Source organism: Stegodyphus dumicola, chromosome 5 (assembly GCF_044657685.1).
Source record: "Stegodyphus dumicola isolate Sdum_Otavi_A_Nest chromosome 5, ASM4465768v1".
Taxonomy (NCBI): domain Eukaryota; kingdom Metazoa; phylum Arthropoda; class Arachnida; order Araneae; family Eresidae; genus Stegodyphus; species Stegodyphus dumicola.
Window position 1 is genome coordinate 186,242,230 of NC_140772.1, and position 261,751 is coordinate 186,503,980.

At 32.5% G+C, this 261,751-nt stretch overlaps 1 protein-coding gene across 6 annotated transcripts; it reads right to left on the reverse strand.

The window, feature by feature from the left end:
• Positions 1–19,714: 19,714 nt before the first annotated feature.
• On the reverse strand, positions 19,715–238,746 carry LOC118189064 (pro-neuregulin-2, membrane-bound isoform-like). 6 transcript variants are annotated; one of them, XM_085817452.1, is made up of 8 exons: positions 236,990–238,744; positions 57,981–58,143; positions 47,721–47,917; positions 46,517–46,616; positions 36,919–36,989; positions 28,404–28,506; positions 22,963–23,068; positions 20,810–20,993 (listed from the first exon to the last, which is right to left on the reverse strand). In XM_085817452.1, exons 1-8 carry the CDS (start codon positions 237,549–237,551, stop codon positions 20,943–20,945), a joined length of 1,353 nt encoding a protein of 450 aa, XP_085673578.1. In that variant the 5' UTR covers positions 237,552–238,744; the 3' UTR covers positions 20,810–20,942. The 6 variants fall into 6 exon arrangements, 4 of the variants coding, with proteins under 4 accessions (XP_085673577.1, XP_085673581.1, XP_085673580.1 ...); XR_015041370.1 differs by lacking the exon at positions 22,963–23,068 and adding an exon at positions 33,417–33,464 and having other exon boundaries at positions 20,974–20,993; positions 236,990–238,739; XR_015041369.1 differs by lacking the exon at positions 20,810–20,993 and adding an exon at positions 33,417–33,464 and having other exon boundaries at positions 23,033–23,068; positions 236,990–238,739.
• Between the last annotated feature and the right edge of the window lie 23,005 nt (positions 238,747–261,751).

The window sequence follows — 261,751 nt, forward strand, 5'->3', positions numbered from 1 at the left end:
TGGACAGGCTAATGGCCCAAATGAATGTATATATGATGTAATATATATTATAATGCATTTACAGTTTATGTTAACCTTCTCTTATTGTATCTACTATGCATTCTTTTTACGTTCATAGTATTTATATCTTACTTATCGGATTCAAATTACCAGTTTTCGCCTAACCTTACCTTTATCCACACGCTCACGAGCTCGACGACTTCTGGCCTACATTCATTGGACATCGCTTTAATACTTTAATTAGCATTCTCTAACTTCTGGCTTAAATATGAATTATAAATTATTAATTATTCACTTTAAAAATTTTATTATAAAAAACAAATTACCTTAGATATCTTTTAGGTTATTTCATCATACTAGTCGCAATTCTGAAACTGTTCTACAAGGGGTAGAGCCTTGTCGCTCAAGTGCCCTGGTGTACCAAACACCGTTCCACGGATGAAAGAGGTATTGTGCGCTTAATTTTGTATTACCTTTAGGGCTAACTCTCAAAAGAGTACGTAAAATTTTTAATTAATTGCCTCTAGCACCGATGGATTTCGAATTTAGTTGTTCTCCCCTTTATTTCTATCAGCCATCGGCCTCAAATTCCGATGTGATTCTCGATGGGCCCTTTTATACGAAGATTTTCGTTTTTACATTCGAAAGAGAACATTACATCGTCATTATTTCATTCAATGTCATCAATTCTTACTTACAGGCAACGCTTATATGTAATATAACTTTTCCAAAATCATACAAAAAAATGCTAAAATTTAAATTCTTATATGATAGGAAATATTCTTTAATTAAGCATCGAAAAGATACAGGATGCCGGTGTTGAAAAATCTCGGAATTACAATGAAAATAAATGAGAATTAGCTTTTAAAACTCAGTTTCGTTTTCTAACTTTAAACTGAAACCATTTTTTAAATTTATATATGGAATATATCATATATGCATTCGATACAGAGATCATCTTTTCGAACTGTTTCATCGTTTTTATTATGACAGGACAATATTTAGTCCTTTTATGGCATTTCTGTATAAAATTTAAAAAAAAAAAAAAAAAAAAAAAAAAAAAGATATTCGCGAACAAACACAAACAACATACTGCGCATTATTTTTTCAGCCAATAAAAAACCGTATTTGTAAATTAAAAATGCCTGTGCTTAGAAAACTTGGATTTTCAAAAGAACATTTTTCAAAGATCTGCATTTTTTTTGGAAATTTTTAACATATTTATTTAGTTTTATTAGTTTAATTTATTTAGTTTCTATTTAGTTTTTAACAATGGTAACAGAGGGAAGAACTGCATACTACTGTTAGCTTTCAGTATAAATAAGTATTTCGTTTATCCCTTTTATGTATAAAATATAAAAATTAAAATAATAATAATAATAAAAAAGCTGAAAGCTTCCAGATTTTATATTACGCCGAAAGGGGCTTTTTTTAACGTTTTGTTTGTTACCTTTATTTATTAAATATCATGTTCTTTGCACTTAAACCATAAAATTCAATTCAACAGCAGTATCACAAAATATTTAGAGCATATCTTTAGAATTTCTGATACAGTCTCGCGCCCTGGAGATAAAAATGTTTCTTTTTCGTACAGTATTGCCATTGCTCGCTTTAAAATAGTTGAGTTTCTTAATCAAAAACTCATAAATGCTTTACAAAATATGCAATAGATAATAAAACAAATTCCAAATTTGGGATTCCAGATGTCCATATTTGGGTAGGGACGTGCCTTATTCAATATCTGATGGTTCTAGATACTGTTCTTTTATCACAGTGAGATAAGCATGCATATATGTATGCAGATTCTTCATTATTTAAGTTCTTTAAATATAATACAGGGCTCTAATATTTGGTGGCAACAATTTAAAAAGTGATTCACCCTTTACAGTGAATCAACGCAAAATGACAAAACGAAATTAATAGCACACCTGGGCAAATTTCCCCTTTGGGCTAAAAATCTGAAAAGCTTTTAAATTTTATATAATTTTCACGGGGATTAAAAACGGGATCTGAAAAGCGATACAGACGTTAAAAGTCATTCGACGCAAAATACCGTTACACATTGTAAAGTTTTCGCGTTTCTACGCCACCAACATAATACCAGTAAGAAATGTAAAGAAACCTCTCGCATAAAATATCCGTGCTTGAAGATGCACGCGATGTTACTGTTAATGGAACGCTTTGAAATCGTTAAGCTAGTTAAACAAAATTCGTTAAAGTTTTACAAAATATGAAATAGCTAATGAAACAAATTTCAAATTTGGCCTTTCAGATGCCCATATTCCAGTGAAGGACTACGTTATTCAAAATTTGAAGTCTCTAGGTACCTTTTTTGGGTTTTCATCCGCAGAGAACCCGTTGGCGCCGTTGCATTTTTACTCGCCAAGCTGAGCTGAGCCGAGCCGAGTTGTAAACGTGGTTTTTAGTGTATGTAAATTCAAGTTAGCAGACAATGGTAGTAAAAATTCACAGATAATAAGTATGTAGATGTAAAACTAACAGGTTAAACGTGATATACGAAAATAAATTTGTATTAAATTCAAGTTAGCACAGAAAACAATGTATTAAGCATAACGGGAAGTAGAAATTCATTTAAAAAATAAAAATGGATTTATCCTATTCGCTTGTTCGAAGTTTGCAACCATTCCTCATGCGTTCATTTTGTTGAATTATCACTGTCGTTGTTCGCATTTGCAGATTTATACTATTCTTCTTTTACTTATTATTATTTTTTCTGATTTTTTTAACAACGAATAGATAGAAATATTTTCGTAGATAGATGCCGGTTCTCGGTTCGGGATGAAAGGAAGAAAATACGGCGGGAGGGGTGAAGCTAATTTGTAACACGGCTGTTCACGTTGTGTTCTTAATTATTAACAGCTCTAAGAACCAGCAATTTAAATTACTAAATAATGCTTTTATTTTTATTATTGGTTATTGTCATCTAAAATTATGAGAATAAATCAATTTTCTGGAGTAAAATTTTAATAAGATAATATATTGTTAATGCTTTTCTAACAATAACCTTTCAGATGATGGCAAGTGTGACATAAATAGATGATTGAGTTGAAATAAAAAAGATTATTCATTCTCTAACATGACAGAATAGTTTGATGCATCACCATGGTCATCAAAATTAGCAAACCACTGCTGGTATAAGGAATATATTGTTTTCTGTGTTAACTGGAATTTAAGACAATTTTTTTTTTTTTGTTTATCACGTTTAACAGGTTAATTTCAGTACATTAATACTAATTTATATTTTTTAAATGAATTTTTATTTCCGTTATAAATGCTTATATATTGTCTTATACTTAATATATTCTTTTCTGTGCTAAATTGAATTTAATATATTTTCGTATATCACGTTTAACAGGTTAGTTTTACATCTACGTGCTTATTATCTGTGAATTTTTACTACCATATGCTTAATATATTGTTTTGTCTGCTAACTTGAATTTACATGCACTAAAAATCACGTTTACAAAATATCACGTTTGCGGCTCGGCTCATCACCGATAAACCGCGAGCTTGGCGAGTAAAAATGCAACGGCGCCAACGGGTTCTTTCCCGAAGCGCCAACGGGTTCTCTGCGGATGAAAACCCAAAAATTATTTTAGAATTTGGAAACCTCATGGTTCTGCGTGCTTACAGCTGTTAATAATTAAGAACATAACGTGAACAGCATGTTACAAATTAGCATTCACCCCTCCCGCCATATTTTCTTCCTTTGATCCCGAACTGACGAGCCGAGAACCGGCATCTTTCGACGAAAACTTCTTTAAGTATGCGAAAATATTTCTATCTATTCGTTGTTAAAAAATTCAGAAAAAATAACAATAAATAAGAGAAGAATAATATAAATCTCCAAATGCGAACAACGACAACCTTCGCACAAGCGAATAGGATGAATTAGCTAGGTTACCATGTTTGAACTATTATCGCCAAAGTTGGCGATGTTTACATTTACCGGGTTCTCTGCGGAAGTGCTTCCCTTTTTTTTTTTTTCCACAATGCGAGAAACATACATACATTTATGCAGATTCTTCATTATTTAATTTCTTTAAATATAAGACAGGGCTCTAATATTTGGTGGCAACAATTTGAAAAGTCATTCATACTTTTAGAGTAAACCTACGCAAAATGCCAAAACGAAATTAATAGCCCTTCTGGGCTAAACAATTTTTTTTTCACGCTCAGGTGAAAAATATTATGTTACTCACAATAAAAAATGAACGTGAAAATTTATTTATAACTCACACATTACTCTTTATTAATTAAAAATTTTCATAAACTTAGGCATAAAAGAATAAATTTTCATTTTTAGTCTTATATTGTTAAAGACAAATTTTTACCAATAAGACAGTTACGGCGATTATTTAGCTAAAAATATTCTTTCAAGGATTACACAGTTTCCAAAAGCTGTCATAGCAATTATTATTTCAATACACTAAATAATAGAAATAGATAAAATAATTTAAGATAGCTCATAAAATATGTTAAAAGAAATGTTACATAAAGAATACATTTAAGAAATTTTAATATAAACGTTTATATAATTTTAGTACAGTTCAATCATATTCATACATTGAACAAAACAGTTACTTTTAGCACAGGAACTCATATTTCTCTATTCATTGAACAAAAGTGCACTTATGAAATTTTAGTGGGAATATTTAGAAAATTTCAGTCTTCACCTAAAATACTTTTAGATTCACTTAGCCATTTTAAAGGATTTTTCAAACGATGAGCTTTTTTCATAATATGTAGCCGGCAGTTCAGTCGGAAAGCCTGCCAGCCACCGTGTTCTATCACATGTTCCAACAGACGGTCATTCAGGTACAGAGAAGTACTGAGAATTACGTCATCAACGAAGATGAACTGATGTTTTCGTAAAGCGACCACGGACACTTTTCCTAAATAGGCCAAAAACCTACGAAAATTTTCCCACGTGAAACCTACTTCGTTGAAAAATATGTCTCCCAAGATATATACATATAACAAGCATGAATCGTTTGATGATATCAGCTGATCAAACAAGGCTTCAATTCTGTCTGACATAGGCAAAGCTTCAATCATTCTACTTTCTTCCAATATAGCACTTGCCACTCCTGCGTCACAGATTTGTATTTGATTCCAGTGTGGACCTATAGGATGCCAAGACAAGTTGTGACTCCACATTATTGAATGGAATACATCTTGAACGAAATAAAAGATATCATTATCCAGCACCATTCTGTTAAAGCTTAGTTTATTTTATCTACTTTCGTAATCAAAGCATCACTTCAGTTGCAGATGAATCACCTCCAGAATTACATTGTTCGTTAAGCTTCGCTTATTATCAAAACATAGTTGCTTCCAATGAAATTATTTCATATAAATCCAGTCGATGAAGAGAGTGGCTTAAAAATAGCATAATTTAAATTTGCTATCTACGAAATTCGCCGCTACGGACATTTGACATAGTTGCAAAACGAAAAATGTTTTAGGAAAAACAACAACAATCTTCCAGAAGTGGATGTCTCTCAAGATAAGTATCTTGCTTCTAATTTCGAATGAAATCTGCTATGCAATAAAATCTCAAAAAGTTCACGTTACTGATAAAATAAGAAATGTATCACTATGGGAAGTCGTAATGCTATTAAAAGGTATCTTACTGTTACTCTAATTTTCCAACAATGAAAGAAACCTTGACTTGTTTTATTAGTTGTTACTTTTGTTTCCCAAAACTGATTCATTATCCAATAGGATGTTTTGATGTCATACCACTGAACTATAGAATATTCGACGCCGATTCAACGGAAATGAAATGACGTCATAATCAATAAAAGAGTATTTTGAATTATTATAAACAAGTTAATGTGAAAGAAATTCTCTGGCAAAGCAAAGGTGATGCGATTATTTTTTATTTATTGCATAGCATAATTTATTTTTATTGTGTAGTTCGTCAAAATGTTCCTACTTCTGCATCTTCAATGATTCCGCTTACAAATCCTTCAAGACTTCCATATCATTTTTTTTTTTCATTGCCATAGATCTATTTCTCAAACTGACTTGACACCTTGTTCTTCGAAATCCTTGTTTTTTTATTATGCTTCTATAATTTATCTTTGCAAAATGTTCAGTATACAAAATACTTCAATGCATTTATACAGATATTAAATTTTAACAAAAAATACTTTTTTATACCCAAAAAACAATGTTCAACCATTTTTAACAAAATTTATTGTTTTGTTAAACTTCATTCTTGGTGTAGATATTGCCTTTGAGCAATTTATAAAGCTAATGTAGTAATTTTGATAATGTTATTATATTTCGATTATTGCATTTAATTATTAAGCCATCCACGCTTTTTTATTATTCGTGATATAAAAACGGTAGATGAATTTTGGAAAGGTAATTATTTAATCTCTTGTCCACTTAAACTATATGATAAATCATAGTTCTTTTAGTTTATTGATTCGTTTATAAGTTTTAAATTAAAGCTTATGCTATAGAAACTTTTTATTTATTTATTTATATTGTCCTTTTTAGTATCACTAATCCGTTATCAATGAAATTATTCCATCGAAATATCGTTCTTTTAAAAACGAATAATCACACTTTTCCTTCCAACGACTCTGTTATAGTTTACACTAGGCAAAGGCAACCTTTTCTTTTTCGTGATCAAATTTAAACAAAATGTGTGCATTAAGATGTTTAGGGTCAGTGATATTTTCATTTAAGAATGGTCTTTCTTGGTGAATAATAAGATAAATGTTATCGAGAAAATAATTACAATACGCTTAAAACTTGATAAAAACAAACATAACTGAATGAACTTTATTTTTCTCGTCGATATCAATGGCTTCCCTGATGCCGAACTTGTGACGTCAATTGAGTGACGTTTGGCGTAGAGTTAGTCGTCTTAAGACGAATACAAGTATCTGAATTTTTGGTAGTTAAGCTACTTCTGATCTTACTTAAAATAAATTTCATGTATGAAAATAATTACTCGAATTTATAAGTTGAACCGAATGCTAATAAAATAGCAAAGCTACACTCATGTCCATAAATTAAGGATAATTCGGAGTCACGCGGAAATCGAACTCTAAAATAAATATATCACCTGTAAAATCACTACACACATCTTCAAGAATCATATGCAAATTTCAGGAAGTATCCAGATGACACCGATGGTACATCACAATGACGAGAGTGTAAGAGAGTGATATATAAGGAATACAGGCAAAGAAGTAAAATTGTTCGCAAGCGCTTTATAAGCATTTTAGTGGAATAACCGAATACTTATGACACAAAAGACGCATTTGATGATTTTTTACGTGGTAGAATTATCGGTCGTCTGAAATGTGGGCGTACCCAACTGGAAGTATCAGACGAACTTGGAATTGCCCAGAGTGCTCCAGGCTTTGGCAACGATTTCAAGATGATTGTAATGTGAGTAGACGTTACAGCACAGGTCGCCCCAGAGTTACAACGCCGAATGAGGATCGGTATTTGGCAGTTACTGACAAAAGAAACAGGCGGAGCACAGCCTCAGACCTGTCTCGTCAGCTCTTTCAGCAACTGGTACGACAATTTCAAGGCAGACAGTGTACAGACGCTTAGGGCAGATTGGTCTATATGCTCGTAGACCTGTCAGATGCGTTCCACTTACTGCAACTCACTGTCGCCTGTGGTTAGCCTGGAGTAGAGAGCATGCATTGTGGACACCGCAACAGCGGGCTTGTGTGATGTTTTCCGACGAGTCCAGGTTTAGCTTACAGTCTGATGTTGGCCGGACTTTCATATGGAGAGCTCTAGGTAACCGTTACTACCAAGAAAACATCATTGAACGACACCGTTACGGTGGTGCAGGAATGCTCGTTTGGGGTGGAATTATTCTGGGTTCCAAAACTGACCTGCATGTTCAAATTGGAACCATGACAAGCCAAATCTATCGGGACGTCATTCTGGAACAACATGTACGTTTGTTTCGGGGCGCCATAGGCGCACAATTTGTGTTTATGGATGACAACGCCCGTCCTCACCGTGCAAACATCGTAAGCGAATGCCTTCAAACGGAGGATGTCACCCGTATGGACTGGCCAGCATTCTCACCGGACTTGAATCCAGTAGAGCACGTGTGGGACATGCTCGGCCGAAGTTGCAGCCCGTCAAACTCCTCCTACATATCTAGCGGAACTTCGGAGAGAATTGCTTTTTGAGTGGTGTAATATCCCCCAAGATCAGATCAATAATTTGATACTCAGCATGCCTAGGCATTGTACAGACTGTATTGCATCGTCTGGAACACATACTATGTATTAACAATCATACCAAACATGTAATATTGGTTTTTTGTAAATAGTGTTTTTTTTTTTTTTTTTTTTTTTTTTTTTGTAATTTGCTCCAGGGAGACAAAATCGCTAATTTTGTTAATAATATCAAACATATAGCATCTTTTTTGCTCTTTACCCTTTGTTTAATAAATAAGCTTTACAAATAAGTCAAATTTGTTTTGCTTCTAACTCTTCCTTTGCCTGATTTTGCATTATCCTTAATTTATGGACATGAGTGTATTTTTGGACGATTATGGATTATGCATCAGAAATGCCAAACTTATCGATTTCTCCCTAAAATTATTTTAACATTTTTAAAAAATAAAAATGCATGTTCGTAGCTGCAACTTTGTAATCAAACGAAAATGTTATTGTAAGCGGAAAAGGGAAATTAGGCCAAAAGGTCTATTAATTTCTTTCTGGCATTTTGCGTTGATTCACTATAAACGGCGAATCACTTTCTAAATTGTTGCTACCAAATATTAGAGCCCTGTATTATATTTAAATAAATTTTTAAAAAAAATCTGAATTCTTTCAAATTTTACATTACGCCTAAAGGGACTTTTTTTAACGTTTTGTGCGTTACCTTTATTTATTAAACATCATGTGAACCATAAAAGTGAAACCATAAAATTCAATTCAACAACAGTATTACAGTATAATTTTAAAATGAGCATATCTTTAGAATTTTCGATACACAGTCTTGTGCGCTGGAGATAAAGGATTATTTTATTTAAAATTGAGTGACTCTAGGTTACGTTGTTTTATCACAATGCAAGAAACATACATGCATTTATGCAGCTTCTTCATCATTTATTTTCTTTAAATATAAAGCAGGGCGATAATATTTGTTGACAAAATCTGAAAAGTGAATCAACGCAGTAAGTAAATCGACGCAAAATGCCAAAACGAAATTAATAGGCCTTCTGGACTGTTAATAATTATACCCTTTGGGCTAAAAAGAGTAAACAATATGACAAAATTTTAACTGCAAGAGCTCATTTTCAGTTATTAAAATTTTCTTATCGTCTGCTACCGACTCATCTGTTCCACATCTTCAACCTTTACCGATACTTACCGGAAGGAACGTTATACGTAACCTATGTAAATACATGAAAATTTCCATGCAGTCAGTCCGTTCGCCATGATTCGAACTCCGTACCCAACTACCAGTGTTTAGCATGCTTTGATTTGGTTTACTGAAATACATCGAAGTATTTGATGGCTAACTGCCTAAGGGAAGTGGAGCGTTCGTTAAGGATTTTCTAGGGGAAACTGGCTGGTATACGCTTTAAACATGGGGAAAACCTCGAATACGCCATGCAATAAGCTCGTTTGCCGGGATTCGAAACCTGAAACGAACTACCAGTGTTCCTCGATTTTACCTCCTGGACGCTTGAGAGCTGCAGTATTTAGTAACTATTTATCGCTCGACTGCTGGTTGGCAAAGAATGATTTAGCTCCTTGTGTATGAGTGTGGATAAACCTTAATTCTACACAATATTGTGCATAACATGCCAGAATAAATTTTGCTTCTTCTTTCATGCGCAGTACATTTTTATTGGATTATTACTACTTGTCTTAATTTCGTATATATTTTCCAGGAAATTTTCAATCTTGTTATTAAAAGAATTAGGGTCACCTCAAAATAATTCAATACTATAGGATTGCGGCAAAGATCACGAAAGTTACGTCAACAGATCTTATTCAGTTTGAAAGTGAGGGACATTCTAAACAACTATTTTCTAAGAAGTGAATCATTCGAAGTGTTCTCCGAAACGGAAAAAAATATGGTCGGCTGAAAGTTTGATATGTTCCGTAGCCTCGCAGATGAAGGCTCGTAGGAGTTCGAAATACACAAATCCAAGTTTTGGCTCCATTTTACGCTCTTGCGACTTAAATACTGATGATTAAGTTTTAACGCTTTCGTAAAGCAATCTATATAACAGATGCCATGAATCACAGAATGTTACTTTTGCTTTACGATAGTTTCTTATGCGTAAAATGGAAAGAGAATGAGACCACGAGTAACCACACAATTGCAGTTTGCTACTGTAACCACGCCATTCATCTTCCTTCTTTTAAAGGCGAGGACAGATGAGTTTCATGCCTTAAAATGTAAACGGAATAAGATCATCTGGAATTTCAAACATAGAATCACATATCTCTTGAATAATCCAATGCAAATCGGAATTGAGTATGTTATATAATATGTTCTAAAATGATCGTTACAGACTTTAAGGTATATGCCTACTCTAAAATCGTCGGTTTGGTGAAAATTTTCGAATTTTGTTTTTATTTGTTCATTTTATAGGCCACACATTTCGGTTTCCAAGAATGCTTTATTTTTGTTTTTACGATAACTAGAAGCAAAGTTATACTATAAATAATAAACCGGAAGTGAAGTTTCGGATTTCGGAAGTTGGCATTTAAAGGGACGTAAAAATGTAAACAATAAGTTTAAACAGTTTAATTAAGTTTTAATTATTTAATTAGTTTAGTAAAGTTTTAATTATTAAACAATATAAAAGCAACATATCTTTCACTGTGTGGCAAGAATATGCTGATAAAATGCCTACATGGGAAGACTCAGAACAATAATGAGTGTTTTAATAACCTTTTGCGGACTATTTTACCTAAAGAAACTTTTGTCCAACTGAAAACATTGCTTTTAGGTGCACATATTGCTGTATTATTATTTAATTCAGGATATTTAGTATTATTTAATTCAGGATAATTATATTATTATTTAATTCAGGATTTACCTGTTTTCAGGTATCTAGAAATAGAAATTAATCCCATCATGCTTGAAAGCTAAATGGGAAATGACAAACAGCGAATTCAGAAATCGAAACGCCACTACAAACAACAAAGCTATCCAGAAAAAAGCTAAAAGAAAGTCAATATTAGTTAAAAATGAAGCAAATGAGGGCCTAATACACAAATATGGCGAATTTTAAGGGTCTAAAGTGGCTACGAAATTTTTTGTGCTGTATTAAAATCTTTAAATGTACTTTCTAAGAAATTGTGTTTTTCGTTACTTTTGATTGCGATTACATTCATTTCTCAAAATGTATTTAGAATATTGAAATGAAATTTTACCAAAATATTTTATTCATTTTTAGCTGTGTTCTGTAGCAAAATCTGACTTCTTTGTTTTTGATTTTATTTACAGTATTTTGAAGAAAAGAGGATATTTTTTTTTTGTTTGTTTTTTTGTTTTAATTTTGAATTTTTGTACTCCAAACGTCTTAAAACTACAACAAATCTTTTGCTACAGAACACAGGTAATTATGTTATTTATATACTGTGTAAAGATTATTGAAGTATATTCATTAGAATCTATTATAGGAGATGTGGCGTAAATGAAAATTTTCATTAAAATTTTTCTAAATATTGCCTATATTTAAAAAAAAATTAATAAAAATTTCTGTAAAATCCCCTTTAAATTCATAGTTTTATATCCAACCTTACTCAAAAACATGTATGTTTAATTAAAATTTTATGTATTTTAAAAAAAGTGCTTCGTATGTAGGCACATACCTTAATTCCTCAGAACTGATTCTAGACATGTATTTCCAAGAAAAATGTTTATTCAAGTAAGATAAAGAATTTAAAATTAGGCAAAAAAACTACATTATTTTGGCATAGATTTTGAATATAACTCAGTCGATTGCGAGAGCAATCAGACTAAGTTCCTACAACTTGACGGCTTCTTTTTCTTCTCCTGAAGATGTCGTATGTCTGATCATCCGCGAAATCTATTAAGTTTTATTGACGAATTATGACTTTTTAGGATGGGGCAATTTGCCCAGAAGGGCTATTAATTTCGTTTTGGCATTTTGCGTTGGTTAACTATAAATGCCGGTTCACTTTTCGGATTGTTGCCACCAAATATTAGCACCCTGCATTATATTTAAAGAAATTAAATAATGAGGAACTGCATAAATGTATATATGTTTCTCGTACTGTGATAAAACAACGGTACCTAGAGCCACCAAAGTTTGAATAACGTAATCCTCCACCCGAATATTGCCATCTGAAAGCCCAAAATATGGAATTTTTTATTATCTATTTCATATTTTGTAAAGCATTTATGAGTTATTGATTAAGAAACTCAACGATTTCAAAGAGAGCAATGGCAACAGTGTACCCCTCCCCCTCCGAAAAAAAAATATCTCCAGTGCGCGAGACTGTGTATCAGAAATTCTAAAGATATGCTCTCGTAAATATTTTGTGATATTACTGTTGAATTGAATTTTATGGTTTAAGTGCGAAGAACACGATACTTAATAAATAAAGGTAACACACGTTAAAAAACGTTAAAGAAACTATCTTCTGGGCTTAATATTAAATGTTGAAATTTTGTAATTCGTATCCTTACAGTATCTAGTTGTATACCTCATTTTTTTGTTTGAGATGGGCAGAGCGAGAGAGGCACATTACTCGAAGAGATTTTAAACCCAGTAAAAACCTGTTACAAATGTAAAATAAAATTTAGTAAACTTCCAAAGTTTTGTTTTTATTTCCATTTTGTGGATGGTTCCATCATATTAATTTTAAAAATATACGCATTTATTTAAAGAGTAATGAAGGAACTTACGCTCTATCCTAATCAGGCAAGATTGTTGAATTAATAATTGTATGAATATTTGATACTAATAAAAATATTTCAGCAATTGTATAGCTGTCTATTTTATTTTTAGAACTCAAATGTGTCATTTGAAATTATGAAATGGGTCACTCGATGTTCCACGGGACATAGGTTGCCGATGTCCGATTTACCCCTATACGATAAAATATATTATTTCTAATTTTACATTAAAAGCAATAAAAATCTTGCAGTTGATATCAGACTATTTTGGATTTTGTGCTTGTGTTCTCTCTATATTTCTACTAATACGTTATTATTATGTTGTTGTTTTTTTACCGTCATCTTTGCGCTATCCAGACCTGACATTTAAATCCTTCCTGTGACTTTACTCTGCTATGATCTGCTTGACCTTTTACGAATAATTCTTTTTCTTAGATAAATGACTGTACCTTCATGCATTCGATTTGGCGAGTTACGCACGCTAGTCCGATGGCTAGTTGCACAAGTTGCTAGTTTAAAAAAAATTTAGAAAGTCGCCTAAATAATATTTTTATTCTTTTGATTTTAAAAGAGAGTGAAAAGTTTGTTTTATTATAACCAGTTAAAATTTCAAATCTTGGATAACAGATATATTCTTTTGCTGCTAGAATTATGAAGTCCCACAACAGAAATAATATTAAGTTTCGTAATAAAATTAAGAAAATAGGCTTTTAAATAGAAGTGCTGGAATAATAGAAGTTCATATAAACTTATAAAATAAGAAGAGAATGATACATTAGATTTCGTTGCAATGGATTTAAATTCTAAATCCTTAAATATATTGCTTTTGAGTTTAATAAAATGAAATTAATAGCAAACGCAAAACATATCTATTAAAAAAAAGAGGGGGAGAGAAACACCATTTATGAAATTGCAGAAGATTTATATAGTAAGCTTAATTTCTAAGTAAGTAATTCTTCCTAGAAAACAAAGTGAGATAAATAAAAAAATTAATAAAATCAATATTAAAAAGTCTATACGAAAAGAAGAAAAATATTTTGATGCACCATGCAGCGGTCTGTCACAAGCGCTGGAAGATGAGGCCCTGAGAGCAGCCATAGAGAGTGACAGTAGTCAAACATGTGATGAGTTTGCTACACACTTCTAGGTATGTGATGAAACGATCAGACACCATTTGCACCGCATAAGAAAGGTGTACAAGCTGAGCGAGTAGGTATCCCACTCACTGTCCGATGCAAACAAGCAACAGCCTGTTTGTCATTGTTTACTCGGCACCGCAATACATCCATATTTGATCGAGTACTCACTAGCGATGAAAAGTGGTCCAGTATGACACACCCAGGCGTTCCAGACATTGGTTGTCACCACGGGACCCTATGCTTCACACTGCGAGACCTTCTCTCCACCCACGCAAGATCATGCTTTGTATCTGTTGGACTAGTCACCAGGTGGTGCACTATAAGTTCCTAATAACATCTACGAAACTAACAAATTACGAAATTCGAACGAAATCCCGGGTGTGCTATCATTGACGGATTCGAGTTGTGTGTGCAGCTCGAACGTTCTAAAGCTACTTGGTTGATTCTGCCAGTAGTCATTGTAAAAAAAAAAAAAAAAAAAAAAAACCTGGTTGATCCTGCCAGTAGTCATCGTATAAAGCTACCTGGTTGATCCTGTCCGTAGTCATATCCTTGTTTCAAAGATTAAGCCATGCATGTCTGAGTGATGCCGTATTAAGGTGAAACCGCAAATGACTCATTAAAAAGCAGTTATGGTTCCTTAGATCGTACCTTACTATTTGAATAACTGTGGCAATTTTACAGTAAGACTCAAGCGGCCGAGTAGTAAAGTGGTTGAACACTGGTAGTTCTGACCTGGGTTCAATTCGAGGCGAACGGACTGGCTGCATGGTCGTTTTCGTAGTTTTCTCCATGTGTAACGTGTATGAGCCAGGTAGGCTTAGAAAGTGCGAAACTAAGGGTCTCTAAGGGTGCGAAGGCATCCGCACCCTTAGGGAGATAACCCTTGCATACTTTGCCATAATCTCAATACATCAAACCAACCAGAGCTACAGCAAATTTTGTTGGATATAAATTTTGCTAACTACAGAGGTCAAATCTACAATAACATTATAAACATGTAGCCTCAATATAAAGGTCTTAAAATTTTCATTTTGATTACTGAGTATAATTAGAATATGTATTCTTATATATTTTTCGTTTATAACAAAAACTCTTTATTAAACAACTATTATTTTACTACTGTTTTTCTTCTCTGCTGTTATTAAAAATTATAATTTTATTAAATTTTTTCTTAATAATTTAAGATTTGATTGGGAAGATCTTATATAATTTGGGTCTTAATTTAAACTTTGTAATATAAATAATTTTCAATATTTGTCTAGGGCTTGCTTAGACGCACAATCCAGCACTGCCCATACCACACTCGCCAAAGATTAAATATTCAATAATTTTTGTGCAAAATTAAAAAATTTTGAAGAAAAACTGTACCAGATCTTGAAGAATAATCTATTAATTTGATTTTTGTATCATTATGCACTGTCACCTTTCTAAGATGACAGAAATTCTGAGACAGTTTTGGTCTTCTATGTACACAGCTCGAGTGGATTTACAGAGCGCGATTATTAACGACGCTCAGTGTGGTTGTTAATAGTTCAAAATGTTTGAATTTTTTTGTTATTTGTAAAAATCCTTGCTTGTACAAGTATGTTATTCCAATTGACGAAGCTTGGAATCTTTTGTTTTTCATAGATATCATAAAACTGCTTTGCTAAGAAGTTACATTATCTGCACTTCTTAATAACATTTTGCAGTAAATGCTATTTATTTTATATACTAAAAGGGAGATGAACAAAATATGTTTCTAAGATTTCATGCAATTATTTCAAATATATTGCTTAAAAATGTACATAAAATCGATTGCAAAACTTCTAATTCTGCGCCTTTTGTAAATATGTTCTACATCCAAAAGAAAATCAGATGATCATGATAAAAATGATAGGATATTGATCCAAAACCGTTCTTAATGGAATTAGTTTATTTTATTGTAATTTCAAAGTCTGGAGGTTATATTAATTGATTAAGAAAAAGGAAATAAAATTCAGCTTGAATTAGAGAATAAGATATGTACAGGAAGACTTCACTTAACGCGACTATTTAATCCATCAAGCAATCCACGCTAAGCGAAATCGCGTTAAGAAACCAGTAAACGAGCAGAGTAATTATAATTCATTTAGGAGCTGAATATATTTGAAGATAAACAAAGTCTAAATACCAACATGTAAACATTTAATTTAACTTTATTTTACCGCCCCTCCCTCTAAGAAAAAAGTAGAAAAGAAAAGTGAAACACACTCCTCTCAAATAAGCTACAAAGGCAAAAGACGGAATAAAATAACTATTTAAAGGATATGCGTGGAATTGATCCAAGAGGTTTATCGGGCATTTCTAGACAACATAGCAAATAATAAAGAAAAGACATAGAAAAATACATCTATTACGAACATCACATTGGGGAAAGACCAAATGGGTCGGAAGAATGTGCATTGGAAACATCATGTTTATAACCAGTATGATACCCTCTAGCTGAAATGATGCTTGACAAGGGCCAGATAAGCTGGCAATAATGTCGTTGATCGCTTGTTGTGGCGGTAGCACCCATTCTTGTAGTAATGCATGTCAGAACTCGTGGAGGGTGTCTGGCGGCACACTACGACCTGCTATCTGTAATTCCAACATGTTCCACACATGCTGCATATGATTCAGGTCCGGTGTCACGGAAGATGTGGAATGGTTCAGATAACTCCGCAATACTCGAGCTCTATCCCGGTGGGCGTTATCGTTCATAAATATCGCGTCGGTACCCATTTCAGCGATAAAATTACGCATAAGAGAATGTAGAACTGCTGCGATATCGGACGGGTGTGATGGAACAACCAGGAATCATATAGAGGTCGGTGTGGTCGTTCGTTGCTATCCCAGGCCATACAAGTAAGTCTCCTCTTCTGTCATGGTTTCTTTCGACGATGTTTGGCGCCCGATAGCCTGTCCCTGGCTCTCGCCGTATCATCGTTCTTTGGGAATCGTTCTTGATATTAAAATAGACGGTCATGGTAAACAGTACGTGGCCCACTGCTCTGGTGTCCAATTGCGAGTTTTACGGGCCCAATACAATCGCGCTGTGACACGCGATGGGTACAAAGGAATACAAACTACAGGTCGTCGGGCGTACAGTCCACTTCATGCAGTCGACGCGACATAGTTTGGGGGATATGGGCCGTCCAGGAGCAGCAGAGAGATGCGACGTCAGCTGTCGTGCTGTTATTTATCTGAGGCGTCTTACACATAGCAACAGGAAGGGATCGTCTCCATTATGGTAATCCTCCGGCATCCAGACCACTTCTTCTACAGCGTTTTTGATCCTTTTGGTAACGATTTCACAGCCTATTGAAGATACTACGATGCACATTCGGCTCTTTCGTAACAGTGGATTGTCCTGCTCTAGCTTGCAACATCTCGACAGCCCTCCAACGCATTTGATTGTGCAAATGGCGTCTTCGCCTCATGCTTTCAGCTTTGGCTATCTCGGATTATACAGAACTATCGCTGACTGCGAATTGACGCATAGGTCCGGCATGCCCCTTTTGAAGGCCTTATTATTATTTATTACGTGCTCCGCCCTTAGACACTACACGGAAAAGGAGGGATGCCCCGTGGAGGTCTTTTTAAGGGAAACTGGCTCGTATCCACGTTACACATGGGGAAAACCACGAAAACGCCCATGCAGCCAGCCCGTTCGCCGGGACTCGAACCCCGGAACGAACTACCAGTGTTCAGCGGCTTTTACCGCTCGGCCGCTGGTGGGCCTTTTTGAAGGCCTTGTGGTGTGACTTCGGGATAGCGCTTTATGTTGATTTTGGTTGCCTATTGCATTCGGCGATGCAACCTCTACCTCATATATAAATTGCATGTTTTTAGTTCCCCTTTTTACGTCCATACCTTTTAGTGATTGTTGCCTATTTTTTGAGCACGAGTGTATTTGAATTAGAGTGCGAATTTTTCCTCTTGCAGTGCAGTCTGAGATAGTTCTATCGAGATTTGCCAAACTCTGAAATTTTCTTTTTTTGTGTGTGAGAATCAGCTTTTACAAAAATTCTTTAGAATATTCAAATTTGGTAGAAAACTAGCTGCACTCAGATTCTTAATCTTTGATTTAATTTCAGATTTAAAATAAGGTCAAAAAATCTAAGTGAGAATATATTTTTTTCTTCTGATAAAAAATAACATAACACATTGACTGAGCACAATAGTTTTTGCTTTTATTTAAATTTTTATGCAAAATGGAATTTTTATCATTTATAAAACATGGATGCGAAGCTTAGCAAATTTTACTAATAAAATAGCATTTATCTTTAAAAATAACTTATTATTCATAAGTAAAATAACTTATTATTGAATGGCATTTTAATAATTTATTATCGAAAATTCCGCTTAAATTAAATTTTATCATGATTGTGAATCCCTACGCAGTGTTTCTTTGATACATTAGCTATATACTTTTTTAAAACATATTTAATCCACCTGTGACTGGAGGTGGATAAGCCCTCTGATCAATACACGTCAAGATCGCTGAATACTGGTAGTTCTTGCTGGGTTTGTCTGACTGCGTGGATGTTTTTCTCCATGTTTAACGTGAATACGAGTCAGTTTTTCTCACAAAGTCCATCATAAAACCATCTCTGCTCTTAGACAGGTAGTCTTTCTATGCTTTGCCATATTCAAATAACCTAACCTAACCTGTTCGATCCAGGATCAAATCCCGTTGAGCAGGGTAGCTGATTGGAGTTCTGTGATTAATGTGAATACGAGCCAGTGACAGCCTTTCTTCTGTTATGTAGATGTCTTAATGCGCTCTTTCCTTAACCAGGACGCGACTGGTCATTTATTTTAATGATACGGACAGGTTTTTAAACATTTTTTTTGCAGCAGAATTATGGAGAAAACATTTCTTTTGTTTAATTTATGAACTAAAAATAAATAAATGATAAAAAATCGTGATGAATGATTAATCGCTCTTGTAAAATGAGAAATAGTGTCATTTCACTTATTTGCGTTAACTAATTATAAGGCGTACCGATTCGCATTAAGCGGGGTTTTTTTTTTTTTTTTTTTTTTTCAGTGTTCTCTCGAACATTTTAGCGTAGCGAATCAAATGTACATAATTACGTTTTATTTATAACGGTATATAACGCTGTGTAAAGATAAAAAAGAAAAAAAAAATGAGGGTACAGACTTACATGAACATAATGTGATAATGAAATAATAAAAAAGAAATTACAACTTTTAACATTAAATTGATAGTCTTAAATTAATGATTCTCTCTATATAAAATTTTGCAGCTGGTCGCAAAAGCAATTTTTGAAAATTGTTAAAAATTGTCGTCTTTGTCATCAAAAATTGCCTTCTTTGTTAGGTCACAGGTCTACGAATCGCGAACCCCTTTGTCAACAGAATTCTGGAAAATAATTTTGAAGCTTTTTAAAATTTTGGTTCTGTTTAACCTTAAATACGAGTACATTTTGGCTTACTATTTTTGATTACATTTCATCTTGGAAAATTTAATGAATATCTATAATTAAGGATGACTACTTTCAAACAGAATAAATGTAACTCTAAAAACATGCTGTGATAACTATTATAGTACGTGTGAAATGTTATCATTCTTTTCTGCTAATACTTAAATTAGGAAATGAAATACACAAAAGAAAAAAAAAAACAAATGTAATTAAATTAATTTATTTCCAATTTTAAGTATATTATTTCTGGCACATATTTATTGAAACTGCAATAATTTTGTTGCAGTCATCTTTTACACTTATATACACAAAGCATTTTATACATTATACAAAACATAATTCTGACAGAAGAGAAAAAGCTGACTTTTTTCCATATAGTTAGTTCTCTCAACAAAAATTTGTACAAAATAAAAATTATGGACAACATTTTTTTACAGCGATGGTTATGTGTTTGACTGGGAGAAAAATCTGAACTGACTTTTCTTTCGTTTCTCTTCTTGTAAATTTGAAATCTTGGAAAAGATAATGAAAAATTGCTTTGTGATATTTTTGTAAGAAAAGATACTTAAGGTACTCTTAGTATAGTTTTGTAATGTTCACATGTTAATATTTAAATACTATAGGTATTAATGTGCTTATTTTCAATACAATAGTGTCAAAGTATCATTAATGGGATACACTGTACTGGCCCAAACGTAAGATAGTTTCACATATAAGAAGACCATGTGTACTTGAAAATGCTTTATAAGGCAGCAAATTCTGTTTTTGTTCAAATGCGAAAATACATTTAATATTCTAGAATTATTATTCGAAACTTTATTCGCTTGTCTTATGAAATATTCTAACATTCAAATGTAATGTACATTTTAAAACCTTAATAGTATATAAATTACGAAAAGGCATTTTCAAATATGTTATCGATCTTATTTTTTACTCGAAGTTAATTTAATTCTGCACATTTTAATTGGATTATTAATGCATCTCTTATTTATAAATGACATAGTCTTACAAATATAAATTAATCTAAAAATACATGAAAGGCATAACAATTTGTGATGGATTTTGATATTTTAGAATGTACTTTAATTTTATTTTTAAATATTTTCTTTATGCATATACATGCTTTAAATTCATGAACACAATTTCATAATATTTCATGTGATTTTTATTTTAATTTTGCATTACGTAGAAATTCTTTCAGATTACCTGAAGTTATTTTATTGTAATTTTTCATAGGTATAGTAATAATTTTATGGCAATTTTAATTGCTTTCTAAGCTTTTGAATACCACTACTCAATGGCCATCTTTGCCCGGAAGCTTTTCTTGGCTATCCTTCTTGTAATGACAGAGAGAAAACTGGGAAAAGTGGAAACATCCATCTTTTTTCCATATACACAAATACTCAGATCCGCTGGATTTTCCCATTTTGATTTATTTCTCCTCGTTCGAATTATTATGACTAGAAGTAAGTTCCATAGCAACCTGAAAAGAGAGAATTTTGAAATTCATATTCATTTCTGCAGTTTTATTACGGAACATAAAACAATAGGCTAAACAATTGGATTATTCGCTAATTTAAACAGTTATCAAAGAGGGCAAATTTTATAACTTATTTTACTTATTTAATGCGACTCAGTATAGTTTTATAAGTTTATAAGACTGAAAGGTGTAAGATACGCAAAAAATTCATAAAAATAAAAACAGAATTTAATTGTACCATATTGGACACTGATCTCTTCAAAATAATTTATTTATTTTTTTAAACCAGACTTTTACATTTTCTCATGTTTTAGGAATAAACTTTCACGGTAAAAACAACCGTTGCTTGTAGTGTTACAGAAATACTGGACTATAAGTTCTCTGTTCTGCGGAAAACTTTGGCTAACCTAACTTTATTTCTAGATTAAATCAATTAAAATTTGCTTTCCCTAAATGAGCAAAAATTAATAAATAAATAAATGGTAGTAACTAAGATTTAGATATCCTATAAGTTATTTTCCAATACGTACCATGTTACAGTTTGTTATTCTTTGGGGAAATTATCTAAAGACAATCATCATATTATACAGAATATTCCATGGCAAACAAAAGTAAGCGGTCGTCCACCGCTTACTTTTGTTACTTAGAACACAAAATCTGCATCTTTCTTCATGAAATTAGAAGAAAGAAATAAGAAAAAAAATTCACGAGAAAATTATTCTTTTCTCTATAGAAACGGCAATATTATCACTTTGTTTTAATAAACTATTTAAAATTTTGATTTGATACTATTGTAGAATTACATTTTTAGTATTCCATTTTGACTTTTTGCTTTATGTAAGTATGTGTGTCAATAGCGTTATATCCAGTTGTCTCGATTCAAATCCCGACGAATGGGCGACGAATGCACGAGAGTTTCCATGGTTTTCTTTGTGCTCGTGAATAAGAGCCAGTTTAATTTTAAAGCGTCCTCCACGAAGACATCCATGCTCTTAGACAGGTAGCTCTTGTATGTCTTTTCGCAGTCCAAATAAACCAGTAGCGTTACATAGGAGACATAAAAACCCATTAATTAAGTAAACATCCGTAAAATTAAGCATAAGAATTGTTAGTTTTAATAAAGAAAGGGAAAAATGCATTTAAATGAAAAGTTTTATCAGCTATTACATATTAAAATTTAATAGCTACAAATATGCGTACAGATTATGTATATTATATATGTGTACAAAAGTAAATGCAGAAGGAGTTTCTCTGAAATGTTTGCGTAAGCAATTTAAAGCATAAAATTTAGTAAAAATGTCGTTGCATTAGAAAACAAATTTAAAAATGAAAAATTTTTTTAAAGATCTTAAATGTTTGCTATACTTCAATTAAAAAAGTATTCTAGTTCATGGCATTTTCTCCTGTTCTGAAATGTTTCAAGCAACATTTACTTAACAATCACGGAAGAGATGTTCTATTTACATAAATTTAATTTAGCATTGTAGAAAGTATAATTTGTAAATTATCATGAATGCAGTTTTTCAGACCTAACACTGTGGGCATTCATCATTCAATAAATGCTCATCTTAGGAAATGAATGCTTTAATAGCATTTGAACCATTTCTCTACGTAGAAATACATTTAATACTTCAGAATAAAATATCGCTTAATTTGTTTTAAATTACCATTACCACTGCTAACCGTTTGTATTTTTAATCTATATATAATATCTATATATCCGATTTTAATCTATATACCCGAATATAAATAGTTTTTTTAATAATCGAATAACGAGAAACTAGAATACATGCATAGAAATTATTAGACATAATCTCGGTTTATTTGTATATAAAGAACAAGTTACTTGGAATTTATTGTAAATTATATTGCATACATTTCATCTCTACATCTATAAAAGCATCGTATATGACTATGAACGTAAATATTTTTAGCCAAGTAATCAAATAAACGCTACAAATGAAGGACGTACGTCTTCTGATGCTTCCTCCATGTTTGACAGCTTCCCGCTCTTAAAAAACTTGCGTAGTGGTGCCATCTCTCGGAATTTTTCCCAGTTATTTGGTTGACGTCTGAAACTGGAAATGAAAGTCTAAAATAAATTCCTTGAATAAAATTTATTTTCGGTAGAATTGTTAATTAAGCTGGAAACGGTATTAATTTGAAATAATTAATTTAATTAGGTATTCATACGTAATATATGAAGGATTTTTTTTAAATTCTTAAATCTGTCTTTTTACTTTTTTCCTTTACAAATTTTTATGCATATTTTAATCACAGTTCTCTTTTAATTTCTTTTTTATATTTTGACAATTATTATCATTTACACTTAGATTTGTGTTACTATAAATGTAAACAATGTCAAAATGTGTATGAATATATTTTATGTAGTTTGTTATGCAGTTTTATGTAGTTTGTAGTAGTATGTTTATTATTTTCAGTGCATAGACACTGCACGTGTCTTAATATTTCTATGTATGCACAGCGGCCAAAACCATTTGTATGATAAACGTATTCAGTGATTTCTATAATTCGGAACAGGAGTAATAATTTGAACAGTTTCTCCCGTTTTTTATTGAGTGGACATTGCACTTTGGAGATACATGCACTGAAAATTCCATTCCAAATGGAACTTTCAGATTGCAAACGAATAAATGATAACAGTCAGTGCAGGTAATAAAGAGCAACATGGACACTTACATAAACGTATGTAAGTGCCCATGTACATTTTATAGAATGTTCAACTTTACACTTCGACACGGTGCTACATTTTATGCGTTTCCCAAATGAGGATCATCAACTGGCATCGAATCACGAAAGCAAGACGCAAATCTCAGTAACGAAGTAACAAACTAGGCATATGAAACTATATTATAGTTTAGGAGACGTCGAGATTTATTAATTTAATGCTTTCATAAATGACAGGTGATATAGAAAATTATTGCTTATTAATTTATTTCTTAGTTTAGCTCTTGTTTTAATGCTATATGCGGCTTTACTAAAACAATTTTAGGCGTGACTGTAGTACGGCAGCAGATCAAATAATGTTTTTGAAGGAGAGAGAGTACCGAATCTAAACTAGACCGGAAAAATATTGATGGGGTTTACTGCTGTATTCCAGGCAACTTTGGTGGTGACATAGCTTTATTCGCACTCTCAATGATTATCTATTATAGCTCATATACTGCGTACTTTTTTAATACTTATTTACTATTAATTACAATATGATAGCTCATCTATAAGTCATTAAATAGTTAATAATATAAGAGAAAAACAACGTTACGGTTATAACCAATGAACAATCAAACTATGTTCAGACAAGAACAATTTTTGTTTATGACACTATCAATAAACAGCGACGTTCGTCTAAGCACAAGTTCCGAGAATTGCACTAACGAAACGGCAGCATGAGGTGTTTCCATTATAATTACAAAGAAAAAAGAAAACATCCTGGATTCGACAGTACTCTGACTATTGTATAAAATTTAGTTTCGAAGAGATGTAGATGAAAAATAATTTTGTGTTATTTGTTATACGGTCAATGAGACCTTCCAGAGTGAGGCAGTACATGGAATTAAAGCATCCGAACTAACAAGCCGATAAATTTCTTTAAAAAGAAAGAATTAACAGCTAACAAACAAGCATTGCCTTCGAATATTTTTCAGAGGGTTTTTGTCTGAAAATCTAATTGTGGCTTCTTATGAGATATACCAATTAATTGCTAAAACTGGATATAAGTTAATAGTTCTTGAAACGAAAACGTTACTATCTCCTATGTATGATAATAAACAACAAAGCAGATAAATAGAATCGTGGAAGTAGCAGATACTATTAAAGAAACTCTTGTACTTCGCTTAAAAGAGCATTTCTTTCTTTCTTTCATTTTTCTTCAAGTCGATGAAAGTACGGGCATATCAGACAATGTCAGTTTAATGAGTTTTGGGAGATATGATTTTGAGACTACATCTAATGAAGAACTTCTGTTTTACATACCGTTGAATACAAGAACAACGGCAGAAGAAATTTTCGTTTTGATTTATGTTTACATCAGTAGAAATTACATTGACGAGAAACTGCGTGGGAATGAGCAACGGCGCTCGCGCAAAGGCAAGCGTCTGTACAGGGCTTTTCCCAAAAATAAAGCCCATGGACCAAAATATGTATGCTTGCATTGCAGCATACACAGAGAAGTCTTTTGACCATAAACAAGCGCCATTGCTTTTGCAAACTGCTATGCAAGAATATAAAAGATTTATAAATTTCATATAACAACGTGCTTTGACTTTCAGGTTATTCAGTGCATTATGTAAAGAAATAAGCAGTGGGTTTTTTTTTTTTTTTTTTTTTTTTTTTTTTTTTTTTAACAATGACCATCCAGAAGCAATGTTTTGTAAAGACGTTTGGAAAAGAGAGAAGTTTTAATGATTACTAATCATTAAACCTTCTAACTACTAAAGATGCAATATTTGAATTGAAAGATAATTTTAGCGATGTTAATTGGTTGACGAAGTTATCTTACTTTTGACTTTTTCATTTTTTAAATAAATTAAATCTTTCGTTATATAACAACAATTTTACCATATTAAAGTACAAGAAAAGATAGAATCTGCAATGAAAAAGGTCAGTTTGCGGACATTTCGTGTAGAAGCAGAAATTATAATGCTTTTCTGAAGCTAACTGAAGTATGAAATTAGTTCCATGCCTGATGAAATTTCATCTCCTGTCGAGAAACATTTGATAGGATTGCAAACAAATCTGAAAGAATACTTTTCACCAATTTATAACAACAAAGCATTGATAAGAAACCGTTTCACAATTAATATAGAATGAGAGACGGAATCATTGGATTCAGATATTGAATCGAGAGATGTCTTGAGATACAGCTGTTAAAGAAAGCTTCGACAAAATACCATTGATTGATTTTTGGTTATCCTGCAGTTTAGGCATCCTTTTTTTGGCACAAAAGGTATTTATGTTTCCAATGCTTTTGTAACAACTTGCAATTGTGAATCAACCTACTTGGCATTTGTTTTTCTAAAAAATGAATACAAAAAACTGATTTGATGTCGAACCAGATTTAAGAATAAAGTTATCTTTTTCGGTAGGCGTGAAATTTTTAGTTAATCAGAAACAGCACCACACTTCCTATAAAAACTTTTTCCCCTTTTGTTTTAAAAAAGGTTTGGAAAACTCTGGTCTAGGCTATACAACGGTCAAATGACATACGAGCTTGCGTTTCGCCATTTTTGATATTCGCTGGCTCTATGCAGTTATGGCACCCATTGCCAAATTTGTAATTCATACTTACAAACAGTTTTGCGAAATGTATCTCTGTCTACACTATTAATAAATGCACAAATATCATATTAGCTTAGAAAGTAGCTTCGCTAACTTTACTTGCTCATTTTATAAAATCTTACAACAGTATCGCGAAGAATTTCTCAACCAATTTTTTATATTTGCGTATTTACCTTGTACCACATTGTCTAACTTTGATTGTCTTATAACATTTAGTCTGTAAAGCATCTTCGGCGCTTTCCATCGAGAATTTGTCTTACCGGTAGTGACGTAGTGAATTTTTTTTGCGCTTGTTTTGGACTCCAGACACGACAACCAGTTGATAAAAGAAAAGTATTTCTCAAAACCTTTTCTGGGGATTGATCACCCCTCATTTACCTACTTATGAAGATATTGGGAGGGGTGACTACAGATCGTTTTTCTTTTAATAACATATATTGTTAGACGTATACTTGGTAATTAACAAAATTTCTTAAAATAAAATATATTTATGAGAACATTTTCAGCATACAGAATGGAAAAATTTTAAAAATGTAAAATTTCTCTTTTCTTTTTACAAGTTCTTGTAGAACAAAAATTCAATTAGGAAAACGTTTATTATGCATCAGGCACATACAGAAAGCTAAGCGATTTTAAATACAAAATGTATTGAAATATTCGTAATTAAAATTTCTTTGGAGCCATAAACAGAATTAATTATTAATACTGCTTTACCCAATACGTCTTCATTAATCTATAAAACTAACAAATTTGTTTTGTAATTGCTTTAAGCGAAAATGTGAAGTGTAATTTAGCAAGGATTAAATTTTAGTCAAAGTGCACACTAAAAATGCTGTATCATCTCGAATTGTGAAAGCAAATGTGTAGCTTTTGATTTTCGTATTTAAAGCATTAATGCATAATGAATATTTTACCATTTGGACTTGCTGCTCTATGATACCGTGTACAAAGGTAAATTCCATATTGTTGCAAGCTGTTAGTGTGTTGATAACTCTTTAAATAAATACTCCAGATAAGCAGGAAGAAATCGACAATTTATTACGAAACATTTAAGAAACATTTAGGACACGTAGCACAATAAATAGTAGCTGCAAATAGCTTAAGGATAGTGCCCACATTAAGCATTTACTCCTTAGCGCACGAGAAATATCAATTCCCAAAATCAATTATAGAGTAAACTCTAAATCACAATAATCATTAAATGTTACAGCTCATTAACAAATCATTTCACACAAAAAAATTGTTTGTAGAGCTTCGAAAACGCGTTTTCCGAATTTTCCAGAAGGTTGAAAAATATTGACGATTTCGCGACAAAAATCCTTCGGCAAGGCTTGTCACATAGTCAATTTGTCTACATTGCGTGTTCTAGAGATATGTTTTACAATTTAAATATTGTTGGGCTTAGAAGGGAAAGATTTATTATTCTGCACAAGGAATAATAACTTGTATACAAAACATATGGCCACGAATTCGGTTGAAAAACCCATAAAATTATCACCCTAAAAGCAACAGCAGCAACAAAAAAGTAAAATAACACAGAGAAATAACATTGCAATTAAAACGGATTCAATTATTTACAGCAGTATCTTCAAACTATTCTATCTGATTGCTTAAAAATTTTGGGAAATTATATGATTGAAGAGGCACAGTTAGGCATATAAATATTTTTTAAGGAAATATAGTCTGCGGCTACGTGATGCTTCTGTAGGGAAAAAGCGATATATTCTTTGAACTACTAAGAAATGAATAAGAGTCTTATATATTAAGATTTTTATGCTTTAGATAGCTTTTAGCTGCGAAAGAGATGTCGGGAAATGATGCACACAGTAGTATTTTACAATTTTATTCTTGCATAATTTGCAAATACATATTTTCAACACAAAACTATTGACTACTGCAGTTACGTCACCTAGCTAAAATTATATAATTTATCTTATTGCTGTTAAGTTTTCAGATATCGTTACATAAATTATAACATATTAAATTTAATTTATGCTAAAACGTAACCAACTTGTTGCTTTTAAAATGTAAGTTATTATTTATATATTAAAGCAGATTTTGTTGGGTTATTACTAAAACACATGAACACGTACTTAGAAAGGAGTTCACACTTACCAACATAACCAGCACAATCCGAGGCATGCCCAGTTTAAACAAAAGAAAACCAGAAAGAGAACCACGATGGCGATGAAAAGACGATCATGATTTGGATCCAGATCTGGAAAAAAGAACGCTGCGCTTACCAATGATAAACTATTATTAAACTATCAGTTAAAGCACACACGTTTCAGAAATAAGCAAGTATTTGCATTTTTTTTTTATATATGCACATATTTGATCATGCTAACAGAAAGCAAGATCGTGTGTTTAGCGAATAAGCAAGTGGGAAAATGAAACATTATTTTCCAATGATTTCAGAATGCTAATTTTGCTTTGAGGATATATTATCAGCATAGCATTTAGTAGCAACTTAATAATTTTAATGGTTTTATAAAGCTAACGCTATCTGGCTGTTAAATAAATTCCTTACATTCATTCTTGTCATATTGCTAAGCAATATAAATTGTAAGCTGTGCCCTATAATTTTCAGAGCAGTATTTTAAGATTATTTTGTATCCTAATAAAATTTAATTTAATTAAAAAATTTTAATAGTTCAAATAACTTAAGAATGCTCGAAGAAGTGCAATGATAATCAACACATAGAGCGATCATGTTCGAATCACAGTAGGAAACAGAGTTGAAAAATCCAACTAATTTTTCTATCTGATATACCCATGTTAATACGTTTTATTGAGGATGGTACCCAATTGAGCAAAATTGCTATTCATCGCATTCTGTTGGAGGAATGAAGATGGAACAAAATTCCAGGTTGTTTCCCTAAAAGACTAAAGAAGCCCACGTAGCAGAGATCTACTCAGAGCTGCTGACTTAGCTCCAAATTTCTTGAAAATATGATGTCTGATAAAGAACTATGGTGTTTCCATGCGCAGGACCCATTCTTACTCACAATTTAAATAGTTCAGTTATGCTAAAATATTAATAAAGAAAACGTACGTAGATTAAGATTGTACGTTGATCATTCTTTGGCGGAACATATAAGAGGAGAAGGCATATAAAATGGACAAAGTTTTTAAAACTGAAGGTTTATAATGGAAAAATCGCATCGCAGTATGCACAGATAGTGCAAAAGCGATGATGGGCGAAAATATTGGTTTTAAATCATTTGTTAAATCCTCTGGTAACGAATCGTGTAATTTTTATACACTTCCTCATCCATCGAAAGGCTATTGCAGGAGAAAAATTAGCAATGGAATTTAATGATGTCAAAATTATAAATTTTAATAAAAGTCATACTCTTAACATTATTTTTAAATCTCTTCAGAGGATACCAAACAAGTGATGTCAAGAGGGCGAAGTTTAAGAAGATTATTGCTATTTTAAAAGATGAAATTATATTTTCAGCTGAACAAAAATCTGATCTTGCTATTCCTTTACAAAATGATTAACGGCTGTCAAAGCTGTGCTGTTTGTCAAACACTTTTGAGAAACGGTCTCAGCTTGTCTCTTCAAGGAAAAAATAGCAATACATTACTTCGAAATGGTTTTGTTAGAAAGATAAACATTCTTAAGTACTGAGTGAAAAATGATTCATTCGAAATGTTTTTGACTATCAACAATTTTAAGTTGAAAAAAATAACTGTAAAACTTTAATAGCAAAAATTATTATTCTTTATCACTTAAAAAGTCCTAAAAGCACCGTTCCGTAAATAATTTATATCGAATTTTGATTTCAAAATGTTATCTTGGAATCAAAACCATTTTTGACAACTTGTCATATAAAGAGTTTTATAAGTCACAAGGAATTTGCTGAGCTATCGAGTGACTCAAAACTTGAGTTTTCAACAACAACAACCCCCCCCCCCTCAAAAAAAAAATCCTTTACTGATGGAATACACATTTATGTAAAATTATTTTTTCATCTTACGTACATTAAATGCAAATGTACAAATATCACTGAACGCTAAAAAAACGATGAAGATGCCTTACATTCAGCAGCGTCAAATATTGTGCCAAGATTTAACACGTTATACGGGAATGGGGGAAAAATGCATATCCGACTCATTAAACGCGATTTTCTTCCATTAATTTTTGTATATTTGGAACAAATCCTAAAACTACTGCTTTTCATATGTATGCTGTTTAAAGAAATATATTATTTGCGGGAAAATATTTATTTTTATACCTTTATTTTATATTTAATATCTGGGGTCGCGAAAAAGTCTCAATGATAAAAAAGGGTTATGAAGGAAAAAAGTTTAAGAAGCGCTGCTCTAGAGAGTTGTGTTATTATCTTCAAAATGCCAATGGAAAGCTTATATATGTTTTAAGGCAATAATTGTCATTATTGGTTGCTGAGTTCAAATGACACTATCATAAATTATATGGAATATCAATGATCGTTTTGCATTTCTGTACAAAGTGATTTATTTCACTTATTACGGATTTATTTCGCTCGTTCTACATTTACTACATTTTTGGATAAATCCATCTGCGAAATAAATTTATGATGAAACAAATTCTCGTGTAAAATACTTTTATGAAAAATTAATAATTTTGTATAAAATACTTTTATGAAAAATTAATAATTTTGTATAAAATACTTTTGTGCAAAATGTACAATTAATATTTTTCCCTAAATTTCAGTAAATGATTTCGAATAATTTTTAGTTTACCATTAGGTTTTGATTATTCCTTAATTTATGGAAACTAGTGCAATATAAAAGGCGTCTCCGAACATCTTTATGCATAAATGAATAACAGTCGAAAAATTAATTGCTAGTTTATCATTATGACACATGCTTAAATCATTTTTTATTTAAAAATAAAAATAAATTTTAAATTGCCTTATATATAACTATGATAAGATTTTAAGCTAAATACTTTATTATACTAGTCTCTTCTTTGACTGACATAAAAATTAAAATTTCTTAAAAGATTTACTAGTCATACAAAATGTATACACAAAACGTATTTCTAAAATGTAAACCTCTGTTTAAGGGAATTAAACTATAGTTACTTTTCGCAATTTGAATTTTAAAAACACGAGATGAACATCTCCTGCAGGTTGTAGCGTTTGTAATTATACGTAATAGCAAGCTAGTTCTCTGTTCGAATTGTAACAATACAGAGGAATTAGTCTGGCAAAGCTTTTGATTTCGAGAAAATCCTTTCTCCTTATTTCTTGGCTAGAATACAATGCTCATCCTATGTTATAAATACTAAAGCGACAATCTAGCAAGAACTCCCTATTTTAAGCCTGTCTTGTATTTATTTTTCTCAACTGGAAAACAACGTACAATTAAGTAAACAAAAAAGAAATAATCTAATGCGGTTCCTAATTTCAGAGAAGGCTTGAGTTTTCATTGTTCAACCAAATACTGTCTTAAAAAAAAAAGCTCAAAATCCAAACAAATAACATGATGTCGATTTCGGGAATACGCCATTTCAGATTTGGGAGGCATTAAGAACTCTTTTTATATTTTTAATACTTGTAGTTAGCAACCATCTTATGGCTTAAAGAACAATAAGCATCATTAAACTCATACAGGCATTCAAGGTTTGTTTAATAATGATTATACGACTAAATAGGTTTTGAATGGTTAGTCGTAGACCCATGGTTCCAACTTAAGACATGAATTAAGTAAGATAGGTTTTCAACTATGACAGCTTTAATGAAAAGTGTATAGGTTTATATTTTTATATAGACAGCGTAAAAAAATAGTAAAATATAAACAATTTTCACAATCTGAATTAACACCGAATATCCTTGCCACGTGATCAAACTTCCCGACGATATTTTTAATTAAAGTCTTTCCAAAGGGAATTAAAGTCTTTCTAGGACTAATTTCTAGAGAAAGACACATGTTCTGTCTAAGTAGTCTTTGCATATAAGAATCGAAAAACCAATGTGTGAAAGGATGGACAGTGTGCTGTAGTACGAAATTGATAGAGGAAACACTCTTGCATGATGCTTTTCCGCCGTTATGTTTTTTCTGCTATTACAAACAACTTCTCTATTATAATCTATTGAGAACTGGTGCATCAAGTTCATTTTCCCCTTTTGGCTTGTCTCGCAACCACAGTAATGATTGCTGTGGAAGATGTTTGAAACTTTAGTTGGCTAAAATTTATTGAATCTCCCCGTGCGGTGATGACGACACATGCTACGATCTTAAATGAGGAGACTTGAAATACCTGTTTTAATATATTGATTAAAATATTAATTAAATATCCGTTCTTTTAAAGTAACAGACTATAATCTTAAATTATGATTGCTTCCTTATCAGTTGGTCTTAATATCTACTCCACCTCAACAATAGTCTTTGGTTCATATTTTTAATAATTGACGCCTATAATAGTTTCAAATGCAAATCAGTAAAAACTACAAGTCAGGGAAACATGAGCTCTGAATAAAGTTACATGTCAGAAAAACATCACCGGCAGAGAAATATAGATGTTTCATTATCAGTGAAATTTCAAATGTAAACATTAATTATAAATTTCTATTTATAGAAATCAAACTTTCCGTCAGATATAAGCGCAGTCTTTATACGGCTCCTGAAAATGACGTTTCTTCTTCCCCCATCCTTGATCTAAAGTGAATTAAAAAATAAAAGTTTTACCGATTTTTCCTTTTCAGGTAATTTTGCGTAATGCATAACTGATGTTTTTTATAAAGATATCTCTAGGAATTTTTAAGGTACCTTTCTTCCTACAAAATAGCATAAAAATTAAACTTTTATGCAGTTTTCTATAAGATATCACGCAATCACAGCTGTCATAGTCCGAGAAACCTACCTTATTTGATTCATATCGAGAAGGAACCGTACAGACATTTCTAGAGATGTCAGTACTTATACGTGCAGCCGTTTTCAAACATTCTCTACAGGTGAGATAAGCTATCGTTCTGGTGGCGAAACTCTAAGCTTTGATTTAGGGAGTTTCATTCTAATTTATTTTATTTGCCATACATTAAAAGCAACGGTTTAGCAGCATATGGCTTTAGTTCATGCTTCATGCATTATGCTCGTATGCAGGCAGGCATGCCATAAGACGCAATCACATACCACTTTCCTTCGTGATGTGTCATGGAATATCTCCTCGAGAGTTGTAATCTGTGAATATCAACATGAGTTAGTTAAATTACAATAAAATAAATAAAAAAAGGAACACAGTCTAATTAGTTCAATTAATTAGTTTATGCTCCTCACTGCTGTTCTTAGAAGCTACTCGAAGAACAAGTGAGTTGTTTCTCTCCAAGGCATTTTTACTGTTATTAATTATGCTATCTACAAAAAGACGTGTTCAAATATTTTCTAATAATGAAAAAAAATTTCTATATAAGTTATGCATACAGTGGTGGCCAAAATTGTGGACACTTTTGGAAATTTTTATGTTTTTGAACTTTGTATGCTTATAGAAAATGTTACGTTTCGCAAAATGCAAACTTGTATATATCATTTTAAAGAGAATTTATTACTGAATTCAATACAAAACAAAAAATTCAATTATTTGCAATACAAAAAACGTTTTATGTACTTTAATATAAATAAAAAACACAGTTATGAAGTAGTTTGCAATGTCTAGCTTTCCTGGCCAATCAATGTTCTTGTTCTGAGAACAATCAAATGTTAGTAACTGCCAGTAGAAGCTGACATCATGTTTACACTTGAAACAATTCATTATTTTGCTTTGTTCTATAGAAGGAGGACCTGTTTCTTATACACTGCAATTACAAGTAGGAATTTTTTAAAAAATTTTTAATACGTATTTAGTCAAGAAGCAATGACATCAAGTAAAAGAGTAGATTGGACACCTAGAAAGAGATGTAATATTATAGTGTTACGAGAAAGTGGTCTTGCAATTTCTTGCTGAAATTGCAAGACAGGTGGGTGATTCAATGACTACATCTGGAAACCGAAAGTTTTGTTTACGATATCAGGAGACAAATTCAATAAAAACAAAGAAGGAAAAGGCCGAAAAAGGTGCACCACATCTATTGATGACAGAAGAATAAAAAGACTATGTCTCCAAGATAGAAAATGTCATTAGCGGCCATCAGAAGTGATCTGAATTATGCTGGTGTTTCTGTCAGTTCAAGAACAATCAGGAGAAGATTAACAGATGTTGGACTGAGAGGTAGAATTCCACGAAAAAAGCCTTATCTTAATTTTCAGCAACGAAAAAAAAAAAGACTACAGTGGGCAAAGGAACACATTAAATGGACAGATGATCAGTGGTCACAAGTTATATGGAGTGATGAAAGTAAGATATCGTTATTCGGTAGTGATGGGCGAAAATATGTAAGACGTAGAATAGGAGAAGAGCTACATCCTAGTTTTGAGAGTTTCATCCTAGAGAGTAGTTTCGTACAAAGAGCATTAAATTGTTGTCATGGCCAGGAAACAGTCCTGACCTCAATCCTATCGAAAATTTGTGGCACCGTTTGAAAACTCTTGTCCGAATGAGGCGCCCATCAAATAAAAGGGAACTAATTGAGGCTATAATTGTTTTCTGGCATCATGTAATAAGGAAAGAAGAGCTTGAAACTCTTGTCAGCTCAATCAAACGTCGATGTGAAGCTGTAGTAAAAAATAAAGGGTACCCTACTAAGTATTGATAACTCACTGCAATCATCACTATCTAATGTATATCGATAACTATTAGCGTTTAACTTTTTATTCTATTGCAAATAATTGAATTTTGTGTTTTGTATTGAATTCAGTAATAAATTCTCTTTAAAATGATATATACAAGTTTGCATTTTGTGAAACGTAACGTTTTCTATAAGCATACAAAGTTCCAAAAACATAAAAATTTCCAAAAGTGTCCACAATTTGGGCCACCACTGTATATGCTATTTACGTTATAGAACTAAAAAACAAATTGCACAATTTATTTTCTTATAATAACAACCAAAAGAAAAGCATTTGTGACTTGTAATGCATCCAGTTACGGTTGCACGTGTAGAAACCTCATCACTGGTATATTTTCCAGTTTTTTATTTTCAAGAAATATGGAATAGTAAATTGAATTGCTTCTAACTAATTACAGGCATACCTCGTTTAAATGCGTTTCACAGATATTACACCTTTTATGGGTAACAACGTTATGGCTATAGTGCCGATCGATGTTATTTTGCCAACAGAATTTGATAATTTTGAATTTCTCTATCACATAACATTTCAAAGTTTTTGTTATCATACTGAAATTGGGTTAAATAGTAATCGCACAATGATTTCAGAAGGCTTAGTTACAAAAAATACCCTATTTTATAGAAACCATACGCAGAACAACTCTCTCAACGTTTAAAACTTTCTCATGTATATTTCATTGGAATTAAGGTGTTTAGAATATTACAATTGTCTCTAAATGTTAACATAACAAAACAGCAAAATTACCAGTAAAGTGAAAATGTCTCTAATTATAAATAAAAAATCGGAAATTATTAATTTTAAACAGAAGGAACATGGCGAATGTTGAGGCTGCCCGAAAATTAGGCCTTGTGAAACGCCTGGCTGTATAGGAAACCATTAAATTGCGCGCAGTTTATCCGAATTTTTATCCTTTCTTTTGAAGCCGAAAAATAATATTTTCATTTTCAAAAACATGGTACATAAGGTAATACACAAAAGATTAAGAAATAGAAAATACTTTGTTGCTTTATAGACTATATGTACAAATATATATAATGTGAATATAGCTATTATCTGCCATGGGATCAGAATTTCGCGTGATTCTTTTTTATTGCGATGTCACCAGATGACTCACTTATCGTAGCAAACAGAAGCCGAAACCGCGTAACCCCGAAGTATGCCTGCATGTAAAATATTGTGTTTTCTTATCATTAAGGAACGATTTTTACTGAGAAATATAAAAAATATTTGCACAGTTATTAGAAGTGTTGGATAAGGTCAATATTTGTTTTAGTTCATTTAAATCTTGGTATTTATTTACCTGAATATGTTAAATTCTTTGGAATTGCATTCTTATTAAAACTTAGATAAAATATGCATTCAAACTGAGTATAGGGGAGAATGCAACTCGCAAATTTTATAGAAAGATTTATTTATTAGAAAGCAAATTTTCAAATATCTGTAAGGAAAATGACATATAATATACTTGCGTGTTTAGTTTATTTGTTTGGAAATTTCCAATTTTTTTTCCTACTTTGATCAGCAATGGAATACGGATATTAGTTTTCAAATAGGGGAATATATATCTATCAAAACATAAGTGAAAATCAAATAAAGGCTTTTGATCAAACATTTTCAAACGATACATAACTCAAAATATAATACATAACTCAATGTATGAATAACAATAGAACGAAACTTCTATTTATTTCTTTACTTGAAAGCTGCAGATAAACGTTTAAAAATAAATTTTTAATTAAATTTAAAATTAATCTTTTGCTATAAAATTGTTAACATTATTAAGATTTACAATTGTAATTTAATTTTTTTATGTAATAATATTTAAATTTGTAAATGCAGACTTTTGAAAATTTATAAACGAAAATTTTTGATAAAGGATTCTTGAAGTCAAAATTTACTTAATTTTACTTACTTTTGACTCCCCCCAGCGAAATTCCTACGTCTTTGTAGTTGCACCTGAGTCCAACATATCCTTCTGCGCAACTAGGATAAAAGAAGGAAATACAAGAGCATTAGACGCAAAGCCATATACTAGTTGTGTCGAAAATAAATTAATAAAACAAGTAGCTAATAACAATATTTTTTTTTTTTTTTGTTAGATATGTGCTATTTTGCCAAAATCCGCTGACTGACTGCTGAGGAAATTATTGCGAAATTTTGAAAATGAAAAAAAATTTGCTATTATAGAAATTGCTGTTGAATGAATGCTGGCGAATAAAACTAAGTTTATATCTACTAATGGTCAATAAAATATCGGTCAATTTTATATCTACTAATGGTCAATAAAATATCGAAACTCCCGTCTGCTATTAAGATGGTTGATTACAATTTTTTTGGCATGTGTGTGTATCAGTATCACATTACACCAATCAAGAGCAGGCGAATCAAACACTTCGGATCTAATAAATACATAATTAGCAATGCGAAGATATCTCTGGTCCGTAACTAGACAAGGGAAACTGATGGAAATAACTGAAATCTAAACTGAAATGAATGAATGAATGAATAACTGAAATGAGAGTTGACCAGTTCCGTTAGCAGTGTCTTACAAATAGAAGCGAGTCAACAAATGAGTATGACTGTTATTACTAAATCTGTTAATCCGGTGGGCCAGAATAACCTAGCGTTAATCAGTGCAGCAATTATGTTGCTTGTTTGTTTTACATGATGAAAACGTTGTTAATTCTGAAGTCTGGGGGAAGGGAAAAAGAGCTTTTGTGTATGTGAATCATTATATTTTGTATCTAGGTTTTACTATTAACTCAGGGTTTTACTATTAGAAAACCCTGAGAATACTAAACTGAATTTTTTTGGGCCTTATAAATTTGTAGGTATGCATGTCACTCTGTAAGGCTCTCCTGCACTTGTGGCTTTACTAGATAAAATATTATCACTAGGATTAAAGAGTACTAGGTATAAGATCTGCTATTCAGTAATTGCAGTTCTTGATTTTAGCAAGAAACAGGCGATTCCTCGTTTTCGAGAACCGATCGTTCAACTTTCTTGTTATAAGCAATCAAGATGCATCTTACTAAAGAGGAAGACATATATGGTATCTCACAAAAAGGACAGATTTTGGATTACCTAGAAGTTTATTTATATTTTTTAAAAATTGTCAGCACTTTTGTTATTAGTTTCGTTACCTACTAACACTCCGATTAACTGAGCATTTGTTACTTTTAAATTTCGATATAATGGAGCAGTACACTAAGAACAACACGTTGTAACCACGAAATGTTACTATAAAAACAGAATGCGGTTCTTAAAATCCGCCCCATTTATGTGCTTGTTTTGGATAAAATAAATGAATACTGCGAATAGTAGTTTTAACAGCGGCTAAATGTCAGACGTCTCTCGAAATAAACAAAACATTGTTTCAGGAAAGTCTCCCAAGAGCGTGATTGAACTTCGTGGCGGTGATCAGAAATAGCCTGCGAGGATTTGGGACCTGCTTTGCAACGTCATTTTATGGGGTTGTATCAAATCGAATATTTTAACAAATCGCAAACAATTTTCGAACTAAACGTTGTTTTTGTTACTATAATATAATAAAAATATTTCAGCGGTGTAAAGGTCTCCAGAGTTCAAATTAAGAACCTTTCATAAATATATTATATGTATAATGTCTTATTAGTTTTTATTAATAATTTTTAAAATCTTCCTTATTAGGAAATAAAATAAACATTTTGGTTTTCTAAAACTCTTTGACTGATGTATTGCATTTTAAAAACCTGCACAGCTGCACAGTTTATGAGACACACTTTATTTCTGAATGATTTATGGAAAATTTATAAGAAATCTGGGTATTTCGTTTTGATTTTTTCCATGAATTTTTATATGAACTTAATAGGACATACTGCACATCAGCGTTGACAACAAATCTATTTTTAAAAAATGAAAACGCTTTTCATACTACATTAGTATGAAATGTTATGGTGGTATGAAGTGATAATATAAACAGTAATATATATGAAAGGTTGTTTGCTTTTTAAGGAATCGCTGAAAAATTCAATATAGCATGTTTTTATTCTTAAAATGTTTTTATTTTTAAATTCATTTTAATTATGTTCTTACATAGTTAAATTATTCTTTCCTTACATAATATATTGAAAGAATCCATACTTTTTAAACTCAATATATTTCTTGAGGTGACTAGATAAAAGATTATATTCCAGTTCAATAAATTGAATAAAACTGGTTCTCACGTTAAGATTAAATATCACTAAGTAATTTTAAAAGCTCGGAATTTCATAGTCACCAAGTTTGAATTTCCTGCAATATTATATTTGCAATTTTTTATTTATGCAATAATTAAAAAATTTCGAAAGCAACTTTCTCATTAGAAAATAAATATTTAATATAGTCCTTAACTTCCTATAGTTGACAAAATATACCTAATGCATGATTCTGTGTTACGAATTGTAAGAAAATATATCCTTTGAATATGTTTTCAACATTCACAATAGAAGAAAACATGAAACGGACTGCGTATTTCAGTGAGGAACAGTTTCTGAGAAACACGCAAAATTAAAATTTATGTCGTCCTGTCTGCGCGAGGAAATTAACCAATATTTTTACATCTTTTTAATTTCAAGCACTATAAGCATCGAAGCTGACTAAAAACTTTGCATTTGTTAACTATTGAAATACTCAGCAGTAACGCTTTCGTAAACAATTTCGTATAGGCAAACTAAAATTATTTTATTTTAATCAGCTTTGATATTTATAATAATATTTAAAATAGAGACAAATTTCTTTGCATCGAGACTCATAACTTTCATTTCATTGAGGAGTCCTTTTCCACTCCGATGTTAAATGGATCATTTTGTACTTCATTATAGATAATTTTTGATCCATTCACACAGAAAATAAAAACAACTGAGCTAATTTGCTTTACATATTTTGTATACAATAGTCATTCAGAATTAGAAAATCACATGACGAGAAGATATTTTATTTGTTTGAACCTTATTTACGCAGTGAATCTTCTCATTTATAAAGAAATCCAACAAATTTGCTATAACTTTTAGCGTTATTCCTCCTTGTTGAAATACATTAGTTATGTTTTCTTGAAGATTCACCGTTATTCTTAACTGTTTGCGCAAAACTTGGCATCATCATCATCATCTTCAAATTTTTCCAATATGAATAAACGTAGCTTGTTTCAGTGTAAATGTAGTTTCTTTTTATCCGCAGAGCACTTCGAAATTAAGGTGTTGGATTGAATCATAACTAAATTAGCTACAAGGAATTACTTTTAATTCTTACAAACGGATCCTTTTGTACTTTGCAATAGAAGATAATTTTGGCATCGTTCACACAACTACAGATCATAATAAATTGATGCACATTGCATTCGAACACGAACTTAAAGCAGTTTAATGTTCCTAAGAGATGTCCGGAAACAGAAAATAAATCGAAACATAAATTCTCGAAAATCGGGAAAGAATCTCGAAAAATAGGATACAGGATCATGAGAAAGGAGCCTCGAAAAGCAGAACATATGACAATTTTTCTCATGTCTTGTAAAGTAATAAAATACAGTTTTGAAAATCATTGTAAAGAATAATATTTTGCTCCATTACTATTCGATTTATTAGTGAATATTTTTTGTTAGCAAATGGCATCAACATAAACCACCGACTTAATTTCATCCAAGTTATATTCCGCTAAAAAAAAAAAAAAAAAAAAAAAAAAAACTTTTCGGTAGACCGTCGCAACACGGAGGGTGGGAAAAAGTGAAATCCGATTCTTAGTGTCACTTCCGCGTAACGGATGAAACTATTTTTATCCCTCTGATACTAACATTAGTCATAAACTCTTTTAAACGCACGTCACAGATTATATTTCACTTTTCAGAACTCCACCCTACCCTGTCGTCTGAATTGATGTTTCTGAGGCGGTAATGATCTCCGAGATGGCAATTTGTAATTACAACACAGCCGGTGTAATTTCCTCTCCTTTTTATGTGTTCTGCGTAACACAAAATGCTAAAAATCATTGCATCATTTACAAAAGTTAAATGGCTGATAACGGTGGAACTGAGTACGTTTAAACTCGTGAATGCAAAATAATTAAGATTAACTACAAACATGTATTCCGACCTTTTATTTGGTATAAGCATTTGCTAGAATTCTCATCAAAGGTAGGAACTGACAATGGCCGCCGAATACTAGTAGTTCATCCTAGACTTGGATCCCAAAGAATAAACACCATGGCTATATAGAATCTTCTTGTTTTTGCCCATATGTGACTTAAATATAAAGAAAGTTCCTTTAAAAACTCAGCGGCCGAGCGGTAACGTCGCTGAACACTGGTAGTTCGGTCCGAGGTTCGAATCCCACGAACGGGCTGGCTGCATGGGTGTTTTCGTGGTTTTCCCCATGTGTAACGTGTATACGAGCCAGTTTCCCTTAAAAAGTCCTCCACGAAGGCATCCCTCCCTTAAGGCAGATAGCCCTCGACTGCTTTGCCGTAATCTAATAAACCAAACCAAACCTTTAAAAACTCTTTTGCTTCAGCAGATATCTCTAGCATGGTTTGTCATAAAAGAATCGAGCAAAAGGTTCAATATGTAATAAGTGCGTCAAGATGATATCAGATATTTGAGGTGATTTTATTTGCGCAAGTCTTTTGCTTATGCAGAAAAAAAATTTTTTTTTTTTGTAAAAGAAGCCGATTAAGGATTCCGGATACCTCAGACGATAAAAGACCCATTTCCCGGAATATAGCATTCGATCTCTAGACAGCACTCAGATTATATAAATTTTCGACGAGAAGCGTACAACGCAAGTTCTCTTTTTTATGCTTCAAATTATTCAGCTTATTCATTTAGTAGTCTTGAATGCATATTAAAGTGGATATTGAGCAAAGAAGAAGTTAAAAAGAAGCAAAAATAAATTATAAAAAGATAGGCAGCAGCAACAAAAATAAATTATTCAAGAAAGGTGGTTTCTTCGTTAAGGAAAACTGAAATTAGAACTATCAATTATAATTTAATTAAAAAAATTGGATGAATAGGGAAAACTTCAATGAAATGTAATTCATTGTTGAAGTCGTAGCAAGAAAAAACTAAAAGAATAATTAAGAGGTAATTATAATAAAAAATAACAAAAAGGAAAAATAAATAATGTCTGATATATTAAAAAATTAGTATTTAAATTTGCTTAACTGCAACTATGAAGAAGACGATTATAAAATAGTATATTAGCTACCATACAAAGGAAGAAATAATGCTTACATGCTAATGTATACATACTGCTTACAAAATTAATTTTTCCAAGTACAATTCACTGCTAATGCCAAAAATCTGAAAAATTTAATTTATAAGGTTTTACATGTCTCATAGTTTTCAGTACTAAATTTAATATTCCATTCACGCTTACACAAGAAGAACACAGACAGACACCCAATTAGACAAACCAGAAAAGAAATTTATGGTATGGGAATGTTGCATTTATAGATACCTATTCGAAAGAAACTCATCTCTATTTACATTACAGAAATAATAAATAACGCCAAAAAACCGTACAGCTTGATGATTTTTTTTTTTTTTTTTTTTTTTGTGTGTGTGTGTGTGTGTGTGTGTAGGTGTGCTTCGAATGGGATTAGGTCCTCATTAGAACGCTATAGCTATGCTATCGAAGCAGGAGGCCAGTTTCACATACTATTTATTTGAATATTTGTCGAAAGTATGGATTAGTATTAAACGAATTAATTAAAAAAAAAAAAAAAAAAAGAAGAAGAAGAAGAAAACAGAGCGATAAAAAGAACACAGCATTCGTAAGACATTTTGTCTGAAAATCTATTTTAATTGTCAATATGTCGATATATTAGGTTTTTTCGAAGTAGGAGATGTGAAATACGTGCAATGCCCTCGCCGGGACTCGAACTGGGACCTCTCGAATACGTGCCGAGTCTGCTACGTTACACCACGAAGGCATGCAGAAAGGAGAGAACAAAATACGGGTGTAAATGCTTCTTAATGGATATTTTTGCTTTTGGATCTGGCAACGCCAGCTAAATGCGTGACGAAATTGAATATAACTTGAAGCTTTAAGCCTGATGTGGATGTTCTTTGTTTTTAAGTTTGTTTCAGTCGTCATTATAAACTGTTTTAGGTTTTAGAATAATATTTCTTGAACCCTGATTACATGAGCTTTTAGAGTTTTCAGCAGCAATTTAATCCATCAAACATTCTCATTTGCAATGGTTTCTAAACAGTGCGTTATGGTGCACAATTTGGAAAATGAATTAAGCAACCTCTTCTGGCTATTATCCAACAGATGTGGCTTACATAGTAGTTGTTGAATGAAAGTGGGATGCGAAATATTATAGTATTTTTATTGAAATCACTCTTAGCCCATAGCTCACGTGCTTTTAGAAGAGGGTTACAGGCGAAAACACCGCGGGTGAGGAAAAAACAGTGCAAGGCGAAAACGTCGTCATACAAAATATCGTAGGAGAAAAGAAAGCAATGCGAAAACATCATGGCATAAAATATCGTTGTCGAAAATAAAGTGGTTCAAAAACTTCGCAGTTTTAAAACATCGTCGTCCAATATATATCGTTGTAAAAATAAAGCTTCTACAAGCCATCCTATGATGATAACATCCCAGACGTGCGCTTTTCAGGCTTTAGAAGTTGTAAATGCATATTCGCATAATGATTTTGGGGAGCAAGAATGAATGAAGAATATTTTCACTTTCATATTTCATGTTTTTGAATTATATAATAATTTTTTTCAGAAAAACTGAGGAATTTATGCATTCAAAAGCTGCAAATCAGTAAAACACTAAAGTTAATAGTTATAAAAGTTATAAAAGTTAATAGAATTTTAAGCTTACATAATTCAATAATAAAAGACTTATATTGATGAATTTCTTTTATAAATTTTTATTGGTAATTTTTCATAAAAGATATAATTTAAGAAGATTTGAAAAAAGGAAGATGAAAAACTGCATGAAGTTACCTCTATTAAAATTCTTTCAATAATTAATTATAAAACTATAAATTATTTAACTAATTTTTGATTAAGAAAGTCAACGATTTCAAAGCGAGTAATGTCAACGTTGTATAGAGAAAAACATTTTTATCTCCAGCGCGTGAGACTGTGTATCGGAAATTCTAAAGATATGCTCGATTTAAAACTATTTTGCGATATTGCTCTTGAACTGAATTTTATGACTTGTGCGAAGAACATGGTATTTAATAAATAAAGGTAACACACAAAATGTAAAAAAAAACCGCCCCTTCGGACGTAATTTTTAAAATTTTTAAATTTTTTTATTTCATTTAATCGTCTTCTTAAAGCGTCATTAACGGTGCTATGTACAGCGTGCAGTTAAAAGTTTAGATGTCGATTTGTTAGTAACGACGAAATATGCCAGCTATATAATATTTCAGTAGAGAATCTAAATTCTGTTAACTGATGCCAGCAGCATTAATTTTCTACGTATTTCCAGTTTTTGGATGACTAACTTTCATTCTTACATTTTCACCAAAATTAATTAATTAATTAATTTAATGAAATATAAAAATAAAAAATATTCCTCATTCCTTCTTGAGCTCACAAATCATTACACGAATATGCATATATAACTTTTAAAACCTGAAAAACGCATATATATGGTGCTATCGTTATGATTGATATTATTTTTTACGACGATATTTTTAAACTGCGAAATTTTTAAGCCGCTGTATTTCCCACTACGATGTTTTGTGCCATGATGTTTTAGCGCTGCGATGTTTTCTCCTTGCTTTCTTTTCTCTCACGATGTTTTGTATGACGAGATTTTCCATTTACTTTGTTTTCTCCGCTATGTTTTCGGCGGACACATTAAAATCGAACCACCGATGTCTTGGTGCAGCTTGGTTTACCACCGATTATTGGTCTTGGTCCATTGTAAGGTTTACCACCGATGTCTTGGTATACCATATAATGGACTCTGTTGAAAAATCATTTGGCTTGAAAATACTTTCAAGAAGATAATGCTGAAAGTTCTTATGGGTTCAAGAATCACTCAGGGCCAAATCTTCAAAAAAATTCAGTTCTGCAAAATGAAATCTTTCCGAGCTGCTTTATGACCACATACCGAAGCTGAAATTAGGTAACATGGAACTAACTGATTGATTAGTATCATTAAAAGATAAATATTCGTTACTCAAGTTCAAAACAAACCAGAACTAACAGTCTGACATTTTATTTCCCGCAAAACTGAATTGCCAGCATTTGGTGAGATAAAATCAGTTCAGAATTCGTGACAGAATCAGTTCAGAATGGAAAATGAAGACGGCTATTTCGGGTTTAACTCCAAGATTTCAAAAGACGAGTAATGTAAAAAAAAAAAAAAATACTTACTCGTTTTACTAATTAAGATTTATTTATATAGAAATGTTTGAACAAAAGGTATACTAATTTAATACATTTTACATAAAATACTTTTTCATTTTGATACATATGTTTCATTTACGTTGTAAACTTAATTAACATTCTAGCACCAACTACTCAATGTAAATGTTTGGTAAGCCTATGTTCTGACATAAAACTCCTTGAAAATTTTCTGATGATCTTACTATTTTACTGAACCGAAAAAATCTGGGAGCCATTGTAATAATGTATTTAAATAAGATACAGTTTTCGGAGCTTTGAAATGTAATATGATAAAAAGAATGTCATGTAGTCCAGATGATGACTTAAAAATGTTTGAAAGTAACAGTAAATAGAAAGTTTTACGAAAGACAGTTTACTTTAAATAAGTTGCATTTTGGTAAATTTACATCGCGTTTTCTTCAGATTGTATTTTTCAGAGGAAAAAAAAATCTATTCTTTTTCTGTGTTTGTGTGTGTATTACGAAAACATCTTTTCTAATACAATAATAAAAGTATGTAATTAAATTAGATCTATTTCAAAAGTATTTAAAAATATTTAAATAAACTTGTTGAAATGTTATATGTGTTAATAATTCATTTGCTTTTATTGAGAATGAAATATGTTAATTTCTTTTGAAATTTTGGAAGTAAAATTTTAAACTGCAAGTTGGCTAAAATCGATTTTAAAAATAAATAACAGTTTCTCATTTGGTTTGAAAATTACTTTCAAGAAGATAATACTGAAAGTTCTTATGTAAATAACTATGCAAGATTCTAAAGCAAAGTAACTACATTTTAGTATAGATTTCTAACTGAATTTTCAGCAAGAATTTACTTAAAAGTGAAAACGTAATGAGTATTACAAGTGAATTACATAATTAACTCTACAAGAAATATCTCAGATAACACTAAATGTAAAAATTATATTGAAAATTCCGGACAATTATATGAAAAGTAACATATAGTATTATGTGATATTTATGGGCTAATTTCGAGATAAGTATGGGATCATTTAGAGATAACTATAGGAGAAGTAACATAAAGCAGAACATAAATTTTAAATTCATTTTGTTTTCTGTTAACATATATTTCTTGCATATATTTCTGTTAGCATATATTCTTATATCTAAATACTTACTGACAAACATATTCCCTGACATCTTTATAAAATATACATGTTCCCCCGTTGAGACAGAAATCTGCTACAGGACAAGGTTCTGTTGTCCATGGGCTTGACTCTGAAAAAGAAGTAGAAACTATCAATTACTAAAAGTTTCGAGAAGACTTTTTCTCTAGATGACTTAAAAAGCTATGAAACAAAAAAGAACCGTGAGTGTGCCCGATCGACTGTATTCATTTAAGAAATTTAAATAAATTCCTCTAAAATGCGGTCAGCCCATCCAGTCAGCAAAATGAGACTCGATTTCAATTTACGGTAAAGGCACAGTTTATTTTTTATAAAGATTTTCTGCTCCAAATACTAAACCTTATATGAAATGATTTATTTATGGAGAAGGCCATAATGATCCACTTTCGTGAACTAAAAGTCGAGCGCAAACACAAACAGAACCTTTCCCAGCTGTCATATCAAGATCATATGTACTAAACAACCGCCTCTCTGATCGATAAAGCGATGCTGGTCGCCGTATCGTGGAATACGATTCGAATCTAGGAGAAAACATGGATGCTTGGAGAAAACATGGAGTCTATGCAATATGGGGGCACTTATGAGCCGAAAATCCTAACTAGTGACAGGGAAAAAAGTATGGAAGACTCTCGGATTCGTTCCCCGCTTTAAGTCCCATCAAAATTAGACGGAAATGTACAGTTAGTGCGATGAGACTACATCTGTCAGACCATTTGGTACAGTTCTGGTGTTCCGCCTTCTTCTTCCTGTTCTGTTCTGAACCAACCAACATGAACATGCAGTGTAGGAAAACTCAATCCGGCCATGTCTGAAAGACTGTAAAAACATCATAGTGGAATTACAGAAGCATAGACGTATGAATCCATTTCGAGAGTGTACGCGTGGTCCTTTGCACAAGTAATCAGGCAAGTTCCTTACATTGCATTAACTACGGGGAATTCAGAATAGAGCACAAGGGATATTTTGTGAATTTACTGAATTCTAAAGCATTGTATAATAATTTATCTTAATATAAGAGTTAACATTGCAATTATACAATAGTTCAATACGACTTATGCACTAAAATAACTGTTTGCATTATAAGGTTTAGCCAAGTATGTCTATAGGAAGAATCAGGCTACCACTACCAGTTTTCCATATATTCATACTATTGATGATAAAGACTGGGTGAGTACGGAATTAAGATTAAACTCACGTGTAGTTGTAAGCGTGGATGTAAGAGTTGAAGTAGAAGGTGGAGAGGGTGAAGGTTTCTTGGTTGTCCTCTTTCTTGCAACTGTCAAGGTGGCTGAGGAAGAAACTGATTGCTTTTGGACTACATTACCAGCTCTACATTCGTAGACGCCACGGTCGGACGGTCTTACTCGCCGAATCACCAGCTTTGAGGTCCTCCTGCAAAAAATAACCACTTCATGTAATAATAAGAAAAAAAAAAAAATGATTTCGGAAACAGGACTCACGCTGAAATTATGAAAATGACAATAATTAAACCTGATTAGTTCTCTCTTTAAGAAAGAACCTGATATAAAGTTAGTTGATTTAAAAGAAAGAGAAGGAAAAGGTTTCCCAGGAAAATCATTCTAGAAAAATGGCTTCTTAACTATTCTTTGTACGACGTACAAACAACAGGTAGTTTGTCTTCATTGTCAGAAATGGGCGATAGTTTTATATCTTAGTAGAAAATTGTCCAAATGTCAGCAAAATCCATAATATTTACCATTTGCAACGTAGACTAAATGCATGAATTTAAGCTATATTTATTAAGCACGTTTATTACGTATTTAAGCATTTTTGAGTAAATGGATGGATAATAATTTCAGAATGGTAAACTTAGAGTGTAATAATGAAGAGTACTGGTTGTTTTAATGATGGCACTGACGAATATGGTATGACAGAGGCAAAAATTTCGAATTCATTCATTTTGCAATGGGCCCTTTTTCTATCAAGGTTCATAATTATACTGATGAGTACCGCTTTTGTCATTAGGACCTTCCATACATTCAGTATTTGTACATCTTGATTTTCTACCGAAAATTAAGATGCGGATAAATAATATTACTATTTAGAGAATGTTAAAAAATTCTTTAAAGTTCCAGCGAGAAAAATGAGAGCAGAAAAGAGCTTAATACAGTTACAATGAATGGATTATTAAGCAGTTTATCATTGGTGTCCAACGTGCATGACCATCGACAGATTCACCTATATCTCTCACCAAGGATATAAAGAATCACTAGTTTGGGTATAGGAAATGACGATAATGACAATAACAGCAACAACAACAAGAAAGTCTTTATGCTAAGTTTCTTTATGTATAATGTTTGTGAGTAAACGATGAAGTAGACTAATTCTATGCACTATAAAATTGCCTATATTAAGAGTTTTGACTCTTAAATATTGCTATCTGAAAAGGCTATAAAGAAACAACCAGAATTGAATGTACCTTTCAACTATCTTGGGTAGATTAAACGGGAAATCGTTATCTCTCGGCAGTAATTTGTCGGGCACAAACAATGCTCGTGCAATATATTGTTATGGATTTTGTATTTAGTTTGCTATTTTTAGTAGAATTGTAATTAAATTGTTTCATTTCCCCCTGCAATGCTGCGCGCGACGAGTTTTAAGTGAAAGCTAAGCCGAAAAAGTAAAAATACAAGAGCACGCTCATTTAACATTTAATAAATAGATATCTCGTAATTGTACTCTTTTGCTATTCAGTAAAATCGAGAAATTACCAGAATGTTCTCGTGCACGATTAAAAAAGCTTTAAAAGGCTGGAGGAAAACATCTCAGTTCATTTGTTTAATTAGGTCTTGTTGCTGATTGTAGCGAATTCGCGGTGAGATCGGATTAGCTTTCTCTGTGTGTTGGATTGCGTTCTATTAACGTTTATTAGTTCAAAATATAACTTATGTGAGATATTGTGATACTGTATGAATATCGCTGAAGAAATCTTTCAGCATTTTGTTTTATTTCTTGTGATAAGAACAAATTTTATTAACTTTTTCTCGACTTGTGCATTCAATCCATTACCAACCTGTACGCACGCAACAATATTTTGCTTCTTACAAATGATGCATATACACATAAAAAATAATTTTAGTTCAGTTTAAACATAAAGAGAAGAAACAATTTAAAAAAAATCTTTTTCGCTTTTAATATTTATGACTTTCTTAACTTTCCCTTTTTTTCCTAATATTTGAATACTTATTGTTTGTTTATAGGACCTTATGAAGATGGATATGTTTGTTAGCTCTTTGGAAATGGTGAAATGGGTTCCATTGGAGAGTTGCATAAATATAATATTTTTTTCAAAATATTCTGTTTAGCTTGGTGTATTGTTGTCAAGTGATATATGTATGTTTATTAATGTGTGGGGAAGAAATGCTTTTTTAAAAGTTCTCGAAATTCTTGTTTGATTCTTCTTACTCAGAGCGCAATAATGTTGTTACAGTAAGTAAAGTAGTAAAGTAGCAAGTAGTAGTACCACCAGCATATTTTAAAGTAAAGCATGCTATTTTTTTGTTTACGTCAAGGTGACTCATAAAGCCTTCAGTTTTGGGTTCCATCTATTGTGGTTTAATGCTGCTTTTCAGTTTGTCACCAGCGATGACATCTGGCTTTGCTACTTTCACCTTCTGTCGCCTTTTAGTTTGTTTTGCTGAAGATTTGCGTCACAGCTACTTTTGGATGATTCGTAGCTCGCATTCTTAACCTCGGTTCAATTCAAAAACATTATCTGCGTTTAAGGTTTTATATTATAGGCATATCTTTATTTGAGTATAAGTTCACTGAAATAATATAAAGATACAAAAGTTTTATTTATGTATACTATTTAGTATACTTCATTTATGTATGCTATACTATATATGCTATACTATTTAGATTGTTTTAATACTTATTGATGAGAACCTGTAGAAAGAACTTAATAATAACCATCAGAAATGCTTAGGCTGGTTATGTTTCAGCGTCTGAATAATGCGATGGCACGAAGAAAATGGTATTAGTTTCACCTCAGTTCTATAAATATTGAAAATTTCTGGGTTGAACCTGTCTTTTATGCTCGTTTATTTCTTCTTTTACTTAAATGAATAACGGCATACTCAGAAAAATTAACATGGTTTACATTGATGGCAGCATGTAAGCAGATGCCACAGAGATACAATTGTTTCACTAAAAAAGTAAAAGAAATACTACCAGAATTACCCTGTTCCACGGATATGATTAACTCTCACTATCAATATTTTTGAAAATATTTTAAATAAATACTTATACTATACTTTGCAACCACTCATTATTTTGTGAAAGGGCTTTGAAAATTCGTGAATATGTGGTAGTCGCATAAACAATTTTTTGCAAAATGAGTTATTTTATTTTCTAAGAGCAGAGCTAAGTAGGACAGAAAACTTTGTACTGAAATAAATGCAGATAGATCTTTTCCTTGCTATTTATAGAACTTTTTTTTAAGTGAATACATACCAAGCTTTTAGAAACATGATTAAATTCTACCTGCAATTCTCATCCCAAAGACATGCGAGGCAGGGTTCCAATACAGAAGTTTTTTAAATATTTTTTTTTGAGATGAGTAATTAATTATTTGGTCGTTTACACAGTGATGTCTTTGACAATCTTTATGGCTCATCTTCCTTGATGAATCCGCCCTGAAAGAGTTCAGGTTGAAGATAAAAACCTGTAACAGCTTAATGACTTTATTTACTTCCATGTGCTTATAACTTCATCGCATAAAAGGTTTTTCTTCTGACAAGCAGTTTCAGAGAACATTAGATAATTTACTAGAATTTTTATGTCAATTAATTTTAAATGATGTATTTTCTCTTCAGCTGCTTATTGTATTACTCCTTGTTCCAGTTGGACTTAAGCCTCTGTTAATTATTATAACAACGTAGAAATTCTTTATTCTAATATAATAAATTCTCTTAAAATTAGAAGAAGTTTCCCGACTTTCATATGGAAACTAAGATTTAGTGATAACTGGTATCTCTGAACATCTAATTATAACATATATTTGTTTCATTCGTATTTCTCGATTAACTTTTGTCTATATAATCCTTTCAGAAAAACGGGTTTTTTTAACTTTAACATTGATCATAAAAATATACTTCAAATCACACAGTTTTACGAAATAAGATTCAAAATTTTATGAAAATAGGTAAATACACTGTAAGAAGATACTATGAAAATGAAATTTAATTTTGAACATAATATATAATTAGAAATTTTCGTCCAGGAGACTAAACTTCGCTTATAGTCTTTGCTAAACTTCTTTTGTATTCATTTGCTTTTAGAATATGCAGTATTAGAAAAGTGGCAATAATGAGTTATAAAACATAAGCCATTATGATCAGGATGCGATATTCATTTTTATTTTAGCTGTTTTGTAGCTTAGTAAAAAAAAATCTTGCGGAAACATTAAGTTGATACATGCAGATTTCAGCATAAACACTTCGGGTTTAAATATATAAAACATACATGTTTCGATAATATTACTTTCATGGTGTTTTCTTTCCTGTATTCAGTACGATCTTCAGCTCATCTAATTAAATAAATTTTGAGCAAAATAAATCAAAAAATAAAATATGAAAGATTTCAGATTTTAAATTACGTCCCAAAAGGGCGTTTTTTTACGTTTTGTCTGTTACCTTTATTTACTAAATATCACGTTCTTCGCAATGAAACCATAAAATTCAGTTCAAGAGCAATTGCAAGAGAACATTGCTATTGCTCGCTTTGAAATCTTTGAGTTTGTTAATCAAAAATTCGTAAAGTTTTACAAAATATGAAAGCGATAATAAAACAAATTCTAAATTTCAAATTTTGGCTTCCACATGTCCATATTCGCAGTAGGATTACGTCATTCAATATTCGATGACTCTGGGTACCGTTTGATCATAATGCAAGAAATATACATACTGTTACGAAATGCACAGGTGCGGTAAGAAGGCTTCCCGCAAAGCAGTTTTAGGGTTGACATAACATGGCAAGGGAAGGCAGGGTTGGCGACAAAATTAGCGATATATCATAAACGGATGGAGAACCTTCTGGAACGAATTCTTGCCGGTTTAGCCCAGAATGTTCTCGAACACAAGCCGAAAGCTATGTAAACCCTGCTGGTCCGCAGTCAGTTAGAGTGTGTGCCTCGCATAGAGTGCGAGAGGGAGTGCTTCGCCTAGCGAGCTGATAGAGAGTGTGTCTCGTCAGAGTGCGAGTTAGTTAGAATCGAGGTGGTGTCTCGTCTAGCGAGTCAATTCCTGCGGAGTCGATCGAGTTGACTGCCGGGCAGCGAGTGCACAGTGGGTCGTCGAGTTCACCGAAGGAGTCTCTTAGTTAGTGCATCGTCGAGAGAGCGTGTTAAGCTCTGAGAACGACTGAACCGAAGAGTCGGGAGCCGTATTCTGTGTGTCGTCGAGTGCATCGCGAGTTGTAACGTGGAGAGTTTCGAGAGTACGTGGAGTTCCGAGAACGACCGAGCAGAGTCGGGAGCTTAACTCTGGTGCTTTGCCATGAAGCTGTCTCCACCATGATAGCTTGATAAGCTGAAAGCTGTGTCACTGATCGTGTCCGCGTGTTTATAGCAGTTCATCGACGAATGTAAAAAAAGTGAATTTGAAGCTGTTCTGATTAGTATTGGTAAATAAAGCGTGTTTCGATACTTCATCAAGAGTCGTCGTTATTCACTCCAAATCTACGAACCCCGTACGAACGTGAAGGTAGAAAATAACGTAACAATTGGTGTCAGAAAAGAAAAACGCAACAATACATTTATACAGATTCTTTCATTATTTAATTTCTTCAAATTTAATGCAGGACTCTAACATTTGGTGACAATAGTTCGAAAAGTGAAACGGACATTTATGGTGAACCAACGCAAAATCGCAAAACGAAAACAATAGTCCTTTAGGGATAATTCCCCTTTGGACTAATTATATATATATATATATATATAGTAGAGTGTAACATTCAATGAAAATTATATTTAGGTAACCTTTTAAGGAATTATATAATAATATCATTTATTATAGGTCTTAAGAAAATCATATTTTGGAGAGAGAATGATGTTCTCATGTTCGAATAGTCTGGGAAATTTTAAATCTTGATGATGCTGAAGAAGGTGAAATTTATCGCTTCTGCATTGCTATAAAAATAATTTAATGATTAAATGAGTTTAATTTTATTAATAATTAGTCTAAAACAGTCATTATGGGAAATAATTGTATAAGTCCTTTTAAACATATTTTAGAGTAAGTTTACTAAAGGTAATATATTTTGAATTAGGTCTCTAAAATCATGAGACACATATGTGGGTCATAGGACAAAATTAAGAAATTTCGCTTTACAACAATTTATTTATAATTTTCTTGAAGAGTGTTTAGAAATATATGCATAGTAGACAAAACGTAGCCTTTATTTATTTATCTATAACAATTCTTCGTTTGAATTTTATATATATATATATAAATGCCGTTCTTATGCCATAAGCAAAAATTCTTACTTTTCATTCATGACTGCAACAGGCTCCGACATAGAATGTATACTCAACATCTACAAATTAAAATACCATTCCAGATTTTTTTGGAAACATTGATAGAATTCTATTGAAATTTATATTTGCAAATTACATATAACCACAGTAACATAAAATTTCACTTATCTGAACATCGAGAATAAGCCGAGCGTAAATTTTCTAAACTTGAGAAGTCTTTTGTAATTTAAATACCGCAATAAATTTCTGTTAAACATAGGAGTCCTCATTTTCTAAAATGCAGCAAATTGAGAAACATACCTAATAACAGCAGAATTTCATTTCATTCAAATTAGAACTAAATTTCTTAATTCAATAGAATCGCAAAAAATTGGCTGCACTAAAAACAAAATGTGTGGAATATCATACGATGTTTTATTCATGCGATGCACATTTCTTTCTACTATAGTTGTTTCCAGACTTATTCTCGTAAAATGTGAGAGGCACAACAGGCGTATTTAAATCGTTTCTAAGTGAATTTAACTCTCTAATTGCAAAATATTTTAAAACAGGAAAGATTTCTTTATAGTTTGTCTTCAATGTATGCTGGCTCCTTCAGTATTCAGTTCCTTAGCGACAGTACTCGAAACTACTCAAGGGAAATTAGTTAGCAAATTAGCATATTCTTTAGAAATAATTCAGTAAATGCACCGAACTTAATCCGACTAAATTGACTGAATATTAGTTGGGACGCAGTTCTTTTTCCAGTTTATAGCAAAAGAAAGGAGAGCATGGAAAAGTACTTATATATATATATATATATTTGATATATCATTTATATTTCGAAGTTCTACTAATGTGAAGAAAAAAAGAGAAGATGGAACCATTTCGATGCCTGTCTGTTTTGACGGTGGCCAGTGGTTACTCTCCAGGTTTGGGGGGCTTTTAGCACCAATAGTATAGCAAATTCATAAACCACAACCAAAACTGCGTAATAAAAATTGTCAAAATAAAATTACTGCATTTTTCCAAGAACGGTTTATTTTAACCTCCATTCGAATTTGCGAAAAAGGGAATGAAATGAAGTTATGTATCACCACGAAAACCACATTGTTATAAAAAATGTGAAAAACTGCCAGAAAAAGAATGGTCTTCGCACTGGCAACTGGTTCCCTGCTTCATAAAGCCCATTCCTGACAGCGACAAGCTGTTGCTGCGGATTTATAGCTACCTTAAAATTAAATTAAAACTTTTATTAAGTAGAAATTTGTATTTTGGTTCCTTTAAATTTCTATTAAAATTCCATTAGTCAAAAGTCTTATATATATATATATATATTAGTAAAGATATAAAGTGAGAAATTTAGAACCTATTTTGCACAAAGACAAAAAATTGAAATTCATAAGTAATAAATTAAAAAAATCTTATAAATGTATAAAAAATTTAATAAATGTTAAAACTAAAATACTTCAAACAAGTAAAACCCTAATTAAAAAAATTAATGACCAAAAAGAATGTAATAGAAGAGTAATTCAACCGACCTTCAATGCCACTTCGTCAGGAGGAGGAACATTGAAATCGATTAAAATCTCTCTTCTGTAAAAAATCCTTGCTTGCTTTGGGAAGAGACCAGAATTTAATTACATCACAATTAAAATACATTGGAATGGTTCATCAGCTAATTCTGGATGCAAAAAAGCAAGGAAATTTGATGGAAGAGAGATTTTAATCGATTGGTTCTAAATTTCTTACTTTATGTCTTTACTTATAATTATTCAGGAGCTTAATGCGCAAAACTACTAGGCATGATTAGATTATGTTATTTTCAAAACTTTTTTGTGGAGGGGGGCGGAATTACGACTTGTTTTCGTTGACTTTTTAGTTTTTCATAAAACGGACCGTCCTTCGACAGATTTTGCCAAGTTGAGAAATTTTGTTTTAAAAATCCTTCTGTTAGCAAATTTATGATATTTCTTTTATAGCTACGTATAAAGAATGACCGTAATAATCAAAAGAAATACTTATACTGCAATATAATATAACATTTACACATATATACACGAAACATCTTTGATCACTGTATGGGTCAGGCGATGTATCTCTGTATACAAGAGCAAACAATTCCTTTAATTCTAAGGTGTTAAACTATCGATATATACTCTTTTAGATTAAGAATTTTACTATAACGTAATTCAATCTTATGAAAAGCATTCATTTTGAAGCGCCTGAATTTGTCAGAAGTCCTCTTCAACACCTTGTTTTCGACAATAGACTAAATTTCTTCTTTGAACTTTCCTCACTTTGGCTTCATAAAAGCTTTGCACTGATTCCTTTAATTCTTCCTCTGGGAAAGCAACTTACATTTTCTGAAAGCATCTGTAGTTCTTGCAGATGTTGTTCTGACGAAGAAGATGCATCTGGTATTCGTCCAAAGAGTAGATTCACCAAGCAGACAAAGATCTCATCTAAAAATCGGTAGTAAAAGAGTGAGCTGTCTCGTGAAGAAGGATCTTGTGTACTGGGGAAGCAAACATAACTTTTGATTTCAATCTTTCTGAATCCAGGGAATAAAGAGGATAATCAAGGATCATGCAATTCATTTTTTACTATGCCATCGTTATATTGATTTTCTCTCTTCTATGTAAAGAATGAAGATTCTGAAGAGTTCTTTTTTATTTTTACATGGAAAGAAATTGAGAGTCCATAAAAAATGCCGTAAGTGATATTCATACACTAAATAAGAAGAAGAATTTAGAGAAATCAAGTTTTGCATAAAAAATTAGGCGACGGTTCTAAGTTCTTCAGTTAGAAACATATTTAGTGCTAATCGTTCTGATTCCAGCTGTGAAGCAGATAATCAAGTACCGTACAATAAAACTTTTCAATCATGCTTTCTTTAAATTTATATAATAGAGCTCTCTAAATGTTCTTTTTAATATGAGATAGTTTTCATAATCCTTTGAAAACGTTAGAAGTGAAGTTTATCCCCTAAATGAAAAAGGTAATTCTAAATAAGAAAATCCAGATCTGCACAAGAAATTTAGCAGTACTGTAGTACCTTGAGATATGGCTTGAGATTTCCTCGCTGCTGAGTTTAACCTAAAATTATACGGCATGAAATTAAAATCTTTTCTATAACAATAGTGGCTGTAACTTAACATTATTTAAACTAGTAAATCCACGCAAAGCTGAAACTGAACTGGGTGTTGACAGGCAAAGCTCAACTAATACTACAATTACAGTGCCAACGTCTTGCGTCATGTCTGCTCTGATTAGCGGCTTCTTTTTACGTCCTGGAACACAGCTACTTAAACAAGAGTCTCAATTTATTAAATTACGAAGTTCTCAAGGCTTCTGAGAACTAAGACCTTCAGGATATCCTAAGTATATCCAGATCTTTGTGACTTGAAAGCACATCTTGAAGATATTCTGTGTTATAGAGGTCTGGACGAGAAAACTTAACAGCTGTCTGTTTTGCCAGACAATTTAAATTAAAAGAATATTAATAAAAATATGCGAATATTATTCTTTCTATATTTCAAGTGTTTTTAATATAAAAAAATCGTAATAAAAATTACTTTTTGAATCAAAGTATTAGCGTTTATTTCGGGGAGGGGGACCAAATGAAAATTTCGCCCTAATTTCAAAGTGAACACTGCAGGATAGTCACGACCTAGAAGATGGGCGATATTTGTTTTTCCGGTAATGACAAACTGTTACAAGTTTTATTTCTGCACATATTTCATAGCCCAGAATGTAAAAATACTTCGAGTCATTTGTTCCCAAAACTAGAAGTAGAATTCGCAATTTTGTGTTACTCAGCTGCTTATTGAAAAGAAAGCATGTGACCCCAGCTTTTGGCCGAAACTCTACCCAAATTGTTTTAGCTGAACAACTATTGCTTTACTGTGTTAGTTTTGATTAAGCATGCACAAAAGTGTAGGAGGAAACATTTTATGAATTTGAATATAATGATACCTTTTTGTTTTGACCCGTAAGCGGCCTTTGCTGGTGATCATTTTGCCATCTTTGTACCACTCGACCCACGGAATTGGATTTCCTGTTAGGTGGCAGTTCAATCGAACTTTGCTTCCTTCCTCCACCCGTAACTTCTCTAGACCCGTAACGCTGGGGGGCTTAGCTGAAATAAGAACACAAATAAAGATTACCATAATGAAAACATAAACTAACCTAAAATTAAATAGTGCATAGGGATATACATATATAGAGGAAGCATTCATTTAGAGATGGATAGGTAAATATGATAAAAATATGCATGTCCTTTTCGACTTTCCTGAGATTACATTTTAATAAATTCATAAGTTGAAAGTAAACAGTAAAAGGAAAATATCGTAAGCTGAAAATGTGTCAGCGCATATAATGTAACAAGTTTTGTACGTAATTTAGCCTGTGTTAAATATACTCACAACACTTACTGTACTATATAGTAGGACAAAAGTTTGGTAAATTTATAAAGTAACTAGGAATAACTAAAGTGTTATCCCAATTTATCACATTACACACAAAGGGTTTAAGTCTAATTTTCCAGCTCATATAAACATATAATTTAAGTACTTTTGCATTGCTAAAAACAATGTTCCGCATTTCGTAAAATGCAACGAGAAATGGGTTTTTAAATTTCAAACGCATGCAGGTTGTGTGTCAATAACAAACTTTAATAATTAATTTCTCTGTCTTTCTCTCTCTCTCTCTGTATATATAAAAACCTTCTCTTCTAGGGAAGTCCATAATTCAGCAGAAATACGAATTTCTGTGATTAAAATTAAAGTTAATTCTCACATCACACAAAGTTTAATAACTAATTCTACAATATTCTGAATAGAACTAAATAAAAGCTCTATTCCCATAAAAAGCCTTTATGCCTTAATAAAAGACTTTATGCCACCTTATTTGGTATGGTTAGAGACGCCGGCTGCCATATCATTGAGCCTGCACTCTAATCCCCGAGAAGGCAAGGAGATTTGTAAATATAAAGTGGCTTTGTTGCATGGGGACACTTAAAATGCTATCGAAACGAAAGTCCCTCGACAAGTTATTTTTTAGGAAAGAGGGATAAGAGACAGTTGGATCCATCCCCCGTGCTGTTTCCCACCAGAACAGAGACAGAATTTGTCTACAAAAATACCCTAAAACTATGATAGTCTCACCAGTTCATATTAGAGCCGAATTACTCAGTTAAGATTTTACTATACTCTAAACTTACGGTTGAGCAAAATTTTCTGAAGTTGGCTAGCGGGTCACGATGGTATAGCTTGAAGAGCAAGTGTTCTCACAGAGATCATGGCTTCAGCGATGCCAAAGCCTCTATTTAGAATGCATATCAAGTGAAGTGTACTTTTTGAAGGATTAGGAGCTCCTCCATTATCGTTGCAATTGATTCATCGATAGGGAAGGAGGAATGCGATGGGCACACACTGTTACAATGCGATTAGATCAGTTACTAAAGATCAAATATTGTAATTACATAATAAAGTAGAAGATTTTCGGTGCTAGTTAAAAGCTCTGGATAATTCAGTTGGCAGAACACCTGCTCACAAAGTGCGGGTCGTGCCTTGCACTTGACTTACAGCTGTGGTATTTACGATATAAACTAAGTGTTAAAGTTTTACATACACATAATATAAATGAAATATTTCGAAAATTGGAAAAATGGTACTTTCGATCGACTACAACGGCTTTAATTTCGAAGTCAAACAACAAAAATCAGCGTTATATTTTCAAATTTTCACAGGACTAGTTTCGATGGTTTTACCGAACCATCATCCTCAGCTGCAAAAGCGCAAATAAACGAGATAAGATGTAATGATTAGATAAGATAAGAAAGTCTGGACAGGAGATAAGCTACTGTCGCCATCTGTTGATGAAACCAGAACTAAAACATAATTTCTTTAAAGGCTGAAGGCAAAGATAGTTTGGAATTAGGGTCGTTAACTAGAACAGAAATATTTTTTGAATGTGAAATACCTCTAGAAAATCCAATTCACCAATGGAAGATGTTTTTTGAAAAATTTTTTCAGCAGAAAATTTGAAAGTGTGATTTTCGGACCAACAATGCTGGGCAACAGAAGACATCTGTGTTTCCTTTTTCCTAACATATACCTCATATTCCTTAACGCGAAATTTTAAGGCTCTCTTAGTTTGGCCAATGCAAATTAAACCACATTGGCAAAGAATCCTGCAAATACCCCAGGAATTCATATCCAGAATGGTGTCCTTGAGTATGGAACTCGGAATTTTATTGATGGGAGAATAAAAAACATTTTCCATTATTGAACTGGATTTTCTAGAGGCATTTCACATTCAAAAAAATCTTTTTGTTATAGTTAACGACCCTAATTCCAATCCATCTGGGCCTTCAGCCTTTGAAGAAATTATGTTTTAGTTCTGGTTTCATCAGCAGATGGCGCCAGTAGCTTATCTCCTGTCCAGGCTTTCTTATCTTATCTAATCATTATATCTTATCTCGTTTATTTGTGCGTTTGCAGCTGAGGATGATGGTTCGGTAAAACCATCGAAACTAGTCCTGTGAAAATTTGAAAATATAACGCTGATTTTTGTTGTTTGACTTCTAAATTAATATTTGTTCAGCGTGTTATTGTATCTTAATAACGGCTTTGGTTATAAATCGGAATTCTCGAAGCAGTAAATCGTTATAAAGCAGGGATATGACGGTACTCATTTCTTTTTCCGAACAAAAGAATATTTTTGAGTTAGTGTCATTTGAAGAATATGCGAAAACAAATACAAAGTTAGCTGTTTAATGAAGAACAGCATTTAGTTCTCTGAAACTACCGCTGGTAAGTTATCACGTTTGTGTCAGTGACCTTAGTTTACCATATAATTCTGTACTTATATAAAAACTGTTGCTGGAAATATTCCAGTAAACTGTCAGGAAGAATTAGGAAGGAACATTAAGTTGATGGAAAAAAAATAAAATGTTAATAATATTATGAAGCTGAATGTAAACATCAGAATACATAGTAACTAAAGTAACTAAAATTATTAGCTGTAACTAAATGTATATAATCAGTAAAAGTTTTAATCTCATAAAATTATTATAATTCCTGGTTTGGAGAAATATTAAGTTATGTATTACTTCTTCCTATTTACGAGATAATTTTGTATGAAAAGTTGGCATCTGTTTCTCATCTGAGGTAGTATATTTTGACTCGAAGGATTAACAAGACTTAGCAGCAAAAGAAAAATGTCAAGAAAAACTTTGTAATTACGTAATACGTAGAAAAGATTCCAACATGCACAGACTCTAAATCAGACATTGGCCAGAGTCCATACGCTCCATAAATGACATTTTTTAGAGTTCGTTGGAGGGGGTTTTACATTTTAGAACTGCTGCACTAAATTATTTCTCTCTTTCTATTTTATTTTATTTAATTCTTTAAGGAAATGAAAGGAAACTTTGAAAGTAACAAAATATGAAATGCAACTACACGAAATACGTCGTTTAATTATTTTCCCTCTTTTTAAAGTTCATTAAATATCCCAGTTAGGATCCCCACACAACAGCGTGAGCGTATGCGCTAAACGGTTATTAGCGATTTATTAATACAAGTTAGTGAAAGTTGTACAGTTTAATTGTGCTTGTAATAATTTATATCATGGACTTAAATAGCTACGCGCTTTCTTGTCGAATCCTAGAAGGACATGGAAAGCCCATTCCATTATATTTTTTGTTAGAGACTTAGGTGGTAGCATTACTGACAATTACATTTTTTTAGAATTAGAATTTCCATTTTTTAATGATTGTTATGTCACAAAATCTCACAGGAATATATATAATTTATAATTAATAAAGTCGGATGCAAACTATGATTTAAGATCGTGAATCTAAATTGCATAGGAAATCAGCCTTTTTACTCAATCATATTTTGGCTGATTAATCGGTAATAGGTAGACTGAAATTTCAAAAAATAATTTTCTGCGATTTTCGTCACTAATATCATAAAAACAACTTCATTATGTTTTAAGCCTTTCCATCATATGCTGACATTTCCCATTACAAATGTATATTCTTCAAATGTTTGGCAGTAAATTCTCTGAACACTGGCAGTTCCACCTGGGTTCAATTTTAGGCGAATGGGCAGGCTTCCCGTAGAAAGTCTTCCATGAAGGCATTCATCCTCTTAGGCAGATAACCATAGTGTGCTTTGACGTAATCAAATAAACCAAACCAAATCAAACCATCAAAAGCTTGGCTTGCTGTATCGAAACCACATACTTCAATTATAAATATATATAACATTTAAATTTCACAACTTTATATCCCCCAAAAGATTTCTGTAATAGTATATGTTGTAATCTTTAAACTTTTAAAAATTTGTACGAAGTGCAGAAAGATAGATCTTAGAAACGACTCAGAAGTCATTAAGCATTTGTAAAATCTGCCAAACACCCACATATTTTGGACTGGTATTCTCACATTCATTAACTTTATGCTGCTGGCATGATTTCACAAATTCAGCGTTTTTATTGACAATACAGGCATTGTTGTTCAAGCCAATGATTTTGCATATAAACTGCATTTTACAAGTAAACTGATTTTGCATAAAGATGTCATCATTTTATTTCATGCCGTGCTTCATAAATTAATCATGAAAGCAAATCAAAATCCTTCCTTCCTTACGATAACTCAAGATAAAGATATCAACATTATTTAGTGTGGGTTTTCCAATTTAAAAGTCGATCTCCTAAAAGATACCGGCACCGTTATGTAGCAATATTTTTTTTGAAAGTTTTAAATGCTGTTTTCCTCTTAAGTCTCATTTCAAAACAAAAGAAAATTATAGTGGTAAACGTTCATTGTGTAGTTTAGATAGGTAAGTACAGGGATAATAAAAATAAATAAAGAAATAAAATTTGAAAGTATATACGCCGTTTTTTTAAAGTTTTGTGTGTTACCTTTATTTATTAAATATCATGTTCTTCTCTCTTAAACCATAAAATTTAATTCAGCAGCAATATTTTTAAAAAAAATTAGCCTCGCACATAAAATACCCGTGTTGACGATGCACGCGATGTTAATGTTAATAGAACGCTTTGAAATCGTTGAGTTGTAGGATCGTACACTCTTTCGTAACATAAACTCTGCTAGACCTACTAAGGAAGCTGGAGACTTCTTTCTTGTACAGGCGTAAAGAATACCAGCACAGAAGAAAAGTAAAAATAATCCTTTACTATTCGTCAAACTCTGAATAGAAAAGGCACCTACTTTGTGCTCACAATAATATCGACAACTTGCGGAATTTAAGAATCTTACGCAATAAATTCAAAGATAAAAAGTAGCGCTGGACTAACAATTTAAGACTAACTAGGCTGACTCAAAAACCTACCCGATGTTATTAAATGGCTGCGTTATTAAATATACGGCGTTATTAAATGGCGTTTTAGCATCTTCGCATAACAGCAAGAACAGACTCGTAGCATGCGCTGGCTAGGGAAAACACGCTCTGAATAAACTACAAGACTCACTCGTTTAAAATACTTACATCACTTAACTTTAAATTTGTATCCTGGCTAGGAAATGCAAGGGGAAAATGAGAGGTTCAGGAAAGGTGTGAAACTTAAAGTAATTTGTTACGCAAAATAAGGGAAATCCTACAATAGTTTGTCAATAAAAAATTCGTTAAAGTTTTAAAAAATATGAGATAGATAATAAAACAAATTCCAATTTGGGTTTCCAGATGCCCATATTCGAGTGGAGGACTACGTTATTCAGAGTTTGATGAATTTAGGTACCGTTTGGTTTTCGCAATGAGAGAAACATACATACATTCATGTAGATTCTTCTTTATTGAATTTCTTTAAATATAATGTAGGGTTCTAATATTTAGTGGCAACAAAATAGGAAAAGTGAAATACCGTTTATAGCGAACTAACGCAAAGTGCCAAATTGAAATTAATAGTTCTTCCGAGCTAACGCTCCTTTGGGCTGAAAATCCCAAGCAAATAGCTCAAGTTGAAAAATTTTAAAGTAGTTATTTTCATGTGCACTTCTTGTGGAGCAGTAAGCTCAGTGGTCCGATGCACCGGAAATTCCGAGTTCTGACTCGAAAAAGTTATAGTTCAAGGATTTTTAGCTCTTAAAATCATACCGTTCTTCGTACGGTTTTCTTAAAATTTAAGCAACTATTCTGAAGCAATTAGCTGCAGTATTCGTACAATTTGAATTTCCTAATGATTATACGAGACAGAACTGTGCCATTATATTTTACAAACCGAGGCAAATCTAAAAATTGTCCCCCCTCTCCAAATAGTAGAATTTTCTTATTAATATTTAGCTTATAACTTTTGAATTTTGCCCCATATCTTATTGGTTTGCCTATTTTGCAGCTTTCTGCTCTTTACGACCCTTAAATTACTTTATTTAAATACATTTTAAATTGCTTTTCCATTAATATTTAATTTGTTATATTTTAAATTTATTTCCAATTACCTTTTAAACGAAGACAAGTGCCACTTTTATTCGACTCTCATAGTACAGCTTTAAACGTCCTTAAAATTTACTCCCAATGTTTTTTAAATGGAGACAAATGCCACTTTTATTCAACTCTCGAAATACAGCTGTAATTTCTAGTGTCTTGAAATTTAAACGGCGGTTAGTTTAAACGGATATAAGTTCCCCTTTTATTCGACTCTTGTCGCACAGCTTTGAGCTCTAGTGTCCTTGAAATTTATTCCCAGTTGCTTTTAAACGGAGATAAGTGCCCTTTTTATTCAACTCTCATAGTACAACTGTAAGCTCTAGTATCCTTTTGACTTACTCCCAGTTTTTACACACGGAAACAAATGAATACCCGTTTTATTCTCCTCTCGTAGTACAGCTGTGAGCTCTAGTGTTCTTGAAATTAAAACGGCATTTTTTAAAACTGAAACAGGTGTTCCTTTTCTTAGACTACCGTAGTACAGCTGTGAGCTTTACTGCCCTTGAAATTTATTTCCAATTTTTTTTTTGTACAGAGACAAGTGCTCCTTTTATTCGACTATCGTAGTATAGGTATGAGCTCTAGTGTCCTCAAAATTTACCCCCAACTTTTTTTACGTAGACAAGTGACCTCTTTATTCGACTCTGGCATTCGAGCTATGAGTTCTAGTGTCCTTGAAATTTAAATGGTAATTCGCAAGTAAATAGTTTTTTCGTCTTAATAGTTTAAACATCTGACTATTAACACTTTGTCTTCTGCAGACCTTCAAAATTAACTCCGTATGGATATTTATGAGATAAGCATCAAAATGATGTCGATTGCAGCTGTAAAATTAATGAAATGTAAATTCAATATCAGTGTTTACAAAATTTGACATGTTAAAGGCAACCACGAAAAATTTGTTTAGGTAAAAGTATGTTTAGAAATGTTTACAATGTTCAAGTATACGGAAAGGAGACTCGAACTGAGTCAAAGGTTCAGATAAAAAGAAAGCATCGGCATCCGTCCAGAAAGCGATTCACATTATGAGTTCGGTAATCGTAGAAGTGAATCCTTGAGATGCTGTTTCATCCGCGATGAACACGCGCATGTATAACGGTAAATATATCCTGCGTGTAACCTATTTCAGCCTGTCAACCTGGTTCTGCCTCTATGACTCTTAGTGACAGGGACAGAAAGTAGAGGCTGAGAAGGGAGAGAAAAAAAACGAAATAGCGGTATTAATGACAATTTTAAAAGTGCAACTGAATCAAAACGACAAAACGAATATCTAACTTCAAAACAGTGGAAATAAATAAGACGGTTTTCTGGATTCATTGTAATGATTTGATTTATAACTTACATAAGAAAAATTAATTTATGTTCATTAATCAAAATATAAAAAATTTTGGCTCAACATTTGCCTGTTTGAAGTAGTATATATAAATTATCGTTGTTTTATTGCTGGCTAAGTAGTACTACAACACTTTAAAATTTGCATTAAAATTGCAAAAAAAAATTAAACTTGGATAATAACTATAGTTCATCGACTAAGATGCTTAGTATATAAATAAATAAAAGAACATTTATTTACATATTTTCTTGAATGATAAATTTTGGCATTTTTAAATAAGACCCAGAACTATTATCAAATGAAAAATTTGAATACTCATGTTTCATATTTACTTACGCTTTCGCACATTTTGCAGAATTTAATTTTTAGCTTCATCTTTTAAAAGAACAGTAAAGCTATCTTTTGTGCGTTTCGGAACAAAAAAATAAAGTAAAAAGCACTGTCAAAAACAATCTGTTATTAAATTGAAATAGAAAGCTGTCATATCACACACTGAACAAAGTGAAATAAAAAACCTAGAATAAGAAGAATTAGTTAATTAGTTAAGAAGCTACCTGCTACTATAGCTATCTTAACCTTCTTACATTTTCTTACGTTTTTGGTGGTATTAAAACATGATAAACAAAATGACCAGTTTACTAAATTTAAAATCAAAATACACTTCTTGTTTCACAGCCATGAAAGATAAAATGTTTATCAAACAAAAAGTTCAACATCGTTCAAGAAAATTTCAACATTATATCCATGTACATAATTTAAAATTGTAATTTACATCAATTAATATTAAATTTACACTAAGAGCAAGTTATTAGTTATCAAGTCTAAATAAGAGAGCTTTTCAACGATTGTTTAATTAAAAATAACACAACTATTAAAGATAACAGTAATAGATAAAAATAATAGATATTAATAATAATAGATAAAAATAACAATTACGTATCAATCAAATTTTTAACATTTTATTTCGAATTTTAAAAAATCTGATGTGAACACCGCATGACTTCCTCGTATGTCCTAGTGAACTATTTATATTATATGCTGCACTTCATTTAAACTTATTTCGTCGAAATATTACTTTTAATTAACCGAATCTTCAAGGCAAGCTGAAAATGACATAAAAGATTGCAAATTTTGAAATTAAATCAATTATTGTCGTAAGGGAGTCAAACTTCTCGTATATTTATTTTTTTCATAATGACTATAAAACTTTCCCAAATATAAGTGTATGAACCTAGAAACCGCATTTAAAGTTTGTTATTTATCCAAAATTATTATTATTATTATTTTTAATTTGTCATTGCCTAAATACGAATGTTTTCGTCATTTAAGAAACTTCTGTAATTGGTACAACGATTGCGAAAATAAAGGCAGGGTGAAGAGGTACGTATGTATATATACTTTTTTATTGACGATTGCAGTAAATCAGGGAGGTCCACAATTAGATGTTACAGTACCGATATACAAAATTTGAACGTTCAACGGTTAATTGTTTTTGAGTTATGTGAGATATATACGATATGTACGTACGTACGTACGCACAGACGTTGCAAAACTATTAATTTTGAATTCACTTTACAATGAATGTTGGAATAAAGGGTCCTTTATTATGTCCGTACGTACAGACGTCATGAAAAAAAATAGTCAAAATGGATTCGGGAACAGTCAAATGGATATTTCTATTGAAATCTGATAACCGAAATTTTTCGCGATTACAATACTTACTTTACTTCGTACAAGGAAGTAAAAATGAAAACGTTTCCTAGTCTAGACTAGTACAGTACATAGGGTAACCGCAGCTGCAAGACTTTGATAGCTATAAAGTAGAGCAAAAGCTTTTTTAAAGAAAGTTGCCAGTATGGTTCGAACTGTCAGTCTTTCAAATAAAGCCTCGGAAAAAGTGAAAGCATAAACAAACTACATTATTTTCAGAATTTTGTGCTATAGAAAATTAAATAATGAATGGCAAGGCACTAAAATTAATACGCAACGTAATAATAATGTAAGTAATTAAAACTGAAATTAACAGCTGAAAGCATAGTGAAAATGACGAATATTTGAAACATTGAATTTAAATTATTTCACATGTGGCGGAGATGCTACTGTATATCTACAGTAGCATCTCCGCCACATGTGAAATAATTTAGATAAATAAAGATGGGGTTTTCGTATTTCAGTATCTTTTGAGAAACCTACAGAAGACAATGAATATCTAGACTTTTCGAAGCCGTAATATACTCTAAGGTTATATACGCTAAGGTTCCGCACTTTCTTTCTTTTTTCTTATTTATGTGTTTTTATTTAGCAAGTAAGAGTACTGTGTCTCTGGCTGCTAGCACATTTTCTCGTAAACACGGTATAGGACATATCTAGGGCTTCCTGGTCAAAATTAAATATAGTTATTATACTGAATGTATAATGCTTTTCCATATCATACATGTGAAAAATGATAAAATGGAAACATCATAAAGGACAGTCTGTATGCGGTGATTTCATTTTTCTGAGTTTTATATTTTACATAATGAATCAATTATCTGGAGTAATTTAATTTTGATATTTTGTTATTTAAATTAATTTTTTTCTTATCCTTTTCAAATCAATCAAGAGAAATGTAATTTATAATAGCTTGTAATTAAATTAAGTCATTATTTTCTGTCTATCATTAAACTTACAAGAGCAGTTTAGATGAACGAGAAGATAATCCTCAGAAGATGTGCTTTTATTTTTAATCAGACTTTTTTTCTTTTAATAGAGTATCACTCACCTCTTCAAAAGACCTCATCTGCTTACAAATCTTGGCACACCAGCAAAGCACTTAACACGATCTTGGCGCAAGCTGCAAATATGTATCACAAGTCTACCATTTAGCATCTATTTTGTTTATGTTTTGGTTTCTGCTTACAGCTGTTTAAAAATGAAGTCATTTTTCACTTTTTTTTCTTTTCTGACTTAAAGAATATAAAAGTTTATTTTTCTCACGCAGAAAAAAAAAAGAACTATCGCCATTTTAACTTTGATTTACATCTCGATTCCAACCCAAAACAAACTTGTGCCAAATATTTCTTAGCTATTAACTGACTTGATTTTTTTAGATGACGTCGAAAAGTAATGTGACGAGTGTGTCATCCTGTTTTTTGGCAAACCGTTACCCTTGAAAGGTTCTCACGTGATTGACAGCTCGTATGCGGACCCTGATGTAAAAACACTTCTGGTTGCTCCATGTAAGTCAGATAGTGCGCTATAATTTTCTTATGAGATAGTTCTGGGTCTTAAATCAGAGAAAGTATGACTCGACAGATATGACGACATCTCTCCTATCTTGCCAGCGAATTATTGGTTGATGAAGGTTTTCATTCAATGATAAAGTCTTTTTTTTTTTTTTTTCAGAGTATAGGTTTCTTTGAAAGAAGAGCTATCGAAAGAAATTTAGTAAGGATTCTCAGTTTTCTCCAACTATTTCAAAAATTAAAAAACACAAAACAGATTGCCTAAATACGAAATGTTTATTAATTAATGCCTGTATTATGTTACCAAACATAATTCACTGCTCAAACCTTTTAAGGCTTCGACTATGCAGCCAATTTACCGATCACGTCACGCCTTATGTCACGCTTAATCAGTGGTCAAGTTACGAATGCTGAGCTCTGGTACTTTGAACATTTTTGAGTCCCTCTAAAAGAGCTAATTGTATGGATATTTTTGTAGCTATCTCGAGGTGTAGAATGAAAGCGAGCCAGTTTCCTTTAGAAAGTCTTCCAGAAGGCATCCCTTCCGGTAGGTAGATGACCTTCGATATTTTCCCATCATTAATTAAACCGAACAAATACCGTTATTACCTAATTGCAAGCCGGCTTTCCTTTCTTTTTTATTTTTATCTTTTTACATTTTATTTATTTTTTTAAACTTTCAGTGATAAAAAGTGTTTTTCGGCTTAGAGTCGTACTTTCATTTATTTATACGGTCAACGTGATTAATTTATATTTATCTATTTATTTTAATTTTTGATTTGTTGGAATCGGCTTAGAACCAGGTCTGGTATTAATTGGATAAAGGCAATAAAACTTTTACGAAGATCTCTAGATTCCTTATCCACAGAAATTAGTCTGTTTTCCTTTTATTATAAACTAAATCTCTGCTTATTGGATTATTTTTAACTTTCATTTCTAATGCATTATTACGTTCAGTTTTAACCAACTCATGCACTTTTCGAAACCTATCCCTGCCCACATAAAATATCAGTTAAAATAGGTTTAAATGAGTTAAAATAAGTAATCCAGATCGACAACTCTTCTGCTATCACTTGATCAGATTGTGATGGGGATTTTTAAGCAAAAATACGGAAAAACTTAAGTTTCAAGTATTGGTTAAAGATAACTAGTGTCAATGAAACTCTTTATTTCTGCATTTGATAACATGTATTATAAATAATAAGTTGTTAAAGTGACACTTCAAGTACTGCTACTTTAGAAAAACGCAGCAAGCAGGCAGGCTTTATGTCGGAACAAAATAATTTGTGTGAGGGCAATTACGATGTATACGAATTTCTCACCTTTATGTAAAAAAGCTGGAGTACAGAGAAAAGAAATAAGAGGAAATGAAAAAATATGTACATAAACGTAAAAAAAAAAGGATTTATTCATTTCTGTGAAAGATATAACCTGAAATAGTAGCTGAAGTTTTAGAAGCAATTAACATTGAATAGTCTACTAACAGCACAGAAATTACCGAAAAAGTTTCTGATGAAAATACTGCCTCCAAAATCTTACTGAACAGCAGTAGCAGTACAATTGCGGATATTTTAATACTGAGAAGACTGCAGAACGTAGCGGCAAACAAGCAAGGAATCATTCGTAAAAAATAATAAGGAATTTTTTTAAGTAAGTTTTAAAATATAACTAAGTGATATGATTTTATGAACTTTCGTTTTTTTTTGTATTAAAATTCAATGATGACAAACCATTCAAATTAGAATTAAATTTAAGAACATACATATTTTTATCCCTTAAATTTCTATTCCTATATTTGATAAATGTGTCTAATAAATGCTGTACCGTCAAAAAAATGGAAATGTGTACTTTCCTTAATGTATGTACACTTCAAAATATATGACATAAGGGATATTGTACCAAACAAATTGACCATGTTTTTTTTACAGCCATAATTTTTAACTTAAAATATCTATAGCGGAATGTTCAGTTATTTGAGATAGCGTGAATTCATATTATCTCAAACAATTCATACTATGTTTAAAAACCTAAAATTAACGAATGTAATTTTTGATTTATTTCAAAACAAATATTTCAGATTTGCTTTTTATAAGATAAAGTGCGATAATTTTGTGAATGCTACATAGGATAAATTGAAACTTTTTTTAAAATGGGAATTTAATAATGTAAAAAATATATACAAATCCTTTGCTTTTCTTCTTGAATAAACATAACTCTAACAATACCGATTTATGAAACTAAATGTTACTGTGTAATGAAATTAAATTGAAACGACTTTCAATTTAAAATTTTTTGTTTTCGCAAAATTATAGAAACAGTATATGTATACATATCTATGAAAAAATAACACGAAAAATTTCAAAGTAAAAAAAAAAAAAAAAAAAAAAAAAAAAAAAACCACTTGAAAATTTATTCTAATTGTGCGCTGCAAGCAGCTACAAGAGGTTGTAATAATGCAAAACAAATTTAAAAAATAATACATTTAAAATTCATCCTGTATTCAGCTATATTATGGCTAACAGTTACGCATAGAGTACATAAAGAACAGTAGGCCTGTATATAATACGTCATTGCTATTTCATTAGTGTTTATAGCCCACCAGCGGCCGAGCGGTAAAGTCGCAGAACACTGGTAGTTCGGTCCGAGGTTCGAATCCCGCGAACGGGCTGGCTGCATGGGCGTTTTCGTGGTTTACCCCATGTGCAACGTGCATACGAGCCAGTTTGCCTTAGGAAGCCCTCCACGAAGGCTATCCTTCCCCGTAGGCAGATAGCCCTAGAGGCTTTGCCATAATCACACACACACACATCCTGTATTCGATTTGGAACAAACGTATGCAAAAACAAAACGGTTTCCACGGTTAAAAATTGCTCCTTCGTGATCGCCTCTTTGAGTATATTGAAGCAGTAAAAACATTTGTCGTGTCTTGAAACACATTTGTGGAAATGACTTTTAAAGCATGTTTCGAGGGTTCGAAAATATAATTGCGTAAGAGAATTGCAATTGGAAAAGATTACTTTAAAGGGATGTAATATATTATCGACCAATGAAGTTTAATTACTTTGTGAAATCAGATTTAAAAAAATGTTTATCTCAGAAGAACGTCAAGGTCATCAGTTACTAATTTACAGTTACGTGACTGTGAATAACTAATAAACCGTAATAACTCATTTACTCTGCAGCGCAGTAGAAAATAGACTTGTAATTTAAATAATTTGTTACGTTGTAAGGATCTTAAGTTTAACTAACGTTTATTTTATTTTAAATCTTTACTATCACTTCTTATTTTCTACTTCCGGCCAGAATTATAAGCGTTAAGGTTTTTATGCAAAGTTTGTCTGGCGAACGCCAAGTATTTAAGTTGTGGCTTTTTGCCAAGCGAGAGAGAGGAAGCAGTGAGTCGAAGCGGGCCGCTTACCTTAGAAGTTACGCAGTTGCTTGTTGCCTTCCAGGCCAGAGGTTTTAATCCTCTTGATAAATTTTAAACGTATTGTAGTGTTCACAGTTCTCTGTACTACATACGCTTCTTGTTAATATAAGGCCAATCTTCCACGTTTATTATTCTAAAGTTAAATTAGAGTTTAGTTTTATTTTTATACTTTTACATTTTGACCCCAAGTAGCGGGTCGGTGTATTCCGAAGTACGGAAGTCATTGTAAATAGAGAAAAATAAAGGGTTTGTATACCCTTCTTGTGTATCCTGTTTACTTCCCACAGTTTTGAACATAGCTTTAGTAAGCTCTCTGTTCCGAGTCAGGTCCTTGCATGTTCCCGAAGAAGGTTAGAAGGAACATTGAACCTGATAGTGGCGCCCAACGAAGAAAAATAACCATGGCCGAGTTTCAAGAAGAACCTGTGCTGCCTGCAGAAACGGCTCAGAATCCAGAAATGCCAGCTGCCGCCCTGGAAGGATTTGGTTACATCGTCCAGACCATGCGCGCTTCGACGAAACCAGAAGCAACATTTAATGGAAACTCACCGGTAACCAGTTTTTTGGAAAAATTGGATGACCACTTCATGCTCTACCCCGTGCACGAATTTCAAAAAGTTACCTTAGCTACTAGCGCTTTGAGGGGCCAAGCGCTTAACTGGTTCAACTGTATAGGCAGACGTCTCTTGGGTCAAGCAGGAAGTCCCACCTATACTTACGAGAATTTCAAGACTGCCCTAGTAAAAGCCTTCCCTGTTGTAAGGGATCGTGCGAAATTAGAAACGGAACTTTTTAGTATATATCAGCAAAAAATCGAAAATCTCTCAAGCTTTATTTTAAGAAAAATTCACGTCTTCAAACTCTTGTATGGAAACCGTCCGGATCCTGAGATAATTCAAGTGATTTTGCCGAGGTTACTGCCCCAAGTGCAAGACTTTATTGAATTAAGAAATCCGACTACACTGGAAAAGTTATTTGAGCTAGCAATCCAGTTTGAAAGTAGAAGAACGGCGGACGTTGAAAGAAGACGCCAATATCAACAGCGAAACCAATTTGGTGCGCCAAGACTACAGCAAACTCAAGCACACGGCTACGGAAGCAAAGCGAATCAGTGGGCAAGGAAGCCCGAGCATTCAAAAAAAGCAGGCGAACGTCGACAGTTCAATAGCAATCCAGGAAAAAAGTCTCAAGGCCAGTGGAAAAAGAAGGCAAGCACGGAAATGAAAAATAATTTAAACTAAAACGGATTTCTGCTGACGAGAGGGTGCGGAAATCCGAAGGCCAAGAAAACCCCTCTTCCTTCAAGTTAAATACAGTAATGGTGAAAAATTTGACTCTTCCGAAGATTGAAGTGTTGGTGAATAATATCCCAGCCACAGCACTCCTGGATACAGGCGCGCAGTGTTCCTGTGTGGCAGAAGATTTTTTTATGAGGTATTTTCGGAAATACCGCATATATAATTCGGATAATACGACAGTGTTAGCGGCGCAAGGAGAAAAATGTAAGTGTATAGGTAAAGTACCGCTGTATGTCCGTATCAAGGACGAAGAAGTAAAGGTGATGTTTTTTATAGTAAAGAATATGCAAGCACATATTATTTTAGGAATCGATTTTCTTTCAGAGGCACAAGCAACGCTAGATTTTAATGAAGCGTCCCTTAAGCTGACAATGAAACCAGTTCGTGCAGAAAAGGCTGAACCGCCGATGTTAAATCTTGACCACCTGCCTAATGACGAGCAAGGAAGAATCCGACAAGTGGTAAGTGAATTTGCTTCGTTATTTAGTGATATTCCAGGATTTACTCAGGTTACTAACCATAGTATTGACACCGGAGATTCAATGCCAGTTCGCCACAAAGCATACCGGTATGATAAGAATAAGGAAAAAATTATAGAATGGCATATCACCGATATGCTACGTAAAAAGAACATAACGCCCATCTCAAGTAGTTATGCTAGCCCGGTGGTTTTATGTAAGAAAAATAATGACTATCCTTTGACACATCCAAAAAGGTGGAGATTTGCAATTGACTACCGTAAATTAAACTCCATAACTAAATATCCGGTATATCCGTTACCTATTATTGAAGAAATTCTAAGGAACATAACATCCACCAAATATATGACGACATTAGACTTAACGACTGGTTATTTTCAAATAGGGGTTAGGCCTGAGGACGTGCCTAAGACTGCTTTTATAACCAAGTCTGGGACTTATGCATTTTTGCGTATGCCGTTTGGCCTTTAAGGGGCGCCGGCAACATTTCAGCGATGCATGGACATTGTGTTAAGACCTGTTCTTGGAAAGTCCACATTTATCTATTTAGACGATATCATTATTACTAGTGATAATCTCGACCAACATGTACAGGATTTAAGACAGGTGTTTTCTTTATTAAATGAGGCCGGTCTAAAAGTTAATGTCGAAAAGTGCAAATTTGCAGCCCCTGAATTAAAATATTTAGGTTACAAGATATCTCAGAAAGGAATAGAGACAGACGAATCAAAAATAATCGCTGTACAAAAGTATCCGTCTCCAAACACGGCGAAGAAGCTCTCTTCTTTTCTAGGACTTTGTTCATATTATAAGTCCTTTATAAAAAATTTTGCAGCTATTGCTGAACCACTGTTAAATTTAAAAAGGAAAAAGGCAAGATTCTCGTGGACGGCCGAAGCGAATAGTGCTTTCGAAAAATTAAAACAAGCATTAACGCAAGCCCCTGTGTTGAAATTTCCTGAAAAGGATGAGAATTTAGAAATTTCAGCGGATGCTTCGGATTATGCGGTAGGAGCGGTACTTTCGCAAAATCAGCAGCCCGTGGCATTTTTTAGCCGAACTTTAAATCAAACACAAAGAAACTATTCCGCGACCGAGAGAGAGGCACTTGCAGTTCTGTTAGCAGTGCAAAAGTTCCGAGTCTATTTTGGAAAGGCGCCAATAACAGTGTACTCTGATCATGCGGCGGTAACTAGATTGTACTCAGGGGAAAACTTATCCCCAAGGTTAATAAGATGGGCATTCAAGCTACAAGAATATAATCTGGTAATCAAGCATACCCCCGGAAAGGAAAATATCGTAGCAGATGCCCTATCCAGGATTAAAATAGATGAAGAAGGTAATACCGTAAAGATGGCAATGCTCACAGCATGTACAATAAATTCCCGAGAAACTGTAATAACCGAACTGGGTAAGGATCCTGAGTTTGGAAGCATTTATGAGTATTTAAAGGATCCTGAAAATTTTAGCCACCAAGATATTGTGGCGATAAGAAATAGGGCGGCCCATTACGAACTAATAGATGGTCTATTATTCTATACAAAAACTACGAATTCCAACAACGAATTTCGACCTGTTATCCCAGCTAGTCTTAGATTAAATATCCTGCAGGAGCTCCATGACAGCCCTTTAGCTTCTCATGCTGGTATTCGAAAAACTATCCAACGCGTACGCGAGGCAGTCTATTTTCCTGAACTGCAAAAGTTAACAAGGGCGTATGTCCAGTCCTGCCCAACATGTCAAGCAGTTAATTATATTAATTTCCGCACGGCCGGGTTTCTAAATAGTATTAAATCCGAATTTCCAAATGAAATAATTGGCATCGATTTATTGGGCCCTTTCCCAAAAAGTCAGTTAAATAAAAGTCGCTATCTCCTTGTTATGGTTGATGATTTTAGTAAATGGACCGAAATTGTTCCCTTAAAACGAGCCTCCGCGAAATTAGTTACTGATTCTATTTTAAATAAATATATTTTAAAATACGGGGCGCCCCTAAAAGTTATATCGGATAATGGTCCTCAATTTGTAAGTAATGTATTTGAAGACATGTGCCAAAAACTGGGCATACGTCATTTAAAAATGGTCCCGTATCGGCCGCAATCAAATATAGCGGAACGGGTCAATAGAAATATAGTGAAAATTATCCGTAGTTATGTTAAAAATTTTCATAAAAGCTGGGATAACTATGTCAATGAATTTGCTTTCGCCCTTAGGACCGCAAAACATGATACAACGGGCAAAACTCCTGCTGAGTTATTTTTAGGCAGAAAGATTATAACGCCGTTAGATAAATTATTTTATGTGCAACAAAGAGCCCCAGAATTTAAAATGGGTGATATAGAAAAACTAATTAAGGAAGCAAAGAAGAATACTGAAGTAGCACAGAGAAAACAGAAACTCTATTATGACTTGAAACGACGGGGAGTAACTTATAAAGTAGGGAATGAAGTTTTAAAAATTAAGCATTCACTTTCTTCAGCACCGGAAGATAAAACTGCCAAATTTTTTCCACGATTTGAAGGACCATATGTTATAGAAAAAATAACTCACGCTGTAGTAGTGTTAAAAGCCAGAAATGGTGAAACCTGCTCCGCAAACATTGATCAAATCAAACCCTACTACGATCGTAATAAAATGCAAATATTTTCAGATCTTTTGCAGGATCCGGCACGGCAGACACCGCAGGCACAAGCTCCAGAGGTGGAACAACGACAAGTACAAGGGCAAGCCATTAAGAGGCAGGAGCAAGTGAAAAGAAAGTTTCCCCGCGGAAAAATTGAAGGTAGCAAGAAAAAGAAGCCGTTCCACCGTCCAGAAAAGAGAGCTCACGAACACCCCAGAATGAAGAAGGGAGAAGGACGACGTATGCAAAGAGAACCAGGAGAAATGACGGCAACTATAACCCGGCTCTAAAACGGAAGATCTACTCATCCGACAGGACTCTCCGCAGCAAATGTCGCCGAACTGCGGAAGGGCCATCAGCGGCGGAGGAAAAGTTACAAGGAAAATTTGAACGGCCAGCAACGAGGTCCAAGCAGGAACACGAAAGAAGTTTCCCGGTTCCGCCAAGACCAGCTGCCATCAAACGACCAAGACCACAGGCAGAAGCGAAAAAGAAGGTATTCAAGGGTGACCGAACTGGAGAAAAAAGAAAGCATCTAGAGGAAGCCACTGAAGGGCGAGCCCGTACAAGAAGGAGGATAAATCAAACAACAATCTGCACTACCTTTCAAGACTGGGCTCAGAAAAGAATGTCCGAATATCACAAAGATATGTAAAATTTTATGTTACTTTGCAAACTTAAGTTAATCTTTCATTTTTACTGCAAGTGGCAGATTTCAAGAAGTTTTACCTCATGCGAGGTCTACCTTTATCGCCAAAAGGGCGAGAAATGAGTTGTTACCGATTTTGGTATTAAGTTTTTCAATTACTCGCGCGTAAAAGTTGATGTATAATAGCGTTGTGTAAAGACTTAAATATTGTAAAAAGTTATTGTATAAATATTATTTAAAACATTCTGGCAAGAAAGAAGTTTTAGTCTGAAAGACTTTTTGAAATGTATTATTTCAATGTAGAAAGAATTGGCACTTGCTTTGAAAAGAATAGAAGTTAACAATGTACTACTAATGTATGTTTTCAAATGTGTAATATTAACGGCATGTTAATATGTTCTTATATATAATGTGAACTGTTATTTTAAATGTTAAGAAATACCGTGATATGGTAAAAGTGAAAGTAATGTTAAATTTTTTTTATTCGTGTGACTGTAAAAAGACTAAATTATGGTGAATATGTGTTAAAGGTTGAATGGTGTAGTTAGGCTCTCTGACGCTACACTTCAGAGTTAGCCACTTTCAGAATAGTACCTCAGGGTTTAGAGTTGAAATTAGGGTGTGTTACGAGGTCTTGGTATGTTGAATTTTAACACGTTAGTGTTTTGATTGTAGGAGGTAGTGTTGAACACATAGACATAAACACATTCGTGTTTGGTGTTCTTTTACAATACATGTCAGAGAGCACGGGGAGAGATACCTAAAATAGTTATGAATGAAATAAGAATGTTAAGAGAAATATAATTATACATGTTACTTGCCATTTCATTAGGTAACATTTCATTAAACTAGTTTTCCTTCCAGATCTCTGGAAGGAACCAGATTTGAATAAAAGCTCCTGTTTAGATGCAGTACAGATGAAAAAAATTGTGTGTCCTCGGAGCTGCTATTGTAAAAACAAATTTCTTTCTTTTAAATTTCTAGTTTCTGGCGAAAAATGTTTGTAAAAGATTGGCCTCGCGTTAGATTCTAGAGCTAAAAGTTTTCAACAAGGTCGTTTTAGACCTCAGTTTCAAACTAATTAACTCTGGCGGCAAGTATGTAAGGATCTTAAGTTTTACTAACGTTTATTTTATTTTAAATCTTTACTATCACTTCTTATTTTCTAATTCCGGCCAGAATTATAAGCGTTAAAGTATTTATGCAAAATTTGTCTGGCGAACGCCAAGTATTTAAGTTGTGGCTTTTTGTCAAGCGAGAGAGAGGAAGCAGTTAGTCGAAGCAGGCCGCTTACCTTAGAAGTTTACTCAGTTGCTGATTGCCTTCCAGGCCAGAGGTTTTAATCCTCTTGATAATTTTTAAACGTATTGTAGTGTTCACAGTTCTCTGTACTACATACGGCTTCCTGTTAATATAAGGCCAATCTTCCACGTTATTATTTCAAAGTTAAGTTAGTGTTTAGTTATATTTTTTATATTGTTACGTTTAGACCACAAGTGGTGGGTCATTGTATTCCGAAGTACGGAAATTATTGTAAATAGAGAAAAATAAAGGGTTTTGTACACCCTTCTTGTGTATCCTGTCTACTTCCCACAGTTTTGAACATAGCTTTAGTAAGCTCTCTGTTCCGAGTCAGGTCCTTGCATGTTCCCGAAGAAGGTTAGACGGAACATTGAACCTGATAAGACTTTTTAGGAAATCCAATTTACATATTACAAAATAAAACACGTTACCCTTACGCGCTGAATTCTTATTTACAGACTAATTATATATGTGTTTGAGAGAGTGTGCGTCTGTGTGTGTGTATTAAAGAGGTGCATTTTTTATTTGAAAAATAAAAAACACATTTCAACAGTTTATCAGTCTTATATAATTTCATTCTAGATCAGATGTATCCAAAAGTTGCAGTTAGAAATTTTGCATTTTACCTATTATACGGTGTTAGAAACCTATTTCATGGTATATAGTTGTTTAGGACATCTCGACACTTGGGAGATCTCGACACTTTTAAGGAAGTCCCTTAGTAGAGTGGTCTGCACCCTGGTGTCGCATATGGAAACCACTGTATTGGAATAACTTAAGAGTGCAGTGAGTCATTGTGAATCGAAAGTGTTGTAAAGTCAGAGATTGATCAAGAAAATAAATATTAATAATCTGTCAGGTAAGCTCTTTATAGTTTGCAATGCATGAAGTATAAGATTGGCTTTGATAACGATGATAAATGTGGACGATGGCTTCGATTTTTGGCGATTTCCAAATGACTGGCTAGTGAGATCAGGCATTCAGGAACATGGATGTCTACACAAAAGGTTTTCATAGCCAGTCAAAGGGGGGTGCTGCCATCTTTCATAGAAAGGTGTAACTCGGGGAGATTTCGACAGTAGTTTACGGGGAGATCTCGACATTCGAGTCAGGCAATTTTGCTAATGGCTTTTGAAAATGTGGAATATTCCCATACAATCCCGATATTTTGGAAGACAATGTGTTTGAATATGAACTCATGTCTACTACAAATGGCACCATTCCAGTTATGGTAGAGGAAGACGATAACCTCCAGAGGTCATCATCACCATCTACTGCATCAGCTTCTACATCATTTTCGAAATTATCCCCTATACCAGTAGTATAGAACCACTCTGTACGGAATAGGAGAAAAAAACAAGAATCGGCCATTATAACATCCGCAGAATACAGGAATCAACTGCGCAGTCAAACACCAACACAGGGACCTAGACGTCAGGGAGGAACTCAACCCAGTACCTCGAGAGATCTCGAAGACAGTGAAAATTACTGTGGCGAGGGCGGTGAGTACTATTTTGATGATATTGTCGGACAGAAGTGGGTGAAATGTGTTGGAGACCGTAGTACGTGGTTCCATGAGGCGTGTGTACAAAATGGGAATCAACCCCACTTTACATGCAACAAATGTACATAGTTAAAAGGGAGGATATATATTGTTGCATTGTTAATACGTGTTTAGTCCGTCAATCTTTCTTTTCCATAGTGTGTTGTCCTTATTAAAAAAAAGCCATTGTTCTGAATTGTACCTGCCGCCCCGTAAATACCTGTCGAGATCTCCCGCAGTTAAGGAAGAAGTGGACATCTGGCTTTTATGTTTTTCATTGCATTTATATGACCTATGATGTTTTTCAGATAAGCCAAATTTTCATAATGTGTTACTAATACAGGAATAATTATTTTCTGTAAAAATAAATAAAATGCTTAAATTTCAATCAGCTATTCATAATTTTCCCTTAAGGTGTCGAGATGTCCCTGAACGACCTTATGTTTGCCCTTGGGAACATAAGGAATTGGGTAAGGAATTGGGGTAACATGATTAACTTACACTGTATTCAACAAAGCACTTTTAACTATCTAATGCATCATCGACTGGTCTTAATTTAGCCTTAATATTTATAGCGGAGGTCAGTAATTAAAAACTGAAAACAATATAATTTTCTTTCAAGTTTCATAATAAAATTGTGATAAAGTCCAAAAAATATTTAAAATGTGAAAGAATTTTTAAAATTGCAAATTTATCTTCTTATTTAGATTCTTGTTTAACACCTGACACAATTTTAAGACGAACAGCTGTGATCATCTGACAGTTGTGTTAAGAATTTTTTCGCAAGAATTTAAAATACGGAATATAAAATTATTTCATCATAAACTAAAACCATATAGTGGATTTTGCAGTTATTTAATAGAGAAAAGGCCAAATTACTCAAAGCATAAATGTGCATATTTGTTTCATTGATTGCTTACCCACTAGGTTTACAAAAACTATTTTTCGATAGCGAAGGGACAAACATTTCTATTTTAGTAGAATTGTCTTTTTAGTAGATTTCTATTTTAGTAGAAAATCTCAACATTTTTTACCCCATGCAACCTTTTCGTCATTGCTAGTAGATCATTCTTCCCTTCCATTCCATTGAAAAATACGTACATACATTTATTTACATTTAGATTATTTTCTAACGTGTTCTATAAATGAAACAACAAAAAGTACTGAAAATGTTGGTAAATACCAAAATTGGAATAAAAGTAGTTATGTTCATAAATTAAAACTAAATACTCAACAGCTAAATAAAATTCTAATCACTTTATCCTCCTGAAACTATGAAATTCCCCCTAGGAGGTATGACATTGTGGTTGAGAACCCCTGGTATAGAGATAACAATGACGTGTTCCTTAAAGGTGTTAAAAAATAATTAATTCTATTGTAGAGACATTAGGTTTTTTTTGGAAGCAGGCAAGATGAAAAATATGCAACGCCTTTGCCGGGAATCGAACCACGGACTTCTGGAATACGCGCCCAGCGTGCAGACCACCACACCGCGAAGGCATGCCAAGAAGGCGGGAGAAATACCTTATACTGTAAAGCACACTTAATTTTTTTTAATTGGCATTCTATATCGCTATCATAATTTCCCTTCTGTTTAGGGAATCTTAGCTCTTAAGGCCTTCTATCTGCAAATCCACGCTTATTCTTCCTTCATTATCTCCATCCAACTCTATATACCTGCTTTTCTCTTTTCTTTCACCTTTCTATGCCTTGCCATTTTTATATGATATTTTTTACATTATCCCTCAAGATCCACATCAGCGAAACTATAAGGCAGTGTTATGCGACAGGTTCAGAATAGACCAAAGTCCCGTGTGTACTTTGAAACTTATTTTAATTCTCATATCTACATTATTTGCTCTTTAACATAGATCTTCATTTTTGTTTCAATGTATTTGTTTCATCCTAGGCGATAAAATGTTATATTAGAGCTCAAGTGTGCATTGAATTGTAGATAGGTACAAATATCATGATCAAAATCTAAAAAACATTCCTTGAATAAGTCTTAATGAAATTAACAACAACAAGAGCGGCTAAGGTACAAGGTGACTTTAACCGACCTTGTTTACAGATGGTAAGCATTCATCAAAAGAAGGTTTCGCTAATTTTATTTATCTGATCGGTTTAATTTTAGTCGTATACGTCACACACCCACCAGCTCAAAATAAAGTTAAGATGCTACAAAAGAGATTAATGTAAAAGGTTACTATATGAAACTGAAAAGAATAAGAAGGAAGCAAAAGAAATCGATTGTGAGGATTAAATCTACATAAATTATGATATTTTCTTGCATTAAAGTTTAAAATTTTATGGAGGAAAATTTCATTAACTGTATCACACTAAATTCATGGATAATTACCGATATGTATTCAGAATGTAATATCATACATTATTACGAAAATGAAATTTCTAATATTTAATACAGTACAAAGTCTGAAATCAGGACGTTCAGTATCGGAAATGATACAACATCAGGACCTCAGAAAAACTGTTACAGCATCTAGGAATGGAGAACACAATTCTCAATAATTCCGCTTCATTCAACTCTATAAAACTACAATTATTTAATTCCATACACTTTAGAAATCTTTAAAACTCTGTCTTACTGTTGCCACTTATGTTTGCTAAATATTACAATCCCATTTATCACAGTCATGTACTGTTATTTACAAGTTGTTATATAAAATTAATTTTTACAGCACTTGAGAATTCCTAATAAACGGTCATTATTTGTCTAATAAACATTTCTAGTAACGGTTTCCTAATAAACGGTCATTATAAGTCTTATAATGTATTAAAAAAACAGCATATCTTTAGTTCTTATAAACAGGAATAAATAAGTTGGAATTGACTTATGAATGTGTGTGAATGTTATATGAATGTGTGTGAATGTTATATGAATGTGTGAAAATTGACTTATGGAATATGTGAAAAAACTGTATTAACATTAAGTGTCCTCCACTACAAATTTTAAAAAATGTATTTTAATTGAGTAGATGAATAAAATTTATTTTATTAACAACTGAAAATTTTAACAAGATATAGGGAGAGTGTGAGCAAATAGTGGGAATTTAAAAATATTGCCATTTCAGGTTTGAGTAGCATTTTAATTCCCCGTGGTGATTCAGAAAAAAAAATCATCTCTCTTTATGCAGGATACCTCTTTCTTAATGGAATTCTAATAAAGTATATATTTAATCAAATTTCTACCTTAGAAGATTTAAATTGATGATCTAAAATCCGGGATCGCTGAAGTCCCGAAGATTACGGACTTTGTATTATTACAGAAGATAAGCACAGAGAAATGGATGCGCTACAGTACGGGTTCCGATGCTGAAATGAAAGTCATCTGTCACATTGTTATATTATCTTATAATTCTTATCCTTGTATTAGTATTATTGATCTCTTTTGTTTAAAAAAATGCAAAGTAGAGGAAAATATTCTATAAGAATAAGAGAAATATTCAAATCCTATCTTTATATATAGTGATATATTTCTGTTAAATATTTGAGAAATTTGATTAATATTTTGATTCATTAACAGTTGAAGATATTAACTTAACAATATGAAAAAAGTGTTATTCAAGATCTTAGTACAGTGAAAATTTGTTTATCCTGAAATCATAATTATGCCGGTAATTTTGTTGCCCAAAAAAATAGCAAGATTCACAGAGCGATGGCAAGCTAAATTGGGAATAATGGTGATCTAAGATTTGATCTAATGATTTTGCAGCAAAGGAATACTTAAAAAATGCCTAGCTTATATGAAGGAACAAACCAGACAAAGCGAACATTAAAGCCAGTGATATCATGGCCTTTATGAGATAAAAAGATTCCCATTTAAGAAGACAGCATTTTCGCGCAGTATATTTCATATCCAGAAATTTCATCTTTTAACGCAGTGTTTACTGTCTATTAAAGCGTTGTTTTATAGAAAGGTCGTTGTGTATCCATAATGTTTCTGGGTACTGAAAGACAACTATTTAAAACTTAAATGGAATTCTCTTTCATATTTCATAAATTCGAAAACTGTTCGTCGTATGAAATTCTTTTACGTGCGCTTTATATGAAAGTAATTCATATACTGGTATGTGGCCTCATCTTCGAACATACGAATACCCTAAAAATAAACAAATCTTCAATTTTATCTAAAAATCCTTGGACTAAATTGATCAAAATAAAATAAGCTGCATGTTCTGAAGAAGTTTGTGGCATGTTGATAGAGGCGACACTTTCGAGTTTAACACTGATAATAAAATTAGTAATCATATTAAAATTTACTTTTTCCTACAGTAAACGAAAAGAATTGTTTTGCATTTTAAGCTAAAAGTTGTCGAGTCATAAGGTTTATATCGGGAAAATCAACAATGCTTTCGAACATGCTTTTAATTACATCATGAAGACACGTGGTAAGGAGAGAGAAAATTTCTAACAGTCTCCCTCATTTAAAGGACGAAGAGAGAGAAGAGCGCCCTCAACAAATCCAGGTAGTGACGAATTACCATCCACCATATTTCAGTTCGAGTGTCACTCGAGAGCAAATTATTTTATCATTATTGCACTACATATTGCATTTATTATTACTGCATTATTTCGGATCAGGAAAAATGAAAAATCAACGACGCCTCCGCCTAAATTCAAACCCCAAACCTCCGATTGTCCGCCAGATATACCAATTACCATTCCACTTACACCACATGTTCGCCAACGGCGGAGCGGTAAAGTCCCTGAACACTGATAGTTCGGTCCAAGGTTCAAATCCCGTGACTTGCTGCATGGGCGTTTTCGTGGTTTTCTTGATGTGTAACGGGTATACGAGCCATTTTCCCTTAGAAAGGCCTCCACGAAGGTATCCCTTCCCTTAAAGATCCTTTCCTCTATCAACATGCCACAAACTTCTTCAGAACATGCAGTTTATTTGATTTTGACCAATTTAGTCCAAGGATTTTTAGATACCACGAATCTAAAAAGGAAGGGAAGGGATCCCTTAATTGTGAAGTGATTAGGGTACTCAAAAACCTTAGAAAATCCCCTATTATTTTACATTCATAACAATAAAAATACAGGTCTGATTTTTTTTAAATTTTCCTTTTCTTTCTCTCTTAAAAACAGTTCCAGTCTATCAAGAGGCATATGGTGTTCTGGGTTTGCTTCTTTACTCCAAGTAAAACAAAATTCATAATATTATAATAAATCTGAAGAGAAGTAGCCGAGAACCACTGGAGGTTAACGTTTTACTGCAGTGCTTATTTACTTACTTTTGTTCAAGCAGAGATTATAAGCAGCGTTACCTAGCCTAATCCGGTAACATTTTAAGCAGATACTCACAATGCTAGCAACAGAAAATTGCTGCGAAGCTGTTAGAATAGTACAAATTTCGCAGATTCGATGCCTTTATTTACATTTCTGTCAAAGTCACTAGCATCGTCTGAAGTCTGTACCCTTGTTTACGTAGTTACATCTTACCAAATTTTAAGTTTTCATCACAAATTATGTCTATATTTTGGTAATAACCACGTGTATTTTGTGCATCAACACCCTCTTTAAATATTTTTAATACTTATACGTGACATAGTGAAAACATAATCTACGTATACGCTTACCAGAGTGCTTCAAAACTCATTTGTGTTAGATAAAATCCTTTAGGTGAAATACGTTATTTTGTGTTATGAAATACTGAAGAATTAAGAAATAATACTCTTATTGTTTAAAGCAAAACGTGTTATGCGCTTCTCTGGGTTTGTGATCAAAGGGTTATCCTAAATATGTATTATCATGCAGTAGACAAGAGCACTGTATTTTGTTTGAAATATTTCTAACTTAAGGGTGAGTATTCTGATTATTTTGATATTTATATATTAAAAAAAAAATTAAAGCATTCAGGATTTTAAATCCTCTAAAGATGACGAAAGGCAGAACTCTACAAAAGAGTACTCCAAGTCTTAGCTTTTACGGAAACACTGGAATCTCCCGTGAGCCGAAGTAAAAAAGTACATGGATTTCCCTATTCCATCAAAGAGGCCAAGTCGGTAGCAGACTTTATTTAACTCCAGTAGCTCTCCTATTCTAAACACAGCCAGTCTGGCGCCCTGCCGTCGGCGCCATCTAGTAGTCTCTTTGTAAAAAAGTCTTATTGAAGGACACAAACCATAAGGCAGGTGGGAAGAAACACCAAAAAAAGCTTTTCTTCCGAATACCCCCTTTTTCCTAAAGATTTTGGGCTCGATCATTTCTGCCTGTTATTTAATGCTACATTACTTGCCTTGGAGGCAGAGTCTACCAAGTAGTTGTTCTGAGAAGCATTTAACAAATTCTCCTGTAATACCACTCTGCTTAGAACAGGATAATTATTACTTATCTATTTTGTAATAAACGTATCAATGAATATATTTAAATATTGTAAGGTAAAATATTTACAAATGCTGTAAAATCCCAGCCCAAACATTAAAAAAAAAAAAAAAAAAAAAAAAAAAACTCTGAATCGATGAATTTAAAAATTAGTCATCTACAACACTTTTTAATCAACTTGTAGAGACAATAGGATTATTTGAAAGCATGAAAGATGAAAAATGAACAATGCCGTCGCCGGGAGTCGAGCCACAGAACTCTGGAGTAAGTGCCCAGCGTGCAGACCACCACACCACGAAGGCACGCTAAGAAGGCTGGAGAAATACCTTACGTACTCTCCCTTTTAAAGGGCGACTGGAGTTTCAGGGAACCCATTCGCCAAATCCTGGCCGTGGAGAATCATCATCCACCACCCTTTTAGTTCGAGCGCCACTGTAGAGACATTAGGTTAACTGGAAGCATGAAAGATGGAAAATGAACAACGCCTTCGCCGGGAATCGAACCACGAACCTCTGAAATACGCGCCCTGCGCACAGACCACCAAACCACGAGAAATACCTTATAAACTTTTCTCGACATTAGATATGTCTTGCGGAAATTATTTGCAGAATTTTTTCATGTTACCTTACATTATATTGCCATGCATTTATCCTCGTCATAAATTGGCAAGCCTTGTCTTTGCTCGAAGCATAAAATTTTCTGCGCAAATATGTAGTTTTCAAAACGACTCGACAAAAGCAGATCTTAAAATTTGAAAGATAAACTTCGATCTATCTTTCAAATTAAAATTTCTCAACAAACTATGCTATTTAAAAGCCATAAATTTCTTAATAACTTAAAGCTTTATTTCGTTTTTTGGCAATCTATCTAACTGATATAGGCAAATTAATTTTTCAAGATATCTTAATGATAATTGTGCATAACTGCAATAGTATAAAAAAAGAAAAAATCTGAAAGGGTTCAGATTTTAACGATCTTTCAAAATGGCTCTCTTAGTGTAATATGGTTTATCAATATAGATTCTCAATAGAAATGACAAAGTTGAATAACGAAACATTTTATGGGAAGGTCGATGCATATGCATTTAGATTAGCTTGGGAACGTTATATATCTTCTGTACATTTAAAAGTAAAAACATATGTAATGTAATTCTATAAAAAAATTATTGTTTTTAATTAGATTTATCATGATTTAAAATACATTTTTATTTAGATCAGTTAGATCAAAAAGTAAAGAAATAATATTTTTTAGAACAACATCTATTACTTTTAAATATTTTACTCTGTTAGTTAATAACAGACAAATTAAATATGAAATTTTAATATCTTACGTTTTTTCAAAAGGCAACAGATTCGAATGAAAAATGAAAAAAAGCAAAATCGTGTATCGAGACTAGTTCTTTTGGGCTAAAAAATATTTCAGATGCCATAGATTACGTACATCAGCACAGAATCATTCGAGAATTTTTTTTTACAAATTACTGAGAGCTACTGACAATTTTTTATTACAAGTAAATATATATTTTATAAAGAAAATAAGCGGTTTTAGCATATATGAAGCAGAAACAATAAACCTTAAAATGATTATACTCGAGAAGACCTTTTGTATATATACGTTCATTGATAGATCATATCACCTATATTAAAACTTACATTGGATTAAAAGAGTTTTCCGAGAGGGTCTGAATTAAAAGGAACAAAAGAGATAAATATTAAAAAATAAATAAAATAATACGTCCAAAGGAGACGTTCTTTTTATAACGTTTTTGTGTGTTACATTTATTTGAACCATAAAATTCAATTCAACAGCAATATCGCAAAATAATTTAAAAAGAACATATCTTTAGAATTTCCGATACACAGTCTCGCGCGCTAAAGATAATTTTTTTTTTTTTGGTGTTTTCATTGCTTAGTTTCATTGCTTTGAAATTGTTTAGTTTGTTAATAAAAAATTCGTTAAAGTTTTACAAAATATCAAATAGATAATAAAACAAATTCCAAATTCCAAATGTGGGCTTCCAAATGCCCATATTCGCAGGAGGATTACGTTATTAAAATCTTGATGGCTCTAGCTACCATTGTTTCATCACAATGCGAGAAACATACATACATGTATGCAGATTCTTCATTATTTAATTTCTTTAAACACACTCATGTCCATAAATTAAGGATAATGCAAAATCAGGGAAAGGAAGAGTTAGAAGCAAAACAATTCTGACTTATTTGTAAAGATTATTTATTAAACAAAAGGTAAAGAGCAAAAAAAGATGCTATATGTTTGATATTATTAAAAAAATCAGCGGTTTTTTTCTCCCTGGAGCAAATTACAAAAAAAAAAAAAAACCTATTTACAAAACACCAATATTACACGGTTGGTATGATTGTTAATACATTGTATGTCTCCCAGACGATGCAATACAGTCCGTACAACGCCTAGGCATGCTGAGAATCAAATTATCGATCTGATCTTGGGGGATATTACACCACTCAAAAAGCAATGCTCTCCGAAGTTCCGGTAGACATGTAGGAGGAGGTTGACGGGCTGTAACTCGTCGGCCAAGCATGTCCCACACGGGCTCTACTGGATTCAAGTCCGGTGAGAATGCTGGCCAGTCCATACGGGTGACATCTTCCGATTGAAGGCATTCGCTTATGATGTTTGTACGGTGAGGACGGGCGTTGTCATCGATAAACACAAATTGTGCGCCCATGGCGCCCCGAAACAAACGTACATGTTGTTCCAGAATGACGTCCCGATAGATTGGGCTTGTCATGGTTCCAATTTGAACATGCAAGTCAGTTCTGGAACCCAGAATAATTCCACCCCAAACGAGCACTCCTGCACCAACGTAACGGTGTCGTTCAATGATGTTTTCTCTGTGGTAACGGGTACCTGGAGCTCTCCATATGAAAGTCCGACGAGAATCAGACTGCAAGCTAAACCTGGACTCGTCGGAAAACATCATACAAGCCCACTGTTGCGGTGTCCACATTGCATGCTCTCTACTCCAGCCTAACCGCAGGCGACAGTGAGTTGCAGTAAGTGGAACGCATTTGACAGGTCTGCGAGCATATAGACTAATCTGCCCTATGCGTCTGTACACGGTCTGCCTTGAAATTGTCGTACCAGTGGCTGAAGAGAGCTGACGAGACAGGTCTGAGGCTGTGCTCCGCCTGTTTCTTTTGTCAGTAACTGCCGAATACCGGTCCTCATTCGGCGTTGTAACTCTGAGGCGACCTGTGCTGTAACGTCTACTCACATTACCATCATCTTGGAATCGTTGCCAAAGCCTGGAGATGACACTCTGGGCAATTCCAAATCCGTCTGATACTTCCAGTTGGGTACGCCCACATTCCAGACGGCCGATAATTCTACCACGTAAAAAATCATCCAAATGCGTCCTTTGTGTCATAACTATTCGGTTATTGCACTGAAATGCTTATAAAGCGCCTGCGAACAATTTTATTTCTTTGCCTGTATTCCTTATATATCACTCTCTTACACTCTCGTCATTGTGACGTATCATCGGTGTCATCTGGTTACTTCCTGAAATTTGCATATGATTCTTGAAGATGTGTGTAGTGATTTTACAGGTGATATATTTATTTTAGAGTTCGATTTCCGCGTGACTCCGAATTATCCTTAATTTATGGACATGAGTGTATAATACATACATAGTATAGGGCGATAGATAGTATTTGGTGCCATCAATCTGAAAAGTGATTCAGACTTTTAAAGTTTTTGACGCAAAATGCCAAAACCAAATTAATAGCCCTTTTAGGCTAACGGCCTTTGTTCTAAAACAACTGCAATGCATCCCCAACCGCTGTTTATTGCCGAACGCGGTTAATTTTAATTGGCTACTTTTACGTTTGGTTATTTAGTTCTCTTTTTTTTTTTTTTCCCTCGATTTCCTGCTTTTAGAAGTATGAAGTCTTTTTATAAATAATGAGGTGCTCAAGCTACAGCATTTTGAATTTCACAAAAACACTCCTTTTTCTTCCTTTAGGTAAATTTGTTGAATTGTTTAAGCGTGATGATAGTAATATAAATAAGCATTTAATAAGTTTTTACTTGATGAATAATATGCCCTTTCAATTATATTATTTAAATAAAAGTTGAAATTTGAAAGGAAACTTCTGAATTTATTTTATGCAAAAAATATTTAAAAACTAACATTGTTATTATTTTTTATAAAACTTAATCCGCTCTGATTAATTAGAACTTAGGGAATGCTGTATGGTAGTTAATGGTCAAAACATGCCTAAAAAAACTCACAATAAGATCACTTGTTGTTTCAAAAAATATAAATATATAAATTTATTTTAATAAATAAAAAAAATTATTTTGCGTTATTTTAGCGCATATATTGTATTTTGTATCGCATTTATTTCGATTTTTATTTTTATGTTCTACTTCTATTTTCGACACATTTTTTATGGGTTATACGAAATGGTTCCCTTCCTTTATATTAACTAGATTCTATTGTATTCTTCTATTTATAATCTGGTCATTTATTACCACTCAACTTAAAAGTTTGAGTGGTAATAAATGACAAATTTGGTAAATGGTAAATTTTTGATTAGTTTCTATATTGATTTAAGTTTGAATTATTGTATTGATTGATTTAATTATTAATATATTGATAAATTTGAGTTTTGCTTAATTGATTTAATATTTATCAAAGTTATCTTGATGACATACAAATGATGAAGAAAATTTTAAACTAATAGTCTTGAACATTATTAAAGTGGATGAGACCACTGAATATTAATAATTGCTCCAAATCTGGGTTCCTGCGAATAGGTTGAATGAATCAATGTTGCGTGATTTTCTCAGTACATAACAGGAATGCGAACCAGTTTAAAAGTTCTCAAGAAGACATTCTTCTAAAGCCAGCCATCTCTCTTTCGCTTGCTTTGCCATAATCAATGGATTAACCAGCCAACTTAATGTAATAGATTATGAAGTGGTAGAGTCACAGTTTTATAATAATTTACATGCATACTGAATATTTCTCTAAGAATGATTTGATAAGGCAAATATGTTTAATTAGCAGTTCTGATGTTCTGAAGAAATATTTCGAAGCCACGAGATTTAAAAATTTGAAACATTACGGGAAGAAAGCTAGAAGAAAAGTACGCATTTATCCAGTATAGCAGTATATCAAGAGACAGGTGTCAGTTCTCGAAGTTTTGAGTTCAAGTTCCGATTTATTTACGTCAAAGTTTCAGTTTAGGTTCCGCATTAATTGCGCCATCAGCGTTAAAGCCATATGTATGGATTGATCTAGAAATGACGAAATCGAGAGAAATTTTAATGCATTGCATACCGTAGGAGGGGGCGGAGTTGTTGAGAATCAGGAATAAGTTATTGACGATTCAGCGGCCCTGGCTGCTGTCCCTGGCTAGGTGTTTTAGGACAACTCCAACAGAAACTGCCTGTGTATTGGCCGGTACGCCGCCCCTCTCGATTTTTTATAAGTTCTTTTATGATAAATTTTTGTTATCTACATGTAAGAGAGATTTTATGCATTATGGTGATTATTTAGCTTGTTGTACTGCATTTTATAATGTTAATCCTTACTGCATACACCCAGCCAAGAGAATGAACATTAATTATGAAATGAACTTTGATTGTTTTGGTGAACTTGATATTTGCACTGATGGTTCTAGGTTTGGGGAAAGTGTTGGCCTATCTTTTGTTGTTTACTATTATGGTATAGAAATTGATTATTCAAAGATAAAGTTAGAAAAATTTAATTCTGTGTTTCAGGCTGAACTTGCTGCTATTTATTTTGCTATGAAATGGATTAAGAAAAACTATCTAAGAGTTATAGTATTGTAGTTTATAGTGATTGTTTATCTGGATTACAGGCCTTGAAAAGCTACGATTGTAATAACTCTTTAGTTATGGATATTAAGTGTTTATATAAAGAAATTGAAGGTTTGCATAATATTAAATTTAGATGGGTTAAGTCCCATGTGGGTATTGAAGGTAACGAGAGGGCCGACGTGTTGGCCAAAGAGGCGACTTTGGATGTTTCTGGGGAGTGTTCCATTGTCCAGCTTTCAAGAAAAATGGTTATTACTAGAATCAAACAGTATTATATTGATTTGTGGTATGATAATTGGAATAATTCGAATTGCCTATTATTTAAAACCTATGTTTAATAAAAGTATTTCTTGTCATTTGGATTTTAATCAAATTGTTACTGGACATGGGCGCTTCCCGGTGTATCTTAAAAGATTTGGCATACAAGAGAATGAATATTGTCATAATTGTGGAGTTGTCGGATCGGCAAGGCACTATATGGAAGAATGTACACTTACTTATGACATACGAAAAAAATATAATTTTATTAAGATTTTTACAGGTGCTGAAAAAGAATTTAAATTTGCAAGGGAACTTATGTGTTTTCTAAATAATAATCGCTCTGATGTTGGTATTTTTATTTGATAAAAGTTTGTTTTTAAATTTTGTGTTACAATAATTTAAATTGAGATATTGGTGTTTATATGGAATTTTAACATAATTTTATTCATGTGGTGTATTTTATGCGTTTTTATAATTATGTATTTCATATGCATTTCATGTAATATGTAATTTTATGTATAATTATGTATTTTATATGTATTATATATATATATATATATATTTTTTTTTTTACTTTGCGCAGCCCTTGTTTGTCATAAAATCTTGTCGATTAGGTGTATGGGGCTGCGCCCTATTTGTACCGTAGGAGGGGGCATATAAAAGTCTAGGGAATAAATTTAAAGAGCTATGCAATATATTAGAGATATATTTTCTCATTTTAGATTTTACACATTAATTTTCTTACTTTATATTATATATATATATATATATATATATATATAGCTATTTAATACTTTAAATTAAAAGAAAACAAGCAAAGTGCGATAGAAAGTTGAAAAAAATCAAATCAAATCTTTTAGTAATAAGTTAGTGGAATCTATTATTTGAACATGGACTGAGTTGGTAAAATAATTGGAATAAATAAAAATATATTAATAAACGCAAAAAGGAAAAAGTAATACTATCACTGTCAGACTCAAAACGTTTTCAAGAGAAGAAAGATACTATCAAGGATTTTTTTCTGACAAATTAGTTATGTTTCTGTCCGTTTCAAATTAGCTGACGCACTGAAGTTAATTACTTTAAATCATTTGTAGCTCTGCAAATTAGAAACGCCTCTTCTACATAACAATTTTGTCAAAACAAAAATAAAACAGTTCTAATTACTTAACAAACACAAATTCGTATATTATGCAAAAAATTCATAAAATGAGTAGATTGTCCACAGAAATATTATACATGAAAATTGTAAATAAATACAAACAAATGCCTTGATATAGTACATTCTCGAATTTATTCATTTAAACTTGTAGAAAATCTGAGAAAAAAATTACCGTTACAATTGTTTATGTTGCCACAAAGGGAAGACTTAATATTTAATATAAGTCTCTATATAATATATAGAAGTCTTATATATATGTGTGGGTGTGCATTATTCTGCATAATTTTGTATATATTATAAGCATGCATTACTGCGTGTATATATTACGATACAATATATATACTATAATTCTTATAAAAATATTTAATCATAGCTTTATATTTTCAAAAAATTATGTATAATAATTTACAGTTTTTAAATGACCAAAAATATCCTTTTTTTTTTTTTTTTTTTTTTTTGTTAAATGGTAAATAATACTGAAGTAGTATAAATAATATCTACGCTACAAATTAATGTATAAATGTAGTCAAGTAGTGTAAATATGTGACTACCCTAAAAATTATTGTATAAAATTTTCAAGCATATTTATAAAAAAATTTCTCACTTTTAACGAAGAAAAATCATCAATAGCTTTTTCAAAATCGATTTATTCACTTAATTTTTTTATAGAGAGAGAAGGGTCATATATATATATATATATATATATATATATATATATATTCTGGCGGTAGTTTCTTAAGTTTCGTAGATTTGGAATGAATAACGACGATGACTCTGGATGAAGTATTGAAACACGCTTTATTTACCAATACTAATCAGAACAGCTTCAAATTCACTTTTTTACAGTCGTCGATGAACTGCTATAAACACGCGGACACGATCAGCGACATAGCTTTCAGCTTATCAGGCTATCACGGTGGAGACAGCTTCACGGCAAAGCACCAGAGTACAGCTCCCGACTCTGCTTGATCGTTCTCGGAACTCCACGTACTCTCGAGACTCTCCCCGCTACAACTTGCGATGCACTCGACGACACACGAGCACAGCTCCCGACTCTTCGGTTCAGTCGTTCCCGGAGCTCAACACGCTCTCTCGACGATGCATTAACAGCGATACACTAAGAGACTCTCGGTGCACTCGACGACCCACTCGGCACTCGCTGACCGACTGTCAAGTCGATGGACTCACTAACTCCGCACAGATTGACTAACTGACTCGATACTAACTAACTAAACTAACTCTTCGTGTACCAGCAGGGTTTATATAGCTTGTGTTCGAGAACATTCTGGGCTAAACTGGTAAGAAATCATTCCAAAAGGTTCTCCATCCGTCTATGGCATATCGTCAATTTGGTCGCCAAATGTCGCTAAATAGGCGGTTTCTCGCCAAATATGGTAACCCTGCCTTCCCTTGTCATTTTATGGCAAACCTAAACCTGCTTTGCGGAGAAGCTATCTTACCGCGCCTGGATATTTCGCAACAATATTATTTTAAGTTTGCTAAAAGCTTTTTTCGCCACTAACAACAGCAACTGACAACACTATTTTTTGTAGAAAATTAAGCGTGTCTTATAACGTCTTATATCCCATATGCGAGCTATATTTTATTATATAAAACTTGCAATAGTTTTCTGCGAAAATAGTTTATTAGCGATTTAAAGTACATGACAATTCTTAATTTATGTTAATAACCTTAAGTAGATTGTAACGTTAACATAAACTAAACACAATTTTCATGATGAAACTATCCAAACACCTTTCCATTGCTGGTTGGAATTCTTTTAAAGTCAATACCTCTGCAATATGAGTACAGTTTAAAAATTAATATGCTTCATCTTAACGATGCTTCTTCTTGTATCTTTTAACAGTACCCCGCCATTTAACTCAGGGTGCTTCAATGTGTTAAATTTCGCGAATATGATAAGAGTTTGACTCTAATGTCTATCCCCATCGGTGAACAAACTTGCCACCCTTGTTTCTAAGTGATTTCGGTATTTTAATTTCTTTTTAAATCTCGAATCAACACTTCATAGAGTTTATTTGCTTGTTTTTCTTCATATTTCGTTACTTTCGAAATCGTATTTTTTAAAATTTCTTAGTTAGAAATATATCTGTTAAAACTATTTTTATATCTATCATCTCAGAATCAACGAACAAAACTAGACTTTTTTTTAAAAATTTTCTTTTGTATCAAAATTATTTATTTATGTTAGAATCAGTCAAAACAGTTATCCTTAATTCCTCCACAAACTATTAAAAATTTAACTATCCTTTTTTATTTCTTTGAAACTCAAAAAATCTTTTTATTGTTTCACTGGAAATAATAACAGAATACCCTCCCTCCCAAAAAAATGTTGTATCTTCTGTTACATATTCGCATTACAGTCGCCTAATAATGAAACAAACTATTTTAGCTAATCCATCTAGCAATGTATGTGTACTTCAAAAATAACTATAAAGGAAACCAGTTGATAAACTGTGGCGCAAACTAAAGAAGGATACAAGAAGATCAACCTCGGAACATGCGCCTTCGTTCACTGGAAAATTCTACTCAAAGATCAATAATATGGTACATTTAATTTTCAAACACCATTTTTCAATCAAAAATTTTTGCTATTCCAATGGGCCTTTCTACCTTAAGTTGCAAAGAGCTGTCGGCAATCGCCGTCTATATTCGAATAATTGACTTCGGAAAGCTTGTTATAGGTAAAGTAAAAACAGGGCAAATAAACAGGAGGCAGCAGAGAATTACTAATATCGGCAGTATGATATTTCCTGCGAAAGCGAAAGTATGACAAATTTAGTATTTTTTGGTGTATTTTAAAGTTGAAAGTAAATCATAAATTATTTTTTTAAATGAAGTTTTAAATTTTCATAGCTAATTTGGCGCCCCTTCTAATTGTTCACTTTAGGCAAGTGCCCATTTACCTCACCCTGCTCTTAGCTGTTGGATACCAGAAATGATACATACTGCTAGAATGAATAAACATAAAAAGTGTCGAAGCTGCAAAGTATGGAAATTTGGCTCATCTTTACGTATGACTCATAATTTACTCAAAAATCACTCACTCAGTAAAATAATTGCTTCCTAACGTTTCCCTGTTTTTTGTAAATTGTAGATTTTTCAGTGGGTTCTATGCTATTTTTATTAACTTGGTTATTAAATGTAGTAATGAAATCTGATGATACTTACCAGCAATGCGAATGGATATTTTTTTCGAATGTTTTTGCAAGAAATGTAATCGATTATTTCTGTTCTCTCTTGACATAATATTATGTTACCAATGTTTTGATCTGAAGCTTTTGATGTAGATTTATGACTTGAAATGAGATCGGACATGTTGCCGTGTCAGTAATTACTTGATGATTAATGCCAGTAATATGAAGACATGTAAAAAAAGAAGACTTATATGCATCTCATTTAATCTAATTATCTTTATTTAAGAAATGGTAAATTACTCCTACTATCAAATGATTTTTTCTTTTTACTTCGCTTTTTGACTTAATTCCCACATCGAACTGCTGTTGTATGTATAAAAAATGACAGCTGAATAAATATGTTTTAGAAAAATAATAAAAAGTTCACTCGAGCTTATTAACTTTCTGCGTAATTTATACGATTTAATTACTTAATTATATTCCTTGTTTTTAAACTTTTTATGCACTAAAAATTAAATAACGCTACAGATTTTGTTAATTTAGAGTTGTACTAAGCAGACGATTAGTAAATTCTTCAAAATTTATGACTTTTAAAAACCTTTAATCATTTTTATCAAGTTTCCTTTGTAACGTTGTAAATAAAATATATTTTAAAATATTTGAAGTATAATAAAAATTTATATTCTTTAGTAAATATTTAAAAAAATTATCACTATGACTTATTAATTCAAAAAAGAAATTAGAAGTTCAAATGTATTTAAAGAATTGAAATTATTTAGTTCATTATTAGGAATATTTCATAAACGATAAAAAAAATAGCGTTAAATAAAACTTAAATTAGTTGCTTGGGGGGGGACATTAATATCTTTAATAGTGATGCTTGTTGTTTCTTCGAAGATTATTTTCAAAACTCTATTATATAATTTGTTTTATATAGTTAAAATATATTTTTCTAATGAAAATACTATATGCATTGCACTGTCTACTTTTTCGCATTTTTATATCAGACATTAGCTAATGAAATGGGTTTATACGTTTACACAAAATAGAAAGCAGTTCGAAACCTAATTCATTTGCGCGCTGATACCAGCAACAAGTAGTGGTAATAATACAAGATAAAAAAAAATTAAAAATATGTCCAAAATTCAACCCATATTCAATTCGGAAAAAACCACATGCAAAAACCAAAAAACAGAAGCATACTAGCAAACTGCAAGAAATAGAAGACAAAATATGCCAAATTTTAAGAAATTTCAACATCAAGAAGAAACCAGCTTAGATAAATGCAATATACAAGCAAAGCATTTGTCGAAGTAGCATATTTATTTTGATTACTGTTTCAAGGTCCTAGGTCAAAGCATGCGCGAGAAGAGCCGTTTAAAATATGAAATGGTGGTTCATTAATAACTCTGTAGTCACCATGATGTTGAATGCAAGCATGCAAACACGCATGTATTGTGTCGGATAGGTGCTGTTATGTCCTTTTTTTTTTTTTGATGGACTTCCATGTCTGTTGCACTTGGTCAGTCAAATCAGCAACGGTGGTTGTGGGTGACTCTGTATTTATCATCCAATTGTGTTCCATACTTGTTCGATGGGATAAAGGTGGAGTGATCTCGCAGGCCAAGGCAGCACGTCGACACTTTATAGAGCACGTTGGGTGATAGTAGAGGTATGAGGGCAATCTCTGAAGATGCCCTCCGAAACACTAATCCAGAATAGCATCACAAATTAGGCAGTTTTCTTTTTGACATATTAATTTAGCTGTCAAGTTGAGGGGAACAACAACGAGAGTGCTATTAAGAAATTGCTCTCCTCCATAATCCTGGAGCAGGTCCATTGTGTTTACAACGCAAACAGCTTGGTCCCAAGCGCTCACCTAGTCTCCTTCTAACCCACATACCGCCATCACTGTCCCTCAGAGAGAAACGGCTCTCATTTGAGAACGCAAGAGATCTCCACTTAGCCTTCTAATGAGCTCTAACTTGACACCACCGAAGTCGCAGATGACGGTGATTTCTAGTTAGCTGTATGCCAGCTACAGCTACAGGACACCTGGCTCGGAACAGCGTCCCTCGAGTAATCGATTTGTTACAGATAATTTTGCCACTGGCGACAAGAAAAGCTCGAACGTCTGCTGCAGATGCAGTGCGATGCGCTATGGACATGCGCCACAGTATGGAAGCCTTCTCTGGCACGTGTGTAACCGGACCCCAATCTTCTTGAAACACTATCCTCCCGTGACCAATGCTACTAACATGCATCGACTGTGGCTACATTCCTGTCAAGTCTTTCTGCAATATCGATAAAAGAAAATCGACCGTCTCGTAGCCCTCCTTCAAACCCAATAAGCTGCTGATACCACTTTCTTTGTCTCCTTAAAGGAATTCTTACCTCAAATCTTGCTCACAATGCTCAATCCCGAAGATTAATAAAGCACACGAAGTTTACATCACATATTTCAAGCAAACGTGCTTTGCATATTCATAGTGATGCTAACAGAGGCACACTTATTCGTCTAACAAGGAATCTGAACTCTGAACAGGTATCATCCTTCTGATGTGCAAATATGCTTCCCAAATTTCGTTTTTCTAGCACAACTCCTTCTTGGTTCTGGGATTTCGTCCGTTTTCTATCACTGTATATATATATATATATATATATATATATAAGATATAACAAAGTACGATGGTTGCTTTAAAATACGATGATTGGAGACCTCAAAATTTAGCTATTTTAAATTTTATGTTTTCCCCCTCTAAATTCATCTGTTCTTCCAAATTCGAGATCTTTCCATGTTACATAACAACCTAAAATTAACCAATAGCAGCTTAGATATATTTATGATCTACTAGGTATAAATACAGATTTTCAAAACAATTACGTCATTCCATTTCTTGAATTCTGCCCTGCAAACAACTCTGCTGCGCTTATGCTGTCCGGTCTAAAATGCTTACATCGTACTTTTAAAATCCATGTACATAAAACTTATCGTATTTAACTATCATTGAGTAAATGTCTGCCAAACTAATTGGATATGTGGGAAAATAAAGATTGGTGATTCTTCGAAATTAGTTTTGTCAACTTCTTATTCCTGCCTTTTCCACTCAGCCATCACGACTACGCCTTAACTGTATGTGACACACGTACAAGTATATATATTAAAATACAGTACAGAAAATAAAGGAGAAAGGGGCATTTTTGTGTTAATAGTATAACATGGGATTCAAATTAAGAAATCCTTCTCCCTGTTTAGTTTCCATAAATTTACAAGTTAACGGTTCGTCAAAAGGCTGAACACAATGACATCTTTGTAATTTCCTAGCTGTTGCAGAACGGAGGAGGGAACTTAAACAAGAAAACAGCGAAATGTTAAACAAACAACAAGGTAAATGTTAAGCAAACAGGTGGTGTTGCGTAAAGCAAGAAAATACTGATGAGCTAAGTATGCTTTTTTTCACTTTCACTTTTCCCTTTTTTCACATTCACTATTTTAAAACTTGCGTAAATTTAATAAAAGTCTTTGCATGAGGGTAAAATCCATTCATAAGAATCTTTGCTATAATTTTTTTAGTTAGGATGGTGAAGAATTCGTGCAGTCGAATCCGTTAAGTATCTTAAGTAAAGTTATAATTTTCGGAACATTTTTCAAATCCATTGTCAAAAATTTATAGAAATAATTAATAATTTTATTTTACAATAAAATATGCTCAATATTTCATTGCAAATGTTTAAGGTATTGAAATCGTATGAGTTTTTCCAAATAATGAAGAATAGAATTGAATAAAGCGTTATGCGTGAGTTCCTGGAATCTTTAACATAAGAGTTAAAAGATTAACCAATATTTTTGTAATACCACAGTTTAATTTTTTTTAGTAAGCTCTTTTATACTTTAATGGAAAATATTGATTTTTAAACATGGAATGTACTGATTAATTCCCCCAAAAAACTGTATTACATATATTTTTTTTATCTATTTCCCTTATTATATCATGTAAAATATTGTAAGAAAAATCTGAAATAGTACTTTCCACTGCCAGTTGTACTCAAATCTTTCTTTTGAAATTTTTGGGATCATTTACGTATTTATAGTGTATAACATTATCTTATAAGGAACTATCGAATTTCAAGGCATGCCTTGGTGCTGTAAGCGCACTTTAGCAAACAGTTGGAAAATCGGTGGTTTGAATCTCGATGGTGCACAGCTTATTTTTCATTTTCCTGCTTCAAAAATTTTAGTAGAATTCTTTAAGAACATCCTAAAATCCAATTGCAACAACAACAACAACAACAACAAAAAAAAAAAAAAAAAAAAGATATAAACGACTTTTTCTTACTCTATGTTTTGTTTAAACTATCCCAAAATTTGCTTTCCCACGAAAAGGAATAAATTACGTAGTATATGAATGCTTTTTATTATTACATTTAAAGAGTTAACGTTGAGTAAATCCATTGTTTGTAAATCGTTCAGTTTGCTATAAGCAATATTACAAGTTGAAGGGAAAATAAACACCGCGTGGAATGACAGCATGACCTAAACTGGAAAAATTCCAGGGGTCGAGATGTGGCCAAAATAAAAAGCTACGTGACACAAAAATATTAAAAGATCAGAACGGCGTATCTCAGCCGGAGTTTCGCGGACCTCTGATATTATATGAGACACCGCTAGGGTTCCGCAAAGAATTGTAATGACTAAGTTATTCACATGCAAATATCTTGTTATTCATCTGATATTTTATGTAGAGGTTCTTTAAGAAATGATTAGAATTTCAAAGGTCCTGCAAGGAATTTTTAGGATAAAAAAGCTCGAAAGCGTTGGATTATATAGGTTGGGAAAATATTTTTGGAAAACTATCTTTCCAATAATTTCTTTTGCAATGTATAGTTTTTAGCAACTTCCTATAAAAATATTAAAGTTTGAAGAATGTGGTCTGACATGGTCGTAAAATTGAATAAAAATTTTATTCAGAAAGATATTTCATTGCTACCTTAGTGCAACAGCTATCGATAAAATTTTAGAAACTGAAACCGTTTTCAGTATGCAGTTACTTCTCCTACAGCAAAGTAATTCTATCTAGTTCGAAAACGCTTACATCGTAAAATATGAATACCATCTGCATACTTAAAATCTTCAGCGTCATACATAAAACTGCGACCGTGAACTTTCTAACAACGCGCAATGGCACACAATTCCTTTTCCAGCTCAGTTTACCATAAATTCATCTTCCATTTACGACTTCAAGATACGAGATGCGTTGAAAACCTGAATGTTCCACAATTTTTTCTGAAAAAAGCTAACTTACGCAGAACTTTCTAAAGTAGCATATTACCGGCAGACACTGTAATAAACTCACAAGTGAGGCGCCAGTCTTTTTCTTTAAGATTTAGTTTTCTAGTATATCAATGAGAAAAATTTTTTAGGCCAAATTGTTTTATTTAAAGCAATAAATACTTTCATATTTTTATTTTTAAACGGTTTTAGAGAGCTACAGATAAAATAAGATTTCCTAAGAAAATTTAAATTTTTTCATTGAAAATTGACAAAAAACTTCTAATCTCATGCCCTCCTCTAATCTGGATTCAATCAATACATCCAATTTTAGTTAATGTTTTAAGCATTTTACGATATTAATACTTTGATTTTGAATACCATTGAAACTGCTTTTTCAAAAACATGGAAGTATTCACATCACTCGGTTTCAAAGTAGCGTATATATTTAATATATATCATAGTAATGCAATCATAATTTAGCATTTTATTCCATGAAAACTGAATTTAATTGCTATTTTCTACTAACTAGCTATTTTTTTCTGTTGAAAAGGGAGTGATGTTTCCAAAGTTCTGGAAATTTAGGTATAGCATTTTTTATTTTGCCAATTTTTATCAATATTGCAATGCACGTTTCCAGCATAATCCTCATTTAATTGAAATATACTTATCTCAACGGAAAACTAAATTTTAGCCTTCCTCAAAGAACGTTTTCGGTGTCTTTTCATACCTCTTATTTATGGCATGATTAAACTCTCAAATCGAAGATACCTTATAGACATTTTTTCAAATATGGAAACATAAATAGAAATAGAACAGAACAGAAATAGAAAAATGTATGCCAACACTTAACACTGCATCGGGAATTCTAAACGTATATGCTGCTTTTAAAATTTTTGTATATATGGGGTAAGTTTGAATTTGTTGAACTGTATATGGCGTAAATGCGAAGAAAACTATGTGTAATAATAAAACTAAAAAGACAAAAAAAGGGGCCGGGTTAGCAGGAGTGAGTGCAACAGCAGACTACCAACTCAGCGAGAACATAAAGAACAATAAGCCCTTTTGGGTGACCACTAAAAAAAGAAAAAAAAAATGGGTGACCTATGCAATCTTTCAAATTTTCTTATTTTTCTTTTTTGTATATTACTTCAGCCTATTTATTAGGTTAAAAGCATTTTAGGAAACAGATTTAAACCGTTAATAAAGGGAGATTGAGTAAAAAAGGTTTAATTAGAATGGTATTATGTTTGTGAAAGCATTATTCAAAACTTACTGTATTAATAATTAAGTGGCAACGTTGACGTGCAAGGAATTCTATCTTCATTATATTCACTACTTTCTTTTCGTGTTTAAAATTATGGGTATGTGAATATTTTAGGTACTTACGTATTATCGCAACCGCTTTAGTAGAATTCACCAAAGCTTCAGAATACACCAAAATCTGGTAGCCATGCGCATAGCAATTATTCAGGCAACTATGTGCTGCATGACAAATAGGCAGTTTTCCGACGTCGCCAGTTTTGTATACGTTCTTTTTGTTGTATTCCAAGTTCCAACGGCTTTTGCAGAAAAGCTAAAACTATTTTTTGTTTTAAACTTTAAAATTTATATACTTGCAGGATTTTCCTATAATAAAAGAAAGAGAGCTAAAATTTTTACAGGAATACATTATTTTGCCGCAAAACCGCTGAAGAACAATGCTTCGAATTCTTTCTGAAAGCGATCACTACGAAATTTTCATCACAGCGAAAGGTGGTGTGGTGTGGTGTATTTAATTATGGCAAAGCACACTAGGGCTATCTGCCTAAAGGAAGGGATGCCTTTCGTGGAGGACTTTCTAAGGGAAACTGGCTCGTATACACGTTACACATAGGGAAAAACACGAAAACGCCCATGCAGCCAGCCCGTTCGCGGGATTCGAACCTCGGACCGAACTACCAGTGTTCAGCGACTTTACCGCTCGGCCGCTGGTGGGCTATCACGGCGAAAGGAAAAACCCGTTTGCAACTGGGTTTAGATAGCCTTTAAAAATAAATATATAGTTGAAACATAGAATATGTATGTATGTAATATATAATTTTTACACTAAAAAAATATTCTTTTTCTTCCATAAAACTCGCCGAACTACACCAAGATGGTTGCGATAATAAGATTTTTTTTGCGATTTTATTGCATATTATTTTAATTAATTAATTAAATTTTAATGGCTTTACTGAATTTGGTTTCTCGATTTCTTTATTTGTTTAGATCAAATCTTAACGCAAATTTTTTACCTCTTTTATCCACCCAATTTTAAAGTTTTCACACAATGTATTTACGATTATAATATTCCGCAGGAAATCCTTTTTATTTTAACGTTGAATTGTCACATATACCCTTGAATCTTGTAACCTTGATAGGGATTGATTTTACATAGATTACCACTATTGGCGCTTTCCAGAATAACTAATTGAACCTTTGTAAAATGAGAAGAATGTTGATCATTTTACATACCCTTATTTAAAAGTCAAACTTATTGTTGCAGAATTTTATTTTTTACACCACTGGATAAATCAAAAGATAATTTTCTAAGATCTGAAATTTCTAAATTAATTTACCAATTTTGGCAGTTTTCAAAGACCATTCTACAGTTTTAGCTTCCATGCAGTTGCCAACAGTGATAAATCTTTAATTTAAAATATTCGAACCTTCATTAATAACAATTCCATGATTTTAAGGGATGAGATCGAAAGGACCTTGAAAACATTCTGACGTTATAAGTACTTTTTATGGGCTGATTAAAAGGAATAATTTTTATAGTTCAGAGTTGGTGATTTTAATTCTCTCTTGCTTTTCCGAATCCTATAGACTAAAAAATATAAAATGAAATATAGAACAAATTTTATAGGGAGCACGGTTTTAGTTAAATGCAGCAAAAAATAAAAATATTAATATTTTTTTAGCTTTACTATATTTTTTATCTTAGTGATACATTCCTGGTCATATGACACTAAAATTAAAGTAATGGAGCGTCATTTACGAACAATATTAGAACATTAGCAGTATTTCAAGGAACAATAGTTAATGCACACATAAGAATGATTACACACGGCTCACTTAAATTTCTTCTTGAAAAGTTTTGATTTAAAATCCGCTATTATTAGCAAACCTACCATTATCTTTTTGGTTACCTACCACCAAGAATTTTATGAGAGTTAAAAGTAACTATTTTATTCTAATAATTAATTTTTTCAGAACTCAGTTTTGAGTAACGACTGGCGCAGCTTTGGCGAGACAGTCGACGAACTAATACGTAAATACCTAAACCTGTATAAAAATATATAAAAACATTCCCTTATATGTTTTATTTTTATAGGATTTAATAATTAAATAGGTAGTTAAATAATATTTTTATAAATAAACGAATAACTGAATATTTTGATACAGATTGCCTAAAAATGTATTATTTGCATTGGGTTTTAACTACGTGATCCAGTCTCAAATTTTTTCATAGGCACCGCACCTTATGCTAGAAATATCGTTAGCAGTAGTTTTTCAAAATGTTTAGTGCTATGTCTGGTTAAAATGCAAAGTCTTTAATTTATCTTTTAGATTTAATTAAAAAAATTGCTTAAGAAACTCATCGATTTAAAAGCTACAATCGTACTTCTTAATGACTTAAAATCTTTCATTTTTTAAAATAATATATCTGATTTATGTAATTTAGAATTCATTTAATTAATGATAGAGTCATCCGATAAATTTTATGAATATTTGCAGCATTATCATAGTTTATAATAGCTATTTCTAATGCCATGCATTACGTATCTCGGTACAGAAAGGTTTTATTTTAGTTTATTTTATTTGATCATGACAAAGCACTCGAAAGTTATCTACCTAAGGGGAGATATGCTTTCATGGAGGATTTATCAGAAACTGGCTCATATCCACGTTACACATCAGGTAATCCGAGAAAAATCCCATGAAGACTGTCCCTTCGCCGGGATTTAAACCTCGTGACAACCTTAATAATCTCTTGGTGCAGCCTCGTGGGGCTCCAGGAAGCTTTTGCTGTAGTTAGAGGAGGGCGTGCAACACATGCCTGTTTGCCTCTCTTAGACACCAGGCCTTCCCGTCCTCCGTAACCTACCTCCCTACCAGTGTTCAGCATGGTTTGACTTGGTTTATTGAAATATGGCAAAGCACTTTCGAAAGCTATCTGCCCAAGGGAAGGGGTGCCTTCGTTGAGTACTTTCTGTAGAAAACTGGCTTGTATACACGTTAAACATGGGGAAAACCTCTAAAATGCCCATGCACAACCGGTTCGCCGAGATTCAAACTCGGAACCGAAGTACCAGTGTTCAGAGATTTTACCGCCTGGCCGCTTATGGACGGCAATATTTAGCAACTTTTATAGCTCGGCCGCTGGTTGGCAAAGAATGGTTTAGCTCCTCGTGTATGAGTGTGGATAAACTTTAATTCTACTCAATATTGTACATAATATACCATAATAAATTTTGCTTCTTCTTTCATGCGCAGTACATTTTTATTGGATTATTACTACTTGTCTTAATTTCGTATATATTTTCCAGGAAATTTTCAATCTTGTTATTAAAAGAACTAGGGTCACCTCAAAATAATTCAATACTATAGGTTTGCGGCAAAGATCACGAAAATTACGTCAACAGATCTTATTCAGTTTGTAAGGAAGGGACATTCTAAACAACTATTTTCTAAGAAGTGAGTCATTCGAAGTATTCTCCGAAACGGAAAAAAATATGGTATCTAAGATCTCATTATTATTTATATTATAAAAGTGCTTTTGCGCATCAGCGTAACAATGTGGATCATTTAAAATAAAATTTCAGCTGTATTTCTTAATAACATTTTGTAAATGCTATTTAATATTGTTATTGTAATAACAGTATTAAATAGCATACATTGCTAATACTATATCATATTACAATGGCATTTTTTTATTTTAGTTCACGTGTGTAACATCATTCGCATCAAAAACAAAATCTAATATTAATGAAAAAATTTCACGGTAACTTACAGGGTATAATCTTATCTACACATTTTCTTTTCTATTTGTTTCGAATTTAAATGTTTTTCTATTCAGGAGTAATGTGACTTTCAATGTTTTGATTTTTTTCCCTGTTCGTAAAAAAAAAAATTAGGCAGAAACAAACACTGGATTTTTCATACTTGAAATTAGACTTTTGAGCTAAGTTTCAATTATTTAAGGATAAGGATTTATGTTTATCATACAACATTAAATATTTACTTTATTCATTTAATGGTAAAATATTTCCGATTTAAAGTTTTCAAAATTCAAATTTTTCATTTTTTAATTCTTTTTTCTAAATTTGAAACAGATCCGTGTTAAAAGTAAAGTCCTTTTTCAAAACACAGATACCATATAATATTTATTAAAAGATTTCTGAGGCCAAACGTTATTAAATGCATAATCACACACCGGAACTGCCTATGTCTCAGCACCGCAAAACTACAAGAGGAGAATCATAAAAACAGACAAGATGAGTAAACTTCCCCAGCGTAATGTCATAACATCTCAGCCAAACTTTTGTCTCGTCCTCCCCCCAACTTCTGTAGTAGTTCGGTTATGGAAAGAAGCCAAAGGGGACATGTGCGAGACAGTCAAAACGCGCCCTTTCAAACTATCTGTCGCATCTCATCTACAGTCGCGACCCGAGTGAACAAAGAAAAGGAAGAGGACAAAAATAAAATGGCGACGCCCCTCTTCTGGTTTTATTTTTACTACTATCATTCGCTTTTCCATAGTACATCGAGTATTATGGCTTTCGAGATACATTTTCCGGGATATTTTCATTTTCCGGGCGCCACAAAAGTGATTTTCCGCTTCGAGACGTCTCGTGACATAGGCAAAAAGACAGAAATTGAGCCATCATTAATGTCCTACCCACAATTCTGTAGCCGAATTATTCTGTTATGATGGTGAAGAAATACATAACGAAAAGCCATCGATATTTCCTCTCGACCATTCTTGAATCGTTGACTTCGAAAGGCAAGGAAGGAATGACGCTTGTTGCGGATATTCCGGTGAAGTAATAAAAGCGCATGTAAAACACATGATGACTATAAAACTTCAGAAAACTACATTTTTTTTAGTGTTTTTGCTTTCTAGATAATAACTTTCACAAAATTTTTCAAGAATGTATATTAAATAATAAAAATATAAATATACTTTCTTCCGATTTATTGATTTTGCATTTGTATACATTTTCGGAACTTAATCTAAATTGTGTAATCAAATATCAGACTGTGTCCTCAAAATTTACAGACTATGTCTTCAGAATTCTATGAATTTCAAAATCAACTTCTAGAAATCAAATTGCAAGGTCTCTTTTCTTTTCTTTTTTTTTTTTTTTTTTTTCCTTATGAAAACAGAATATTTTATGAAAACATTTGTGAACCCAAATGGTGGAAAACGAAGAAGTTATCATTAATTTAATTGAGAAAACTTTTGTACTATTCCCAGCCCCAGATATAAGATTATAAAATCTTAATTGACTCAACAAGCCTAAATTAATAACAAAAACATGTAAGGATCCTAAGTTTTACTAACGTTTATTTTATTTTAAATCTTTACTATCACTTCTTATTTTCTACTTCCGGCCAGAATTAAAAGCTTTAACTTATTTATGCAAATTTATCTTGCTAACGCCAAGTACTTAAGTTGTGGCTTTTTGCCAAGCAAGAGAGAGGAAGGAGTTATTGGAAGCAAGCCGCTTGCTATAGTAGTTTTACTCGGTTGCTGGTTGCCTTCAAGGCCAGAAGTTTAGTCCTCTTGATAATTTCAAACGTATCGTAGTTTTAGCAGCTCTCCGTACTACATACGGACCTTTGTTAAATAAAGGCCAATCTTATTGCTAGGCACTTGTATACTAATTCAAAGTTAGTTTTAGTTAGAGTTTTAGTTAGTAGTTTTATATTCTTACGTTCAGACCACAAGTGGTTGGTCTCTGTATTTCGAAGTTCCGGAAATACCTGTAAAGATAGAAAAATAAAGGGTTTCGTATACCCTTTCGGTATGTATTATCTACTTCACAATTTATTGAACATAGCTTGAGTAAACTCCCTGTTCCGAGTCAGGACAGTTCATGTTTCCAAAGCAAGTCAAGAGGAACACAAATCTTGATAAACAGAAATAAAAATAATAAAAGTAGAAATGTTATAACACAGCCCAGGGACTTTCAACTAAAGGAAATTTCATAGTTTTCAGAGGAGAAATGGGCCAGCCTTTTTTTTTCTTTATTTACCTATTAAGAATTTAGTTTATGAATACAAAAAACTACTTTTATTCATGTTTCGGTATTTCTCAACGTTCTGTACTTTTTCTTATTTAATTTATAAAACGCGTTAAAAAATAATCTAAATTTAAATAAAAATATATGCATTTCTTGAATTTTAGAAAAAAAGGGGGATGATGCCAGTGCTGAAAGGGGTGCATGGGGCAAAAAAGGTTGAGAACCCCTGATATAGTCTAATATATAAATTAAAAATAATGCATACCTAGAGGGGTATCATTTTACGCTTTTTTTTTTTTTTTTGTTGTTCTTTATGAATACTCAAAATTTCTGCTAAATTATCCTTACATTTAAAGTTGTCTGAAAATTGAATCTCTTTACAGTTGCTTGAGTAAAACAAATACTAACATACTACGTTTATTTTTCATTGTTTATCTCCATAAAATCGAAAACTTTTATTCGAATTCCTTTCCCTTAGCAAAATTAAATTCCAGTACACTTTAATATAGGTGAAGTAGGCTAAAACGAGCTTCCCTAAAGCGGAATAAATATTTGCATACTTTTTATATTACACTCGACCTGCCTCTAAGTGTAACATCCGCACAAATGCAGATATTTAAAATCTTTGTCTATTCGCTACTTTGGGCAGTGCAGGATTTACGTATAAGCTACACAAGCTGTAGTTTAGGGCCCCCACTTTTGAGGGCGGCCCCCTAAAATTTGTCCGTTTGTTATTTAGTACTGAAAAAGTGTTGTTCTTGAACGAGTTGTGTAGTCATAATTACTACGGCAGAGCTTAGTTTACCCTTCAGAGGAGATAAGGATACATTTGGTTCTCCTCACAATGGTCATTTCCTAGGATTACTCGAACTTATAGCAAAATTTGAAACTTTTCTAGCAAGCCATTCAAAAAAAAAAAAAAAAAAAAAAAAAATTGGAATAAAGGATCAGGTGTCACATCTTACCTTTCTAAAACAATATGTGATGAGTGTATTTATATTATGGTACATAAAGTAATAGACTCAATCTTGGATGATTTAAGAACTGAAGGGTACTTCAGTTTATCTGTAGATTCAACTCCAGACCGATCCCATACTGATCAGCTCACTGTTATTGTGAGGTATGTTTCATCAGATGATAGGCTCACTATTGAACTTTTCTAACTTTCCTAGACATGGGTAGAAACACAGGGATAAGTATGGCTAAGATAGTGTACTTTACAAATGAGTGCAAAATAGATTTTAGCAAGTATCGAGGCCAGTCATAAGATTATGCTGCCGATATGTCTGGCAAATACAAGGGTATGCAAGAAATAATATTGAAGATTACCAAAATGCTATGTATATTCCATGTGCTGGTCATTTCCTGAATCTTGTTGGTAGAGCAGCAGTTGACTGTTGTTTAGATGCAGTAAACTTTTTTGGTATTGTTGAAGAAATATATAATTTCTTTTCATCATCTACACATAGATGGGCAGTACTATTGTCATTTTTGAAAGATGATTCAAAAGTTTCACAGTCTTTGCCAAAAACTAGATGGGAAGCACATTCAATGATCACAAGTGCAATACTTGATAGTTATAATGGAATAATTTCTGCATTGCGTCAGCTGCATATTGATACTACAGAGGAAGGCGAAATAAGAAATCAAGTCATAAACATTCTGAATAAAATGGAGAAGTTTGAATTTAATGTTACATTTGTGGAGTTACTTGCTGGATAAATTTCACAAGACTAGTCAATCACTGCAACACCCTCAAATTAGTCTAGATGTATGTAGTAAGTTGTATATTTTACTTTCGGATTTTGTTAAAGGTTCCAGGGATCATTTTGAAATTTTTTTTTGTTCGACCATTTTGAAGAAAAAAGCAAAGGAAAATTGCCTGATGTTGATTACAAAAAAGAAGATATAGAAGAAAGCATATCAATAATGATGAAGATGATTCTTTAGAGCACGTTCAGCCAAGAGACAAATTCAGAATCAAAGCATTTATACCTGTGATAGATCCATTAGTGTCAAGTCTGGCACAGAAGACCTCGATATACAATGACGCTGCCAAAACGTTTCCATTCTTAACAACCGTAGAAACTACAGAATAGTGTGCTTTATACCAAACATATTCTGAAGATGTGCATATGAATTTTGTAGGAGAAGTCAAGTATTTTCATCAATATGTTAGACATAATCAAGCTATCGTTCAGAGGAACATGGTAGTCTAACACATCAGGATCTGTGTAGGGTTATATTTAATGATCGTGCCTAATCAGCATTCCCTAATGTAGAAGCAATTTTGAGATTGTTTCTTAGCATGATGGTTGCAAATTGTTCTGGAGAAAGATTTGTTTCTCATTTTGCAGAATAGCATCAGTCTTGTGCGCTGGAAACAAAATTCTTTTAATTTTTTAATTTGAATATATTGCCGCTGCTCGCTTTCAGATCGCTGAGTTTATTACTAAAAAGAATCCTTAAATTCATACAAAATATGAAGCAAATCAAAACCAAATGCGAAATTCAAAATTCTGGTTTCGAGCTGCACATGTTCGGGTAGAGAATTACGTGTGTTGAAAATTTGGTAGCTCTAGGTGTCGCCGTTTTTCTACAGTGCGAGGAACATACAAACGTACATAAAAACCATACATACAAACAGATTCTTCATTACTTTATAGCGGAGATTTTTATCGTTGCTATGATCGATGCACTTTCTCACAGAACTCTCTTAAATCTCTCCTCAAAATCAATTGTTGGAACAATCTTTCATTTCGTTATTAAGATTTTCTGATATTCCGAAGTGCTCTCTAAACGATACACTTCATGTGAAATTTTACATTTGGGAACAAACGGGAAGAAGAGTGTGTGCAAAATCTGAAATGCAGCGAAAATTATTCAGAACTTACTTCTTTTTTTTTCCTTCTTTTTTTTCCTTTTTTTTTTTTTTTTTTTTTTTCAATAAGCTAATACATGGCAGTAGAAATATGAAATCTTTCTTGCCTTCATCGTTCAGTCATTGAATCTAAAGTCAGAACTAGTGGCTACATGAAATCAAACACAAAGCTACATATACACTTCTTTCCGCAAGCTGACTGTATCTATTAATGAAAGCAAGCTGAGATGTATTAGTAACCATTGCCACTACTTAATGTAGTCAACTTCACCTGTAGTAGCTGAAATTATTCAGTTGTTAAACTTTGTTGATGCTAAAATTACTCAGTTGTAAAACAAATTGTAAAACTTTGCTGATATTATTCACTTGTAAAACTTTGTAAATTTGGATAATAGCCTTTTTAATTCAAATCACTTCCTCTTACATAGAGAAACAAAGAACCACAGATATCAAGATATTATTTTAAGTTAAAATGAAGTACAGATTTTGATTAGATTTTTCGCCATGATCAATAAAATTTTTATCACATTTTATGCCTTTAAAAAGAAGAAAGAATTAATTTTGTTGGAAACAAATTTTTCGGATTGATAGCAGTTTGAACAATTTTTGCACCTCAAAGGCATTAGCGACATCTTATGTTAGAATCCCAATTGGTTAATTTTTCTGTAATTTTTGGAGGTATTTACAATAACTCTGACTACCGTACCGAACGGTTTCAGTTCGAATATGGAGAAGGCATGGATGTTGCAAATGTGTAGAGTCTTTTCGTATGAGGAACTCTAAATAAATGGCAAGCCTGAAGTCCTCTCTTGTAGTTTGGTGGTTGTCGGAGAGGGGTGGGAGATTTTTAAACCCATCCCCTGGGGTGCTCTCTCTCAAAATTGGATGAACTGAGCAGAAGACATGCTGTCACCTGTATGCTATGCTCAAGGCTCATACCAGACGACAGGCACAAAAACTGCGCTTAATTTATTCTGAATATGTCAGACAAATGAGGTACGACAACAACTATCATTCAAGTCATTATCTATACCCAAAGCGATTAAAATATATGCTGTATTCAAATTTTAAATTTGAAATATGTTTCATGTTCTCTGTGGTTCCTGCACTCAGAGGCTGAAAACAGTTGAAAGGTCTGAGCACCTAACAAAATAGTAAATTGTTGATACTGGCAAAACTTAGTTTAGATGATAAAAGCCGAAGTGTCGTATGCATGTTGTTCAGTTACGTTTGGCTGCGCCGTCGAGCTGCCTGAAAACGAAACTTTCTGGAGAGAAGTCAAGAAATGCTTTTAGTTTTGTATACTAGGTGCGACAGTCGATCCTTGTACAATTTAAACGTGTAACGTAGTTCAGTGACTTGAGTCGCGTCCTTGAAATGTTAGACACCGTGACTTCAGTTAAGTAGCGGAAAAGCATTTTCTCTTTCCAGCATTATATATTTAATGGAACCACGTACGATATTTCCCATTTTTGATTAACTGTTTTAAAGAAATACATTCATTTAGTTGCGTTATACCTGATAGCAATAGAAGTACTATACTTATTGAAATTTACAAGTTTAAGTTGGATTATATATTTAAATCAATTTGAACATTAATTTCTATGTTTTTCAGTATTTTACAGTGGAGAAGCTCTTGAAATAATTTTTATATCTCAAAATACTTTTTACATGTAAGTTATTATAACTATAGTTCAGAATATTACTGAAAACTATTTTTAATCATCAGTAAAGAAACATAACTAGTTTTTCGCCTGACTTCAAAAATGCTGTTAATTTTTGTAACATCATGTACAGATTTTGAGACAGAATTATTAATGTTGATATGAAATATGTAATGTGCATAGCGCATTTGCAATGGATAAAAAGCAACTGCACTTGAAGGATGTTTTGTATATATAGAGAGATATATAACCCGTAAGCTTCCAGTATACGTATATATACATATATAACCCGTAAGCTTCTGTATAAACACACACAAATTTTGATACAGAAGCAGATTTGCTCCAAGAAAAATCTCAACAAATCAAGTTTAAATTTTAAATTCGATTTTGCTTGTAAACACATTTCTTGTTTTCTCTTGGTGTCATTCACCTGTCTCTGACAGCAAAGTTATCTATATCATGGCACTTTTACCAACTTCAATAACCAAACCAAGCTCAGCTGTTGGCCAAAAAACCAAACTCTTCAGTTTTCTTCTGCCAAAATTATTCATCAACCGTCTTCAGATGGTGAAGTTAATTTCCTGGGAGCTTTGGACATCCGTGAAAATTTATCTGTTTTAATTAATAACACAAATTAAATACTTGGACGTTAGAGAACTTGATTTGTAGTTGCTTCCTCTTAACTTTTCCATCGATATATGGCATAAGGTGCTTTTTTTTTATCATTTTAGCAGAAACTTCTAGAAGGTCCCTTTTTTATCCTCTAAGCTCATTTCTATGCTTCTTAATTTAAAGCTAAAGGTATCGCGTCCCCTTCGCAATATAAAAATGACTTGTTTCATTTACATTGTGCCAATTCCTATTGTAATTTTCTTTTACATTAAAATTATTTCTACTCAGTTTTTAATTCAGATGTTTTGCTGAATGGCATCTCATCGGGGCATTAACAGCTGCATTTCTCATACTAATTAGTGAACCAGTGTTTTAAAATGGATGATCTTCTCCATGTTTCCCAATACGCTTTTAAAATCTAAAATTTCATTTTTATTTTAGCAATTTGATTTACATTTTAAACGAAAATGTATAAAATGAAAATAATAATAATAAATAAATAAAAATAAAACAAAAAAATAAGCAGATACCTATGTCAGTCGACGATGTAGAATGTCTTTCATTTATTTTCAGTATTATAAAAAAAACCTGAAAGCTTTCAGATTTTATATTACACCCAGTTGGGCGTTTTTTTAAAGCTTTGTGTGTTACCTTTATTAATTAAATATCATGTTCTTCGCACTTAAACCATAAAATTCAACTCAACAGCAATATCGCAAAATATTTAAAACAGCATATCTTTAGAATTTCCAATGCACAGTCTCGCGCGCTAGAGATTTTTTTTTTTTTTTTTTTTTTTTTTTTTTTTTTCAGTTTTGCCGTTGCTTTGAAATCGTAAAGTTTCTTAATTAGAAACTCAAATTCTTTATAAAATATTAAATAGATAATAAAACAAATTCTAGATTCCATACTTGGGATTACAGATGCCCATATTCGAGTAGAGACGTATGTTATTCAAAATTTGATGTCTCTAGGTACCGTTGTTTTATCACAATGCGAGAAATATACATACATTTATGCAGATTCTTGATTATTTAATTTCTTATTAATTCTTTAAATATGATACAAGGCTGTAATATTTGGTGCCAATGATTTAAGAAATGATTCGCCATTTATAGTGAATCAACGAAAATGCAAAACGACAAATTAACAAAAATAAAATTTAAAACGAATGAATGAAAATTAATAATTAAATTACTCATGTATAGAAACAAATGTCGTTTCTTAAATGTGATAGCATCATGTTAAGGTTATGTTAAATCAAGTTATATCGTATTATATTATTATTTTAACCATGATCTCATTAAGTGGTTATAATCATATAAGTCGAAATCTGTCTTCAAGAACATGTGGCGTTCCGACAGATACTTCAACTTCTATTCATGAGATGGCGCCACGTGTAAAATCCAGTTCTTGATCGGAGCAGCAAAGCGACATCTTTACTCACTCAGACTTCTCGACACACAACTGTACGCGAAGGTAGCATGAACTGTGTTCCGAGCTCTGTGTTGATCTCTGCAATGTAATTTAAATTGTAATTTAGTATTTAATATATTTTTTTGTTATAGGAGATTGTCTACTCTTACTTTCTTTAATTATATCATGCATTAAGCACACACGACCACCAAAAGTGGTGACCTTTTGACTGAGCACGCTACTGAGAATGGATTTTCAACGACCCTAAGCCACGTGTATCCAAGGCATTCTGAAGAACTGACTAAAAATAACAACGAATATGGACATTAAACGTATGCTACAACGTACCCCTTCAATTATTTCTAGAAGTATTGATATATATTGCTTGTGTTTTTTTTTCAAAGTCGTGCATATCATCGCAAGGAGCTTGAGCAAATCATCAATGTGATCTGTTCCGTTCCGCTGACTTCGCCGTCGTGCAATAATTCTTTGATCATTCAACTTTTGTGACAAATGTGCTACAACAGTGATTTTCGCTGAATGTTCTACATCAGTAACTTTTGTGCAACGTGCTACGGCAAAATTCTTCCCTCAGTGTTCGAAAGTAGCGAATTTTTTTCCCATGTGCTACAGGCGTGATTTCCTTTTTCCTTCGAAAGTGCCTTAGCAGTGTGAAGTGGTGATTTTGTGCATGCGCAATACAAAATTAACGCATCATTTTTTCTCAAATAGGGGTTTCTTTTCAAATGCATTTCGGTAAAATATTATTTGTGTGTGTATCGTTACGTAAATTTTTTCTGCATGGTTAAAATATTTATTGTTATCATGGTAAAATATCAATAGTGTATCCTCATGCTACAATATTTGTGCTGATAAGTGTTTATTAATTAAAGTGAAAATTATCTATCAGTATGCCCGACGATATCCCACCAGAGCCACAAATCACACGCGTTGCGGTGAAGCCACCGCCTTTCTGGAAAAATAATTCTTCATTGTGGTTCGCTCAGATCGAAGCACAATTTTCTATCGCTCGCATTAGTGAGGTTTCTACAAAATTCAACCACGTAGTTGCAGCAATTGAGTCTGATATTCTGAATTCAGCGCATGACTTAATTCTCAAACCACCTGATTGTGATAAATACTCCAAACTGAAACAGCGGCTCATTGAAATCTATTCAGAAAGTGAATCTTCAAAAATACGTACTTTACTACAAGGACTTGAACTTGGAGATCAGCGACCTTCATACTTGCTGTCACGAATGCGTGATCTGGCAGGAAGCCATTTTAGTGACGACTTGTTGAAGTCACTATGGCTTTCGCGTCTCCCTAATAACATACAAATAATTCTCGCTGCTTCCAATGAAGATCTAACCCGTTTAGCAGCAATGGCTGACAAAATTAATGAACTTGTTACTCCAGCTTATGTCAGTGCTGCTAATGCTGCACCTTCCAGTTCATCCGTCGAACAACAAGTGGCTGAATTGACCAAAAAAGTATCTGAACTCTCTACAAGTCTTCATGCTTCACGGAGATATAATCGATCAAATCAGGGCCCACGTAATAAATTTCGTGCTCCAAGCAGGAATCGATCTCGTCACAATACTCGAACGCAGTACAAAGATCCCACAAGTGGCATATGTTTTTATCATATGATTTTTGGCTCTCAAGCTCGCAAGTGTGCCCCTCCATGCACTTTTGTACAAGCGGGAAACTAAATGGGCGGTCTTCTGCTGGCCAACAGAATGTCCGCCACATCGACAGAATAGTACTGGCTGATCGTTCAACTCAGTTATGTTTTCCAGTAGATACTGGAGCTGACATATCAGTGCTCCCGAGAACTAAAACAAATGCTCACCAACTTAATAAACTTGTACTGTATGCAGCCAATGGTACCCAAATTGCAACCTACGGCACCAAACTATTGACACTTGACTTAAACTTGCGCCGGACTTTCAACTGGCCTTTTATTATTGCGGATGTAACTCAAGCAATTATTGGTGTCGACTTCTTGACACATTTCCACCTTCTAGTGGATGTCAAGAATAATTGCTTAATTGATGCTACAACTCAGCTGACATCACAGGGCCAAGCTTCTCACATATCAAACGTACCTACCAACATAAGTGTTTTATCGGGCAGCACACGGTTTCATCGGTTATTAGCAGAATTCCCTGACATTTTAAACCCATCCAAATCAGGGCAGCATACTCATCAGCCAGAAGTGTATCATCACATTGAAACACATGGCCCACCTGTATTTTCCAAGCCTCGTCGTCTTTCTCCAGAGATGCTAAAAGCTGCTCGCAAAGAATTTGAATTCATGCTAGCACAGGGAACCATTCGCCCATCTAAAAGTCCATGGGCCAGTCCACTTCACATGGTTAAAAAGTCTAATGGTGACTGGCGGCCTTGTGGAGATTATCGTCGACTTAATGCCGTCACAGTCCCTGACAGATATCCAGTCCCACATATCCAAGACTGTACCCATCTTTTTCATGGAACAAACATATTTTCTACCCTCGATCTTGCCAGAGCATATCATCAGATCCCAGTGCATGCTGAAGATGTGCCCAAGACCGCAGTGACTACACCATTTGGCCTCTTTGAGTACTTATATATGCCATTTGGCCTTCGCAATGCTGGCCAAACATTTCAGCGTTTCATACACCAAGTACTGTCTGGTCTCGATTTCTGCATCCCATATTTTGATGATATCCTGGTTGCATCTATGCGGAAGAACATTTTCAACATCTGCGTCAGATTTTCACTCGCCTTAAAGATCATGGATTAAAACTAAATCCATCCAAATGTGTACTTGGTCAACCCTCAGTTTCCTTTCTTGGATGTCTTATCACCCAGAACGGAGTTAAACCTTTACCGGAAAGAGTCAAAGCAATTAACGACCTACCTCAGCCCAAAACCATCTCTGAACTGAAGCGTTTTCTAGCAATGTTAAATTTATACCGACGCTTTCTGCCAAATGCCGCAAAAACACAAGCCTGCCTACATGAATTTCTGAAGAATAGAAAAAAAAAAAAAAAAAAAAAAAAAAAAAGATCAACGAGCTGTCCCTTGGACTGAATCTGCATCTGCAGCATTCGTGCAATGCAAACACGATCTGGCAAATGCAGCCACACTTTCTTATCACTCACCTAGTGATCAGCTCTCTATAATGGTAGATGCATCTGACACAGCCATAGGAGCAGTGCTTCAAGCCCATACCACTAAAGGACTTTCCCCAATGGCATTCTTTTCCAGAAAACTTACTACTGCAGAAAGGAAATACAGCACATATGACAGGGAGCTACTTGCTGTGTACTGTGCTGTTAAATACTTCCGGCACAACTTGGAAGGACACGACTTCATCATTTTCACCGATCATCGACCATTAACCTTCGCTTTTAGAAAAAACTCTGACTCATGTTCTCCTCGTCAGCTTCGACATCTGGATTTCATCGCCCAGTTTAGTACAGATATCGGATATGTCTCTGGTACTGATAATTGCGTCGCTGATGCCTTGTCTCGGGTAAACAATATCAACCTCACTACCCCAGATTTCTCTGAAATTGCAAAAGCTCAATTGCATGATGAGGAACTCAAGAACCTAATCTCAAATCCACAAACCTCCCTTCAGTTACAACCGCTGCACATTGATCCAACGCTTAAAATTTACTGTGACATAGAGAACAATAGAATACGTCCCTATATTCCTGTCAATTTTAGACGTGAAGTGTTTAACGCCTTGCACAATTTGGCACATCCTGGAATCCGTGCCACCAAAAAGCTGATCGCAGACAGATTTGTCTGGCCAGCGATGAATCAAGACATCACAGAATGGACTCGTTCATGTATTAGATGTCAACGGTGTAAAGCATCCCGTCACACTCACAGTCCCATTCAACAATTTAACCTTCCAGCAAGACGCTTTGATCATGTGCACTTAGACTTGGTTGGCCCATTGCCTCCTTCAAATTCACTTACCTCCTCACTTGTATTGATCGGTACACAAGATGGCCTGAAGCCATTCCTATTGAAAATATATCCGCTGAAACTGTAGCTCGAGCATTCATCTCCCAGTGGCTTTCAAGATTTGGCATGCCTACCACCATCACTACTGACCAAGGCCGACAATTTCAATGTCACTTGTTCGCATCCCTCACCTCTCTTCTTGGCATTCGCCATATTCGCACAACACCATACCATCCATCTGGAAATGGGATGGTGGAACGCTTTCACCGATCTCTCAAACAAGGTCTGAAGTGCCACAGTAGCACACACTGGACAGAAGCCTTACCCCTAGTCATGCTTGGTCTTCACGCAGCATTCAAAGAAGACATTGGTAGCACTTGTGCTGAAATGTTATATAGTGTAACCCTCCGTCTGCCAGGTGAATTCTTTCACCCGGAATCTACTCCAGTAATCGACCCTCCAACATTCCTTCAACGTTTACGTGAGACCATGAGCAATATCTCGCCAACCCCAGCATCTTCTCATAACCAGCCAAGCTATTTTGTACATCCTGCGCTTGAGACATCTTCGCACGTATTCGTGCGCAACGATGCAATCAAGCCAACTTTAACACCTTCATATGATGGTCCATTCAAAGTTGTCAAACGAACACCGAAACATTTCACCATCATCTGCAATGGCAAACAATCAGTGATTGGAATCGATCGTCTCAAACCAGCATTTCTAATGCAAGATCCAACAACTTCCTCATCAACATCACTCCCGGAAGAAAGCTTACATCCCGTTAAAGAGCAACCTAAAACTACCAGATCTGGAAGAAAGGTTAAATTTAACCCAAAGTACTTATAACGTACCGATGGTACTTGGGGGGGGGAGCACTGTGGCGTTCCGACAGATACTTCAACTTCTATTCATGAGATGGCGCCACGTGTAAAATCCAGTTCTTGATCGGAGCAGCAAAGCGACATCTTTACTCACTCAGACTTCTCGACACACAACTGTACGCGAAGGTAGCATGAACTGTGTTCCGAGCTCTGTGTTGATCTCTGCAATGTAATTTAAATTGTAATTTAGTATTTAATATATTTTTTTGTTATAGGAGATTGTCTACTCTTACTTTCTTTAATTATATCATGCATTAAGCACACACGACCACCAAAAACAGCAAAATATTTTGAGTACGAGTGCATTGGTTCAAGATAGCGCAAACAAAGAGCTGGTACATCAGAAAGTTTTTGTTTTGAGATAGGTAAAGAGGTTGAATTTTGGAAGTTATTAAAATCATCTCTAATATTGCGTCATATGAATTTGCATATCAGTATTTCATTGGCAGGAGTTTCCATAAGTGTTTTATACCACAGTCAAATACATTTCCCAGTTGCTCCGAAAATTATAATTCAGGCAATGAAATCATTCAATCCATTTTTATTTGGCTGTAAACCAAAATCTCTAGTTTACGTATGCGACATAATGCAATGAAATATTAAGCATTTAATTTAAACTATTAGAAAAAAAGAAAAGATAAAGGTAAGAGAAAGAGATCTTTCTTGACAAAATCCAGTACTATAGAAAGCATTACGGTTTTTATTGAGGTACTGCCATCTGTTGCTTCATTTGTGAACGACATCTGTCATTCACTGACAAAGAACATTTTTAGAATGTTAATTAGATATATCAGATTGCAAATACTATATCAAACTGAGAGCGAAGCAATGTTTTGCCGATCTCGGTTGTCATTTAGCTATCCGAATGCTTTATATTTTTTAGATCAGTACAGATAAGATATCGCAACAACAGAAGCACAATTTTATTAGCAACATGATGTAATATTACTTTATCCTTCAAGTCTATCACCAGTCATTGAATACCCAAGGGGCTTGAGTACATTAAATTACATAGATTAAACCACATCATATGCTATCAAAAGTGGTGAGAAAAGTGAAAATTAAAATTTAAACTAACTTTATTCAATATGATGGTGCAAGAAACATTTTTGTGTTAACTGCTACAAATGTTCACAGAAATTGTCAACTGGATATATTGTAATTTAAATGCATTTTAAATTATACCGATTAAATATATTATTAAAAAATAAAGTGACTGTCCAGAGTATTAATAACTACGATATAGCTTTTAAATCGTAGTTTATAAATAGTACAGCAAAAATTTAAAAGAAAAATTAAAGATGTTATGTCATCCCGAATTGGAACACTTCAGAAATTGGCCGCTTGCCTAGCGCGTGAACAAGACGTAACGTTCTTAAGATTTGAGAATATTTCGCTAAAGGTGTTTCTAATATTAAAAAAACTATAATTTTAATGACGCTTTTATAGTCCAGTCTTTTCACTTTTCCTGTAACATTAAAGAAAGAACTAGATCTGATGCGATCTTCTTTTTTAACTAATTGAACTTTTTTTAACTGTCTGAACTTTAACTGTTTGCCGCTTCTGTGAGTTGCCCCCACCAAAAGGAACAGTTTTATATCTCTCGTTCTAGACAACCCTGATCGACGAAATTTAGCTTGCGTGTTTCGTGTCTCGAAATCGCGCCGTAAAATACGTATTAGACTTTTATATAGCATTATTCTCTGACACACGTATTTTGACACAAAACTGGAATTTTTTCTGAAATGACTAGCCCCCCCTTTTTTTTTGCTATGTTTTGTAAAAAAAAAAATTGTAACAGTTTTTTTTTTTTTGTGTGTGTGCGTGCGTGTGTGTATGTTTTTTTTTTTTTTTTTTTAATATTAGCAGAAAAATTTTAACTCCGCAGAACATATATTTAATAATATCGATTTTTTGAACAAAACTTACTTGGTTTCTTCTTTCATAATTCGAAATTTAAGTTTAATCCCATTAAAATTCATGCACTGTACTTTATTTATTTAAAAAATTTGTATTTTTAAACATTTTTCATAAATACTTTGATTTTTTTTAACTGTCGTCCAAAAGGGTTAATTAAAGTTTTCTTTACGCTCTTACTGAGCTCGCAGTCTACTTAATCTGCTGTTGAACTTACTCATGCTAACCCATTTGCTTTGCCTTTTCCGTTTCATTATTAAACATAATATTTTTTCATACCTGTGGCATATACAATCCAACAGCCAAATCACAAAATTATTATTTAATTTAACCAAATTTGGAATTCCTGATGTAATGTTAAGTGTTGGCACACATTTTTCTATTTTTTCAGTCTTTTCTCAGTTTATCATATCAGTGCAGTTAAGAAGTATCCTATCTATTCTTGGTTAAGATGGTTTGAAAAAAAAAATGTTTTTTGGTTGTTTATTATTAAAATTTTGTGCGTTTATTTATTAAATATCACCTTCTTAGCGCTTACTCCACGTAAAATTCGATTCAACAGCATCACAAATATCATAAAATATTTATAAACAAAATATCTGTAAAATTTTCGATAGACAATTGCGCACGCTGGAGATAAAAAATGTTTTATTCCGTACAATGTTGCCGTTGCTCGCTTTTAAATGAGTTTGTTAATCAAAAAGTCATTAATATTTTCTCAGATATGAAACATTCGAAATTCAAAATTTGGGCTTCCAGGTACCATTTTCGGGTACAGGACTATGTTATTCAAAATTTGATGGCTCTAGGTACCGTCATTTTTTCACACTGCGAAAAACATTTATACATTCATGCAGATTATTCATCATTTAATTATTTTAAAAATAATACATTGCGATAACATTTGGTGGCAACAAGTTGAAAAGTGATATGCTGTCTACAGTGAAAAATCGCAAAATTCCGTTTCGAGACTAATGTTCCATTCAGGCTAACACTCCTTTTGGACTAATTATAACCTATAATAATTTTATCATTAACTAACATTTATAAGATGCATTTCTAGGGCATACTTGCAAAAAATTAAGAGTTTTTTATTCAAGACTTGATGTACGTGGATTTATATCTTGCGTGTTTTGAAATTTGGCATATTTGTTATAAATAATATCAAATGCGGTTTACACACTATTTTACAGTCTTAATGAATTGCAATCGTTATTTTTAATCTTAAATTTCCAAATAAACTTTTATTGTGGATTATTCATATGGAATTTCTTTATTCTGATTTCTATTAATGATGCGTAATACATATTTATTAATAATACATGACATGCTATTTTTAAAATTGATAAATAATATTAATGAAAAGTTTAAAGTATTTTTTTTAGAGTAAACTTTTACTTTCGCCATCTTATTGTCCTTTTACTTTACTTTACTTTACGAAATTTATTTGAAGTTTTGAAAATAATGTATCACTTCAAAATTTCTGGAATACTTTGCCAAAAATATTGTAAATAAATCATGTTGTCTTCAACTACAGAAATTTTTAACCTGCAGTAAAATTTACTAGAGTATAAGATTTTTACCTTCTTTTCTGAGAGTAGTAAATGCAACAAATTAAAATAATTCTGAAGGTGTTTTATGTCCAAAGATCAGTGGCTCACATTTGTTTTTGAACACTTGTATCTAATATATTTATTTGCGTAGATCTTGTGTTAGATATTCAAACACAAAATACCAAATTTTTTCTGATATATTATCTTATATCATTAAAATCTTTCTCGTAATAAAATAATTTATTCAAAAAATTTTAGTCGGTAATTCACATAATACTTCGAAAACTCGGAAGTTCTGTTTAGATGTTTCGGATGGCATAATTTTTTGTTTTAAATGAGAATACATCACGAGAATTGCTGACGGCTTTTGGAAATAATTGCTCGTTTGAAAAAGACATTAATATTTCCATATTCGAAAGGAATATGGAAAGATACTACTACGGATTAACTACAAGTTCTGTTAGAAATTTAATAATTCGTCATTTTAAAATGATAAAAGTATTCAAAATAACCAGAAAATCCTTGATGTCATAAAGCGATGAAAATTTCTTGGAAATGTTGATAACGCACTGAGTCTAGACCACATTCTAAACTATCATCGAGGCATTGGAGATTTAACGCAGGAAACATCAAAATACACACCAAAATTAGGCTTTGAAACTTACAGCAGATTCAGTAGATTGGTTTGCTATAAAAGTTAACACTGAAACTTTTAGAAACATTAGGGTACCTGACTACAATGAGAGATCAACAAGAAAGAAAATTCTTCGTATGCAATAAAACTAAATTACGTCTAGTTTCTGCAGTATTCACGGTAATTAAAAGACTTACCATATTGCAACAATATTACATTTGAAGTCGAGTCAAAATTTAATACATTAGGGTTTGATGGACCAATTATTGTGTAGCAAAACTCAAAGGAACTGAATACAAAAATCCAGTTGTCTATTCTTAAGAAATTGGATGAAAGCATAAATGGTTTCGAAATGATTCAGTGCCTCTGCAATGGGAAATTTTGTTTTATAGAAAATAATACAGATCAGTATAACTAGGCAAATATTCTTAATGAAATCCTGGAAGCATCCGTAAAAAACCTTGAAATGCAAAATAGATTTAAGTTCTATCAGGATAATGATTCTACAACCTTAAATTTTCTCTTGTGGATATTTTACAGTTGTCTTGAAGTTATTAAAATTCGGCCATATTCTCTGGGCCTAAATTCTATCAAACATGCATCGCGTGTGTTGCAGAAAAGAATACAAAAATACATTTTTTTTCGCTTTTGCAGCTGAGAGTTATGGCTTGGTAAAACCATCGAAACTAGTCCTGTGAAAATTTGAAAATATAACAAACCTATCTGTTCAAAGTGTCCAAATACTTATATGAGTTCATTTTCAGAAAGTTTTGAATAAATAATTTTTCTTACCACAAACGTCTCAAATAACGTTTTTTCAAAACAAGCAAGTTTAAAGTAAGGTGATTAATAATATACGCGAAAGCAAAATAAAGTCATTTCACAATATAAACCTAAGATTTAAAATAATCATCTTTTAAAAGACAAACAGTTATACAACCATTCAATCCTAAAGTGATCGAATTAATGAGTCAAATTACAGAAGTTAAAAGGCTACGTAGAAATCATCCTCAGCATTCGAAAGTTATCGAAGGCACGACATTTATTAATAAATCTAAGAAGACAGTTCTTTAAAAATAAAAATGTGTGTGTGTGTATTTAATTATGGCAAAGCGCACTAGGGCTATCTGCCTAAGGGGAGGGATGCCTTTCGTGGAGGACTTTCTAAGGGAAACTGGCTCGTATACACGTTACACATGAGGAAAACCACGAAAACGCCCATGCAGCCAGCCCGTTCGCGGGATTCGAACCTCGGACCGAACTACCAGTGTTCAGCGTCTTTACCGCTCGGCCGCTGGTGGGCCTAAAAATAAAAATGAAACTCAATTTTTATCCTAAAATGCACTTTTTACGTAGCGGTTCATTTTGTGCTTAAAATTGTAATTTAGAATGTATTTGTCAGGACCTGAACTCCAATCATTATAGTAACATAACAAATGATTATAACTTTATTTTGATACATTTATTTTCACATTATTATTATTTCTGTTACATTTACTATTATATCAGAATTTATTAAAATTCTTTTCGTAAAATAATTTTAAAAATTTAAAAAGTTTTCCTTTTCTGTGCTTATTGCTATTATATCAATCACACCGCCACTTCTAATCATTTCTTCAACTACAAGAACATATACAAATTAAGTGAATTTAACTATTCAATGACAATCTCAGTTTATAAAATAAATATTGGCATATCAAATATGGCAATTCAACCATGTGTTGTATCACTCATAAATCGCCCAACCGTATAACTACACTAGTTTTTTATGAGTGTCTGATGTAAAAATATACATTTAATAACTATGCGTAAAAAAGGTTGGGTGGTTATTTACAAAGCATATGAGTGCTATCTGCCTAAAGGAAGGAATGGCTTCACGGAGGACATTTGTAAGAGAAAGTAACTCGTATCCAAGCTGCACATGAAGGAAATCACAAAAAGCAATCATACAGTTATCTTATTAATTAGACTCCAACGCAAATTACCAGCATTCAGCAGTCTTTAATCGCTGAGCCACTGGTAGAAATATTTAAGTGAAGAGCTGAGTTATTAGGCGCTAATTTACTACTTGATTTGCGAATATTTAAAATATTGTTATATTCTCAGGCGTAAAAAGCAAATTTTAAATTTTTTTAATGGGTTAGGTTTTAAACTACGAAGCCGTAATGCGAATGAGGGTTCAGTAACATTTGCTATTTCTGTATTCATTTAATGTTCTTGGAATTTAAGAAAAAGACGAGGCAATAATTTCACTAAGCTGTGGGAAGACTAAACAGATGTTTAGAATTTTAGATTAAAAATATTAGGTTTATCTTACAAATTGAGGCATCAACACTATTCTGCACTTTTAAACGTTTGGTCGAGTAGTTAAATTAAATAGCTCAATTACGCAGACGATTTTTATTTCCTTATACGATGTAGTACGATTCTGTGTAATCGCGAAAACTTTCGGCTATCATATTTCAACGAAAATATCTATTACAACCGCTCTCGAAACCATTTGGACGATGTCTTTGCTTGACATCTGTATGTACGGACAAAAATAAAGGACTGTTTTTGCCATGAAGAATGTAAATTTGATTTAAAATGGATTCAGAAGAGATTTTTTCCTTGACGTACGTATGTATGTATCTCACATAACTTAAGAACGAGTAGCCGTGAAACTTTGAAATTTTGCATATGGGATATTTGTATATATATATATATTTGTATATAGATACGCACTCTGTTACAAGGCTCCGTGAGCTCAGTTTTTTTTATTCTTATATGTTGGTAAATTGTGTATTTTTTGCTGCAAAAACGACTGAATTATGTTGTTCTTATCTTCCGGTTAAGATTTTTAAGCTTTTAGTTAATCTACATGCAATAATTGTAGAATTATCAACGATTTAAAAGTTGTTGCCAAGTGCGGCTAAGCCTATTTTTTTAACCATAGCAACCATATTTGTTTACATTTAAAACTTAGCAGAATAGTGAATTAAGTCAGTTTCTGCACATTCAGTGACTTTTTGCAAAGTAAACTTTCAGTTTTGTGCACCGAAAAATCTGCCTACTTGTCCGCTGGCTGAATTGCTTGTTTTTGCGTAGAAATTTTAAATTTAATTCCAAAAATTGTTTTTTAACTGTTTCTATTGCATTTGGTGTTTTATGTTTTCTGTATTTTACAAATTTTAATGAAGATTTTTGAGTTTTTATGTATTTTTGCTTTTCCGCGAAGTGAGAACTGAATTATTTGAATGAGAAATATATCTCTAACGAAATTCGAGGAAATAAGTTTAAATAAAATGGAGAAAAAACTGTGTGTAATTTAATGAACAGAACTTAGACTGAGACTAATACATTTCAATTGTTATATTAACGTATTCAAGAAAAAAGTCCTTAAAAAGTGAAATAATCTTAGCATTTATTAAATGGCCGGGCAAATAAATTATTTAATTTAAGGATTTATTTATAATTTGCCATTAATTGTTTCAAACAAAGCTGTTTCTAAAAACGGTTGTTATTTCTCATTATACTCGTATTTTAATCGCGATATCGTTGCTCATAATACAAACGATATAACAATATAGGGTATTCGAAAAAGAGATCTATAGGTTTTAGTTCCTTAACTATTAGTTTAAAAATATACTTTCAGTTATATCTTATACTAAAATAAGGTAAAGAATTTTATAATTCCAATATGGATGTGGGGGGTTGTATAAACAGTCTAACATCTTATATGGTATAGAGGAAAACCTTTCAGTTAGAATGAGCAGGAATAATATTTAAACTGAAAACAAGAAATTGCATATCTCCAGGATATGTGAACAAATGCAAAATATGCGTATAAGTTGTTGCGTAAACAGTTCTTACTTACGAACATCGTACTAGATATCAAGAAACGCTTAATTAAATAAGTTACATGACATATACAACATTTTTTTCACAGCTTCTTGAGCTGTTCGCTTTGCTGGATAAAGCGAAATGTTACAGGAAAACATAAAAAAAAATATTCGTGGAAGACAGCGAGGAAAAAAAAAAGACTTGGAGGTGGAAATATTTTTTCCGCTTTATTTTAACTTTTTGCTACCTATCTTGAAAGTGAGCATTTCCGAATTTGCTGTAAGAACCAACTGTGTATGCTTTTTGAAAAAAACGTAATCGTCCCTTTAATGGATAAAAATGTTATTTTACTTAATGTAAAGGGGAAAATTTATCTAAAATGAATGTATACATAGTCACGAATGATATTAATTATATTACAGTTAAATAACATAAACAGAAATAAACTGGATCTTATATAACAAGAAGTACCAAGATCAAGATTAAGATTAAGCTATGATATTTGACAGAGCAGATGAGTGATGGATTTACGATATTGTCATGTTGTTGTGTCTTATCTCACTTGTCTGAGAGCAACATCAGAGCAAGCCCACGAAATTCACCTTGGCAAGGAAAGCAAGATTACGCCTCTCGTTGGCAAGAGCCTTGAGAAACCGTACTGGCGACAATATGATTTCGCTCAGTTCCGCCCCCATTTTTAATGCAGACGAGTCCGAGGGTCTCCGTTTTCTCTTCTCCTTCAACTAATCTCTCGAGAGGACTTCCGCTCGCCTCATATTTAGATTGTTCCCATTCCACACGGATACTATACATTTACAAACATCCATGCCTTCTCCGGGATTCAAAATCGGGCCCTCCGGTACCGCAGTAGGCTCCCCTAACCACTATCCTGTCTGGGCGGCCGATATTGTCATTTTAGGTAGGATTAATCACAATTAAAACCCCGTATTAAACTGTGAAGAATTAATAAAATGATCCAAAAATCGCTTTTTACAGTCACTCATAAATTACTTTTTAATAAATGAAGTCACATATTTGTAACTAAAGGTTAACATGTAGTTCTGTTGATGCTTTTTACTTAATAATCAATCTCTATGAATGCTCAAAAAGAATCTTTTCTTGTTATCTTTTTTGCATAACGCGATGATATCAACTCTTAGATATATTAAATTGGGGATCTGAGGCATGGCGATAATTTCTAATCAAATGTTTTCTTGGATTTTCTCATTAGCGTTAGGGTTGTTCGCATACATCCGTTCTAAATGACGTTATGGAATTTAAATAACATTTTAGAATAACTCCGCAAGAAAACATTCTGAACAATGACTAGTAATTAGCAGTCTCTTTTGACTCATAAATATCAGTCTCTTAGAAATGCCCCTAATTTTAAAACCTAACAGCACCCTCTTTATTGTGCATTTACACTGTTTTATTGAAAATTGAATGCATGCACCTTCAAATGGAAGTCTGGAGCTTTAGTTGTTAAAATATTATTCTCACATCTATGGATATAGCGAGTTTCGGATCACTTCGCATAATTAAAACTCTCTTTGTATGTTAGCAATTTCATTTAGCATTGCATTTTTAATAACAGAGCAATTTTTAACAAACAGATCATGGCTTAGTTGTAATTATTTCCAGAAATATTTAAGTAATAAAAATTCTTGGTACGTGCAAAGCAAAATAAAAGAAGCAGACAGATTCCCAGATGGAATTTGTTAATCCGAAACTAAACTTCACCTTCAGCGAAGACAGAGTGCCAAATCATACCGCTGCCAATTCTGCAAAATGTGCCAACATCCAGACAAATGCTTGTTTAAATAGTTCTGTAAACCATGATATGCAATAATATCTTTAAAAAATATGTTTTTTTTTATTTAAAGACAAATTTAGAAACAAACAAACAAAAAAAGGGGAGGAAGTCGTACGTAATTAAGAAATAATAGCTAACGTTTGCTTGTAGTATGTTCGTACCAAAATGTTGCTTTTTCGCATGCGAGTGTTAATTAAACAAAGTACTGGCTGCACAATTCGTATACCATTTTAATTTGCCGAATTTAACTGCACGCCCCGAAAATTCTAATTATTTCAACACAGTAGGGATACATATTTTAAAATGTCTTTTTCTAAAAATATTGTAGGTAGAACAACACCAAGATCAAGTATCAATTCACACACACATCAAATTTTAAAATATTGCTTTGGATGTATGTTCTCAGAAAATAATTGAACCTTACATTGTGAAGCCATAAATGTAAGATAAGTTAATAAAACTTCTATGAAGGCCTATGCGAAAACAGTAAGTTCACCAAAGTTAATTTTTCAGCTATTTTATTGATATTTTCAACACGTCCTAAGGGGAGTCAAAAATATAAAAATTGATCGGAAAGTTCGCAGTCAAGAGTACTTCTAATAATAATTTTCATAAACTTCTTTGCAATCCACATTAAGCGACCTAAAGAATTTACAGGCGAATATTGGTTGCTCATTCTATCTGCTCTTAAGGAACACTGCGAGCCGAGAGGGACACTTGATTTTAAGGGTGGACATCCCACGGCCCGCTCTATAAAATTTTGCTGCCCGCGGCGGAATTCACATAATTTATAATTTGATATCTTCTGTTAACACAGTAAAATTTTAAAAAATCCTTTCCAATTATTCTGTGTAAAAACAATATGGGCAGTCATTAACTGTTAGGAAAACACAATGGGGATGTAAAGTCACGGCTTCTGATTGACCAGAAAAGCAATAAAGACAAGGCTGGAGTGACCTTTTGCGTGGTTAACGTCTCCCACAGCTAACTGATGAAGTTAGCTGTGGGACTTCAACTATAACTAGTTGAAGCAAATTAATTATTTTATTTTCTATTCAAATTTTATTTGATGATGATTGCACCTTCAAAATTGATTCTGGTACTTAATATTTTGACGCAACATTTAAATAAAAAGGCCTTCAGTGTTTTTATTCTTTTTTTTTTTTTTTCCTGTAGAAGGCTTTATTTCGGTTTTTCAAAATTTTTATCTTATCAGATGAACCCTTCTTTTGATAATAATTTTAAACTCATAGATGATGTGGGGATACTTCCTTGATCCTTGATCCTGAGGCTGGAGTGATCACGTGACGATCATGTTTAACATATCCAGCCATAATGCGCATGGATCTAGCAGACTGATTGTTCGGTGCCCTTCCTTTGTTGTTGTTTAAACAAATGTTTGATTAACAAACTCAGCGACTTCAAAGCGAGCAATGGCCACGCTCTACGGGAAAAAAATATTTTTTACTCAAGTGCGCGAGACTATCTATCGGTAGTTCGGCAATTCTAAAGATATGCTGTTTTTAAATATTTTTAACTTGAAGGGTAATTAGCCCAAATGCTTTCAAAACGTGTATGTGTGTGTAAATGAAATAAACGTCCTTTTGGGCGTAATATAAAATTTGAAAGCTTTGAGAATTTTTGTTTATTTATTTATTTATTCGAAAGTGGATTTCACGAAACATAAATCACGGGCGTCATTAACTGAAGAAAAACCTGCAATATCAATTATGATGTGCAAATACAAGTACTGAGATTTACTAGAAAAATCTAAGTGACAGAAAAGAGAAAAAAATATCATAGTGATTATAGTAAATAAAATTTTATTGGATTATTTTATTGATTAGATTATTATTGCTATGATTATTTATGTATATGTTATATGTTTATGTTTATTATTATAGTCATGTTTATCTGCTCTATTGTTAATTTATGAATAATAAAAATTAGAATAATAATGTATTCTGCTTTAAATTTTTACCTCAATTTATGTATATATATATATACTAAAACTAGCTGATATGTGTAAACTAGCTGATATGTGTATATATATATATATATACACATATCAGCTAGTTTACTTTAAAATTTCCTCCACAAAGACATGCTTTACCTTAGGCAATTAGCTCTTCTCTCGTTTGCCATATTAAAAATAATATTAAAAAATTCAAAAAGTTTAAAGTACACACATAAGAAAGTTCTCTACTATAGTCTGTTATTTTAAAATAGGCATTTCAAGGCCGTTGCTGCCCCCATCTGCAATCGTAACACATATCGTAATCACCGCTCAGAATTTGTTTTCTCAGCACCATTTGAGGCTGTAGTTCAAGTTAGGCTTCATTCGTCTGCTTAGCATGAAGCGAAACACGCTAAATGGAAATAAAGTAAGGGACAAAATTAAGGGAGTTGACTCTCCCCCTTAGCTGTTGTTACTATGATTTTCAGTTAAATAGGGCAGTAAAAAATAACCTTGATGTCCCTATTTTAAAGTAATAAACTATAAGATAGTCCTTCTAACACAAATAATCTTCCATTGTTTTAGTAATAAATAGTCTAATCGAAACAACAGATTTAGAAATTTTATAAGAGTATCATAGGAGGAAAACAACACGAGGGAGAAAATACAATCGTGAAAAACATCTCGGTTAAATATATGAGGACAAAGGAAATGAAAAGGTAAGTAAAAAGTACCATTATTTTATAATATTGCTCTGCAAACTTTGTGTTAAAAATAAATTAACAGCAAGAATTTGAACTTTTGAAACAGTAAAGTAAGAAACAAAATAAATATAAAAGCACATTTATTTAGGTTTTAAGCTTTTTTCAAGAATATAAAATGCAGTTTCCGTGGTAGTTGCTTTCTTTTTCCCGTGGTATTTTGTCTGACGAAGATCTGAAATTCTGAAATTTTGCTCTCGTCACCCCCTTCCTGTCACACAACGCGTTTCGTACCGTTTTAAATTTCAATAAATTCGATAATGATATTGACACTTTTGAGTACAGTGTTTGTATATAATTATGTTATTCCTTTATAATGATTGTGAATAAATCTTCAACTATTTTTTTAAAGTTTTATTACTCAATATAATAGGGTAGAGATTTTAAATATGCGGAATTTCATAGTTCATGATTTTTGCAACTTTCAAAGAATGGTAAAATTTTAAAATTAGAACTTATTATAATTCATCAGTATGACAACTTCATTTAAGAAGTTTCCTATATAGTTTTAAAAATGTTATATGCAAACCAAGGACCTGGCTGGAAGTATTCAGCCAGTCCTTTTTAGCCCTAAAGCGCTGTCTCGAAGTGCGATTATGCGTGGTTCGCTGTAAATGATTTGTTTCACGTTTCATTCGAATCTGTTGCCATTCGGATAAAAGTAAGATATTATCGTTTCATATTTAATCTTTCTGTTATTAATTAACAAATTAATATATTTAAAAGCGATAGTTGCAGTTCTTAAAAATAATATATTTACTTCCTTCTGCGCGTTAGGAAGTATTGTGATCACAAAAAATTTCCGGTATCATATTTTAATGGAAATATCCATTTCGAGCATTTTTTGAGTGACGTCTGTACGTACGGACAGAACTGTTTTGGACTGTGATTTTTTTTTTTTTTTCAAAACGGACTGTAAAATGGATCTTTTCAGGACATTTGAACGTATGTACTTATCTCGCATAACTCAAAAACAATTAACCGTAGAGCATTGAAATTTTGTATATGATACTGCTATAACATCTTAGTTGTACAATTCCGATTTTTATTGCAATCGGCAGAACCAAACGTATATACATACCCACCCCGTTACCTAGATTAAAAGTCTTTTCCGGGGCTCTATTTTTGCAGTCGTAGGTCGTAGTCATATAGTTCCAATAATATGATATTTAAATAATGATTTTCATCATTATTCAGACATGTCTTGGCAACGTGAAAGTGTAAACACAATTTTTACACATTAATATCAACAAATAACAAAATCTAACTTTTAATGCTACCTCCCGGATTTTATATTTAAGTTTTTATACTCGTTATGAAAAAACGAAATTAGAAGAAATTTGATTCCCGCACGATAAATTGAATAGGATATTTAATTTTAAAATGTGCACTTTTTGATGTCATTTCCAACTTGCCTTGAGATGTCAGCTAATGAAGTCAGTTTAATTCAAGGAAATAAATTTAAATAAAATGCAATAAAAAAAATCTGAAATGTTTCAAATTTTAAATTACGTCCAAAGGGGCGTTTTTTAACATTTTGTGTGTTACCTTTCTTTATTAAATATCATGTTCCTCGCACTTAAACCATAAGATCCAGTGCAACAGCAATATCGCAAAATAGTTTTAAAACGAGCATATCTTTAGAATTTCCGATACAGAGACTCACGCGCTGAAGATAAAAATGTTTTTTTCTGCACAACGTAGCCATTGCTCGCTTTGAAATCCTTGAGTTTGTTAATCAAAAATTCGTCAAAGTTTTAAAAAATAGGAAATCGATCATAAAACAAATTTCAAATTTCAAATTTGGTCTTCCACATGCTCATATTCGTTGGAGGATTACGTTATTCAAAATTCGATGACTCTATGTACCGTTATTTTATGACAATGTGAGAAATATACATACATTTACGCAGATTTTCATTATTTAATTTCTTCAAATATAATGCAGGATTCTTAACATTTTATGGCAACAGTTTGAAAAGTGAACCGACATTTATCCGTCCGACGCAAAATGCCAAAACGAAACTAATAGTCCTTCGGGATTCAAATCCCTTTGGACTAAAAAGTATGTATAATTAAATGGACCATACAAAGAAATCATGTGGTGTCCACACTAAATTTTGTTTTACTTTTTAATCTGATTTATTTAAGTAAAGATGCATTTAATATAATTAAGAATATTAAATATTTTTATAGAATTATATTACATGCTTTTTCCTTTTTAAATATAAGGAGGATATATAATATTCACATGTTAGTCTATATTCATATTCATCTAATATCCTATAAAATGTTTCGCTGCTCCATCTGTGGCTTCTCTATCGATAATTCGTACTGATAAACTATATTAACTTTAAAAAAAAGTCCTTCTAGACGATCATTCAAATCTGAAACTTTTCAGATTTTATTTAATTTTATGTGCTGTCATATCAAATAGAAGGACGAAAGGGGAAGAAAAAAAGAAAAAAAATTAAAATAAGGTAATCGACATTTAACAGGTTTAAAATCCCATATTTAATTTCAGATGACTGAGATTAGAATATAAGATAAAACAGAAATTAATACTGTTATGCTATGTTATTTTACTGTTTGTTAATAAGATAATCAACTCAATGCACTGACCTTACTTTAAGAGCAATTTAGGAAACGAAAATATTAAATGAAGAGAGAATTAACATACAACTAGAATTAACATACAACATTTTGTAATCTTTTATGAAATCAAGAAAAGGGGGAAAAGGAAAAATGCTAAAAATTTAAACTGTTTTTCTGTAACATCTTAATCAGCTTTGGAACTATAATTTCTTTCAAATGAAATTAGATAACATAAAAGTTAAAATTTCTGGTAAATATGAATGACGAAATCGCAGCTTATGTCAAGCGCAAAGTTCCTTCTTTCCAAATCATTTATTTGCTGATAATTCATTATTAAGATAGTTTTCTTAAAGAAAGGGCGGGATATGTGCTAATTAAAACATTTTTCGGAAATGGCAGATCGTATCCGTGATTCAGGGGGCTTATCAGCAATAGGGTTTGCCAGGTCGCATAAGAGGAAGGGACCGATTTTGCGCCAGCAAAAGATGGAGATAGGAAATTGATTGTTCAATTTCGGCGAAAGCGCTAGATGCATGATACGTTTGGCTGTTTTTTCCATGTGCAACGTAGATAGAAATTCGTTATCCTTAAAAAGTCTTCTACGATTCCTATGGGTGGAATGTTTTGTTATACTCAAATAATCATAACCTTCAGAATTCAAGCTTGAGTCCAATTATAAAGCAACCAGCATTACTAATCACTGTACGGATCAGGCAGCATTAAATAAGAGCTGTTGTTTGATGCAGAGGGAATCTTTGACGTTTTGCCTATTTCTCTTAAATGAAAAATCTTCCTTAGTGACACCAGACTAGGCTCCCAATACTTTTTATACATTATTTTGGTTTTTAAACTACTGATAATCCACTCTTCCCATTTTTTGCGTCAAATTAAGTTACGATACCTTACTCTCACAGGATAGCCACAACTCAGATTATTAATTCCGAAAGTTGTACCAGTATTGTGGTAAAAGATCTTCAGTTTAGTTTTTGAGTTCCAATAATATGTTGGATATTAGCATGAGAAAGAGAATAATTTAGAAGCAGTTTAATCATCTGTATAATTATTTTAAGTGATGTATCTATTTGTTATAATTTAAAATGTACCTGATCAAATATTAATCCTCACATACAACGACAATGAAATTTTTAAGATATTTTCAGTCAAAAATGGGATTTATATATAAAACAGTCCCACATGCATGCGTTACTCTTCTGGAGGTATTTTATAAGCAGACTATCTAAATAACATTAATACCGGATCCTGAGGTAAAATTTGGTAAATATGCTTCCTTTTTAACATAAAAATGGAAAATTATCTTAACATATTTCTCAAATTTTAGGCTCCGTTTATACATCGGGTACAGTTTCAAAGGGGCATTTTAAGGGAGGGGGTATCATCTTATATTAAGAACTGATATTTAATATTTATGAAAAATTGCTTCTTGTTAGTTCGTTTATAATATGGATCAGGAAAAGACGAAATATATTTAGTTACTGGATGAAAGGAATGCATTAATCCAGGTTACAGAAACTATATAATCGAATAAAATTGCCGGCGAGACGTGTTACAGACACGTTGGCGACAGAAAAATACTCAGTATGTACTCTTCTACCCATTCTCGGTCCCATAAAGTCAACCAAATGGATCGGTTAATGCACCTAGTGGCGTCTATATCAATCAAGGTTGAAGGCAGTGCGGTACCATAAATGCCACTATGGCACTCAACCTTCGATGGCAGCTATCAGCGTTCGGAAGAGGACGTGCTTATATCATATACGTGTCTGTAGTACTCTTGATAGAAGTCGAGTAAAAATGTTTTGGATATTTTGAACCTTTCGCCCATTCAGGGAAAGTGTCGGTGATATTTTTGGAGCTATATGATCTTTTTTGGACAGTGAAGAGGGCTGCCAGGCTTGCTTCTCCACTCAGATGGTCTAGAGTGCTATCGATTAACGTAAAGAGAGGTATTTCATTGAGAGTTTTCTCAAACTAGTTAGCACGGACACCATAAGTGCATAATTCGAAATTCCCTTGTGGTAACATAAAAATAAATAAACTGATATAGTCTCTTGAAACTTAATTTCCTGATAACTGTTACTTTTATATGCCACATCACAAAAAAGAGAAAGAAATGAAAAACAGAACAAGCGGAAAAAATGGGAGCATTTCTGGAAGAACAAAATGTGAAGATTTCTAATTTTTATTTCGTATAATTTTGAACTTTTGTTTCACTAACATTTCTATTAAAGCTCAGACTATATTCCTAGGAAACAAAGCAGTAAATCAAAATTTATTAAACGAAATCATTTGAAATATGTAGCAAAATAGGAATAGGAAAACAGAGTATACCTTAAATTTCTTTTATCCTTAACATTAACCTTAATATTAGTTTGGATAATCATATAATACATACATAAGAATGCTTATTTTAATTTTTTAAGTTGTAGGTTGGGCGTTTTTTAAATCTTTGATTTTTTTATGATGTAGTCCTCGACTGTCATTTAACTTTATAATTAAAGATCGATGTAGACTCAGTTCTGACGTCAGACTTCAAACTAATAACGAAATTCTATAAAGCTGAACAAATAAAATTTTAATACCCAAATAAATTAATACCCAAATCTATCAGCAGTTTCTTGACAGTATCTAGAGCCGCAGAATTTCTAGTAAAACCTTTTTGTGAAATATATTACTGCCGACATTAAATAAGCGGTGTATGTCTGCCGACATACCGCTTATTTAATCTAGATTATAATAAACATGAACAGACTATCTTCCATTTTGACAATTAGAAAATATCCCGTGGTTCAACTAGAAAATTATTTGATAGTTCAGATTAATAAATTGCTATTGATTGATAATTGAAATCTTTCGAAAATGTTGAATAATGAATCAGTATAAATTTAGGATATAACAATTGCATTATAACAAATTATCTTCAATTTAGAGCGTTTTTAGGGGAAATCGCGTTATATCGAATTAGGATTCATGAAGGTAGCCGTAAGTGGAGATTTACTTTGTTTTAATTTTTACATTTTATTAACCATCTGTAATAGTAACCACCTGTAATAGAATCTCACTCTTATTTTCAGTGAAATTTTCAACTGAATTAATTTGATGTTCAAATGTTAGCAAGAAAGTAATCATATATACTTAGTATTATAAACCACTTGCGATAGAATATCTTCGTGAAGGTGTTTTAAGTGAAACTGTGGCAGTTATTTTTAGATTAGACATGGGAACAGCCTGTAGTCCACACCTTCTGCTACTAAAAGTTAAATAGGACCAGAAATGTATAAACTATGAATATAAGTATTTTGTGCAAGTAATGGTTTTCAGAGGCGAGACAAAAAAATTGACATATTTATGAGAATCTATCAGTCTTTAACGGATTATGCTAGGAAAGGGTAATTTCCTGTTAATCAAAATATATTTTGAAATCACTGTTGCTACCTAAGCGTAGTAATACGATAGAATCCCTCAAACTCAACTCCCGATATCTCGACATTCCGTATAACTCGATAAATTTTCGGGAACTTTTTAAGATATCTCTAGGCCAAACAGAGCAAATATTCCATACGGTATATATAATAATTATTTATGCGTATGTCTTTCCTGTTCTGTTTAAGAATTTTAGTATTCTTTTTCTGTAATTTTTGCTGTTTTCTCATTGTGCCATTAATTCTTGGAACTGCCTAACAAATTTCAAGATATGTTGTAACACTTGACAACGCTGTCTGCTTCTTTGGAATAAGTGTGGGAGAAAATTTACCATCACACGATATTTTTTCTACCGAGAACTACTAATAATGTTTCTTCATTTTTGTATGTAAGTTTTTTTATCCAGTTATCTTAGGGTATTTGTTCTTTTTATGACTCCTTTCGTAATAGAACTTGACATAAAAAATCAACATTGTTTTAATTGTATGTTGCACTTTTCCGTGCCCAATATTATGCTACAAATGTCTAGAGAAATTTACGGTTAAATATTAAGAGGTCTGAAAAACCCTTCCCTTATTCCGTAAAACTCGACTTTCCGGAAACTCAACAGTTCAAATTATGTCGAGGTTGCGAGACTCTTCTGTAATAAGTTATAATTTAAATCTCGGTCTATTCAATAAATGAAGGTTTAATATGTAGAATTCTATCCCGTGAATAGAATTCTACATATGATATGAAGATATCACATTCTTCAGATTATCCGGAGATTTGATATTTTAATGGCTTTCAAACCGAGCACATAATGACTGCAATTTTTAGTCCTTATAATTCTTATCATCCTTTAAATTTTAGTTCTTTTAGTTCTAGGAATCAAGGAAGCCTCCAAAACCGCCCAGACGGCATAGTGGTTAGTGATTAATTTGTAAATTTCAAATTGTATTGTAATCTCATTATGCCCTAAATTCTTATTTTTAACAATTACTGATTGCGTGAGGTACAGTGAGATTGCACGGTGTACCATAACAGGCAAACTCTAGATCCTTTGGAAAGTTTCAGATACTCATCTTCTCAATCTTTCTTTGCGAACTCGAATAATAAAGCTTGCATTTTTTAAGGGCTAGTTAGTATGGAAGGAGTTACCAGTTGACCCATGGTACATCGCTGGTGTCCCCCATACTTTTACCTGTACCTGTTTGATTAAATTAATTCAATATCGCAAAACACACGAAGACAATCCGCTACGGAAGAAGATGCTTTTGCGGAGGATTTTTAAAGGGAAAATGGCTCATATTCATGTTACACATGAAGGAAACCACGAAGACTGAACCAGCCATTTCGCCTGGGATCAACCTCCCAGGCGAAATGGCTGGTTCAGTCTTAAAAAGTTTCCCAGTATTCAATGGGTTTAACCATTCGACAACTTCGGGAAGCACAAGACGATGGTTTAAATAAAAATTATATTTAATAATTATTTTTAACAATTAATTAACGGATTTCATAAAGATATTTCGGTTTTCTCCTTTACGACATGCTTATCATTCATACAATTGCTTTTTTTCGGATAAAGATTTAAAAAAACAGCTCAGGCGTGTAGCGAGAGATCGCCAATTATTCAAGTAGAGACAGTTACAAAAATAAAACATGTTTTCGAACATTATGCATACAAAATTCAATGAATTTCATTTTTTATGAAAACTGCATTTAGTGCTAACATATCAGTATATAATACATGGTGTGCTGTAATCATTAGACTGCAGAAATTGCTGTAAAGTTTCAGGTAGAGATACGTTTCACTGAAGGACATTAAGTTACATTAATTCAACCGACTTTTCAACAAATAATGCTCATTGCTGTTGCCAAACACTGCGAAGGTAAAGTTAAAAAGAGATAATTTACAACACAATAAGCATGTAAACATATTGCAATACGTATTTTTGCTTACAAATTTCATACGCATTTATTTCTAGTGGTTCCGAAGAAATCATTATCCGAAATATCTGCGCTCCAGTTACTTTGGCTAAGCGAAGAGCTGCTGTATCTCGTGTAAATAAAAACGAAGTCCTCGTAAAGAGCGATAATCATTCTGTCTAGGAAGGCAGTCAGTCTGAAATGAAGAATCAATCTAATTGAGTACCATCCACATTCAAAAATTCCATTAACTTTTCCTGCACTCTCTCTCAGCTTTCACCGAAACAAGTATCTTGCTCGGAAATTCACTTAGTTAATATTGTTTGCTTTCCATTTATTTGCGTTAATTTTATTTACCTAGCATTCTAGCTATCCATCCATCTCACGCGAAGAGAATGAATGTGCTCTCGTGCTTTCCCGGGCCGGTGGAAAGTTGTATTTTTAGACAAGCGGTGAACCAAGTTCCAGCCTTACAGTTTCAGCCAGGCAGGCGTCTAAATTCTCACACTAGCTCTTGTTTACGAGTCCTGAAACAGTTCCTTAACTGTCTCTTGCAAGTTTTCGAATATTTCAAGGTTTCTTCCGACATCTCAGAGTGCGCGACGAAGTTTCTATTTATTAATAACTAAAAAAAATATCTTTTTTCAGTACAAAACATGAAGTACGAGTATTAGTTAAGTTCATAAAAGTACCACGATAAAGAGTCAGTACTGAAAAAGTTTTTTAAAAAAAAATAATAAATAAAATAAAAAATAAATAAATAAATAAAAAAAAAATAATAATAAAATCTGAAATGTTTCAGATTTTAAATTACGTCCAAAGGGGCGTTTTTTAACATTTTGTGTGTTACCTTTCTTTATTAAATATCATGTTCCTCGCACTTAAACCATAAGATCCAGTGCAACAGCAATATCGCAAAATAGTTTTAAAACGAGCATATCTTTAGAATTTCCGATACAGAGACTCACGCGCTGGAGATAAAAATGTTTTTTCTGCACAACGTTGCCATTGCTCGCTTTGAAATCCTTGAGTTTGTTAATCAAAAATTCGTCAAAGTTTTAAAAAATAGGAAATCGATCATAAAACAAATTTCAAATTTCAAATTTGGTCTTCCACATGCTCATATTCGTTGGAGGATTAAGTTATTCAAAATTTGATGACTCTATGTACCGTTATTTTATGACAATGTGAGAAATATACATACATTTACGCAGATTTTCATTATTTAATTTCTTCAAATATAATGCAGGACTCTAACATTTTATGGCAACAGTTTGAAAAGTGAACCGACATTTATCCGTCCGACGCAAAATGCCAAAACGAAACTAATAGTCCTTCGGGATTTAAATCCCTTTGGACTAAAAATAGCATAGCAGTCATATATGTCTCACATCAGACACACTCTTTTCGAAATGCTCTTCTGTTAGCTTGCTGAGCAAGATTATAAATTAAACTTGAAGGGATTAATGAAATTTTCACACTTTGACGACAATCAATAAAAAATGAATGAAAATTATAATATAATTTTAAACCTAATCATTTCATCTGTGGTAACTGTTTCCAACCCTACTTTCTTCCTAATTTAAGGAAATATTTACACTATATAAATAAGTGAAAAGCAGTGACATGTCAGATTTGACATTAATAATTCTTAACAAAAATTTACGTTATTTCGATACTTAAGATTCTACTAATTTATAAACGAAATTATAAATTAAGAATATAGCAAGGGAAAAAAACTGAAGTAAATAAAAAAGTACTGGATAATAATGCAGAATCTATCAAGAAAACAAAATATTCTTATGCATAATAATGCAATTAAAAAAATCAGTTATTCAAATGATATGCTACGGAGAATAATGCACTTACAGAGTGGCTTAATTTCTTTGAAAATACTGTTTCATAGAGGGGGAATAGCTTAAATAAATTAATATCGATATTGTAAAAGAAATAATGTTACTTAAGAGAATGACGTCACATCCTAGAAATCGCCTTTCAAGAGGCCACATGATTTACAAGTACGATCATGCAGAAGGAAACTTCTGATGTTTAAAAATGCAAAGCTGCATATTTAATAAAATTATCATACATTACCTAAGTAATATATTTTTTATCACTTTTTACTTTAAAAGAGGGTTAAAACTTGATATTATAATCTGTGAAGATAATATCAGATATAATATCAGAAAATTTCAAGAAAATATGAAAAGTTTCATGAAAGAATTTAAAAGTTAATGTAAATAAAATGATAAAAAAAAGTGATTTTTGAAAAATCGATTGATTTTGTCTGAAATCGGCGAAATTAAAAATTAGAATAAATATTTCTTTTGAATTTAAAATTTTATCAATTTGGGGCAAAATTAGAACTTTTAGCACTATCCATTGGTACAAAAAATGGAACTCTGTGATATTCAATTGTTAAACGAAGATATGTGACACAGAAAATTAACAAAGCCACAGAAAATCGTTCTAACATTAAATTCATGTAAGAAATTCCTTTAAAAATGAAACATTCTCTTTTAGACTTTATGTGAATAATAAGTGAGTCATAGATCTTATGTGAACAATATGTGAATGAACTTTCATAGCTATGTGTCTGCGTTAAGTAATACAAATAAATATAAAAAGCTCTCCCCTTTATTTTTATTGATATTATACAGTGTGTAATACAACAGGATATGTTAAAAATGTTTCAGGGAATACAAAAGGATAAGGAATAAAAATATCTCAAGATGTTTCTGGAAATGCAACAGAATAAGGAATAAAAATTTCCCAAATGTTAAGAGTAAATATTATTTTAAGCTGATTTGGTTATGATACATTTTTATCCTTATATGTCTATATATATATATTGTTTTAATACATTTGCATAACTAAGTACAGTCAAATTTTGGTAAACCGAAATTGAAGAAAGCAGAAAAAGTTTGTGCAATCCAAAATTCTATTTACTGGAAAAATAATATCAATTTTTCCATATAGTTCGAGTTATCGAAGTTCGGCCAATATCTTAAACTGTTCTACTATACATCCCGAACAGTTAATTTTGCGTGCGTAATTTTATGCTATATTGTCCACGAAGCAAATTCATTGGAAGGATTCATTTGTCAAAAAAAAAAAAAAAAAAAAAAAAGTCTTCCACCAGTCGAGGCAGATGTGGCCTAGCGTTAGCACCCATGAGAATAAATCAAACTCCGATTGCTACAAAATATGGGACAGCAGAAAAATCTGAGAATCTCATAGTTATATCTCTGAGCTATCAGTGGTCCATTTCTGATGATGTATAGGTTATAACGGCCATTACTAGTGATACCAGCCCCCCACCATCTTTCTGCCTTCTCCAAATCGGATGCTTTCGTTCACAAATGCAAGGTTATTCCAAGTACTATATTCTTTCTAAATGTAAAAAGTCTGTTTTCAAATTGTGTACTAAACTCGGATTCGTCTGCGAAGGAAACATTGCTTCATTCTTTTCGTCTCCATCTGAGATGCTCTTATACCCACCTTCCATAAGCAGCATGATGGTTGCTATTAGTTGAAGATTAGTGCCAGTAGCTCTCAACGTATGGTGTTGAGCCAAAATATGGCATTTATACTGAGATTTCATCTAGTCTTTTCTGTCAAAAACCGGTTTGCATTTTGTATTATTGACACCTACTACTTTCTCCTGGTCTTGGTCTAACATTTCCAGTTTCTCATAGTGTTATACTAGCTAAAATATCAGCAATGGTACTGATAGACAGACGATTCAGCATGCATGCACAGGACATACACTTATGTATCAATGAATAGGCTAAAAATATTGTAAATATACTTTTTTCATTCTTCCCATTGTTCTGAATTACATCCTATTTTTGTGGATTATTCTATTATTAGAATACAGTATTTAATATATACATCATAGAAAATAAATTTGCATGTTATCATTACGTCTTCTGTACAAGAGTGCAATCTTAGTAATTAAATTACTGGAGATAAAAAATTAGTCACAAGTTTGGACGTCTCGAAAGGGCAACGTTCCTCTTCCCTGAGTTATTCAACAACCTATAATAATAATTCTTGCCATTGTGGCTAAGTGAAGTAATAAAACTTTCCATATCCTATTTCGGTTGCCTATGGAAATCACTATCAAATATGCTAGATGTACGTAATAGGTGAGGAAATTTCAGCGAAAATTTCAGAAAAAACAATTTGATAATTCTGTGTACTTCTTTCTGCTGCAAAGTTGTGGAGCAATGGATCGATTAGATCACTAACAACTAGTTAATTCTTTTAAAGTATGACATTCGAACCCTGCTTTGCCCTAATAATAAACTAACTGACCGTAACCATAGTTTAACAAAGCAACATTTTCCACGTACTCTTATTAGTGTTAATGCTATAATAGTCACATCTCAATTAAGAGAAAATTATTTTGATGTTTTGATATAAATTTGTGAATAATAATTGTTTCTACTACATTGTTAATATAGTAGATTTCCTCATATCCAGCTCCGATTTAACCGGCCTTCACCTTTAACTGTCCATAATTTTAAGAAGTTTATTTTTTCTGAAAATCAAATTCTCGTCGTCAAATTTAAGCAGCATTACAGTGCGTTATTGACAAGGATAATGTTGTTGCCAACCCCTGTTCTTACAGAAACAAAGGTCAGCAGAATAAAAGCACTCTTTACTCACAGCTTTTCAAGCTGTTGAGCTTATGTGGCAGTTATCGGTTGTTATACATACACATTACACACAGCATATATAAAAATCTTTTAAACTGTATTACACATAAAATTACTCTTTTTTTTTTTTTTTTTTTTTTTGGATTAAACGGTTATTCGTCCTTAGATTTGTTCCCACGGGAACCGATTAATCGGGAGTCGTCTTGAAACATATATTAACTTTTAATTATAAAAATAAAAAAAAAACTTTCTACGTAGCTAGTATGGTCAATTCTTACAAGGCCGTAAAAAATTATATATTTTGCGAGAATTTTCCACCAACTACACACAGAAATAACATTTCCATTTACAAAATAAACTATTTTCAATATTTTCACTAAAAATTATTAAAGACAGAAACTGACTCTTATTTGTCAGAAAAACAATAATGGAGATATATATTATTTTTTAATTCCCGATAAACAATAAATGTCTGGATAATTGTTTACCTAAAATCATCATACCAAATAAAACCTGATGCTCGGGTCGCATATCTAGAACTGTATTAGTGGAAGGTTAGCTCGAATGACAGAAGTACAGGTATGTCTGGAACCATCCCAAGTCTCGTTATATTTTATGGTCTGTAATAATAAAGTACCGTGAAGATAAACTGATTATGGATTCAAGTCATAAAACTTGTTATAAACTGAATATTAATAACAACCCACGATAACGAATCTCAACATTTACCATTACCATCTCAGATGTCTAACAATGCATAGTTAAAGAACATAAAAAAGATCAGACTTATGGGACATTTTATACATTAGGAAATCCAGTGGTTCATAGTGATAAATTTAAACTAGGCAAAAATTAAAAGCCATCAAAGGTTTACAAAAGGATTCTGGAGCTTTTAATATCTTTTGTTTAACTGAATTTTTTAATGTGTTTAATTATGTAATTAGTGATGCTGCTGAAAAATCTGGTTGTCAAAATAATGAAACAAATTTCTCAAACCGAGTCAGGTAAGAGTTCCGTGTCAAAGATCTTCTGTCGCAACTGGAGCGTTGAAAAACACTAAAAAAATAGTTGTCACTTGTCAGGCTGAATGGATGATGAAACCTCACTCCTTCATAAGCACACCCTTATTCTCTGTCGGCGACGCACGTTTCAATGAGTGATTACTCGTGAACGCCGCAGCTAATATAGACGGTTAGGCAATTTATGGCGCGAAATGGGAAACACTTTCCTTGTTTAAAAGTGTTTCTCACCCAATTATGGATCGGCAGTGGAAGACTGCAAGTTCCCTTGCCGGATGGTGCGTTGTCAAGAGGGGTTTCCGGAATCCTAGTGACGAGCCCATAGACAGAGACGACGTGTTGACTGGCGACCATTGCTGTAACAAGAAAGTTTGATTTGGTTTGCTGCCAGCTCCTGGTTTTTTGACCTCGAAGGTCGCTGCGCGACATTTTGAGCCTGTTAAAACTGATTCCTTATGTTAAAGCTACATATTACGTAGTGTTCATTCACACCATTTTCTTACATTGACCATTATTTAGTTTGCACACTCTAACTCGTGCTGTATACAGTACGTACCATCTTAATTTAACGCTGGAGATGGGACCAAATTTAGACTAGCTTTGCAATGAAAGTTAAAGATTCCTCAATAACAAAACATGAAATAATTCTTCAATAGCAAAAGCACATATAGAAATATATACAATATACACAAAAAATATGCACAAGTATACAGAGTCTAAAGAGTATATGAGAAACTATTAAAAATAATCAGAATATTCTTATTTAATTCTGTTTTCCCTCTTTATTAGTTACAAAATTGCCTGCCTTGTTAGTCAGTTTAACTTTATTATACTGCTTGCTTAATAAAATTTAGTATTCAGGCATTGCATATTTTAGTTCAAATTTTAGAGAAATTAAAAACATACCTTTATAGTGTACTAAAATGTACATCAATCAAAGCAAGACAACATTAAACTTTCGCATTAATGAATGTAAATCATATATCAGAGATCTGAGTTAAAATGACACGCCGAATAACGATTATTGGAGAAGATAAATCTATAAAAATCGGCATAATATTCATAAATTTGCAGGACTAATTTCGAAGGTTTAAATACAGAATCTTCTTCTTCAGTTGAAGTGCAAAATCATTATATAATGCAAAATCAATTTTGCATTTCTGCAGGTAAAGAAAATGGTTCCATAAACCTTCGAAATTAGTTCTGTAAATTTATGAATATTACGCTGATTCTTGTTACTCCTACAGTAATCATATAACAGAGAAGTAGAACTATATCTGTTGTGCGTATCTAATCATTGGTCTCTTAATATCTTTACTTATATCTTTACTTAGAGATTATAGCAGAAAAAAATACAGTAGCTGATCAATTATTTTTAGTTAAACAATTAAGCAACAAATGTTTAATATCGTGTGCTGCTAATATGACAAATTATTAATTATTTCATCTAATTTTTGAATAAATTTCTCAATTTCTCATTCGTTGAAAATAAGAACTACATTAAAATTGAAATTATCAAGCAATTGTAATTATATATAGATAGATATATAGATAGATATATATACAGATAAATATAAAGAGAAAAGTAGTAGTTTGCCTAAATTAAAAATAAACATTTTTTAATTGCTTTGTTAGATACAATGTGTGACCTCTTATCCACGGTTGCAACTATAATTATTGTTGGGGAATTGCCCTTTTTTATTCCAATTTAATTTCACGTTTAATGATAGATAGATATAGATATATGCGTGTGTATTGCTTGTAAATTTACACAAAACGAAATCGTTATTGTACAGATTTTTTACTCAGTTATAAGGTATTTTCTCCCTTTTTGCAGCATGCCTTCTTGGTGTAACGGAAGCACACTGGACGCATATTTGAAAGGTTCGAGTCCCGGTGAGGGTATTGCATACTTTTCACCTTTCCTGCTTCAAAAAAATCTATGACTCTATAAAGTTTTGTTTCAGAAAATCACGTTTTTTACGCTTTGGAAAAAGTATTTTCTTCTGTAAGAAGAGAATGACTAACTGTAAGAAGAGAAGGCTAACTAATCTTTCTTGTTTTCTTTTTTTTTTTTTTAAACTTTTTCTCTGTTTTTAATGTTTCCAGATTGTGCCATGTGTAGTAACTATCTTGTGATTACCCGATTCTTTCGTCAGATTATGTTTCTTTCTGTGCATCAATTATTTCAAAATTATTTTCCATTTTGATTACTCAGAAATTGCCAATTAGTAATTGTAAAATTTTCTGTATGGTGGTAAGTGTATTTGATAAGTAAATGTGATGTTAATTGTTTCAATCAATATATTATTTATTATCTCACGACTATTTTTCTCTTTTATTTATTACGTTTTCTAGTCAGAAAACTGAAGCAAACTGAATTATTTCGCGGAAACAATACAATATTACTGAGTTAAATTTATTTATTTCGGCAATTTAATTTTACACTTCAGGGAATTTTTGAATTAATGCCAAAGCATTATGTTGCTCTTAGATCGCAAATAGAAGAATGCTTTTAGTTAAAATAAAAGTATTCAATAGCGGCTACTCCTTCTTGACACTTGGAGGTGTATTTACATAGACCAGAGGTCTCCAAACTACGGCCCCCCCAATGGTGGATCCAGCCCACAAGCACTATCAATCGGCCCTCCAAAGATTGTTTTAAATAATTTTATAAAATTTGAAATAATCAAAATAACATACACATTAACTATTTCACATAACAATCAAACTATTAAATATATTACCTGTCATGCGCATTCATTATAAAGCATATTACAAATATTATATAACCGTTTTAAAATTTATAATGTGTGAAGTACTGTAACATTCTATTATTAAAAAGATGCCATTATCCTCTTTACAAGAATAAAAATTTAGCATGTTATTTTTACTTTCTTTTACAGTAGTATTCTAGGTTTGTTCATAGAAATTTTCGGCACCGACTTTGTTTAAATATTAATTTTTGTTCTGTCTCTGTTGTAATTTATTTTAATTTTGCAGATATTTCTTTCCCACAAAAATTGCTTAAAATATAAAATATCTATGAGCGAACGTTTGTACATGATCAAAATTAAACAAAATTCACTGATAAATTGTTACGATGGCGGAAGGCAAAGCCACTTAAAAGAAAATTTCATTGCTAACTGTAGAAATCTGCGACATTCTGGAACAAGAATACTTTTTCATATGTTTAAACAGCTTTAAGAAATTTATTTTAGGTGAAATTTCATAAAAGTCTAAAAAAACAAGGTTGTTTGTAATATCATAACTGTATAAATTCAGTCTATAAAATATAGCTGTCTTGATTAAGAACATATGTATGCTATTCATCATAATTACATCATGATAATGTGATTAACTAACTAGGTCTTGGCCCTCGAAGCTTAGTGAAGAAAACCCATACGCCTCGCGGGCTGAAAAGTTTCGAGACCCTTGATCTTAACTATAGCAAAACGTTTTAGGCTAGAGTGACAATCGCATTAAAACTGACAAATGAGAAAATGAATAAAAAGTTAATATCTGAAGTGTAAGTTTCATATTTAGATTTTAATCGTTTGAAGAGAATATTTGATAGTTCACAAGTCTTTTCTCCTAGTTCTTTAAAGAGCTATTCAGTTTCTGACTAGGTCTTTTAAAGCTAAAACCTATGAGTTGTAGATCTTAGTTTCATGCCATTTGATATCGTACAAGATGGAAGGCAAAATAATATTTTAAAGCTTCATTAAACATATATGTCGGACGATTCCCAGACAATTAGATTCTTCAAAAATGTTAAAAAATGTATAAAAAGACAAAACATTTCAAAAGTATTCAGCATGCGCAGAAGACGCTATAGAAAATTTCCTATTAAAAGGTTTTAAAAGTAGAATCTGTCGCTATCAGCGTAACATGTTTAGCAATTTTTTTCAATTCTAGCTTATAGCTCTGATACAATAAAACTTTCTTCAATCAGATTCATTCAGGTAGATGTACTATTTAAAACACCTACGCGAAACTCTTGGAAATGAAGTATAAAGCATTGCTTCAAAACTATTCTTAAAACCGAAACATCGTTATTGCTACAATGACAACGGAAAGCTAAAATTTGGTATTCCATTTTTCCAAAAATAAATAAGAGCATTTTAAACAATAGACACTGCACTTTACAAATAAATCCAAAGATAAACTAGATCTTTGATATTCCAACGCGTACTTTATAGCCGTATAAGCTTGAGAAATTCTAAATTGGCGGTTCTAATTTTGAGGGTGACGGACTGCTCCTGAGACTACAGACAGACGTGTGTAGAAGATTCTTTTCTTAAGTCAACAAGCATGAGATCTTTACGGTTCAAAACAGGAAAATATTTTTGCCCTCATCTGACTGTACTGAACCCAATTATGGATCGAGTTAGGCATACCCATCTTGTCAAGGTCTATGAAGCCTCGTTATTTCAAGACCGCTTTCAGAACACTTTGACATTTAAAACGTAGAGTTAAGAACAACGTGTCGACATTAATGACTACTTATGTTGCCTATATTCATCTCCCCCATGATGATATTCCAGCACTTTCTTTCATTCAGTTGCAGGTTCAAGCCGTAAAAAATTTAAAATTCGAAACATATTGATCCCTTTGAGAAGATCTATCCGAAACTAAAGAAGATATTCAAAAGATAACCTGCATATTTATCGTTCTTTCTCACATACTTAAGTGATAATAATAATAATAAAATTTATTCTGTACTGTAGTATATCGCTCTAGTAATATTCTTTAATTAAAATCATGACACAAATATTCAAAGTATTACCAGTTATATGTATGATTAATTATATTAGTTACATATGTTAAGACGTAAAATTAAAAAAATATATTTATTGTTTTGAAATAATTTATTTAGCCAATAAATTTATAATCTGAAGGATAAATTGAAGATCTTATATCATGACATTAACCTGCGAAATCTCTATTTTCCAAACCGCGTAAACAATAAGTGCCCTGCTAGAGTGATGTAACGTAACATAACATTACCTAAAATGAAGAGGTTCTGTAGTAAATATTTTTAATATCTGAAGCAAAGTATTACCAAGAAGAAGACGTATAGAAATGTCAACAATAGTCAAAAACCATAGAAAGGTACATTTTAAACATGTACAATATTTTATGGTCAATAAGCACTATGTATTGAGTTTTTCTAGGCAGCAAGCATTTGTATAGCAAGCGTTTGTAAAATCCTAAAGAGAATTTTAAAGTAGGAACCTAGAATTTTAACTCATTTTTAAAGTCGAATTGCCAGTATTCACCAATTTTACCGCAGCGCCAGTGGTAGGCGCGAGTATGTGACAGAAAGCGAGATTTAAAACTGTGAATATTGTACAAAAAACACGTATGTTTAACCTTTACGAAATGCTTTCGAATCATGATTCTGTTTACCAGCACCATAAGAATTTATTCTCTAGAATAAGTATCCTTATCGGTATGAGGTAACTTCGACCACCATTTTTGAGTTAGTTTAATTTTTAAGAGAAGCTCCATCGAATTAAAAACATACGTTACATACAGTTTATTGGATCAAAGCTTTATGCTATGATCTACGTTTTAACTTTAATAACTGCAGACACCGTACGGTCAAAAATCACATTATTTAAAACTTCCATAAAATTAATGGCCACAGTGGACGGTGTTTGTAATAAGAAATCTGTAATTACAAATAAAAAGTAATACGCAGAAACAAAACAGGAATTATAATACTTTTTCTACTCAAAATACTGCTAAAACTAGTTTAATACAGGAATATGTTCTGAATGCAAGTATTTCAACTTTAAGGATAGCAAAATGATAACAGTAAACCAGGAAACATTGTTAAAGACCTTTAATATCGATACAGCTTCACGGAAGGTTTTCAAAGGATATGTAATTGTCCGTCAACGGAAATCTTTTCAAAAATCATTTAACGAAGAAAAAGCGCATAAAAGAGGAAATTGTGTTACAGCAGACAATGTAAAAAAGAAGATTGCTAATCTAGAGGTCAAGTTTTATCAACCCAAAATAGTAAACACCGAATACAGTACAGAATATAAAAATTTTTACTTGAAGTTTTTTTTTTTTTCTTTTTTCGTAAATGGTACACATCTTGCAAAGACCACTTAAATATTTAATATCATAAAACAATGAATGCATAATTTATTTATTAAGTTTAATGTTAAATTAATGCCTGTTTTACTTCAACAAACGACCATTTTATTTATCTTTCTCGTAAAATATCTTCAATTAATCAAGCTCATACAGTGAGGCCGCTTTTATGCGCCTGTCGTTTTTCTTCTATAGCACATGCAAATACGCATGGTCTTAATACATCAGTCTAACTCATATTGGGTCAATATAGCATATTTCAATATCATAATCTGTGTTATTAACTGAATGAATTAATTACGTTAATCATGTATAAAGATTCATCTTTAGGTACTGAGTATAAAGTAATTTTCTAGGAGTGCAATAATGTAACAAAATTTAATTTTTACTGTATTATTTCAGCATTTAGATTCGTTCTTCTGTTAACTACGGCAAATTATACTTCCTTTGGCTACTTAGCTGAACAACAAATTTTACAGACTTTCGGGAAAAGGTCTTGTTTCCTTTCGGTGGAAAAAAACAAGTGAGTTAAGTGTTTTGCCTCTGACAGCCTTACTTGAAAATAGGAAGTAACATCTTAAGCAAGATACTGACTTTTCTCCGGAGCGTTTTTCTAATGACGTTTCAATAGAAATTACAACATTTTTTGCTCACTATAATCTGTATTATTTATGATACGTTAAGGAAAGAATTGGTTAAAATAAAGCGTGAATGACAAACTTACATTTATAGAGAATTTCAAATGCTCCCATTTACATCACACATACAGAAAGGCACAAAAGCGACCATCGTTTACAGATGAAATACTTTGATTATGTATCCCTGAGGTAAGGATTCTTAGGATTCATTGTTGAAATGAATATATATAATGTAACAAACATCAAGTCTGAAACGGTTATAAATATTACCATTTCAGACTTGATTAGATATTTTCTACTTTATGAACTGTCATTTAAGCTGAAATGAAACGGGTATAAATATTACCGTTTCAGACTTGATTAGATATTTTCTACTTTATGAACTGTCATTTAAGCTGAAATTTAAAAAGCAGTATTCTGTAGTAAATTTCCTAAAATGATTTCAGTTAAAGATTTCAGAAATTGAGTTTTTATTAATTATAATTTTCTGTGGTTGAAATGTTTATGTCTAGCAGAATTAAACTAGTGGTATGATTAGTTCGTTAACTAATTAAAGCAAAGCACTCGAAGTCTGCATAAGGGAGAATGTCTTCTTGAAGAATTTTCTAAGGTAACTGGCCCGTATTTTTATCACATATAGAGGAAAACACAGACACACACACACACACACACACACACACACAAAAAAAAAAAAAAAAAAAAAAAAAAAAACTATGAACTCTTTTCATCATCTGAGACTTGATTTTAAATGGACTGATTTTATCTACTGAGTGTATGTAATGAAAAAAAAAGGAACGAAACATCCAAGAGTGAAAACATCGTGTTTGAACTTGAAAGTAAATCCCAAACAGGAGGAAAAAACATGCGTTTTCATCTCGTAAAAGACAAGTTAAGTACATACGCATGTAATAATGTATTTCAGTAAGAAAATTATGTAAATGAAGAGCAGCAAACAAAGTACAACACGCAACAAAACGTACAAAGGCCGTTTTATACTTTTAAAACATATTTTCTGCATTATAATTTAAAAAATTTAAATAAAAACACTTAATTTAGCATTCTGATTCCTCAGTCTTTAGATTATCAATCTATACGTTGATTACCAATGTAAATGGTCGTTTCTTGCAGTCAGCAGTGGTAATTTTTCTCCATCTCTCTCTCGCTGCTTTCCATAAATCCATGCAAATTTGCGTTTAGAAAACACTCTTCCTCATTCTCCAAGCATAACAATTCATTGGTGAAATATGAGGAGAATATGAAAGAATGTGAACAAAAAATTTACACTTAATACTGTGGCGTTTTTTACGGGTTCGTGGATTTGAAGTGATTGATGACAACACTTGATGAAGAATGAAAACACAATTTATTAGCCAGTATTGCTCAGGACAGTTCCAAAATCACGTTTACAGTCGTAGGAAAATACGACAAACACCCTGAAACAGTCAGCAACACAGTCTTCAGGCTATAACGGTGAAGACAGCTTCACGGTGAAGCACAAGAGTACAGCTCCCGGTCGTTTTCGGACTCAACGTACTCTCGAGACTCTCCACGCTACAACTCGCGATGCACTCGACCATACACTCAATAGCCTCAACGATGCACATAATCTCGATGGACTCGACACTGGACTGACGATCAATTCGCTATACTAATAGACACTCTCTACTCCGCGTACCAGCAAGGTTTATATAGCTTTCGGCCTGCTTTCGAGAACATTCTGGGCCAAACAGCAAAGAATTCGTTCTTGAAGTTTCTCCATCCGTCTATGGCATATTGCCAATTCTGTTGCCGAATGGGCGATTTTGCGCCAAACCTGACAACCCTGCCTTCCTTTGCCATTTTCTGGCAACCTTAAACCTGCCTTGTGGTGAAACTATCTTCTTACCGCGGCTGGGAATTTCATAATAATACTAATCTCTTTTATTATTATCCCCCTTAAGACATTTAAAGGTAAATTTGAATGTATGACTGGTCGCTTTTGTCAGTTATGGGATTTTCATTGAAAGTTCTATGTATAAGGATATGGAATTAAGCTATTTTTTATATTTAAAGGTGTTGTTTTTAATAACTCTTTGAAAGAGTAACTTTTAATTTCCGACATATGAGAAAGTAACTGAAATCGCGTGTATTTCCTTCACCGAAATTCTCTTTCAATTACCGAAACCAAATTTCTGTGCCTTTTTACAGTAATTTTGAGATAATAAATCTTATTCAACAATCATTCGATAACATCAACAATCATTTCGATAAATCTCCGCTTCACCAAAACAAATTAACGTTTCTATCACATTTATTCACTTAAAAAGATTTTTCTGTTCTATATTCAACCATATACCTAGGTAAAACGTAATGAAAACGTTTGCCATATACTTAGGCAATACCTAGGCATATACTGAGGTTTTGCCATATGCCTAGGCAAAAGGTAACCTGACACCTGTTTTCTATATTCAACCACATACCTAGGCAAAACGTAATGAAGATTATGCATTTTAATTCTTTTGAAGCATAAATCTTCGTCTCTTATTTTGCTTAATTTTGGCATAGAGTTATTTGAAGACATTGAGATTGTGCTTAAAGTCAGTTCTTTTGAGCCTAACGACATTACACATGAAAGAGCTGTGAATGTATGTACCTTTTTCGATATTTCCATGTTGAAATTTTTTTACTAAAATCTTTAATGGTGTATTCTTTTGTTGTGAATAACATTACTTCTTTTAAACGTAAAATTGTTAATTTTATATTTTTTCACCGCATTTCTGAAAATATGAATATTTCTCATTGGAAAGTGAAATAAAAGTAACTTTTAATTCAAAGTGATGAGTTGTTGCAAAATAATTCTTTTGGAAAATTTTAGGCGTTTTTCCCGGAACAAAATATTTTCTGAAAATGTTTAAATAGTTTTAGTGAACTAACATACAAATTTAGCCATATATATAGTATATATATATGTATGTGTGTGTGTGTTCATAGACGTCAAAATAATATTTGAAGATTTGTACGTTTATTTATTTACTGAAATACATACGTGACACGCATACATAATTTTTTAATAAAATCATATTTTGACGATTTCTGAAGTTTTTGTTTTTATTTGTTTTTTGTGCTTTTTGATAAAATTTGACTTTTGATCACAAATGTTTAATTTATCAGCGGCAAACGTTCAGTTTAATGCATTCGTCAGGCTAAATTTCGTCAGTCGGCATGTCACTCCATTGCTAGGCGCCTTATTTAGATGAGCCTATAAGCAACATCCCCGCAGTACCCGAAACTGCGAGCAATATTATAACAGATCGAGCAGTATTACAACAGAGGAAAGCTGCAAACTGTTCTTTAAAGAAAAGAGACATATATTTGCCAAATATGCCCCAGACTTTAAAAACAAGGTACTGTTTAAAAAGAACAGTTTTGCAAAACAGTTTTGACATCATAGCTCTAAAAATGCACAAACAGTTCTCTCTTTTGTGAAAAATTTTCTTTCATTCATAAAGCTATCTTCACTATAAACACAGCGCCCATTTATGACTCCTTTAAAAAAGTATTTCTTAATATACTATCCCATTGAGACATACAGGAAAAATTCTCGTTTTTATTCTTCTTACAAAGGAATGGTTGTGTTTCATTTTTTTGAAGTAAGAAAGATTTATCATTCCAAGTTTACCTTAAAATGAATGAACTGGGGATACATAATCCAAACCGTTGCCATATGTGTTTCAAGACTCCATTGGTGTTTTAGTCACAAAGAGAAGAAAAGGTTTTCTTAACACCGAAAGAACAAGAATGTTTGTGTAATGCAAGATGTTTCATTCTGTTTATGGAAGCAAGATGCCTTCTATCTAGATAGACTGTATTGATCGAATAAAAAAATTGTAATGTTTATTCATCTCCAAAATTGTAGGTAACCATTTACTCTCGGACTGTGTAAAGGTCAAGTAGGAAAAATGTTGAATCAGACTTTTGGTATTTGACATGATATCTATGAGTAGACGTGAAGAAAAAGCTGAAAACTTCAATGATAGGTGTCGGACATTGGTCCTTGCATCACATATTAGGATTATTATTGTTATCTTTACGCCTTATTTACCCTCACCCAAAAGCGACTGAGAAATGGCAAGATGCCTAACGGACTACTAATTCTATTTGGTGGCGAATAATCGACCTCCAATTTTTATTTCCTTCGTATACGGAATGAGTCCTGAAACATTCACGGCGCCGAACACAGGGGCTTCAGATTACTGGCTTGGTAATATTGGTCTTCATAAATTAGTGTCCTATAATGGTCTGATGTTCTAATTCTTAATCAACAACAGCACGTGGAAGGAACAATTTTATTCTTTTTACATAATTATTGACTGAAATTTAATTCTTGAATTTTCTTTAAAATTTCCGTATATATCTTAACGCATCGAATATCTGAGATTTCCCACGTTTTCTTCCATGAAAATGCACTGGGGAATGTAGAATTGATCACCTTTTGACTAGTACATTTTGAGACGAATTATTTAATCTGAGCTTCCCGTATGGAGAAGAAGAAGTTTGGAAGCAAAGAATTTTGAAACATAGGCAGTGTTTTTGTTCGACGTCGAACGTGAAGATTTCGATGAACTGGCCATTATGGCACTGTTATATTGGAGGTATGATTTAACTCCTTAAAGTATAGTTAGAAATTTTGAAAGTTGTTTTTCACGATAAATTTTTTGTGACAATCTAAATCTAAATTCTAGTAAATTTTTATCTGCTTTTAAAGAGAATAACTTGAGTGAAAGGTTTTGTGTTGAAAGAATTTTGCATTCGTAATACTTTTGACTTTTCAATGAAGTACCTTTAATATTTACTCGGAATCATCCTAAACGACTATCTAAAATTTGTGTATATGTATGTAATTTCTTTATATTGCTATTACATGAAACTTATCTTTAATTTCTGATATTATTATTTTTCTTCAGTTAACATGCTTATTGCAAATTAATATATAGTTATTATTTATTTGCAATTTTAACCAGAAGGCTTTTGCGATCATTTAAATGTTTATATTTATTGTAATGGAATTATAATTATTAGTTATAATTATTTTTAAAACTCTATTTACAATTGTTTACTTATGCTGTTCCAGACAATAAAAATCTCTGGATTAAAAATAGACAGTAAATGAGATAGAAATACGAAATATTAATTCCTGAAATTTTAAGATGATTTTGCGAAGCAATATATTTACGTTATTTGAGAAAGTTTTATAAATATATAGCATCGCTTTGTTAAAGAGTTTAGAAAGGTGAGTGCTTCTGGAAGATTTATTCACATCCTGAGGGCATGAACTACTTGAATGTCACCTGGCGACGGCTGCGACCCTTGAATTGTACCGCAGATCATACGGTGGGGAAGACGCACTCTCTTTACAAAAATAAGGGACAGAAAAAAAGGCATCTCGTAAAAACAAAAGAACCCGCTGAGAAGAGTTATATTTAGGCTTTACATAATGTTTCTCATCTCATTCTCTCACCCACAAAGCTCAAGGCGTCTGAACTTTTGATATTTATCCGTAAGAAGTGTCGAATTTCATTTCGGATATTATTTACCCCTACAATAGCAAATGCTTTTTACAGACCTATCTCTTCTCTAAATAAACGTACACGTATGCAATTGAAGCTGTTAAAAGAAAGAGTAATCTTGATTGAAAGCAAATTTAAGTTCAAAGAATAAAAGAAAAAAGCGCTATTATGTTGTCCTATAAAACACATTGCTTTTTAACTTCACAGAAATCAGAAATCGAAATGCTAATAATTTAATCAATTTCAGTACATAAGTGTAAATTATTTACAAATGCTTCAAATACTTCTTAAAGATTCCCATTAAATGTCATATTTGTTTCATGACCAAAATAAATTTAATACAGTTCAATTTAAATTTTCGTTTTTAATGTATTCATAAATTTGGACAATAATTAAATTTAAAGGAATTCAAAGGAATCCAAAAACAATCTCAGCTGTCCGGCGCCTTTTTGACTAGGTGCCGTAGTGCGCCGCATGACCTTGCACCTATAGTCGGCGCGGGCCTGATCGTACTTTTAAACAGTTCGATTCGTTAACAGATAATTTATACTAAATTGGAAAATTTATCTGAAAATGAATAAATAATCTGTGAAAAAGGCGGCGGCATCAAAGGTTTCAGTAAGTATTTAAGAAAACTCTTGCAGTACATCGCATAAAAATTCGTCTTTCTTTAGGAATACCCTTATCCTTCCTCGGAACCAAGATTGCGGAAGAATGGCTGTTTTTTTTAAATGCCGCAATAAATATTAACATATTTCAAAGCTAGAAATGGTTTCAAGGGAATCGTTCCAGCCTTGTGGACCGTTACACAACACTATGCAATCTTGTCATTTCTTATATGCAATCGACTATGCAATCTTATATGCTTTCCACTATGCAATCGACTTGAGAGCTGAAGCTGTTGCCCAAGACATATGTTCTTTCACATGGGCTGGCAAACAGACAACTTCCATAGTGTTGCTATTGGAAGTGATATAAGATCTTTAATTTATTTTTCACGTCAAAACAATTTGCTCAACCGAGTAAGTCATATAAAAACAATAAAAACGCTTCTTAATCATTTATATCATTAATGTAACCTTATCATGAGATTTCTAATGGAAATTATTCAAATTTATTTAATTTATCAAATAACCAAATGATATCTCTGAACATTTCGAACGTTATTGTACTCCGTATAATACGTAACCAACTTGAGTCTCTTTTTTAATTATAGATGAATATGATTTCTTTATGTAATTCAAGCAAGAATAAATGAAATTAAATTCCGCAGCTCATTCTATTCTAGATATATTCAAAAATAATTTATTGCCGAAAATGATGAGTGAAAAAATTTAACATTTCTGATTTATAAGAAAACAAGCCTGGTACAAAAAATTGTTACTTCAAAAATTTCTTTGCTCGTATTGAGTAAAGGAAGTTTTGCTGTAACAACAACAAAAAAAAAAAAGAGTGCAATGATCAGATGGATTCCTAGATAATTTCGACATGAAAATGCTTAAAATAATACACATTCGTTCGCATTGCATTAAAATAACAGCATTTTTGGGATAAATGCCCTTAGTTTTTAATCAATTAAAAATACATTTAAATCACAGTATTTAGGGTAACTTCAGCTACTGAACTGCTATATTCTCAAAACAATATTACTGGTAATATGTGCTAGAATAAAACACCTAATACGATTGTCAGAAAATACAAAAAAAAATATTTGTATAAAAATTCGGTTTTTTTTGTTTTGTTTTGTTTTGTTTTGTTTTGTTTCCTAGAAGAGAAGGGAATATATTTTAGAATCTAAATCGACAAAAATCAGAAATAAAGTAAAACTCCTGAGGTTAATTTACCACGCTTGTCTTGAAACTAGAATTTTATTACAGTTCTCCCCAAAAATACCACGAAACGCAGGCTAAAATTGTATCCATTTTTGCATAAATAAATTTTTATAAGCATTTACACATCCATTTTGTGTTTCCATGATTCAGTTCCATCATATTATTAAAAACTCCGTCTAATTAGATGAAGAAAACCCCATATTTTACAATGAATCCCGGCACACGTGCATGCGGATGACGGAGACCTTGAGGGAGCATACCTGTCAATTGCCATTTCATTAAATATGTTACATATGTAAATAATAATTTATCATAAACTTGCATTACTTTCCATATTGCTTTTGCAATACCTAAAGCTTTGTAAAATGTAGATAGTAATTACATTAATATTTTAGTTTTCTATTTTAAGAATGACTCTGTACCATTGCTTTTGACTTAATTAGCAGTTCTCTTTAAACAACACAGTTTTAATAATTAATTATGGTATAATGAGATTAAGCGTAAATAAATCATCCTCCAACAAGTGTCTCACAAAAATTTCCGTCTTTCCGGGAAAACCTATTCTCAGATGTTAACTCCACGGAGGTTTCGGAACGCGCATGTGCGGAAAAGATTGAGGTCGGCTCCCCCGGCAGGAAAGCGAAAATTGATGCGCTACCCTCGAGTTGCAAACGAGGCCACAAAACTCTTCCTACTACAGTAAGAAAACGAAGGAAGTGGAGGATTCCCCTCAGTGTAAAAATAAAAGTCAACTGAAAATTGGACTAAATAAACAAATAAATAATAATGTGTTCATCGTTTGCTTCTCACCTGAGATAGAGGAAAGAAAAACAGGATTTGAGATAGAAGAAAGAGAAACAAGCAAAAGTTTTAGGCCAAGAAAGTTGGTTTTATTTCCGCGACAAACGTTTATGGGATACCTCATCTGCTATGGTCATATTGAATAAATCCTGAAATGCAGTATTTAATTGACCCTTGAATATGCGAGACGTTAGGAACTCTATAATAGCGAGCAGCTTCAAATCCGAATATAATTTCTCCATCTCCAAAAATTTAACTATTTGTACCCTGATACTTTCCAAAAGTTTTAACAATAACATAAACTGTAAATTCTTGCACATTTTGTATGCTTATGTGAATTATATATTTCATTCTCGCAAGAGTAGTATAAATTTGTATTTACATATAAAATATGATAACAAAGATAATACGGTAAAATTAAAAAAAGTAGCGGTAATAACGTTACCTTACTTTTACTACAAAACTACCATTGCTGCAAAATTTTCGTAAGTTCTTTATCAGCGTTGATTCAAGCTTACGGGCGCTGATCTCGCGCGCTGGAGATAAAAAGTTTTTTTTTCTGTACAACGTTGCCATTGCTCGATTTGAAATCGTTGAGTTTGTTAATGAAAAATCCGTTAAAAATTACAGAATATGAAATCGATAATAAACTAAATTCCAATTTTCAAATTTGGTCTTCCACATGCCCATATTCGTAGGAGGGCTACGTCATTCAAAATTCGATGGCTCTATGTACCGTTGTTTTATCACAATGCGAGAAATATACATTTGTGCAGATTTTTCAATATTTAATTTCTTCAAATATAATGCAGGACTCTAACATTTGGTGGCGATAGTTTGAAAAGTGAAACGTATATTTATAGTGATTCAACGCAAAATCGCAAAACGAAAACAATAGTTCTTCAGGGACAAAGCCCTTTTGGACTTAAAAACTAAAACTAAAAAAAAAAAAAAAAAAAACTTTTCAGAGAAAAGAGATTTTTTTTCTCCCTTCTACCACTGACCTCCTCTTCGGGGCCTAAGCGAAACAGTCTCGGTAGAACCGATGTTCCGGGTGTGTACAATGTGAAAAAATAGGAACATTTCTATATCTCCCGTTCTACTGGGCCGATCGATGAAATTCAACTTGCGTTTTTCATGTCGGGAAAGTGCGACTTAGGAAAGTATTAGATTTATATATAGCATTGTTCTAATATAGGTATTTTGACACAAAATCGGACTTTTTCTAAAATGAAATGCCAATATTTTTAATATTTCGATTCTACAACTCAAATTATGCCAAACTGCCAAGTTTTGTAAAAATCGCTGGAGTAGGTTTTAAAAAATTAACTTTCAAAATTTTAGCTTTTCAATGTTAATTGAATTTGATATATATTTACAAATTTTTCTTCTTTTATTAATCATATTTGATTCTTCCTTTCACATTTCGAAATTTAGGTTCATTCTAAATAAAATTCACCCATTTTTTTAAAACTTTTTTTTAAAATTTGTATTTTAAATAATTTTTATAAATTTTTCGCAAAACATTTTGAATTATAACCTATAAAATTTTTACCATCATCTTAATGTAGGTGTATTTCTAAGCATACCTGCAAAAAAAATTAGACTTTTTTATACAAAATTTTCTAAGATATATAGACGAATTTACATAAATACGCGAATTAAAATTTGGCATCTCTTTTTTTTTTTTTAGTCCAAAGGGATTTGAATCCCGAAGGACTATTAGTTTCGTTTTGGCATTTTGCGTCGGACTCATAAATGTCGGTTCACTTTTCAAACTGTTGCCACAAAATGTTAAGAGTCCTGCATTATATTTGAAGAAATTAAATAATGAAAAATCTGCATAAATGTATGTATATTTCTCGTATTGTGGTAAAACAACGGTACATAGAGTCATCGAATTTTGAATAACGTAATCCTCCAACGAATATGAGCATGTGGAAGACCAAATTTGAAATTTGAAATTTGTTTTATGATCGATTTCCTATTTTTTAAAACTTTGACGAATTTTTGATTAACAAACTCAAGGATTTCAAAGCGAGCAATGGCAACGTTGTGCAGAAAAAACATTTTTATCTCCAGCGCGTGAGTCTCTGTATCGGAAATTTTAAAGATATGCTCGTTTTAAAACTATTTTGCGATATTGCTGTTGCACTGGAACTTATGGTTTAAGTGCGAGGAACATGGTATTTAATAAAGAAAGGTAACACACAAAATGTTAAAAAATGCCCCTTTAGACGTAATTTAAAATCTGAAACATTTCAGATTTTTTTTTTTTTTTTTTTTTTTTTTTTTTAAGGATAAGAACGCCAAATGATGTGGTTTATGGATTTTGTTACAGCTATTTTTAACCTTAAATTTCAAATAAATTTTTATGGAGAATTAATTATATGAAATTTTTCCCTCAATGATGCGCAATAAATATTTATTAATACTATAAAAAAGCTTTTTTAAAAATTATAGACGATATTATTGTAGATGATAATTATATAGATGATATTATTATAGATGATTAATTGAATTTGGTAAATCTCTCTTTTTTTTTTAACCAAACTTATTTGATTCTTCCTTTCACATTTCGAAATTTAGGTTCCTTCCAAATACAATTCGCACATATTTTATGATTTATTTTGAAAATTTGTATTTTTAATTAATTTTTATAAATTTTTCGAAGAACATTTTGAATTATAATATATGAAATGTTTACCATTATCTTAAAGTAGATGTATTTCTAAGCACACCTGCAAAATATTAGTGTTTTTTATTCAAAATTTCCGAAGATATACGTGAATTTATATATTGGCGCGTTTTGAAATTTGGCATATTCTTTGAAAGCGATCAAATGTAGTTTAGACACTTTGTTAAAATTATTTGAAAGTAGGAACGATGTGACTTGACTCCGCTCATGCACAATGTAAAAAGAAAAAAGAAAATATGTTGTCATAGATTAAGAAGTTCGCCAAGTGAATTATTCTTGGCACAAACTGAAAAAAATGCGCCAAGATAAAGTTTTGAAGTTCTGCTTGAATTTCGCACCAAATTTTATAGAATTTAATACTTAGGCATAATTTGAGATGTAGAATCGAAATATTGAAAAAAACTGGCATATCATTTCAGAAAATATCCGGTTTTGTGTCAAAATACCTATATTAGAATAATGCTATATATATATGGTTTACTTTGGATTTACATGCTTTATTAATATTCGAATAATTATCTAACTCATCTTCTTGATGTACATTTATATACATTAAATTCGATAAATTTTCATCTTTTGTTCTTTCATAGATATGCCATTCTTGTTTATAATAATTTCCATATGCGAAAGCAATTCATTGCCAATAACGGCATTTTCTTTCATTTCCTTGAGGCACAACATAAATATTTGATTTAATTTCACAATCATCATTTGTATGGAACCTTTAAAATAAACAATAGGTTTTACTTTATTATTACCAAAGCCTACTAGAATCAAATCGGAAGGATTAATATTAGGTGAACCAATTAATTTATAAATATTTTCCGATACTATATTTATATCACTTCCTGTATCAATCAGAGCTTTTACTTCTACATTATCTATCGATACAGTTTTATTAGTTTATCATTCAATTGCTTCTTTACAAATATATGATTCACTCTGGCAAAATCTTTTATATGTGTCTTATTTTTTATGCATTCTGAAGCTACGTGTCCAAACACATTACAACGAAGGCACTTTTTTTCCTTGCTCTTATTTTTGCAAAAATTCTCCGCGTGACAAAGATTTCCGCAGTTATAGCAACGAATATTTGTTTTTGTTTTACTATCAAAATGGTCGCGTCTGGTTTTAGAATTAGGCTTAACGGGTTTGTTTTTATCATTATCAAATTAAATTTTTTCATATATCTTAAGTTTTTCCTGAAATTCTGCCAACGTTTTACAACCATAAAGAATAGCTTTATTAAATGTAGAATCCTTTATACCATTAATAACATAGTCAATTACAGAGGCGTTTTCAATATTACCTTTGGAACATAGATTTTTAATTACCAAAAAATATTCATATAGAGATTCTTTTTCCTGCATTTTACGTTTTGATAATAATTTGTGCAACTGAGCAGAGTTATATTGAACACCATATTCATTTACTAATAAAGCCTTAACTGCATTCAACGAATTAATTTTCGTTTCACTTTCAATAAATAATTTTGCTTTACCAGTTAAAGATCTTTTGGCGAATATCAGTTTCTGTAATTCCTCTAGTTTTAACAAATTAGATACATCCTCAAAGTTTTCAATAAATTTGTCAACCGAATTATACGGATTACCATCAAATTTAGAAATCAAGCTTTTAATATCATTAAAATTTATATACGCATTTGAAAACTGTGAAAATGGAAATTGAACTGATGACTTACTAATATTTTGTTTTAGCTCATCTTCATCAACAGCAGCAAAAGAAGAGTCGTTGAAAATTCGAGCAGCTGATGCATCGATTTCACTATCAACAGAAGTATTTCTTCTTTCATCCAATATTGCTTCATATTCCTCTATTTTTTGTTTGTAATTTGATCCCGATTCTGACACCAATTTTGGGGGTTCTTTAGTTTCAAAATGACAATTTATATTCAAACAAAACACATTTAATAAAATATTAATGCATCTATAATATCGTTCATCTATTAATACAACATCTATAACATCGTATATCTATAAAACAACATCTTACATCTATTAACACAACGTTTATATCATCGTATATATATATTAACGCAACATCCATAACATCTTACAGTTCCTCTCATAAAACAAAGTGGCGAGAGTTCTATCAATTTCAATCGTGCAGTCAACAGCTAAAATTTAGACAGCGCGCGAGGAAAAATATTAAGCTATGTATTTAAAATTCAACATATATATATAAATCTAATATTTATCCTAAATTCGAGACATAAAAAACACAATTTTAATTTAGTCAATCGGTCCAGTAAAACGAGAGATATAGAACTGTCCCTTTTTTTTCCGCAGTGTACGTGGGATATTTTGCAATTGAGGCGAAAATGAGAGCTGGTTTAAGACTGTCAACAAATTAGACATCTCGAAAGTAAAGATTCCTAGAACTGTTTCTTTCGACATGATGTTTAAGTAGCTAACAGTACCCGCTTAAGTCAGGGGAATCGTCTTCCTGTTAACATTTTTAAGTTTGTGCAATTATATGATCGACGTGATATTTAAACTTTTAATTTGGTTATGATAACTTTAGCTAACAACGAAAATTCGTCTGGCATTATTTTACAATTATTTTGGTGCTTTGGTAGTATAAACAAATAGCGTAACCGCATAATCATAACACTAACAATACGAGGTGACTGTAAAAAATGTAGTAGAGAAATACGCAAGTATCGTTTCATCTTTACAATTGTTTACATTTTATTCATTGCCAGTGGCAACATATAAAACCTTAAATTATACATGCGGGAAAACTTTTTTCTTTCTCTAGAAGACTTGTTTACTTTATAGCAGCAAACTGTGCAATAAAATTACATATATTTTAAACATTCCAAAAATTTTGATGTGATGTCATCAAGTTTTTTCACAGTGCTGAAAATCCGGAAAAATGATTAATACCATTCTAGAGCAGGGATTCTCTATCAGGAGGGAATTTCATAGTTTCAAGCGGTGGCCATTTATTTAGCTTTAAGCCTTTTATTTAACTGTTAAGTATTTAGTTTAGTTTATGAACATAAAAACTACTTTTATTCAAGTTTTGGTAGTTACCAACATTTTCTATATTTTTTGTTGTTTAATTCATAAAACATGTTAAAAATAATCTAAATCTAAATAAATGCATGTACGTAATTTTTGAGTTTGGGAAGGGAGTGGGGAATGATTTTTTACTAATAGTGAAAAAGGTGTATGAGATATAACAAGTGGCCCATTTTCAAACTTTGCTTACATATGCTGTCCCAGAAGAAAAGAAAGAAAATTCAAGATAAATAAATATTTTAATTTTAATTTGAGAAATGCATTGCGTAAAATGACTATAAATATATTTCTACAATATAAAAAAGAATCAATTGAAAAGTTTTAGATAAAAATTTAGCAAATCAATAAAAATAATTTATCTTCCACTTCATGTTAAAAATTTATTGCAGAAGTTTGTTTTCTTTAACAAATGAATAGAAAAATAATTGGTCTTCCACTTCATGTCAAGTCCCTTACCTTGAGATTATTTTACTCTCAATTAGTTTGTAAATTTGCCTAAAGAGGGGCAATACATATTCAAAGTAGTCAAACTTAGCTTAACTAGTTTATCTGTGTCAATGAATATATACTTCCCCTTTTAGACAGATTTACAAACTAATTTTGGTTAAAAAAATCTCAAGGTAACGAACGGACTTGACAAGAAGTGGAAGACCAATTATTTTTCTATTCATTTGTTAAAGAAAAAAAAAACTTCTACAATTAATTTTTATCATGAATATAACACACTAATAGTTCATATTTAAAATAATTCACCTTTTTTATTTAAAGAAATAAAGTTACAAAACAAAGAAATTGAATAACACGAAACTTGAAAGGGACAGGCATTTTTGCCTACAATCATACATTTTAAGATTCATATCTAAAATATTTCAATTCATTTTTTTTACATTTCGAATTGTAGAAATATATATTTATAGTCATCCGTATTCAATGCATTGCTCAAATTAAGCTTTAAACGTAATTTATATTTATACCATTAAGACTATAAAATCTAGTTAATCAGGTACCAAATAAATCAAAAATTAATATTTTAAAACTGTTTACTTGATGTAACGATGTTGCCAGAGACAGCTTCTACTCAGGCATGTAAAAGCCTTTGTCTGATACTGATTCGTTTGACCTTCTACGAAGTCGTCAGACTTAGAAGTTATAAGAAACGACTAATTAGTTATAAGTTACTATAGGTCGACTATTATAAGTCTAGAAGTCGTTAGATTTTTCTCATAACTTTCTTTAACCATTAGCATTGAAATCTATTAATCTCTCCATCTTATCGCGGAGTGCCAGAACGAAAACTATCCAAAATAATTCATACTTTAATACTTCTGAAATCCCATCTCATAAAATATTTATCATTATAGAGCTTCCTAATTTGTACTACAGGTAATCATGTAGTATGCGATTTACAAGTTTTTCAGATGGAGGCACTAAAATTGATTGTTGGTTTAATCATTTCTTTTCCCCTTCATTTAATTGAATATTTGAATTTAAAAATAGCATTTTAGTACCGTCATCTAAGAAATAAATAACTAAAATCGGTAGATCGCATTACCTTACTGTAAAATCGGGAATTTTTTCCTCGTTATAATTATCTTAATAATTTCAAGGTCAGCACTGCTGTTAGAAAGAAAAAATATTCAGATCTTGAAAATCAATCTTATTCCATGCAGTGTAAAACATTTTTGATGCAAATGAAATTATCCAAAGAATCCGTAATGCCGATTTTAACATGCCGAACATCGTTTGACTTAATTTCATACTAAGTCATGTTTCAGACATGATCTCACATGAAAGATAACTGCGTTTAAATCTGGTGACTTTGTGTTTAAATCTGATGATATTCGGTTTAAATCTGGTGACTAAGAAAGTTTTCTGAGATGTCTAGGTTTCTGAGATGTCTAGAAGAATTCTCATATAACATACTCCAGTACTTTTGGGTCGTTGGTCAATGTTTAAAGCTTTCCTCCATTTTATATTTAACAGCAGTAATAATTCAAACAGTCAAGACATGAAACTTTTTATTAAATGGTGTTAATGAAATTAATAAACTAATCATTTGTTACTAGTTGGTAAATACTCGTATGTGTCAACGCATAGCCTTTGTCGCATGTACGAGGAAAAAAAAAAAAAAAAAAGAATTTGTAAAATTCCTTTAATGAAAGTACAAGCACATATAATAAATATTTTCGGGAGCTGGTATCTAGCTGCATCATTTTCGATACTTTTCCCCTCCAAAATTGCAGCACTTTTTGCATCTTCTAATTACACTGAGGCCATTCTCCTCATAAACGTATATGTAATATGCCATATTAAAAGCATTCGTATATATTTACTATCTTTAGTTTTAAACTTCGTGTTCGAAGCCTTTTATGCATACAAAACAATTATTTGAATTGTTTGCATATTCTAAGTAGTTTGAAGGTCACAAAAGTTTACTGTTACGTGATGTTTCGTGAAAAATCTAAATTTAATGCCAGTTTCTGAAATGGATTATCTCACTGGCCTATCTGGTAATCGACTCGTTAAGATGAAATAAAAGAACAGCATCTAATTAGTCTTCCGAGATATTTCTCTTAGTCAAAATGTCTCCGTAGATGAGTTGGTGATGAGACAAAACAGTCTGAATCTTGGGCGTCAGCCAAATTTTCTCTTAACAAAAGTCCACTTGCTTTTGTTTGGTTGGCTGATGTGAAATACGAGGTAGCTAATTATAAAGATATTCATGGAAAGTTTTTTACGACTAACATGGCGAGAAGAAAAGGAATCTTTCTTTCTTCAGCAGTTAGATCTCATTTTAATTCAAGCTTAATCTCTGCTACCGTACGTCTTCCAACAGACAGTTCTATAGGAGGTTCAAACAATAACACAGAAATCTAGGAAAAGCAAACTCGTTTGATTGCATGAATTCGGTGCGCCCTTTCTTGAACAGCTAATGGTTTATATGTGTTTTAAAAATTTCTTCAAGTATTTTAGAGATGATTTTTAGGAAAGTGCAGGGTACAAATAAAAGATTTCCTGAATTTTTTTCATTAATTATATGGTATTTTCATTGACTCAATATGAAAAAAATTAAAAAGGTTTTAATTTGGTTTACATGCGTACATCCATCCAGTCTTATACATATATGTATATGTATAAGTCAAATGACTTTGAAACAAATATTAGTCAGACACGCGTAGTAGGTAAAAGAACGCTCTTCTCAACGAGAACTCTGTTTCTTATTACAAATATTAACTTGTTTATTGTGCTTTATTGTTTGTTAACATTTTTACTTCAAAATAAAATTATTAATAATTGCAATTAAATTCAGATTTTGAAAAGATAAACGTATTTCCTTCATTACCTCATACTTTCCGAAGATCAATAGAGGAGAAATTTAGAACCATCAATAAATACTTCATGCGCTTAAGAATCGATATCTAACACAGAAAGAAAGAACCCGGCACAATGCCAGAAGCGTCAGGCTTTCTTTCATGCAGAGAATTCTTGCAGACACTTTCTGAAATGTGTCAAATGCACTCGTGAGCAACTAACGAAATAATTTATCAAATTAACTGAAGTTCTTTTTTGTCTGCACAAATTAACATGTTTCCTACATTACAACTAGGAAAGCTATGAACAATTGAAAATACCCTTCATTCGCAAACGAAATGTCGAATTAATATATTTTTACGAAATTATTTCCGTCATTGATGAACTAAGTGTCATTCTGACATTTGATATTGTTAATAAAATTACATTAATATGCCTTTTGAAAACACAACATCTAGAGTTTTTTAATTAAATGCTCACATTTGGTTCCATTTTCCAACTAAAGCTACAATTATTATTATTTACAAATATGAAAAGGATCCAGTCATGACTCGGGATTCTCATTTCATCAATCAGCAAAACCATTTTCTTTAAATATTCCTGTGAAACTTTAAGCTTACTGCGAATGCGAATTATGAGCAATACGGAACTCAAGAATTGAGAAGACTAAACCCAAAATTCTTCTATTCATCATTACCCGAAGTAATACAAAAAAAAAATGCCTAAGGAATTATACCAGAGACTCTTATTCATTTTTTCCCTATGCATCCAATTACGTTAAAAAACCTAAAACTAATCTAAATTTTTCTTTTTTCTTCCTACACGTCCTGCAAAAATAATTCAAAGTGATGCTTAAATTAAGAACTGTGTGTATGCCTCTTTCATTGGCGACAAATAGTATTTCTAGCCACTCCTTAATCTATATTATTCTTGTTCGAAAATTCAAGAATCCGCTTAAAATTTAATTTATTTATTCTTTTCAAGCAGAAAATTCTAACTATTTTGTAATTATTATTAACGCAGAAATTATTATTAACTTGATGGAGAAAGATCATATCACTCACGAATGTAACAAAACTTTGGCAATTTTCCTTAATTTACGTCTGTCTCTTACTGAGGGACACTCCGTCCTTTATCATAAATGGAAAATTTACACTTTTCATATGATCCAGCACTGTACTCATTTGACATTTTAATATTTATAATGGAAAAGACAGAGAGAAAAAGAGAAAAGGGGGAGATTTATATAAAAATTTAAAATAAAATCTTACATAATCTGAATTCTCCATTGTTTTACAGAAACAACAGGATACGTCATGTAATCTAAATCTTAATACCTTTACAGTATTATTCACAAACTCTTAAAAGAAGAATAATCTACTGCTAACTTCGAGAACTTGTTTAGTTATGAATTCGTGACTGGCCTTTTGCGAGTAAAACCTCATGTTCTAATTAGAATAATGTTCTAATTAATAATTTAAAACCCCATCTTAATACATTTAACTGAATAATAAGTATGACAAATTACATTAAAGATTTTAGTTACATTTTATTAGTAAAAGATAATAATAATGCATTATCAACATTAAAATTTAATCATTTACTCGTTTCAGTTTTCCGTTTAACGTATTTCAGAGAATAGCTTTTGTTGGATAATTTCTAGGTTTTGTTTTACTACTAATAATACTTTACAGTATTCCCACTTACATCTGATAAGAAATCTATTTTTTATTTGATGGAAATCAGTAAAATCTTCAATTATATGAACATTTATTTAACAGAAGATAAAACAATTAGAAATGAGTATTTAGCACAGTTAAATTACACATTTCTGCAACAAATTCTCTGTGTCTGCTTCGTCATTTCACTAAATCATCAAAGCAGTAAATGTTGTTAAACATTTACCATAAATGTTTGTATCTACTATCATATGCAAAGCTAAACGCATAATTACAGTGGCGTGACCTTAGTAAAATTACTTGAGCTCCTTCAATTCGAGAAATGGTGTCAACTGGCAATTAAGTTTGAAGTTATTTAAATGTTGGCCTCTAAAATCTTTCTCAGTTTAATTTGCAAACATCCTCTTTACTTCATCCACTTACTCAAAAAACGCAAAAAATGAATGCACAAAAACTATGACATTTAAATTTTCAATATAATGCTATTTAAAGCCCTTCACTTTCCCATTAAAATCACTTCCCCATTAAAAAGAATGCATTGATGTTGATTATTTATATATACATAAAAAGACGCAAGATTTGAATGCTTTAGTATTTCTTTAACTATCTAGAATGCTTTAATAATAACACTGTTGTATGAATGCAAGAACTTTCATAAGTATAATATAATTCACTCAAATATAAACAGAAGGTTTCTTTTTATATATGCTCGTGCGCAAAATTAAGAACATTTATTATGCTAATTTTTACATTTATATTATGTTTGCAAATTATGCTTATTTTTACTGAAAAGTATTGAAATAAAGCTAATACTAATTCCGCGCATATTATGCAAATATTCAGAGTCGAATTTGTAAGCGTACGTGTACGTGTTTGTGGAGCTATGATTGTTCGGCGATTTGTGTGCTCGTACTCCTTCACGATATTCGCCGCGTTTCTCGCAATAATTGAGTAAATTTAATAGGATATCGAGTGAAGTGAGTACTCAAGAATGTATGGATGAGGGAATTAGATGGGTGGGAGAATTGTCGGTAGATTGAAGACAAGCCAATCACAAGCGCAGGTGGCTACAGAACTAAATGTAACGCTCAGTTTCGTCACCAATTTCTCAAAATAGTTTCAGGATACTGGATCTATATAAGAGAATACCTAGACAAGATCGATCAAGATCCATAATGACGAATGAGGATCGTTAATTCGCACCTTTAACTAACACTGCTACACCTTTAACACATCACTGCTACAGCTTCACAACTCTCACGTGAGCTGTGTGCTTTCACTGGAACCCGAGTTTCAATACGTACCTGTATCTGAAGAGAGCCCAAAACATGACACCATTCCTTCTCAGGAAAAAGTATTATTACGGTGGTGAAGATGTAATGGTTTGAGCAGGCATTATGTTGGACGCACAGGCTCCTTACCTGCTCTGAGATATGAAGAGAAGATCTTAGAGCCCTGTGTTCGTAGTCTAATTCAGAGGCGCAGTTGGTCTTGGGTTCCTGTTAATGGACAACAATGCTCGTCTACATAGGGCTCAACTGGTAGACGATTACCAGGAAAATGAAGATATTCGCCACATGAATTGGCTAGCTAGATCCCCTGCCCTAAACCCTATAAGTCTGTGACGCTCTTGGGTGGGAATTTCATATCTCTAATCCCCTCCGAACATCCCAGAATTGAAAACTGCCTTGCCGCGGGAGTGGGATGGACTGCCGCAGAAGCTCTTCAGCTGCCTCCTGTCCAATATGCCGCCAAGTTGCACGACCTGTCTAGCTGTGAGACTGTACCATATCACATATTAGACAAATTTTCAGTTCGATATTACAACGTGGATTTGGCAATTTTTTTTTTTTTTTATTTTGCACACGAGTGTATTTATTTACTTATTGTTAACTCTCTTTTCCCCAGTTTCACAAAGTACGCCACGTAGTTTATTTAAATAATTTATAGCATTAATATAACAAATAAACAAGTAAATAAAACTCAACATTCTGATTAACTGAAATTGATTTAAAAAAATATTAAAAATAATACTTTAATTGCATTTTGCTACACAGGAAACCATATAAAGAGTTAAAATTGTATTATAAATCCACAGCATTATCCATGATTGAATCTTCATAAAATTATGTGAAAATTTAAAATAGTTACATCATTCAAAAATAAACTACAGCAAATTTAATATTGAACGCAATTTAGTAAGTAATCATTGCAGTATATTACTATATTTATTATTATTATTGTATTTAATGCTAAAAAGAATTAATTATATTTTTAATTTATTATTAAATATATTACAGACTACTTTGAATCTTTACAGTTAAAACAATACGCAGTTCAGTTATTTGCTTTAGTTTCGAATCTTGAACTTTAAACTTACTTGAAAGTCTATCAAAGCAAATTTACGTTCTGTTCTCTCTTTTTTTTTCTTTTTGTGTGTGTGTGTAATTTCAGCTATTCCAGGAATTTCATTTAAGTTCAGTTTTCTTTAAGCAGATAAGACTTTGGAAGGAAAAGTAGTATTATTTCGATCATCATTCAATAAACAGATCTAATAAAAAAAAAAAGAAAAAGAAAAAAAAAAGAAAACATGTCAAACTTTTATTCGACTGATAAAAAGCAAAATTGTAAATATTCTTATTACAATTTTTCCGTATGTTTGATACAGTCCATACTGCTTTTTCTTGGGTATAAAATATCTTTGTTGTATTCCAAAATAAATGAATTAGTTTTCAAATTTCTTATATGAAGTATTTTGGTTGCTAAAGGACATTTTTTCTGTTGTAAGCTAAATTACAACACAGGATGCGAAAATCTTTCTAAAAATCAGACAGTTAGGTGACGCTTAGAGAGCAAAGACCTCTAAGGATAGGAAGAAAAGAAAGTGTCACAGATGAGTGCTTGGTTGTTTTCGTATGAGGTGTGACACGATTAGTTGTAATCTCTAAAGACACTAGAAGATTGATTAGGAGTTGAGGAAAGCCCTCTCAGAATGGTGACGAAATATGGCTCGAAATATTTTAAGAACACTTCTAATTTCGGAAATGCCAGAATTTTCCTTTCAGCATGCAATGATCAACTTGTTTTTCTGAATCTTATGCAGTTTATTCGAAATAGATTGCAGTCCTTCCATATGAAATAACACCTTGCATGCGATTTAATTAATTCGCAAATTAAAATATATAAATTTACAGGTTTATCATTGCTGAAAATATGTTTAACTGTTTAAGAAGTGTTTAAGAAGTGTTGCTAATGTATACTCTACACAGAAAACGAATACAAAATCTTTTATTCTGAGAACAGCATAATAAACTGAAGAAATATGGATTACATCGGCTGCAGAGATTTCTTAAAAAGTCCACTCTTTAACGAATGATGTAATATAATAGAAATTTCTAATTTTGTTTACTGCTGCTCAAGACTACTTTCACTCAGACTACCTGACGCGGAACATTATGGCTTATTACTGCAATAGTGACTATTTTCTCTTGTATAACATCTGAAATAATCTATTTTTGTGTAAAAGTTACTCTTGAAAGCCCTTTTATCGGGGCTATTTTGGCACGGCTATTTAGTTTCGGGCTGTTATGGCTTGAGCTATTTTGACGAATCACGGCTGCATTGCTACAGTAAATTAAGGAATGGTTTCCGATGATTACCCTGCTAATACAGCAGAGGAGTGCCCCATATTCGCGTGTAATACTGCGGTAAATTCCAAGACTTAACGCGGATATATGAAACCACTCATAATACATAAATCAACTTACTCGTTTAACATATACATAAGTACGTCAATTTTAAATTATATATACTATATACATATGTGTGTGTGTACGATATTACTAACATTTAAACAATATATTGTACACTACAATATATTGTAGTATTGTGTGGCCCCAACTTGTCAGCAACCGTGGTAGTGACTGCTATGAACTGTAAATTTACACAAACACGTAAGAAGGGTTTAAAGCCCTTTTTATTCCACTTTAGAAATAACAGCTGCGTTCACTTGACGCTCACAAACTACGCCGACCCGGCGGTTTAACAAAAACAGAAATGTGAAACTAAAAATTAATGACAGGATGAATAAACAACTAGATCACTACCTACCAGGCTCTGAAATCGTAACTAACCTAACCGCGTTTTAAAATACAGCTGAGATTCAGCGAGCTTACTGGTTAAGCAGTTGAAAGATTCAGTGAACTGCCGAGATAGGCCCACAGGCCGAAACGCGCGGTTCTTAAATTTCTACCTAGCAACCTTCACGTTAGCGATTCAAGAAGCACACTTACAAACTCGTTTCCCTTCTACTTAACTTACTTCTGCTAAAATTTGAATATACTGCGCGTTCTACTGCAATTTACATACTCTGGCAATTCTAGGGGAAAGTAAAGGCTTGACAGGAAAGATAGCTTAAACTTAAAATAAATGTTAGTTAAAATAAATATAAACCCTACAATATTACGCACGATACTGCTGTACTACTGAATAATATAACGCAAAATATATTGTTCAATATATTACACACATATCTTCGTACGAATAAAAGCAAGGCATTTAAAGAAAGATAAAATGCAGGGGTGAAAAAAATTGCTGTTCTACTGTACAGTATAGCATACTACTGTACAGTAGTATTTATGAGTATGAACATTGCGACAAATACGACACTAATGGGAACAAGGAAAATGTCAGCAGAAAATAAAGCCAAACTTAACTGTCCGAAAAGAACGTGATATGTATGCTTGCTGTGAGAGCATAATACTGGGAAAGACGGAGCGCTGTATTTCATTGTGTTCAAGACCACTGTCATTTAGCAAGCATTTTCAGATTTTGGAAGCATTGCCCCAACGCAGTAAACTTCAGATATTAAATTAATCACGAAACACTTCTACACACCATAAGAGACATTATTTTGGAGTTTTTTTCCTCAGAAAAGTCCCCAATCTTTACGTCATATTTGTGTTCCATATCTCCGAACATCTTATTGAAATGAATATAGTTGATGTCGTCTATTCGATGATGCTTCCTTAGTGTCTTTTGTATTATTTTAGGATTACGAATGATTTATTCGCATAAGTCTTTCTCTTCAGCATGTTTTTGTATAAGAAATTTGGAGCTTGAGATCTGGAGCACATTGATCTTCGAAAATGTTAGTGGCAACTACTATAAAAGATTTCCAAAAGCGCCGTTATGTCTAACTATTCTAAATAGGTGTTGGAAACAGACGTGCGCAATAAAATGTAAAGATGTACATTTTTTATATATTTGAATTGAGCATTCTTTCAAAGGACTTAAAATGAGTAAAACCAGCTTCTTCGGACATCGCCATTATCAACAATAACTCTACCCACTAAGGCCTTCAGATCCTACTGCGATATTTCAGCAACTGAAAGCAACCACTTTACAAATGGCTGTTTGACATTAAAACCACATTTACTTCGACCAAACATTGGATTACAGAAAGGAGGGGCAGCATACAGTATTTGTTCTGATGCTATAGATTGGACTTTTCTTCAACTTATGTACTGTCTTTAAGTTATTTTATATTTAGCAAGCAATAATTCAGGGGTCCATTCGCAAAAGAAGCAAATCCTGTCTATTTGTGTTTAAGCAGTTTCTTAAGCAAAATTGTGCTATAATCCGTCATTTATGTATAATATTATTATACGAGGCGTATTCGGAAACTAAGTACCGTTTTAAAAAAAATAGTAAAACAATTTTTTCGAATCCAATTTTATTTTTACATGAAAATACATGTCTTAGATCCAAAGCGCTTGCCACCAAGCTCGCGCTTCATGTGCAGGAACAAGTGATAGTCGGACGGCGCCAAGTCCGGGCTGTACGGCGGGTGATCGAACTGCTCCCAATGAAACTGTCGAATTAACGATTGAGTGACACCCGCAGTATGGGGCCGAGCATTGTCATGGAGCAACACAATTCCTTTACTGAGCAATCCTCTTCGTTTGTTTTGAATGGCACGCCTTAGTTTTGTTAAAGTCTCACAATATCGTGCCGCATTAATGCTTTCACCTCTGGGAAGAAATTCAGTAAGCAAAACGTCTTTCCTATCCCAGAACACAGTGCACATGATTTTTTGTGATGACATTGTCACTTTAAACTTTTGTTTTTTCGGAGAATGAGTGTGTCTCCACTCCATCGATTGTTGTTTCGATTCTGGTGTGAAATGACACACCCAAGTTTCATCACCTGTCACAATTTGGTTAAAAACGTTTTCTCCCTCATCACTGTACCGCGTGAGAAATGTCAGGGCACTATCAAGTCGCTTTGTTTTGTGAACATCAGTGAGCATTTTTGGAACCCATCGGGAACCCAGTTTGCGATAATTCAAGCGGTCAGACACAATTTCGAACAAAACAGTACGTGAAATTTGTGGAAATGCCTCTGAAAGAGTTGTCATTGTCATTGTGAAGCGTCTGTTCTCATGAATTGCTTCATCAACTTTCCTTACCAAATCATCGATGACAACAGAAGGCCGACCACTCCGAGCCTCGGCGTGGACATTTGTTCGACCTGCATTAAACATTCTTACCTACTTTCTCACCATTCCATCATTTATCGCGTATTCACCGTAAACTTCTGTCACTTGACGATAAATTTCGGTCGGTTTAACATTCCTCGCGTTCAAAAATTTAATCACGGCACGAATCTCACAGTCAGCGGGAGAACTAATTGTCTTAAACATTTTGAATGTGCACAACAAACTGAAAACAAAACATAGAGCAACCAAAATGGCGACAATAGGTGTTGGAAACATAATTGAAAGTCAGTGAACAAGAAAGACTAGTGCGCATGCGCAGGACGCCTACCACAGCGCTGCGACGGCGCTAGATGAAACGGTACTTAGTTTCCGAATACGCTACGTATATAAAGGACGGATTTAGGTTAAAACTGTAGGAAATTAAATAAAAGTGCTAACTTGTGAGCATAATTTCAAAATCATCATCTTTATGATAAACTGCAACGTTATTCGATGTCCAAGCTTGCAAACAGACCTAGGCAAAAATATTCTCAAAATTCTAACATACTTATTCGATGGCATTAGGTTTATAAAAAATGTCTGCAGTCTGAATTATTTAATTAACCTTTCTAAAATAAGTTGCGCAAAAGCGGTAAGCCATTATTTTAAATGTAAACAAAATGATTCTGCTCTTCATCTCCCCAAGCGCTTCATGATTATTTTTGATAGCGTACTTTTTGTGAGATTACGAACATATTTTTATAGCAAAGGATGAACGCATTACCTCATCATCATGGCCAATCAGAAAGATTATATCATCTTCGGGCCAGAGACAGCGTAAAAAAATTTTTAACCATTTAAACGGAAGATGGAAGCTGGAAAATAGTAAGTACTTGAAAGACCGCCTCCGCTTCTAAAATTCTGCGGACCTAAAAATGGAGGAGACAAAATTCTGTTCTCTCAATGGATATCTTACTTGATTAGCTGTAACCGCAGACGGCGAAGGAAGACAGATTGCAGCCTGAATGAAATCACTTGCGTTGTCATGTTTTTAAAAATGGGTCAGAAAGTTTGGTAAAGGCGCTTTCAGGAAAGAAAAACAAAATTAGCGAAACGAAATTGTGGGCGGTGAAAGAAATAGAACGTTTTGTTCTGAATGGAAATCTTTCTTCCGGTTTTATAAGCATAGAAGAGGTATCACAGTTTTATTAAAAACGTTTTTTTATATAACAGAAAACAGCTCTGATATTAACAATGTGTGTTCTAAACACACAAATTTTCATACAGAAAATATTAAAGAATGTGAGGAAAATAAGCAACGTCAAGTTGATAGATCTGTTAAACATTCGAAAGTTCTCTAGATTTAATTTCTTTCTTTTTGATACATTATTATATCTATGCATTAGATAAATTTATATTGTAAAAATCAGAAAAAAGAATAGTCTTATGATAATATCTTACAAGCGCAGTTTGCAAATGCCATAAGACTTCCGTGTTTTCCTAAAATTTCTAATGGCATACCTACCGAATAAAACTTATTAATGAAACTCATTATCAGCTTACTAAATAAATTTAATAAACATTTTACATTTCTGACAGCAACAAAGACTATCTGATAACTAATTTGTCAGTATAATTTTATATCAGTTTCCTTCACAAAGATCATAAATGTGAATGTTCTTGTAGAATGTTTCGAAAAATATCGCTTTTCCTACACATATTACTAAGCAATCTGTTCTCATAACCGCAAAGCTTTAATGCAATTTCAAGACTTAAAGTTTAATATGCATATCGCAGTTGGAGGAAAACCATGGATACAACATGGCTATTACTTCATTTCCTCGAATGTTAATACCAGACAAGTAGTACGAACCACGAAATTTCTCAATATAAGGTAGAGATTTCTATGAAAGCTTTCAGCACGGAAGGTTTACATTCAGTGCTAAAATAGGATTTATGCGAATACAAAAACCTCACATTATGATCCTTGTAGAGCATCAATTCCAATTCTGAAACTATTCACCGCATTTTAGTACGTTAAACACAAAAATGCTCGATTAATTTACCTGAAAAATTCACAGAGCTATACGCAAATAATATTTCCTTGGAACTGTATAAGATTTAATTACAAGTGTTGCGTTTCCTAATGCAGCAAATAAGTAACCTGATTGCTAAAACTATCAACTTTTGTTTTGCAGTTGTTTCATGGATTTAGCCGAAAAATGTTAGGTGACGACCACTGAAAAGTGTTCTATGTTAACAAATTGACTCGCAAAATTGTACATTCCATACTCACAACGTCCAGGTTTAACGTTTTGGAAATCGTTCCCGATTCCTTCCATGCTTCTCAGCCCTAAGAAATGTTTTATAGGAATTTGCTTCTCTAAGAAAAATAGTAAGGCAACTTCAAATTACATCGTATGGCTCATGACTTATTTCTCAAGAACAGACGATACTTTCTGTCACAGCCACTGAAATTCCACGTGCATCTTTATTTGGAATCCCTTGTTTATACATATAATAAGTACCATGGATTATTGGCCGAAAACGATCATTCATTTGTCAGTCTGTAGCGTATACTGCCTTCTATTACAACGCATTTTTCCATGCCGTTGTGCGTTTTGAGCATACCATCAGAAAAGAATATCATTTACAATCTGGTGGTCCTTACGATTTCCAAACTCCCATACAGTGAATGTTAGTTATGACCTTAAGGTACACAAAACAGCAAAGAGAGAATGACTGACAAAGAGTTAGAGAGAATTGTCAAGCGTATTTTTTATCTCGAATTTCTGATTTAATTGATGTTTGACGACAAGTTACGCTTTTAGAAATTGTTGATATTTTCGAGTGCATTTGAGACAGTCCACATAGTTGACTCTAATATCGCATTTATACAGAATTAACGCAAAATGAAACATGATTTTGGTGCTAAGTTGGAGTGACTGATTCAGAAATTTTAGTATTGTAAACGGTACTACACACCATAAATTTGATGATAATAAACATTTATTGCCCTGATTACTTTACAAAGATTATCTAATTCTTGTTGGATTCCTGTCTGAATAATGACGTAATCCAATGACAAATTCCCCATCCTTTCCAAAACAAGCTCTCCGAGTCCAAAGTTTTTTCTTCTAATCTCGACGCATTCCAGCTATGCGCTGGGTATCTTTCGTACCTATTTGGCCCATCACGACCCGTCCCCATTTAGATAAGATATACATGCCATTATTTACAATCCATGCGGCGTTAGAAACACCAAAGCGGAGAATCCGTGTTAGTGAACAGCGATAACAAAGTGATAGGGAAGAAAAAAAACGGAGAAGCAGGATTTTCTCAAAAAATAATATTTCTTCTCATATCAGATTCGAAAAAGATCCCATCATGACTCACTGACGTCCTTATGTTAAACGGCACAATACCGCAGTATATCATGCTCTTTTAACTCTGGGTAAAGAATATAAGATTCACATCCAAAAAGAAATTCAAAGAAAAATACGTTTAAAAGTCCAGAAAGTATAGCTGTAGTTATGTTTCAAGTTTAAAAGAAAAAGAGCTTAATTTCTGCTTGTTTTTATTTCGAACATTTAAAACAATATTAATAAGAATTTCGACTTTTTTCAACGCACATCTAAGTGCTTGGTAATTTTAAGTCTAGAGTTAAAAGCATTTCACAGACTACTGGTAGTTTCGATTAGGAACTTTATTTAGATTTACTTCGATTAAGAACTTTTGCTTGAACATTTTTTGCTCTTTTGTTTACTTTTTTCGGAACTCTGTTCCCCGTTTTCCTCAGAATTTTGGAATATACGTCTTCAGAATTATTTTATGATAAACGTACATAAATTTTGACACGGAATATTTCGAATTCACTATCGAAAGCAGAGCTTAATTTTACTTTTTTTCCGATTTGTTTAAAAAAAAACTAATGCTGAAAGACCTTGTTGCAAACATTACTAAAAAAACTAATGCTAAAAGACCTTGTTATCACTAAATATACAGGGTGACTGAAAAATTATGAAGAACTTTAGTATGAAGAACTCCAGTTACCCGAATTAACTGCAACTGCTGAGTATACGGATAAGAGAAAACCACACAATTCGGATGTCTCACTTTCTCCACTCCCCCTTCCACTCTCAATTAAGTATTTACTGCAATATTAAATGAGGAAATTTTCTTTTTCTTTTCTTCTGTTTTATTTCATAACAATGATTATGCAGCAAAAAAAAATAGACTATTTTACTTGTTACTGAAAAAAAAAAAAAAAAAAAAAAAAAAAATACGAAGCGTTTATTTTTGACAAAAATAAAAGAGGAAATTATTTTTTGTTTGCTCAGTTATAGAATTTATAATAAATGCCAAATAAAATAAAATGATAAAATCAGTTCTTATTTATATACACCTTAAAACTATGCAAATAATAATACACTTTCGTTTACTTTCTTGTGTAAATAACCAAATGACTGCTTAAGTTCAATGGTAATTTTAATATAAAAAATATGATGTTGCCAGCAGATGACCTTTAAGTGAAAACATGGTCTCCATGCAATTCGTTGTTAAGATATGGAATTGACGGAACAGCAACGAGCTTTAAGTAAACTGTAAATCCCGGTTAATCATTTGTAAATAAAATTAAATTTGTTTATGAACTTTAGGGCTCAATGTTAATTATAAACCATTAACCATTTTTCATTATTTACTGCCTCATGTATACATCCTTTTTCAAGCCTTGATTTGAAAATATGACACTGATCGTAGAATATCCTCTTGTCACACAGTACTCGGATTCACAAATCATTAACTTCTTTAAGATTCCAGATATAACGTTAAGTGTTACCATACATTTCTTTTTCAGTCTTTTCACAGTTTCTGATATCAGTATTCAACTTTCTTAATAAGATGACAAACTCGTGAACTTTATTCGTGAATTTAACTTTATTAAACTTGACTTTCACCGCACTTACGCCACATAAAATTCAACAACAATAATCTTCAAAATCAGCATAACTTTATAATTCCTAATAGAGTGTTAGGTTTTGCCATAATTTTTTATACGCTATATTATTGGTATTTGCTATATCATTTCTTTAAAAATAGTACATATCGATAAAATCTCGTAGCAGCACACTTTTATTTAAAAAGTGATTCAATACAAAAGTGAAACGAACGCAAAATTTAGGACTGAGGTTAATGGCATTTCATTGCTTCATAACGGGAGCTTGTCTTAATAATTAGCTGATTCTCGTTGCATTTAGCAGAACTCCAAGAACGCATTTAATGCTTATAAATGTAATGTGTTATCCTCTGTCACAAACCAGTACCAAATTGGAGAAATTTTGAATTATCTCCTAATATGTTTTTACGAAAGTGTGTTCAAAGCTTTAAATAAATATCACTTCCGTTTTATTAACTTTAGCCAAAATTAAATATTTTTTTATTGATATAAAAGTCTTAAATACTGAAATTTAAAAGTTTTGGATTGCATTTTGCTACAGTTTTACATTAAAAACTGCTATGGACTTCAAGTAAAGTATTCCTTCCAGTTGGCCGTTAAAAGCGGTTATGGGCTTTTTGTAAGCTACCACTTCCTGTCTTCCAATTTTATACAAAATTTAATCAGTTTTTTATATGAATATAGAAAGCTTAAGTAAGGGAAAAAAATTTTTAGAAATTCCATATAAGAGTTACTGTGAGAACAAAAATGTGCTGAGAGGACCTTAATTCATATTCATTCCCTGAAAACTCACTGTCGAAGGTTTAGACAGAAAACATTAACTTCCTTACCTATGTATTAATTAAGATTTATATAGGCTGGCAGGAGATATAAATATTTGAATAAAAGAAAAAAAAACATTGAGTTTAACCCAGGTTTTATGATTTTTACAGTGTACGTATTTGCAAGCATTGTGCAGAGTGTATCAGAAATCTACCGATCTCTTGTTCTTAAACACTGTTTTCACATTTTCTGCTTTTAAAGACAGCATATGCAAGCATTCTATACTTATCTGTGTCCACCAGCATTCACAATCAAAATCTTAATTTTCTTTAAAATTAGAGCAATTGTTGGGTAAATGTGGTATATTTACTGCGAAAATATCATTTTCTTCTTAATCCTAAAACCGCTTTAACCAAAATTGAGATTTTCTTGGAGGAACAACATATAATTTATGTAACAAATGCACAAGAAAGAGATATAATATACTGTGCATTTAAAATTAATAACATATGATCAACTTCATCAAAATTTTAAATTATATTTCCATTTTTATTTTAGTACATGATTTGTTTATTAATGTTAAGTATTAATGATTTTTACTTTAAAATGAAAGTGAAATTTCTATAAAAATACAGAAATTAATTTCTTTTAGGAACAACATATAATTTATTAAACAAATGCACAAGAAAGAGATATAATACACTGTGTATTTAAAATTAATAAAATACTAGCAACTTCATCAAAATTTTACATTATGTTTCCATTTTTATTTTAGTATATGATTTGTTTATTAATCGTTAAATATTACTGACTTTTACTTTAAAATGAAAATTAAATTTATATAAAAATACAGAAATTAATGTAGTAATGTAGCAACAGATCAATAAACTGAAATGCTACTCAAATAGAGAATTTAAAGCAAGGAAGTTTTTTTTTAATAATTAGAAGTTCATTTACACATATATATTCGTTACATTATTTAACGTTTCTAAAAAAAAGAAAGAAGACATGAAAATGCAAATAAAAACAACCGCAAATATTATTTTCCAGTAAACAATGAAAATTTCATTATCGTGGACGCTTTAAACTCGTAAATTTCATTTTTATCTACTGACCTAGAAATGTCGCGTCTGCAGTGTTGTGAATGAGAATATTTTAATCTTTACAACTTTTGTGATAAAAGACTGAAGTGCTCTCTCTGATAGCTTACAAGGCTTTACAAAGGTAATTCCTAAGAAGAAACTTTCACTTCATAAATTTAACCATATACATATCAAAAACATTTACTACCAAATTCACTTTTGAAAATTTATTTATAGTATAATATTTCCAATATTAATTTGACGAATGCAAATCTTTGGAGTTCAAAATTATTGCAGAGAGCAAATATAAATGAAAATGTGCTTTTTTATAACTTCTCAACATATTTATCCAAACTTTGAAAAACAGAAATTTGATCTTACAGTTCTTTAAACAGATGCCCATGAAAATTACTAATGATGTACAATTGCTTTAAAATTTAAGGTATATTTAGATTATTGTGCTTCTTTTTTCCTTATAAACCATTTTTAAAATATGAAAAAGAACTCTTATGAAAAAAGAAATATTTTAAGAAAATACTCAGTGACTTAGAAATGCAAATTGTCAGTAATTGAGAAATTATAGCTTTACGATCTTTAATTTGTATTTGTCTTAGCAACGATTTTGAAACCTATCCATAAAACATACTGGCTAGAGATTATTAAATCTGTTGGACACAGATAATAAAATTTATCTTTGAACCTATCTCTGAACTACGGAAAACCATTTCATTAATGACTTAAAATGCAAATGACACCGTAATAGCTGTGTGATTTCATTTGGTATAATAAAAATAAAAGGCCTAAGTAAAGAAATAAAGTATAAAATTAATATTTTGTCAGTGTTTTAATAGTTCAGACTATTTTCAGTCACAAAATATTATAAACAATAGATAAACAATAGACATGAAAAACATGCAATGCCGTTGCCAGGGCTCGAACTTTGGACCTCTCAAATACGCATCTAGCATGCTTCCAATTACACCACGAAGGCATTCGGAAACGAGGGAGAAAATATCTTTACCATGAAAACGCATATATTATCTATGAAATCTCTGTTAATACGAAAAACATTTAACCTTTAATGTTCCTTAAAATTAAACAAGAATCAGTGCTTCATTTTATACCTCTTTGTATACGCATTGCAGTATGTTATTAAAATCTGTACTAGTGAATATTTGCTTTGAAATTTTTATATAGTTGTAGCACAATGTTGTAATGCATAAAAAGTTACGCAGATTACAACTTTCAGCATGCACATAATTCTAGAAGAGGATTTCTTTCAGAGATATCTAGTTGAATAATTTATCATCATCGGTGGCTAATTTTAGCAAATTTTCAAAGTTCACCAAGTTTCTAGATCTTCAGAATATTTTAATATACAGACGAGATGTGCGGTCTCTTTTTGCATGCCAATATAAAACAACTGAGATCCAGCGCAGTCTTAGTTGCGTTCTCACTGTAAGTTTAGTACAGAGCTTCTAAGCATCTGATAAATTTTAAAGCCAATATCAACTTACTTTCCGCGAATGCTTTTAACCTAGCGGTTTGGATTTTTACAAAATGTTGTCGAAATAAATCAAGGATTTCTTCTCTTGTTAGGAGGAATATTAATTGTGAAATCTACTGCTAGGGAAAAAATAAATGATGTTAACTAAACACACAAATATAGAATGAATACCATCCATTTAACCTGAATACTATCTTCTATTCCTTTGAAGTTTAATTGAGAATTATAGCCTAGAGTTCAGCATTCATTGCGAGTTAATCAGAGAAGTGACCACCAAGTCAGTGGAATTAAGTAAGTGAATACCAAGTCAACGGAAAGTAGTATGCATTAAGATGTATATGGTTATGAATTACACTTGCACTTTGGAGATTACAGTGAAAGGAATGTTCACCTTTCTCACCACGAGCCATCGTGATGTAACTGGAAGTATCTCAGACTAACAGTCGTGATGTAGGAATCACAGCTAGAGCGTTACCGTTCATATTTCCTGCTCAGAAATAATCCTGATGACTCTAGAGCAGTAAATTCTTTGTAGGTTACAGCCAAGTGGAGTTTCGAATTTTAAACTCGTTATCACATGTTTTCACAAGTCTTTGCAAGGAATAGTTATAAATTTGAGAGCGAATCTCTTTCAAGGAAGGAAGGGTTATGAGTATTTAAAAAAGATAGAAAGCGAGAAAATGGCCAAATAAAGTCAAACGATTATGTATTAAGTTCTTAATTAAAACTTAAATTGCGTCGGAGCACAACGGATCCGGGTTGTTTTCAGTTTTTGAAATAAATCGTAATTATAGCCGGAGGGAATAGGCGCCGTAAAGAAGAAGGCTCCAGCACTCTTTTTTTTTTTTTTTTTTTTTTGTTGTTGTTACTGACCGGCAATTTCACCAGAAAATTCTTTTGATCTTAGAAATGTTATTATAATAAGTAAAAATCAATTTTGACATCTGATTTTGACATCTGATTTCACAAGGAATCCTTTGATGAAGGTTGACTTTTAACGAAAGAAAAATCCCCACCCACATATGAAAGACCGTTCTCCAGTAAGTGCAATTAAACTATGAAAGCACATTAAATTTCTTGTTTCCGAAAGTACTTACTTTAGTCCAGCGTTAGTGACTTCCCACAGAAAAAAGCACATGCAGACATTTTGGAACAATATAATCAAATACCGAGTACGAAAATTTTCCACTTGTACATGAACTTACATTTGTTCTCAACTCACAGATCAGCCATTGGATTCAAGGAAATTTTATTTGCCTCCTGACATTCTGCTTCACAGTTTGAATTATATCAGCAAGGAATCATCGTAAGAAAATATTGGACGTTTGTTTGTTTTCACACCAACACATCTCCAGTAAAATCCCCTTTCGTAATTTCATACTATTTCTAGCTTTCCTTTCTATTCTTATTAGAGACGCTTTAACCATTCTACGTTTGTTCACTGTTGTGCTGAAAAGGAATTACCTTTGTCTCTTTTCCCTTGAAATAGTTTATTATACTGTATGTTCAGGGCTTAAATTCATCCAGAGCCCGGCTGACTTACTTCTTAGTTTTTGTGAGTGAAACTGTAATTTCAGCCGGAACCCCAAGTAAGGGAAGGTCTGGTATTTTATTGTATTATTCAACTATTTAGCATTAATTTAATAATTTAATAAATATCTGTATTATTAGTTATTTTATTTTTTATTATTTATTTATTTATGTTGTTATTTATTTATTTATTTATGCTTATTTATGTTTATTATGTTGTTCTTCTTTTCTGACGCCCTTTCATAGAATTTCGGTACTTCTAATTTTAGAAATTAAGCCTTTTTCTTAACATATGGCCTCAAAAACATCTTTTACAATAATCGCATATATGTTCATAAAAATTATCATTTGGATGCGGTTTAAATATATTATTAAAATAAAACATGGGTAATCTTCAAGACCTTAGTCATCAGTGATATACGGGTTGGGTCACAGAAGATTGACTTACAGAATAGAATACTGATAAAAGTCGGTGATGTAAAGTTTGAGAAATTAACCATAAAGGAGATAATCAATGGAGACCTTAGAGTTTATTTGCCTCTGGCAAACAACCCATATGTCACCAATTACGTAAATTTAGATGAATTTTAAAAATAGTATTAAAGCGAAGGACACCAGTACTTGTCAAAGTAGTTGGTCATCGATGACATTCGAATTGACTGTCACTAGCGGAGCATCGAAAGACAAGGGTACTTGTCAAGGCCATTAGTCACAGATGGCTTTCGGGTTTACAGTCATTGGCGTTGGGCAGCACAATGTTTCGTGGCTTAGACACCCTTGCCAAAGCAAGTGGATGAATAAACGGATACTGATATAACGTAACCTAATTTTCCAAAAAAATTTCGAAAATCTCCACGGAAAGGTTTTCTAACTTTAGAAGCCATACGAATTCTCTAACGTCTAAAAAATGCCAAAGCAAAATTTAAATCCTTTAGTTACTGTTGTATAAAATGTTGGTTATAAATTAAAAAATAAAAAGGACACTCTTAAGAACACTAGCAACTATAAGATCATAAAAACTCAGGTGTTTATTTTTTTTCTCATCTTTTTGAGCTCTTGCCTTTTAATATTTCATATTAGAAAGGGTGTACCTTAGTGCAAGATTATCATTTATCTTTTATCTTTCAGGTAACTGTGTTTAATTCTCCAACCCTTCTAAATATGCTTTTAGCTTTTTTCTAGTGATCTGGCTTTACGCCTATAAAAGGTTTTCAGTCCCTGAGTCATACAAAGAACATGGCACAAGAAATAACAACATTGACCTCGAGAGACATTCACTCATATATTTAAAAAATGGAAAAAAAAAAGAAAAGAAAATCATACTGAGAGAAATCTCTGAAAAGGTTTAGGGCAAACTTCCAGGTAAATAACATCATCCTTCATCAGAGGTAACTAGAGCTTGTTACTTGCTAGATGATGAAAAACGAAGTACCGTTTTCTTTCGTTTTCCGTTAGGGAAAAGAATTCAAAATATTTTACGTTTCCCAGCTGAATATTTCATTCTTTTGTACGAATAGGAAACTCGTTGAAGCAGAAATAAATATGACACATTTGTAAAATTTTTCTGACTGTAGTTTTGAATTCTTGCATTACTATTTTCTCATAGAAACTTTGCAATTCATGAAAGAATTAATTTAAGCAAACATTTTTGGAATAATGTTTCCTCTCCTGTTTTACGAAATAAAAATATTTAATTTTACATCATATTTTATTTTTCTATTCTACATTAAATCACACTTAAAGGAAATTTAAAAAAAAAAAAAAAAAAAACACAACCTATACACGAGATGTCATAGAAACGATTGATTAATTAAGGAAACTGAGATTTCGGTTTACAAAATGCAAGCAAAATATTTTAGTTTATTGTAAATCTTGCCAAAACTTTTAGATCGTTACTTTACATTACACTGAAGTACATTTAACATGCAAGCTACTTGGATAGTGTTTGACATTGCTCAAAATATTAAATAATTAATTCATCTTTCAAATTCTATGTCTATGTAACTGCTTAGCGATATAAACTATCTAAAAATATTAAATGTATTTCTTAACAATTTGCGTTAAAATTTTTATCTTTTGATAATATGTCGCTAATGATATATGCCAGTTAGTTTTTATAAATATTTGCACCATTATAGTAATTTACTGATATTTTTAACGCGTCTACTAGTAGAGAAGTACTGCTTTTTAATTTCCTTCTTAATACTAAGCCGGGACAAGGATAAGACAAGTGAAGCATTTGGCTCAGGTGAACTGGTTAGGAGAAGCGTCAAATTAGCAACAAAATTTTAGAAATGCATTCCCCCCCCCAAAAAAAAATTATGGTAGTTAACTTCGAATTTTGAAATGTGTATTGAAAAGCACCGTTTTAAAATAACAAATTTAAATCAATAATATGGGCGCTGTATTCTTAAACCTTTGTGCAGCTTGCGTGGTTTTCTTTAATCAGTTAACGAAATCAAATCAAAAACTTAATTAATTACTAAAGATTTAATATTTTAAATAGGAAAATCATCTTATGATATTTTTACATAATTTTCAACTCATTGCATTATACATGTACAAAGTTCAAATTTATATAAAATATCGAATGCTAAGTCATTGCAATAGGTTATACCTAATAGCTTGTTAAAGCAAATCAGTTTAAAATTTTGTATATGTCTCCGTGGAATTTAATATTGCAAGGAAATGGGAAAATAAATAAAACCTTGTAATCAAAATTTTAAACATTCATAAAGCTACGCGCTTAAAAGAGTAATCAACTTATAAGGTATTTCTCCCCCCTTCGAGCATGTCTTCGTGGTGTAATGGTTAGCATGCTCGGCGCGTATTCGAGAAGTCCGGGTTCGAACCTCGGCGAGGGCATTGCACATTTCTTCGGTTTCCGCACTTCGAAAAAATTCTAAATAACTCTACAGTGGCGCCCGAACTAAAAAGGTGATGGATGATGATTCTTCACCACACTCGGTGCGTATTCGAGAAGTCCAGGTTGGAGTCCCGGCCAGGACATTGCTCATTCTTCACATCTCCTGCTTTAAAAAATCCTAATGACTCTACAAACTTAATATTGAGAGTTAAAGATTCTGTAGCAAAAATAATCAGTGAATATTGCATAAATTTGCAGGAATAATTTCGATATTTAACAGCGGAAGTGAAAAACTTTTGCAGCTGAAGAAGAAGGTTCTTTTTAGTATTCGAAACTACTCCTGAAAATTTATGTAGCTTACGCTGATTATTGTCGCTCTTTTTTTGACGTATGTTCTTTGACGTGTTATTTTGGTAAATGCTAATATAGAATGCCAGTAAAAGGGTTGACTGCATGGGTATCTTCGTTGTTTCCATCGCGGAAAATGTAAATATGAGCATAGTTCCCTAAGAAAGTCATCTACGAAGGCATTCCTCTAAATAGGTAAATAGCCCTGGTACGTTTTCAAACAATTAAGTAAATAAAAATTAATATATGTGACATTTATATATATATATATATATATGGAAGAGTTTCTCTTGCTTTACGGAAAATGAGAGAAAATACTCTTGACAAATATAATAATTTAGTTTTAAAAATTAATCTATCAACATAATTTGAAAATAGTTTGAAAGGAATTTTCTCCTTCCTCAGTGTATGTCTTTATAGTGTAAATAGAAGCACTTCTGTCTAGCAATCAGAAATTCCGAAGTTCGAATCCTGGCAAGGGCAGACTCGAGTTTTCATGTTTCTTGGCTTAAAAAAATTCTAATTGTATATAGGTTAAAAAGAAAGTTAAGAAATCAGATAGTCGAAAATTAATTCACGAAACAACTAATTTTTCAGAAAAATATTTTTTTCATCGATACTTTTATATCACAACTAAGATATTAAAAATTATACGAGGTAGCTCCCATTTCCAGTTTCTAATTTGTGAAAAATTAATATCATTAGATAGGTAATTTAATGGCCAGATAGAGTGGCAAAGCACACGAGGTCTATTTGTTTAAAGTTAGAGATGCTTAGGTATTTCAAACAGAACCAGTTTCTAAATTAGCATTTAAATACCCAAACGATATATAGGCTGGAGAAACATTATCAGAAATATCTCATTTTTAAAATCCACACTGTTACGATAATTGTCGTCGCTAAATCAAAATCAGATCTTTCAAAGAAAATTCAGGAATTCAGGTTTAGCTGGATCATATCTGAATTCGAAAAGTGTGTTCAGAATATTTTTAACGTTGCTAATGATTATAGTTAAGGTGAAAGACGCTTTAGAAAATTTTAAATTATTAAAAACAAAATATGAAAAATATTTTGTCCCAAAAACGTTCAGAATTCAGATTCAAAATATAAAAAATAATTTGCTCCAAAAACTGAAGATTTTTTTTCAGATGATTTCAGATTTCATTTCAGAACTTATTTTTTCTGCAGAATATTTATTAAAAAATTAAGTGAGTTTAAAAAATATATATAATATCGATTTTACTTCTTTGAACGCAAGAAATATTACAAAAAGATCTTGCATATTAAGACAACACGTTTTATATTATTTCAGTGTTATTTCCTATTTATCAAAAAAAGTACTTTTGTGTTGTTTTCATTTAAAAATGACAACTTGTTACACATATTAATTTTATGACTATATAAAGTCATGGTTAAAAGTATTTTAAGTGGTATGATACGATTTAGTATAGTTATCTTTGCTCAATATAAAATTATAGAGATACAGTTAATATGCTAATTATAAATTTAATTATAGAGATACAGGGTGCGTATTTACTTCTTTGCCTCAGGTGAAAAAATACCTAAGCATGGTTATGTATTAAGATTTCTATTACCTATTTATTTTCATAGGTAATGGCATCAATCTAAAAAATTGTGACGACGTTGTAATTTTATCGCAATATGTGTTTATATTCAAAAGTTGCTTTACATGAAATATTTTACTCTTTTCAAAAATTGTTCCACTGCTTTTAAAACAATATAAAGTTGTCGTCATAAAATTTAGTTGCAATTCTCGAATATTTTTTAATTTTAACATGCGGCTTGGAAGGGTCGCCAAACTGCTTAATATTTCCGAGCCGCATGTTAATGGTCGACGATAAAATTTTCCTTGCGAGAAAGGTTGAAGACAAATAATTGGATCAATGATTTTTTATTTCATTATTTAATATGAGGTTGTGTATTGTAGCGTACAGAATTGCATCATGATATAAACACGTATATTATACATGCATAAATAATACAAAAACGCACTTTTTACTCGGTTTTAGGAGAAGTAAGTGCTCACTCCTATGTATAAAATTTTTAATAAACACTATGTTTATGCGATCGACAAAACTCCTCGAAAACAAATAATGGCACATATAGCTTAATAAATCCAAATCGTTTCTTAAGGCTGTACCAGCTTGTTATCCGCAGAAGCGTGTATACCACGCGCGCCTTGTTTTTTAAATATTTATTTTGATATCTTTTCATGTGTTGATTTTTGATGAACTTCCGTTAAGGAAAAGAAATTAATTGCACTTCAGCACACCCATCCTTTTATATAGCAAATTAAAACAAATCTCAGTTTCCCGATAAACATCTACTACATTTTGATTATCTAGTGTGAGTTCAAAGTTTTATTATTTCTTATCATGTCTCAGTAGAAGCGGTCTGAAATAAAGAAAACAAACCGAATTTCCTTATTAAGAAGTTCATAAAAGAGCGCGCGATTTCAGTTACTTGAAAAAGTAGACAAATTTATGATGTGTTTATTGTACTTCGCTTTCAGACTGAAAACTGATCGCTGACGTTTTGAAAAAAAAGGAAAGGAAAATATTTGAATCAAATGTTATTGATTTAGACTTTAAGATAATTGGGATTTTGTATCAACAAATTGCGAAATGATTAAATTACTAAAAACTAGTTCGTACTAGCAGTCAATAGTCACTATTGTTATTTGTCCTTCAAAATGCCAGTCCTATTTTTCATCTTGAATTATAGCTTCTAATAATAAATTGCTCCTTAATGCGTAACTTGAGGGACTTACTGCGCAATATCTTCAACTTTTAGTTACTCCGTATTATCTATACAGGAGTTTCTTAAATTGTGGGTCGCGACCCCGACCGTGGTTGAGGAACCTGCAGTAGGGAGTCGCCAAATTTTTAGCAATTTTGATATTTCTTTTAACTTATTATAGTAATTTTACAATTACTAAATATTTTGACATAATGTCTGAAAATATATAAAGATAAGACAGTACAGACAACGAAAAAACGAAAACTTTTCGACGCACATTTTTATAATAGAAACGTTCATTTTACTTTAAAAATTAAGGTTAATGATGGTTACTGCAATAGTAGATTACAGTACAGATGAAGAAACCGATAGTTTCACTCGCGCATGGGTCGGATTTGCGCAATACTTAATGGGGGTCCCATAAAAGTTTCGTAAATATTATGGGGTCCCCAGATCAAAATGTTTAAGAAACCCTGATCTATACCATAGCACAGTTTCCCTTATCCGAACACTGATTATCCAGTTTCTTTTAAAGAATGATTAGCGAGATGTCAGGAAAAATTCTGGATATATGGTATATATGTAGTGAATGAAATTCTTAGAAATCTTCGAATCGCTATTCTTCTCAAAATTTGGGAATTTAGTTCTTGGATCTCATCTGTTGTTTCCGTTTACCTATCCTGCTTTCGTCATTTTCATTAATACTTGAAATCGGGTGTTATTATATTCAGAATGCAAATTAAGTTACGTGACAAAACAGAAATTTTTATTTCATCAATTGCGTGAAACATTTGTTGCAAAAATCGTGGAAAACCGATCCCATCAAATCAATGCGAACAATGTGTTAAATAACTAAGCCTTTTTCTTATTAAATATGTGCAAAAGTTTCCACTTGATCATAAATTATGATATATGTAGCAAGTTTTCTTCATCTTTTCAGTTTGGCATGGCTAGTTTTAACAGTTCGTTTTAAATATATGATTTTGTGTTTTATGCCTTCAATTTCCATTGACATGTTGCGTGCGTACGGGTTCGTTATGAAATGAATGCACAAGTCCGATGAAAAATGAACAAAAATTTATTATTATCACAACAAAAATGCTTAAATTTTCTCAAATTATCATGCAGTATTACAATATCTCACAGTAGTTATCTTTTAACTACTCAAATGTCCAATAGAACGTAATTCAAAACAGCTAAAGAACGCTAATCCACGAATTCGCTACAATCAACAACAGTCGTTTTTTTAAACAACAACAAACTAAGCAACTACTACAAACTGAGATGTTTTCCTCCTTTTATAAGATTTTAAAATCACGCGCTAGAATTTTCCAGTACTTTCTCGAAATCAAATAATAATTTATTTATTTAACGCACGCGCTCTTGTATTTTTAATTTTTCCGGCTTAGCTTTCTTTTAATATTCGTCACGCGCTGCACTGCGCGAGAAATAAAACCATTTAATTTATAATTAAACTAACAATAGCTTTTTAAATACCAAATTCGTAACACTGCCCCTTTCCCAAGGACTGCACGTCCCGGGCAGTACAATCCCTGGACAGGAAGCTAAACTTACAACTGTGGCATAAACATTACATTACAATATCAAACAACATGAACAATAAATGCAATAACTAACTTAAACAAATCAAATGCTATCAAATACTAAATACAAATCAAATACTAAATACAAATCAAATACTAAATACAAATCAAATCAAATACACATTTATAAACAAAAAGGACCATGGTCTTATACTATTTACAATTATTTACATTATGTACTATGGCCATAGTAATGTGCTAACCTGTCGTAATGAACGACTTTAGGTTTAGAGTTCGAAGACTTACGGATCCGAACCACGACGTCATTCGTGTTCAGCACTGTATATGGACCATCCGAAGGTGACTGTAATTTAGGTGACAGTCCTTTTCGTTGAATCGGGTTCCACAACCACACCTTGTCTCCTTTGTTGGATCTCTGTCTAGTAGCTCTTGTGTCGCATCTGGTCTTCATTTTCTCCGTCGCCAAGTTGACTCGCTTTCGTGCAGAACGGTGCATCCCCTCAAACCGGGCCTGGGCATCTTGGATGTGTTCCTCAGGCGATGAAGGCGCATCCATAGGGAGACTAAACAGGCGGTCACAAGGCAGACGAAGGTCTTGACCGAAGAACTTCTGAGATGGAGAATAGCTGATAGTCTTGCGTTTCTTTTCGACCCTGATATGATTTCGGCAGCTTCCCGAGCTCGATCTTTCGGACAAGGCGTCGACATTTCCAGGCGAGGATCCCTTTTGAGGATGGATAGTCATGCCATCAGATGCTGAAAGCAGCTTATTGTTTTTGAAATCTAAGGAAAAATTGTATTTCCTTAAAAAGTCCAATCCGAGTATGCATGGATCTGTAATATCCGCCACATATGCCGTGTGATGGTAGGCGGCACTTCCAAACGTGATTTTCAGGTTTAACTTCCCAGCTATGTCGATCTTATCACCAGACGCAGTCTGAAGGGTAACATAGGATGGCGTCCAAATAAGTTTATCTTTAAACTGTTCAGCTAAATCTTTCCTAATGATGGTAACATTAGCTCCTGTGTCAATGATCATATTGCAAGGAACTCCATCGATATTCCCATTGATGGACAGTCCGTTATTGTTGCCACTCACTATAGAGATCTTAAGCGCTTTAAAACAGGGTTTCTCATTATCTGGCAACCTCCGTTCCTTGATATGGTCATTAATTTGTTTCCTGCGTCGTTGCTCAGAAATTGTCTCAATTTTCGTACCCTGGGGTGTTCTGCAATTCTTTCGTACGTGGCCTTCAGCTCCACAGTTCCAGCACTTTGGTTTCTTGTCAGTCCTTTTCCTTCCCGTGGCATTTAATTGTCTGTTTAAATCGTATGCTTTATTTTCCGTGCTCTGGGGAGTTCTGCAGTTCCTTCGTAGGTGGCCTTCAACACCGCAATTCCAGCACTTTAGGGTCGGTTTCGTTTCACCACTATTCCGTCTTAAAGCATTCACTGGTCTTGTCAACTCATCCGTTTTATTATCCGTGCCCTGGGGTGTTCTGCAATGCCGTCGTAGGTGACCTTCAGAACCACATCTCCAGCATCTTACAGCCACTTTGTTCTCACTGCTACTCCGTATCAAAGCATCGACTTGTCTGGATAAATCATCTAAACGAGCCATCAATTGGTCCCCTGGGTCGTGGACTCGCACAGCTCTGACTGGGTAGCGATCTCTAAGAGTTGCTTGCTGGGCTGCCTCGAACTTCATGGCGTACAACAGAGCGCTTTTTATGTCCTTTACATCTGCCATTCGAAGAGCTTTCTGTATTTCAGGATCCCGTATGCCGTCGATGAAATATTGCAGCGACAGGATTTCTCTTGTTTCTGTCGGGCACTCCGAAAAGGCGAGGTGGGACAGCCTTTCAACATCCGTGGCGAGCTCCTGGAGTGATTCGGTGGGCTTCTGTTGACGGGATTTTAATTGAAGCCTGCTGTAGTCTTTTAAACATTTCTCGCCAAAGCGCAGCTCCAAAGCGCCGGACAGAGCTTCGAAATCTAACCTTTTGTTTTCGGGAAGAGTCTGAAGGATATCCGCTGCGTCGGCTCTTAAAGAAGCGGCGAGATGACAGGCCTTAGCTTGGGAATCCCATCCATTCGCATCCGCAACGATAGAAAACTGGGTCTTGTACACTTGCCAGGATGTCTTCCCATCATATGTGGATAGCTTCAGAAATGGACGAGCAGGCATCGGTAAGAATTTAAAATCATCATTCTTGCTCCCTGCCGTCGCTACGAATTTCTTTAACGTTTCCATTTCTTTGGCAACTGCAGAAACTCTCTCATCAATTTGTTGTTCGACTTGGTGTTGGACGGCACAAACTCTTCCTTCAATTCGTTCCTCCACAGCCGAAACTCTCCCTTCTATATGTTCTTTTACAGAAGAAACTTTTTTTTCTATTTCTTCTTTCACCGAAGAAACTCTTTCTTCAATTTGATCTTTTACGAAAGAAACTTTTTCTTCAATTTGTCCAACTTTATTTTCAACTGTGTCAATTCTGCCTTCCATAGCTTCAAATTTATTTTCTATTATGCAGGTAATTTCTCTTTTCATTTCTCCTTGACATGCTTCAATCTTTTCTTGACCAGCTTGAACGGCTTTCATTTCGTCCTTAACGGATTCCTGGCCCAATTTCATTTCTTCCTTAACGGATTTGACGGCCCCTTCCATCTTTTCTTGGAAAGCAGCAAATGCAGTCATCATTTGCCTGAATTGTTCTTCCATCGCTCTTGTTATTGGCATTCAAATCCCACTTCTGACACCAAAAATTGTTGCGTGCGTACGGGTTCGTTATGAAATGAATGCACAAGTCCGATGAAAAATGAACAAAAATTTATTATTATCACAACAAAAATGCTTAAATTTTCTCAAATTATCATGCAGTATTACAATATCTCACAGTAGTTATCTTTTAACTACTCAAATGTCCAATAGAACGTAATTCAAAACAGCTAAAGAACGCTAATCCACGAATTCGCTACAATCAACAACAGTCGTTTTTTTAAACAACAACAAACTAAGCAACTACTACAAACTGAGATGTTTTCCTCCTTTTATAAGATTTTAAAATCACGCGCTAGAATTTTCCAGTACTTTCTCGAAATCAAATAATAATTTATTTATTTAACGCACGCGCTCTTGTATTTTTAATTTTTCCGGCTTAGCTTTCTTTTAATATTCGTCACGCGCTGCACTGCGCGAGAAATAAAACCATTTAATTTATAATTGAACTAATATTAGCTTTTTAAATACCAAATTCGTAACAATATGTTCTTAAATTAATAGGACTCTTGTTTAGTTAAAACTGCTGCAAGTATTAAACTGGAATCTAACTATAAAGATCAGATTGTATTTTGCTTTCAATTTTAATTTCACACACATAGACATATATATGTAATATATCAAAATAAAATAAATAAATAAATAAAAATAAAATAAAAAAATAATAAATAAATAAATAAATAAAAATTACTCCCAACTAAACTGAATTGTAACACTCCTTTAAATTCTTAACTTTAACTGCATACAAGCCCTATTCATGGCTACATATTGCACAGTGTTACATCACGTTTTCCTTCTGTAACCGGAAAGCGAAATCTTCGCTAAAGTTTTTTTTTCTAATATCTACAACGTAAACTGCATATATAGAAATTATGGAACACGAACCCCTAGTGTTGTATTAGTTTAAGTTAAAATGTATTTGTGACTAACTCTTCCCGTTGAAAATAAAAATGATGTTTAAACCTTCAAGCCAGTTGTAATTTTCGCTCCAGTTAGATCTGCGCAGCAGTTTTTCTCGGCCATACTAAAAAGTGAATTGGTTTCATCTTCCGCAAAAACTACATTATATATATATATATATATAATGTAGTTATATATATATAATTGAAACAGAAATTGTAAAGCTAACTAGTAATGAGACGTAAGACCTATTTGGTCTTAAAAATTTTTTGCGCATAATGCTGCAAAAAGGTATGAAATAATAGTAGGTAGAAACATTGCAGCGATCTTGCTAAAAATTTACCAGGAGCTGTAGCTCCACGAAATAGTTCAACGCTGTATTACTAAAATATTAACAAAGAAGAAATTTTTTTAAAAAAATATTAATCTGGAAAAAAAACTGGAAAAAGCTGCTTACACGCGAAAAAAACTGTTAAAATTAATGTTGGAAGACATGCGAATGCACGAAAAAACTAATCTGACCGTTGTGATATGTGAAAAGTTAATACACATAAAAATAGATTGACGGAAAAAATATTAAAACATAAAATGCAAAAATTATAATGAAAACATAAATTGCAAAATTACAAAAATACAATAATTACAAAGCGGAAAATGGTAAATTAACCCACTCGTACCCTCAACCAGGCTTTTCAAGGGGAAAATGATTGAGAGTCGAACTAGGCTAAATACCATTACGCGTTTCGCCGAAACAGACCATTGAAGCTCTTGTTTGATGATTAAATTTTTTTTATAAAAAACATGAATTGTCTCGAATAAATCTTTTTTGGAGCTTCAATTCTCTGTTCCTCTTCCCCGACGCGTCCACAGAAAAACACATTAAGGTGTTAAAAAAGGAAAATGCAACTCCGAGCAATGTAAAATTAAAATCAAAATAAAATAAATAGCGGTCTGCTATTAGTCAAAAATACAATAACGTACGGGCTGGTCCTGCATAGCTTAAAGAAGAAAAAACTTTTATAAATATAATGGTACTGTAATCAAATTAATATGCAATTAAACTTGCAAGAAAACAAACGCCGTTGGGTCTTATTAGGACCAAAAACACATAAAACAAAAGAAACGAAAAAAAAACTGACCTGGAAGGTGCCGTCCTTTGCATCGCGTAAAAGATTTGAAAAGGGTGCAAACCCCCTCCGTGTCCTACCAACCTTCTTTCTCATCGTGTGACGTAGGTGGGTGAAACAATCTAATCTGCATAGGCCAATGGGCTGAGATTGTAGTTTTGGCGAGAACTCTTGCCCCCCCCCCTTTTTTAGAGAGGGTGTGATAGACGCGAAAAGACACGGAAAGAACTCAAAATGGCGTCAGTCAAGTTGTTAGAAGAACAAAACTGCTTCAAATAAGTGAAAATGGCTAAGTCAGCTAAAATTACTTATTTTTGGCCACAAAAGAAAGAGTAAATTGGAAAAAAAGTCATTTGTTCATAAAAGTCGTCATTCTTCAAGCTGGAGGGCGGTCAAGTTACGATGAAAAATGAAAAGGCCCGATTCGTTAATAAAAGTAGAATTTGGCCATCTAAGTAATTCAAAACTATTAAAACAATAGTATTAAAGTATAGTGCCAAAATCTTTGGAGGAAAGAAAATGTAGTGACGAGAATTATCTGTACATTTATACAATTTTTACATTAGATTATCTGAATCAGCCATCCACTTTATACCGTCCCATTGGGCTTTAGGCATAAAATTTCATTATCCAAAACAAATTATCTAAGAATTGGTAAGGCTAATGCCAGCCTTTTTTAAAGTATTTTTAATTATTTTATGAGGAATTTGGTTATTTTTCAAAATTGTGACGAAGTATTTCTTCTTGTAAGTGTTCTGTAGTATTACATATTCTTTTTATTCTAAGTAGCTGTGAAAAAATTGTGTTAATGATGATTCTTTTGGAAATATTAGAATTCCAGTTGGTTAACTTTAGTGTAGAAAAAGTGAATTCTCTCCTCTTGTAAACTTTAATAAAATTGTAATCAATAATATTTAGGTCAAGGTATACTACATTATTTTGGACCGTATTTGTATTATTTAGTTTTAAGCAAGTTGGGTAGATATTAGCAGCTTCTATTTTGTTATGGTTGTTAAAGGCTATGATATCATCAATGTAACGATATATGTGTTGGTAAAATTTATGTTCTTCTTTATTTAGTGAACGGACAAAGGTCAATTCTTTTGTGAAAAGGAATAATTCACACACAGCACTTGAAAAATTACCTCCCATTGGGATCCCTTGAATTTGTTTAAAGATGCTATTGTTAAAGAGAATAAAATTATTGAAAAGCACGCTCGAAAGAAAAATTTGCCATTTTTCGGTATCAATTATTGTCGAAATCTGTGGAATTATATGTGGTAGAGCAAGTAAGCTGGTATAAATTTCTTCAAGTGGTAAGGTAGTATAAAGGTTCTCGAAATCGTAGCATTGTATATGGTCTATTTTAAGTGAATTAATTGTCTTAATCACTAGCTCGTTACTTGAAATCATCCAGTTGCAATGCAGATCCTTAAAATCATAGTTATTAATCAAGTCACGTATTAAAGGAAGTTTTTTTTGCAATATATATATATATATATAATTAAAATATGGGAATTGGCTTTGTTGCTGAATCTTGAAATAACATCGGGATTTTTCTTTTACGCAAGGACAGGCATTGAAAGTTTTCATGAATGTACGAATATTTAAAAGTGTTTTTAAGAAAGAAATGATTCAAGTTAATAAAAATTTGGAATAAAAATTAAAAACCATAATTAAAATTTGAAAACGCAGGACTAGGAATTTTATGTACTATTCGACCTAAAGTATATTAGGTCAATATATTAATACTGATTTATGCTGGGCCGTTAAGTGAGCTAAATACATAATAAAGTACTATGTTACTTTTATTATGTAAATGAACTAAATACATAATAAAGTACTATGTTACTTTTATTATGTAAGTGAACTAAATACATAATAAAATACTAAGTACATAATAAATTATATTATTTATGTACTATTCGACCTAAAGTATATTAGGTCAATATATTAATACTGATTTATGCTGGGCCGTTAAGTTCACTTAACGGCCCAGCATAAATCAACTTAAGTGAACTTAACGGCCCTGTAAACATGTAATATTTCGGTACCTTCGATGATTATTAATGTTGTCTCTCAGCATCACTAAGGAAACAATTACTCTCATTTCTCACTGCTTCCTCTAAGACTGGTACGAAAGAAATCTAAATGAAAATGAAATAAGAGATACGTAGCAACCATTACTTCTTATGACTTCGAAACAACATTAGCTATTTTTTTAGCAGTTCCCTACCCTACACTTCCCCGAAATTTTAAGAACATTTTTGAAAGACTGCCATACAGCCTTTTTAACCGGATTCACCTGCCGATCGAATTTCTGATCCAGAAATAATTTGGTAATTTTTGTCCCACAGAAATACTTCGTTCGATTTTACGATCACTCATGGTAAGAAATTTTGTTTCTCAAGCATGTGAATTCATTTCCTTGGCGAAGTTGTCGAAAATGATAATATTTACTGTGTTGAGAAGGAAGGTATACTTTCTCAAAATTCGCAAGTGTTCTCTTCATAATATAAAACATTCCTGAAATTATATGCTCATCTTGGCCAATGTTTTCATCATCATCTTGGCGGCTCATCTTAACCAAAATTATACTATAACTAGAAGAAAAAACAACATTTCAGGTTTTACCTCATTGAAAACTAGCGAAGTAAGCCGTCGTAGGACCCCTATAGGATTCTGTCCCCAGGTCTCCAAATAGTCTTGATAGAAAACTGTTATTCCATTCGTAAAGGAAATAGTAATACATTCCACTTTTAGTCGGAATAAAAAACAACTGTTTTTTTTTAATCGCCGCAAATATTTCGTTTACATTTTTCGTTTTATATCATCTGTAGGAGGAGTTTCAAACTTCCATAGGCCTCTGTTCTACGTATGCTTTTTTATTCAGAGATTTCTTTCATGGGTATTTCTTTTCGTTCCTGGTAGTAGCATTAGCTAACAGCATAAGCTAATGCTACCCTTAGGATTTTGCTTCCGTTAATTCAGAATAAAAATATGGTTTCAGGCAGATATTAATGGAGCCGGGAATGAATTATGAAAAAGCCTTCACAAAACAAATAAAATATGTTATTTTAGTTTCCAAATTGATTGAAACTTTAATATTTACACACATTCTTATCAAGTATCTACACAGTATCAAATTACATCACTCAATGACGCCGTTCACAAATCGCGAACAGAAATCTAAGTGTATATTTGAAATCCGAACCCCCAAATGCATATAAAATTCTTTGTACGCAAATAATACACTCCAACGATTAGTGATGGCAAATGAAAATGATAATTTATTTTTTCATATAACAAGGACCTGTAACAGTAGAAAAAAGTCACAACGCAAATTATATCACTATAAAAACGAATTTTTTGCAGGTGAGATTATAATACACACATATACAAATGTAGCAGCAGCAACAACAACAAATTAAATTTAAAAAAAAAATCACCCGCTGAAAAATACGAAGGAACATACTATCATTCAGCCTTATCCTGTTTGTATTTCCTTTCTAAGTAACAAATGCAGTTCTAATTTAAAACACTGAATTCAGGAAGTAGATAGCGCCCTCTTTTAACACAAAAAGGAATTATTTTCGTACTAAACAAAATCGCGAGTACGAAAATGTGTTGAACCAAAAACTTCCTCAATTCTGAAAATCAATGAGGTTTTTTGTGTCTCGGAAATAAGTTCTATGTATCTGGCTTTTTTGAATGCTGTCAAAGAAGTTTGATAAAGGTAGAGACATAATTCCAATTGGAAGTCACTTTCAACTTTACACAAAACGTAACACTACCGCATTCCGAGAAGACCTGCATTTGGATTTATGAAAAGAAAAATGATTTATCAAAAATGATGGTATTACATATGTCTATCCTCTGAACAATTTTAAAGAAAAATTTCATTCTCAGTACTGTGGCTTCAATTTGCTAAATGAAATTTTTTAAATATATATATATATATATAAAGAACTAGTGCCTAGGAGTTAAAAATTTCAGATATTGAAAGAAATATCAGAATAGAATGCTTACAGCAGTGTCAGAATGCCGAATGCATACAGTTCTATATTCACAAAATCCACTGTCTTATTCTTTGGACATTGTCTACCGAAGACAAATTTCCGTTGTGATCCATGAACTTCGCATTCGTGGATCCACAAGTCACAGCCTATTGACGATTAAGAAACGAAGACTAATAAGCATGCGTTCAAAAATAAACTCATAAACTACTCGAGAGTTTCAAAATACTAAAATTTATCAAAGAAAGATGTACATATTTTGATAAATACGGCATCTTATATCTTGCACGGCCCCTTAGCACAAAAATGTGCGCGCCCACAATGCTTTTATTTTTATTTTTGCTTGGGCCACACAGCATGCAATTTGTACATTTGTAAAATTCTCCTAAAGTCACAGATTTTTCATTCTATATTGAAAGGGTTAATTAACCAAAAAGCGCAACTTGAAAGTACCATACAACTGCATTGCCCTCACCTGGCTCTTTCCTTCCAGAACGCTGTTCTGTTACTCATGATGGTGATCTCCTTGGTTTAAAATTTCTTGTTAAATTTTTACTTTTTGAATTCATGAGACTGGATTACATTACACAGTCATTACAACATCAACTAAAGCTGATTCATGTTCTTGGGGCAAGAAAGAGTTTGTTAACTATATTTAACTACCTGCATTCTTCTGCTTGGCCTATGAGTCACCGCAAGTAGCAATTCAGTGAGTGCAGCATTTAGACGCATGGCTAACATTCGGGAAAGATATTTTTCAGGGCATAGACTAAACAGTCACACATTTCGAGTAATCTGTAGAGACGAGAAAAGATAGATAGGGAAAGGCTGTCACCCTACACACCCATCTTTTGCTTTGCCCTCTAGCATGACTGCGGAAGAATATTGTGACGATAAATAAATTGGTCTGTTGCGGGAAGTTTTAGTACAAAAATAAAAGAAAGAAGGAGAAAAGGAATTGATAGAAGAGCCTTTCCGAATGACTCAGGCTTTCTCAAAGTAGAAAGCGTGTTTTGGGTTTGTTTCTGGTTTATGCTTAACAGCTCTTCAAAACATGTATCTATTTTAAATACGTTCCGTTGTACTCTAAACGGCATAATAAGATGTAGAAAAGTTGTCATAAAATAGGAAAACATTAGTAATGCATTGAGCATCATAAGAAATCAGTTTTTGCTTGAATTCTTGCGCAACACAATTTTGTTAGTAAGTATTAGTTTAGGAATTCGTAAAAAGGGATCAGATCAAGATTGCTTTCGAAATGAAAGTCATCTTTTTGGAGAATGTTTTTCAACGGGAATGTAAACCAAATTTTGTTCTACCTGTGCCTTCCATTCTGATACTGAAGCCCCTCAGTAAAGCTACACTGTTAAATATTACATATCCATTACCTTTAACAAGTAATTACTGCATTAAATTCAAAACCTCTTTTGTTTTAGTTCGTACTAAGTCATAACAAAAGTCACACACAAGAGTCATCGCACATAATTATCAACAGTGCAATTCTGCTTCTGTTTGGTAGTAGACCTTGAATCTATGATCCACCACAACCTACCTGGTTGTGGTGTGGGCAAGCATGAAAAGGATGATTTTGTGCCGCTGTAATTTTTATCGAAAAAACCCTTTCGCCAGGAGGAAATATATTATCTTTTTATTAGTTTAAGCTATTTTTATAAGCTTAAAATTTAGCTGGGAATTTCAAATCCTAGAAGATGAGTCCAGTAGTAAGAGGGGATAGCAAAGCAGACAACAAAAGCTGCACAGTTAAACAGTTCGGGTAACAAATGCCAAATCTACTAATACCAACATAAATACAATTTAGGGCATTGTCTAACTAAGAAGAAAAATTAACGAAAAGATTCTAAATCAGGCAATGAATAATGCAAAATTGGTATATAAATTACTAAAATAATTATCAATATAAAAGATTGTCAAACAAGAAAATATAATAGAAAAGATCAATTGCTGAACATACTAAAATCATCACATGCAGAATAAGCCATATGTATAAAAGCGATATGCTAGTAAACATAGAAGTCATAACTTTGTAACAATAATGGAATCCTGAAAATGCAATATGAATGAACAAAGAAACAACAAAATATCCAGAAATTTAATTATCAGACTTCATCGATAAGTGCGCAGTACATATTACATGACTCATCTTTTTCGTTTAGTTAGAAAATGTATTGCTCTGTTACTTTTAGTATGAAGACAGGAATTAAAGGGCTATTAATTTATTATTTGAAAGCTAGATTTTATATTTTACATATATGGGTATTGCCGTTGCAATAAAATAGTGCACAACTAGGTGTTATAGCAGTCCTATATACAAAATTTCAACGTTCTACGGCTAATGCTTTTAGAATTAGGCGAAATACATATGTGCGTACGTACACACAGACGTCACGAAAATATACGGTTTGAAATAAAGAGTCCTTTATTCTTTCCGTGCATACAGACGTCACGGGAAAAAAAAAAAATAGTCAAAATGGATTCGGGAACGGTCAAATGAATATTTCCGTAGAAATTTGATAACGGAAATTTTTCACGATTACAATTATTCCTTTACTTACTATATTTTTACCGTACAAGAAAGTAAAAAGATATAACATTAATTAAACAGAAATATATTCAGTTTCCTTTTTTTTTTTTTTTTTAATTAGAATTCAGAATAAAAATTTTGGTCAAATTAATTAAGCAGTAAATGGAAATGTTATTTCAATTTGGGCTAATTTAGTCACATTATTCGCTGTCATTGGAAATTAAACCTTGGACTTCCCTCCACCAGTGCATATGCCAACCAGAGCCATTAGCCAGCTTCCTATATTTTCTTCTCGATATTTTGAATTGAAGCGAATTCTCCTTAAACTTGAATCTAAAGCGTAATGTATATACATGCGTCCTTCCCGACTACATAAAACCGTATTGTTATGGAATATAAAATAAATTGAAGCATGGAATTTCTAATACTCATATATAAGAAATATTGCAGATGCAGTAAATGTACACTCTACGTGAAATTAAAGTACTGTACATTCTGCTCTACTGGAACCGCAAGTATTAGTGAGTGAGACGACTTATTGTGCCGTCTTACCTGCTGACTACAGTAATCATTTAATTCAGAACTTCCTTTATTGTTACTCATATTAAGTCCCACCAAAATTCGTACGGACAGTCATCACTGATGATTATCATATCTCTGTTGCTCATATAACTTGAGATTTATTATTCACCAGAATGATTGTGGAGCGAATAAGGATGAAAAGCATGACATTAAGACTTCATCTGTTTCGTTGCAATTTTCTTAATATGTAAGTTTAAAATAAAACATACAATTTCAATGACGACCCAAGGCAGAGAAAATATAACAGAAACAAATTCTTGCAGCTTACGAGAAATTCAGAACAAGACGTTCCAAATCAAATTTAAATGTGAAATACGAATTAATGCATGCCAAACTAAGACTTGGCTCGGTCCTAAGTATTCGCGAAGCAAATACAGATAGCAGAAGCTAAAACGGATGAATCAGTTCAAGCAGCAGGAAGGTGTAAATAGAATAATGGTCAGTAAGGCTGGGCTACCAAAATCGCTAGCTCCCCTGGTCTTTATAGTGGTTAATTACGCTGGTTGCCATAACGATGGCCACGTATTTGAATCCAGAAGCAGAGAATATTTGTATGCGTACGGTGTCTATGTGGCATGGGAGACTTAAAATAAGAGAAAGTCCTGTCCAGTAGCTTGGTGGAGGGGAAAGAGGAGTGTGAGACTTTCGAACAGTTCTCTGATGTGTTCTCCATCAAAACTAGTGTGGAACTATACAGCTAATGCGGCAGTACTACCAGTGGTGAAATCCTGGTGTCAGGCTCACTTGTACCTGTACCTGCTGAAAACGCTCTTTCGAACTGAAGAAGTCTGGGCTTATATATTTAATTAAGTTGCATTCTCGTGAGAATGACATACATAGAAAATATAGCAAAATTAAATTAATCAGATTACAGAGTTAACTAAAATATAAATTAAAGTTATTATATATTAGATTTCTAAATGTAGTCGAATATGATCAACAGATATCATGGTAAGCTGAACATGAAATTAAATTTATACTGTATGACTAAATGTGATATCTGTAAATACTGTTTTCGAATCTCTTTCGGATCGTTCTGTAATAGACTGCTTGATTTTCAAGTATTATTTTTACAAAAGTCTGTGAATTTCTATGACTTCTGAAGGATGAAATGCATCATTTATATGGACTCATACAGTAAAATTCAAGTGCATTATACAGATGTATGTTCACCTATTGTAGGTTCATTTCCATCTCACTACGATAAAATTAATATCTCGTTAAAAATGCCACTTGAATGTTCGGTTCCCCAATCCATATAAAAAATAATTAGACGATTGCTTTTGCATTTTAAATCTATTCTGAAGATTACGGATTATTTTTCACTATTTTATTACTTGAGTATTAGTAATAAAGGTCTTTCTGTCCAAGAATAATCAATCACCTTTGGTTTATTTTGATTCAACATTAGAGATGCGCCGCTTATTAGCTTCCTTTAAGAAATCGTAGTATTAAAAATAGTCCTTGTTTAAACATAATATTAGTGATAAAGTTTAAAATACTGCAAAAATATTATTTATAATGAATTGTAAAAAATTTACAGGAGTACTATAAAATTTTGGAAAAAAGAAATTTACTAGATAACTGTCTATAATAACATATGAAATTAAATACAGTAGAATACTGCCTATGGTGTGAGCTAAAAACATCGTGGAGAATACAACGCAAGGCCAAAACGTCGTGGTACAAAACATCGTGGGAGAAAAGAAAGCAAGGAGAAAACGTCTCAGTTCTAAAACATCGTAGTACAAAACATCATCATGGAAAATAAAGCGGTTCAAAAACTTCGCAATTTAAAAACTCGTCGTAGAAAATAAAAAAAAAACATGGTAAAAAATAAAACACCTACAAATCATCGCAGGACGATAATGTCGCAGACATGCGTTTTCAGGCTTTAAAAAATTCGCATAATGATTTTTGAGCGCAAGAAGAAATCAGGAATATTTTTACTTTTACATTTCACATTTTTAAATTAACTAATAAATTTTTATTGAAAAAATTAGGAAATACATTAAATTTCCTAATGCATTTAAAAACTAAAAATAAGTAGAAAAAGGTTTAATAATTTAAAAACTAAAAATAAGTAAAAAAATGCTAGATATTGCAGTCAATAGACTTTTAAACTTGTACAGTTAACTAATAAATGTTATGTTAATTTTTTATAAAATTTTGTTTTCGCCTATTACCCTGCCCGTACAAACTAATTTGAATAGCACTTCCCTTTTAATTTTCGAAGAATCATTTTTTTCTTCTTTTTTTTTCGGGATAACTCATGATTAAGCTCCTTTTTCTTCACCAAAACCTTTTTACACCTTAAGGGCACATGTCAATCGTTCTTGTAGTTGATAGACTTTTATTGAAAATCTACGCCAAACCAGTGCTTAAATTGCGCCGGAGCCCACCGGAGCCCTAAATAAGATGAGCTCCGGTACTTCTTTTTATAAAACTGAATCACAATTTAAAGGGAACAAAATTTAGAATTCCTAACGTTTTAGTTTAACAATAAACTGACTTTGAAATACTCTATTTCCCTAGAAATACGAACTCATGAGAACATGAGACGTTCATAAAAGTCCCCTCACTCGCATGCGGAAACCTTTCCCTTTAAGAAAAGCAATAAATTTGGGGAAGTTTGTTTAGGAACGCCTAAATTTCTCGCCATGCCATTGTATCTAATGTATTGTACTAATTTTTCATGAAAACTACAATTTAAAAATATTAGAAAAAGGAAAATTAATAACTGCATGTGACTACCTCTAGTAAAATTGTTTAATTAATTATCAAATTATAAATAGTTTTCTGTTAACTGTAGCATTCATTTTCTACTCAATTTCAGTTTTGAATGCTTAAGTTTTCCTGTGAATTGCTCAGCAAAAAATTATAAGTTTAAAAGTATAAAAGTAAAAATATTTTTCATTCTTTCTTGCTCTCACAAATCTTTATGCTAATATGCATTTACTACTTTTAAAGCCAGAAAAACGCATGTCTGCGACGTTATCGTCGTGCGATGATTTATGGGTGCGTTGTGTTTTACCAAGATATTTTCGAAGCAGATAGTTTAAATTGCAGTTTTCGAACCGCTTTTTTTTCACTGATGATGTTTTATACCACGGTGATTTAGAACTGCAGTATTTTCTTCTTGCTTTCTCTCTTCCCGCGATGTTTTATACAACGACGTTTTCGCCTTGCGTTGTTTTCTCCGCAAGGTTCTCATCCACGGTGTTTTCGCCTATTAGCCTGCCTATACAAACTAATTTGAATAGCACTTCCCTTTTAATTTTCGAAGAACCATTTTTTTCTTCTTTTCTTTTTTTTCCGGATAACTCATGATTAAGCTCCTTTTTCTTCACAAAAACCTTTTTACACCTTAAGGGCACATGTCAATCGTTCTTGTAGTTGATAGACTTTTATTGAAAATCTACGCCAATCCAGTGCTTAAATTGCGCCGGAGCTCGGCTCCGGTGCTTCTCAATTTTTAAGATAAATTACAATTTTAGCCGAAGTGCACCGGAGCCCTAAATAAGATGAGCTCCGGTACTTCTTTTTATAAAACTGAATCACAATTTAAAGGGAACAAAATTTAGAATTCCTAACGTTTTAGTTTAACAATAAGCTGACCTTGCAATACTCTATTTCCCTAGAAATACGAACGCATGAGAACATGAGACGTTTAAGTAAAGTCCCCTCACTCGCATGCCTCACCTTTCCCTTTAAGAAAAGCAATAAATTTGGGGAAGTTTGTTTAGGAACGCCTAAATTTCTCGCCATGCCATTGTATCTAATGTATTGTTATCGATGCTTACAGTTAGATATCCTCGCAGAAAGGAAAATTTGTGTTCTTAAATGTGCGTTAAGTGACAGCGAGTGCAATAAGAGGAAAATATTGAGATAAACTGCTCAAGCACGTCCTATACATCGTCTTCCCACAGTGTCCACTAATGGGGGTGGGAAGGGTAACCAGCACCGTTATATTTAGAAGTCCGATTCAAGACTCATTTACCCCTGACACCCATCTGCCACCATCTTACATCAACAGAGAGCCGCGGTCAAAGAGAACGTTCTCTCTCACCAAGATTCCCCTCACTTTTTGTTTCCACCCACTCATACCCTCATTCTGTTTCGCCCTGGAATTTTCATCAGCTATACTTTAAGTATATTTAATTTTTGTGATGATAAAAGAACTCCCCCCTCCCTACGATCAGAACTTATATTGGGCCGGAACCCACCGGATTTCGGTTCCGGTGCTTCTTAGTTTTTGTAATAAATTATAATTCTAGCCGGAACGCACCGGAGCCCTGAATAAGAAGGCTGCGGCACTTCTTTTATGTAGATAAATAACAATTTCAGTAGAAATTTTATCTAACAATAAAATTATATTAAAAATCGCGTATTAAATTTCAATTTATCTCTTTACATTTTATTTAATTTTAATTAGTTAATTACTTCAATCTTTAATTATTTCAATAAATATTAATTCATTATCTAATAATTATGAATTAAGTTATAATTAAGTAATTATATAATAATTGTTGATTAAATAACAATTTATAAACATTAATTAAATAACTATTAATTAATTTGATAGTGAATAACTATTTAATTTTAAAATTATTAAGGCGTTTAATAGTCATTTTATTTATTTATTTACTCTTGTTCCTCTCTGCTGACGGTCTTCCATAGGGCTCCGGCACTTCTAATCTTAGAAATTAAGCCCTGCGCCAATCTGTAGGTGCTCCTTAGCAATTTTAATTTTACATTTTGGATTTTTTGCTCTTCCATATTGATATTGCGATGTGCCAAACAGGAATATTCTAAGAACTTCGTATTTATAAGATTGCGTGAAATATAAATTGCGGATATTATATTCGCGCAACGGCAGCATTTTTCAAAACACGTACATGATAAGGAACTACATAAAATAATGTAACGAAGTTGACAGTCTAGAAATTTTGAAAGGACTTCTCTAAAAGTATGTTTAATGTTAATGACTGATTTTAGGCTTATAGGTTCAAACTTACTATAGTATACTGTGTCTATTAAGCGAAATTTCGGTTAAGAGAAGTTCCCTAAAGCTGCGTTTTACTGTTTACTAATGCAGCATTAATAAATGCAATAATAAATGCGATAATAAATGCAGCTTTACGAAAACAATTTAGTAACCGGCCTGATACTATTATTCGATCTAATTTCAGTATAACAATAATGAGAATTACAGTAATCTGACACACGATAGGAAACCAACAAATTCACTTGCAAAATGATCCCATTCGACTGGTTCGATGCGGATTTACCACGTATCTTTAGAAAAACCAAGCACAATAGTTATGAAAACCAGGTACATCTGTATGCCGATCAATCGGTCATTAAATATATTTGAGATTCATTACTTCATAATTCCTTGATTTACCAGTTTTGGAAAGGTAGTAAAATGCAGGAAATACTACGAACTCGTGCAACTAACAGGGTTTTTTTTTTTTTTTTAAGTCTGACAACTGGAAGCCTGGGACCCATTCCAAAAGTTCGAATGACTGATGCCACATCAAGGAAACAGAGTTTGTTCTTCAAGCTGGAAAAAAAAAAAAAAAAAAAAAAAAAAGGAAAATATATATATATATATGGAGGAAAGAACTTCTAGTACACCTAAAACTGGAGTATCCCAGAGCCAACGAGACTAGTCTCGAAAGCATTTTTTTTTTTTTTTTTTTTTTTTTCTAGAGCTTTCCTAAAGTTCTTTTAATCCTTCAGAAGACCTTTTTTCTTTTTCTGGGGTGATCTTTCATTGCTTGTTTTCTTCTTTGTAATGATGGCAGTGTATTTTTATTTGGTTTAAAAAGACAATTTTAGGTTTCCTCGTGGACTCGCCTTCTGCAAAAGATAATAGATAAGATGCTTTCGGCAGATAACAGCGTATTGAAGAATTCTTCAAAAACCTTTTTGGTGCTTAATGCTGTTTGTTTTAGAATTAGTAGAAGCGCGTGGTTCTAAATATGTTTACCTAAAAGAAATGACAGTGAGAAGTTAAAATTTAAATTTTACCTTCGTAGACAGCATTTGAAAGTGCAGGCTATAGAATTTACTTCTTTAAATATTCCAATTATAATAAGAAGGCTGCGGCACTTCTTTTATGTATGACTTACAATAACAAAGTTTTTTTAATAAGATGCAGAATTTTCAGAAAACAGATTAAAGCACGGTGTATAGAAAGATTCTGAAAATATTAATTTCCGATCAATGACAATAATTACATGTTTTAATTTTTACTTTTACAATTGTAATATTATTCTTCGTGATGATTTAACTCCAGTCCCCGTTAAAACATTATTAACATTTTGCTTTCAAATTAACTTACCAGTATGGATGCACACTTTTAAAATAATTCTACTTTAATTAAACTTAGGAGATAATATAATCAATTAATCAATACTGTTTAGGAAATAAATTATTATTTACTAACTTTGCAGCAATTGCGCAAGTAATAATAACTTGTATTCGCACTAAATGGATTTAAGTTCATACAACATTTGATATGCTAAATAGCAGCTATTAGCGCTATTTATCTCTTACCTAATGTACCCACTTTATATATTATCTCCAACCTTTTTAAGTTTTAAAGTTCTTATACAAAAACTTTACTGTATTGAAGGTTAGCAACCTCCTTACTTTTATATCTTGCTAGTTTAACTAATATTGAAATCACTAAATGTCATTCCACTAGATGACAAACTTGAAAATTTAACGCCATGCCTGCTACAGGTAATCCCAAAAAACAATTTCTATGAAAAACATTTAACTGTATTTACATGATTACATGCGGTACTTGACATATTAAATATATAGGACAGACTAAAAACAATCTTAACTATCGAATCAATAACCATAGGGCTCAAATCAAAAAATTCAACGCACAAAAAAATAACACTAAAATTAGTACACCATCACAACTTAATACAGCAGAATTAGAACACTTTAAACACCATGACTTCAACTCTATTCAACTTCAGATACTAGATATAATACCCAATCACAAAACACGAATTTTTCAGGAATCTCTCTATATACTAAAACAACGTTCACTTTATCCATATGGACTTAACACTTATATACATAGTCATAGAGATACTTCTAAGAAGTCTATTTTCAGCCAATTTAAACTCTACAGCATCAAAACGCAGAGAGGAAAAAGAGGAAGCAAAATAAAAAATAATGCGAGATTTTTATCCACTTTGGATACACTTGCATTGAAAAAACAATTGAAATGTTTTTTTGACTCAGACTGCTTTCCCAAGAAACTTCTCAACTGGTTACACTCCTGTACTAATAAATTCCTTATCAAACTAAAAAAATTCATTCAAGAAAGCTACGACGACATACAAATCATTAAAGACATGATTCTTGATTTTAGTCTTTTCAGACTCTCTAATAGTCTCACTCAACGCAAAATTTATTTTAAAGTCAATTTTCTGCATCCGCAGTTTGACAATATTCATTTCTCAAGAATCATCAGAGATTGTAAAGATTACTTCCCCGCAGTTGACACTATACCAATGATTGCATTTAAATATCAAAGGACCTTAAGCAACTTGCTTACTAACCACCATGAAATAGATGAAACTGTAGAATGACATTATAAGACACCAATTTACAGCAATTACGTAGATTCTCATCACCAGCACATAATTACTGGCAACCTGAATATCATACAAAACCATCAATTAAAAACACTAATGAGTTATGGTACAAAATTTAGACCAGTCAGAAACATGACTACAAATTACTGTTACAAGACTTTCGAAAACAACATCAACGAATTTATAGTTAAAGCAAGCTATCAACTGAATTTTCCCATAGATACCTTCTTAAAATGGAAAACTAAAATTCTTCAACGCATATCCACAGAAATCAGTCACCTCAAATTTAAAAGTACACTGAACTGGTCACAACTTACATCTGATATTAGTAAATTAAAACAGCTTTTTACTATTACAAAAATAGATAAAGCAACTAATAACTTTAGCATTATATGAAAACAATTCTACACTAAGATTATTCATAAAGAACTTCTCAACGCAACTACTTATCAATCAGCCAACCTTACAGAAACATCTATAATAAACAGGATTAAAACCTTTCATAAGAAACTCAATATTACTTTCAATGCAAACTACAACAGATTTACTAATCTTTATGCGATTCCCAAATTCCATAAAACACCATTAAAATTTAGATTTATAGCTAATGGAACTAATAATTACAAGAAAAATATAGACTATTATTTTTCAATTCAACTTAATAAAATCTGTAAATTTATTTTCAATGATTGTAATACTAATCATAACTATTGCTGGATCATTCATAATAACACTCCTGTCATTAATACCATTCATACCATTAACATCCAAAACATTAACTGCTATGATTTTGAAAACTTATATACCTCACACTTCCTCTAGAAGAAATCTATACCACTCTACTTGATCTACCAAAACTTTTCCCTAATATACTCAATATCATGACTCTTGACAAATGGAAAACCTACCTAAAATGCACACTTTTTCATAACTACATCAAGTTTCAAAATCAACTTTTTAAACAAGTCAGAGGATTGCCAATGGGCTTACATTCCAGCACCTCAATATGTAATATCTTTTTATTTGTCAAAGAATTTAACTTCCAAAAAAATCTACAACAACAAGAGTTAAATTACTACAAACACACCTACAGATTTATTGATGACCTTATTACAATTAATAATTTTGGTAAAATTGAAAACTCCGACATTTATCCGAATTGTCTTAAACTTAATAAAACTAATAATTCACAAAATAGCATAGACTTTCTAGATCTTCAAATCATTAACTACAAAAAAATTTTACTTTTTGACAAAACAAGAAACTTCAATTTCAATACTAACAAATTAATAAATTGGAACTCCAACATATCCAAAAAAGTAATTAACAATACTATAATTAATCAAATACAACGAATTAAAACTATATGCACAGATACAATAGATTTACAACGCGAAATTTTGATCCTTATCAAAATTCTCAAAAATAATCTAATTCCCTTTCAATTTATCAACCATTGTCTTAAAAGAGCAGGCGTTAAATACTCACTCTAAATCATTTAACTGATAGGGATATGATAATTTATTCCTAAACCTGAGAAGGCGGTATAAGTTGGATGACTGTCAGTTGAAAGATTTGTATATAGTGTAATTACTCAATTGTATATATTGTAAAAAGCTAATTGTCTTCAGACATATACTGTTACTAAAAAAATGGGCCTATTTCCTGCCTTTAGACTATCTACTAGCTCTTGGATAGCGAAAATGCCTTTTTCCTTTCTTAAATTCTTAATCATTGCGACACGACAATTAGCCAGAAATTAATTAATTTCCATTCACTAGTATTTTTAAAAAAATCTTAACAGACGGTCTCTCTCAGATAAGAACTCCACAAAATACATTCCTCAAGAATTCCAAATCCCACCCACTACCATAAATTTCTTCACCCAAGTCTTACCGACTGATATAATTCAAAGCCCCTACTGCCGCTAAGAATTTTCGGACACCCTACACTTCTGAGTCAGACACGAAGAGAAACACATTGCCGACTCCCCCACTAGAAAGAATGTAAGTTACTTAATACCTTTCTGGCCTTTATATCTTCATGTACATTCACTAATCTTATTTATATTAATTTCTATTTTATTTTTATATTATTTTTATATTATTTTTATGTTCTCTTTAATTTGCTTTTACAAAGTTTGCATTATTTATCTTTCTTATAATCTTCTATGTTTATTTCAACTTTACTTTGATTTCGATTGCATAATGACAATTTCCAATGTTTAATTTCTACAAATAATATAGTACTCAAATACATAAAGATGATAGTGTCGGGGACGATTACTCGAGTTTTACAGGATTTCTCTACAGTAATTGATTTTTACTCCAAATTGAATTGACTAAAATGCTACATGAGAATAAGTTCTTTGAGTAACAACTATTCGCGGAAATATTTGGCCTGACTAGAATTGCCGATTTGGCTTTAACTTATAACTCGAGTAAAGACGAAACACTTTCATATTTACGTATTTTTATCAATTATTGATCATTGAACGGGAGTTGGTTTGTTCCCCTTGAAAAGTCAGCTAATTTCCGATCAATGACAATAATTACATGTTTTAATTTTTACTTTTACAATTGTAATATTATTCTTCGTGATGATTTAACTCCAGTCCCCGTTAAAACATTATTAACATTTTGCTTTCAAATTAACTTACCAGTATGGATGCACACTTTTAAAATAATTCTACTTTAATTAAACTTAGGAGATAATATAATCAATTAATCAATACTGTTTAGGAAATAAATTATTATATATATATATATATATCTTTTCATGTGGTTTCCAGAGAACAAAAGTCTTAATTAGTAAGATATTTCTTTCCATTTAGTCATTTAAAAATTGAAAACATTTCACACCTTTATGCGGGAAATATAAATATTCTGAAAAATTATTTTTAAAGACCCATGAAAACCTTTAGTGACAAATCCTACTGAACTCAAGCTGAAACATTAATCGTCAAAAGGGTACTTTTTTTTTTTTTTTTTTTCGTAATTATCACCTAAATTCGTTGATATTTGTTGCAATAGGCACAGATGTATGACTTAATACAGCATAGAAAAGTAACTACTATATATCAATTAATCCCACTTAAATTACTGAAATATCTGCATGAATTTTGTACATGAATGTATGAAATTGTTGGCTATATTTTGGAATCTAAGTATCTATATTCAATAATTCAACTTATAAGGCACTTTCTTCCTCCTTTCCGCATAATTTCGTGGTGTAAGTGGAGGCATTCTCGATGTGTATTCTAGAGGTCCAGAGTTCGAAATCTCGGCGAGGGCACTTGCGGATTTCTTTAATTTCAGTTTCATGATACCAAAAAAAAAAAAAAAAAAAAAAAAAAATTGATGACTGTACAAAATCTTTAAATTAACATAGAGAATCATACTGTTATTTGCTTATTAAAAGTATTTAATATTATGTAAAACTTTCTAAGTAATGAATTTTGCCTTTATCTAATGTAATACTCAAATAGAATTTTAAGGATTATTGCGTAATTGCAATCATTATTGTCACTATTATTCCCAAATATATCCTTTTATTTCTTCAGCGACGATTAAGCTGAACGATTAACGCGAATCGACTTCTCAAAGTATGGAGTCAAAAAATTAATCTTCAGGCTATCATTTACAAAGCAATAGGTTGATTGTTTGGATAACTTTTTAACACTGTAAGAAAAAATTGCATATCGAATAAAACGAATATGACATGTGATTAAGAAATCTAAATACATAGAACTAGATTATTTAACTACGGTAGTACTCGGAAGATTTTCTATATTTATGGAAGAAATATAGAATATTATACACATGGAAGAAAATATGAAACATTATATAACCAATTTTTTTTTACCGCTGGAGAAAAGAATTCGGACCGAACATTTAATGTTTTGAGGTACTAGCTACTCGCCTGTTTGTAAGTACAAGTTTAATTAAAAACTAGGTAAATCTTCAATAGTTTAATAGCAGCACCCACTTGTGTAAACGAATGCAACCCTGAGTCTATTATTGGGCAAAGTGAATCTTTGTAGAGCACTAAACTAAAGTTTTAAAACACCTACGCACGTAACGCAGGTTCCTCACTAATGTTGCATATCAATGAGATATATACTCCCCGAAAAACGGAAGAAAAGAGAAAGTAAGATTACTAGATGCGTGAAGTTTTGATAGAAATTAGAATAGAGTGATCAATGGTTTCGACAACATAACGGTTCCTATACTTATCTGTAGACTAATAATGTATAGAAGGTAGAAGACTTTCATTCAAAAATTCCTGAATTTTCTATAAAAAATTACGCATTTTCTGGAAGTTATATTTAATATTTACATCCAATCAATATCAGTTTGTCGAACTTGCATACTTTATTAAATACATAACGTATTTATTACTTATGTACAAGTTTATTGAATACAATAAACTTGTATATAAGTATTAAATACGATTGATTACAAGTTTATTGAATTTTATGAATATACCCTTGATACTTCAGAACAATTGTTTAGCGTTCATTCCAAACTGTGAGGTTTACTGTCTTGTAGCAAGAGTTAAATTGCTCAAATAAAAACATCATGCCCTAAATTTCATTTGGCACTTTAGTATGTATATGTAATGTAACAAACATGTTCCTCACATTTAAAGACCTGAATAGAAATGAAAAGCATTTGTATATCTACAACCAATACGGAGCTTCATTTTAAAGTAACAAGCTAAATTCATACACAATACTAACTTCTTTTCTAGGATTCTTAAGCTCTAGAATAACAGTTGTATTATAGCTGAAAATCTAATGATTTAACATTATAAATTACCCGTGACAAAAAAAAAAAAAAAAAAAAAAAATTCATCAAAAACTTTTGCCCAGTATTTTTAATAAGTACAATATCCACTAGAAAGAGTTGTCCTAAGTTCTTTTTTTTCTATAAGTCTGGTTAATTTATGTAACTAACAAACCTTGGAAGAATGGATTTCAAAAACCCTTCATTTCGTTTCCTTTTGTTTAAGAATAAGATTTGTTCCTTGCAGCGGTAATTGCGGAAGACCTTGATTCCAAGTTTAGAAAAGGAATCTGTTTTTATTTAATAGCATTGTTTTACTAAGCGCTTAGCATCTTTATCCAGTTTCCGAACTCTTTTCTGAAACTTGCTGAAGGAAGAAAAGCTGGCATTCAATTTTAAATCTAATAATTGTGAAGGTGAGAAATTTTTAATAAACTTTAGAAAAAGATTAATTCCATGGAAGATTTCATATTAGTAATGATTGCCCATAAAAGATAGTTTTGTCATTTCGAAAATAATTGTTGCAAAAGTTCAATAAAATTGCTCCTTATTTTGGGGTACATAGCACATATTCTATCCCTCAAGTACTAGTACCCAGACTTTTGTTATCATCACTCATTAAAATAACAACTAAAACTAATTTATCTGTACTAAGTAATCTTGCAGAAAATTGTACCAAAGTTTTGATCATCCCAAAACTTCTTTCAATGTGATAACTAGCTTAAGACAGTCAAGAGTATAAATGGTGAGAAGTGTAACATCGGCAGGTTATTGACTATTTTCGCGAGTGACAGTAACTGTGATGTGCTGTTGGTGTAGAGAAAATGTTAGCAGAATGCAAGAAAAATTGACAGATCATAGGAGATAAAATGCAAATAAGTAAATTCCAAATTAGTACAAAACCCGTGGTATGTCAGATAACTACTTTTCAGTTACTATGGTTTGCCTATTAACTGGAAATCGTTTTTCAAAGATAGTTTGCTTTTCTTTTCTGAAATTCTTTCCGTTCAATCCAGTATTGTTTTGAATTTAACTAAATACTGCCTTTCCATTTGTTAATGCTATCTTTTCTCTCTTTTGATTTATAGCTTAATTTTCCTACCTTCACTATAAGGGCTGCAATCATGTTCAGTAGGTCACACTTTCTTAGAGTACGCATTATGGCAAACTGTTTAAAAGTACGCGAACTAAAAACCCTGTATAATAGACACCTCAATCTTTCTTTCATCATGTCTGTTCTTTAAAATAGTAGCTGAAATCCTTCTTCAATGTCATTTTTTGCAATGAATTATAATCAGAATTATGTCTCAAATAACGATGAAATATACTAAACTGTATCTCAAAAAGCTCATGAAATCTTATTATTGACTTTACATCCTTCTTAACTACCTATATTTTTAGTCCTTCTTCACAGCCTTTCTTTCTCTGCACCCTTCTTCGTTTCGTATGTCGCCATAGTAACCCCACTGGAGCTGTGATGAATGCATGTCCCTTCAGCTTTTTCGTTGAAAAGGGATCAAATGTTCTACATGCCCACTGACCTAACATTTTTTTAAATGTTTTTTATTTTCTGTTCCCCCTTCTTCGAAATAAAAACTACTTTAATCCTTAATTTTGTTACTGCCCCTAGAAATCAATGCATAAGAGTTTAGAATAAGCTACAAAAGCATTATGTCATAAAAAACTATAATTATGTTGTGATAATAATTAAGCAAGTCATTCCCCAGCATAACTGACTTTCTGACTATAACTGGATTCCAGATCACAAGATTAGAAAGCTCTCTTCTCACTAGAATGCATTTCCTGCGAAATAGCGAAGAACTAGCACAGCTGTTGAATCATTGCGTCATCTGTTGCTTTAAACCGCATGAAGCACATAGGTAAAACTTAAAGGCCCCTTTCACCACTGTAACCACTAGCTAAAAATGCCTCTTGATCGTGTGACGCATCCTTTTCATAAAGAGATGTCTGCCTTATCGGGCGCCAAATCAAAAATAGACCGTATATATCAAGCAGGTATGGCAAGCATTCGCCTAATATGTCTTCAGGTTAATGACATTATCTAACGTATTAATCAAGACCAGTGAGACCCCGTTTTGCCAATCTTCTTGAGGCGTATGAATGAAAGGCAGTCATTCATAGCTTCTGTTGCATTTTACCCGGTTTAGTAAGACAACGTTTAATGAAGTCTCTGCTATCATTATGCATTCAGATTTGGATTTGCTTTGATATCCATTACTGCAATGCTTTATAATATATTTACTCAGAAAATATTTACATTTGTATACAATAATTATAATTGGGAAAGTTTTATACTCGTTATGAAAAAGTAAAATTATGAGAAGTCTGACACCAGAGCGATAAAAATTGACCGGGATATTTATTTTCAAAATTTTCAGATTTTGATGTCATTTTCAACTTGCCTTAAGGATCGGTTAAATTAGAATAATTCGAGAAAATAAGTTTAAATAAAGTGCAGAAAAATGTGTATAATTTAACAGGCCGTATAAAGAAGTCATATGGTGTCCACATCAGATTTTTTACAATAGATTTTTTGGACATCTGCAAATATCTTAACCTGCAACTTAATTGTTAACTCTCTCTTCCGCAAGTACGAATTAAAATGCGTACGGCCTTAGCACTGTTTGGCAACAGCAGATTTTCCAAGTTTACCTTTTATATTACGTATATATTTAAACTAGAAAGTCCGGCGGTCATACGAAACGACCGCTGTTCTAGATATTATAAATTGAATAAAACAGATAAAGCAGATGATTGCCAACGCAAACAAATGTTCACTTTCACCCTGACACGCTCAATTTTCGTTCAGTTATAAATCATTTAAAAAACAGATGATTGTTAATGCAAACAAATGTTCATGTTCCCCCTGACACACTCAATTTGTGTTCAGCTGAAAATTCAGTTTAAAATTCAATGTCGGAATAAAATTTGGCAAAAATCTAAGCTCTTACGCGAAAGGATATTTAGCATAGGAGTTTGGGTAAATCTACCTGATGAGATGTACTACACACAAATCGTTAGTTGGTTTCGTCTCCTTTAATTTCTCAACGTTTGCAAGCTTCTAGGTAATTCATATGTAAATATAGTTAAATGCATAATAAGCAACAATTGTATGAATTAAAAATATTTAAATGTTCTTAAATACCATGATAATTTAATTAAAACAATGATAACTGCATGTATGGTATCAGTGTATATAGAGTATTTGAATGCCGTGGCAACTTCACCCCATTGGCTAGTACAGTTACGCAAGCAACCAATAAACTATCGGTGACAAACAGACACTTAATCCGCATATAATAAAGATAACCATAAAAGTTCTGGTTAAAATTCGCATAAACGTCCTATGATTACCTCATAAAATTTTTAAGAGCAATCTGCAGAAAAAGAGGGATGCTTTCATGGATGGCTTTCTAAGCCTAACTTACAGACCAATGAAATGAGAAGACCATTGAGAGTGGTTAAGACCACTCTCAGTGATCACAGGCGGTGATTGGTTCTGTGTTCGAATTCAGGCGAACGATATGACTGGCATGATTGGCTTTCGCAGTCTTCCCCCAAGTGTAACGTGAATACGAGCCAGTTTCTCCTAAAGAATCCTCCACGAAGATATCCCTTCCTTTTAGGTAGATAGCCCTTTTGAACTTTGCTATACTCCGATAACCATAACCTACGGCTAACTGCTTTAAAGTAATCTGATACAGAAGAAAAGTCACGAAAACGATTCTCTGACTTGTCTCCCGTCAAGATTCAAACTCAAGTGGAACTCTCCGTAGTCCTGCCTACTGGGATACTGAAGGGTTGGACATATTTACAAGCCCTTTTATTGTTGATTTTGCTATCTCATTCTTGCATAATGATCATCGTAAATTTTTCGAAAATTAATGTCTAAAAATCTTTTCGAATATTCTGCTTCTTCCCACAACATGCAGTTGCTACTAAATCATTTACTTATTTTTCAGAAATTTTTAATCCTCCTTTGTTCTAATAAGCATTCATGAATTAATAATACAATAAAATGATTACCTACAATGCTATTATTTTTATTACTCACAACCAAAGTTATTTACTCATTAAAATATCAAAATGTATCTAGTTTTTTGCAAAAAAATTTGTAATTGTTAAATTTTAAATAAAATTACTCATCAAGTATCTGAAATCAAACCTTTAATATTGTAATCAGTGCTTTCTGATATTTTACAAAAAAAAAATCACATCAATATCTTAAAATCAGATACTCAGTCAATGGAAAGAAGATACGAATTTTGAGCATATAGTTTATACATAAAACTGCTGTATTGAAAACATGATTACTTGACAAAGTTTTTAGCTTATACCTTTTTTCCTCAATAATTTATGTTAAATAACAAATATAAAACAAAATTTTAAAAAAGCAAGTTGTTCTGTATGAAGTACAAAGTATGGCGATTATAATATCTTTTATTAATTCAATACTACTGCGGATGTTCATAAGAGTTATCAGTCGAATATGTTATAAACTGAATACATTATAAATTACAGTAAGTGGGTATACTATTTTTAAAAAAAATAAGATTAAAATATTCAAAAAATGCGTTAATTGCTTTCAGTTAGTTCAGTTTCTTAAGCACTTAGAAAGCAATTCAGTTTAAAAGCAACTTAAAGATATTACGCTGATCAAATGGCAGCATTCTGAGAACCGATTTTTGCGAGGAAGATATTACGTTTTGACCTACATCAATACTTACCAAGTTGCGCGGATTGTAAATGTGTAGTTGCGTAACGGTAACTTAACGGTAAAAAAAAATTGGGAAGACTAATCTGCATATTTTATAATGGTAATTTAGTGAAATTTACAAGTTAAGAGGGCAGTTTTCCAGACGATTGTGGTCTCCTGTGGAAGTGTTCGCTTTAGAACGATAGTGTTACTAAAATATTCATCAAACAATAGACAGAAATGCAGAGAATTAAACTGTAGTCAGAAATGTATAACTATAGTTTCACTATTTCGTCTATGTAGAAACTGTAAAATTTTAATGTTAGAATAAAATGACCAGACGTCCCAGATTTCAGTTTCTAGATTTCCATATTGACTGTGAAGGTTACTGTTGACCTCCAACAGTAACAGTCAGTGATGTGGCACAGTGCAGTGGCACAGTGCAGGATAAACCCAAATTAACTGAAGTAAAATAAACACGTATTTAAGGCGTCAAGGAAAAGGGACACCACAGTCATTGCCATTGCCGATTTTACTGTGGAATGAATGGTAGAGCTAAACTAAACAATGAAAGGTGGAAAAAAATAGGCGTAAATATACGTGGGAATACCAAAATCTTTTAAGTGTTAAGGGCATCTTAAAGTCTTAATCCGGCCATAGGATAGTACCAGGTTTGCTAAGGCAATGGATTTTTTTTTTTTTTTTTTTTTTTCAAAAAAGCTTACATTGCAGAAAATATTTAGATGAACAGAATTATTCTGATAACAAATTGTTCAATGAAATATTGTATTTAGAAAGATGTTTAATGGATGAATTAAGTAATGCTCCGTATTGCAAGTTTTCATATCGGAATAGGGCGTCCTTGTGCCAAAAGATAATATTCTATGTGTTTATGGAGTGTAACAGTTATAGTGCCGTTACGTTGTTGCAGTAAAAATGTGATGTATCTTGTCGATATTTTTCATTAAAGTATAAAAGGACAATGCAGTCGCTACAATTTGTTGGCGCCAAAACAAGATCAATTTCTTTATACTTTCGAGTAGAAAAGTAAAACCGACGCGAAAGGGGCCGAAATTTTTCCAAATTTAAGAGTAGAGCCGTGTCTAAGTACTTTTCTCGCCAAAGGCAAGAAAGTGAATTTGCACTACTATATAAAGTGTAAATCAGATTTGCCTGTACGATTTTGGAATCAATAAATATTTCAGATCATATACGTTAACTTTTACTGTCATTTCAATTGTAGTTCTTTATATCCAAATTTAATGCACGAAATAGTATAGTTTATAATTGAAAAAGGTTTAGAAAGTTTATTTCTGATAATCAGCCAATATAAATAATTAAAAAATTACAAATTATAATTCAATTAATATAGAATGGCATTGCACAACTTTTCAAAAGGTAATGTTCATTCAGTATTGTTAAAAAATTGCGTTATTTGGCTAATTTAAAAGGTACCATTCTTACGTAATGTAATATGCTTTCGCTGTATAAATTTTCAATAACGTGCTACCAAAAATAATTAAATTAGCTCAAAATTCTTAATTTTTCTTATTTTATTCCGTGTAGCAAAGCGAGCATACTTTTAAAACTGAAAAGGTTTATCTTCCCTGAAATTACCTAAACATATTTATGTTCGTTGGTTCGAATCTTTTAACTACAAAGAATTTATACCTTAATGAAGATGAACAAAATTATAATATTACATTTCTGCGTTCTTAACATAATAAATTATTCGATGCGTACGTATCATCAAAACCACCTTGGCGCAATTTGGCAGATTTTACGGAAGAAAAAGAGCAATTACTTTTATTGTAAAAAAATATATATTACACAAATGCATATTATCACATACATTTCTGCGTTTCAATTGTGTGCGCATGGTTTCTCAATGAATTATGCGCATGGTTACCAGAGTTTATGCGCGTGGTTACCAGAGTTTGGTATATTCAGAAGCTTTGGCTATTTGCACTGTTGGCTTCCTGTGTATTTAAATCAAACACTCATAAGGCAATTTTTAAAAAACAAAAAAATCATTTTTAAGAAACAAAAAACATTTATTGATAGATAAAATGTACTTGTAACATATTAGGCCTACACGTAACTTACTCTTAAAAGTAGATATCGTGACAGGCATTCTTACATATCTATATGTAATACATATCTATATCTTTTGAAATGTCTATAGAACGACAGTACAGTACACCGGAAACGGAGTCTCCCAGACCTAGGCCCTTTTTCATGAAACTTGCACAGTTACATTCGCCACCTCATTCAGAAACGATCCAAAGAAGCATACCCCCCCCCCCGGTCGACAAAGGGAAGCAATTTTGCAATCAGTCGCCGGTCACCTACAAAGAAAACGAAGTCAAGTCAAAGACTGTCCCCAGAGTTGACCAAGGAGAGCCAACCCTCCCCCCAAGTACAACCTTCGATGTGAAGCCATGTAACGTTCCCATAACGAAGTGACAGACAAAGACAGTACCAGTATGGTCCTTGTCGAGCCGGAACCTACCACCAAAGAATCGATGGTTCTAGTCACTGTGAAGACAACCATAGAATGATGACCAAAACTGTTGCCATTTCTCAGTAGGTATTTTGTCTAGTAAGAATAAATAATTTACAATCATGCTTACACCACTAACGTGACTGCGATAAAAATCAAGTACCAATTATTTTTTCATCCTTGTGTCCACTAGTGGCAAAGAGATAAGACTGTCAAAGATTGCTGGTAGATCGACATGGGTGCAAATTTAGTTGCATGGTATTTTCATGATTTTACTCATTAATGAAATAAATGCGAGTTAGGTTTTCTTATAAAGTCCTTTACTCTCCTTAAGTAGCTACCTTCTTGTGCTTTGTCATATTCAAATAAACAAAAAAAGGGGGAAAAAAGCCCTGGAAATATTTTTCCTTTTGAAAATTACTCCTGACAAGAAAACATTAGTTTCAGTGCTTCTAGTTTTCCCGTTAATGTTTCTGATCTTCTGTCAGCGAGAGCGTAAGACTCCTGAATGCTGTTAGCTTACAATCGAGGTTTGTTGTATGAAGGTTTTTTTTCCCCAAATAACAAATAACACAAATTATAAGCATATTTCCCTCAGAAATTTTTCCACAAAACGTTCCTACTAATCGGTTAATCCTGAAGCAATTTTAAGTCAATAGGAAGATATCAAATAATATTTTAAGTACATTTTTATTATTAATATGATTTAATGTTTTCTTATATTTTAACTTTCGACCCATCACCCATCATCGTATCACACATGGCTTCAAAGCATTGTGAATTTCATAAGTAGTTCGCGAATAGTTTTTTATTCAAAAAGTCAGTTATAGAATAAGTTATTCTCATTCTACAAGTAAGTAACTTTCTGATATTTAAAAATCTTAAAATTCCTTTAGAAAAACTAGTTTCTTTTTAAATATAGTCTTTTATATTAGTTTACCTTATATAAACGGAATAAAATTTTAAAATATGTTTTTTATATCAGTTACCTTAGAATTAGAGGAATTGAACTGAGCTTTTTAAAATACTTTTATTATGGGTTATTTAGAGAGGGCATTTATTTTTTTTTCGTGACAAATTTCAAAACATCTTTCTTATATATTAAACATTTTTATTTCTTTACATAAACAAGAAAACAGCTCAGAAAAAGAGAAATCATGTCTTACTTTGCATTTTGGATGTTAATAGTTTAATTTCTTCTATGCTGAAATGTTTTTCCTCTCTACTTGTAGCTGTTCTTGAAATGAAACTACCATTTCTGCCAACCTTAATACAGTTTTATTTTAACCTTAAACAAATACAAAATATATTACTTCCATCTTAAAATTTAGCTAATTACATTCAATATAAAATCGTCATGGAATAGTTTCCTCTGTTGCCATTCCGATAATCACAATTAATGCTATATTTATTCGTGAATTCGTGATTTATCGTCTGCAATTCTAAATCCATTGCTCAGTACACTAATTTTGAGAGAAAATGAAAAACTAGAATGTGATTTATTTCCAACAATGATTGTAAGTTTCAATAGTAACCATAACTGCGCAAGTTCGAAGACAAATAAAATATGGATACAACAAGTCAAAGACTCGAACTATGAGTCTCATTTAACAGTCTCATAAACATTATTCGAAAAGAGGAGCAAGAAACTTTCAGTCTTAATGCAGTCGCATAAGATATTCATAAGAGAAAGTAATCATGTAAATTAGTTAATTCATACTTAAGCAATTTGCAATTATTTGTCGTTGAGTAAAATGAAAACTGAAAGACGAGAGTCTGATTGAGCAGATGACTCAAAAAAATGATAAATCGAAACCAAGTAGTTGACTGCATAGCACCAGTAAGGAATCGCAGTTCGTGAATAGTGCTCTTGCTTTATATTACTTAAACATGATATTTTGAAATCAAATGGCTTAATAGGTATTTTCTCAAAGTACTTCTAGATTCAATTTTAACAGTCATAATTTCTTTTTTAAAACGATACTCCTAATTTTTTGTCGCCAATTTGCTCTTTCACCTCAGGCAAGTGCCTACCTGGCCTCACCCTTGTCCCGGCTGCGTTTAAGAATAACATCTTTTTTATTTAAAATATTTAAGAGTAATAATTAAAATTGTTTACTTGGAAAAATTGGAGTAACAGGGCGTACATTTCAGCTGTAAATAACGTATAGTGAACCAAAAAATGCTCAACTAACCGATGACATTCTGAAATCGACAGCAGTAATCATGAAATATAATGTTGCTGAATTGCGCGAAGGAATCAGCTACTTGATCAAAGGAAAAAGAGATGCTTGAAAAGACATGATCGAAGTAGGAGACATCATCACTAAAATTTTCTAGAATGTAATGGTTTTTAGATCACCTGATTTGTTTGTGTGTGTGCGTGCGTGTGTGATAATATCTTTACGGATTAAGAACCGTTGCGTTAACTGTTTAAAATAATAACGTTACTCTTCGGGTTTTTACACTTTGAAGGAGGTGTATTGTTTCAATTGACGTGTAAATCCATGTTTTGTCAAAATAAAACCCATAAACTCTATCATACCCTGGAAATGACAGACGACAAAGACCTAAAAGAATCTAGCATCAGCATTTATTATCATACACCCGAAAATGTTGCCACTGTACGAAACAGACACTTCAATTTATCTATCACCTGTCTCCTAGCGTACAGATGATTCTCAAAGTGTTACCATTCGGCAAAGCATAAGATCGTTAATTTATTTTTTAAAATTATTCTGTTATTGATTAACAAACTGTAGGATTTAAAAGCTACTAACGCACTTCTTAATAAAAGTCTTTATTTTATTTTGCTAATAATGTATCCAAATGGTCGAAATTAACGCACATTTCATTCATAATCTATTTTAGTGAAATGTTTGATGAATATTTGGATCTTAGGCGCTCCTAATGCCTTATATTACGTAATTGTTCAAAAGAAGTTACGCAATTCTTTCACTTTCATTTTTTGTTTTCCAGGCCTCGTACGAAGTGTATAGTTTTCAATTTAATTTTTTTCCTCGGCAAAACTGACCGATAAGAACACTTATTAAAATTTGGAAGCAACGCTGAGTCAGTGTTGCCGCTGTGCAAAACGTAAATCTTTCATTTATATCTTCCACGCCTTCTCTCGCGTGCAGGATTTTGTTATTTCGGCTAAGCATAATGTCTTAATTTATCTTTCATATTTAATCAATCCGTTGTTGAAGGGAAAAAAAACTAAGTGATTTAAAAGCAATGGGTTGCCACTGCGAGAAATGAAACTTTTAATTTCCGTACGTTTTCGCACCTTGTTGATTCTCAGTGTGCTAACCGGCAAACACAAGATTTTTAATTTATCTTTCAATTTAATCTGTTGCTGATTACCAAACTAGACAATCGGAAAGCAATAAAAACCTATCTTAATAACTTAAATACTTATTTTGTTCTCGAAATATCGCCTTTTGGTTCACTATCATATCTTTAATTTACCTTTTGGATTTAATGAATTGTGCTAATAAATTTAGGGACTGAAAAACAATAAATGCCCATCTTAACCTTAATTTTTTTATTTACATATTTAGTTGATGTAGTTTAAAATATACGTAATTCATGATATAGCCTCTACTAATTTTTAGGACCATTTCCGACGTTAAACGTTATCAATAAAAGATGTTAAAACTTAGATGTTTAAAGATGAAACTACGTTTCTAATATCTTATATTACTCAGTTCAATACATAATTATTTTCTGTCATCTTACTATATACCCTTGCAATTAAATCATTAAAGTCAATGCAAATACGCACCTTGTGAAACAAATTTGTCTTAACAGAAAACATCCTGCTTACATGCTTTGAAAAACACCAGAGTAAGAAGAGAAAAGTATCAACAGAATGTTTTTCTTATAGGACCTCAGAAGGCAGCAAAATATAGTCAAGTGGTAAATCACCGCTTGATAAAAAGAAAAGGCAAAAACCGTCTCCCAGTCCAATAGCACTACTACAGAGTATCAGGATAAACTAGAAACGATTTTGACCTCTAGTCATCACTATGTGCCATCAAGATAATTCACATTAATTAGTTCCAGAATTTTGAATCGAATTCTTTGAAATGGAGGCGAAGGAAGAGATAAAAAAACGTCACTATCGATAATTCAGCTATAGAGATGTCAGAGCTAACTTTTTTTTTCTTTCTTTTCGGCTTTTTTTTTTATTGCTTTTTTAGTTGTAGGCGGTTGACAACGAATCATCGCCTTCAACGAGAGGAGACTTTTAGATTTCTGAAGTGAGCTGATTTGAAACGCTTATCAGCTCGTTATTTGCTTATTCGTAAAAGTCTCCTGGTTGAAACAGCTTGGTTCACTTCAGCTCGAGGAACAGCTTGCCGCTTTGCTAAACGTTTTCTCTTAACAGCATAATTTTTCGCTTAGCAGCTTGAATGCAGTTTGCCACTGTGCTTCTGGTTTATCGTTTATTGCATATGATTTATTCCTAACTGATTCTAAACATTTCAAGAATTATTTGCTTAGAATTACTCTAAATTATGTTTACAATTTTAACGTAGAGAATGAAATGTGAATTTTAATTTTGCACCAACTTAACCGCTATTCCTGAGAACGAAGGTTATTAGTATTTTTTCCACTTTCATATCGTCGCAGTTTTCGTTATTAAGCTATGTTGCCTAAAACCACATTAGCATTTGCGTTTTCACATTAACAACAGATGTAATTTTTCATGCGTCAGATATTTATCATGGCAAGGAGTGCAAGACTGCGCCTTTCGATGGCAAGAGCCTTGAACACCGTACAGGTGCCAGTGCGACTTTGCTCAGTTTCGGCCCCAATTCCGATGGAGAATAAACACCCTGAGCGTACGGGTCCGAAGGTCGCCCACACCTCTTCCCCCTACCAGCTACCTATTAAGAGTATTTTGGTTCACCGCATGTTTAGTGTGCCGCCATGCCGCACAGACACTATACACTTGCAAACATCCATGTCTTCTGTGGGATTCAAACTCGAGCCCTTCGGTACGGTAGTCAGAGTCACTAACCACTATTCCGGCTGGGCGACTCTTGTAGGAAGCACAGGAAATGCTGTAACAGCGAAAAAATTTCGGCTATCATATTTTAACGGAAGTATGCATTTTTGTTCATTCTCGAATCCATTTGGAGGATTTTTTGCGTGACTTCTATACGTACGTACAGAATCAAGGACTCTTTTTTTCTAAAACGAATTGGAAAATAGATTAAAAAGCGAGTTTTTTCGTGATGTCTGTATGTACGTGTATACATATCTACATATCTCGCATAAGTAAAAACGATTAGCCATAAAACGTTGAAATTTTTTATATGGGGCTGCTATAGCATCTAATTGTGCACCTCCCATTTTTATTGCAATCGGCAGGACAAAAAGTATATACAAGTATATTCGCAATCATTGGCTATAGTCATATACTTCTAGTAATAGAAGTGTTTTAAAAGACGAAAATATGCGTATTTTGGCAATTTCAAATTTAAAAAAATATATATTTTCGACAAATAACGAATAGCTCTTAATGCGGTCTCCGAGTTCCTATAATTGTAAATGTAAAAATTTTAGACACGTTATAAAAATTAAAACTACAAGAAGTTTGACTCCCGCACGACAAAAATTGACCGGGACATTTAATTTCAAAATTTGCAAATTTGATGTCATTTTCAGCTTCATAATTCGAAGAAATAAATTTAAATGACGTGCAGTAAAAATATGTATGATTTAATAAGCCGTACAAGGAGGCCAAACGTTGTCCACAATGAGATTTCTTGTACTTAATAACAAAGTTTCGAAATAATGCGCTTAGCCATCTTTAGTGGTTTTTAATAATATTATACAATTATCAGTCATCAAAAGTTTTATTTTACAGGAAGCCATAAAGGTCAAATACAAATGGATATCTCAGAAATATTCTTAAAATTTATTTCTAAAACAAGATATGTACGTATCGTATATAATGATGTAATTTTAAGCAACATATACATACACAGAAAAAAAAGGAATACAAACAAATACTAAAACAATAATTGGTACAGAAAATTTTGAATTTTGTACAGGTTGTATTTTGAAATTTTCTGTTGGATTTGCCGTATAGTAACACTATTTATTGACCGAAATGCGTTAAAATTATTTTTGAGTTCAATGCTTATTACGTACGCTCATAATTTTTATAATACTATGTAAATATTCTATTTTCATAAAAGATACATTGATTTTCAATTATATAACGTAGATTTAATTCTAGCGTTATGATACTGTATGGTTTTGTAGTAAATTCAGGAAACATTGATACAGGATTTGATACGTTGGCAGCTTCTCTTAGTAGAAAGATGTGAGACTTTCTAGTGTCATTCAATAAAAATTTTAGACATGTTGCAGGACTAGGATATACAATAAGTTTTAACATAAAAAACAAAAGGCATGAAATGTATCTATGTAAAATAATTCAACATCAGATCACATAAATAATTAAAATTTAACCTATAAACGGTATATTAATATAGCATATATAAAATTAATATTACAACAACCTTGATTTTGGCGTAAATCAAGTCAAGATCTCAATCGATTTCGAAGGGAAACAGGTACATGTCCCTCTTCATCAGCAGCAAAGAAATCTTTCCAGTGTTGCAGATTTCTTTGCTCTGATGAAAAGGAACCTGTAGTTGTTTGCCTTCGAAATCGATTGAAATATTGGCTTAAATCGACGCCAAACTCAAGGTTGTTATGTTACTAATTTTATGTTTCACTTGGCGTGTTTCTCTTCTACTTTCATACAAGATATAGTTTAAAATACTAGTTTTGATGTCCGGCTATCACAATAATGATGAGACCCACATGAATGAGTAAACTGGGGAATTGTTTACCATGCGGTGTAGCAACCGCTTTAAATTTAGGTTGTAACTGTTAATCAAAAGCAATCTGTGTAAGCATAGTTGAAAATTTAATGTTATGATTATCAAATTAAATAACATTGTTTGTGTACTAGAAACACCATGGCAAATATTTTTAAACGTATCAAAATACTTAAAAAAATTATGACAACATACACTTTTGCATATATTTTTTAAATACTATTACAACATTTAATAGTGTTTAAGCCCTGAACGTTTGCTATTACTCATAAACAAGATTACGGAGAATGCTGTGAAAATAATATCCATGGCAATTACGAAGAATATGCAGAATCATGCTTTTGGCTTGTTACCACAGTTTTGTTAAAAACTAATCGAAGGTTAAAAAAAACAGTAGGATGCAAAATTTGTTCCTAATAAACTATTGTGTTCACCTCGTCCCATGCCAGATACCAAAATCATGAATCAGAAAAACTGTCTTATCAAGAAAAATATGTTTAAAGAAAAATAAAGTTAAAAACTTCTGGAAAAATACTGAATAATGAAACAATATTTCTTTTATGTTAATTCTGAGAATATATATATGCCTGTATTTTAGTAAAAGCATTCACTCGATAAGCTAAAAAGCACGTTCAAGGGAAAACAGCAATAATTTAACTTTGGAGGTATGCGTGTATTTTTTAATTTGTTTTTATTTTTTTCCTTTGTGATAACGTACAGATTTCAGGCACACATCAGGACACGTGCAGATTTCTAATAACATTTAGCCTAAAACTGAAGAACATTTGGCTACTTATGAGCTCTACAGTGTTCTCAGTAACTTGCGTTGCATTTTACTTTTCAATAATTTATACATTTGTTCGCGACGCTATGTTATTTGAAAATTAATTACAAAGATAATTAGAAATAAAAATATATATAAATACTTTTTCAGATGACTAACGCGTAACTTTACAGGATGTGTTCAAAAATAGTGGGTAACAAAATATGCGAGTATTTTGCAGCCCATGCCGTCAACACATAAATTAGACCTCACGGAAACAGAATAATATATCGTCATTGGATTATTTTCATTGTTACTAATTTATTTATTCATGAGGTAAAATTAAGTATGTGATGATTCGTAAATACTCTTCTCTTGAAATCTCTAGTGAAATAACTTAATAGTCATCCGGCCCAGTTACTGCAAAACACATTTCAGTAATATGCCTCACAATAATTTGATATCGAATGCTACTTTAATTAACCGAAAGAAAGTACTGCAAGAGTTTAATAATTCAAAATTTTAACACACTTTTTGTAATATATATACTTAATTAATATAGATATGTAGAGAAGAAAACCTAGATATGACATTTACTAATATAGGGATTTAAGGAAGAAAACCTGCTGTAACTCTATCAATTAAATTCAATACCCTCACCGTTAATCATCGAAAATCAGTACCTGCTAACATTATTTTTGGAAACGAGTAACTAAGAAATCATGAAAGAAAAAAAAATGATTATCTTCAAACTAATTTTAGGATTCATCTCTTTAAATTACATTTAAATTCCGTCAGATGAATAATTGTTGCTAATACTCGAATATCTCTAACGCCATACATAAACAAATAAATATAAAAATTTATGTTTTAAAGATATAAATGAATCCTGATGCGTTTAGAAAAATACTAGGTACATGTTATGAAGTTAGAGTCTTTCTAAATGTTTACCAAACCTTATTTAATGCGTCAATCAGATTTAACAGAAAGAATAAGCTAAGAATGCGTCATACAAGTAGACTGAAAAAGCTAGAATAATATCTGAATATACTTTTAAGTTCGTAAAGTCAGTAAATAAAAGCAATAAAATATCTACTCACCACAACCTTTACAAAGTATCCTCTTCACCGCTCGTAAAGTTCGTTTATCATTCGGAATGGGTAAAGCAGAGGCGGTCAGTGATGGCCAAAAGTGTTCTTCCGTTGGCACTCCAAACACCAAATACTGACTACCTAGTCTCAAACTATCTTGGCTCACCTCTAAAATACACTGTTCTTTTCCTTCCCTATAATACACCACTTCAATGTCCTCCTTCTTCTTGGAATTGTTTCGAGTGTTGTTCGCCGATTTTAGAGGATTGTCCACTGCGAACCAAGCGCGAATTGTTCCGTCTCTCTGGACAACAACACTCCTTAGAGTCCCCAGGAACACCACTGGTGACAAGAAGGCCCTCTCCTGAGCAGCTCCCGCCAATGCTTTCATCGAAAAGTTGTCGTTCTGTCTTCTCTGTCTCGGCTGCCTCTTGCCACCAAGACATAGTAAGTCGTTAGAGTTACTTTTGCCGGTAGTGTCTAAACATGGTGTCACTGACCATAAGGAACTAAGACATAGGATAACCAGCAATAGGTGCCGGAGGATTTGGATTATAATGGGGAAGCGCATGACCTAAGAGGAGCTCTGGAGGTATATATTTGGTAGTGTCACTTAATGAGCAGGTACTTCTTTGACTAAAATGGTAACAGATATACTTTTTCCTCTCCTTTGACAGTTTACGTCCAAAATATAAAAATATAAAAACTAAGAAACATTCCAAGTTCAATATAAGAAGCACAATATATTACGCATGGTATATTTCACATCTAATACTGTTTTATACACTATGCCGTTAAGTATCGCTAAATGTAGCTGAACAATCGAGTTTAGAAAGAATATCAAAATTTGTGCAAGCAGAAGAAAGAGAATTACATGTTAAATTATTCACAAGAGTTATGAGCTATTATGCATATATAAAAATCAAACAAAAATTATTAGTGTTTTAATGAAAGAATATTTACAATTGCTGACTTTTGAGTTTTAATATTCTTCTTTATTTTAAAATTATTTTTGACAAACTGAATACTATATCAGTCACGCAAATCTGGTTTAACCACTTATTCAATCATTTAGATTAAGCAAACTATGAAAAATTAATTACTGTACTTAGTTATAAATACTTATTTTTCTAAACTTCAACTGCACGAAATATAATACGTATCCTTTTTTTTAACAGTAATTTCGAAGTAATTTTACCTCATTCTTCTGCCAATTCTGACGATTTCAAAATAATATTATCCAAAATTAATTCTTTGAAAAAAGAAATCCCAAATGAATTTGTCAAAAGTTTTCGGATGCGCTCAAATCACTCTGACACACAATTTTACCCAGAAGCATATAATACACGCAACAAGTGCAGATGATGAGCTGTAGATGAAATGCAACACCCGCACACGACTCCAATATATCTTTACATAAAATGAATGTAGCTCTGCTAGTGGAACGGCTCCGATTTTACGAGGGGTCTTCGTGGTATGGGCAGGGCTCAAGATACCACAGCCCGGAGAGAGAGAGTTTGAAGTCCCTTCCGTCTAGCATGACACCTGGATAGGAAAGAGTAGAAGAGGAAAACTTTCAGACTCGCTGAAGCTCTTCGAATCCTGGGATGTATTAGACACACGCTGCATCACGTTTACTCCCGCATCCACTGCGCCTGCGCACATTCACTCGTGACGTCACCTAGAAAGTTTTGAAATTGTCCTCGGAGAATCATCGCTATTAGCAGATAAATATTAACGGAGGATCATCATCAGAACGTGAAAACGCATTTTAAAAATGAATTATCCGACTGCATATTCTTTTTTAAAACAATTGCTACTGTATTGCGCAAAAGAAAGCAATAACAGAAACTGAGGACAATCAGAAATCAAGCAGTGATAGCATGCGATTATTTTATATTTCTGTTGAGAGATACAGCGTTCGCAAAGCTTCAAAGATAAGGTAAAAATGCAATGATTCGTTCTTTAAGAATGAAACGAATAAGGAAGCAGAGACGTAAAGTCCGAGGAAGTAGTGAAGACATTTTTTTTATTGTCGTAAATGAGATGCAGGATGTTGGTTAAGCACCCCTCCCACTTCCGTCTAAATTGCTCGCAGCTTAACACTTTAACAAACGGACAGAGAATGCTGTACTTTAAAAATAAAATTATCATTTATGAAATTCTTAGGAAAATTATGAGTTGTATTACAGATATTATTGCCATTTTTAATAATAAAAAATATTTTATTTTTCACAGCTCGTAGCACAAATATAAATGGAATTAATAAGGAAATATTATAAAATTATAACTAAATAATATACATAAGATTTTAAACAAAAATATTGTTGATGTGGTGTTGTATTTCAGCCAATAATTACAGCAAATGTGTAGCATCAAAAATAAGGCTGTCTAACGGCTTCATATGAAAGACCACTTAAAATTTCAGCATACAAGTGGTCCAAACATTGCCACATGTTCTATGAAAAATACAGTAAAAGAAACACTCTAGGAATGGGCTGTAAAATTAAATATTACATGTATTTAACTTGCGCCTTATTTTTCATATTAAACAAAATAAAGGCAAAAACATTGGAAATTAAATATGAAGTTAAAAAAATTTTACTCTTATGTTAATGTAACATAAATTATTTTATTTAAGTTATTTATTTTTCTTTATCAGCCTCAATGATGAGTTAAAGTGAAACTGAGAGTATCTGTTTTACACAAATAGTCAAATAATATTTTACGCAAACACTCATTGTTTTCTCGCACTCTTAATATCGCAAAATTTCGGTAAGATACTTATCTGCCATAGTTGCTTTTAATTTGTTTTCCTTGTTTTCATTCTTTAAAACAACTAATCGCATCAGTGTGTGCTACCAAACAGCAAAATACATTGATCAACATTTTTGAAAACCTCTGGATGAGAATTCTCGATGGAATATGTTTTTTATAATATGTCAGTAAACCATGCCATGCTTTACGAAACTTCTTTTTATATCAGAGTCATTTTGAGTTTCAATTACTTCTATCTCTGACTTACTATCAAATGATCATTCTATCTTCCGGTATTCTGAAACCCAAATTCATATTACGAATTTCATAACCATGTTTTTATCAGTTTAAGAGAGTGGATTACATTCTGACAGCTTGCTTTGTCCGTAACATTAAATGCAGTCAACAATTTTTCAAATAATTATACAGTTATTTTATTACCTTAAGTTACAAATTACATTAAAATAACCGTAGATATTATCGTAAGACTTTATCGTCTCAACTGCCTTCCAGCTAAAGGTACCACAGCCTGAAGTAAATGTTTAAAATAAAAGCTGTTTATTAACAAGCCAACGTGACGCTTACTCAGATTCAAAATTTTAACAGAAACAGAATATTATTTGCGGGCATTTAAAGCAAAATACAAGATAAAAAAAACCCTTACTGAAAACCTATGCCCTAAATATCCGGGAAGAAAAAACATCCAGCAAGCCTATCAATTAAATTCAACGAGCAGGAAAGCTAACACAGTGAGGGTCAGCCTGTGCTGCCAAACTCTCTCTACCCGAGCTAAAGATCTCTGTGTTTATTTATAATTTAATTAATTTGCATTCTGGTGAGAGCTAACGAACGTAGAAGTGAAAGTAAAATTAAAGTAATGAGATAACTGGTAAATTAACATAAAAACTTGCACGATATAAACTCCAACATGAAAATTTCGATAAGTTCAAAAATTGTATTGATAATAAATTTCTTTTCTTGTAATTTCGCTTTTAAATGTACTAAATGTTTCAAACTGCTAAGTCATTAAACCATCCCTGGTTAGTCATAAAATTTATATTTATGTTTTCTTCAAGAAAGTCTTTGTTTCTTGAAGTGCTGTCCGGGACATGACCATTATCGCCATTCTTTGAGCCACAGAATATGGTTGAAGTAAATTATACCATCAACAAGTGATCCTGATTTTGAAAGTAAGACTTTTAACTATGTGTACTTAAATATCAGACTTTATAACATTTTTTGGGGAAAACGAGTTTTCGTAATATGCATATATTTAACTTTTTTTCCGATTTTGTTTTGCGAATGATGATGTAATGTTAGACGAACAACTAATTACTGCCTTCAATATTAAGTTTGTGAATCTGCTATATTTATCTGAAATAACTGCAACTGAAACTGCGTTAATTTCACGAAAGTTCTCCAGAAGACGGAAATCCACCCAAAGCAAGTTTTAAAAGTATACTTCCACATGTGGTACCTTTTAATGGATGTCAATACAGGAATACCTCAGCATTTTTTTCATACATTTTGGCAATTTTCTGTACAACCTTTTTTCGCATTTTCAGCGAGCGTCAAACGGGTACAGCTAGTGGAACTTCAGTCTTCAGTCAGAAATTTTTCAAATGTATTTGGAAAATTGTCTACTCAAAGGGTGTCCGCCGATAACATCGCGGCAAAAACATCGCGGACGAAAACGTCGCGGAGAAAACAACGCAAGGCGAAAACGTCGTGCTACAAAACATCGTGGGAGAAAACATCGCAAAGAGAAAACATCGCAGTTCTAAAATATCGCGGTACAAAATATCGTCGTCGAAAATAAAGCGGTTCAAAAACTTCGCAGTTTAAAAACATCGTCGTCGAAAATATCGTGGTAAAAAATAAAGTATCTACAAATCATCGCATGACGATAACATCGCAGACAAGCTTTTATCAGGCTTTAATAACTGTAAATAGATATTCCCATAATAATTTGTGAGCGCAAGATGAAAAGAAGGATAATTTTTACTTTCACATTTTTTATTAACTAATAAATTTTTGTTGAAAAATTAAGAAGGAAACTTAAGCAAAGAAAATTAAATGCAACTTATAGATTATACTTTTTATGAAAAATTACATGTAAAATCTTTATAAAAATGATTTATTAATGGTCTTTGTTAGTTAACTATGTCGGTTTAAAATTCTATTAAGTGCTATAAGTTGCATTAATTTTCTATGCTTAAGTTTCCTTCTTATTTTCTCAGCAAGAATTTATAGTTAATATAAAATATGAACAACAAATTATCCTTCTTTCCATCTTGTGCTCACAAATCATTTACGGGAATATCCATTTATAGTTAGCATGTTTGCGATGTTATCGTCATGCGATGATTTGTAGATACTTTATTTTTTACCACGATATTTTCGACGACGATGTTTTTAAACTGCGAAGTTTTTGAACCGCTTTATTTTCGACGACGATATTTTGTACTGCGATGTTTTAGAACTGCGATGTTTTCTCTGCGATGTTTTCTCCCACGATGTTTTGTAGCACGACGTTTTCGCCTTGCGTTGTTTTCTCTGCGATGTTTTTGCCGCGATGTTTTCTGCTGTAACCACTCAAAGTTTTCAGTAACATGATGAGATGATTACTCCAGGTACTTTCGAAAATTTCCCATTCAATGTTACCATTTTCCTCTTGACCATTTTCTCGGCCATCAAATTTGTCAAAACTTGATCTTGATAGCTGCACCAGAACTTTAACTTTTAGATTTAAAGAAAGATTGTTGACCTACGTATTATAGAATTCAAGCAATCATTTCTAACTTTATCTACTAGGAAGTAATATCTGCTAGCATGTGTCTCAGAATAATGTGCATATTAGGTATCCACAGAAGTTTCTATTGTCAAAATACATCAATCACACCATATATAGAGATCTAATGAGAAATTCATTCTACGTGAAAAAATTTCAAGGACTAATGCATTTTTTTTCACTTACTAAGCCAACAAAACCGAAAGATAAAATCTACAAGTTAACCGATCACCCATACAAGTACACAGAAGAAATCATCTATTGCCAGCAGGTTACACAGCAGACACAAACACAGCATTGACAGCAGGCACAAAGACGCCTGAGCAGGATAGACACCATTTCTGAACAGTAAATCAGTTCAGATGACATTATGGTACACGACAAAGGACGTCTTTGGACCTTTTTTACTAAAGCATTAATACCAGGAAAAGAGTTTATTTAATTAAATTTTTGATACATTTGTCGCTGGACGATTAGCCTCTCGGATAGCCATCCATGTCGCTTTACCTTTAATTTGGCTCAGCCATAAGCATACGTAATTTTTACGCAGTGCTTTTATTCAGGAAATAAAATTTCACTGCATATATTAAACATCTTGATTTGCAAAGAAATAAAAAATTGGCAATAAATTCGGCAAACGATTAGCCGCTTTGCATCGTCATACAGCTTTATGAGCACTGCGTCACAGTAAGTTTGGATATTTTGATATTAGCGTATCGATTTTTCGTAATCTTAATATCGTATTGAGACTTTTAAAGATCCTAAGAACTTAAAAGACTTTGGTTGCCTCTACATACATTTGCACTGGCTTTTTCCCCATTCCTTCATTTTCGATCTTGCTTTAGCAGCTCCATACATTGTGTGATAAAATTGGCAATGGGAAATTTTCGTCATGCCCCTTTTCTTGAGTCTCCAAACACCTTTTTGTGGTTCCCGCTTCTATTCGCTCTAAGCACGTGCTCATTTTGCTTAATGATTAATTTAGCTCTGTTCGCAAGTTTAACATTCTAAAAAGCAATTTTTACGTTGAATGCTTAAAATAATGCGAATAATGCTAACAGTCGAATCATCCCAATGTGGGGATGCTTGTTCCAGTCCTGTTTGTGCCGTTTCCAAAATTTTCATTTGCTTGAATCCAGGAAATCCAACATTCTGTCATTCCTCTGCAATAAGTTTTTCAAATGATCAATGTCAACGATGAATCATTAAGCAATCTGTACTCTTCTCCAGTGCATACATAATCAGTTTAATCATCGACATGCTACTAATAATAAGTATCGGAATAAGAAATCATTAAGGAAAACAGTAGAAATTGAAAGTGTGGAATAAAGACTAAAGTGCAACGAAGCCATTTTAGCAAATAAGTTCATTTACGCGCTACAGGCTTTACAGATCTTCTTAAACTAATAGACCAGATGAAGAGGAAGACTTGTATCATTCTGAGAATCATCTTAAGATAAACATAACAGCTCGTACAGCAGGACAACTATAAAAATCCCATGGAGGATAGCAGAACTAAATCAAAATTCTCCTAAGCGAGCTTAAAATTCTCCTAAGCTCCTAAGCGAGCTTAGAGATAATCACCTAACAGAAGCTCAGAAGCTTACCTTAAGATTATCGGTACATCTACCATTACTGAACTAACCAAGTAGCGACTGGCCGCTCCCAACCTCCTGTTTACAGAGATGTTCAAATGAGAAGTAACAATTTCCGAAAACGTTGAGATAAATCTCTTCACCGTTCAGAAATCAATTTTTTAGAAACTCCTAAAAAGTCGCCACGATTTAATAGAAAAGTTTCTACCCGTATTAATAGTTCTATATGAGCTATCCTTACAATTCAAATATCAGTCGACAAAAAAAAATTAAAAATTCTGCATCAAAATCCATGAAATAAACACTTACAAACAGGTTATGCAACCACAAATTCAAAATTAATTAAAATGGACTGTAACCCATAAAATTACCATGCAAAATGCAATAATTAAGTAAATAACTATATAAAAGTAAATACAACATATAAAAGTACATACAATCAGGCTCTAAATGAAGAAACACAATTATTAAAAGCATTTAAAACAATGCAACTTTCTTTTGCAACTTTTAGGTAATTCTTTAGTTTGAAGTTAATAGTTAACTTATAATTAATTCTTTAGTTTATAGTTAATAGTTGAAATGTACAATCCCAAACAAAGTTCCAAAGAATATGCTCGAAAACCTGATGCTGATATGAAAGATTTAAAGATCTTAACGAGTTTTTTAAACTAATAATGATATCAGCTTTTTGCTACTCAATGGTTCAGAAAACAACAAAATTTTTACCTTTTTAGTAAAAGTAATTATTGTAAAAATGGCTAAAATTTCTTTCTGAATGACAGTATTTTAAAAAGTTGCTCAAAACTTTTTTCTCATCTTTACACTATCTAGGTTGATTGTGGTTGTTCACCAGTGGTCGAATAGGCAAGACTTGTGATATGACCATGTTCGAATCTCGATCACCGGACGATTCAGCTGCGTGGACATATTCATGGCTTTTCTTATATATAACACATAAATGAGTAAGTTTTCGCTTAGAAAGCCTCTTTGCCGTATTCAGTTAAACAATCGATAATAGGAGCACCTGTAACGAGATAAATGGCATCTCTTCCCTATCTTTTATTCCCCAATAAACAAAGGAAAGGCACATGAAAGATTATTTTCTTTGCATAAAAACTTGCATGAGATCTCTTAAAGAAACTGAAATGGATTTCGATGTTGTAACTGTGGTTAATCTACAGAAGTTTTTCCTTTCGTGGAAATGTAACTGCGGTCCAGTTTTCCTCAGAAGAGATTCACTATGAGGGCATCTTTTTTCTAAGGCAGATTGCCTCGTGCACTTTTCTATAATCTAACAAACAAACTATCTATGGAAGCGAAATTCAGTTTCGAACTAAAACGTTGTCTCTCGGTGAAAAACACGGTTTGGATACAGTAGAAGAGTATAGCTACAGTTCGTAAATTAGAACAATGCAAGATGTATGCAACCCATACATTTCACATTCTGTAGCTAATCAACACATTTTGCGTGTATTACCATACACATAGTAATAGCTACAGAATATGTTGGTTGGTTTGCTAATGAAGGAAATTTACGATTAGATGATCTAATGTAAGATTAGAACAATTTTATAATTACAACCGCACCTCGCCATAATGAACTCGACTTATAACGAACGAGCCTTTCGGTCCTGTCCAATTTCCTATACATTTAATCTTTTTTACACTGTTTTTAGCGAACCTCCAAAGATATGAAAATTGGATATAACGAATTATACGGATACCTTCGATTGAAACTTTTTTATGTTTTACAGATTTTTTGCAGAATTTCTGCAAGTTTGAACAAAAAAAGATATGAAACTCTTAATTAATCCAAGTTTAGGATGTTAGAATCTTACCTTGCTTAACCTTGCTGTAGCTCTTTCGCGGGCGTCCAGTTAGACCGTTTCTCTAAGATTCCTAAAACCAACTGTGTGTTTACTTGTTGTTTTCCAGCCGTAGATTAAGTTGGGCCAACTAGTAGAAAGTTGCGGCTCGATTCCCACTTCTATTATTACTGGCATTAACTGGTCACACTATTAACATAAGCAGTAAATATAAACTTAATATAAGCAGCATTAATTTAATATAAGCTTATATATATATACACTCCTTACCACTTAATGAAATTTATAATAGTCTGATTGAGCTCTATCATTTATTTCGCAGAATCAAAAACTTAATTAATTTCGATTAACTGTACACTTTTTAATAATTTTATTAATGAAATTTTTCTACATATTAACGACATTCCTTTGGGAATCAGCTATTGTACTACCATCTGTAACCTGTTCTATTGTACTACCATCTGTAACCTGTTCTATTGTACTACCATCTATAACCTGTTCCTCTTCGTTAAGGAGTATAATTTTATTAATAAACCAGAATTGTTTAAATTTACTTTCGGATACACTGATGACATCATTACCACAGTGAAATTGAAAAACAAGATATCTATTCTAAATGCCTTAAGCTTAGTAAAACTAGCAAAGAAGAAACCAAAGCAGATTATCTTGACCTACAAATTTACAATCTCAACAATATTTGATAAAAGAAGACTTTTGAATTTCAGAACAATTGAACTAATTAATTGGAAATCCAGTATCTTCAGAAAAATTATTGCTAACGCTAATAGTTTGGTTTTACGTTACTTTAAAATGCCCTTCTGAAAACAGAATCTCACTTGTAACAGATATTTGAAAAGTAAATAAAGAATATTAATCTCTTATTTCTTAAATTTTGCATCAAAGGAAAAGATAGTTATATCATCTTTACTTCCAGGCATGGTATTTTGATTATTTAATTAACTTTCTTGTAAAACGAACACCTTAAATATATTAAAACGATATATGCGAAGTCATTTTATACATTGTGTTTTAATTTTTACAAGACATCTCTAAAAATACATGTTTTAGTCTTGAATCTGAGCTTGAATGAGGCAGCAGTACGATATGTAGTGATAAATCAGAAGAGTATCGAACACTAATCGCTATTTTTCTTGCCATTTACGTATTATGGCAACCACCTTAGTAGAAATCGCTAAATTTCGGATATTCCAAACTCTGGCAACGCATAAACATACTTCAGGCAATTTTGCTGATAACAATCTTTCAGTAAAGCAACGTCGCCATTTTCGTATGCATTCTTTTTTGTATATTGTATATTTTGGCTTTTATAGATTAATCATGATTTTTTTTTGGCCTTCAATCTAATTTTAAAATATCGCTTGTGGGATTTGAAGCAATGGAAGGCACTTTGGTAAACGTTCTGCAGGAATGCACTATTTTGTCACAAAATTTCCAAAGGGAATATCATGAGAGGAACTTGAGAGATAAGTGGTTTTCAGTGTTGAGTTTGTGCAGTTCTCTGATTATTTGTAAGCGAAAACAGATAGTTGTGTGCACATGGGGAGAACCGTACTATGAAATTAGAGAAGAATATCTCGAAAAATGCAAGTATTTGATTTTCTTTAATGTATCATAGAATCTTTATTTAATAATTTAAAGTTATATTTGAAAATATTTACGATACATGCCTACTTAAATCTTTTAAATCAAATACAGAACTAAATTTCATACTTGCATAATCTTTAATACATGCTTGCCGCTTTGAGATCATTTTTGAGAAAAAATAGCTGAAAGTTGCAGCATTTTATATTAATGAACCAGTTATTATAATTTTAATCTTTACTTTAACTTCTTTCCATAGTCCAGAATGCGAATTAGTTGTTTTGTATTACGCCGAAGGTTAGAAGTTTTAGAGTTAGAGCTTCTGGCAGCCTTGTATTGCAGTCACGTATTATCGTCAGCTTTGCCAAACTTCATTCTGGCTAAACGTTATTTTAAATACCCGTGAGTAGCGGAGTTATATTCTGTATCGCAAGTGATGCCTTCTATTAATTTAAAATGTTAAATAAAAAGGTTATTTTAACCCTTTTAGGACTTTGTCATTTTCTTCAGACTAAAGCGAAAACTCGCTTGTCGGTCTAGTATGGTTTGAAATGCACTGACTTAAGCTTCTAAACAAGCAGGATGTTAAAAACTTCCGAAAGAATTCGAAGATTATTCGGATTCTTTTTTTAATAACTTTTAAGATAGGCAATAGGCTAGCATGATGGCTTAATGAGAGGCATCATTGCTTACTGCATCGATAAATTGCGTAGCACATAAACAGTTTAAAGTTAATTGTTTAACAATTTGTTTTAATTGGAGTTGTTGCAGCATTCTGCAATAATTATTATTTTATGTCATGAGTGTCATGATTAAAATAGGCTCTTCAAAAGCCTATAAAAAGGTGGTTATAAAATTTCTAATCTCTAATATTCTGTACAATTTTTCTTTTTTAAAAATTAAATCTAATGATTCTGACGAAGTTTTGAGTAACATACAAATTGCAAGGCCTTTTATATATTTTTTCTTATTGCTGAAACAGTATTATGATTTTTTAATATTTTAATATGTTTCGTTTTATACTAATTAAGTTTTAACAAAAAACGCAGAAATTAACTCCAGAGCTTTTAAAATTGAACTTCTGCTTCAGTTATATTATACCTAAAAGAAAAGATTTAGTCGTGCTACTTTGGTAGACGGTTGCACGGATTTTGGCGATTTTTTTTTTTTTTTGGCGAGCGATACGACTTATGGTAAACCCATTGCTAGACAAGTTGTTTATGGTAACCGATACTTTGTTGTCATTTTATTTAAAAAATAATGCGTTTTATTATGCATAAATTCTGTGTTTTAAATATTATTTATGATTTCAAAATAATAAAAATGAATTTAATTTTGCATTTTTATTTGAAATAAAAATTTTATTGTTTATGATATTTTATGGAATTTTATGTTGTGAATGATGTAAAGAATTACGTCACATTATTTTAAAAGTAATTGGTTTTATTAATATCTATAAATTTAATCTAATGTTTTAAACACTATTTATGGCTGTTAAATATTAAAATACAATTTAATTTTGCATTTTTTTAAATATGATTTTATTATGAATGATTATTTAAATAATTTTCATTCTATGCGTGATGTAATCAGCTCCCTGATTGGTTACTGAATATTTGTGCATTACCTCGCCATTTTAAAATTTTATTAATTATCTCTTCGAATTTCTTAGATTTCAAAACGAATGGATGTGTCCGTTTCGAATATAAATGTTGTTATTGGTAATTACCAAGAATTATTGGTATCGGAATAAAAAATTGCCGTTTGAGGCCTTATTTTGGCCAACCTGGCTTTCTTAATCAAGGATTTATTTATAAATTTTTAATAGCGTCAGAGGAAATTTATTTTAAATTTTTGGAGAAAACATGGCTAATTGCTTCTTCAGTGAGAGATGTGGATCATACAGATGAAGATCGTTAACGGAACTTTTTTTTTTGTGTGTGTGTGGTACTTATTAATATAAGGCAGGTTAAAAAATGTAAGTACATAATTTTCTTTTATTTCATAATTGTATGCTTCAATTTTTATTAAAAAATTAATACAATGTTTTAAAAAATTCCTGAGATATTTATTGCCGCATATGTTTTAATGTTAAATAATTAAATCCTATAAAACTTATTTTAAAGTATTTAAGTAATATTTTAATTCTTTTAAACGTTGGTATGATGTTTTTAATTCGATATTCAATTTAAGTAATATTTTAATCCAATTAAATGTTGCGCAATGATTTTATAGCGGTGTTTTTATTCTATTATATGAAAGTAATAATTTAACCTTACTTTAGCATTTTATAGTCTTAGTAAATGTATTTATTTACATTTGCCAGCCATCTTAAAAAACAACGTTTTCAACCAAAAATTAATCCATTATTTTTAACGATATTTATTTATTTATTTTAAAGTTTCGAATACTTTACTATATGCGTAAAATACGTAAAAACAGCATTTTTCAAGATGGCTGACGACTGTAAAAACCGCGCCAACAATTGCGCCAATGTAAATCGCCAAAAATCCGTGCAACCGTCTACCAAAGTAGCACCGATTTAGTTTTATTGGTTGGCAATAGTAAATATTATTTTTATTTCAGAAAAGAAGCGAAATATTTATACTTTGGAAATTCTACAAAGCAGTCAGTTTTCTCCATTCAATGATAAAAGGCAAGAAAATTCCATTGTAAAAATAACGAATCACGCAAGTATAGAGAAACTGCCTTCAACTGCCATTTCAACAACGGATCTGAACTAGGTAGAGATGAATGCCAGATTAACTACAAGCTACAAAAATCGATATGAAGCCTCAGTAAAGAGAGATTCTATCTTCTTTTATCTCAAGAGCACAGTACCAGGATACAATTCTAAGATGCAAAGCAATATCGCATATATCCGCATATATCGCATATCGTTCCGTGCATACCAGGATACAATTCTATAGGATACAAAGCAATATCGCATCAGCCTATCAAACCAGGAGTGAGATGTCAGTCAAAGCAAAGAACTTGCATAAAAATATTTCGGAAGAAAGGATTACGAAGAATTTAATTGAAAGGAAATTTCTAATTACCAAAGCGAAGCAGTTTACTGGAAATAAAAGTGAGACGATTGAAAGAGTACCAACATTTTTCTTGAATTTGATAAGACTGGTTCAGGAAAAGGAAAAGCTATGTTCCAGGTTAACAATTATTCTAATTACCAATGTGCACATCTATTCCTTCGTGATGTGCACAACGACAATTTTCGATCGAAGAAATGATCCAACCAGTGTTATGAGTCAGCGATTTCAACTCAACGTTAAATGGTTATGTTAATGTTTAACCGTTAAATGTTTTAAAGAATATAGAAGTAATACACGTGAAGTAAAGAAGGAAGACACCTTATCTGTTTATTTTGTGAAGGACCCTATGTAAGCAGCTTGCGTGTATGTCCAGAATTACGAAAGAAATTTCAGAAGTCGGAACCTAATACTATATATCAACAAAAGCAAGGTAAGCCCCACAAGTTACGGGAAAAACTTTTCCTTATCACACCAATGGCAAAAAGTCTCTAACGCGTCTAGCGAAGTGCAGGAAGCAGCATCCTGGCAGCAATAAGGACCCGATACATTCTTTTATTAGGAAAATTTTATTAAAGGAAATGAAATCAGCCAAAATCCTCACAGATAAAATGGCTATGGAATTAAAGCAGCTGAAATTCCAATCAGATTTGCTGAAATGGAGTAGATGTTCAGGACTTGCATCAGCTCGACAGCATCGCTCAATACTCTTCTGGCTATTTTCTATTTCACCATATTAATGATGCATTGAGTGCATGACTTCTAACCAACTCTGTCAGGTCGTCCGCAGAATATTCTAATTAATAAAAATTTGAGGAAAAGTTTGGAAAAAGTTTGAGAAACGCTAGAACAGCGTTTCTCAAACTTTTTCCAAACTTTTCCTCAAATTTTTATTAATTAGAATATTCTGCGGACGACCTTACTCTTGTTCACTTCAAAAGAAATTTTTTAGCATTATGTTACCAGAATACCTACATTTTTAAAATACGATTAATTTAAATTCATTTAATTTAATATTGGTATTAAGTTACAAGGTATTTTCTCCCTCCTTTCTGCATGCCTTCATGGTGTAACGGTAGCACATTCGGCGCGTAATCGAGAGGTCCAGCTTTAGAATGACAACAACAACAACAACAATTTGGGCTGCCCCGCCTCGTGAACTCAATCCAATTACGGGTCCACTCCGCCTTTGGGCATTTCGTGGAGGTTCAACCTCCACTATTACCCTTCCAAGGGAGCAGCGCACCACCTGGATAAAACACCAGGCAGCACCGGTCGTCAAGTTGCTCCTGCCAGTCGCATGGGCGAGCCCGTCGCAGTAGGCCGTTACCCAGCAAACCGAGGGGAGCTAGCCCTCCGGCTACGGTTCCACACCACTCAGGACATGCCAGTTCCCGAGGCCGGCCAATAAGTGACCTTTCCCAGGGGCTTCAGAACCACCAAGTTCATAAATTTTATCCCCCGTGGCCGAGACTGCCTAGGTACAGATCCTAGCCAGTAGCTTCGCAGAGTTCTCTACGTCGACCCCCGGCGGAACGTTAGAGTGACAGCGAGGCCATTGTTCATTTTTCATATCTCCCGTATCAAAAAACCCTAATGGCTCTACACTGGCGCCCGAACTAAAAAAGGTGGTGGCTGATTATTCTTCACTACCAGGATTTGGCGAATGGGTGCCCTAATCCCCAGTCACAATTTAAAAAGGGGAGTACATAAGATATTTTCTCCCGCCTTTCTGCATGCCTTCGTTGTGTAACGGTAGCACACTCGGCGCGTATTCGAGAGGTCCAGGTTCGAGTCCAGGTGAAGGCATTTCTCATTTTTCATGTCTTCTGCTTCAAAATAATCTAATGACTCTACAACATAATTAAGTTAATAAAAGAAAATTTATATTTTTTTAATAATTAAAAGCTGTTAGAATTTAGATAATGTTTACTTTTTTAACTAAACACTGAATAAATGTTGATACTCACATTAATGACATAGATGAGTTTCCCGATTCTCGCACGGTTGCTCTATGTTTGGATATATGCTAATGAAGAAGCACCATAGTCGTAATGACTTAAATCACTGTTTCGTTGCAAAGATTAGAGTGCTAAATCCGTAGACAGGGAAACATATAATATACGTTTTATAAAATATCGTTCTTGGGACAAAAATGACAGACGACTGTCATATGTATTTTCCATACTCTGAGAATTTCAGCTATACGAAGTGGTTACGAAGTTAATTTGAATTTCTCTCTCTTTTTTTTTAGCCCCAATGGGTGTTATCCCAGAAGGACTATTAGTTTCAAAACGGCATTTTGCTCTGGATCACTTTAAACGTCCGAACCACATTTAAAATTATTGCCACCAAATATCATCGCCTTGCATTTTATTTAAAGACTAGCGGGCTAGCCCGCCAGCTGAGCGGGCTGAAGCCTGCTTTTCATTGTTCTTTTTTGAAAGAGTTCGCATATTAAAATTCGCAGTTTTCGAAAGTTGAACCGATCTACCAGTGTCCAGCGATTTTAACTGGTTTATATTCCAGTATGCATCCATAAGGTACTGCACACACCTTACACATGCGGAAAATCACGAAGACACCCATTCAGCCACCCCGGGATTCGAAAGTTGACCGAACTACCAATGTTCATCGGATTTGCGCGGGCTTCGCCCGCTTTATTAACGTATGCATCCAGAACATACCGTATGCACGATACACATGCGTATAATCACGCAAACACCCGTGGAGTCGGCCCGTACCCCGGGAATCGAAAGTTGGGACGAACTACCCGTGTTAAGCGGTTTCGCGCGGGCTGAGCCCGCTTTATTCACTTATGCATCTAGAAAATACTGCATGCACGTAACACATGCGGAAAATCACAAAAACACCCATGCCGCTTTCGTTGGCCCTTTATTCGAAAGTTGGACCATTGTTCGTTTCTAAAAGAGTTCCCATATTAAATTTCTCCGGCAATCGAAAGTTGGACAGGACTACCAGTGTTTAGAGGTTTTGCGAGGGCTGCGCCCGCTTTATTCACGTATGCAGCCACAAGATACTGTATACACGATATACATGCGTAAAAACACGAAAAGAGCCATGCTGCTAGACATGGCGTACTTATAAACGATTTTGAATAATGCAAATTGATACTAATTCACACATTCAAACTGCACTGAGAAGTAAATTAAAGTCAGCACAATACTAATTAACAAAGTAAATAAGTGCTTAATGAATGATACTATTTGACTTACTCATTGAATAACAGCAATTGCTTAATGGATAATCCAGTTTGATACTAATTGATGCATTTAAATAGCATTATGTATCTTATAATAGTGACAACGCAGTAATTAATTGTGTAATAACAAAGTAATTAATTGCTTAAACAACGATACTAACAAAAGCAGTAAATGATTAGCTCAGTATCATTTTATGATTTTTTCATTCTCGCAACTAATACTTCATACTGCGAGCAAACCTTTTTATCTTAACTGTAACTGTTTTCTGCACGTTTGTTTACATTTTTTAAGCGTGGGTTCTGAGGTTATCCAGTTTCGGTAGTAGATGGAGATAAAAATGCCTTATACCGAAGTGATCCCACTGCTCGCTTTCAAATCATAAAGTTAATTAATAAACAAATGGTAATTTTGTACAAAATGTGCAATAAAAATAGCATTGCCCAACGTTAAACGTAATATTTATTATTATATAAGATCATAGTATTCTGATGTTGAAGGAAGTATGCATCTGCATGTGGCTTCATTGTGTAGCCAAAATTTTTTTTGTTTATGTCACCAATTTAAATCAATAGCTTGTTTTTTTTTTGTTTAAGTTGAAAACAACCGTTCAATCTTCGTCAAATTCTACTCAAAATGTGAGTGAGAAGTGTTCCTATATTTTAATGAACAGCAAAATATGGTAATCTTTGTTGCAAAATGTTAAATGTAATGAATGCTACAATTCCCAAGATGTAATTTCAAAGGAATGTTTGGCTATTGAACCAAGATCGAACGCATTTGCAAATTGTGTGAAGAGGTGTTCCGTTCAACATTTTCTAGCCCACGTGCAAAAGAATCTAAATGTTTTGATACAAATAAAAAACGTGTAATGCATTTCTAAAAATTGGGAAAGGTAACGCTGCTGAAAATATTTTCTATGGCTGTTGTTATTCATTCAATACGAAGAGGGAAAAAAAAAAATCAAGATGACATCCTTCAAATTGCTCGAAACATAGTGCGAAAGAAGCATGAAGAATTAAATGTCGACCTTTGTGAAAAAACAACGGTACTTAGAGTCATCAAAATTTTGAATAACACAGTCCCCCACCCGAACATGGGCACCTGGAGGCCCGAATTTGGAATTTGTTTTATTGTCTACTTCATATTTTGTAAAACGTGTACTAAATTTTTGATTAAAAAACGTAACATTTCCAAAGCGAACAGTGGCAACACTGTAGGAAATAAAACATTTTTTTCTCCGGCGCGCGCGTCTGTCTATCAGAAATTCTAGAGATATGCCGTTTTTAAATATTTTCAGTGCAATATGGCGTTAGCGCAAATCCTCTCAAAATCTGTGTGTGTCTGTAAATGAAAAAAAAAAAAAAAAGTCCGTTTGGGTGGAATATTAAATCTGAAAGCTTTCAGATTTTATTTTATTTATTTATTTTGGAAATCTGAAAGGCCACAGTTTGAGAATCACTGCCTTAGGGCAGCAATTCTAGAAACCTGGATAAATACATCAACTAGTAAACGCCCATCAAACCACCGTGTTATTAAGTTTATATGATTTCACACATTTTTAAATATTTTACATATTTGAACTTTTTAAAAACTTTCATTATAACAAATCTATCTGTCATGGAAGAAACAATAAGGAAAATAACGGTAACAATGGAAATTAATGAATCATTGTCAAACGCGTAACAAATACATTTCTCAAATTGTAATTACGCACCTGCCACTTATTTAAATCACTTCCGTTCCAAACATATTTGAATTAATCAAGCAGCTGAGTTTAATAAACGGCGATTTACGTATTGCAAACCGTTATATCAGTTTTAAATTTTTCAAGTAAAATAATAACTAGCAATTAATTTATAATTCTAAAATAATAATTAAAACTGATGCTAAAATTAAACGATATATTCAATCGTTATATTTATTTTTGAATTTTTTATAATCTATTTTTATAATGAAGTTTTATCTCTTACAAAAATGTAATTTTATGTGTGTTTGTTTTATATTGTTCAACAAAAGTTTTTCAATTGTATTCTGAGTTTTGTAAAACCGCTGATAGCTTTTTTCGATTAGCACCTTTCAGTTAAGAATTTTTCTTTGAATCCACAGTGCTTTTCTACATCCGATTAATAATAGCAGTTTGTTTCTGTAATTCATTTACCACTTTCACAATCACCTTGTCTCAATATTTTTATGAATTGACACATATGCTAAAAACGAATCCTCACAACTTTCCTCATTGATAATCTGAAATATTAGATATAGTTTGCAGTTCCTCTAATTCTCCTTCTACATGAAAACCACATTTTCGAAAACAACTGTTTACTGATTTCAAGAGTTAAGTCTTTTCGTTTGGCATTTCGACAACAGATTTAAAAAATGCTTCTTCCGGTGATTTATTCCCGCTTCAGAAGTATAAAAATCAGTATGGAAATATCATTATTAGCATAAAAGAGGATGAAAAGCCTTTAAATCAATATGAAAATACTGTTACGAATTTTCTACATAGATAGATGATTTTAGTGAAGTTATATGTGAAATTATTGTATTTTTCTATATAATATAACATGACAATTTAGAGAAACGATGCTCTGCCGGAAAAATAAGAATACAGGGGCAAATCTATTTAATATTGATTAAGTAGCTGTCTCGCAAATTTGACGAGAAGTCGCCAAGTTTAGCGACCATTTCCGGATATTTTGGTCCGGTCGTTGTATCACCGTAACAGGTATTGCATTCGAATAACTGTAATTGATTTCATATGCAACTGTAAAGGTCCGGCTGGGCGAAAACTGTAGAAAACTGAAGACAGCATCTGATCTCAGTTGTCGTTAGTTGTTAGTTCAGCATGAGTTCGGAGTAGCGAGATACCTCCGGGTTGGTTTCGTTCTTTGGATGCACTTCGCATTGCGTTGTGTTTAAGGTACTTAGTAGCTTGAAGTGTAACTACTGACTTTACACTGTTATACTGTAAAGAGTTGTACGACTACTTTGTGGAAAGTTCCAGAAGTGTGAAGTATCCAGGGCTGTGGAGTCGGAATCGTGGAGTCAGAATCGGAGTCGGGTAGATTTTTGGGTAAAAGGAGTCGGAGTTGGGGGTCGCTAAAAAACACGTCGACTCCGACTCCAGTTTTTGTTGAACAGTATGAATTTGAAATGAAATCAAAGTGAATTGAAAAAAAAAAAATAATCACAAACTGAGTTAATATTTTTTTATGGACAATATACATTAATAAACAGTTATTTTCTATTTTATTGACATATTAGTAAATAAATATAAGGGAGCAGGATGGATGTGATATTTGCCATTATTGATTAAACTGATTCATTTAGTTACTAATCTCATTGGTCAACTGAGGTAAGCAGCAAGAACTCCCAAAATTGATGCCATTCTTAGGAAGCGAGCAGGAAAAGGAGCAATGCAATGGAGAAGTACATGTGTGATGATATAGTGGTTGTTAGGATTACGAACTTTTTCAGAAGATGTAAATAACCCTAATTTTTCACTAACAGAAAGACTGTGGAATGATCTTGCAGAACTAGAAATCCTTCTTTCAACACCGTATATAGCTACAAAAAAGCTACAATCTGAAGAATTAAAAGGAGACGAGAATGTTAGAAGATGTAGATAACCTTAACGTTTCACTAACAGAAAGACTGTGGAATGATCTTGCAGAACTGGAAATCCTTCTTTCAACAAAGTATATAGCCGGAAAAAAGCTACAATCTGAAGAATTAAAAGGAGACGAGAATGTTAGAAGATGTAGATAACCTTAACGTTTCACTAACAGAAAGACTGTGGAATGATCTTGCAGAACTGGAAATCCTTCTTTCAACAAAGTATATAGCCGGAAAAAAGCTACAATCTGAAGAATTAACAGGAGACGAGAATGTTAGAAGATGTAGATAACTTTAACGTTTCACTAACAGAAAGACTGTGGAGCTCTTGCAGAACTGGAAATCCTTCTTTCAACACCGTATATAACCACAAAAAAGCTACAATCTGAAGAATCAACAGGAGACGAGAATGTTAGAAGATGTAGATAACCTTAACGTTTCACTAACAGAAAGACTGTGGAATGATCTTGCAGAACTGGAAATCCTGCTTTCAACATCGTATATAGCCGAAAAAAAGCTACAATCTGAAGAATTAGGAGGAGACGAGAATGTTAGAAGATGTAGATAACCTTAACGTTTCACTAACAGAAAGACTGTGGAATGATCTTGCAGAACTGGAAATCCTTCTTTCAACACCGTATATAGCCACAAAAAAGCTACAATCTGAAGAATTAAGAGGAGACGAGAATGTTAGAAGATGTAGATAACCTTAACGTTTCACTAACAGAAAGACTGTGGAATGAACTTGCAGAACTGGAAATCCTTCTTTCAACACCGTATATAGCCACAAAAAGGCTACAATCTGAAGAATCAACAGGAGAGGAGAATGTTAGAAGATGTAGATAACCTTAACGTTTCACTAACAAAAAGACTGTGGAATGATCTTGCAGAACTGGAAATCCTTCTTTCAACACCGTATATAGCCACAAAAAAGCTACAATCTGAAGAATCAACAGGAGACGAGAATGTTAGAAGATGTAGATAACCTTAACGTTTCACTAACAGAAAGACTGTGGAATGATCTTGCAGAATTGGAAACTCTTCTTTCTATACCGTATATAGCCACCGAAAAGCTACAATCTGAAGAATTAACAAGACTGGAAGAATGCGATGTTTGTTCTTTTTGAAATGGAGGAATGAAATTATTCTCAGAACAACTGGAGTATTCAAATCAGGACAGTCAAACTGCAGATATTGCAACTGAGTCTCTATCATCTTCTTCCACTGATGAATTAGATTTTGAGAAATATTTGGATAATATTGAAAAGGCTAAGGCAAAGCGAATGAAAATAAAGAACTAATAGCCTTTAGATATAAAAATGAAAAAATACAAACGAGATTTATACACGGCCTTTGAAAAAATAGATAAATATGATTGCTCTTGCAAGACCCCTCTTTTAGAACTTACAAAAATCCTGAAAATTTAAATTAAGTAGCCGTAACAGTAACAGCTCTTCTTCCTACTCAAGTCAGTGTGGAAAGACTCTTTTCAATTCTGAGGTTTATCAGATCGGATCTATGGTCCTCTAACAAAGAAGATCTTGTGAAGTTTTACTGTTTCTTAGAAATTACTAATGCCATTTTTTCCATTTTATAATAAATGCTAATTAATATGAAAAATTTGCTATGCATCAATTTTTATCTGTAGCATCTACTACTTTTATATTAAAAAAATAAGCTGTACCCATATTTATATGTTTACATATATCTGAAGGAGTCGGAGTCAGAGTCGAAGTCGGTCATTTTCCCTACCGACTCCACAGCCCTACAAGTGTTACTTTTGATAAAACAAATGTTATCAAGCTATCATCAATTCTGTATGCAGTTAATCTATTACGAGCCTGTACACACGCAACAATACCATTAGTATTAGCATCAAAGGCTTCATTGTGAATGTCTTACAGCAGTATGGTTATGATTCCCCGTAAGGTTCATTTAGTACTTAAACATTGTATGTGTACGATATTGTAGGATAATTAAACTATTTCCTCTCATTCTGCAACTTCATTTATCAAAATATTCGACTGTGAGACCCTACCAAATTTTAGAAGCGAAAACAAATCAAAACAGTCGAGTAAATACGGTAATTTTAAAACCATTATTCGTCTGATTAATAAATTAGGACGACACTAGACGAGAGCTTGGATTGGTACAAGATGAGCAAAGACGAATCACACTCTGATAAGTCTGCTTGCTGACAAACTGTCGTATTATTTGGATTCCATCAAGCGAAATTAGGGTTGAGGAGGAGCATTTCTCAGCAGGTCTAAAAAACAATGAATTTTCCCCAAAACCAAAAACATGTTCAAGTAGCAATGCTTTCTGGAGATGGGGCCTTTTTAAAAAACACTATTAGCGGTGATAAAACTTTGGCTTTGCATTTTAATATAAACGCAGCTCAACAATCAAGCAATTAATATAGAAGCAGCTCAGCATTAAAAAATACAATCGTGTGCAAAATTAAGAGAATTTTCACATTATGCCGAATTCCTGAGAAATGAAAGCACAGATTTTAATAAAATTTGGTAAATATGCATTTATAAAGCAGTTTTCAACTACGGTATGAATCTCGGAGGGGAATAGCGAGATGTAGTAATTGACTTCCCAAGAGCGCCCCAGACATGATCTATTGGGTTAAGGTCAAGATATCTGGCTGGCCAATCCATACGGCAAATATCATTTTCCAGGTAATCTTCGAGCAGCGGAACCCTATATCGAGAAGAGTTGCCGTCCATTCACAAGAACCCAGGCGCCTCAAAAAAAGTCACGTATAGAGCTCTTACGATCTCGTCTCTATTCCTCATAGAAGTCAGGAAGCCTTTGTCAAACACATGCAGGGGTGTGCCGCCGTCCAACATAATGTCTGCCCAAATTATTACATCTCTATCTCTGTAGTGATATTTTTCTCTCATGAGTGAAGGATAGTATCGTGTTCCAAGCTCTCTCCAGTTACATGTACACTGCGAAAAGAAAAAGAGAGGGCAGTTCCTATATTCCCTGTTCTACTGGGCCAATTGACCAAATTCAAATTGCGTTTTCCATGTCTCGAAAATGAGACTTAGGACATGTATTAGATTTATATATAGCATTGTGCTAATACAGGTATTTTGACATAAAAACGGATTTTTTCTGAAATGACATGCCAATTTTTTTCCATATTTCTACGACTCAAATTATGACAAACTGCCAACTTTTGTAAATATTGTACGAGAAGTTTTTAAAAACTTAGCTCTCAAAGTTTTAGCTCCTCAATGTTAATTCAGTTTGGTATGTATTTATTAATATCTTTTTTTATTACACTTACTTGATTTTTTCTTTCAAAGTTCAAAATTTAGGTTCATTCCAAATAAAATTCACAAATTTTTTATGATTTATTTTTAAAATTTGTATCTTTAAATAATTTTTATAAATTTTTGGAAAAAATTTTGAATTATAACCCATAAAATTTTTACTGTCATTTTAAAGTAGATGCATTTGTAAGAGACGAGCACACGAATTGCCAATAAACCCCTCCACAATCACAGCTCCACAGGACACGCACGTTAAGCTTACGTATTTGACTCTGAACATTTGCATAGTTCTACGGCAGCATAATGCCTTTGATTCAATACTTTTCGTAAAAAGGGACAAAATTTGAAAATTATTTTAATTTGGCACTCGAATATAGAAGAAGCTAAGCAATCAAGCAAATTGCGGTAAAAAGATGGAGCAAGACGAAAAAGCATCGTCAAAAGCAATCAAATATCGTAATGACAAATGCTTTCTTCCAAAATGTCTTTCAAAAATGTATTGACTATTGACAAATGTCATGGCGTTATATATCATAAATATCTACCAAATGGCCAAACTTTTCAAAAAGAATATAAATTGCGTGCTTTGCAGCGTTTGAGGGAAGCAGTTCGTAAAAGTCGACACGAACTATGACGAGACAGCTCATGAATTTTGCATCTCACAATATTGTTTTTCGAGATCACAATCTTGTTTTTCGAGAGTTTTGGGCCAAAAATTGAATACATATGGCTCCGTAACCAGAGTGGCACCGTATGACTTTTTCTAATTTCCAGGATTAAATCTAGCACTTCGCGGTTATCGTTTTGAACCTATTAGTACAATAAAAGAGAATTTGTTGGATAATTTGTCCAACAAAAGTTGTTGCAAGTCCTGAAGATGTTTGATGAAAAAATATATTTTATGGAATGGAAAAGGGATTGGTATATAAGTATATTGCACTTGCAGGAGATTATTTGGAAGGGGATGTAAAAATATTGACTATTTAATTGAAATCTTACGTTTTTGTCACAGAATTATTTCTAT

Coding starts and splice junctions, on each gene's coding strand:
- LOC118189064 (XM_085817451.1), bottom strand. CDS start 237,551: ATGCGCTTCCCCATTATAATCCAAATCCTCCGGCACCTATTGCTGGTT. Junction 47,918..57,980: donor TTACGGGTCAAAACAAAAAG/GTATCATTATAT, acceptor TATTTTTTGCAG/GAGGACCTCAAAGCTGGTGA. Junction 20,994..28,403: donor GGATTGTGCTGGTTATGTTG/GTAAGTGTGAAC, acceptor CTCTCTTTTCAG/GTTGCTATGGAACTTACTTC.